The sequence below is a fragment of the Diabrotica undecimpunctata genome, chromosome 9, assembly GCF_040954645.1.
Source record: "Diabrotica undecimpunctata isolate CICGRU chromosome 9, icDiaUnde3, whole genome shotgun sequence".
NCBI classification, from domain to species: domain Eukaryota; kingdom Metazoa; phylum Arthropoda; class Insecta; order Coleoptera; family Chrysomelidae; genus Diabrotica; species Diabrotica undecimpunctata.
In genome coordinates, this window is record NC_092811.1 from 98,354,660 (window position 1) to 98,643,017 (window position 288,358).

Consider the following 288,358-nt stretch of genomic DNA (forward strand, 5'->3'; position numbering starts at 1 on the left):
AATAACCAATTAGTAGGTCCTCACTTTTTTGATGGTCCTTTAACAGGGCAGGTCTATTTGAACTTTCTACAAAATATTTTGCCGAATTTGCTAGCCAACGCGAACGTTGCTATCCGAGTGATGTATTTTCAGCATGATGGGGCACTTTTTACTGGCAGTGAGACAACATCTCAATAATGTTTATGGCAACAGGTGGATAGGACGTGCAGGTCCTATTTCGTGGCCTTCAAGATCCCCTGATTTCAATCCCGTTGATTACCATATTTGGGGATGATTGAAGCAACTAGTTTACGCAGTGAATATTAAGAACCGACAACAATTAATTGATAGAATTATACATTGTTGTAATACTATTAGAAACGATCCCCAGAGTATCCTTAATTCAATACGTCAATTAACAATTCGGCAACAAAAATGTGTACAGGCTGCAGGGTTTCATTTCGAAAATCTGTTTTGAATTACTTTTATTTTGTTACCATTATTGTATCTTTTCCAGTTCTAATTTATGGGTTTATCATAACTATGTACATATTTTTAGTTTTTTTTTTTAAATTGTTCTTCGTTATTGTTAGTAGTTACTGTTTTTTGTTGTGCAGTGACTCAGTTTATCATTTCAATTAAAATGTTTGAAATTTATAACATTTGTTTAAATTAATTACCTTATAATTTGATACTTCATTATGGTTGTTCTATTTTTGGTAAGATTTGATCGTTCACTAAAAATTTAATAAAAGTGCGACAACATTGTCGCATATGTCGTTTTCATTGGCTATTTATGTAGTTTGAAAATCACTTATTGCATTTTAAAAAAAATATATACAGGGTGTAATATTTAATACGAATCCCTAAATTAATTTTTCCAAAGCCAGTCCTGGAATTTTTTAGTTTAGCTAATACCAGTCGAATGCTTGATAGTAGTGTACTGTATCATGCAAAAATTAAAAAAATCAAATGAGCCGTATAAACACTACAGTAAAATGAAATAAATGGTCAATTACACAAATCACCCTGTTAATTAATAAAGAAGAGGAGTAGACATTTTTTAGTGGCCACATGATATGCTCCCTGAGGGACTCTACATATGGTAGAAGTATGTAAAGTTCCTCATGACTCACCCTATTATTGATGCTTGTCATAGTATTGCCCAAAGAAGCCTTAATCTCACGGTATGTCACATGACGATCTTGCTCTATCAGTTCAAGTACAGCATCGATGGTTTCTGATAGAACAGCATATTTTGGGCGACTTTCAGGGAATTCGAAAATTATAGTTTCAAAATTAAAATAAATAAAAATCAAATCAAATCCTTACTCATTATATCTATACAATGTATCTGATACTTATTTCAACTTAACACCAACTGAATCAGGTGTAAACAACTATGTTGCTTGGCGAGATTTTAAAAGTTGATATTTTGGTCTCGTTTAGCGAAATTAAACCCAACAATTATTTACCCCAATTATTTAAAAATTTTCTTTTTTCGTTAAATTTGGCATCGAAATCTAGCATTGCATTTAAATGGTCCGGAGCGAAAAGGTTAAACCCGTTTTGAGTCCATTTCAGAATTACCCCCTTAGCAATCAAATTGCCCCCTATAGGGTGTGGGCACCATGTTGGGAAACGCTGCTTTACACGAAAAAAGAAGCCAAAGTAAAATGACTAATGGAAAACTGTCAATAAATAGGAACAAACTACATAAAAACACTGCTGCATATGTAAATGTAAATACCAAATAAACTCTTCTTCTTTTTATCGTCTTCGTATTGGGGAACCGTCTCTTGTCGTCTTAACTACTCTATTATATGATCGTTCGATTCTACTCTTCTATTTCTTACCCAGTTCTTGATGTTCCTCACCTTGCATCTACGTCGTATATCTATACTTCTAGCTCTGTCCCATAGTGTCTTACCATCAATTTTTCATCAAGTATTCAAGTGTTTTCATCTCTGCTGTTTCTAACATCTTTTTCGTCCTCTGTGTCAGGTCTTGTTTCTGCCGCGTATGTCATTATTGGTCTGATGACTGTTTTGTAAATTCTATCTTTCGTTTCTTTCTTGATATTATTTCTCCATATTGTCTCATTCAGGCAGCCTGCTGCTTTATTTGCTCTATTCACTTGATCTTCCACTTCAGTTTCGAGCTTTCCGTAGCTAGATAACGTGATGCCTAGATATTTAAACTCCATCACTTGTTCTATTATCTGACCTTCCAGTTCCAATTTACATCTTAGTAAATTTGCTGTTGTAACCATGCATTTTGTCTTTTTGGGGAAATTAAGATATTAAATTTTCTGGCGGTTATATTAAATTGGTGCAGCATACGTTGTAAATCATCTTCAGTTTGAAAGAGTAGTATTGCGTCTGCATAGTAGATTATTTTAAGTTGTTTTTCTCCCATTTGGTATCCTTTTTTATTTCATCCATAATCACGTTGAACAATAGAGGACTCAGGGAATCTCCCTGTCTTACCCCATTGCCAGCTTCAATAGGGTCGGTTAGTTCTTCTTGTACTTTTACTTTAATTGTGTTGTTTTGGTAGATATTTACAGTAAGTGGATAACGTCGTTTAATTTGACCCGATCAAATGCCTTCTTAAGCACCACGAAACATAGACATGCAGGTTTATTGTATTCTAATGATTTCTCTTGCACTTGCCTCATTATAAATACAACGTCTGTGCATGATCTTCCCGACCTAAAACCTTGTTGTTCTTCTGCTAGTGTTATACTTTCATTTAGTTTATTTGTTATCACTTTGGTTGTTAATTTTAGTGTTGTGTTTAATAAATTAATTCCTGTGCAATTCTTCGGGTCCGATTTGTCTCCCTTTTTGAAGAGAGGTATTAGGATGCTTGATCTTCATTCTTCAAGAATTCTGTTTTGTTCTATTATTTTTTGGATTAGTTTTAATAGTTGTTTGGTCAGATCTGGTCCTCCGTACTCTAGGAGTTCGTTCGGTATTCTGTCCTGACGATTTTCTATTTTTTAATTTCCTTAATGCTTCCTTTACCTCTTCCTCTTCAATATTTATTTCTTCGTTTGTCGTCACCTCTGATGTTGGTGGTTCATTATCGTCACCTTTACCAAATAGGGATCGAAAGTAGTCTACCCATGTTTCCTTCTGAATGTGTTTTGATTTTATTAGTTCGAACAGAACAACATGAGTTCAAATAAACTCATGTTATTAATATAAAACAACGAATAGTTTTATTTATGAAGGATTCAAAGACTCTTTCAGACACCACGTTTCTGTATAATTTAGTGTAGAGTCTGACTCGAGGCAGGTAGCAGTAAATTTTGTTTATTTTTCATTTTTAAAGTTAGTAATTATCGTTAAGTCCATGCCTTATTATTCATCTGTCTTACGGTAATGCCTTAATCTTGGATAAAGGTGTATGATATTTAACTGGTATTTGTGAAAAAAAAAATTTTTTAATGAAACAATTGAATATTGAAATATTTTTTTTATTTTTTTCTCTATACATTCATATACAATTGTTAAATACAATTTCAAAAACAATTTCTGATCATCTACAGTAAATGTTTGTCAAAACAGCGATATGCCATCATCAGACTATAACAGTTTATTTTCTAAAATACCAAATGGACCTATCTAAGATTGTTCTATCAACAATTACAGCAAATTGTTCGTGAAATTGTACTTTGGTACAGTAAGCAACAATTTTTAATAGATATTTACTTAGAGGTGTTTTTAGTATATTAACAATTTGATTGATCTACATTTGTCTTCAATATTTAGAAAAACAGTATATTTATTAATGCGTTAAAAAACAAAATGTCGTTATAATTATTACACCATTGTAGCATAATATTGGAATGTGATTTAATGGATACAATTTGAATTTCCAAGACCAACAAAATATTCTTTTAAATGCCAATGAACAAGAATAACAAGGAACATTACAAATAATCAGCGATTTGCCAATGTATTTCAACCAATTTATAGTTCAAAACAGGATTCAGCAATTTTTTAAAAGTTTTCCTAAATTTTGAGGACAAAAATAATTCCACTAGAAAAACAGCTGTCTTAAAAAAAGTTGGTTTTACACACTCTTTACAGAACCATTCTCAAAAAAGAATCTGCATGGCACAATGAATATTTAAACTAGATAAAAAACTAATCCATGCAAATGTTTAATTAAAAAAGTTATGATTGATACTTTTTCCAATAGCACCACAGTCTCATAGTCTTCAGTCAGCACCATATCGTCATTTACATTCAAAAATCCCAGTTTCAAAATTCTAAGACGCTATAAAACCAACATTTTGATAGACGCTGTGTTATCGTCCTAAACATTCGAGTGTAAGGCATTTGAACAGTTCCCCAGGTCAGTTCAACACTAAGTACCTATTCAGAAAAGCATATGCCAGTAATCTTTCGATAAAGTATAATTTATATATTTTTTCCAATATTATTTAATATAGTTTATAAAATTTCATAGTAAGACAAGATAAGGGAATCAAAGTCAATACCAACAATTTGTTTCAACACTTCATTGAGAACGGTGTTATGGGATTTCGAAAGCGGCGTACAACAAAATACAGTAATAACCTTGATAGTTTATTCCAGTTAATAAAATCGAAGTTCTAACAGCGAATAGTATTATTAGTTTTATAAATTGTATGTTTTTCAATTACAGATTTATAATACTATGAAATATTCACCTAATTCCAGAGATTTCGTACCTTAAAAACAAAAGCTTTGGTATGTATGGTGCACGTGCCTAAATGATCTATTCGCAGATTAGTTGTGACAGAATACTAGCAAATCCGAGCCCGTGAATCAGCAGAAAGAACTTATTTGAGATAAAGAGAAAGAGATAGAGGGAGATATGTCCAAAAATGTATATAATCACGTGTATTTTTTTTTTAATAAGAATTGAAATAATAAAATTTACATTATTTTTCTGTCACTCATTATTTTCCTGTCGTATCTAGTAAAAATGCTCCTTGTTAATCTTGCAATAACCCAATATAAAACTTTATATCAGCCGCCTTATAGCCACCATTTGACTGGTCTGTTAGGCTCCACGTTTGGTGAACGGTAATTATCTTTGGTTTATTGGTGTAAACCTTAAATTATATACGAAACTTTCTGAAGTGCGCTTTATTTGTACCGGTTCAATGCAAAGGATATTGCTATCAGCAGTAAGCCGCTGCATCAACAGATTATGTAAAGTATTAATATTGGTGTTCCGGTGTCTTTGTTTATAGTTCTTAATGTTACCTGATCAAGTTAAAAAAATTCTTATCTTATTAGTAGTACGTGAAGATCCAACCCCTGAATGTCAGTTTTGTAAAACAGCGTTCAATTCAGAATGCTCTAAGTATTTAAGGAAACACCCGCATGAAGAAATAAGCCCTTTTGAAGTTGCAGAACTTTTTAATAACGCGTTTATTAGGATAGCTACTCCAAACAAAGCCTATGAAAAAGACTATGAGCCAGCTTGTCTTCAAAGCGCCAATGACAACAATGCTCTTATTAATGACGTCTCTATAATCCATGAACGTCAGGGAACACCAACAAAATATTTAACTTCAGCTTCTCAAGCCCCGGCGTGCCAGAAACGTTTAGAAATAGTAGAGCCATTGGAAGCCAATCAAAATTCAGACATTCAAAAGTCATTCCACGAAATATTACCTCTGCCAGGACCATCAACATTCAAAGCTGGTGGGAGCAAGAAGACAACCACAAAACAGAATTTGCAAATAATTACCTCCAACCCATTCAAAAATGTCCTTCAAGAATAGGCTGATATAAAATGATTAGCCCAACAAGGCTATAAATAGGAAGCAATGAAGTTGTTGATAGCGGGAAAATAAATGTGAAAACTTTTAGGGAAATAACTTCAGAAGATGAAGACAATGATGAATATAATGACAGAGATGCAAATGGGACTGACATATGTTTAATGTGCGGGGAGTTTGAGAAAAATAAAGAAATATGGTTAAGGTGTAATTCGTGAGCCAATTGGGCTCATAAGAAGTGAACAGACAGCGAAAGGAAAATATATATGCTATTTTTGCATCTAGGGCACTTTCATGTATTTATTGGGGTAATAGTGGTCGTCTGCTACAATTATAGTCTAACAATATATTTAAGAGATGTATATTCAGCCCAGCGGGGTGCTATTGTTCCTAGGTACGAAAATCCATAAACAAGGGATCTACCTCTTTTATGAAGCGGTTCCTTGTCAATAGCACAACACTGAGCTGAATATGAATGAGTCTCGTAGATAGCTTGTTAGACTATACCCCAACCTGTTGAGGTAATAATAGACACGTAGAGTATTTTCTTTTTTGTTGTAAAAATTGTTTTGTTGTTCTTATCTTCGAATAAAGATGGAAGTACAAAAATACTGTTGATAAAGCTTAGGGGGTCACCATTCACCCTGTCTCCCCTACATTAGTTTATACTTTTAGGTTAGTTGCCCAAGTAGTTTTTTTGATTATTTCAGACACTTCTCACTTTCACGATTGGAAGATATGCCTAGATGTACCTACTACTTGAGAATACTCATACTAAGGATATTATCTCTTAATTATTGTAACAATTAGTGAACTGGAGCGTGTTTATCAAAAGATTACTGTAAGATGTTTCAGGGAAATGGTACGTTACCACTTCGTCTTTTAATTTAACCTAATAGAAAGATGATAGGGAACTTGGTTAGGCATTCTGGTAGTACAATATATTATAATATAAAATATAAATACGTCACATCACACGCAACTAAGATCTAAAATAATATGTACAATTAAACCTAAAATTAAAAAATTGGAAATTTAGAAATATAGTCCAAAATTTTTGATTCTAAAGACATGCCATACGGATTATATTTCTAAATTTCGTTTAAAAAATGTAGAAAATTATGTAATTTATTTATAGAACTACGTGGACAAATATATTCCCATGTTAATAACCCAGACTAGACGGAAACTACAAAATTTTTCAAAGAACAAAGATCGAATCAATTTAAAATACTGACCGGACCTAACAATAAGAATTTATAAAATATTAACAGGTAACTTATTCTTATATGTATTAAGTTCTCGTGCCAATTCTTTGATCCCCTATTTAAAAAATAATTTATTATATTATGGCAACACTGCAGATTGTCCCTTCTGTATAAAGAATCAAAAAATCAGCGATTAATATACAACATATTTTAATTATACCCAAGTCAATATAACCACTTAAAATATTAACAAAAAAACGGTAAATAAATGCATACGATAACTCTACAAGGATATTGGCATAACGACTTGATGTTTCCGTTGAGAAACTGGCTCTGAGTTTAGTTTTTATTATAATAAATTTCTGTTTTTTACTCAAAAATTCATCCTTCCTATGACGCTAACGTTAAGCGAAACATGTGACACATAAAACACCAAATGTTTTATATTTGCTTAATTAGTTAGGAAATTTCTACTAAGTATCTGCCAATATTACCTACAGATAATAGATTATCTTATACTGCCCACACTGAAATGCTTTAATAAAAGCAAAGATTTCCAAAACAGTTGTCGACGGAAGGTTTAACATTGTATACTAAAACAAAAGGGTGTTAATTAGGGATTAATTATTGGATAATTGGTTGTAATTAAAATCACATTTTGACTTACTAAAATTTGACGTTTCGATTTCCACCCCGGAAATCGTTTTCAAAAAGGGTATTTAAGAATTTTGTTGAAAGGAGTGTTTGTTAACTGTTAAAGTTGAGGTAAAATTCTTTAAGAATCATTTTGAAAACGATTTCCGGAGTGGAAATTGAAACCTTAAGGCTTAATCCCACATAAACACAATATTTAACTTACTACAAGAAAACAATTTGAGAATCTTATTAAAAGGAGTTTTATGCGAAAGGACCTTCAAATAGAGGCTGTTTAACATAACCTAGCCAAAATGTGCTAGCAAACACAAAAAACGTACTGTACAGCGCGTGCGTGTCCAGGTTATTGAATACTCCAGTACCAAAGGTACAAGCCAAAGACAAAGTCATTAAATATGAGAAGTGATAGTTTAACAGAATGTTGTACAGGTATGTAACGGACAAACAAGTACATAAAATAAGATATGCTCTGCATAATAATAATTATAAATGAGACAGCTCAAAGACTCACACATATGCTATTTCTGGGTTCAGAACGATCCTGAGCCTGACAAAACTTGTCTAGATGTATAGTATAACGGGCTTTCATAAGAAATCAACTGTTTGAAACAGTAAGAGTCGCTGATTACCGCGTTCCTAGAAGTACTACACAAGAAAACGCAAAAAAATGAGCTAGATGAATAACGATTGACGACCGAAGATTTACTACCTTTTAGTACCTAACTCTTGTCCCCATCTGTTCGGAGTATTAAGCCTCTCGTTACTTTCAACTTCCCCATCATTATCACTTTATGGTTTAACAAATTATTCTTTGCAAGTTGGAAGTGCGTGAAGGTTACATATCAAATATATAGTTATAAATGGAGTGTTACATATTAAGTGGTTATATTACATCTCAAAATGTTTAGTTTCCGCAATTTGCTCTAGAGATAGTCTACATTTAAATGTTGAAGATATATTCTATATTTATTAAAGAATCACAGCAGTTAGGTACATTTTTGCTTTCTTTGAGATAGCAACTCTGTGCAATAACAGTTCAAATATGGGAAGTGTTCATATATCTGAAAATTTCTAAACATTTTTCATAAACATGGGTATTTTTATAACAGCTAAATCACAGAAGAAAAGCGTACTAAAAACTGGAGCAATTTTAAGACAGTGCTACCAGTTTTCAGCATAGCGTATTTCCATGATAAACAAAACATAATTGTTAAAAATGAACACAAAATAAAGGAATTATATACAGGGGTGTAGTTTAGAAATAAAAAATGAAGCTAAAGATATATAGCTCGAATTTAAGATGTAACTAAGAGGCCAGCAGGAGCGTACATTAAACCAAAAATTTTCAAAAATAAATTTTATACAAAAAATTGTGAAAATTACAGCATTAAAAATTTAAAACCCGTATGCATTTTAATAATATAGTTTTGGTTCTAATGTAAGTACTAAAAAGTTTTGGCCTATCAACAAAAGGTCATAATTTACTTATTCTAGAAATAGTCAAATACTTTGGTTTTTCTCTTGTATTTAAGCTACCAGTGCATGGAAGATATTCAGTTGTACATTGTTTTAGATAGCCTCTTCAGTGCCTAATGTAGAAGGTGAAAATCAGCGCTATACTTAAGATGACTGTCGAAGCCTTTATCGAAGAACCAGCTTGGTGTGTTGATTCTAAAAAATAGTAATACAGTTTAATAAAAATATAGAATTTCAGTAAAAAAATCTAATAAAACAAATACTTTCTCAAGTTTCAATATAAATCAGTACAGTACGCCATATTAGTGTGACAGCACGATGCTATTTTCGATTTAATTTCACTGGATTTTATTTTTTATTAATTTATCCGTATTGATATTTTCTTGTTGCTGTTGTTTAATTAAGACTTGTTCTATTGGTGTCCTGATTGTATATATTATGTATTGGATGTAATATTATAATTCTCCGATGTTTGGGAAAAAGGGCTAAAGCCAGAATTTCACAAAAATAATGTTTTGATGCCTTCTGGACAAAAAAAATCAGCAGTTTTTATTGGAACAACCGGTTTAAGTCTACAACATTATAATTCAAAGTTATTCACAGTGATATGAAGGTCCCAAACATGATTGTTCAATATGGTATATTACATAAGACTTAAGTATTTTTACCTGAAAATCACTTGGAAACAAAAAAACAGAACATATGAGAGAGTTAATTAGAAACCATAATACCTCATTTCGGCAATATGAAAGTCATTATATTCGCAGAGACAAATAACAAGTATCTTTCCAAGTCATCTCAGTTTGAAAAAAATGTATGAACTTTATAGCGAGGCAGTAACTGAGCCAGTTTCTAGAACAGTATCATCATCATAAGTGGCTCGACAATCCGTTGTGGATCTTGGCCTGCTCACAAAGAAGTCGTCACTCCTGTCGATTCCTGGCAACTTCCCTCCATCTTCCAACCCTTAGGTTAGAATCTGTAGGTCTTCTTCCACATCATCAATCCATCTCATTCGTGGTCGTCCTCTGCTTCTTGTGCCCTCTGGTTTTGAAAATGTTAATCTCTTCGTGTATTCGTGATCTGACATTTCTAGGACAGTATACGAGGACAGTATACGAGGAATAATTTCACAAAATGAAACTGAAATTTAAAAAAAAACCGATACGTGTCACAAATGTGATTTGTATAAGATGAAATTGCAAGTTTTTGATACTGAGGAACAAAAACAGATGATTATGGAAGAGACTAATTCACACCATGAGGCAACAGACAGCATATAAGACAAAGCAAGAGTCCAGATGGATCCATCGATTAAATGACACCTTTGATTTACAGCAGTGTCTTCCAACACCAGATATAGAAACGTCTGTGGCGTTTTACAAAAGGACATATAACTTGACCATTCACGATTGCTCTACAGTCAAGACATCTTGTAATTTATGGCACGAAACTTTATCCAAGCGTGGTGCAAACGAAATTGCATCGTGTCTCTATAAAGAAATAATGGATTTACCAGATTTAGTCAAAAAAATTATTCTATAATCTGACACATATGAAGGACAGAACAAAAACTCGCACGTATCTGCTATGTTCACCTATCTACTACAAGAGAAAAATACAATCGAAAAAATTCACCACAAATTTCTAATACCCGGCCTCACCCGAATAGAATGTGATGCAGATCATTCTTTAATAGAAAAAAGAATAAAGAGTGCTACTCTAATAGCTCATCCTCATGACTGGGCTACATTAATTCGATGTACCAGTAACAAATTTAAAATAGTCGAAATGAAACAAAACGAATTTCTGAACTTAGTCCGGCCATAAATCAATGGTTGATTTATGCCGGATATTATGTCAATTCGATTACGATACATCTCTAAAATGCAATACACCTTTTAAGCGTATGTCATTAAGAAGGAGAGGTCGCGGTCACACCATTGATGTCACTTCTGCGTACACGGGTCCTCTTCCTGTGACAAAAGAAAAAAAAAAGATATACTAAATCTTATTGATTTGATACCTCCAATATTTCATGAATTTTACAAAGATCTTCCTACTACCCTAAATGTACCGGAAATTAATTCAGATCTCGAAGAAATCGATGCAGAGATTTAAAAGTCTCTTCCTATAATAATCATTTTTATTTTCTAGATCTGGTTTACTTTTATACTACTTTTTTATTTTTATTAATAATTATTTGTTAAGAACACTATATTCATTTGTCAATATTTTGTCAATAAAATATTTAATGCTATTTACGCTTTGGTTTAGAGTCATCCACAACCGAATCTATCAAAAGTTAGATATCGATATTAACGATACACAGATGGGATTCAGAAAAGGGTTAGGTACAAGAGAAGCTACCTTTACCTTAAACGTCCTAACACAGCGATGTCTAGATGTTAACCAAGAGGTACACGCCTGCTTTATAGACTTTGAAAAGGCCTTTGACAAATTTAGGCCACAATAAACTCAAAGAAATCCTGGAGGGTAAGAACATCGACATCGACCAGAGACATACAAATAATATTAAATCTGTACTGGAATCAGCCAGCTAATATAAAAATAGAAGACCACACATCGGACGAAATAGAAATACGTAGAGGAGTACGACAGGGTTGTATATTGTCACCGCTCTTGTTTAATATCTACAGCGAACAAATATGCCAAGAAGCTCTCTCACATGCAAACGAAGGGATAATAGTCAATGGAGAAGTTATCAATAACATTCGATATGCTGACGATACTGTGATAATGGCAAGAACAGCGGAAGATCTACAACATCTAGTTGAAAGTATGAATAAGATATGTAATAACTACGGCATAAGGATGAACGTCAAAAAAACCAAATATATGACTTTCAGTAAGAATCCAATACATGACACTAGTATCGCAATAAACGGTACCCAACTCGAAAAAGTAAGCGAATACAAATACTTGGGAACCCTCATCAATGAAACAGGTGACCAAAATCACGAGATAAAAAGACGTATTGAAATTGCCAGGTCTACCTTTAAAAAATGAAAGAATTATTTTGTAATCGTGATATTAGTATTGAGCTACGAACTAGAACTACGGTAAAATGCTATGTATTCAGTACTTTGCTTTACGGTGTTGAGGCATGGAATCTTAAAAAGAGGAATGTTAAAAATCTTGACAGCTTCGAGATGTGGTGCTACCGCCTTATACTAAAAATAAGTTGGGTGGATAAAATTACAAACGAAGAGGTAATACGCAGAATAAATAACGATCCAGAAGTTATACTGAATATAAAAAAGAGAAAACTTGAATACTTAGGTAACCTGATGAGAGGACAAAAGTACACATTCCTACAAAATATAATGCAAGGAAAAATCCAAGGACGCAGAAATCCAGGCCGTAGAAGAATGTCCTGGATGAGAAATTTAAGAGAGTGGTTTGGCTGTACCATTAACGAATTATTCAAAACAGCAGTAAATAAAATTAGAATCGCCCTAATGATATCCAATCTTCGATAGGAGAGACACTCAAAGAAGAAGAAGACGTTTTGGTTTTAAATCCTAATTCATTATAATCACTTTCAATTGAATATACACAAAATTATAGAACAAAAGTCGCGGTCAGTAGGACTTACATCAGACAAATAGTAAGATCTATATGTCTTAGGTGCATTTAAAATATTAAAAATCTACGAAAATTGTCTAGTGAGTATTTTGTAATTGTCTGTAATTAATTTTTTATGGTACATTGAATGGTACTATTGTACTTAATTGGTTAAAGGTGACTTGTGCGATTTGTAACAATTTCTGGAACAGCCCAGTATTCCCCTGTAAACTTGTGATATTACGACTTAAGCCCTTTTTCCCAAACATCAGGTATTATTATATTGGATTATAACTGCGTAAATATATTATAATTACACATAATAATTTTATCCTCTAAAAGTTTAGACCCCTATTCAACTAATGAAAAATAACAAAATTCTTGATATTGGCTATCTGCGTACAGAGCAAATCAAGAAGTTTCAACCGAAACAGTGGTTATACTGAAAGCATGGAGATACGCCAATGTTGTTTTGCTTAAACCTGGTAACGATCCCAAAACCTGTCGGCCGAAATTTCTTATTGGTCATCAGTTGACTGTCAAAGACTACTTGAACGCATGCCCTACTTTTAAAGGTGCTTATCTTCTAGTGATGTTGGCCACTTATTGGCCCATCTTATTCTATTCACTGCAACTCGAGATAGATTAGTAAAGAACTGGATATTTTTTTGTGAGCCAAACTGGTTTCACTTTTTCTAATATCATCTTGACAATCAGGTCTCTTCAATATAACTATATATTGAATTTTTCTGTAAAGATCACCGTGTTATATCTTTGTAATGTTTTTTAGAGCCAAATCATCTTTATTTTCTTCTGTTCTTACTGCATTGTTTGTGTATAATATCTCAAACCATTGTGACATAGTCACTGTAACAAAGACTATGATTCACGTTATATGCTAGTACTGAAGAAAAAAAGCTGAAAAAAAAATCTTACACATATATATGAAGGGTCTATAAGGTATATGAGGGGTAGCTGATATTTTAAACGTCTGGATAGAACTCTGTCTTATCGATATCACTGTCAAGATATCAAGAAAAAAGTAAGCGCCAGAAATAATATCATCCGCTAACTAACACAAAATGGGGAGCACAACCACACACTCTCCGTACTTCTGTCTTCTATCTATCTATCTATGCAGCCCTTGCTGTCATGCCAATTTTGGACATAGGCCTCCTCTTCCTTCTTCCACGTCTCTCTATTGTAGGCAGTTTGTATCCAATTCGGGCCTGCGTATTTCTTCAAGTCATCTGACCATCTCATTTGTGGACTTCCTCTTGTGGACTTCCTCTTTTTCGTTTGTAACTATATGGTCTCCAGTGTATAATCATCTTATTCCATCTGTCGTCTTTCTGTCTTATGGTATGTCCAGCGAACTTCCACTTAAGCTTTGCTATCTGCGTTAATACATCGGTCAATTTTGTTTTGTTGCGGATCCAAGTATTTCTTTTCTTGTCTAATAACCTGATGTTCAGCATTTGCCTTTCCATGGCTCTTTGGGTCTTTGCTATTTTTCCATGTTTTCCTTTGTAAACGTCCAAGTTTGAGAACCGTAGGTGAGAACAGGAAGTATACATTAGTTGAAGACTCTTGTTTTTAAATATTGGAGATATTTTCTATTTTTTGAGTATATAGGAAAGTTTTCCGAAGGATACCCAAGCCAACCGTATCCTTCTCTTAATTTCTCCGGTCTGATTTTCTTTATTTAATTTAACTAGTTGTCCCAAACATACATATTCTTTTACTTGTTCTATAGTTGTTTGTGCAATTGTAATTATTAATTCTTCTGGTTGGTTGGTCATATTTTGATGGATGTTGTTGCTTGATCATGTATATTGGAAATTAAGTCCGTATATCTATAGTCTATTCTCCCATTTTATAAAGACTTCTTTACTGACCAATGTTCCACCTTATCGAATGCTTTTTCAAAGTCGGCAAATGCCATATACACTGGGATTTGATATTCGTTGGCCTTTTCAATTAATATTTTTATCCTAAGCAGATGGTCGCTTGTACTAATCGTTTTCTAAAACCGGCTTGCTCTCTTGACTGGTAATTATCTAACTTAGTTGTTAATCTCTTTATTAGTAGTTTAGTTAACAGTTTGTACATTACATTCAGTGGCGTTATGGGCCTATAGTTTTTCAGATCTTTTCTATCGCCTTTCTTAAATAATAATAGTGTTATTACCTCGTTCCATGTGGTGGGTATTTGTTTTCTGTTCAATATTTTATTCATTAATACATAAAGGACTTCCACTGTAGCTTTCCTCCCATTTTTTAGCATTTCCACAGTTATTCCATCTTTCCCAGGAGATTTGTTACTCTTCATTTCTTTGAGTGAATTTTTTATTTCATTTTTACTGATTTCTGGTTATAGGTCAGAGTTAACGTTCTTTATTTTCAGTTGTAACTGATTACTGATTACTTGGGTTGGTTTTTGTTCTGTTTTATAGAGATTTGTATAATATTCGTGCGTTATCTGTAAAATTTCTTTTATATTGTTGGTCTCCACTCCTTATTTGTTCTTTATTATTCTATTTTTTTTTCAATTGTTTTCTCTATCTTTTCTTCCTGTACTCTCCGTTTACACTCCTTGATCTTGTTTCTTAGTTTTATTGATTTCTCTGTATTCCATTTTATTTCTGTCCCCTTGTTCTAGTAACGTTCTTCTTGTGTTCATAAGAATCTTTGTTTCCTGGGATATGAAACTTTCTTTTTTTGATGTTGTCTGTGCTATTTATTTACCCAATTTCATTAGAGTTTCAGTAAATATCATGTTTATTTCATCGATATGTTTGTGTTCTATATCTTCCTTGGTCGGCAATATTTCCTTTATTGTCTCTTCTTGCGTCTGTTTTTCTTGTTTTAGTTTTTCCATGTCTAATTTCTGATTATTTTCCATTTTCTTTCTTGTTTCAAATCTACTATCAATGATCAGCTTGGCTCGGACTAGTCTACGATCGCTACCAGTTGAGAAGCGATTTAAGGCTGATACGTCTTTAAGCATGGATTTTTGCGTTGAAAGAATATAATCGATTTCGTTTTTAGTTTCACCATTTGTTTAAATTATCGCTGTCCGGGATAAACAAATTGAATATCTTATAAATTATTCGGGCGATCTATTTGAAATTTAACATAATTGAATAACACATTAACTGCCACAATTTTAAGTAGTTATATTACATGTCATTATGCAAAAAACAAAGTGATTAACATTTATAAATTACTGCAAAATTAAGGGTTTTTCTTGGTAAATTCTTGGCGAACTAAAAAACTATCTTGGTGAATTATTAGTTGTGTATTTTAATTATAAACTCGCAAATTGAAGAACTCTTAAGAGCTACAATTTTTCTTTAAACTGCATAAAACACGTTTTATAGGCAAAAAATAACTTTTTCACTTTTTAAGATTGTTTAAAACAAAAACAAAGCAAAATCAGCTGTACATCTTCACGGATTTTTCATCAGCTACCACTCATATACCTTTTAAAACCTTCCAAATATCTGTATAAGAATTTTGCGTGAAATCAATGATTTTTTCCCAGATAGGCAGGTGTATTACCATCCTAGCGTATTACGGATCATATATTTACTTCTTTTGTGTTAGTCTCGGGTTGATTTTATTTTGATTTTTTCCTGTTTTAGATTTTAATAATGTAAAAATGTTATTATATCTAGAATTATACCTATATTTATAGACATTAGTACATTATTAATAACAATGCTTCTAAAATAGACCCATATGATTTTTGTGCAACTATACACTAATTTTGTGCTGTAACGTGCAAAAGATGATCTGAGATCGAAATGAACATGAGCTCTGATATGTGTGTACATGTAACTTACCAGTTTCTCTGTCAACAACAGCAATAAAATATATAAACCTATCTAAATATGTATACTATTGTACAGTGTCCAAAGAAGAGATTACAATAAATCATTTAAAGCAAGGTGGTTTAAAATTATACAGTGCAATAATTTTCAAACAATCTTCCATATAGTTAATCGTGAGTTGTCGACTTCTTGACCATTGAGGATCTTTGCCTCTTTTGGTGATTTGTGTGAAAATGGACCTCTTTAAAGATCGGTCATAAAAGACAACGCCCCAATCCGGAAGACGACTAATTAAGACTTCCTTTCTTCAAAATGGATCATTATGACATTCTGCAAATCTATTAGCTTGATCTAGAAGCTACACGATTTCACCGTTTATCTTCATTTCTTTGTAAAAAAGTTCGTTCGTTATCCTTTTATAGACTGAATCTATCAAAACAAGTATAATCTTTAAAAGCCTCTCTTTGAAATAATACTATCTGTTATTATCTAAAACTACTGTACAAAATTGACCAATGAACTTATCATTCCCCACAAATTACATGTAACCTCTTGATTGGACTAATTAAATAAATAAATAAACAAATAAAGACTTTTACATTACAAAAAAAAAACTAAAATTTTTTTCGAAAATAAATAAAAATAAAATTAAAAATACCTCCTACTGGTGCTTCTTTCTGACTAATTTCTTGTTGTTGGGGTGCAGATGTATCTTCTTGTGCGGAAATGTGTTTTTCTGTACAAAAAATGTAAAAAAATGAAACAAAATGAAAAGTTAGTCACCAATTATAAACAAAATGAATCGAAGTGAACAAAGAATTAAATCGATATTAATGAAAACCCAAACCCAAACCAATCAGTGTTAAATTATAGTAAACGTTAAACGAAAAAGTACTAAATTAAACGATGAAGAAAAATGAGTGGTAAGTTTTGTAAAAGGTATTCTTTAATCATAAAATAACTAGGGTATATCTAGTTTTATATTAAGTATGTAAAATTATTCAAATGCTTATTAACTGTACTGATGCACATAGTCGTCAAATCAATACCAGAATCATTCTGTATAAAACATATTAAAACGTTTTGAGTGAGAACACATGCAACACATTTGGTTAATTCATTATAAAGTATACATAATCATTTGGAAAAATTAGCAGTCATAGAGAGATGGTGAACAGATAGTACAATAAAGAATGCAGAAGATATTTAAGTGTTTATGAAAGAGAATATAAAACCAATCATATCAATATCTCTCTCTTTCTCTTCAGCCTTAAGTAATCCAACTTTGGGCATAGGCCTCCCCCTAATCAATCCAGTGTTTTCTATTTTGCGCCACTTTCTTCCAGTTGTGTCCTCCGATCTTCTTAATGTCATCAGCCCATCTCATTTGTGGTCTTCCTCTGCATCTCTTTCCTAACCATGGTCTCCCTTGTTGTACTTCGTGGTTCAATCTTTTATGGTTCAGTAGGGCATTGTGTCCTGCGAAGCTCCATTGTAATTTGGCAGCATGTGTCTTCTTTGCTCCTGCGTCTTTTACTTTGGTTTTGCTTCTAATCCATTTGTTTGTTTTTTTTTGTCTATAAGTTTCACCCCGAGCATTGATCTTTCCATCGCTGTTTGTGCCTTTACTATTTTATCCATATTAGACTTGGTTAGTCTAATATGGATAATAGGATGGAGTTTCCACGTCTGTGAACCATACGTGAGTATAGGGAGGATACACTAATAGTAAATTCTGGTTTTCAAATATTGTTCTATTTTAGTACTTTTCAAGATCCAACTCAGTTTTCCAAATCCTGTCCACGCTAATCTTATTCTTCTGGTAATTTCGGCAGTTTGATTTTCTTTGTTAACTTTCATTATCTGTCCCAGATAGATGTATTCGCTTACTGTTTCTAAATTTATGTCTTTCAACGTTATTTCTCTAATGTTCGGTATATTTGTCATTATTTTTGTTTTTTCCATTGTCTTAAGTTCATCTTAAGACCTACTTTTTCCGAAGCTTGAAATAATTGCGTCATCATGGTCTGTAGTTCTTCGATACTTGTAGGGAATATTACAATCTCATCAGCATATCTCAAATGACTCAGTTTTCGTCCATTAACATGTATTCCTTTATCTGCCCAGTTAATGTATTTGATCACGTCTTCCAGTCTAAGTGTGAATAGCTTTGGTGAGATAACATCTCCCTGGCGATCTGCTCTGTTGATTGGTATAGCTTTGGTTTTCACATCTATTTGTATTTTCATTGTAGCTTTCTTGTAAATATTATGTATGAGCATTCTGTATCGGGAGTCTATCCTGCAGTTGTTCATAGCTCTCTCTATTGCCCAAAGTTCTATGGAATTGAATGCCTTTTCATAATCAACGAAGTAAATGTATATTTTCGGAATCCTGCCTGCTCTACCGGTTGATAGCTATTGAGCTTCGACGTTAACCTGTTAGTTATTACTCTCATAAACAGTTTGTACATTTGGGGCAACAGGGAGATTGGCCATAGTTCTTCAGATTTCCCCTGTCTCCTTTTTTGAAGAGAAGTATTGTCAAACTTTCATTTCAATCATCTGGAACTTCTCCTCTGTGGAGACATTCGTTGAAAAAATTTTCAACGAGTTCTTCGAGAATAATTTCACTCCCCTCCTTCAACATTTCTACAAGAAAAAGGAAAGACAGTTAAGATTTGATTTCACGTACAGTGCGTTTGTGTATCCGCTTATACGTATTTCATCCCAAAAGGAATCTGCGGAGCGGCTATTCATAAACGCTCTGAACGTGAAAACAATCTTTCCTGTCGTAATAGAAGCAACACTAAAATGGCTTCGATATGGACGCAATAGCGACATCTCATGATAAATCACGAAACGAAATCCGAAGATTTCTAATTATCCAAATCAAATTCAGGTTTCTACTTTAATCTGTGCCTTCTAATAATTGCAAGGCAAAACAGACGTTAATAAAGATGTAATTAGAGACATGGGGAATCTAAAATTGCATTCCACAACATATCTGAGTTGAGGAGATATGTTTAAATTTTGATAGCCTCTCCAAACTATGTTTCTTTCTTCTCTGTCTCTTTGAATAAAACTGGCTGGTTGTCTAATGTAACTGTATTTTCTACAGTAGCTGATTTTTCGCAGTAATTCGGACAAGTCATCTTGTTTTCAGTTAAACGAGTATTTACACTACATTTTGTTGTTCTAATGTACACTCAATCACAACTTCCGAGAACATGGTAAATTCCTAGTATGGAAAAAGGTCTTCTTGAATTTTTGGACAGATCTGATACTTTCTAGTATCATCTTCGTTAAAAGATCGAGTTTGCCTTTTGGTTGTTCTAAGGAGGCTTTATCTTTTGATTCTCGTTGTAGGTCGATATTGCAATGAGTCTTTTTGCGGATTTTACTGACAAAACAAAAATGTTTTCAAAAGCAGAATATAAGAAAAATAGTAAAATCTTTAAAAAATTGAAATATTACGCAATATTTAACAAAGAAAAATAAACTTATAGCCCTCTTAGATACTCAGTTACACTGTAGTATAGGGTAGAAGCAATGATTTAGGTGAATAAGAAATTCTTTAACACTACCTAAAAACGGTTAAGGGCAAATCGTTGTAATTAATTGCTTATACTATGAACCTACGCGCTTCGAGAACCTTTGAAAACATAGTTCAGTAAAAAAAAATGATATAAATGCAGGGAAGTGAAGGCACACAGTTTAGTTATTATGTAAGGAGGAATAATTGTTGTATCTTAGCTATAAGGAGGCTCAAAGAATGTAAATATCTATGCAGAATAATTGTATAATTGTGAATTGAAAGAAACAAACCCAACACCATAATACTCACTAGATTTCTTTACTTTTCTTTTTTTCTATTTCGGAAAAAAACTGATATTAACGATGCTCGAATATTACATTAATTTTATGATGAAAAATACCTTCTATTATAGGAAAAACATAATTAACTTTCACCACTAAAATAAATTAAAAAATTTATTTTGCTCCAAAGAAACCGGTAAATAATTTCAACTCCAATTCATTTTTAAAAAAATAATATAAATAATATGTTTAAAGCTGAGAAATATATTTTTAGCGCACTATGATGGTACAGGGCAGCAATTTGTTTTTGTACTAAGCCAATTTTTTTGCTAATAAATAGTTCTTGAAAAGCTATATGTACAACGAATACTCAGTATATACAGTATCGAGTATGATGCAATTAATAAATTTGGTAAAATTTTAAGCTGCTGCCTCACTTTTCTAGATGGTTCTTCGATAATATGATGGTAATGTTCAAAATATGTATATTAAATAAAAATGGACTAAAACAAAACAAATTCAAACGGTCACATCTCCAGTACGATACATAAGGAAATATAAAATAAAAGACAAGGAAATACAAGACAACTAAAACTGAATACCCTCATAATGTTCCAAAATGATGTAGAACTTAAAACATACAAAAAAACGAAAGTTAATAAAGGTAATAAAGTTTGGATTTTCAAATCTGACAACATCGCATTTAGGCACGAACGCGTTTGCTTAAAATGCGAAAGGGATATTCTTATTTGTAGCAAATGTTTGGTTTATAAGTAAATTTTCCAGTATATTTAATGTACATTTTTTGTAATCCGGCTTCTAGATACCGAGATACTCACAAAATTTCGCCATCGTGATCACGTGACCTGTCACATTCTACAGTATAAACCTTGTCGTCGAATAGTCTTTCAGGTAATTGTCATTGTAGTAATCAAACTTAAAAATTAATGATAAAAAAATAATAACAATAAGACATTGTAGGAGCAAAAAAAGTTGTCTATTCCTACAAACAACTCAACAAACAACAAAAAAAAGTCCATCAAGACTGGAAAATTTTTGTTTGATCAGATTAGTAATATTTGTTCAGTTATGAAGTGCTTCGACTCAAACTATATTAAAATTCAAAACAAAAATTATTACCGATTGGAATAATTTACTGAGTGAGTTTTTCGTATTTGATCAAAACAAAAAATAAGAAAATTATACATTGAAGTTTTTCATCAATTTTATCAAGTTTATCGTTTTTGGGTCTTTTGCAGTGCCCCTGGGAAAGTAGTTGAGTTAATGAAAGTAAAATAGACAAACTAAAACATCAAAGTGGTCACCAAGTAGATGGTCAGTGTGTGTTTGGCGACATCGAGCGTGAATCGAATGATTTTTTTCATAGTTTCGGTGAGATATGCTTAAAAATTTGACAAGCTCTTATTAAAAAATGTATTTTACGTAGAAAAATCATTATCTCGGATCACTGGAAATCCTGTTAAGGTCTGAGTTTGACTGAATAAGGGAATTTGAATGTGAATCAGTCACAATGTATAACAGTCGCAATTTTGTAGATTCAATTACTAGTGCTAATACCAACGTAACAGAAATAGTGTGGATGCATACTAGACCATCAATTCCAAAAAATCATCGAGATAATCCATTTTTCGTCGGTTACCGGCCCATTTGACTATCTATTATTTTACGAGTGGTATGACGAACGAATACTGCATTTACATAATATTTTTGATGGGTCAATTACAAAAAGAAGATGAGGTTCGAGGTGTAGCTGCTCGTGCTTTAGGTTTGGTAGCTCTGCTGCTATTCAATGTCAGAAATCTACTCAATACTCAGCAGTGGAAAGACATGATGCAGGCATTGGAGGAGAGGGAGTGTCCCGGTTATCTGATGAATGTGATGGCGAAATATCTGTTCGAGAGAAGGATCATGGTTGAGAAGGGTATGTTCGTTGACGTAACGCTTGGGGTCACACAGGGATCGACGCTATGGAACCTGGCATATGACGGGGTCATTAATTGCGAATATGGAGAGGGTATAACTCCCTTCGCCTTTGCGGATCATCTCGCTGTGCTGGTGGCGCGGGACGCACCGGATATCCGATTTCGAGTAAGGCATTAGGACAACGTCTGAAGGACTGGATGAAAGATCATGAACTGAAACTCGCGGCAGAGAAGATTGAAGCCATTATTCTGAAGGGTAAAAGACAAGGGATGGAACTCTAATACATCAAATAAATGCTTCAAATACCTGGGAGGGTATTATAGGACCCCTCTTCATGGATTCGAAAAGGCAGATACAGACAAATGCCTATACTGCGAATACCCTGACACTGTTACTCTGTAATGAGACTAGGTATAAACTCTGTAACTGTGTGAGAGATGATCGCGAAGATGGCGGAAATTAAAGAGAGATGGAGTAGGGTGCACAATTACATCCATTGAAGAAAAAAGAAGATGAGAAACAGTAGCCGGAAAAACGATAGAGATAAGATCTAGATAAGAGAAGGGAGTTCTCCGAAAATGTCAGCCTTACAGCGGCCATCCCACTAGGTACTAGTAGGTACTTTGGAGTACGGTACGTGCGACAGTCGACTGCGCACAAGTAGGAGAGGATGGTTTTAGTTGGTTGGCAGCATAACAGGAAGGCATCCGTTTGCAGGACGTCCTTCTACGGGAAAACGGGCTTGGATGTACTCCTCTACTCTGAATCCGCCAGTCATCCCTAGGGATAGGTCAACCTAAAAAATCCGTACGATCCCGTTTATTTTTAAGCCAGATTGACCTCAATTTTTATAATGATGTGAAAGAGGGCAAACATGCGATGAAGGCATACAGTTATTTAAAAATATATTGGATCGGTTGGGTTAAATTGAGTTAGGGTAAGTTTAGTTAGGTCCATTTACTCCGTTCCTTTTAAACCCAGTTTGACCTTGACTTTTATGTTTTTCTCGACTCCGAAATTCATGTTGATTGCTGATATTCGCAATTATTCTCATAGCATTCTCATTCATTTTTAAAAATTAGTCATTTTTACTATTTTTTCAAATTGAAGCATCAATATATCCGGACCTAAACATTTGCGGCCAAAAGAAATGCTACATTTGGAATAAGAAAAGATACTTATAAACAATATATCAAGAAAATCCACGACTACATGCCAATCTGCACTTTTTCAAAAAGTATTTCAAGATCTAAGTTTGAACCGCATACTTGCTCAGAATAATCCATGAAAGTCAGCCTGATAGACATATTAGAAGATCTACTTCTTTGACAATAATTCTTGATACACTTCTACAGACAACCATATTGTGCAAACACTCAAATGAACACCATAGGCAACAACAAAATATCTTTTAAGATAGATCAAATACATATAGTGGTTACGGTGATTTAAATTTTTTGTTATATTCGTAAGCGAATTTTGTTATATTCAGCAGGAGATCAATATTTGGACAGAAGAAACCTACTTTACTTGCTCTAAAGAACACAAATCTCTCAAAGTTTTTGTTGCTTTGAAACAGCCATAATATTAAGTAAGTATAGTGAAGATTTATGAAAATCAGAACTATCTTTGCTTTATAAGAAATAAATGCTATTATAAGAAATAAATATTAATCTTGTCCCAATAATATGCAAAACTTGATCCGAAAAACCATCTATGTCAACCATTTATAGCGCATAAATCAGAGAAAAAATAAAAATGAAAATAAAAGAAATACGAATAATATATTTGAAATAAAAATGTATAGCAGTTCATAGTATTGGTTTACTTTTGAAAATACAGTTTATATTTAGTATTAAAACAAAAATTTAAAACAACTAAAAGTATATAGCTGTACCTACTTATTGCTAATAAAATTCTATATCGCATATTACATTGACAATTCGTGTTTCTATATTTATTATCAAAATTTGACTTAAGACGCTTGTAATGGAGGAAATATATAAAAAATTGCTCATATACAAAATATATAATATTTATATATCGTCCATAAAGTAACGCATAACTTCATTATTAGTATGATGACGTCATCGTTATTTGTTTTTAAATGGAATCCCCATTTTTATTCTCAATTTATAGATTTCCCAATAAAAAGAAATCTAATGGGTTCAAATCAGGTGATCTAGGGGGCCATTCCACTGGTCCTTTTCTTCCTATCTACCGTTGTGGAAAAGTTCTGTTTAAAAATTCGCGAACAGTTTCTGCGAAATGTGACGATGCACCATCTTGTTAAAACCAGATTCTGCGGTCTAAATTAGTGGGTATTTGAATATCAGGAAAAAGCTGGATCAGATCCGGAATTAATGTATTTTGTAGGAAATCCCGATATAATGCTCCCGTTAAATTTTCATCAAAAAAATATGGACCACTCACAATACCAGCCCATACGTTCTCAGCCAATTCATGGATACGACGTACTTTATAAGGATGATATTTTACCTTTTTAAAAACATTAGATACTGAAGACTTTCCAACACCATAATCCCTAGATAATTCTCGCACTTTATAGTGTGGAATTGATGACCTAATGACAATTGATGACACATGACCTAATTTTTTGTATTCTCGCTCTATTCTGCTTACCGTAGATTGTGAAATAGGTTCACGATCTGGGTGCATCGTGTGAAAAAATCTGCATACTTCTTGTTGAGTCCGCATCTTATCGCCAATACCAATCATTATTAATATTTCAATCATAACACTTTCGGTTCAATGAATTTTGTAAAGTTGCATATGATAAATCTCTTTCCTCGAATTTTGCCTTGCATAATAAGTTGTAATAATGAGTATCTTTGCCCTCTCATCACATCGCCTAAGTACTGAAGTGTTCTTCTTTTGTTCAATCGTTTCCTAATAATCTTTTTTGAGGATTGGAATAGAAATCAAAACATTAAACTTTTTAGGTAAAATGCAATTGTCATTACAATCAATTGTGGCTTATTCCCATACATAGTATTTAATCTCTCAAATCTGTTGGCATCAGAGAGTTTTAATTGCTCCAAAAGAAACTTTCCCGAACATGATTTTTAACTATTAGCATTCAGTGTTATGTTTTTGACACAGGAAAACGGGATCGAATAAAATATTTTATACAAATGAGACAATATGGGTCCATGAAGAGCAATTTGCTAATTTTTTAAAGGCCAAACAGTGATTATGATAAGATCATAATCATTTTTGTTAGTGCCACGGATAGGCGAGTCGATTTTATCTATAGATAATGATAAGATTACGTTTCATATTTAACTTATTCTTTACTACTTTTGCACACCGTTTGTCAGGTCACTGCCGTGCTCATCTAAGTAAAACACCAACGAGCCGCTACTGTATTTGACCTTCGCGGCTCTTCTCAGATTTGTTGCACAGTACATACATGCAGAATATATTTATGAATGTAGATAAGTGGAATAATTTGGAATTTTTACTATATCGAAGCAACGATCTGTATCGTCAAAATCACTAATATTTTAACCTAAAGTATTGCATGTAGCTGTATACATTTTTTTAACTGAAAAAAATCATTTGCACTGAATTATTTAAAGTATAATTAAAAAGTGTGCATAAATATTATTGTAAAATAAATAAAATTGTCAACGGTGCAGTGGTTAAGTTCGAAATAATTCCTATAACATGGGTGCTTTCGCTATTCGAATTGTTCAATGTTTAAATATGCTATTGACTATATACTTTTTATTGTTAATTTGTTTTATTAGATTTTAGAAGTATTCTCTGAAGATCTATTCAATTGATTTAAAAATTTCACATATTTTCTATTATTGTTCATTTTTATAGAACATCGAATACTAAAGTATCAAACGCCGAGGAAACTTTTAATTCGTATTTCTTATAAATAAAATAAATAATAATAGTGTAAACTCAGAATATACCTTTTAATTCTTTTTCTTTGTGGTGTTTTTTGTGGTGATTTTTGTGAGTTGTAGAGCCATGTTTAGCTAAAACTGTTCAAAAAGCAAAAAATAAAACATTAGAGCGCCATTTCATTCAAAAGCCAAAAGCATTAAAACTGCCAACGAAAATAAATCGGTACTTACCACCTTCGAAAGGCATTATGTCCGAATACTCTGACCAACCGTGCTCGTTCTGTGAGCGCGCCCTCGTTTCGTATGCACCCGCTTCAAGGTCTCGTAATGTGTACTTGATGACGTACATGTCGTTTTGGCCATTGGTTACTTCAGGAACGGCAATTTTCCAGTCGCTGTCCTAGAAATGGTTACTATTTTAGTAATTTATTACAGGGGTACAAATTATTTAGTTTGTAAACGATTGTAGTGCGTTTGAGGAAATAACGGAGAGAAAGAGATAATTGATAGGGTAAAGCAGGGTAAGAGTCCGCTGTGACGTTGTGTAGTTTTAGTGTGTATTCAATTAACGAAGAAGACACCACACTGTGGTTGGTCTACTGCTAGTTTTCCGATTATTATCAGTTAAGACTTGAAATATTTTCGTATGTAAAAAAAATGATACTTTAACGTAAGGGTTTAAGAGTAGGTAACTTTAGATGAAGTATTTTTCCTTTGTGTACTCATAAATTACAGTTTATTAGTTAACAGATAAAGTAAGCCAGAAGGTTATATTGTACATGGTGCTGAGATCTATTGGTCATTAAAACACAAGTGCTGTGGGGGCAAGACAACCACGCAGCTTTGTATTCCTTATCCCCCACTGCGTATTCTTAGCTCCAAGGAATTTACTTATCTTTTTTGTTGTTGTTTAAGTGTAACTGTGAATAATATAGGGGGCGTAAAATGATGCGTGTGTCAGAAACATTTTTTTTATCTTGCTGTGATTGATTTTATTTTCCAGAATTGCTGTTTATTAGCACCACACAAATGGAAGGGCGCTGGTAGTATAATATTTTATTATAAATACACATTCATGGACAAAAATATGAAATATTTAACATTTAATTTATAACAAAATGTATGATGATTTTTAAAAAGGAATAGCAAATTGAAAGAATCAGTGTAAATGGTCAACCAATCGAAAGAGTAAAAACATACACGTTCCTTGGTACGAACGTCAATGAAAATTGTAACAATTACCTAGAAAATAAATGTAGGATAGAGAAAGCCAGATCTGCATTTCAAAAAATGGCTAAGCTATTCAAATGCCATGATTTATTAGTACCCATAAAAATCAGGTTACTACGATGTCATATCTTTCCTATACTTTTGTACGGAGTTGAGTCGTGGACTCTCACAGACGCTACCTGCAAGAAAATTGAGGCTTTTGAAATGTGGCTTTATCGTCAAATCCTGAAGATATCCTATACCAACCACGTTACTAACCAGGGCGTTTTATTAAGAATGCAAAAAGAAAAAAAGGTGTTAACGACAATAAAAACGGCCAAAATCAAACACCTCGGTCACATCACGAGGAACGGCGAAAGATATGGGTTGCTGCAATTAATTCTACAAGGAAAAATGTACGCGGTTCAACACAACAACCACAAATTTTTTCAGAGCAACAGTTTGCTAGATACAGATTGAAATGATGGTGATAGGCACTACAAGAAGAATATTGTTCTGAAGCTATTTTCTTGTGGCATCTTAAAGTAACTACTATTTTAATGGGAATACGCGACAACTGAAGTTTAAAATAAGTTTATTGACGTTTCAATTTCCATTACGGAAACGTTCTTAAAATACAAACGTTTTGTAAGAATTTATTCGTGGCAAGCCCAGAAGATTTGGTTATAAAAGTTGGACTTTGAATACCAAACCAAGGTATCTAGTAAACTGCGACATATACCAAGGAAAAAATTCTTTAATGTCATAAAATTACGAACATTTTGGAAAAGCTTCTGCGCCGTTCTTAGTAATGTATGACCTAGTAAGTGCTAAAAATGATTATCAATATGACCTTCAGTTTGAAAATCTTTTTACGGGACTTGATTTGCTAGAAAATCTAAGAAATCTAAGAAAAATGAATACTACGCAACGGGTAAAATTCGCGAGAATCGTGTTTTAAAAAAGCCTAGGAAAGGTGCCAAGAGAACATTATGAAAGCATCATTGAAAAAAATTACGGTGTTGATTTAGTTCGCTGGGTAGATAACAATGTTATAACTGTAGCTTCAACTGTCTATGGAACTATGCCAATGTTCAGTGTAAAACGCTACAGCTAAACTTATCTTAAACAAGTCAAACGCTACAGTAGCGTAAAATTATCTTGGTTCCACTTCCGAATATTATTAGCCTGTATAATAATGAAAGCAATTAGCATCAGAAGTACGAAGTGGTGGTAGCCAATTTTTATTTGATATGTTGATGTAGCTGTCAACAATACATGGAACTTACACAAAAAAAAGCCGGTGGCAAGCAACATCAAATCATGGTTTTTTTTAAGCAATGGGACTTCAGCTAAATCTGGTGTAAGACCTTCAAAGTATGAGAGAACAAATAATCTCGTTGTCGAAATAAATCGACGGAAGCTAAGATGTGCTGGAGAAGGCTGTTGTTCCAGCATTCGCACAATGTGCAAGAAGTGTGACCTCGTACTATGCGTTCCGTGTTTTTCTATTTTCCATATAAAATGAACTAATAGTACCAATATAGTTATTTTACTGCTTTTTGATGTTGAGATGAAAATATAATTATACTTTACTTTTGAATACTAGTCCTTGCATTACCATACGGTAAAGGCATTTTTTGAAAAAAATGCATAAAATATCCAACATAACAGTTTTTATTTGTTTAAATTAAACTTGAAAAAAAGGGAAAAAAATGGAAAATAAAAAAAAATTCTGCTTTTAAGCGTTAATAAAATTTGTGCTTGTTCAAATCAAAATCCAAATACTTACTCCCTTTTTCCTGTACTGAATTTCGTGTGCTGATATAGGTGACTTTGATTCAACTTTCCACGTCAAAAGTACGTCCTTGTTTCCCTTTTCAGGTTTGATGAAATCCCGAACAGCAGGAGTTTTTACTAAGCTTACTTTCTCTTCCTTCTTACCATTTCTATTCTTGCCTACACAAGTATAAGTACCGAAGTCCTGGTCAGTCAGATTGGAAATGACAAAAATGCTTTCAACAGTGTGTTGTCTTCTCTTAGTGATAATTTTCCTAGTTGCGTCATTTTTCATGATTTCTTCACCCTTTTTCCACAAAACGTTTGCCTCTGGGTAGGCATCTACAGTGCACACTAATTCGGCATCTCTTTCTTTGTTAGACGTTACTAGGTACTTGGAAATTGAGATCTTTGGTGCATCTATAAGTTAAAAACAGTTGACATAAAATTCTCATAGGTATGCGTATAAATAAAATGTAAAGAACAGAAGAAAGCCTTTTTACAATATAGAACACAACAATCACAACAGGCATACAATCACTATAAATGAATCAGACACGAAACGAATACTGTAGTTAGACAAATAAAAAGAGAACACTGGCATACCTTCTCAAAACAGATGGAACACAACTGCTGCGGAAAACAAAAAGAAATATGAAGACTGATCAGAGAACAAGGAAAAGAGATGAACGAACTAATAAAAACGAAACACATTCAGAGGGAAACATGGGCAGACTACTTTCGATCCCTATTTGCTAATGGTGACAATAGTGAACCACCAACACAGAAGTGACAACAAACAAAGAAATGAATATTGAGTAGGAAGAGGTAAAGAAAGCACTAAGGAAATTAAAAAATAGAAAATCACCAGGAGAGAACAGAATACCGAATGAACTACTAAAGTACTAACGACCAGATCTGAACAAAAAACTATTAACTAATCCAAAAAATAATAGAACAAAATTATACAGGAATTAATTTATTAAACACAACACTAAAATTAACAACCAAACCGGTTTGGTTGCCAAAGCAACCAAATACTAGCAGAAGAACAACAAGGTTTTAGGTGGGGAAGATCATGCACCGACACTATATTTATAATGAGGCAAGTGCAAGAGAACTGATTAGAATACAACAAAATGCCAAGTTTCGTGGACCTTCAGAAGGCATTTGGCAGGCTCAAATTAAAGGATGTTATCCATTTATTGTACGTAAGAGAGATACCTCTAGGAATAACCAAAACAATTGAAAATATCTACCAAAACAACACAATAAAAGTAGAAAAAGAGCTAATCGACCCTATTGAAACTGACAATGGGATAAAAAAGGGAAATTCCCTGAGTCCTCTATTCTTCAACCGGATTATGGATGAAATAATAAAAAAAGTAAGAACTAAAAAAGGATACCAAATGGGAGAAAACAACTTAAAATAATCTGCTACGCAGACGACGCAATAGGACCCTCTCAAAGTGAAGATGATTTACAGCGTATGCTGCACCAATTTAATATAACCTCCAGAAAATTTAATACGTTAATTTCCCCAAAAAAGACAACATGCATGGTTATAACAGCAAATTTACTAAGATGTAAATTGGAGCTGGAAGGTCATATAATAGAACAAGTGGTGGAGTTCTAGTAGAAACTAGACATCTGTGTATTAACTGAAGTAAAGAAAAAAGGAAGAGGAAATGAAACGATAAACGAATACCTGCATTTCTATAGTGGCGTAGAAAAGGCTAAAAGGGGAGTGTCTATAGCAATACATCAGAAACTGAAAAAATGTATTAAATCATGGCAAGAAATAGATGAAAGAATTATCCTGATGGAAATTAAGAAAAATGGCCATGAAATAGTGGTAATTGGAACATATGCAACGACGGATGACTCAAGGGTTGACAGCAAGGAAGAGTACTTTAACAAGTTAACAACTGTTCTAGCCACAATTAATAAGAAGAAAGAAATTTGGATCTTAGGTGATCTTAATGCAAGAACTGGAAAGAGCTCCAACAGTGAAATAATAGGGAGATATGGAGAAGACATTCTGAACGACAATGGTCAAAGATTAATAGATTTTTGCGAGGCACATTCTTTGAAAATATTAAATGGATTCTTCCCCCATAAGAATATACACAAATTTACATGGACGCAGCCTACCAGGAATTTAAAATCAATAATTGACTATTTCATTCAGCGTAAAGATTCTAAACTAAAAACGAAGGACGTGAAGGTGTTTAGAGGGCCAGAATGTGGAAGTGACCACCATATGATTATTGCAAAAGTAATGGTGACATTTAAGAGAGAACAATCAAGTCACAAAAATGATGAAGTAACAGGCATAGGAACAACCATAGAAAACAAAATATAACCTGGAAAGCTTTAAACAAGATTCGACAAAGTTCTTATATAAAATTAGAATAGCTCAGAAAATAAAAAATATAGAAACAAAGGACTTAGACCCTGAAAGTCTGTATGAGGTAATTAAAAAATATATTCATGAAGCACTGGGAAAAGCTGAAAATCGGAAAAAAGGAAAACCTGAATGGTTGTCAACGGAACTAGAAGAGAAAGTTCTCAAGAAAAAACAAGCATATCACATATGGCTTCAATCCAAAGATCCTCAAGACAGAGAAATATACGCTAAATGGAATAGAGAAGTTAAAAAAGACGTGGATAAGGCGAAAAATATAAACTGGGAGGCTAAGTGTGATGAACTGGACAGATTTATGGGTGGAACAAAAGTGGCACAAGCTTGGAAAACATTAAAGCAGTTTAGGAAAAATGAGAAAAATGAAGACAACATTTCTCTCATAAAGTTAAATGAATGGGAAGAATATTATACGAAACTGCTGAAAGAGGATAGAGTAGAGTACAGATGGGAAAAGATAAGGGAATTAATAGACAACAGAGACGAAAGACAGGAAATCCCTATAATAACATTATCTGAATTGACGGAAACCTTAAAAGAGGTTAAAAACGGAAAAGCCGCAGGGCCTGGAGACATTCCCATAGAGCTGGTTAAATATGGGCCGACTGCACTTTTAGAATTAATAGTAGACCTTTTCAATAAATGTATGTGTGGACACCAGGAAATTCTTAAAGATTGGAATAAATCTTATATAAGCTCCATATATAAGAGAGGGAATAAAAGAGACTGTTCCAATTATAGAGGTATTAGTGTGACGAGCTCTGTGGGCCGGTTGTACGGCAGAATATTAAAGAAGAGGGTTGAAAGACAGATACAAGATATTGAAGAACAAAGCGGCTTTCGTACCGGGAGATCCTGCCTTGATAATATATTTATCCTACGACAAATAATTGAAAAGCGTGTCGAAAGAAGTAGAGAGACCCATTTGGTATTTATAGACCTTAAGAAAGCATATGATAGTGTCCCGTTAAAGAAAATGTTTGAGGTCCTCGAAAGGTCCGGATTGGATTCGACGTATATCCGAGCGATATATAAATTGTACGAAAATGCAGTTAGTTGTGTAAAAATTGGAACCAGAACCTCAAATGAATTTAAAGTCACTAAAGGAAAGGAAAGGTATGGTCACGTGATGAGAATGGAGGAGGAGCGGTGGAAAAAGAAAGCCTTAATGTATGTTCCGCCAGAAAGAAGGAAAAGGGGAAGACCACCAAATTTCTGGAGAAGAGAAATTACAAAAACAATGCAATCTAGAGGCTTAGAAGAGGGAGATTGGAGAGATAGGAAAAGATGGAGGTTGAAATGCGGGAAGCGGTAATCGCCGTAGGACCCCCGTTATATGATGATGATGGTGGAGTTGTTGAAAGTGGAAGATCAAGTGAATAGAGCGAAGATACCCGCAGGTTGTCTGAATGAAACAATATGGAGAAATAAAAATATCGGGAAAGAAATGAACGGCAGAATTTACAAAACAGTCATCAGACCAATAATGACGTATGCGACAGAAACACGATCTGACACAGAGAGGAACCTGGCACATTGAAAAACAAAGACAGTCATGCCTACATAAAAAGAAGAAGCGAGGAAGATATGAGTGTTAAAATATCTACTTACGTTCAATGTTTATGGCGACATGTTTGTGACTGGGTTCCTTTAAACCATTGTCGGCCAAACACCTGTATATGCCTCCATTTTCGGGAGTTACGTTTGGAATTTCAATAGTTTCTCCATGAAGTTCCAGTCTTTCATTTCCTTTGTGCCATGATATGACGGGTTTGGGATATCCTATAGCTTTACATGTCAGCTTGAGTGTTTCTCCGATCTTGTACTAAAAAAGGTCAAAAATATTTCAATAAATAAGTTAAAAATATAGAAGATAATGTTTTATATTTAAAAGAATGGCCCGTGAATGTTCTGAATATATACAAACTAACTTTTAACGGTAACGGCAATGAATACAACTAACTAAAATGGTGATAGTCATAATAGTAGCAAAGAGAAGAGTTGAACGGTTCAATTTACTGGTCATTTCAATGAAGTGGCAGATGACCGATATATTTTTCTTATTAAAGAAAATATTTGATTTCTAAGGGTGACAAACAATGAATATATAATAATACACTGTTTCTGATAGAAGATGAAGTGTCAATAGGTAGGCATATTTCATTTAACCTGTATAATGTTTTCATACACACTATATTCGACTGTGACTTTTTCAGAAACATTCGAATACCATCCCAAAATCTTCGAAGAAAAACACTTTAGTGCCTCTTGAAATAGAATACACATACAATTGTGTATTTACACAACCAATTTGCCTTGTGTAGACTTGGCTCGTGTAAACCGCGTCCGTTTTCTCTGTAAATCTCATAAGTTGCTATATGCACTTAGTGATTTGCGTTGTTTTAGAATTTCGAACGAGAATAATCATAGTAACTATTGTTTAAATTGCCAAATGCCTATGCCCGATGCCCCTATCTAAGTGGAAACCAATCGCCTACTAGGTAGAAATAGGCGGTACCGGTTTGTCCATCCCGGTACGGGCAGTAATGTTTGGGTGTTTGAAAGCAGCTTTGGAGATCAAGAGTATCTTTGGCATTAGTATTAGTGCTAGTGTACAGTCTATGAAATAGTACAAGGTGAATCAAAATTACGATCCAGGACGAAAAAACGAAACAAGAAGTAAATTTATGTGTTCCCGTAATTTTTCGCATATTTAGATAACCATTGTTTTTTATAAACAACACTAAATTTGTAGGTAAATAGTAATAAGGGAAAAATTCTCCTACCTACATATTATTTTGGTCCTGTATCACTGTTTGCGTACTCTTTATCTACATTGTCGCGTTGATGGTTAAATAGTTCTATGTAGTCTCTCCAAACTCTTAATTCTTCTTTTGTGTCAATAATATTGTTTCCAGCTTAGTCCTTTAGTGTGTTGTGTCTGTTACTTTGTCTCTTCGTCAATTCTTTAATTTTTCCAAGTTCATTAAAGCTATCATGGTTATTCTGTAGGTGTTCTATTTCTTCGCATTTTTCCCCATAGCAGTTTTCCTTAGATATACTTGTTTTTGAGCGGATATCTTTCTGTATATATCTGTACTTTTGTTTGCCCTTTTTTTATATTTTCTTCTTTCGTCCATTACATTCAATATATCATTTGTCATACATTCTTTTTTATATTCTTTACTTTTAAGGACATGGATATTATACGGTTCCATTAACGCTGTTTTAAAATCTGTCCAATTTTCATTTATGGTATCTGTTGTGTAGTCTTTTACAGGTTTTATTTTTTTCAGTTTTTCATTGATTGCAATAATCATATATGTTTTTATACTTTTGCGATTCGTAGTTAAATAAGATCGACTCCTTTTTTGGGGGTTGTGTTGTTAATTCTCTTTAGTTTTATTCTCATTTTTGAAATACCATTTGCACTAACCTTTTCAAAACAAAGCAATAATTTAACGATATTAAAAAATGAAACATTGTATGGAACAATTCCGCAAGGTAGACCAAAGAAAATGTGAAGTAAAGGGACTTTGGAAAAAATTGATAAAAAGAAGTTTAGTAGATGACAGGCGGTCCAACAGAAAGGATTGGCGATTGAAATGCGGGAAATGGACTCGTTTTTAATAAAGCAATATTAATAAAGCATTCTATCCGGTCACGTGGAGGGACACGAGAATTATTACGGAATGGAAGTTTTGTGAATCATAAAACAAACTTAAATATCTAAAAATATTATAAGTATTTAACAAAACTGATATGTGGGTTCTTAGAATATTCCGAACACGATAACAAAAATTTTAAAAACTACATTTATATGGACTAATTTTATAATAATTTATACAACTACATATATTTTATGTTTATGATACTGTAGGTAAACTGGTAGGTACATATTTTGTATGCCATAAACATGGAGCAAATAACAATATGCGTCATACCGAATTGTATCTAAAGAAGGAAAAACCCATTTGTTTAAAAAATATGTATATTTATATGGATTGTATAATATATTTATATTGGTTATAAGTTATAATAGCATAATCAATGATAATAGATAGAATATTATATTCTTTCCTTGGAGGTTTTTAAATGCACATACAGTTTTCTTTGATGCACTGCACCGCCATGTTATTAGTTAAACTATTAACGAACAGATGGAGCTTTAAGTCAGTCTTAGTATTTTTGAATAGAACTTGATAAATTAGAACAACCTCAAAATTATTTGAAGTTTCGAAGTCGATATCAAATAGTTGAAAAACAGTTAGTGTCGTTCTGATTGGAAGAAAAACAAGACTTTCTTTTTTAGTCTCGCCGTGTCTAGAAATATAGCGTAGATTTTTGAAATATGAACTGGTAATATTAAGGGCTGGTGTATAAAATAAGTTACATAATATTATATAATGGATAAAAAAGTGGTTAAACATATGTACCGGGTGGTCCAATAAGCCGATCTCTCGGCTAAATATCAGAAACTATTCATGTTATAACTTTAGGAGAAAAAATCCTTAGTAAAAGAGAAATCGCTGGAAATAACTTTCAAGTTTCTGAGTTAACCGCTAGGGGGCGTAATATGTGAAGAAAACTTTGAAACCCAGTTTTTGGGAAATATGCCCACAATTATACAGAGTGACCTGCATTGTTCATAATTTGATCTATTTCAAAGTTTTATTTCTGGGTTTGTAAATTTTTATTAGATTATATATAATTCTGCTTTTATCATTTCGTCTGAAAAGAAAATGTTCTTTTGTCTTACCATTCCTTCATTTCGTCTTTTCTACACCCCATAGTGGGACATTTTTGCACTTGGACATTGTGGTATGATGCATTGTCTATAACCAATACACTACGGGCTGGTATATTAGGAATAAGTTTTTCATGAATCCATTTTTTATAATTATTGTAGTTCATTTCGCTATGATAATCTCCAGACTTCGTACCAGATTTACCTAAATGTCAAACATGCGTTTTTTATGAACCCTATTTGGCCGCCGGCGTGAACAATAATCAGCCTTTGCCCTTTGGACAGTAGCTTGTGCAAACCTTCGGTGCTATTGTCTCCCCAGTATCTGCCATCTGTCATGGGTATGAGAGGAATGAATATAAGTTTCATCCATGTAAATTATGGGCCGATTTTCTTCCCTATATTGTTTAATATTTCTGAGAAACTTCCTCCGGAGCACTTGTATATCGGGTTTTTCCATTAGGATTTTCCTGTTATTCTTCGCTTTCTTCCATCGAAATCCCATATCTCTCATCACTTTTCTCAAAGTTTCATGCGACCCTGCATAAATATTGTCTTCATTAATTTTTTTTTTTATATGTCGCAATGTAGGAACTCGTTTTTCCGTGACATAATAATTTATTATTATACGCCGAAGTAAACCTTTGTCAAAATCGCCTAAGTTGGATTTTGGGGCAGATCTCATTCTTTTGTTAAGCGTAGAAAATGATGTAGAAGCACCTTCTTCTATATTTTTCATTTCACGAGAGATCCGTTTTATAGTGGCTATACTTACTTCCGTTGCTAAGGAAGCACGCTCTTGAACTTTTTTAAAATCTTTAACATGCGGATTTTGCATCGCTTCTCTCTGCATAAAAATAATTACATTTTCTATTACCTCCCTCGTTTGTCCAGACAAGACTTTGCCTTCTAATTTTGAATGAAAATCCATGTTTATAATTTAAAATACTTAACAATAATTATTTAAAAAGTCAAATCTATTGTAATACGATATTTCTTCAACACACAGTAAATTTAAACATAAGTAAAATAAAAAAAACTTTGTCGCAGACTATACAAGTACCTTGCACTTCCAAGGGCCAAGAAATAATAAGGACGAATTGTGTTGTGGTCGAATGCGCATCGTGGGTGGAGCTTAATTTCAAATCGGCCAAGTATCACGTTAAATTTTATATTATATATTTTATTTTATATTATATATTTTATTTTATATTATAAATTTTATATTACCGGCAAAATTTTCTTCTGGTTTTATTCAAGTTTGTTGCCTTTTGGCAATTTTCGCTTACGAAATTTTGACAAAATCACTCGACTGACGCGACGTCTTAACTTTTAGCTTTTTAACTGTCAAAATTTAATTCACGAAAATTGCCCGGCAACAAAATTTCATACCAATCGAAAATATTGCCAACAAAATTTTCTCTCTTATGATATTAAGTATATACGACACTATTTTCTGGTGACTTGTGACATTTCTATATTATCTACTATATTCAATGGAGATAAACCACCAAGTTTAATTGGAAATACGTTATGTTTAAAGTGTCGATTTCCACCTCGGAAATCGTTCTTGTTTTTATGCACCTAGTTTATAACGCACAATTAGTATTTCGTCCAAAATCTTCCGTAATATCGGCTCATAAAACTATCTTCGTCTTGTCTATTTTGAAGTTAATGATTACTCCACGGCGATATTTTATTTTAGAAATACGTGCTCATCGTAATATTTTCTGAATAATATTTTCGAAATCTTTCAACGCTAAAATCTATTTCGGCTTCAACAAATAAAACAAACCTTAGGTATTTGTTTTTCGCTTAACACAAACATTACATACATACTTCTAACTATGTAGACCTTGACACATAACAATTATTTATGTATGCTTTATCCAACACAAATATCTTTCACTTAATTATCATGTTACGAAATTTCACTACCTCTCAGTCAATGTACAAGAACCAGCTGGCTAGCTAATACTCTGATTTTTAGAACGGAACAGCCTGCTCTGGTTTTTTGCATAATCATTTTCTTATAATAACGATACAGACCGAGAATATTGTTTATTATTTTATATATAAACTATATGGTCTTTTGTCGATTATGAGATTATTGTACAAATTATTGCTCTTTTAATTAGTTGTATTCTATTGGGAACTTGTTGCGAGGTTCTTGTTCTTGTGTGCTCATTTCTCAAAATATATTGTGTTTAATCCCAATTATTATTGGTTGACTTTTTGAAAAGTGATCATGCATAACTTTCCCAATAAAAGAATAGCAGATAAAAGGTAAGTCAAAGTAATAAACACAGGGCAAAGCATTTTCGTGGAAAATTTTAAAAGGCATTATGTAGATGGAAATATCTGTTAACAAATTAATATACTGGCAAGTATTAAGATAAAATATGAATTAAATGGATTTTATCGAACAAAATCAGATATTAAACTAGATGACAAAGTCCGCGGTGGACCTTTAATGGTCGAGGGGTGCTAAGAATCCCCGCGAGGAGGAGCCACCTGAATGTGATGTATACAAACTTACATGTGGCGACTGGCCAAAAACTTACATCGGTCAAACCGTTATAACCTTTAACAAACGTAGAACACAAAAGGGCTTTCAATAATAAAAAACGGATTTTATGTACGCACTTCACATTCTAAATCATTATCATTCCTTTAATAACCAATGTCTAATTATTTACATTAAAAATAAAGGCTTTAAGCTATCTTTATTAGCATGTATGCTCTCAAATGCATGCCTCAAAAATAGTCACTTTCCTACTCCTTGGAAAGTGGCTAATACAATCATATTACCCAAACTGGGTAAACCGTGTACCGATGTGGAATCCTACAGACCAATATCATTAATAAATACGTTAGGGAAAGTCCTCGAGTTCATCCTCACAGAGAGACTCAACAACTTTCTCGAAGCCCATAATATCATCCCAAAATTCAATATGGATTCCAATCTGGTAAATCAACTCAAAATGCTTTAATATACTTCACATCTAAAGTCACCCAAGTCATCAATGATAATACTATCGCCATTGGCACATTTCTAGCTAGAAGCGAAAGAGAGATGATAGAAGAATTTAATGCGATAGAAAGAGCGGCACAAAACAGTGGCCTAAACATTAATGAAATAAAAACCAAATACATGAAGGACAGTAAATCGACAGGCCAAAGAAACCTACAGAATCTGACAATAGGAGACTATAACATGGAAAGCGTGAAAAATTTTACATACCTAGGTTCACTAGTTACCGCAGATAACAATGTCAGTGAAGAAGTTAAGAGAAGAATACATATCGCTAATAAAACATATAATGGACTAATTAAACATCTAAGATCTAACAACATCACAAGAAAAACCAAATGCAAAATATACAAGACCCTGATAAAACCGGTCCTTGTATATGGATCAGAGACATGGACACTGTCGAAAAGCGATGAAAACTTATTAGGCACATTTGAAAAAAAAAATCAATAGACACATATATAAGGGGGTAAAGGAAAATGACATATGGAGCAGAAGATATAACTTTGAACTATACACAGCATACAATGAACCCGAGATCATAACATCCATAAAGATCGGACGTCTGCGCTGGATGGGCCATGTTGAACGAATGTTGGAGATTGAAACACCAAAACATATTATGAGGCAAACACCAGTAGGAAGAAGGTCAAAGGGAAGATCCTAGATACATGGAACAAGTGGAACAAGATCTGAAAACAATTAAGATTACCAACTGGAAAAACAAAGCAAGGAACAGAACAGAATGGCGGAAAATCTTAGAGCAAGCCAGGACCCAGAAAGGGTTGTCGAGCTACTGATGATGATGATGATTGGCACATTTTTATATGTACAAAAGGCCTGCAAACAAGTCTGGCATGACGGGCTTGTTCGGAGGCTGATTGACATCATGCTACCACTCCAATTCATTAAAATCACACACTCTTACTTAACGAATCGAACTGTTAGGGTGAGAATAAGTGAACAACTATCAACCCCATTTACTCCACGTGCTGAAGTTCCTCAAGGCTCAGTACTAGCGCCGCTATTGTATATAATATACAACAGCAACATTTCTAATATAAATATCTTAGGTACTCAACTGTTTCTCTACGCAGATGATACTGCTCTTCTCACAACAGTGGAGGGATATTTTCCTGAGAGAACTTTCAGAAGGGCACAAATTTTTTTAAAGAATGGTGCAATAAGTGGAGAGTTACACTTAATGCTTTCTCTTTGGGTGTTCTTATTTCTAAGACACTCAACTGGAAACCTGATTTAAAGGCAACTTTAGATAGGGTCAGAAATCGAGCCCGCTTCCTCATACCACTTACAGGGAAAATTGGACGAGCACACACAAAAACTCTCGTCCACACTTATAAAACCTTCATTCGGTCCGTTATGAGTATAAGTCTAACTTATATTCCCTTCTAAAACACTAGATATCAGAAGACTAAACTACTTGCTGTTGAACGCAGGATTCTGGAGGCTAGGAAACCCTGGCGATTATATACCCGTGAAATCCATAACACCTCAAATATTGTCACAATTATCGAGAGAATTAAAACTCTCAACAGCAACTTTACACGCAGAACCATCAACGGCCCCCCAGTCTAACACCCAAGAAACCCTTTAGGTTTAAGTTTCTGCTCTTATCTAGGTCACGTATGAACCCGGGGGCCAATATACAAAAAACTTCCGTCCATTCTAATGCAGGCTTGCATTGACGAGATTTCCGGGCAAATACGCTGACATCCTCGAAGCTACTCCGCTAGCTTACCGACTCTTTCTATAATCTAATCCTTTTCCCTTGCCCTGAAATTGAGATTGTCTATCGAACTAGTTCTGAAGTTGATCGTAGACGTATAAACGGGTTGCAGCAACAATGGTGACTGAGAACATAGTTTTCGTCTCTGCCAGTTCAGCTCGCACACACTTACACTCAAAGAACACTCCCACACACAACTCTCACACTTGCATGATGGTGAAAGGGGTCCTCTTTCTGCTACCGAAGTAACCTCGCCGTTAACGTAACCAGCCGATAATTGAATCTTGTGCACAAATTCTAGGGTCGGCTGAGAGATGTGTAAACGACTGACGGTACTAAAGTAACATCGAAATGATAGCGTTAATTACTGTCATGCCTTCACACACATTCACACTGGGCCACCTGTGGCAAAACCGCCTCTCGAAAGCTGACGAGGCCTGGCCGTTAACGCAAACATTCAATAACAGAATTTTAGTGTTATACACTAGTTCTGAAGTTAAATGTAGACGTAAAAACGGCTTGCAGAAACAATAGTAACTAGTGACTCGGTCTTTGTCACATTTAGCTCAAAAACACAAACACTACACTCTGGAAAGAACATCACATCCAGAAAAACCTTCCATCTTTGATTCAACTGGCGACTCCATCTCAACAGCCTTCTAGATGCTCCACAACACACGCCACAACAACTACCACAGTGCCTTTTCTGGTGCTGTCCTGCCTTATACTGTGCTAAACCAACAACATTCAAAGCAAACTTGAAGAGGATCACAAGATCATAAACGGGGACTTCATGTTCAATCCTATTCGAAATCAGAATCCTTATCCAAATCCTCAAATGAACATTGCAGTAGTATAAATAGCTCACTTGAGAAAAGCACTCTGCCGAAACAGCTGTAGTGACAATAAATTATAATAAATTTTGTGGAAGTGTTGAAAAAAAGGCTTTCAGTGTTTTATTGTTAGATACAATGAATTACCGCTTCATACTGCTTATTATTTTGTTTTTTAATTTAGAAATGTATGTATGTACATATTACATTACTAAATGTAATGAAATTTAGTATGTACATATTAATTAAATCGCACTTCTGGGAATAAGTGTTACCTTTTAAATTATATATACTATGTATGTACCGGTCGTAACAAAAAGTTTAAATCAAGCGCATGACAACCTATGATGAATATTTTATTTAATAGCCAGCATGCATACACTTGCTCTGCGAGAAATTTTTAAATGGTTGCATTATCGATGCAGTTTCAGCAAGCGATTACCATACTAATTATAAAATTATTTAAATCGCCGTTCTTTATCATTTACCCATGAAACCAATGCACACGTTTTACCAATTTTAAGGAGTTGCATACCTGTTCTAAAAATACCAGAAGCAAATTGAAAACGACTACAGAATTGAGAATTTGTGTCAGACGCTTATGGGAAAAGATTAAAAATATTTTTAGGAGGGAAATGACCCAAGAAAACGATTCGATTAGATTGCTAATAGAAAATAAACATACAGAAAACTGATTGGAAAGAATGTCATTTGGTAATTGAAATTTTCATGGTAAATAAATTGAAATAAAGTAAAATATAATAACAAAAAAAACTTCATAACGAAATTATATTTAAAATTTACTTCAAACTTATTCACAGTTTCTAAGTTTTACTATGTATTTCCTTTGAATTGAATATATTGCTTTCTGAGAAGTTTGAAAAATTTTATACAATTCAGTTTCAATTTCTAGGGTAATTTACCATTCTGAAACTGTTCTTTCATTAAAATATCATTATGTGGAAATGATTTAGTGCCAATAAATTTGTCTCATTTGCTTTATATTACTGAGTAGGTACGATAACTTTATGGTATTATGACAAAGAAGGACTACTGTAAAATAACCGAATTATAGATAAAACAAGTAGCTTTTTATGTCTAACATCGGCTGCGTTGTAATGAAAATTACATCTGTTGTCGATCTGCCTTGCATAAATCCAAATTAGTTTCCGGATAACTCACGGATAACTCTGTTGTGTGCGTCTATCAGTTACTATTATTTGTGGTAATAACTCTTTAAATTAATATTCCTGTTAAGAATTATTGATAGCACGGTTTTTATGACATAGCTGATAATATCCAAAGTAATATCATAACCCAATGAAGAAGAATTTCAAAATTATTTTAAACTTTTTTGTCTCAAAAGTTCTGTTGCTCTTTCTAGCGTCTCTTTTTTATATATTGTCGTTATAAGGTCTACGACAAAATCAAAATTCTCTTAGTTTTCCATGGCGCCGTCATAATGTAGTTGGTCGTTACATCTCCTAGGCATGTAGTAATTTTATGTATTTATGACGAGAAAACCCTGCACCGGAAGACATAAGTCATTTCATCTTCATTTAACTTTTTAGTTCTGTACATGTAGGACCTAATCGAACCATGTCCAGGAAGAAACTATGTAAAAAAGTAATTTGTTCTTTTAAACCCACATCTGCGATGCTTTCACATCAGGAATCAGCGCCTTAGTCTATTGTACCTTATCTATATGTGCCTCCCATTCCTGTTATTAGTTTAGTGTTTCGTTTTTTATTTCGGCTCTCATCTACCTTCTTTCTTTCGGATCTCTTCTACTATTAGTTTAGCGTTTCGTTTTTGATTTGTTTTTGTTTCGGGTGGTCATTCTCGCTGTTAAGCCGGGATGTCACGGAGCGTGGAGAGGCGCTCTCGCCGGTTCACGTCGGCAAAGAGAAATAGAGAATAGATAATAGTGAAAAGAACACGGTTGGCACCCCACATTACTGTGAAATTAACAAATATTTACTTTTTTTAGTTTGGTTTAGTCTGTTTACGAAAAATTTTAGCAAGTTGAATAATTTATACAACGATAAAAATTCCAACACAACTTTTTTAGACCATTCCATAGTAAAATTACTACGACAGTGACCGTACTAGGCCCTCGGCGCGTCGGAAGGGTTGGAGTGGTAAGTACCTGCTCTGCGTCAGCTTCTGACCTTCCTTTGAACCCTGGTAATTTACCGACAAACAACGAGACTGCCTGCGCCGGCCATAAATCGGCAATTCTGCCCTATCCCACGGATCGTAAACCACAAATATTGACGGAAGAACGGTATTCTACGTTGCGATGGTTTCCATCTTTAGATTTTGTCTTTTTCTATTATGTATTTTCTTTTTCACTTCGCCACCGATGAAGAACGCCGCTCCACTTTCTGTGAGATCCCGGCTTTATGGAGCATATCTCGTTTCTTGGCTAGGAGCTGGATGAGGAGAGTTCTTGCATTCACTTGAAGAACATTTTTAGATATAGTGCGGTACGCACTTATTACCTTAATGGGAGGTTTCCGCTGTGCTCTTGTTAGCGTATTATTCTATATATGTGCCCCGTAAAGATGGTTTGAATACACCATCTGACGGTACATTCTTCTCTTTTAATTAGTAGAGCCACTTACGTTTGGCATAATTTTTATAAGATTCCGATTCCGCTTTGTGGACCACATTGACTATCTGCTTCGTAAATCGTAAGCCTGAATCTAAACGTATGCCCAGATATTTAACACAGTTTTTGGCTCAATGATATTACTCCCACATCGAAAAGTCCGATGTGGTCTATTTCGGGGACCTTTAACTAAATTCTAAATCATTTTCATTCATCCATCTGTTGACTTTCCTACAGCATTCATTTAATATTTTTTTCTTTTTTATTCTTTTTCTTCTACTTATACTTCCATTGAACTAATCTGGACTTAGCTAAAGGTATATGTCGCCAGAAATAATACATTTTTTAAACTTAAAATGTGGTAGGTATTCATGGCAACGTAGGACTTTAACACGGGGATAGCTGATCCTTACACAAAGTGTCTATATTTATCAACAAGTCCTCAAAGACACTTTGTCTAAGGGCCAGCAAACCCAGTATTGGAGGTTGCAACGTTACCATAAAGTAAATTTCGTCTATAACTTAAACATCCTAGAATATTATCAGCAACAATGAAACTTAAAATTTATTTAACTACATTTCAAGGGTTTTTACCTACATTTAGTGGTTTCAAACGTGTAAACCTAGATAAGCACTGATGATGGAATAGTGATTCTGAAAACGTTCTGTGATGTAGCTCGAAAGGATTCGTTTATATTATTATTCCTTTTATAAAGGATTTTTTAAATAAAATATCTAAACTTTAAGCTATTTGTCAACTACTAAATTACTCAATAGATATTAAAAATTTTATCTGAGAATTGGCAAATAGCTACAAGACATGGCATAACAGAGAAACAGGAACAAACCTTGTGTAAACATATGATAATAGAGGAAACTATACAGCCGATTATAATTTTTTTGGGAAACGACGAATTTAGTGGTGATGATGATGCTATTTGGACATATCCGTTATATAGACAGATACAATGTTTTATTTAATTTTTCTTACCTCATTTTTGTCTGTTCGGATGTCAGTGATTTTTGGAGGAGTTGGGCCGACCACTCTGTGGATTAGTCTGGGTCTGTTCTTAATGACGTTCGTAGTTATTAAGATGCACGAGTAATTGCCATAATCTTTCTCATTGTTAATCCTGACTTCTAGTGCGTTATCTGGAAATTCGCGTATGTTTGAATACTTCTCTGTATCGACAGCCACATGGCCTTGGTAGAGCAAAACGTCATCCCTCTGCCAAATGTTGATAACATCTGAAAAAATAAGAAAGTTTTAAATAATTCTATATTCAAACTTGACAGTTTAATTATATCATTATAAATAATAATCAAAACGAATAATAAAAAGAATAAAAATAAGCAAATAGGATAATACAAAATCATTGCAAAGAATAAAAGAATTAATCATCTGAAGATCAAAGACATTTAAAAGAAGATATACATTTAGAGATTACTTCAGGAGATGCAGAGCAAAAAGCAAGATCTTTTTTTTCATGCGCCATCTCCTATTGGAAAAACCCGCTTCTTTTAGTTCGGCTTCAGATAAATAAGCGAATTTTTCTCATAAATACTTAAATTAAATTCACCATGTTTCCCCTCAGGTCTTTTACAAGCTGCTTTATTAAACCTTAAACAAGGCTTTATAAATTGATTCATTGAACCTAACTTGATATGAAGGAAACGTAAAACAATGGTTTTTGGTTCTTATAAAGCCTTAGCAAAATGTTATTTTTTTTTCTTGGTCTTAGCAAAAAATTCTTTTGTCAGAATTTTTCTTGGTGGACAATATTTTGTAGACCATTCACATTCACAAACTTTTAGCAAACAAAACAGCTTTTATACTTGTTGGTGACGAGTATATGAAAATTAGAAATCCTCACAAAGTGGAAGAGTATAGATAAAAACTTAAAATAATGTAGACCCAAAGAATGACATGCAGCAGCACTGGCTTAAAGTCATAAAAAGAACAGTTAGTGAGGTATTTGGGACAAACAATGGTTTGTCGAAGAATGGAATAACAAAAAGGAAAAACCAAGCATGGGAAAACTCTATCAAAAACTAAACAAAATACAAAAAGAGTTTATACTGGAATATGCTATCAAAATATCCAAAAACACAGCTCCAGGTCCAGATCAGATTTCTTACATTATGTTACAAAAAATGGGTGTACTGGCTAAAAGACTACTACTACATATTTATAACTGTATTTTGCAAACTGGAATATCCCCTTACAAATTTAATGATTGCTTTGTTATATTAATTCTAAAACCGGGAAAAGACAAAGATAATCTGTAATCATATAGACCAATAACATTATTGTCATGCAGTTTTAAAACATTCGAAAGAATTCTAAAATTACGAATGGAAATTTGGTTAAGGCGGCATAATATTCTACCAGCAACACAATATGGATATAAACAAGGCTATGGAACTACAGATGCAGTAGTTCGTCTGACTACAGATGTACAAATTGGTTTTTCTAATTCCATGACAATAGGTGCATTGTTTATTGACATAAAAAGTGCATAATATGACAATATTGATTTAAATATACTGTGTGATAAACTTGTGTGTCTTGGCATTCCAAAATCGATAGCACATTTACTATCAAATCTATACAAAGACAGAAGTGTATCGATAAGAGTAGGTCACAATATTATTGGACCCAAGATCACATCAAAAGGTATTCCACAGGGAGCTGTTTTAAGTCCACTTCTTTTTAATTTGTACACATACGATTTGCACAACTTATGGTCTCCCAATATTGTTTGCTTACAATATGCTGATGATATTGTCATCTACTCACATAAGAAAACGTACAGTGAAAGCACTACTGAACTCAAACATATTATGTACAACTTGGATAATTGGACTTGGTTAAATGGATTCAATATTTCGTACCAAAAATGTGCCGTAGTATTTTTTTCAAGAAAACACCCTATTAAACATCACGCTGTAACCTTACATGGCAATGATATTCCAATTGTTTCGGAATTTAGATATCTTGGTGTCGTACTTGACAGAAAATTGCTTTGGACTCAACATATTAATTATACAATTGGTCGCTGCGAAAAAGGTATTAATTTTCTTAAAATGGTGTGTAAGAGATCGTGGGGTGCAGATCAAAACATTGCATTGAATTTTTATCGAGCCTATATAAGATCTATAATAGATTACTGTTGTGTGGTATATGCGTCAGCTAGCATAACCAATTTACGTAAACTTGATAGAATCCAATTTAAAGCTCTAAGGATTGTGTTAGAATTGATGAAAAGCACTCCAAATGAAGCCACCGTAGCTCTAGCATCTGAAAACCCACTCTCATTGCGCAGAGAATATCTGGCAAGCAAATATTTCCTAAACCAACATTATCGTGGCACTTATAATGCAAAAATAATTAATGAATTAAATAAAGCTGATTTAACATCTACATACTTCATTAAAAAAAACTCTCCACCACTTGCAAGAGCAATTATAACATGCAACGAACTGAAGTTAATAAATTCCCCTTGTAATCTTATCTGGTTCATGGTTGTCAGCCGTACAAATTTAAATCCCGGGGCACTAATGGCAGGTAGCAAAGAGATCCAGAGAGTCGACAGATTCACTTACCTCGGAACTACCCTCAACGTACAATGGGACTACGCTCAAGAGATTAGATCCAGAATTGAAATGGCACGGTCTACATTTATTAAGTTGAGATCCTTGCTGTGCTGCAGTGATCTCAGTTTGGGAACCAAGATGCGGATAGTGAGGTGCTACGTTCTTCCAGTGTTACTATATGGAGTTGAAGCCTGGACACTGACGCAAGCCACTGAAAAACGAATCGAAGCCTTCGAGATGTGGATATACAGAAGGATACTAAAAATATCTTATGTGGACCATGTCACCAACGTTGAGGTCCTACAGCGCATAACAAAAGAAAAAGGAAGTGCTTAATTTAATTAAACAACGTAAGCTTGAGTACCTCGGCCACGTGATGCGGAACGAAGAAAAATATTGAATTCTTCAACTTGTTATGCAGGGTAAAGTATTTGGCAGAAGAGGACCGGGACGCCGGTAACATCCGGACCGGATAAGGCACTGAAGAAGAATCTTATCTGGGAATCGTTGGATATACCACATCTAACAAGTGTTCTAGCTACAAATATTATTATCCCTAAATACCAAAACGAATTTTGCTACACTACTCTTAAAGAAATCTTAAGTGGCTATTCAGATCATATTGTGATCTATACAGACGGGTCAAAATCACCAACATGTACAACCAGTGCTTACTTTGTACCAAAAATGAAGATTAAAAAATCATTTATTTTAAATAATCAATCCAGCATTTTTTCTGCTGAAGCATGTGCTATATACAAAGCCCTTGAATTGTGCTGTGAAAACCAGTGGAACAAAATTGTCATATGCAGTGATTCACTGTCAGTATTACACTCCTTGCAAAACTTTAAAATCACAATAAATAGCAATAAGTATATTCATATTAGAAGTTTTTCAACAGTTACTAAAACTATCAGATCCATATGGATTTCTAATTTTCCAATTTCTATGGGTTAAGGGACACTCAGATATTCTTGGCAATACTATTGCTGATTCTATAGCTAAAAATCCATTACAGCACCCACATATGGTGATAGAAGAATTTAACACATGTGACCTACTTGCCTATATCAAACATATTAAATTTAAATGGGACAGACAATGGATTCAGTTTGGTGAAAGCAGGGGCACTAAGTTATACAAATTACAACCAACAGTAGATTTAGAACAATTTTACAAAGATGTCACACTAAGCAGAAACACAGTGTCAACTGTCTTAAGATTAAAAGTAGATCATGGATCATAATACAAGCACGTGGCTGCTAAAAGAATCGATAAAAGAGGGTTTAAGCACGCCATTAAACGTAAATCTTCTATTAAGTGAAGACAATATAAAAATCTTTAAAATAATTATGATATTTCTTGTAAAAATTAAATTAAAGATGAGTGTAAAATTGATCGAATGCGTGAACATTTCCTTTGTATGTTTACCATATATGTTGCCCACCTACCTAACCGTGGTTTATGTCTTGTTTGTTAGAATAAAGCCGCTCTGATGAATCCCTGAGCGTGAAAAGTGTCCTCCTTGTACAATCCTGTATGAATGAATACTAATATTTATATGTAATTACGTGGCTAAAGGTTTCAAGCCAAAGCCAATTAAAAAAAAACTATGTGTAGAAATAAAGACGGAAAAATAACAAACGATCATAATACTCTGATTATGAAAAGCAATGCTCACCTATGAATCAGAAACCTGGTTATTGATAAAATCGAACGAATCGCAACTATTTAAAAATAACAATAATATTATTAAAAAAAAATGTGGTGGTAAAGCTGATAAAGCTTGGCAGACTGAGATAAGTAAGTCATGTAGAGCACATGGAACCTTTTGAACCAGCAAGAATGATAACTCAACAACAAATGGTGGGAAATCGATACAAGGTGCAGCCAAAAATACGATTTGTACTTGATCTCTCACTTCTTTGTCCATTCCCCATAGCTGGACAGTGCAATTCCAAGGTATTTTATTTCCATTACTTGTTCAATACTGATACCATCAATTTTTATTTTACATCTGGTTGGTTCTTTGCCGATTGCTATTGTTTTAGTTTTCTGAGATGAGATTGTGATATTAAATTCTTTTGCTCCTATGTTAAATTTTCCCTGTCCTGTAATGTTTTTCTTTTAATCTAGAACCACATAGTTTCCTTAGTGAAACTCAGATACCTTACTAAACCATCTAGTTAACTGTGGTTCTACATTTTATAGGAACTTCTAAGACTTACGCTGTATACTAGGTACAGAACATAAATAACTACTAAAATTAAACTTTACACCACTGCTAAATCATAGGCGGCATGTACTTTCGAGGGCTGACTACCAAGTCAAGACTCAGATATGGTACCCACTCACTAGACGTGTAAAACCTGGTACAGGGTTTTAGACCTCTGCACTGGTTTTCAGGAATAAATGAAAGATACAAAACAAGCCGATTGGCTGTTCAACGATGACCACGTATGATATTACAGTGTGTAACACGCGAACAGGAAACAAAATTTTAATAATACCAAAATTGAGAGATTTTCGTAAAAATTTTATGAAAACTAAAGTTGAATAAACATCACGAATTCAATATCGGAACTTAAAACAAGAAATAGCAATCTACATACAAACTTCCACCATGTTAAATTTTTCCCTCTTTCCTAATTTACTCCAGAGTTACGTACACGATCCTAACCCTCTTTGATTTAGCGTTCGCTCTCTTAATATTCGGCTCCTATCTCCGGCTATAGCTCTGCCCTAAGCCTTATTGGGGAATTTCGCGTATTTTTGCCGTACAGCTACTCTTAGATTTAATTATCTAGTCTGTCAACGTAAATCATTATTTTAAGAGGCCACGTGTGCAGGGTAAACGGTATTTTCGGTAGACACAAGCCCTTTTAATTGTATCGATTGTAAGGGTAAACTTTAATATCTGGTTTGTAAATAAAGGGATGGTGAACGCTGCTGTAGGTTCATTAGGAATTGCGGAACGTTTGCCGCTGGTCTTTACTCGATGTTGTTGAAAAGTTCAGCTTGATTTTTTAAATGACAAAAAAATCGATATTGCTGGCCGAAAAAAATACTCTAAAAGAAAAGAACTTTAGTTTATTTATCTGGAGTACAATATTGGACTGGAAATAGTTAAAGAAAGTGAAATATGATGTATAAATTAACCGGTAATATAATTTATTAATCTGTAATTCAATGTTGGACTTGAAATATAAAAGTTAAGATATTGTTCCCAAGCTATTTTCTTGTGGCATTTTAAAGTAATTACTATTTTAATGGGAATAAGCCACAATTGAAGTTTAAAATACGTTTATTGACGTTTCAATTTCCACTTCGGAAATCGTTCTCAAAATACAAACATTAATAAATTAAACAAATTTTGTTTTTTGTTCACTTGGTGAAAAATTCTTCTAATAATTTAATTTTATCTGACTCATTTATATTGACAATTCAGACAGATATTATACATTTTAAAGGAAAAAGACTTTAAAATGATATTACCAATATTGCTGAGTTGCGTTCCTGGGACGACTTTATTGTAGTTCATTCGATTACATGAAATCAGAAAAAATCGTAACATGTGATTCGTCTTTAAAAAGACAACGACATGCCATGATGAAGTAAAGTTCTCCTGTTAATGATTCCATAGTAAATCATGAGGAAAAAACCAGGAAAAAAACCTCATAATACTATCCCGACATGATAAGTATTTGGTCTTACATTTAGTTTACTCTCAATAACCATCAAATTCTGATTTTATATGTATATTATTTAAAAAACATAAATGATGTATCCTCGTTATGGATGTTACTGACTTATATATTGACATATAAGTCAGTAACTTGAATAGTGATATTTTCCTTTTATTAACCTCTTTATATATATATATATATATATATATATATATATATATATATATATATATATATTTATATATATTTATATATATTTATATATATATATATATATATATATATATATATATATATATTTACTTACTCTAACAGTTAATGGCCTTAATGTTTCACCTAAATAAAACTGATCGCATTCACAAGGTATTTTATAAATACAATTCTTTGTTATTAAATTTCAATTGTGGCTTATTCCCATTAAAACAGTAATTACAAATAAAGATGACTTATGATCTATAATGTGATTAGTAGTATAAAAATAGGGATGTATGTCATTAGAAACCTAGAATACTTAATTAAAACGTGAATTATTAATATAAAGTTACTATCAGTAACCTCGCCATCCACAAAGATCTTTTTGCAATGCATTTTAATTTTCACTGCCCAGAGCTTACTGTATTTAGTTTCTGTACTCCTGTTGCTTTTTCCACATATCTATCATGGTCTTTTTCGGTATCTTAACTATTCCCTGTCATTACTTGATTATTTTGCAGGCATACTCATCATTCATCATAAATATATCCTATTGTTGTTATATATATTTGAAGTTGTCAAAATTACAATAGAAGATTTTAACAGAATCAACAGAATCAACAGAATCAACAGAATCAACAGAATCGACAGAATCAACAGAATCAACAGAATCAACAGAATCAACAGAATTAACAGAATTAACAGAATTAACATAATTAACAAAATTAACAGAATTAACAGAATTAACAGAATTAACAGAATTAACAGAATTAACAGAATTAACAGAATTAACAGAATTAACAGAATTAACAAAATTAACAAAATTAGCAAAATTACCAGAATTACCACATTGAACAGAATTAACCGAATTACTCTGCATACCAGCGAGGTCTATTTGACCGAGAATTTTAATGTAATTGTAGTGCCGTCTCGGTGGCACTGGCGTTAACTAAAAGTAATACAAATTCTTCTATAACAATCAATATGTTAACAGAATTAACACAATTACTAGAATTACAGACTTAAAATAACAGAATTATCAGAATTAACAGAATTAAAAGAATTAACAAAATTGACATAATTAACAGAATACAACAAAACACGTTAAAATTGAGAGAAAATATTGAAAGAATCCAATATAGATGGTTAAGACATGTAGAAGAGACTCGGGACAGCACCGAAGGAGATGGCAATATTGAGGACGAAATAGGCTTGAAACCTAATTCTTAAAGTGAAAACCAAGAAGTTATTTATTGAGAGTATGCTGTTTCTTAAGAAATTTTTATTGTATTGGATATATTAGGTTAAAATCATTCTTACCGTGGTTTGACACCTGGCACGGTAGCCTGACAATCTCTCCAACTTTTGCCACAAACACCTGAGGTTGCGTCCTAAACTCGGCATGTTCTTCCTCACTTACAGGTTCGCTAATGTCATCTGGACCGTCGTCTGGGCCATCTACGCCATATTCGTCGTCATCGCCGTCATTCTGCAGATCTTCGTCTAAAAGAGCTCCATAAGTGTCTTCGTCATTTTCAGGTTTTGGTTTGCCTGCAACAAAGAAGAATAAAGTGGTGAGAGTAGTACATAGAATAATTTTATTCAGAAAGAATTCGATCAATTTCAAATTTATATTTGTGCGATTTCAGATTTATATTTATATTTTTGCGATAGTTCGTTTTAGTTTCTTTATTTTCAGTAACTTATTAGTCACCACCGGCTTATTAAAAAAAAAAGAAATTGGTAGGATCATCTAGGGGACCAAAAAAATCCTGTAGGTATAGTTATACTAATACTATAGTATACATAATTATACTAATTTATAAAGTCATGTATCAAATCTACAATAGTACACAGAAATAAACTAAAAAACTAACTTTTTGGGGACACTGACCTCGCCAGATATTTGAAATTTTTTTGAGTTTTATAGACCTCGATAACCAAAACCTCTGTTTCCTGCAGTGAGTTCGGTGGACTTTTTAAATTTTAACCAATTTTAGGCCAAAATGCACAATTTTAAGAACTTTCGTTAACCAGTAAAAAGTAAAGCATTTTGAACGAATTTAAAGGTAATTATATGATAATACACGTTTAATTAAAAGCTTTAAAATGGCGATTTACAAATGTCGATTTTACTAATTTGTTGCTTAGAAAACTGTAATAAACATAAGAATTTTTAAATTTCAATAAATGTTGTGAAAAGTTGGTTCCTAGTGTTAAAAATGCGGTTAAAATTTCAGATTTATTCATCAATTAGTTTAAAAAGTATTTAATTTGTTAATCCCATACAACTTCTTTTTGCAATAACATAAGTCAGAAGAAATAAACTTTTGCAAAATTCATGATCACTCCACACCTCGAGATATAGATATTGGTTAACTTTAACGAAAGTACAAGCTGAATATAGCCGCAAATGTCAACCATGGAACAAAATATTTCGTTCTGGCAGTGTTGGCAGGTATATATTATAATGTATATGTTGTATTCTTCAAAATATAAAAAGAGAACGCTTTAGAAAAGTACATTTAGATTACAATTATGTTATGAATTCTGCAATTATGAATAAATATAAAACACGAACGAGTAAATATTTGCTGCTTTGTAGATTAATTGCAGTTAATTACTAGAAATTATTTGGCAATTATCCTTTGATAGATTAGCTGATATATTTGGCAATCTTCAAACCACGTTGCCAGATTGCAACAGATGTTTGCAATTAATCTCGAAAGAAACAAATATTTATTCGTTATTGTTTTATATAAATTCAAAACATTCGTAAAATAATATAATCACAATGTACTTACTTTTTAAAAGCTTTCTCTCTTTATATTTGAAGCATACAACATATGCATTATAAAAACATCCCAACACTGCCAAACCGAAATATTTTGTCTCATGGTTGACATTTGCGGCTATATTCAGCTTGTGCTTTCGTTAAATTAAATTAAATTATAACAGCTATAATTTGGCATCGTAGATTTTGCTTTATTTAGAACAATAAAAAATTGCAAACAATTTTAAAAAGGGATAGATTCTACATCGTTACAGTCCATAGTGCGAAAAGCGCTAGAAAATTGGTTGGAGCAAGTTCAAAAGGGTATTTATTGTTGATAATAAATTAGATATTTGTTGAAACCACAACTATCTACTATTTTAGAGCATTTTATTTTAGTTGACAGGAACAATCCAAGAAAAAAATATTCGAATAAACGAAAACTGTTTTGTTAAAACTATTATGTATCTTCAAATTAAACCCCCATTGTCGTTTCCTCTGTCGTTTAATTTTTACGATGATGATGCAATAAAAACGGTTTTGTAAAACTATTAATCAAACCGAAATATAAAAATAACATTACCGTACTAATGTGCTAACCATGTGCGTCCCAGATTCAACCCATTTTGTGACTCCATCGTTAACCCACATAAAAAACTGACACATCACGTTTTAAAATTCAACCACGAACTAAAAAAGGACCCCCATAGACAATAAATATTTTTTTAAGCACTGCTTAAGCTTTCAACTCATCCTCGACAAAGAACCTATTAGTATTTAAAAGAAATCCCCTGCCAACCCCCTAGTGTTACCTCAACAAGATTCCGCGTAACCCTATATTGGATTAAGGATCAAGCGCCATATCTCATGCTTAAAATGACGCCGCGCTATTTGTTTGCCCTTTTCGCATGATATTTCGAATTTTGAAGGCAGGTAGTATAAATTTTTTTTCCGATCCTGACCTTACTCTTCAATATTGCCGTTAGACGAACCACAACACGGGCGTATCATTGTTTTACAATATAAATCTATTCTGAATTAATGCTAAAAAATATTTGATATAAACTTTGATTAAAAATTGATGTTTTTATTTCTGAATTATTTCGGAATGGACAGAGGCATATATGACTCTATATTTAAGATATCTATATTTCTCTTCTCTATATTTAAGATAATAGAAAGATTATATGGGAATTTACTGAGAAATTAGATTGCGATTGCGATAGAGCAAGCGATAAAAGGTAAAATCGTGGAGGATCAGGCAGGCTTCAAGCCAGGAAGATCATGCGTAGACCACATATACACACTGGAACACCTGTTGAAAAAAAAAAGCAAAAAGTAGATATACATTTGACACTTGTGGATCTGAGAAAGGCGTATGACTCTGTACCAAGGTTAGAACTATGGGAAATCATCTACAAATTAGAAATACAGACGGAACTCATAGAAGCTACAAAAGCTCTGTATAAAAAAAATAAAGTATCCATTAAAATGGAAACAAGAATCATAGCAGACTTCACCACAACAAAAGGGCTCCTGCAGGGCTGTTCCACATCTCCAACCCTATTCAAAATATACTTAGAGAAAGTCTTGACTACATGGAAAAGAAAATGCGAAGGCATGGGAGTGCCGCTACGAAACGAATACCTATATACGTTAAGCTTTGCAGACGATCAAGTAGTGATTGTACAAGATCAAGAAGACCTCAGTTACATGATGAAGAAACTACAAGAAGAATATACCAAGGCTGGCGCAGATATTAACCTCGTGAAAACAGAGTACCTATCTACAAGTGAAGAAGATAGAAGATCTACAGACGACAATGTAACAATCAAAGGGAAGAATAAATTCAAATATTTGGGGTTTATAATCACCAAAAAGGCAAGAGTGGAAGAAATTAAGCAAAGATTAGGACAAACAAGAACAGCAATCCGACAACTTAACTTAGTATAGTGGGATAGACACCTAAATATGAAGACAAAAACACAAATTTATAAAACATTAGTGCGAAGTATTATGACATATGGTGCTGAAAATTGGATTATCATCAAGAAAAACAGCAGTAAGATAGTAGCAATAGAGATGGAATGCCTGCGAAGATGCTGCAGAGTAACAAGAATGGATAGGAGAAGTAATGACGAAATAAAGCAAATAACATCAATAGAAACACACATACTAACATACATAGCACAAAAAAGACTAAAGGTATGGACATGTGATAAGAACCAGCGACTGCAGATGGATAAAGGGAATAACCGAATGAAGCCCCATAGGAAGGAGGAAAAGAGGACGATCCCGAAGATCCTGTAGGAACAGAGTAGACGACGCCATGAGCAAGAGAGGTTTAAACGATAGAGAATGGGACAGCAGAGAGAGATGGAAACGGTTGAGCGAAAGGCAATGAATACTGTAGAATCCATGTTAGAAAAACTTTTTTGACAATTCGTATTCCAAACTGTAAATTGCTATCGGAAGGTTCTGGAAAGAAAATGAACCGTGGAGATTCTGTTGAATATTAATTTGACTTTGAAGAAGTAGAAATATCATCAATTTTAACATACCAATAATTTTTTATTCTTTCTGTTAAAATTAATAACTTAAAATACGAAAAGGTATCATTTTTGCGTCCTATATCTCATCTCAAATTAAAACCAGTCGCAAAATTCCGTTTTTGCAAGCTTCTCCTGGTCATAAAGTGTTATTTCTAGTGACCCACTTTTGTTTCACTAGAAAAACAGGTATTAATGTTTACTCCGAAGTGGGTCAGTAAGTTTTATTGTTTTTGGAATTATTTAAAAGGTAGTAAATCTTTCAGTTTTATTTATGAATTTTCTTCATAAATATATGACAAAAATGTTTTATTGCTGAAATTATGTTAAGAAATAACTCTTTGAAAGTTCGTTACAAGCCGTTTAAGCTGGCGGTTTACTTTTTTTCTATAAATTGTTGGATTGGAGCGGCAATAAAGGCATAATGTTCGCGTCTCAAATCAGGCACTACGCTTCGCCAACACAACAGTGTAATCTCGGCCACTTTAGTGACATTAAAAATCACTGTTATTTTAGAATGGAAAGATTTTATTATCTAAAAAGTATCACGGCATGCGAAAGATGTTATAAATTAAATTCAAAAGTAGCTGCAAAAAAAATCATCATTAGCAACATTGACTTCTTGGTTCTTGGTGGAGTTTAACGAAAGGGGAGTTTATAACTTAATTACAAATGTCTCACGACCACGTGTCAAAGACAGATGTGCCTCCTCTGATAAAAGAGGAGAAGAAAAGGTATATTTTAATTGTTATCTGCATTTGTTATTGTTTTTTTTTTCGATTTGTTTTCATTTTTAGACCTATTCTTTTTTCTAAAGTGAGAGAATTCCCGGGAGTTGGTTGTATACCATAATAGTTAAAAAACTTTTACATTGAAGTGAGAGCTTCTGTTGTAATAGCTATAATATATACATAAAAGTTTTAAAATAAACGAAATAATGATGTTTCACTCTTCGTATATAGCAGAAAAATAACGAATAAAAAAGTTTGTTTGTAATTGGGTTACATAAAATAATGTGCTTTAAAATCTTAAATATTATTTACTACCAATTTGAAATTAATTCGACGAAGGATTCTTAAATTCAAGACTTTATATTCAGCCAGTTCCAACATCTGGCTCACTACTTATGTTGTAGAAAAAAAAACAGTTCACATTACATCTAAAGACAACAAAACAGTGTGTGTTAACATATTCTAGCCGAGTTACCTAAAGAAAAAATTGAGAAGTATGACAAAAAAACAAAGCAAACAGTAAACATCGATTGCCCCAATTAAAGATTACAACAAGCATATGTACGTTCCAATGTAACAAAAAAAACTGAAGTAAAATAATATACAGAAAGGACAGAACCGATGTTCTGTTTCTCTTTGCCGACGTAAACCAGCGAAGAGCGCCATTCCACGAGCTGTCTGATTGCGGCTTAACAATCCTCTATATAACTTTAACAACTTATCCCTCTGAAGTTACGCTTATGAACATACCGAAAAGAGCAGCTGAAAAACCAAAATGCCACCCCTATATGTTTTATTTATAGTTTGTCTGCATTCGAAATTCAAAAGGGCCCTACTAATTGCTTATTCAGAGGTTTTATGAAAAGGAAGTGTTAGAAAAATAGTCATTGCTGGAAATTGAAATGAAAATAGTCGTATATTAACCCAATGACAAGTGGATGGGATAGATGTGTGGATGACGAGTCAATATGTTGACATAGGGGGAGATGAGAATTGCACTAGGATGATATTGAATGACAATAATACATTTTAAATTGAATACATCAGTAAATATTTTTTTAAGTATAAATTTTACTTTTCCATTGAAAAATTTTAAAACAAATAAACTAAGGTATATAAATTTAAGCCTTTCGCTGCATAAGTTTGATATATTCGCAAATTTTTTTAGTGCCCTCAGTGCTGCAGTCGTGTATAAAAGCTAATAAGTTGTTTAATGCTCAAGTCAACTTTTTTGAGCTATAGAGTGATGCTCCAAACAAATGTCGGGAAGATAATTTGACCAATAGGAATAAACTCACGTGCTTACAATTTACACGTCGTGAGTACTGGTGGCGGGCCAAATTATATTGCACATGCTTTTATAGTCGAGTGGTTGTTTCTTGTTTTGTAAAGGGGTGTAACGTGCATTTACAAAATTACCAGAGGCAGAGTTAGAAATACTTCTGTTAAAGAGTTTGATGTAGTTAAGTGCTCTGTTAGCGGACGAGGACTACACCGGAACTGAAACGAAGACGATCTATATAAGCCATCCACATCAAATCCGAGCCTACTTATACAAAAACAGCCTGTCGTGGGATCAACAACTGCCTCAAAATTCATGAAAAAAGTGAGAAGCGACAATGATGATTTTGAGACATATAAAAATGCCTGAAAGTGTTTTCGGTGGCACAATAATATAAAACTTTGAACCAACAAGACATTATAAGTTCTTTTCGCCACAGGGTGGACATAGTTTAGAAGCACTTAATAATACACCTTGAATATTAGAATGTTTCCAAAAATTTTTATGTACAGAATTGGTTGCTAACACCATTACGGAAACCAACAAATCTTATAAATAAATTACTTTAAATGTAAAGCCACATTCTAAGCTAAAGCGATGGCCTCGTTTTAGCAAAAAATTACATTTTTTGCTTTATAGCTGTAAGTTGCCTTGTGACTAGAAATAAGAAGTTGACATATTCGAAATTTTGGTCTAAAGAACCCTTACACACACCAATATTCCTACAAATTATGTCACGTGATAAATTTTTAGCCAATCTACATGTGCTGCATTTCTCATACAATGAGACATTTGACAGCAATAAATTCTATAAAATTCTACCGGTCCTAGACTTTTTATGAAAAACTTTTTAATTAAATTTTGTGCCTTATTGTTCAACGGTAGGGTGCGATTAAGACAGTATATTCCAAATAAAAGAAGCCTGCTTGAAATACAATTGCTTAGATTACAAAAGAGGTATAAACATACTAGGGCGGTCTGATAAGTACTTAGCTTACAAAAGAAAAACAAAAATTTTGGAAAATTGAAACTTTAACCCATCTGAAAATTACGTTTTCTCGAGGTCTGCAAAGTAGGTTTCCGTGGAAGCGATGACCTCCTCATTGGACTTAAATTCCTGCCCGGCGACTGCCTTTTTCAAGTTTGGAAACAAAAAGAAGTCGCACGGGGCCAAATCTGGAAAATACGGTGGATGGTGCAACAGTTCGTAGGCCAATTCAAACAATTCAAACAATTTCGCTATGGCGTTGGAATGAGCGGGGTAGTAGTGATGGTGGAAGAGCACTTTTTCTTTGCCCCATATATGAATCGGCCCAATAAATCGGCATAGTAAAGTCCTGTGACCGTTTTGTCCTTCCCTAGGTAGTGAACACCAGAAAATTGTGGCCTTCACCTTTTCTGCCGATAGGACAGTCTTCGCCTTCTTCGGATCACGTTCGCCTGGTGCCGTCCACTGATTCGACTATTCTTTGGTCTCTGGTGTAAATCACTGGATCCACGTTTCGTCGACGGTTACGAAATGACGTAGAAACTCCTTCGGATTACGATTAAATAGCGTCAAACATAGCTCTGAATTGGTATCATGGTTGCGCTTGTTGTCTGCAGTGAGCAAACGCGGCACTTATTGCGCTGACAACTTTCTCAATAAAACAGAATCCAAAATCACAAGCATGGAAGAGATATGCGGCAAAAAATGTATTGAACAAAAAACTGTTAAAAAGTAAAATGGAAAAAGTTATAAAAACAGTAGGCGTGAATAGGGCATAGTGTAAGATGAGACTTAAGAAAAGACATGAAATCAAAGTGATTATACTATTCAAAAACAGATTTTTTTACAAACCAGATTTTATTATTGTATATGTTATACTTACTCATCCAGTCGTTTTTCTTATTATCTATGAACGGCAGTTACAAGAAACCTATTGTTACAGATTGTCAAAGATATGAAACTATCTGTAAACGTGTCTATTATGCGTAGTAGACCCAAATGGCCAGTAGTACCGAGCTTTTTATCAACCAAATAAACCTTTAAAAACCTGACGGTTGGAGACTTGACAAGCTGTATAATATATAGTGTAACAAACCAACCCCTGACGCTGCGCCTCTGGAGGGCGAGCCGTAATATTATGATTTTCAAACCCTAACAACTGACCGTTTTGTATATATTTTAGTTTTACAGATGTGAATAGAACACAAAAAGACAGTATTCGCATTGCATTTAGTCAGTTAACGTTTAGCTTTCTATAAAAGAAACACAATTATACAGCTGTATTAAATCATCAAAATTTTTATTATAAAATACACCCTAAAAACCCTGAGATTAATTATTATTATAACATCGTATTATATATTCGGCTAGTCCACGTATTAATATGTTATAATATGTATTACTAATATCATCCATTATTTTATTATTCTGCGACATGTGACAAAACATTCTTATAGACATGTATCATATTGATTTTATTGAGTTATATTTTCTATAATTCGATTTTTGCATCTATCTATTTATTAGAGTCCATAATAATATTAACATCACACAAAATTAGGCGCATCCTCATTCCTCAATTATCTTGCTGCTTTTTAAATCACATATTTTTTACACGTACTAGTTTTCTGTCTCAAGGTCTAAACGAAAAAAATGCAAATGGTCTATTCATTAGAGCGCCATCAGCGCCTTTGAAAAACACGATTAAGCAAATCTGCAATTCAGATTGGAATCAGCATATTTCCAGACTGTTAATTTGAATCTACACACAATTACTATACAAACAAAAAGTACAAGACCATATCGTTCTTTTTCATTTCCTTCGCTTCGGTGTCGTCTTTCGACAAAATCCTGTAATTGTCGGCCTTTGAAAGACATTCATTTGCATAAGTAATTATTTATTGGTATGTTTTTAATTAGTATATAGAAGAAGGCTTGAAATTATATTTTTCGCATATTATGCATTAATCAAAAACATATTGGCGAGAGTTAGACTTACTATTGAAGCTTTGAACTTTTTATTTTGAGTGAAAATTCATTTGAACATCGTTTTGTGGTTGTGTTTATGTAAAAATCGAACCAAATTTAGTCGTGTGAGTGTGTTAGTCAACTAATAATACAACTTAAAGAACTTTGTTGTGGGAATCTTTAGTCTATATCTTGCTTAAGTAATAGGCATGCAAGATCTATAATTGCGGAACGTTTACACCAGGATATTGCGATTTTTACCTGGATTCCAACCAATAAACCGTGTTTCAGAAGACGAAAAGCGAAAATTACTTTAAGAGGGGCTGGAAATGTGTTAAAATAACATTGTTATTGACCTGATCACCTCCACCGTACTAAGGATAACCTACCAAGAGACCAAAAACTAAGTCTTATGTTGTAAAGAGTTGAAATGATCTAAACGGAATGCCAAACTTTTCTTAAAACTCTCTTTGTATTTAATATATTAATTTAGAGATTCTTGGATGTTAACCAAAATATGGTCGTCTGCTTCATAGATTACAACAAAAAGTCCACATTCATAGAGCACCGTCTGTTGCAGTTTCGCAACGATATATAAACATTTGTAATAAATTAACAGACTTTTTAATAGTTTCGATTCTCCCCGTATATTTAAACGAGATTTGCGTGTACAAGGGCACAGCAGTATTAAGGGCTAAACATTCCAAGACGAGCCATCTGCGAGATAAGAAGGGCAAGTTCCATATGCCAGATAAGGATATGTGTTTTTGAAGTTAAGATCAGCGCGTCGAGACACTTCATTGCGGTCAAAATCAGAGTCGAGTTTTATCTCTCAAACCACACACATGTGTGTGCGTTTGGGTTAAGAGTACCTTTGACACTTTGCATCGGTCCTTTTACCGAGGAAGTCGTTTTGTGTAGAAAAGTTACATTATTATGAATTTGGTGGTTCCTGTTATTCGTCGGTGAAGACATATTTTTTGCGGTGGCCGGAGTGCCATCTTCTCATTGGGTAAGGAACAATACCATAATTTTGTTGCTGCATATATCAAGTACGTTTACTTGGTATATAGATGTCATATTTGCTTCGAACTTTTTATCAGTTGTGCCGCGATCGCGATTGAACTTGATTGAGAACATTTCATTACCTTTATGTAGATTTGTATATTTTTCATATTATAATAATTTCACTATTCTTTTTGTATATATATCACAGTGTTGTGTATTTTATTACCTAATATTAACTCATAATGTGTATTATGAGTATACTTTTGCATTGAGTTTAATAATTTGTTGTTATATGACATATATATATTCATATTTTTTATTTTTTGTATATTATTTCTATCTATAACGTGGTATATATACAATCGACAGTTTTGTTTTGTTTATGGTTCTCTTTTTGTGTGTAAGTTTGTACTACATATATTCTTCTTCTTTTAAGTTTATATTCTTCTTTATTTATAATTGTAGGTATATTGGGTTATGTATATTTATGATTGCTTTTACTTCGTGTTAAAATAGAGTTTTATACAGTCCACTTGTTTTCATTTCTTTTATTTTAATATACATACCCCAATCCAAAAGGGGGCAACCAGCGTGTTCTAGATTGAACAAAATATCTTCTCTCCCCCTTCAGGATGACCCCAATTGTTATATTGAGGTCATCGTATGTGCAGAACGCAACATAATGGTCCTTCGAGCCGGATTTTCTTCTTCTTTTTCTGTTTTTTTGTTTGTTTAGGGTTCTCTGATAGTAGATACCCTTTTTCCATGTTCTTTTCCATGTGTAGTTGCGGTTTCCTTATGGTAGGAGCCTTGTCGGTTATGACAACTAGTTAATATGTCGTTGTTTACGGTTTCCTTATGGTAGGGACCTTATCAATTATGATAACCATTTTATTTGTCTTGCTCACGGGTTCCTTATGGTAGGAGCCTAGTTGGTTGTGATAACTATTTGTTGGGGTATTTCTTTTATACTGAAAAGATACCCAGTCGTCTGCCGAAAGACGATACCTAGTCTGCTGAAAGACTATTTCTTTGTCGAGGTTCTCTTATGCTAGAGACCTTATTGCGGTTATCACAACCATAGTATAGTTGGGGTATTTCTTTTATCTGAAAAGATACCCAGTCGTCTGCCGAAAGACGATACCTAGTCTGCCGAAAGACTATTTCTTTATCGAGGTTCTCTTATGGTAGAGACCTTATTGCGGTTATCACAACCATATTATAGTCGGGTATTTCTTTTAGCTGGAAAAGATACCCAGTCGTCTGCCGAAAGACGATACCTAGTCTGCCGAAAGACTATTTCGTTGTCGAGGTTCTCTTATGCTAGAGACCTTATTGCGATTATCACAACCATAGTATAGTCGGGTTTTCTTTTATCTGAAAAGTTGCCCAGTCTGCCGAAAGACATGTTACTTTTTACGTTGTACAAGGTTTATTTACTGTATACCTTTTTGCGGTTATCATAACTATATAGTCAGGTATTTGTTTTATGTAAAAAGATACCTACTCGTCTGCCGAAAGACGATACCTAGTCTGCCGAAAGACTATTTCTTCTTTACATTCTTTGTTCCAGGTGCTCTTCTGACAGAGACCTTCTTTTCGTGGTTGTTATAACCATTTATTGTATATATAATTCTTTTCTACTAAAAGATACCTAGTCTGCCGAAAGACTATTTCTTTTTTTTACATTGCTTTTTCGAGGTTCTCTTCTGACAGAGGCCTTTTTTTGCGGTTGTTATACCCATTTTACATTACGGTATATCTTTTATACTAAAAGATATCCAGTTGTCTGCAAAAAGACGATTTTGTACTTTACATTAATTAATTTTCAAGGTGCTCTTTTTACAGAGACCTTTTTAAGGTTTTTATAACCATCTTACATTGAGACTTCTTTTATACTGAAAGATAACTAGTCTGTCGAAAGACTATTTCTTTTTTATATACTTTATTTAAAGGTGCTCTTATGACAGAGACCTTTTTCGGGTTTGTATACCCATTTCTTGCCGATTTTTTCATAGTGCTTTTAGTGGAGTATTTCTTTTGTCTAAGCATATACTCAGTCTGCCGAAAGACATTCTTACTTTTACTTGTTTAGGGTTTTCTTATGCTAGAGACCTTATTACGGTTAGTATAACCATTTACATCGGGGTATTTATTTTATGAAAAAAGATACCCAGTCTGTAGAGACATTTCTTCTTTTGTATTCGTTAGTGTTTGTGAGGGTGGAAAAAGTATTTTCGGTTATTACAACCATTTTTTTTGTTTAATTTTTCCTGATTGTAGGGACATTAGTAACAGATTGTAATCATTTTATGTTGGGATATATCTTTTCCTTGATAAGATACCTGGTCTGTGGAGACTGTTCTTTTTTTTATTTTGTTTGTGGTTGTCTTATTGTAGAAACCTGTTTCGACTAATACAAGTATCTCTTTGGTTTGTTTCTGTAAAAAATCCAGGGATTTACAATTACTCTTACTCATTCACAATCTTTTTCTTTTTTGTCTTGTGAGTTTTAAATATAAGCTGCTCCATTTTTGTCTAAACAATGGACACCCTCAAATTCAAGAGACGGTCTGCAAAGAATGCAATTATTCGTCACTGTAATTGGATTGCAGAAAATGTTTCATTGGTCGATATTGATTATCTTTTGAAAGTTCGTCGTGAGTATTTACAGGTTGAGTATGATAAATATGAATGCGCACAGGATGCAATCGAGAACTTATTGGTAGATTCCGCTGAAGATAGCGAGGATCGAAACATTGTAGACGATTTGTTTTGTAAGGCAATGGGACTTATAATATGGGAGCCCGTCCTCTCATCCTTTACGTATTATAAAGTAGGTAGTGCATCCCATTGTTCTTCTAGGTTACATGTGGGGGAAAGACCTCCCACACTTATTTCAGATTTATGCCATCTACTCAATGTAGTTAAATCTTCTGAAAATCATATGTCAAAAGACTCATCTTTTTCAAAACTTCAACCTGCTTTCGAGACATCCACGTCTCAAATACCTCGTGTGATGGCGCCTAGTTCGTCAGGTCAGCTATCCTCGACTTTAGCTCATGTAGATACTGTCCCTAAGGCGTTACCTACGGGCCTTAACAGTATTGCATATTCCCTTCCACCTGTTGCAGTGGTAAATGATAGTGAGTCCTATAAGACTCGTGACGCTCATACAAACGCGAGTTCTTCTACGGGGCTATCCTTTAATGATGTACATCTCTCTGGACCTCAGGTCCATTCTAATATTCAATCCTTGCCCAAGGATTTTTCTTTGCATGATTTCCATGATGGGGTGTCTGACGATGACGCTGCCGATACAGCTTCGCGGGGAGCTAACCCCGATACATTTGCTCGATCAAAATCTTGGCATTGTGAGCCAAAATTCTTATCGTCTCGTGACAGAGACAATTTTAAAGAATCTAATAACTTAGATATTGCGACCCTAATTGGGTCAAAAGTTCCTAGAGTGGCATTACACCCATCTCTAGATTTAGCATTCGGGGTACATATGTTTAAAATGTACTCCTGTCTTTCTCGTTTACGCCGAGTAAAGGCATTTGTGTTTTGTTATATTAGAAACGTTCGTAAAAAGCAAGCCGAATTGCTTATTGTTCAAGACTTAAAAAGTCTCTCGTTTCCTCTTATATTGGAATCGTTGCCATCCGGTATTGCCAATCCGGATAATCAGTTGGATATTTCGAATTTATTTTCAGAGGAAATTATTCACCGTGCGAAAGTTAGCGGTATGTTGAGGAATGCTACCATTCCTTATGCTCAAAAGCATCATTTTCTTCTTTCTTCGAACAATCTAGTGGTTTTAAAGATGTTCAAAACACACGTACAGTTGGGCCATGTAGGGCCCCAAGGTACGTCCAATTGTAGAGATCATTTCGGACTTAGTTGTTGCACATTTTATAATGTTGAGAGTCCCATCCATCATTGTGTTACCTGTTCGAGATTTCTTTTTATTGCCATAGATTATGGGATATATTTTTGCTTAAAGCTTGCGTAGCTTTATTTGTTCATGTGTTTGCGCCACGTTATACTAAACTAATGGTTTTAACGTTTCGATAATTAAGACATTTTTTGTAACATTCTACGAATTCTTTAAGGTACAAAGAATTCTTAGGAGCCGCACCATTTTTGTTTTTGTTCATTTCAAAATTGCATTACTATGTATAAAAGCCTTGTTTATTGAATAGCATAAATGTTCGTATTTTATCTATTCTCTTTATTTCTTATTTATCGTAATTTTGATTTATTCTAATTGACTAAGTCTACTCCTAGCTTAGAATTAGTCGCCGCTTTTTTATCGAGAGGGAGCTAAGTCTCAACCTGAGATATAATTTGCTTATTGCTTTTAAATTATCATAATTATCTTTTATGGATAAAGCTTATGGAAGAATAGAGTTTCTTCATTTTACATTTTCGTCATGATTATGTCTGTCCAGGTAGATTGCTAATATCTAGGGATAGTGTTATAATTCATACGATATTTCTTTTGCCTTTGCTGCTTATTCGTTTCGAATATTTTAGTGGCCATTCGGGCTATAAATATTCTGTTTGTTTGTCCTTAACTTAGTTGTTGTTGCGGAGAACCATTTCCTTAGGTTTGTTAACCAGGATATTTATCTTCTCCCATTTCCTTGCTTTTCGAGAACTATTAGAAGGTTATTTGTAGTATTTATATTGAGTGCCGTCTCTCATAGGTGTCCGAGACATTCTGATTGTTGCCTTCTAATCATATACATCACTTTTCTTTCTTTCCTCGTTCTTTTTCATACGGTCCCGTTGGTTAACTGGTCCGTTCATGATATCCTGAGGATTTGCTTCTAAAGCCACATCTTGATGGCGTCAGGTTCGTGTATTGTATCCCAGGATAATAGAGGAATGCACTTCCTATAAGAGAGGAAATCTGTTTTATGTATAGTACTGAGAATTGTATAATTGTAGTGATGTATATTTAGTATGTAGTTATGTATTTGTAACCTATTATCGTATGTATAAGTTATTGTTCTTTGTGCTCTTTTGTTAATGTAAAGCTTTGTAGTATTTTAAGTGTGGCGTTCGTTTCGTAACCGAAGAAGTGTTTACGGTTTCGGAATTTGTACAGTGCGTCGGGAGTGCAAAGTACAGTTGTGTTTTATTGGCACGTATGCCAACGCGGGGAGAATGTTGCAGTTTCGCAACGATATATAAACATTTGTAATAAATTAACAGACTTTTTAATAGTTTCGATTCTCCCCGTATATTTAAACGAGATTTGCGTGTACAAGGGCACAGCAGTATTAAGGGCTAAACATTCCAAGACGAGCCATCTGCGAGATAAGAAGGGCAAGTTCCATATGCCAGATAAGGATATGTGTTTTTGAAGTTAAGATCAGCGCGTCGAGACACTTCATTGCGGTCAAAATCAGAGTCGAGTTTTATCTCTCAAACCACACACATGTGTGTGCGTTTGGGTTAAGAGTACCTTTGACACTTTGCATCGGTCCTTTTACCGAGGAAGTCGTTTTGTGTAGAAAAGTTACATTATTATGAATTTGGTGGTTCCTGTTATTCGTCGGTGAAGACATATTTTTTGCGGTGGCCGGAGTGCCATCTTCTCATTGGGTAAGGAACAATACCATAATTTTGTTGCTGCATATATCAAGTACGTTTACTTGGTATATAGATGTCATATTTGCTTCGAACTTTTTATCAGTTGTGCCGCGATCGCGATTGAACTTGATTGAGAACATTTCATTACCTTTATGTAGATTTGTATATTTTTCATATTATAATAATTTCACTATTCTTTTTGTATATATATCACAGTGTTGTGTATTTTATTACCTAATATTAACTCATAATGTGTATTATGAGTATACTTTTGCATTGAGTTTAATAATTTGTTGTTATATGACATATATATATTCATATTTTTTATTTTTTGTATATTATTTCTATCTATAACGTGGTATATATACAATCGACAGTTTTGTTTTGTTTATGGTTCTCTTTTTGTGTGTAAGTTTGTACTACATATATTCTTCTTCTTTTAAGTTTATATTCTTCTTTATTTATAATTGTAGGTATATTGGGTTATGTATATTTATGATTGCTTTTACTTCGTGTTAAAATAGAGTTTTATACAGTCCACTTGTTTTCATTTCTTTTATTTTAATATACATACCCCAATCCAAAAGGGGGCAACCAGCGTGTTCTAGATTGAACAAAATATCTTCTCTCCCCCTTCAGGATGCCCCAATTGTTATATTGAGGTCATCGTATGTGCAGAACGCAACACCGTCTCCCTATAAAGGTTGACAATCATAATGGCTATTTTTGTTTTGAACTTGTTGCTCTAAACAAATCAATTGATATGCTTTGATACCAATCACGTAAATTATTCAACCAAGAATTCTGCTTTCTGCCAACAGATCTTCTTCCTTGAATCTTTCCCTGTAATATGAGTCTCGAAATTTCATATTTTGGTTCCCTCATCAAGTGGCCTAGGTATTCCAGTTTTCTTGTTTGTATAGTGGTGATTAGTTCTGTTTCTTTACCAACCCTCTTTCTTGATCTCATCATCCAAACCTTAAAGATCAGAACTTCTTTCAAAGCTTTTCCCTAACCCTATTGTAAATTTTGTCCCTAACATAATCACATTAAGCGGTTTGAATACTTCCTTATACGTATGTCCTGATTCGGCCGGAATTTCGGTCCAGTTCATTAACATTATCACTCTGGCTTTATAACCCTGCATAGGTCCTAGCCTCCTCAAGAATTTCTCAGCTCTCTGAGAATTCTCACGTATTCCCATGTTTCTCATGTCTTCATCGATGTCAAGGAACCTTGTTCTGGGCCTTCCTCTTCTTCTTTGACCAATTGGTCCATCAAGGAGCGTTTTTCTAGCTGGGCCATTTTGTTTCATCCGCATTACATGCCCTATTCACCTCAGATGTCCTATCTTAATATGTTTTAAGATATCTGGTTTCTGGTATATTCTATAAAGTTCGAAGTTGTATCGTCTTCTCCACAATCCATTGTCATTCATTGCTCCATAGATTCGTTTTAGTACTTTTCTTTCGAAACATTCTAATATGCTTTTATTACTTTTTGTAAGACTTCAGGTCTCTGAACCATAATATGTATGTTAGGACTGGGCGTATTATTGTTTTGCAGAGTTTTATTTTTGTATTTCTCGATGTAATTGCTACTAATAATCTTTTAATGCTACATACGCCTCTCGTACAGCGTCTTACGTTCTCCCAACAATATTGATATCATCAGCATAGGCAAGGCTTTGCACTGATTTATTATATATTGAACCAATGGTTGTGACATACATATTACTTTTTCAGAGCCAGATTGAACAGTATACAGGAGAGAGGGTCTCCCCGACGCAGTTCGTTTTTGTTTTAAAACGTTGAGACAGTTCCCCCTGAATTCGTACTCTACATTCATCTTTTCCAAGAGTTAGTTTTGTCAAATTTACCATCTGATTTGGTATTCCTAGCTTTGAACATTTCTCTTCTATTCACAGATTCGTAGGCTGCTTTGTAGTCTATAAATATGTAATGAAGATAATCATTACACCATCATCACCAGATCATCACCATCTTGGTGCTACAGCCCTTAGAGGGCCTTGACCTTCTCAAGTTTTCTACGCCATTCTATTCTGTCCCTTACTTCCATTTTCCAGTTGCCGACTCCGATCTTCTCGGCATCTTGTGTTACACCGTCCATCCACCTCAGCTTTGGTCTACTCCGTCTTCTCATTCCCACGGGTTGCGCTGTTAGAATCTTTTCTATCATGCTCGATTCAGGGGCCCGGGCTACATGTCCTGCCCACTGTAGGCGGTTTCGCTTAATTATAGTAATACTATAATAATATATATATAAATTATCTTTACCACCAAACGTATGCTTGTAGATATTCTGCAGTTCAAAGTTATATCTATGCCTCCATATTCCGTTCTCACAGACCGCTCCGAATATCTTGCGTAGCACCTTTCTTTCAAAAATCGATAGAGCGGATTCATCTGTCTTAGTTAGCGTCCATGCCTCTGATCCATATGTGAGAACGGGACTATCAGTGTTCTATACAGCCTTATACCAATTTTTGTGAGATAGACTAGTTTGTTAGCTAAGTACTTTGATAGACCATGATAACACCTGTTTGCAATTATTATTCGCCTTTTTATTTTCTCAGATGTGTTATTATTGGGGTTAACTGATGTCCCTAGTATACTAAGTACTGGCTGCTACAGTTAATAGTAAAAGGAAAAATCGACAGAGGGAGGGGACCGGGAAGAAGACGACACTCATGGATGCATAACCTGCGACAATGGTTCGAAGTAACATCGACCGAACTGTTCAGAGGTGCCGTAAACAAAGTCAAAATAGCCTTGTTAAGAACCAACGTCCGAAACGGATAGGATAAGGAAGAAGAAGAAGGAAGAAGATGTCCCTAGAATTGTCGATTTACCACCTGTGAAACCAGCCTGGTATTTTTCTACTATCCGTTCTGCATACGTAGTACATAGTACTGTGTACTGTGTAGTACATATAGAGCATTCAAAGATTTTATATAGTTCAGCTGGGAGATTATCTATTCCGGATGATTTGATTCTGGCTAGTTTTTAACTGCATCTTTAACTTCAAGAATCGTTGGCGGTTCCTCTTCCCTCTCGTGTGTTTCCCTTCAATACATATTTGCTTGTTGTTAATAGGTGGCCATTCTGACTTCTGCATTGACTGTGGTTACCTTGAATTCTTTTCTGTTGATGTTAACATTCTTATAGAATGTGCTAAATTCTTTCTCTCTGTTGAGCTTTTCTATATATTTAAGTTCCTTATTTAAGTGGTTTCGTTTTCTTCTTTTGTGTATCCTCTTTTCTGTCTTCTCTTTGTCTGGTAATTCTCTACAGTTGTTATAGTTCGTCCGGTAAGCATCTTTCTGTAAGCTTAATTTTTTCTTGTGTACAACTGACGGGTACAATTTTCTGTTTCTATTTCATCTTTCGTTGCTGCTTCAATGTCTTCCTTTAATCTGGTTCAGTAGTTTAAATCTGTCTGGCCTTCTTCATTTTTATTTTGATTCATTAGCCTGTTGGTGATGATTTCCTGGTGCTGTTCTGCAATTGTCACTTAGCTTCTTCCGGTCTAGTTAGCAGTAGGAATTCCGGTTCCGGCCGGATTGGCCAGGTACCCGATCCGGTACATCCCTTTAACTAATGATAATTAAATAATTTCACTGTTATTGTACTGTTAAGATTATTTGTTAAGGTATTTTTCTCCGCAGATTTTGTTGTATTTTACTATTTCATCTAAAGAATTCTATTTATTTGTGTTTACCAACTACTTTCCTTACTATCAAATTTCACTTTCCCGGTACATTAATGAACCATATCGTGTTTGTAGTTCAATAAATTAGAACTAATTGAACCTTATCAAAAATGTTCTAAATGTTCCCTTGTCGATCACACGAAAACGCCATTTTCTCTATCTTTCACCCCGAATCGCCCTGATGGCGTATAATTATATCAATAAAAAAAGCCATAAACACCACATCTGGATGAGGAAGTGAATAATCCACGTAATGGAAGCAAATCATGTTTATTAATTTGATTCAGAATCGGAATTGACTGAAACAATTTTGTCGAAATGGTCTATTTTTACGGAATTAATGACACTAAATTGAAAATTTAGTTCCGGTAGTCGCCGGAAATTGATGTGTCATTTATGAGTCCAGAAGGGTGTTAAAATATAATCTAATTATAAACGTCCCGGCGGCTGTTCGAAACTGAAATTACATTTTCATCTAGAATAATGGAGACAAAACTTTCAACATGTCTTTATTTCTGTTGGTTGTATTGTTACACGTATAATGAGCATACATTAATTATACTAACCTGCGTTAAAACATATGAAGTCCTGATGCAGATTTAAACAATGTAACATTATTATTTTTTTAACTTTCTGTTCCTCTGTTTTTCGGTTTCCATAGATAAAGGGCTTATCAGAAAAATTGAAAAGGATATTGAAAATATTATTGAACTGCACCTATAAAATACCCTGCAACAATTTCTGTGTGGGACAAACCGCAAGATCACTAAGTGTCAGGATAAATGAGCACAAACGACATCAAAAAAGAGACTTCGACAAATCACGAATACGTAAACATGCCTGGGACAATCAGCACAAAGTAAAATGTAAAGATGCTTTATTCATCATGAAAGAAACAGACGTAAAAAAGAGAAAAATCAAAGAAGCAGCTCTTATCCTACTTAATGAAGAAACTTATGTAGCAAACCCATCAGCAGAATATAGCAAACTCTGGTTGCTAATACTAAAAGAAGAAGTCAAGAAGAATATATTAATTATATTAATAAAAAGTCAGAGACATATCATCTACAATTATACACATACATATGCAATACACAATACACATTCATAAAATACACATTACACAAACAGATAATACGCAAAAAAATAATACAAAAACACACACAAAACAGAAGAATTGAAATTCTATACTTCAAAAAGATTAAGGTTATGCACAAAAGCTTGTGGTTAAAACCTATACGACCTTTCTGCAATCTACACAAAGAAAACGTAAAGGCGGGTACACATGCGAGCAGAACTGTTCGCGAACCGTTTGTGAACGCTATATTCGTTAATTTGTACGACGGGACGAACCGCTTGCGAGCTGTTCGTTGGTTGCTTGTCAGGAACCGCGGCCTGTCGGTTTTTGGGGACGAACACAAAGAATGTTCGCAGTTAAATTTGGACGGTGTTCGAGACTATAAATTGTTTCTGCCAAGTGTGCGATGAGATCATTCGGTTAAACAAAATTGCTGAACGAGCGCGGCTTATTCAAAAGTAACGAGAGAAATGAATAACAGATAATGTAAACAAAATACCGAAATGTTTAGAATAACGAAGTAAATTAATTCTCGGTTTGTTATTAGATACTTAGGGTATTGGATAGGATAGTCTGAACATAAACATATTTTCAACGAACTCTTCGCGAACAGCTCACGAGCAGTTCGCAAACAGTTCAGCTCGCATATGTGTACCCACCTTAAGGTGGGTACACATATGCGAGCCGAACGGTATACGTACAGTACGCGTACAGATCCTTGAAAAATATTCTACATCGTACTAATCGCATACTTATCTCGATCCATGGAAAGCGACAAACCAACAACGAACACACATGTGCGAAATGATTCATTTTATTTATAATTTGGGTACTGATTTATGTTCCTGTTTTTGCTTGTTTAACAAAAATAAAATTATGTACAGTAATCATCGACGTATAAATAAAGATTTTATCTTTATTTATACGTCCATGACAATAATCAGTTTACTGTTTTCTCACGTCTCTCTAGGAAGGAACACGTCATTCACACAATGTCGATTTGATGACACAATAAAAATGTTCGCTGCGTCTAGTAAGCGCCGTCCAAACTGAAAGCCGAGCTTCCTTTGAAGTCGTGAAATAAACCGCAACAATTTGGTTCGCGACGAGTCACGATGAAATAGTACGCAAGCGGTTTTTTCTGCCGTACACATTAACGAATATAGCCTTCACAAACGGTTCGCGAACAGTTCTGCTCGCAAATGTGTACCCGCCTTTAACGTACGAATTTAAATTTCTTACAATTTACTTTTGCTAAACCTGTCCAAGATACGTTGGAATAAAACATTTCTTATTGTAAATAGTTCTAAAGAATAAAAGTTTTATTTTTATTACATTTTAACACGAAATTCTTCGACGATACTATTTACTTAATAGTTTGATAATTGATATCAGTCTCAGATAAGTGCAGCCCTTATCAAAACACGGTGTGAATAACCGATAAACTGACACTTCAATGAAAACTATCTAATAGAAATTGGTTATTTTGTAATATTATAATGTATATTGAATATTTATTCCTTTATTTTGGTTATAATAAAAGAAGCTTTACTGAATCAACTGTTTCAACTTGAATCAGACCGATAAGTTTTTAGAAGAATCTTTTTTACCGATTATGGAACATTATCATTAACATTAGGATGGCGCAGGTTGCCATACTTCAAAATAGAGTTTAAAATGGATTGAAGACCATGATATACTACTACTGAAATGGGTTTCTAACAGTCTGGACTTGTCCACGATAGAAACATTGTGGCGCGAAATAAAAAACACATTGAGGAAACATCCTGCAAGCAAGCTCCGTCAGAATTGAAGCTAAAAATTCAGCTACTTATAGAAAACTTTTTTGGTAGGTTCTTTGTCGGTATCTGCATTTTTATTTGAAGATACTTGCACATGTTTGATGTCTGATGTCAATTCCTATTCTAATAACAAAAGTACCTAAATCTGATCTGAAAATATTATCCTAATTATTTATTTATTCCTGATCATTTTCATAACATAATTAGCTCTACCAATTAAAATAGTGATACATTTTAATTACGATTTTAGCTTTCAAATTAAGTTTTGATTAATTATTTGCCGATAAAATTCTCACAAACGTGATTGCGATGATGATTGATGACCATGAGAACCGGATTCGTACATATAAACAAGGAAAGAACGGCTTAGTAGTTAATGCTTGATGCACTTATCAACTTTCCGAGTTTTTACTCTACTGTAAATTGTTAAGATGAATTCTTTTTAAATTAATAAGCTGTTTTACGTATTTGGTTCGTTTAGAAACGGTTCAATATTTATTTTTCCGAATAAGTAGTTATATTTTAGTATAACTTAGACAACGACATAACAAGATTGGTAAACTTAGACTAAGAAAACTAATATGGCTTCTAATATGAGTATTTATTTGTGAATATAAAGTTTATGTCGTTTAACTGTAGTACTAGTGTTTGTTCAAATGGAAATGCTCGTTATATACATGTATGATAACTATATTCCGATATAAAAATTAATAGTAACATTAGTGCCTTATAGTAATCATTTGACTGGTTTTTGAATATACCGTTTCACGTCACTGTCGGAAATTATCTTTCATTTATGCTACTCCGAGTGTAAATTATACGGCATACGACATGTAAAATCTTATCGAACATCCTATGAAGTAGGCTAACACAGTTTGTAGCACATTTCATGGGGGAATACCAAGCCGGCTTCAGAAAACATAGATCGACCATGGATCAGATCTTTACTCTAAGACAGCTGCTTGAAAAAGGAAAAAACTCTCAAAATCTTTCGAAATAAGCAGTGGCCTGAAACAAGGAGATGCGCTGTCACCTCTCCTCTTTAATATCATCCTAGAGAAAGTAGTAAGAGCAGCACAACTTAAAACAGAATTACTGACAATAAATGGACCAAAATTACTACTAGCATACGCAGATGACATTGACATTGTGGGAAACACAGTCACCAATGTGAAGGAGACTTTTAATAAATTGGAGGTAAAGGCAAAGAAAACTAGTTTAAGGGTAAACGAAGAGAAAACCAAATACATGTGCATCAACAGACAAAAGGGACGAGATAAAATAGGGCAAAATGTTACAATAGACCCATATAACTTTGAAAGAGTGGAGAGTTTTAAATATCTCGGAGCAACAATCACTGCAGATAACGATATCGCGGAAGAGATTAAATGAAGAATTCAGGCAGCAAACAGATGTATGTACAACCTCCACAATACTATTAAATCAAAAAGCCTAACACGAACATCAAAGATTAGAATATATAAAACGATGATTAGACGTGGACCCTGACCAAAGAAACTGAAAGAAAACTTAGATGTTTTGAGAGGAAAATCCTCAGAAGAATCTGTGGGCTTTATCACGACATTAATAGAAACCAATACCGAATGAGAACAAATGCTGAGGTCAAGCAGATGTATAGAGCGAGCCATATAGTCCAAGAGATTAAATCCCAACGTCTAAGATGGGCTGGCCATGTCCATAGACTCCCTAATAACCGCCTTGCCAAGTTAATATGGTAGGAAGCCCCCACAGGAAGAAGGCCCTTAGGACGTCCACGAATGCGATGGAGAGACAATATATGGTCAGATCTAAGAACAATGGGGCTACCCTCTGACCCAACTATTATGGACGACCGTTCAAGTTGTTGGAAGCAAGTTGTGCAGTCAGCCAAAACCCACCCCGGCTTGTAGTGCTACGAGAAGAAGAAGAAAAGTGTAAAATATTTGAATTTTATATGAAACTTAAATATTTTTGAAATGCGACGTTTATGCCGTTTAATTATAAACGATTCTTTAATTATTATCGAATGTAACTAAGTCTTTGAGTTATAATAATATAAATATATATTAAGTCTTTGAGTCAATTTAAAATAGAAATCTTCATTTTACAAAACCACTATTTAATAGAAATAAAAAATCTCATCGGTTACGAACAAGATTTAAGAAGACTACATTTGTATCAATAGATCAGCTCTGCGAGTTAAAAGGCCCATGGCTTTGTCAAATAGTCTATTCGGTGAACTTACATGGGTTTCGGATTAACTAAATAAACAACGATTCAATCAGTGCTTGGTATCCCACAACAGCGCTTGTATCACGAACTCTTGTACAGGTAGGGCGGTTAAGGTGAAGGCATTTTAGCAAGAATAAAGATGTTTGTATATATTCAGTTAATAGTGCGCACCCTGTCAGTTCTTTATTTAGCGTTAGATATTCCAATAGACCAATTCCAAATCATTCAATAATTCAAAGGATTTTAAAAAAGTTTGAAAATACTAGGACCGCGATTTCTAATTGTACCTGTATAAACAATACTGTTAAGGTACCAAGATGTATTAACAGCAGTAGTTGAAAATCCTACATTATATTCTCGAATCATTGTAGACCAGTTTCGACATTCATAATTCTACAGCCTTAAAAATTTTAAAAGAAATAAATTCCGTTCGTATAAATTTCAATGCCATCAGACCTAAGAATTTTAGACAGGGCTAACGCAGACAGACAATTTAAAAACATTTTGTTTAGCGGCGAATGTACATTTACATTCAATAATTAACCAAATGTTTAAAATTATAGGATTTTACCGAGACTTGCAGAAGCAACTCCAGATAAAGAAGAAAGTTTCGAATGGATGGGGCCATGCGCACAATAGCCAGGGGCACAAGGAATTCCTTAAAAACCGCTTTAGTAATTGTTTGAATGGAGCTAACTGTAACATTAAGTTGCCTCCGAAATCGGGAGATCTAGCCCCAAACGATTATTTTATCAGGGGGCATCTAAAATCCAAAATTTACAGATATTGAAGCATTAAAAATGAGAATTAATGAAGATTGTGCAAAAATAACGCTACGCTTTGTGGCTAATGTTAGACCAGAATTTTACAGTCGATTGTGATATTGCTTAGTACCAAATGACGGATTGTTTGGACATTGTTATAGTTCTATGTTTAGAAATTATCATAAATTATTTTTTACTCATTCTTTAAATAATAAAAATGTACAATTATTACAAAATTAGGAATCACGGTCAAAGTATTTTCAAACCTCTTTAAAATCCTTTGAATTGTTTTATATAACCTAGAATTGGTCTATTAGAATATTTTAAGCCAATTAAAGATCTGGCAGTGCCCCACTATTGCCTGCATAAAACAGTATTGCTGATTTTTAATCAACTGAGTATATGTCATAAACTTGATTGCTTTTTAAATAATAAATCATGAAATAAAAATAGTGACAATTCAAATATTGTTAAGATCTACCTTTATTGTAACCGAACGCAACCCATTATACACATTCTGCATTAAGTGTGGCCTAACTTTCAGAACAATACTCTCGTATTATATTTTTGCAAATTGTTGCAAAAAATAATGTGTTTAATTCGTAGAACAATTTTAACATTTGTTCTCAATACATATTTCAGTCACCTACAAAAAGTATCTCATGACTTACGATGTAAAATAATTAGGAAAGCATGAATTCAGCAGTTTAGAATTTCCCATCGAGTTTCGTCTGTCTCATATATATATATATATATATATATATATATATATATATATATATATATATATATATATATATATATATATATATATATATATATATATATATATATATAAGGTTATTACTACAGATACCATTAATGAAGGTAGTAAAGCTATTTTTAAATTTGTTTACTTGAGTTGAAACATGTAATCGTGATATTAGTTGCAATATTGTAGTTTTCCTGTACATTTTATTTTATTTCCAAGGTTTTGTATATACTTATGCTCGTAATAATACTTTATAAATAAATTTATGTGAATGAGATTTATAAATATTTTTCAAGGCAGCGTGAAGTTATGAAAATTCATAGTTCCTTGATATAAACTGCTAAATTTGCTGTTAAATTTGTTTGGATAAGTATTTAGGGCTTACTTAAATAGTTTATTTTTATTATTAATATTTTGAACATATGAATTTATTTAGTTACTTATTTAATTAGTTATTTCGTTGTTTACTTTCTTTAAATTTTCTACGTTAAAATTAGCGCTATATTTATATCAAAGCTCAAACCACTTATGCATACGATATTATATCTACTTATTATAATAAATGTGTGAGAAAATCATTAATTTGCCCCAAAACGTACGAGTTAATAGCATTTTTAAAAATTACAATTTAGTACGTGTCTTAAACGGTGTGCGATCCTACTTTCGTAATGTTCACACAGGCTCTTTTCACGCCGATCTATGTAAATAGGGTTGTCGCTTCTGTCAAGGGGTAGAGTCAATAAGAGGATTAGCAGGAAGAAAAAGCAAACTGCGGATGAAAACAAAAATAAGATTAATTAATAGTATAATTCTTCCTATACTAACATACGCATCTCTCGCATGGGGGCACATATGCAATACTACAAAAAAGAAAATACAAGTGGCACACAACAGCAGCCTAAGAGAAACAGCCAACGTACCATCCAAGTCACATAATGAGAGATATCATGAGATACGACTTTGCGCTTTCCACCGATGAAAGCACAAAAGACCCAAACAACAAATAGTATATTAAAAATAAAATAAAAACAGAGAGACAACAAACAAAAATAGCCAGAAATCAAAAATTCCCGGACAGAAAATAAAACAAAAGGAAATAAATTAAATATTAGAAAATACACATCCTTGATTTTGTCAAATACCATATTCAAGGGTATATGGTATTTACTTGCGTTTTTGATAAATATTTCAATTTATGGTTAGTAAATGTACTAAATCACTTTTGTTCTCGGGGAATAACTTTTTTACGTCGAACTTCGTTTCATTATAAACTTCCTAAATTAAAAATGAATAAAACATGTGATCTCATCAATTTATTTTATCTGGGATATTTGATATAATCAATAATTAATAAATTACAAAGGCTAATTTTATAAAATATAGGGTGCCAAGTACGTGAACAACGCTGCTACGTACCGTAAATTATGGCGCCCCAATATTTCTCGGTTCACCGAGTTATTTTTATCGATGCCGGCTGGAGCATACGTATTGGCCCCCTTTGTAATGGAAACGTTCATACATCGTGTAAAAACAACACAAACAAAGACATTAACAAGGAAAAAATAAACAGAAACAGCTAAAAGTCTTGCTTATCCACACAAACCGAATTCCTTTCTGGAAGAAAACATCGTTTAATTTTAGACAAACATGTACAATAGACGAACTTGACGTTTCATTGAAAACTAAGGTCAATAAATCATCACCTAAGAAGAATTTCCGTTAGGTGATGTTCCATTATACTTATATCAATACTATACTTGCTATATCATGACATGTAATAATTTACCATAATACTGTTACGATAAATATACTGGCCTAACTTTTATGACTAATTATTCTGTTTTATTGTAGAAATTTCGGTGGAAGTCTAGATTCAAATTATGGTGAATTCTCCAACTTGATGTTCTCGACTATTCCAGTATATCAGGATTTCGTATATAAATACAACATTTTTATATGGAGAGTTAGTTCATTCTCAAGACCCGCGCTCGCGAATTTGTTACGTACGAATATAATAAATTATTGTCAGATAAGTTAATATAAATAAAGAAATAAATTAAATCCGTAAGTGTTATAAATATTGAACCTTTTAATAAATTCACAACAAATGGTGTCAGAACAGTGGAATACTTAAGATAAATTGCGAAAATAAATTACAAGTGAATATAAAATAAATTGTGAAAATGGCTACGATTTATGAGCTGACAGTGACTAATTTAAGAAGACATCTCGAAGACAGAGAATTAGCTTCTACCGGAAAAAAGGCCGAGTTAGTCCAACGACTAAAGAACGCTTTGCTAGAAGAAGGACTAGATCCAGAGACTTATATATTTGAAGATGCTGTCCTCTCGTCGATTTCGAAAGTTTCTTCTGATGTAGCCAAAGTTTCTGGTGACATCGCATCATTAGAGAACAAAGTTTCTGACGATATTTCGAAAGTTTCTTCTGATGTAGCCAAGGTTTCTGGTGATGTAGCCAAAGTTTCCGGCGACATCGCTTCGTTGGAAGACAAAGTTTCTAACGAGATTTCTTCGCTGGAAAGCAAAGTCTCTGCTAACATCTCTTCGGAAATCTCTAAAGTCACTTCTGAGATGTCTGCCCTGGACGATAGAATATCTTCATTAAAAAACCAAGTTGCTGCCGATATGTTAGCCTTCGAAGAAAAGATATGGAAAGAGATGGAAAGGAAGATGGAGGAAACAGGGACAGCAGAGAGAGGTAACAATCCGATTACAGTGGAGATAAAAGAAGACGAGACGAAATTTAAGTTGGAGACACGGCCGAAATTTGAAGGAAGTGGAGGTTCTATTCATGTTAAAGTCCCAACTTTCGACGGAAAATCATCATGGAACAACTACATGAAACAGTTCGAATCAGCCGCAAGAGCAAATGGATGGTCTGAAAAAGAAAAGGCTGTAAACCTGACTATCGCCCTTCGAGGAGATGCCTTAGATGTGCTTCAGACCATAGCCGTAGAGGAGAACGATGATTTCGAACAACTGAAGAAGAGGTTAAATATGCGATATGGCCACGAACATTTGGAGCATGTATATCAGTCACAGCTTAAAAATCGTAGACAGAAGAAAGATGAGGCTCTTCAAGAATATGAGGTAGATATTGCCAGATTAGTACGATATGCTTATCCAACAGCTCCCGAAGACATGATGGAAAAATTGGCCGTTCAAACGTTTATTGATGGTCTTCGTGATCATGAAATGCAGAGAACACTGCGATTAGCTCGTCACAAGACGCTGGTTGATGTCCTATCCGCCGCCCTCGAATACGAGTCAGCTACGCAGGCCTCTGGCGGGTACAGTAAAGTTAGGACTGTAAAAGAGGAAGGAGATGAAGATAAACTTGACCAGCTCGTTAATATGATGAAAAGCATGACATACAAGAAAACGAAGACCATCAGATGCTGGAATTGTGGCGAAATAGGACACGTACGAAGCTCCTGTAAGCACCCTAGGTACGACGCAAATCAAGAAACTCACCATCAGGAAAACTAGAACGGGTCAGCCTTAGGGGGGCAGCTTCGACCCAGAACTTTTCCAAAGACCCTCTTATACTAATAGCTTCTTTGAAATGTCGTGAAGATAGTGTATATGTAGATGGAGACATAAATGGTAAAAAGCATACGTTGTTGGTGGATACCGGAGCGACCAGAACCATTATACGCCCGACAGTTCTAAACAGCCGAAAGAAACTGTTACCAACGAGGTTGCGACTTCGGACCGCTACAGGTGAAAATGCCAACATTCATGGAGAAATCCAGGTACAATTGGGAATTGGAGCAGAAAAGTTCGTCCATACTGTTATAGTTGCTGACATCGAAGAGGATGTTATATTAGGAATGGACGTAATGAATATGCATGGATTCCAATTGGATTTTAAGAATAAGGTAATCAAAGTTGGCAACGAGGAGGTATTTCTCCATCCACATAATGACAACACTGTGCAAGCAGCCATTACAGAAGATACAGTCGTGCCTGCGAGAAGCGAAACGATCATAGTAGCGCGGCTACAGGGACTTGTGGACGAAGGGAGACCTGTTATGATGGAGCCTTGGAACCACGACGATGAGGTTGGCCGTGGAATCATAATTGGAAAGGAATTGGTGACTTCGGCTAAGGAAATTCCTGTGAGACTTATCAATGTCAACGACTACCCAGTGACCATAAAGAAAGAGACAAAAGTAGGAACTTGTGTACCTGTGACATCCATAATCCGTCAGGCGACAACATCTGATAATTCCAACGACAAATTCGACCAAATGGTTGCAGTTGCAGGACAGTCTCTAAATCAGATGGAGAAAAGGAAATTAAGGGAATTTCTTCGGCAGTATCGTGATATTTTCGTACCGAAAGGAGGAAAGACGGGAAGAACTACCGTTGTTAAGCACAAAATTGATACTGGTAATGCTAAGCCAATTCGTCAAACAGCTCGACGATTACCACAGGCGAAGAGAGAGGAAGCTGAAACGATTGTTCAGGAAATGAAGAAAGACGGGGTGATAGAACCTTCTACGAGTCCATGGGTCTCTCCGGTGGTCCTGGTTAAGAAGAAAGACGGAACGACGAGGTTCTGTGTGGATTACCGTTTGCTGAACAACGTTACCAAGAAAGATAGTTATCCTCTGCCTCGGATCGATGACACATTGGACACATTGGCTGGAAGTAAATTGTTTTCTACTTTAGATTTGAAGTCTGGATACTGGCAGGTAGAAATGGACCCAGTCGATAAAGAAAAGACAGCCTTCACCACAGGATCTGGATTGTGGCAATTCAACGTTATGCCATTTGGACTTTGTAATGCTCCTGCGACATTTGAGAGGCTTATGGAAAATGTGTTGAGAGGGTTATCTTGGAAAACATGCCTGGTTTATTTAGATGACATAATCGTCTTGGGGGAGACATTCGAAGATCATTTGAGGAATTTAGAAAACGTTTTTAATCGACTTAAAGCTGCCCAATTGATGCTAAACCCCAAAAAGTGCCAGCTATTTCAAGGTAAAGTCAATTATCTGGGTCATATAGTCAGTAAAGAAGGAGTGGCCGTGGATAAGGGAAAAATCGATTCCATTAAGGAATGGCCAAAACCAACTGACAAACATCAAGTGAGAAGTTTTCTTGGACTATGTACTTACTACCGGAGGTTTATTAAGAAGTTTGCAGATATCGCTAAGCCATTAACGCGACTTACAGAGGAAGCAAGAGAATACCGCTGGGATATAGACTGCCAAAATGCCTTTGAAACCTTGAAAAAGCATTTAATAACAGCACCAATTTTGGGGTATCCACTGCCAGAAGGAGAGTTCATCTTAGATACGGATGCAAGTAACGTGGGAATTGGAGGAGTGCTGTCTCAGATTCAAGGAGGACAGGAACGAGTCCTCGGATATTTTAGTAAAGTCCTTTCAAAACCTGAGCGGAATTATTGCGTCACGAGAAGAGAACTTCTGGCAGTAGTGAAATCAGTAGAGCACTTCTATCAATACCTCTATGGAAGGAAGTTTTTAATCCGAACCGACCATGCCGCCCTTAAGTGGTTGATGCAGTTTAAGAATCCAGAGGGTCAGATAGCCAGGTGGATCGAACGACTCCAAGAATACGATTTTAAGATTGAGCACCGAGCCGGAGTTAGCCACAGAAACGCTGATTCTCTTTCCAGAAGGCCATGCCCAGCAGAGTGTCCTCACTGCAACAAAACGGAATCCAAGGAAGCAGCAGTGCTAAGAACGACGATTGTCAACGACGACTGGACGCCTACTAAGATAAGGGAAGAACAAGAGAGAGATCCAGTTATAGAGAAAATCCGAAAATGGAAAGAGGAAAACCGTCGACCACCTTGGCAGGAAATATCAAACCTATGCTCAGTAGTTAAGACGTATTGGGCCCAGTGGGACTCATTTATCATCGAAGATGGCTTGCTCAAACGAGTCCTGGAAAATGATGACGGTTCAGAGAAAAGAAGACAGTTGGTGATTCCAAAGAGCAGAATAGCCGAAGTACTTCGTCAGTTACACGACAGTCCATCGGGAGGGCATTTTGGTGTAAGGAAAACCCTTCAGCGAATTCGGGAACGGTTTTATTGGATGAACAGTTCCGACGACGTAAAAGACTGGTGTAAGAAATGTACTATTTGTGCTACGAGTAACGGGCCTCACCGGAAAAGGAGAGCTCCTATGAGACAATATAATGTTGGAAGCCCGTTTGAAAGAATAGCTTTGGACATTGCAGGGCCATTTCCAGAAAGTGAAAATGGGGGCAAGTACATGTTGGTAGTAATGGATTACTTCACTAAGTGGGTCGAGATTTACGCACTTCCAGACCAGAAGGCCGCCACCGTCGCAGATAAGTTGATCCAAGAATATATCAGCCGATTTGGAGTGCCTTTGGAGATCCATAGTGACCAAGGCAGGAACTTCGAAAGTGATCTATTCCAAGGAATATGTGATAGACTAGGCATGAAGAAAACAAGAACTACCGCGTATCATCCGCAATCGGATGGTATGGTAGAACGAATGAATAGGACAGTTGGCAAGTATTTGACAAAGATGGTGTCCGATCATCAGCGAGACTGGGACCAATACCTTCCGTTCTTCACAATGGCCTACAGATCTGCTGTTAACGAATCAACGGGCCAGACACCAGCCAGAGTCCTATTCGGACGCGAGATGCGACTACCTTGTGATCTAGAATTTGGGTGTCGACCTGGAGAAGATGTAGCAGGTGAAGATTATGTGATCGAATTACGAAGAAGAATGGACGATGTACATGAGTTGGTCCGTTCCCACCTTCAGATCGCTAGCGACCGAATGAAGAAACGGTACGATACACAAGCCGAAAAGGGTTGCTTTAAGAAGAACGACAAAGTATGGCTGTATAATCCCAAGAAGCGAAAAGGTTGTTCTCCCAAATTGCAGCAGTTTTGGGAAGGTCCATACCTCATCATGGAGAAGATCAACGATGTCATCTACCGAATAAGCAAGATTCCGAGGGGAAAGCCGATGATAGTACACCATAACCGGTTGGCATCTTTCGAAGGTAACCACGACGTAGATGAAGAAGTGGAAGTAAACCAAGTCCAAGATGTGTCTGACCTCACGTTTGATAAATTCATGGGTGCCTATGGAGGTACCGGTAAAGCGAGACATGGTGTTACCACTGAAGAAAAGCAAGATCTACTCGCGCTCCCCGATGACTACTCGCTGGCCCTTACCATCCCGGCCAGTATCAAAGACGCACCAGGGTTGGCATCCGTCTTTCGAAGGAAGTTTGGTCGAGTTGCAGAACTTCAATGCCAAGTGCCAGCTCCCGGTAAAACCTTGAAACTCCAAGATGCATCACGTTACCTTTTCTACCTGGTAACAAAAGACACTGCCCGTGACCAACCTACCTACCGAGATGTATGGGAAGCCTTACTTCAATTGAGAGGGCACGTACTAGAGTCCGACGTGCAAAAGTTAGCCATGCCAAAGTTGGAGTGCCGCCAATTAGATTGGAGGGTTATCCGAAATATGGTGGAGGAGATCTTTAAAGACACCGAAGTCCAGGTGTTAGTCTGTTGCAATCCGCATAGTTACTGGTGCGGAGAGAAAACCGTCCCTTGTCATTTTTATACAACTGGAAGTTGTAAAAGAGGGTCCAGTTGCCGATACCAGCATACAGTTCCGGTTCCAGTCCCGACAAGGTTCCAGGAGGAACCATCTTTTAAGAGGGGGGCAATGTTACGATAAATATACTGGCCTAACTTTTATGACTAATTATTCTGTTTTATTGTAGAAATTTCGGTGGAAGTCTAGATTCAAATTATGGTGAATTCTCCAACTTGATGTTCTCGACTATTCCAGTATATCAGGATTTCGTATATAAATACAACATTTTTATATGGAGAGTTAGTTCATTCTCAAGACCCGCGCTCGCGAATTTGTTACGTACGAATATAATAAATTATTGTCAGATAAGTTAATATAAATAAAGAAATAAATTAAATCCGTAAGTGTTATAAATATTGAACCTTTTAATAAATTCACAACAATACGTATTATAATACATCTATAGAGGTAAACTATAAATACAGCAACACTAAATGTCTGCTAAAATATTTGAAAGGACTACATATTTGTAACCAAAATATGACCAATTTTCATATAAAACAAGTTATTAGTTTTCGGACGGGACATTCTTTTCAGACTGCAACTGTAAAATTTGTATAATTTATCCAAAGAAAAAAACTCTCTATACCTACCATTTTAGATTTTTGAACTATTCCTTTTCTATACACCGAAGACATTCAATTGTTTAAAACCCGAATTTCTTTATGAAAATCTGAAGGCAATTGGTATCAAAAATCCATTGAAGTTGTGAATACTTTTATAAGATTATAACCGCCCTTTTCATATTCTCAAAAAAAACATTAGTAGCGGAGATGTGGGGATGGGTATAAAAATAAATATATAAAATCTCAAAGTACATTATTTGCGTCTTTAACTTTAATTTCAAGAAATATACAGATCACATATGAAAAGAGTTAAATAAACCTCACCCAAAAATAAATCGCTTTATTACAATAGAAGCCTATTACGTCTTATTACGCATTAAGGTCCACGCACACCCGTAACCGTACCGTGAACGTAAACGGGACGTGATTCCACCGGGTACACGTAGACTCATCACCAATTAGCATAAATACCCTCGTATATAGTACAAACTTTCACCGCCATTAAACTAGGCATTTTTAAATTGACCCAGAGAGATTGGTAAACTCATCACTGGCCTACCTGCACCCCGTGGCAGGTATTGACCATAAACCCCTTGCAAACCGCTCAGATTTGGTAATTTGACAGAATAAATATAAAATAGATGTATTAAATGCAAATGCAATTCTATAGTTTTTATTTGGGAATTCGACAAAATTCTAGTCATAGCTACCTAAAACTATGCGAAAAGAAACATTTCTCTTTATTTGCCCTTGTTCCTTTAACGTGGATAGTGAACTGCTCATTGCTTACGTTTTGAGCCAATGCGGACGAAAAATAATAGTTATCAATAATTTCAAATTTCAATTGCGAAAGACTCTAAAATGGAATTGGCTTTTGTGGACTTGTGCGATGAAAGGATGTAAGGCTAAATATCACACAACTGGTGAGATTTTATACAGTTTCTTTTTAGTTATTTCGCACTGATGAAGGGTCATTCTGATCAAACAGAAAAAAATCAGCTTAATTAAGTTCTTTAAGTCAACTGTATAAGATACAAGAATAAAGTCCAGTGGTCTGAAAATCTGACTGAACGTCTGGTCGACTCTTCTATATGCAGTTGAAACGTGGACCCTTAAAATATCAACCGTAAATAAATTGGAGGCCTTTGAAATGTGGATCGACCGGAGAATACTCAAAATTTCATGGACATCGCATACCTCAAACGAAGAAGTGCTGCATAGAATAGGCAAGGAAAGAGAACTTTTTAATAGTAAAAGTTAGAAAAACATCATACCTAGGCCACATACTGAGAAATAATAAGTACCAATATGCCCAACTTATAGTGAAAGGAAAAATCGAGGGAAAGAGAGGCCTAGGAAGGAAAAGACTATCGTGGCTCAGAAACATCCGACAATGGACAGGGCTAAATTTTGAACAGCTAATAAGAACAGCTGAAGATAGAGAAGAGTTTAAAATTGTAGTAGCCAACCTCCATTGAGGAGAGGGCACTTTAAGAAGAAGAAGAAGGTCTGAAAATAACCAGTATGTTTTTATATTTCTATAATTATTTTAGTTGCGGAACATAATCTGCACTGCGACTTGGAACACAATCACGTAAGCGTCCTTCAAAAACGAAGCTGTCAAGTCATCAGCAACTCCTGCAAGATAAAAAGCTCAAGAGGACTTATCGGAGAGTCCATCAAAAATCATTCACCAAAATATTGCAACTTCTTCTTTCAAAGAACACCTTACAATAACGGACATCTCTTGTATTCAATGTAGTTGAATACTACATCAGAGCATCAAGCAATCCAACAGATGAATCTAAAGATGGACCACGATAAATGTTTGGTGTTGCATAACGATTCGTAACAAAATATGATTATTTTTGACATTCTTGAGAATTTACGTTATTTGGCGAAAACAGAGGCATATTACATGGATGGTACATTTCAATATGCTCCAAAATATAAGTGGAGGACGATTTCTGATATAAACGGAGACAGCAAATGCTCATAAATATTTTTAATATAAAGTTCACTATCGAAAACCTATGCAACTGAATTTGCAGATTTCAAAACTGCTTAGATTGGCAGATATGTCTAATGGGCCACACCGTAAGAAACCCGATAATAATATCTATTTTAAAGCAATTTGCTTAAAATAATTGCCGAATTTAATAAATCACCGCATAAACGAGAAGTGCGACAGGAAACAGGCAATCTACCGCATTAGCAACCAGCGCCTTAAGACAAAAATGCTGGTGATGAGTTTATATATCTGCGGTGATGAGTTTATCTATATCCAAAGGATGCTGATCAGTTTACTATATCTCGGAGGGTCTAATAATTCAAGGGGGGTCTATAAAGCGATGAGTTTGTACACATCCATTCCACCGGCGGCGTAAAAATATTCTTCTGTGAAAATGAATGGCGCACATCGTACACGCCCGACACCTGCCAACGACAGTAACGACAGAATTGCCGACGTGACTATACCGTATAGACAAAAATTCTGTTCTTTTTGATTTGTTAAATCCGAAATATGATATGTTATATATGTGTATTTTTTAGTTTCTAGTTTATTCAGCAACAATATGAACGAATTCAGAGACATTCTGAAATATTTAAAAAAGTTGTCCCCGTCGTCCATTAACTCTTTATAAAAAAGTAAAAAATTCTCCTAACGTTGCTCTCTTCTTTCAAGCTCGATGTACCCACACGCCTTTAATTGTAATATATGTTGCCTGTTCCTGATTTTCTTCTTCATTTAAGATCACAGCAATCATCAACAGTTCGCTGTCGGAAAATACCACCATTCAGGTAACATTTCATTACACGGCACTGTGATGACGAAGTGAAACAGTCGAAATTACAGGACGGCGTAACACTTATACGACACTGTTTCGTTACGGTCACGTCACGGGTGTGTGTGAGTCGACCTTTAATTGAATGGAAAGAAAAGGCAAACAAACTCTGTTAGATGAAAATCAAGAAATATGACGAAACTAACACTCCATCTAACGACAGAATGATGTAGCATCGGTTCTTGTCACAAGTCAGTTGGTATAGCTCTGTTGGCGATATAAAATATAATTTTTGTCTATACGTTTTCAAAGATAGCCTTTCAATCCCATGTCCAAGCTATCAAATAGCACTTGTTCAATATGTTGCCTTCCGCTGGTGTATATAACACAATTCTCATTAGTTCTTTTAGCCTTATTTTTGAAGCTTTTATACTGGCGTTGTATTACCTTTTTCTTTATTGTAAAATGCAGAGGCGCTCGTCAAGAAATAGTTGGAAGAGTCCATTAAGGCGACGAGGAGCGTCCGTTATACAACATTTAAACTTTTTCAATTTTATTAAAATCTGTAACAAGGATATATTAACTAACACCGGTTTTAGGTACTTTCGAATGTACAAAAAATTGTTAAAATGATAAAATAAAATAACTTTATTCAATTTTAAAAAATTTAAAATTAAAAAATACAAAAATCATAGTATGAAGCTTCGTGCTAGTCTACAGTACCGCCCACTGTACCACTTTTTTAAATTTATTTATGAATACTTTCTGATAGGTACTTGCTATCATATTTTATTGTTTTAACAATAAAAGAATAAGGTATAAATAATATGTGGCTAGTATCTACGAAAAATCGAATATTCCGACAATCACAGTTTAGTTTAGGTAAAAAATGTCATTTTTGTGCTTAATATATTATAAAAGAATAAGGTATAAATAATATGTGGCTAGTATCTACGAAAAATCGAATAATCCGACAATCATAGTTTAGTTTAGGTAAAAAAATGTCATTTTTGTGCTTAATTTATTTAGTAATTAAACATCACGTTAATTGTGAAGTTTTTAGTTTAATTTAGCATGGATTTTGTAGAAGAGTTATTTAAAAATAAGTATCACGTAGGTACATATAAAATAATAAATAAACTGAACCACTAATTATAACCCAACTTATCGCTGCTGAATGAAAAGTTTTTGGCACTTTATCTACAGAAGCCGAATACTCATTACAAGATACGTCATACGTCAAAAATAAACATGAGTGGATATATTTTTAAAAATATTGGAACTAGAAAACTATTAATGTAGTAGTTACAAAAATACAAAAATGTTACTGCAAATTATAAAATACAAAGCGGATTTTTATTTCCACCCAAGATGGTCAAGACAGTTAACATGTTTGTACGGACTACGGAATATCAATAAATTGTTCAGTTTGTACGAACAAACTGAATTTTGCCAAGAATATTAATTGTGGGAACCCAAAAAAGATGCAAAAAAGTTTATCACTTTTACCCCCGGGCTAAAACTCACCTCGTAGGGAGGTAAAAACGCAAAAAAATCGATTTACCAAGAAATCTGCATGCCGTAGAAAAAAATGTTTTGAGTAAAAAATGTAGCTGAGATAATTTTAAACAAAAAGAACCAAAAATCTGCTATAAGCTACACCCAAAAACCGTCTTATTGGAGGTATTTCTTATGACGTGCGATCGTGTGTAATGTAAAACATTAAATTTTGCGGTTTTTATTCAAATTTGAAATGCCTCCTATTTGTTGTCACAACTCAAAATTTAAATTTAACGTCACAGTTTTTAAACATTAATCTCTAAAAATGGGAGTTTTACTAGTACTGGTCAATGAAAGTAATCAATTTTATTGATCTCATGAAAATCGTAAAAAATGGCAAAAATCGCGCAACGTTTATTTATTTAACACCTTTATAAAAACTGAGTTTATTCGAGGCAAAATACAAAAGCTGCATACGAAGCTACAGTGTTTACCATTAAAAGGCATCTTGATTTTTGTCGATAGGATACTTGGATCAAAAGATATCGAATTTTTACCGTCGAGCTGATACAAATTTTATTGAACATTGATTTCGCGGGCGTAACTGACATTCAAAATTGACGGTCGCTTTAAGCGTTGTTTCTGAGAGAACGCTTCATTCTACACAACAAGTTCTAATAACTATTTTTGTTTAAAATTATCTCAGCTAAAAATTACTCTTTTATTAAACATATGCGACCTACTAATAACTGTAGAGAATATCTGTGCGAATTATGTTATTGTTGAATTTAGGATTTTCGGTAATTAAATGAAGTTCTGAACATATTTAAGTTAAATATTTTTTTATATGGGATTAAAACACAATTGATTGTTTTTTCGTTTGGACTTCCAATCCGGAAATCGTCTTGAAAAATGTTTATAAATTAAAAAATTATTAGTGTTAACCTGAATAAAACACGAACCTAAATCTATTAAATATTACCTAAGATTGAGTCCAGTCTCGTAGTCGGAAATTTGATTTTATTTAAGCTCAAATATTAAAGGTGGAAAATACCTGTTTACAGAATAAATAGTACCCAGTTTTAAATTGAACAAAGTTCACAACTGATTTATCAGTGTTATTCGGATTAAAATTGACAAAATTCTTTCTACATTGTGCAAATTTTAATACGGACTGTAGTTGAGCCAAAAAATGTGGGCGGCGAAAATTTGCACAATATCTGTCGTAATTAAGACCCTGTAATTAGGAACAATTAAAATACCTGACAAGCGAAGAAACGATACATACAAAAATAAAAAAGAGATATTTAAGCTAATTATAAATTATAACATATCTCACACAATTAATATAGGAGTCATTCGACGAACAGAGCAGCAATAGATCTTCTCCAGCGATAGACAGAAAAATTAGTGGATTCGAAAAATTTATTATTATTTGTGAAAAGTTTATTATATTCAACAAATGATGAATTTAGACCGGGTGATCTAAATAGCAGTGCTCTTTGTGGGTAATAAGTGAGACCTTAAAAGGGATTATTATTTAGAATATTTCAAAGGAAATATCTATGACTAACGAAATTTTTTATTAGTATTAAAATTTGTGAAGTGGTCATAAAAATCTTGTGAGAATGGAAGGCAGAGAAATGATCGAATATACAGGATGTACGAAATTAGAAAAATAAAGGATAATTAAAAAGTCTGGAACGTGGAAGAGGATATGTGTTCCTCAATAGCGTAAAATGTTTGATATAGAAATAAGCAAGCAAGCAAGCAAAAAAAAATTATATTAAAACGCAGTAAGCGTCCTGAAATACCTTATGAAGTTTTAGAATAGAATTCTTGGATCGATTTGTTTCTCCTACTTATACCAAAAAATCTCAAAATATTAAACGGCATAAAAATTGGAAACTTAGCATTTTCACCCTGTTACGAGAAAAGAAAAGACAACCTTCTTCATCAAAGAACAACTGGGGAAAAAGAAATCCGGGTAGAAAAGAAAACCCATGGTTTAAAAATCTTCGGTAATGGACCGGAATAACATCTAAATCCTGTTCAAATCAGCAGTCAGTACGATCTTTTATACAGTGATAGCCATAAAGGATCGGCACTAAAGTACCACAATTGTAGTGAGTGACTCATGTTTTAATGGTTTTTTATAGATCAATAAAATTGGACGTTTATACTTTAGAAAAAAATATTTTTGTTCTTGGAATACCGACACAAAGAGAACATTGATTTATTATTTAATAAAAAAATTAGTGGATTATTTCAGAATCTGTTTAATCCCTTCAAAATTGACAAAACCTTTCTTCTTCTGACTGTTCAAAGAATATACGTTCAGATAGAAGAGTTCTCATTGTATATGAAATATATTTCAGTAATTTGACGTGTCTACTTTTAAACTTCAAATGTTTTGGAAAAGATTTGCGTTCTAGAGACAATGTAACGTCGTCAGCGTGTATGATTCAACTTGAAGTTATCTGCAATGTTGTACTTTATATCTTTCTTTAACGGTAGATAATGTACGAGATCAACAATGTCGTCGCATATTAAGACGATGTTACTAGCAACAACGCCATTTTTCGGCTAGTTATTTTATTGTATGTTATCTGTAAGTCAGTTTCATAATCGCACTGACAGGGATTTCATTGTCAAATTTAAAATAATATCACATATTTTAAAAATTAAAACAATGTCATATTTCCATATCTTAATGAATGGGTTCCTTAAGGGTGTTACTGAGTTCCAATAATACACATAATTGAAGTGCCTTCTAATATCTGATATCTTTTAGTTTTTTTTAAACAAAGACCTATGTACTGTGGACTGATAATGAGGCACATATTGTAAACCTCGAAACCGGTAGCTTAGAAATTCTACTTCAACAAAAACTTAACTAAGATTGTGAGGATTGACTTCTGTCCTATACACTAATAGGAAGTAAATTTAATCCTTGAATCAGTCATAAGTTTGTTAATGTAAACTAATAAACGGTTTTCCCAAAAAAAATATATTTAACAAGGAATAGATATATTGATACAAGGCATCTATAAAATAAGAAAATTTGAATGACAATCAATTAGTTCTAAAATCCTGATTATTTTTTAATAATAACCGCACGCCTATGACTCGTCGATTTCCTTTTCCCTCAGACCCGCAAAGGTCGATATTGAAAATATCAATCACACGCTACAATTGTGGTACCTTCTATATTAAAAAGAAGATAACTTACATATACTTTCTTACAAATTAAAAATTTAATACCATTTAGCAAAGGATTAATAAAAAAACTCCTAAATTAAACAGTAATATAGGTTGATCTAGTACCTTCTTTTCATTATTCTAGATTCCCGGAAATATTCCACAGTAAAAAAATTATTGTCGATAACATCCGCTATAAAATATATTACATAATCATAAAAATTGTTTTACGATTTAAATATTTAAAACAAAAACTAATAAAAATTACAATTAATGACTTACTTACATTCATCTAACAGTAAATATTATGGAAATTTATAGTCATAATTTGTTTATAATAATTGGGACTTTGATAACGGGTTCAGAACAGAGTCAAATAAAAGTTTTAGTGTTAAAGGACAAGCTATTTCAAATATCTGTTTACGAATCGAATTTTTAGAGACAGATGAACTCATCACCAGGTTTTTTTATCATCACAAGTGATCTTTGATCGCAGCAATTTGTTAATGGATGTTTACTTATGGCAGTGGGATGAATTGCTTTATTATTGATGCAAATTTTGACAATACTACGAAGCAAATAGTGGCAAAATGAGAATTTGTGAATGATATCTTATATAGATCAGGATTCTGAATATAACTAATATAATGCTTGCTAATAACTGGTCTAATACGGAGATTGCACGAATTCGCAAGATCTTTGTTTCCTTTGTAATAAAAGCTAGTCCGAATTCAGCTAAACATCACGACGCGGAATAATTGTTGTATTGAAATATTTACATAAACTAATTTCCCAAAAGAGTTTTTTGTTTCTGGAAATATTAATAAATTATATAATATAACATAAAAATCTTTTTTTTAATGCTAAATATATGGTTAGGCAACCACATACACACAGACACCTAAAATATTCGTTGAATGAATTTTAAACATTTTTCTTAGTTCTCAGTTTTCTACATTTATTAATGTGTAAAATCTTACACGTTACTATTAATATATTACCGTTGATTCCGGTTTGATTGCTCAATAAGATTGTTTGTATTTACCATTAGCAAACGAAAAACTTAATAAATGATGTACGAAAAAGAAGGCCAAGGTTGGCGCCTTGAGGTACAGAAAAATACTTTCAATTCTCACGTCACATCCCACGAAAAATTCCATAAAACTACATCTTAACGTTTTTACAAAAGTGTGTTGCCGAAAAGTATGTCAAAATCTTAAAATTTTATGTCACTATAATCAATTTTTTATGAAATAATCGTGATAAAGCATAGGCGTATTTTACAGAGTGAAAGAAAAAAACGAAACAGAGGCATTATCATGAACTCCGACATTTTTGAAAAGCCCATCGACACAAAAAAAACATTTTTTAATGGCGATATGAGTCAAATAAGATTTCGTTTTCGTTTGGTAGAGTTAACGTGCGGACTATGAGTCCGCTTGTCGAATTATTTGTCAATTTCTGACGATTAATTATAATTTCGGTCGTGGCGTGCTCGCTAACTTTAAGAGAGGAGATACTATATTCAGTACAGTTGTTGAATATGAGTTCTGAAAAGCAACAAGCATATCTTGAGAAGCTTCATGCGGAATTTCTCTCTGATTATGAGACAGAAGTTGAACCTGACGATGACGATACTAGTTTGGAAGATTTCGAAGAGATACAGAACTACGACACCGACATGGAAGAAGAAATTGGGGAGCCAATCTCAGAAGTCTTGAATGTTCCACAAAAAGTGCAGCATTTCATTGGGAAGGATGCAACAACTAAATGGAAGAAACATGTAGGAAACCGCGGAATATTAACTCGAACTCGAAATGACAATTTAATGAAGGTAAAAATTTCTAGAGTAACTAGGGATGTATGACATATAAAAAGCGCATCATAGATTTGGAGTTGTTTTTTTACCGAAGAGATTTTGCAAACTAATGTAGACAACACTAATATCCTTACTGAACTGTGTTCTTTCAATCTCAGTAAGAAATCTGCAAAAAAGACAGATATTTTAGAACTTGGGGCACTATTGGTTCTTTTATATATAGCTGGGGTAACTAAAAATAACCACAGAAATGCAGAAGATCTCTTTAGAACAAACGGCTCATCGCCAGAGATTTTTAGATTGACAATGTCCCTTGCACCGTTCAAGTTTTTGCTCAGACACATCAGTTTTGATGATAAACAAACACGATTAGAGAGGCAAAAATATGCCAAATTGGCAGCTGTGAGAGAATTCTTCGATTCGTTTAATTCGTTTAATTCGTAGATGAAAAACTGGAAGTTTTCGTGGCAAGTGTGGCCTTAGGGTATATATGCCCTAATATATACGGCATAAAAATCTACGTATAAGCAGACGCTAAGTTTCCTTATACCACAAATCTAGAGGTGTACGTTAGACAACAACCGCCTGCCCTTTATAAAGTTGATACGAGCAATATTTCCTCTGGTTCTTGGCCTATGCAGTCCTATATGTGGTTCTCACAGAAATGTAACAATGGACAATTTTTTTACGAACCTCAGCTTGGCCGATCTTCTTTTGAACGAACATCATCTGACTATGATAGGCACTATGAGAAAAAACAAAAGAGAGCTTCCGCTTCAATTTACTGATCCTAAGAGACCAGAAAAAATAGTATGTTTGCTTTTAGAGAAAAATGTATGATTGTCTCGCACATACCCAGAAAAAAAATAAAAACGTTATTTTACTCTCAACGATGCACCACTACGATTTGCTAGATGAATTAACGGGCAAGCCAGAAATCATCATTGACTATAATAAATCCAAAGCAGGAGTAGATCTAGTTGATAAAATGTGTACCGCCTACAATTGCGCTCGAGCTACTCGCCGATGGCCTATGGTCATTTTTTATTCTGCAATGAATGTAGCCGGTATCAATTCATTTGTAATAAACAAATGTACATCTATTGAGATAGATAAAATGACTAGAAGACATTTTATAGAAGCTCTTGGTATGGAACTAGTAAACGATCATCTGCAACGTCGATTTTTGAATAAACGTATTGCTAGATCAATTAGGTCAAGAATAAAAGAAATTTACCGCATTGAAAAGAAATTGTTCCAACACCAAATCCACAATATAATAAGGCTAACCAGATATACCTGTCAAAAATGCCAAAAATTTGTATGCTTAGAACACGCAAAATGTATTTACTCCGACTGGCTACTGGATGGTATCTCCGAAAACAGCAGCGAAGATTGACTTATTTCCGATCATTCATGTATCTACTTTACGCATTTCAAACATTTGTTTTTTATTTAGTCTGTTTAATTCCTTAGAAATAGTTGTTTTGTATTTGTTTAATTTGGATTTTGTGTTTTATAGTAATCAAAATGTGAAAAAGATATGTCTGTTAACTTTTATTTTCAATGCACGAGTTTAAATTACAGGTTATAATAAATTTTTGTCTATTTTAATTATATATCTAAAGAATCGATAAGTTCTCAGACCGATTTTCCGAAAATATTTGTTTTTGGACCTTTTTTAGATTTGCGGACTGATAGTCCGGCGGTACATTTTGTGTACCATTATGTCACGTTATCCCTGAAAGGTTAAAAAAGATCATTTTTTTTTATCATTAAGTAATATATAAATATGCCAATATGGCAGCTCAGCAATTTAATGAACGACATTAAGTTAAACATCAGTAAAAAATATATCTTCGAGTTCATGGAGAAAAATTTCAGAAAACGATTAACTAGGAGGCCATTTGGTTACTTTTACTAAAAGAAGGTGCTAAAAAGATGTAGTGATACTATTCAAAAAGGGGGACGAGGGTCCTTCTCCCCAAAAAGGAAAGGCGGACGTGGTCGAATCATTCAAGGCGTTTAAAGAAGCAACAAAAAAAATGGGACTAGAGGTTAACACTAGTAAGACGAAGTATATGAAAGTATCAAATTATATACAAGCAGCACAACCCGAAGATCTAACGATCGGAACATATACTTTCGAAGGAGGAAGAGAGTTTATATACCTAGGCTCACAAATTAATCAGAATAATGCAGTAAGTGCAGAAATTAACAGACAGATATATCTGGCAAATAGAGCCTATTATGGATTAAAAAAATTTTTAACAACAAGCCTAGTTAGAAAAAGAACGAAATTAGCGATATAAAGAACTCTTATCAAGCCCATCCTCATCTACGCATCGAAAACATGGACGATGACAAAGAGCGATGAAGAACGTTTAAGATGCTTTGAACTTAAAATCCTCTGGCATATCTATGGAGGAGTACAGGAGGATTATGACGTAGACGCTATAATTTCGAACTTTATCGCTGTATGACAAACCTGATAGGTATTATTAGGTCTATCAAAATAAACCGGTTGAGGTGGTTAGGTAACATAGAGAGAATGAATGAGATGGAGCCGCCAAAACATATTTATAACCAAAGAATAGATGAAGTGAGAAGGAGAGGCAGACCCAGAGCACGATTTAAGGATCGGGTGGAGGAAGACTTGAGCATGTTGGGAGTACGAAACTGGAAAGCCAAGGCGAAGAATAGGAGAGAATGGAGACATCCTTGAGCAGGCCAAGACCCACCATGGGTTGTAGAGCCAATGATGATGATGATGATACCATTCAAAGTTTTATACGTTAAAAAGTGTAGTTAAGTTCAAGTAATCAAATTGCTGGAGCTATAAAGTTAGAATTAGTTTCCAAGCAACAATATAGGATTTTTTGTTTATTTAAACACTAAATTTTAACAACTGCTAATGATTTAAAAATTTAATGTTTCTAATAAAGAACTTATTTTTAAATTTGTGAATTATTCCCAAAAGTATTCCCACACGCGTTTATTACACAATGGCATATTCATAAATTTTATTGAAATATTAACGAAAATATCACAAATATGGCAACCTTTGTACTAACTGTGTTTTAGACCCAACTATATTTTAGTGATAAGGTAATCGAATAAAGAATTACGGGTTGACTACCGCCATCGTAAATCAGACTCGAGGTCTGGATATTGGACACTAAAACAACCAAATAATTATAGTTATCTGTTCTAGACTTGTTGTGAGGTCTGAATAAATTTGTTCAGCCTACTAATAAAGCCATTTCCGACGATCTTTTTTTGTCTCGATGGCCGGTTATAAATTAAAATAGAAAGGGTACATAAAGATAACGGCCCTGAAAGGCCATCATAGCAACGATTAAAAAAATGGAAGTGTCTAGAGAGATTTTTATTGTTCAGAAAAAAGCAGGAACATAAAACAAAAGTTAAAAATAAACAAAATTTATATGTATGAATATAATAATAAAAAAACATTTATATATTTATTATTGTGATAACTAAAATTTACTTGACTGAAAAACCTTTTTTTTTAATCTATTAAATTAACTTTAGTAGAAATTCACTGCTTCTCAATTTTGCCAACCGAGTTCTTCAAAAATTTATTTTAAGATGATCTTTCCTGGGTCCCTTGTTTTATCTTTTCGCTTCTCACCTCCCAAAATAAATGTTTGAGTAAGTATTTAGTCTTTATTTTCATATGGTCTTATTTAATGGTCTATTCTAACTAGTTATTTACTTTAAAAGATATTATTTTCTGCTATTCAGTAAAATCTCATTGTCAAACCTCTGTACTTGTACGTGTTACATTTCTAGTGTTATTTTCACACAAGACCATCTGTCGTAAGATCGGAGCTCTTGGCAGCTATACTGCTGACTGATCTAGTCACTTTTGTCAACGAGTCTTGTCCAATTTTCATGCTCGCTCTGATTCGACAAGATTAGAGCTCTTGGAAGCCATATTGCTGGATGATCTAGTCGCATCTGTCAAAGGGTTCTTCTTCCAATCTTCCGATGTTTGGTCTGATTCGGCGATTGCGCTCTCTTGAGCTAATTTTTCTACCCATAAATTGCCAATCGTATTAAACACATGCAAGAACCGATACCACGCTCTACTTGGCACTATAAGCCTTCTAATTAAAACCTCTCTGATTGTGTTAGTTGTGTTTTACCACCGACACAAATGTTTATTATTTTCACCAAACTGGCATTTTCCTACCGTGGAGCTCGTCCAAATATCATTAATCCCCGGATGTCTTCAAAGAGTCTCTGCTGAAATGCGACACCACGCCGAGATTCGACGCTGCTCTTCTTCTTGTTTTTTCGCACCCCACGGAATTCTTATAGGAAAAAAGGCCAACGGTATTCTGTTTGACACAGTCTTCCTAGTTTAGTAGGTCTAAAAATTCTACTGATTCGACGCCATTCTTTTTTTATGATGGCATTGTACGCACTGTTAATCTGAGCAAAGCTTCAGATGGCATCCAACAATGTCTGGTGGTCAAAATATGACCGCCGCTTATTTGTCAATCCATATTTTATTTATTCTTACTTAATTCTTTATTAGTATATCCCTCTTTCATGTCTATTATTTACACTTATACTTTCAGCTGTTTTTAAAAACATTTGTTTTTGGAGCGAGATGTTTGGGAAGGTATTTAGTCTTTATTTTTATATTTTACATTTAATACTATTCTTTTACTGTACTATATTACTATACTGTGCTAGCTAGTACTGTACTGTGGCTAGCACATGTGTCTGTTTTTAAGTTCAAAGAATTTGTTTTTTTTTTTGTTATATTTGGAAATTATATCGCCAGCACACACAAACCGGTGTAAAGTATCATATTTCAGTGACCATTACGTTAGATTATAGCCATTAAAAAGCGCCATACAATATCGCTCTTTTATGGGGGAGCACTTGTCCCATAGACCACCTAAGAAAGGCCAGAGGGTTTTCTGACCATTTCAAGAAACACTTCCTATTGAGACAGCGAACGAAACGCATCCAGTTGATCGGGTTCGTCCTTTTTTGAGCCTCGGCCAAGCGCCGCGACGTGGTACAACTCTACTCCACTGGCTACAACGATTAACTTCAAAGGTAACTCCTATTCTTTGTACAGATAACAGCAATGAGTAGAAGCCAGCTAATTTTCGTAAATTATTCACAATTAATATTTACTATTTTCGCTAATTTATTTACAGGCAAAATATTGCATTTTTTCTTCGATTATTGTTCTAATTTCAGCAACCTCCAACTTTTACACAAAACACCTAGCCAATCCGCTTCTTCAGGTTTCTCCGTGCCAGACTTTTTCTATCCTATAACTTGAAAACAGAACTATCTCTTTGTAATCATACCTTCCCCTGTCATTTACAAAGTTTCCGTGTAAATTAGAAACTTATAGACACTCAACAAATATACCTTCTAAGAAAAAAATATGTATAGCTAATTTAAATTCGTATGAACTAGACAAGATTAATTGTGTTTCTTATCGATGTGAACTTTATATACTGTATCTTGTAATTCTATTCTCCTGATAGGTATCAGTATAGCAAGGATTAAATGGTACTTCAGAATTAAACAGAACCCATAAAAATGACTAAAGGTATGCGCACACTTGACCAAACCGACCAGTAACAGAACGTATCACGACGATAGGCAATTTAATGTCTATCTATTTTAAATGAATCAGGCCACACTTTGCGAAAACTACCACATCAACTCACACCTAACCACACTGAAAACTTGGAATGGAATATTTTCGCGGTTAGTGTGTAGCTGTGTATGGTGTATGGCCTGGCTAGGGAAAATAAAATGGACGAAGAAAAATTAATGGAACTATTCCAATCAAGAAAGGAAAAATATTACAAGGAAATATCAACGCACAAAGGACAACCATGAACATACAGGTACATAGTAATTAGATATATTAGTAATATTAAGTTATTTGTTTTTGTATTGAACTCATATTCAAAAAAGGAAATCAGGAAATAAAGTTGCAAACTCACTTCGTGTTTCGTTTTTCACCAAATTCCATGCTCATCACACAAGAAACTAATACATAATAATAATCTTCGATCCCTTTTCCATGAAACATGTAAATCCACTGACTGAGCTGCCGTGATTTTGCCGGTAAATGCGTTCCGTTGTGATCCTTGTGTTTTGCGACATAAAGGCTGTCGACTCATGAACGTGTACTTTGGGTTAATGACATATTGCCATTAGCTTCTTAAGATTCACCATTTAACTGAACTCTTGGGCGTCATTATTTCTTATAGATAATTATCAGTAAATTATGTGTAAATTTTTCGAATTTATAGGAAACTATATAAGGCTTTTTGAAATGCGCTTATATGTCTGTTGGTTATAACAATTAAACTTTATATATTAGGAAGTACATACATCTTTGATTTTAATTTAAAATAAAAATAAGATACCATCAGTTCATTTATTAGTGAGTCACAATTATTAACTATTTTTATCGCAATGATAAAATTAAAAAATGCAAAGCAGCTGCCTAGACCAGGCAAGATCATAAATCACACCGATAAATCTCACCGGATGAATGTATTGTTTATTAATTAATACCCAGTCAAGAAGATTACCGACATCCGGCAACCGAAGGCACTTACAGAAGAATAAACCAGCCAGTCTCTATGAACAACAATTATCTTCGAATAAAACGTAATCAACGATATTACATCGAGAGGCAGAAAACATGGCCCAACCTCACGACCAAAATTATAATTCGTGGGCAGGCACGACGAAAAGCTGCATTTTGATTCCGACTCAGCATGTTATGCGTTCACGTGTTGAAAAAAACGAGCTATTTTTTAATTATCATTTTTAAGATTAATATCTTCGTACAACTAAGCTGAAAGTCTAGTTAGACAAATTATAGTGTTTGATAAGATTGATGACTAAAACTAATAGAGTTATTAATATTTACATGAGTCTTGTGAAGGAAGAAAGTAACGACGTACTGTTTTAAATGATGTATAAATTTACACATTTGAAAAATATCGCAAGCTCATGTTTTTATGGAAACGATAACTTGCAATTATTTGTTATTTGTTGACAATATTTGCATTAATTTGTTGACAAAAAAACCTAAAAATAAAATACAATAAACAATCGATAATAAGGGGAACTAAGTTAGTTGTCACTAGCATTATCATTCACTTTATGAATATACGGGCTTCTACCTTGAGGTCCAATTATTAGATCCTAATATTTTCAGGGCTTGTAGAGATATTAACTCATTGTTCGTTTACGAGGTTCCATTCGTAAAATAAGTTTCCCCTGAATTTTAAAAATAGACAGCCTTATTTTTGTTTTCATACATCATTTTAAATCTTAAAGGCGCGTACTGACTTGAGTAAATTAACTCGCACGTACGTTGTGCGCGCACACACGTTCGTGCGAGTGATTTTGATTTATCGCAATTATTCTACACGTAGGGGTGCTCCGTTTGTGCGTCGGTTTATTTTAATAAACGATGTCAATAAGAAAGGAAGTCATAAAAGCAAGTGCACAATACGTAGTAATTCTTAGTATACTTAAACAGAAAAAAGCGATATAAAACAATTTTTAACTAAAATCAATCTGTAAGACGCGTAAATATTATTTGATGTCCAGAAACTGACTAGCATTCGAGATTCGAGCGGGTAACTTTATGCGAGCACACGTACAGACCTGAGCATTTTTGCGCGCACAGCGTTCGTGCGAATAAATTTGCTTAAGTGAGTACGCGCCTTAAAACTTTTACACGCTATTTTTATACATAATCGACGTTTCTGTCCAAACACTTTTGCTGATGATGCTCCAGCTTTTCTATCCCCGTGTTATAAAATTTCACTGCCAATACTTTGAGGAATCGAGTAACATCTTCTTTGACTTCATCATTGGTACTGAAGCGTAAACTGCGTAAACCACAAAAGTGTTCCTTTAATTTTGGGAATAAGTGATAATCACTTGGTGCTAGGTCCGGACTGTAGAAGGGGTGAAGATCGCTTCGAAACGTATCACAGCACGAATTTCGCATCTGGTGGTAACAGCGATCGGGAGCTCCATCTTCCAAGGCTGCTAGACCGGCACTCGACAGTGCCGACACTGTGACACTGAGCAATGGTGTGAGGCGAAAGTGTTAGGCAAGAGAGAGAGGGAGTTGGTAGGTAAGACACTATTGTCAGATTAGAAGAATAGATCTCAATAGTCCGGGGCTTATTTTTTATGACATATACTAATAACCTATGGAAAGAAAGGTTTAAAAAAATTACATTTATGTACACAAAATGATTTAATAATACATAGTATTTAATAAAAATTTTTGGCAAACGAAATTATTGAAAATTGTTTAAACTGTGTTGCAAACAAAGAGCACTTTGGGTTTCGACTAGATAGTAGGAATGGGAGTAGCCGACTGAAGAGCCAGCCTCGCTCTTCAAGAAATCCAACACAGTTTCAAAATATAGCACTCGGTAAAAAATGACATCTTGGGTTCTACTGGACCAAATTTGCTCTTTCTTTTTTTAAACTGGCATACTACTTACTCACTGGAAACTCCTTTCTTATTGAGCGCCCACCGCAGAATCTCTCGAGGGACTCTATCATAAGAGCGTTTGTTTCTGTATTCTTGCCACTCGTTCTATAGTTGTCTCTTCTCCTTTATTTTTTTAACTTCGTTTGACCACCACAGGTGTCTTTATTCTCAAATTTCTTTCCGGAGGTTTTTCCAAAACGTGTTTCATTAAATATGAGAAATTGATATTACACTCTATTATTGTTCACATTTTGGATCTTTAAGACATTAATTAAACATGGTGTAGAAATACTTTCCAGAAAACATAAGGCTAATTCAATAATAAACCCTTATATACTTGTTGACAACCACATATATCCCATAGAAACCTAATATCACAATTCGATATAGTTTAGAAACATTTTCAGTGTATATTTCATGTGGTCGTATAATATTTTCAAGACGTGTCACTCCACATTTTACGATTAAGCAACAGTAATAAAGATAGGCGTACAGTTCAAGACATTCTTACGATAATAACATTGCCTGAAAAGGCATAGAGAAAGAATGAAAGATCCTATCTCAACGTACATCTCGAGAATTTACTGTTTTGCCCATAAAGAAATAACGATTATTAAGGAGTGGTAACCGAGGCGCATCCACCAAAAATTTCTAATTGCGAAAACTAGAAATATTTGAAAAGTTTTTTAAGCATATTTAATTTATTGCAACATTGAAATAGTAATCAATTTATTCCTAATTCTGTTGTTACAATGATTTAGATTATTACTGATACATTTATACAGTATGGCTATGTATATACGTAAGTAGGTACAGAAAATTTCAAATTGTTTTCACTGAACATAATAATGTAATACCTAATAAACTCACACATTTCACAAAAAAAATGTTCTTGCATATTTGTTGCCATATTTGTTGTCATATCGCGTCTGTAATTGTTTCTAAGTTAAGAGAACCATACTTTAAGGAACAGTTATATTTCTGTTTTAACTATACCATTATCTGATTTATTTTAACACTTGAAAGAAAGAACTAATGCAGCGCTTCTAAATTTAAATATCGAGTTTAATATCAATGTGCTTTAACCAAACCGTAAAGTTTGCGGAAAATTTTATTTATAGATGAGTAATTTCAATACTAAAAGTAGAATCATATTTGTAATGTCTACCGTAACTTAAAGTAGGTGTTACGACAAACTGGAGACCTATGATTTTGAAATTTGCCACCAAACGGAAAGAAGTCATGGAAATGCCGCCGGTATCTCGAGCAAACGATCCAAAGAAAGAAACGGTCGATTCTGCGAGCGCTAAGAAGAACGAGAGTGCCAGATTCTACAGTTGAAAACCATAGAGGGCGGAAGTGACGAAGTAGCTATAACAAAAGAAACCTCCAGGCAGGAGAGTGTCAAATATGTGGAAGCAATGAAGGGCTATTGGTTTTAGTGGTAATTCTTGTGCCTCTGAGATGCCGTCATCACTCGTAAATGGGAGAGTCCAGATGGAATAAGAGCAGTGCCCCAAGTTGTTCTTCCAAGCGTCTATGTAAGGGAAGTCCTAGGAGAACTCCATGATAGATCAATAGGACTCTGACCACAGTCGGTAACTGTAATTACTCTCTGTAATTACTGTGCACAAGATGTGGAAGACTGGTACAAACGATTCATGTAACCTGTGTGCATCCAAGAACGCATCCAAAATTAGAGTTAGGGGAAAAGTCAAATAATACATCACCCATCATCCAAGTGAACAAGTTTCTGCCGACCTTCTGGGACCATTTCTAGTAAAAACTTCAGGAAGTAAGTATTTGATGGTCGCTCTGGACTATTTTTCCTGGTAGAAAGAATTGGTTACACTACCCAACCAAGAAGCAATCATAGTTGGTAAGGCACTGCTTGAGAATGTCGTTTCTCAACATGTGGTTACACTTCTTTATCTTAAAGGACCATGATGGTTTTCCTGGGAATTAAGAAGACCAGGACTACACCGCTTCATGCTCAGTTCGACGGCATGGTAGAAAGACATAACTGGATCATCAACAGCTACGTGTCCATGTTTGTATATGAAAACCAAAGACACTGGGACAAACTGGTGCCTGTATTTCTGTAGTCGAAAGATGAAGCCCCATCGACCTCTCACATGGCAATATGTCCAGATCAGAGAGACAGACCACGAGACCCGAGTATCTCAGCGGTCATGCGGTCTGGCTCTTCGAACCAACGAGAAAGAAAGGTCTGAGTACCAAGTTGCAGCGGCCCGAGGAGAGACCGTATCTGGTCACTATGAAGATAAAGGACGCCACGGACTAGGCCAAAGGTAGTTGACCTGGAGAGACTGTGTCCTTATGAAGGACAGAATCCAGCTACCTGGTCCATTTAGGTGCTTTTCAGGGCGAACAGCCTGAAAGAAGTGGGCGATGTTGTGTCATCCCTGATAGCGTTCTGTGCTTTAGCACAGGATTGCGACTTAAATATGCTTTTTGCACCTCGGGCGTCCTTATAAACATTCCTTTGAGAACGAAGGAGGTACGAAACCACGGATAAATTCGCGAAGTTCCTTTTCGTTCAAGCAATTTCGTTTCGTTCGATCTGCGATAGTATGGATTTATTTATTATGTGCTTAAAGATTTTGGTTATCTTCCGTTTCATTGCGACACTTAAAGTTTTGGCTGCTTTATAGCAGTAATCTTTCATTCCAGTTTCCATTATACGACTAACGTCTTACACTCGTATTATGTTACGTATCTAAAAATTGTTAGTGTAATTTTATGATTAGTAGTACTCGTGCAAAACGAAGTACTAAGATAATTATTAAATATTAAACCAACAGGTTTTAGACGATGTTTATTTTATATCACTTATCCTTAAGAAACCAGAAACTGTATTTAGATGGAGACTATTCAGCGTTCTTTTGCATTAGCGAAATATTTTGATTTGCATAGTACTAATCAGGAATTAGCAGCCACTTAGAGACGTCGATCAATGAACTTTTCTCGCAACAATCCCCAACTGGCCATTTTCTAACTCACCAAGTATTAGTTAAGGGAATTAATTGACGTGTCTGAAGGAATAATCTCAGAGGAATTTCAATATCAGGTACTGCTTGTCAGTGTCCGGACTTGTTATTTTTAATTGAACATGTGCGCGGTTTTTGTATAGGAATTAAATATTTTCACGCGACAGGACCGGTTTGGTGTAATTTAAATCGGGTTTAAACTTTTTCTGTTTAGACATGGATGACTGGAAAATAATAGAAATATTTAATTCTAAGTATTTCTTCTTTTGGCCGTTGATCAGAAAAAGCGACATCACGTCTCGATCGCTCGGATCATGGATATCCATCCTTTTCTATACGGAGTTGCTACAGAAGCTTCATGTAGACAATGACCAATAATTCCTACCTGGTTTGATCTATCTATCGTGTGGGAAACCTTCCTCACGATCGTTGCCATTGAGTTTACGATCGATGATCAATTTTTCTAGGCCTTTTGTTTTTTGCGCTTTGTGTCCAAAGTATCTGAGGTAGTTATTTTTGTTGACCTTTAGTTGCTTTTTTATTGAAACGTTGGGTTGGCGGGATGTTTTATGTATGATATTCGCAAAAAACCAAAAGAAGAGAGGATGAACAGAAGATGTGAGGAACTTGTGATTTTACTAAGAAAACATGATTACTGTAACACATACGAAAAGCTAAATTAAGTCACAAATATAAAGAAAAAATTCACTACAATAATAATTATAGTAGATAATAATAATCAAGCAGTGATGTAACGCTACAAAATCCTTTAGTTTTTTAAATTTGATTTGATTCACAAACCAGTAACTTTTATTCGACCCTGTATAAAGTTTGGATTTACTTGTTGCCATTATGTATTCGAAGGAATGTTGACTTTAATGCTTTCTCTTAAAAATCGTTGCTAAAAAAACTGCGTGTTATGGAATTTATCTTATTGGTTAAAAAGAGATTAGACGATATTAATTTCGCATCATTTCGACCACGTTTCACGTGGTCATTTCATACCAGACTGCGGTACAAAGAGCTACATACAGCGTTGTGTTTCTGGTGGATTTATGGATTAATGAATGCAGTGATTTATGGATGTACGTATTTATGTAATACTTCACGTCCCCTTATGTCACGTAGAATGTAGGATAGAGATACATTTTAAGGCATTTCTGTTATTTTCCGGCCGATGTACCAATGAACCATCGAAATAAGTAAATTTGTTTCCTATTTAATTTGTTCATAACCCCAGCATCAATGAGAGAAGGTTTACATTTTCACCTTACATACAAGGTCGAATGATATTTTTTGAATTTTAACCTTTAAGAAGCCTATGAAATCTGGGCTTTAATCATGTTAAGTTTATCGTAAGTATCCCCCATTTCTTCCGACTCTGAGCAACATGCACTCGTTTATTTTGTGTGCCTCAACGTTTATTTTGTACAGTAATTAGTCCAAAAGGTGTAGGAGCTGTATGGGAAAATACATTTAGTGTCTTTTTAATGAGAGATTGACAGTCTCAGATGATTACACGCCCAACGCAGGCGATAGCCATTATTGCCGAGGGTTTGCAAAGCCATGGAAACGTGGACTCTTGATGTTAATAGAAAGAAGCCTATGAAATATGGGATTTCTAATGCATGCTGAAAATTTGGGAAGCAGCACCAGACCTATAAAGTGCTAAGAATAATGGAAACTGACAGGGAACTAGTGAACATTGTAAAATACTGGAAAATAAGACATCTTAGATATACTTATAAAGGAGAAAACTTTCTACGATTTATAATGGAAGGAAAGGTTGAAGAAAAAGGGGGGTCCAGGGAGAAGAAAATGCTAGTGCTCGAAAAATTTTGGCATTTGTCACAGGCAGGCCGTGCCTCGCCTGTGATAAGAAAAAGAGTACCTATTGCGTAATATATGTCAAGAATACACTCTGCTAATCCAACATAAGAAAGGTAATTGTATTAAAAGTAATTAAAAAAAAGTATTCACAGTGTTTTGAGAGTCAAAAGACCGAAGAGATACCCATAGCCTTGATCCCTCTATCCTCCTTTAGATTCTTGGAAATTATATAGTAAAGAGCAGAAAACAAATATTTTCACTGCATTTTAATGATTAAACAATGCAAGTTTGCTCCTTCACTGCGATGTTTGAACAACTATCGCTACTGATTAAATAAATAGAACAAATAAAAATATACAAATAAATAGTGTTGCTCTAGATTCTAGCGTTGTACAATAACAACTAATTGTCAATAACTAGAAGAATATGCAGCAGTAATAAATTGTTGTTATGCAATACTTTGATCTAAGTATTTCATAAAACGGATCTAATAGCCATTAAAATGTTAATGCATGTTAATTTTTGTTAAATATTTTATTAGTGTGACTGTTGACCCATACCTAATAGCAAAGTTCACAGCGTTTTCGACGATACAATAACCTGGTTATTTATTTATATACACTTGAATTAATTATAGGTTGTTGGCTCGTTGAAAAAATTCTCACACATATGCAAAGAATGAGTGTCACTTAAAACATATTAATGATGTGGGATACTGAATCAACGCGTAAATTTCGTGGATAAAAAAACGTACTTGGAAATGTATAATATATCATTGGTTGTATGAGTATAAAAGTGTAATAATCAAGTATAAAAGAGAAGAAATCGCTTGATAAATGGAACTTTATAATTCATCTATGCCAAGGCACCATCATCATTTAATTTTCTTTTCCTCTTCTAGATCTTCCCATCAAATCGGAACGTGAAATGCGTGAATGCTTTAAACGACTCAGAGAATGAGTAACAAAGAGAAGTGGGGCTATGCTGAGGTTAACCGATGTGATTGTGCGTGATTGTACAGACTCGGATCATCTATTACTCTGTACAGATATGAACTGTGGGTGTACCTAGGACTGGTCAAGCAAGTTGCACAGTTCTAGTGTGTTGCAAGTGTAATAAAATATACAGATAATACACAGTTGTATCGATTTTCATCATTGATTTTGTTTTTTGGTTAATGAAATGGGCATTTCGGATATGTAAATGAATAAATGAACGAATCGCTAATGTTTTAAATTTAGTAAAAAGAACTGCACACGGATCTCTAGCAAAATCAAGAAAGTGTTTTTTTAAAACAAGAAAGGAAGTTCTAATCTCCTGTTCATTTTGAGAGACCATTATTGATGGTCCATTACTGAGGCTCAATGATTAAAAACTGAAAAAGAAATAAAAAGTTAAGGACAAATCGCCAGTAAACATGGCATAACCATGAAGATGTTAAAGAATGGGAGAAAAACAATAACCATTGTAAACGAGTACTACAAAGAAAAGGAAACAATGGAAAACAAGAATATTTAGGTTACATTATGAGAAATAAAACCAAATAAAAATTATTGAAATGCATTCTGTAAGGAAAAGTTTAGGGTAAAAGAGATGCAGTCAGAAGAAGATCATGGATAAAGAACTTCAGAATTTGGTTTGCAACGTCCACCACAGGAATATTCAGAGCAGCAACAAATAAAATTATGTTAACCAGAATAATTTATGTTTGGTAAAAGATAACAACTGGAATATTAAGAACTTCTGGAACTACTCAGATATATTAAATCATGGACCACTTCATACCTTATCTAGCATATTCATATAGCAATATTTGGATGTCTCATCCTGTTGTTGTTGGTTCTGTTGATATTTATTACTTTTCTCTTGAGCATATTTATCATTCTGGACGATAAACACTGCATTGTCAGTAAAATTTCGGTTAGACGTCTTAACTACTATACTTATTGAGATGATTCCTTCCAATATATATATATATATATATATATATATATATATATATATATATATATATATATATATATATATATATATATATATATATATATATATATATATATATATGTTTATATATATTTGAAGCGAAGGTATACTGGCGCTGTATTAATTTTTCGTCACTAAATTAGCGAAATAGTTGGAGGAGTCCATTTATTCATCGAGGAGATTCCGTTACCTGTAAATGTTTTATCTAACAGCAGTTTTATGTACTTTGGACTGTACAAAAATTGTTAAAATAAATAAACGTTGTAATCATAAAATTACTTTATTCAACTTTAAAACATAGTACAAACTTCGCGCTAGTCTACAATACCGACTACTGTACAACTTTTTTCCTTAAGATTGTAATTTTTTTATTGAATCATGACCATTTTGCATAAATGTAGCTAAATTTCGTTGATGCAGTGTTGAATTTTCAGCACCCTGCAATACACGGGTGGTTGTAGGCTTATTGGCATCGACTGTTGATCCATAAAAATAAATCCAATAGTGTTAAATCACACGATCTAGGGGGCCAATTTTGATCACGAGAGGGAGTGCACGACCAGGGAATGTCATGTATGACATGTGGCACCATCTTGTTGAAACCACATGTCATTCACATCAATATTATCAAATTTAGGCAGAACTAACTCTGTTATCATGTTGCGATATCAAGTATCAGTAACAGTCACTGCTTGACAAGCTTCATTTTCAAAGAAGTATTGTCCAATGATGCCTCCTGTCCAAAATACACAGTAAACAGTAACACGTTATGGATGCATTTTTTTTTTTCGACATTCCCATGTGGGTTCTCAGAACCCCAAATGCGGCAATTTTGACATTTAACAAGGCTATCAAGGTGAAAATGTATTTCATAGCTTAGGATGATTTGCTCGAAAAATCAACATTTACTTGTTGATATTGAATAATCAATTAAAATAACTCTCGTTGCTACGCATGGTCATTTGGCCTCAGTTCTTGTGTCGATTGAACTTTGTAAGTACAGAGACATAGATCTTCAGTGAGTATACGCTAAAGAGAGCTTTGATTTTCCTTAACTTTCGCCAACATTCTCACGCAATGCTTCGATATTGACATTTGGACCACTTTTTTTGGACGAACGCTGTGTTTATCACCACCAACTGATCTAGTTTCTGAATTTTTCAATTACTCTCTTCACAGTTTACGAATGCACTAAATTTGCGAATTATGACCGCCCAACTTTCATTATTTTTAAAACATTGTTTAATGAAATACATGTTAAATGAAAACGCGTTGGTCTCTCGTGTAACGCTCCAACCTACTAACACTAAACTATCAGCTGTCACATTGTTTTTCTTGCCAATACTATACTACACAAATGGCGGAAATTTCAAATCTTATGTGAGTTTTGGGCACTCGTTATATTCGCTATATTGGTTGCATAACTTTGGGGATATTGCGCAAGCCTTTCTTACAATTTTTCTGTATTTCAACCGCGAGAAATTAATGAACACTTTGTATTAGTTTCGACAGGTATTTCTACGTTAACCATAATTGCTTTGAACAAAAGTCACCGACTTCTTTTTCATAATTAATAAAAGAAGATACTTCAGTGATATACGCAATTCTTTTAACTTTCCGATTAGTTGAATATTTTCAATTTGTTTTCATGTTTCTCTTACAGAAAAGTCTGGGAAGAACATGCAAAGGAATACCAAAGAGGATATGGTGAAATCATTCTGAATAGACAGAAAATGGAAAAAAAAGTATGGATATCGCGACTCTAAACAGCAGAAATGACCGACTGAGAAGAAAAAAGATATACAAAATGGATTTTATACACATTGTGCATAAACACATAATTCAAGATTCTATACCGACAAGATATATTAATTGATTTTAAGCAACTGTAGACACATTATATTCACCATGGGTTGTATCGCCTTAACATGTTTTACCATCGTGTTTTCCATGTAATATAATTTTGAATTACAGCATATTAATATGTATTTGACAATGAAAAATGATGTTACTAAATTTTATCTCCAAGGACGTTATTTATATAATCTACTATGTATATCTATATATTTAAATTTATAAACAGTTTTTTAAATATTCAAATCTGTAATTAGACTCGACAATTTTTAGTTTTGTTACGTAATAATTGTCGCATTTTATAAACTCGATATCCAAAAACCGCTTAAGAAATATTTTTCTGAAAAAGGAACTATAAAATACTTAAAAGTATAATGCATCCTTTATTTTTACTCAGCTTAGAATCAGAGCTTATATTAGAGCTTACACCAAGAACAGCTTGAACTTTTCTTATAACATTTTTAATTAGCGATACAGAAATGCAAATAGGTTTAACTATATTTATAACAAGAACAAGCCCTTGCTCGGTTAGGTTAGGTTGAAGTATGACCCAAAATTATGATCAATATATGTATATAACGCTTCGTTTTTTTTTCATTTATTTACAGTTTTAATACAATATTTTATGACGTAGTTGAAAATTAACTTTTGTATCTGTTGAGTTAAGATTAGATCATCGACGCAGGCCATAATTTGCGAAGATTTATTGAAAATGGTTCCCTTGTCATCTACATCTAATTTGGCGTCTTTTACCGCTTTCTCCAGGAATATCTTAAGACCGGAAGACGCTCGAATGCATTTCCATGTCGTAGTCTGACATTCGCTCGGTATTTGTACTTTGTAGATAATTTTATATATTGTAGACACAATGTATTATTATTGTTGTACAGCATGACGATTGTTACATATTGTCTAATATTTGGTTTGGTTTTGTTTCGAAAAATTAGTTTATGGATTTATTGTCAGATGTCGCTATTTGCGTCCATATGAAGGCATGTTAGAGTTGCTTCTACCAAGACAGGAAAGATTTATTTTCACGTTCAGGTTCAGAGCGTCTGTGAATAGCTGTTCTAAAGATCCCTTTTAGGGTGAAATACGCATAAGTGGATATACAGACGCACTATACGTGAAATTAAATCTTAACTGTCTTTTTCCTTATTTTTAAAAATAAACAAATAAATATTTGTTTATTTTAATAAACTTAACTAAACACCCATATGATTTTAATTTTTTCTCACGAAAGCATCTTTATTGACCGTGCCAATAAAATCTCCGTTATAGTGAAATCTAAATATTCGGTGTTAATGATTGTATTGTGGATCCTCTGTATAAAACAACCGATAGATACGATGAACTTTTTTACAAAAATCACGGCTCGGGTGCTATAATACGATCCTCGTTAGAAGTACTACCTCGTTGCTTTGACTAAAGTTGGTTGTGGTTTTTGCCTGCAAATATAGAATATAACCTCTCAAAGAAAGCACCGAAAGATGTTCCGTTATATGAAGTTCATTTTAGACCACACACCAACTCAATGGTATTTTTCTAATTGAATATTTTCCTACGCTTATAAGATGCCCTACACTTGCCGTTTTATTCACTTTCCGTTAGAAATTGAGTTGTGTCAATCGCGTTTTCACCCGCTGCGGAAAAAGAAGCAATATTTGTAGCACCGCCTCTGTTAATTAAATTACCTAATCTTAATTTGGGTTAGATTTGACTGGCATAACAAGCAAATTTCTTCTAAAATAAAGACTCGTACTGCTCGCTACCGCAGCAAATTCCTTGGACTCCAGCCTTCATTACAAGGAAGTCCACTACATAGAAGGTCATCGTCCAGTCGATTTGTTTTACTTCTCAATTTGAGGTAATGTGAGTACATTCCTACAAAATATAATGCAAGGAAAAATGAAAGGAGGCAGAAATCCAGGCCGTAGAAGAATGTCCAGGATGAGAAATTTACGAGAGTGGTTTGGCTGTACCACTAACGATTTATTTAAAACAGCAGTAAATAAAATTAGAATCGCCCTAATGATATCCAATCTCCGATAGGAGGGGTACTCGATAGAAGAACATGTCCCTTCGTTTGTTAGCCGATTTAACTGAAGTTCTTTCGAGTTAAGAAAGTTACAAAGTTACAATAGTTATTTCATAAAAATCAATACTTAAAACCTCTTGTCAAAACAGTGCATATTTCACTTTTTTTTTTATTAAATATTTAATGTTACTTTTAATTTAAAGGGCCTGCGTAGCGCAAGCGGTAGGATGCTTGCCTCGCAAGCCGGTGGTTCGGAGTTCGAATCCTACCACCGGCAAGAACATCTAGACATTTTTAAAAATGTCTATAGGCCCCAGGTCGACTCAGCCTGAATAAAAATGAGTACCTTGGGTAAAACCAGGGGTAATAATAGACGGTTGAAGCGTAGCACTGGCCATGTTACCTTCCTTGTATACCGTAGGCCCTAGATATAGCAGACTACCCTGCTATACTCCCAAAGCCGCGACAGCGGTATAAAACGGGAGACTATTATTATAATATTTAATGTTACTTATTATTTTTGTGAAGTCTGCAGCTTTAGCATGTTTAACCACAAGTGCATTAACTTAGCACTATTTTTTTTTGTTCCTTTTGCACATTAAGTATAGACTTAATAACATATTTTTTATTTTCCAACACAATTAATCCATTAAAGAGAAGACTTAGTAGGTAGTTGGTGAAAGAGTTCAATAAGACAGTTCTGATGTTATGATGACAACTTCATCAATATTTGATATGAATCTGAATATCCCATTTCTGTTTTTTGTAATTAAAACATTTAAAAAGAGTGGCGTCCTTTCTTTGTTGAAGAGTTACTCACTGTTGTTGTTTAGTATCTTTTTTATGTTTCTCACCTCTAAGAACTAGCTAAGGCTAAGAGCAATGGTGTCTTCCAGCCTATTGTGTATCGGTGTTGAATTAATTTTTCGTAATCTAGATCACTTATTGCGAGGAATATTAAATTGGTAAGTACATGGCTTACTAGTACATTAGGCTGATTTTGATGTAAATATAAGAGGTGCCAACAATAAATACATTGATTGTTTCTATTATTTATTTTATTCCAACACAAAAATTTGGTATATTGTTGTACGCCAAGATCTGTAGCCATTTTGATATTTGTCACGAAGCTTCGTCAAATATGAATTTAAACTAATATTTTATATTTATATAATGTAGAAAATATTTTATATATTGAATTTAGGATTAATCTCCTACAGTTTCTGCGTACTAAACAGTCATCCTTTTTGTACAGCGAACAACTAATTCCACTAGGCAAGTCTTCCGGGATTTGTTTTCCATTTCCACATTCCCGGTTATGACTATTATTTAATATATTTCTAAAGGAAATCTCGAAGAAACCTTTGCGCAACAAAAAGTTGTTTTCAAAGTTAAATTCCATTCCATATATTCACAGATATATTGCCTTTTATTAAAAGATATAAAAAATATGGTACACTAGGCAGTACAGTAGACAGTACAGTAGACTAGCATTACGCTTGATACTATGTTTTCTGTATTTTAAAAATTTAAATAAGATTTTTAAAATTAAATAAAGAAATTTTATTATTTATTAACTCTTTATATTTTAAACAAATTATATTATATTCAAATAATTCAATGTTTGCTCCAAACGCCATCTGTTCACATATTAAAAAAACATACGTTGTTTAATTCTGACAGACGCAAACGTGTCAAATTAAAACCAGTATTAAATTAATAATAAAATATAAATACCATTTGATATATATATATATATATATATATATATATATATATATATATATATATATATATATATATATATATATATATATATATATATATATATCATCATGTGCAGCTTTATCAACCGTTTCAAATTACGGTGCAGCCTCCCTTATTTCAATGTTATTCTATGTTATTATTATTCGACGATGTCTTAGTTCTTATAATTTGCGCTCATTTGCGCCCATATTTTTCTATCTTGTGCTATTCCAGACCACGTTGTTCCTGTTAATTTTCTTATATCATAATCCCATCTGAGATTCGGGCGCCTCTTTGGTCTCTTAGCGTTCCTGGGGTACCACATAGTTGTTCTAGTGGTCCATCTGTTGTCTGTTCTTCTTGCTATACATCCTGCCCATTTCCATTTCAGGGATTTTATTCTTTGGATTACATCAGTCACCTGGGTTTGCCTCCGTATCCATTTAATTCTTTTACGATCCCTCTTTGTTATCCCTAGCATACATCTTTCCATTGCTCTTTGAGTTACTTGGAGTTTCGACGTTATTTCTCTCTTTAATATCCAAGTTTCACATCCATACGTCAAGACGGGTAATATGCATTGATCAAATACTCTCTTCTTGAGGTATAGGGGCATTTTGGACTTGAAGACTATGGAGTTTCGTCCGAAGGCTGACCACGCTTGTTTTATTCGTTTGTTGATTTCCGGAAGTAGTGATCCCGATTTATGTATGAGCTGTCCCAGGTATATGTATTCGTCTACTTTTTCTAGCGAGGTTTCATTAATTTTTATTTCCACGTTGGCGATCAGATCATTGCACTTGCACATTATTTTAGTCTTTGCTAGGTTCATTTTTAGGCCTACTTCATTGCTGGCTGTATTAAGGTCATTAATTTGTAGTTGTAATTCTTCAGGACTTCTAGCAATTAGAATGATGTCATCAGCGAATCTATATATATATATATATATATATATATATATATATATATATATATATATATATATATGTTCGGAAAGATTTCCGCGGTTGGCAGTAGTGAACTAGTGAGAGTGAGTGAACTAGAAGTGACTAGTGAGTGTAGTAGTGTCTGGGGGCTCGGGAGACTGAGACCTCGGAAGCCCTGAAGAAGACATCAGAGAGGATGTCGAAAGCTCGGCAAAATGGATATCGACGTGGTTCAACCCGGAAGACTGGTGAGTTTAATATTAATTTTTATAATAATATTAATCTTAGCTCTAAGTTTAATATATATATATATATATATATATATATATATATATATATATATATATATATATATATATATATATATATATATATATATATATATATATATAATCAATAAGCCTTCTACCCTAAGGTGTTGGGTGTAAATTCTCTTTTTAGGTTTCGTATACAAACTTCCTCCAATTCTTCTTGTTGGTTACCAATTTCTTCACTTGCTTCTTGGTGACTCTTCTCTTGTCTAAGATGGCGGCAATTTCATCGTCCCAGTACTTCATGGGTCTGTCCCTCGGTCTTTTCAAGATTCTTCTCGCTTCCCACACTTGTTTCACTGGTCTTTCTTTATCCATCCTTACCATGTGGCCGTACCATCTCAGTTGGGCTTCTTCGATTTTCTTCTCTATTGATTGGACTTTAAGGCGTTCTCTTATTTTCTCGTTCCGTATCCTGTCCATTCTGGTCACCCCTAGTACTCTTCTTAGATACTTCATTGCAATACTTTGCAGTTTATTTTTTAGTCTGGTGGTGAGCGTCCAGCTTTCACATCCAAATGTTTGTTAAGATAAGTACAAAAACTGTGTTGTAGATAGCTATATTGGCTTTTCGGGATACTTCTTTTTTCGATAGGAATGTGCTCTTAATTGCGTGGTATATCCGGGAAGCGTTGGCTATTCGATTGTTTATCTCTGATTCTTGTGTACCCCTACTCTATAGTTGCACTCCCAGGTATTTGATGGTTTCGACTTGTTTTAAAGTATCGTTATTGATCCCACAAACCGTGACCTTGGTTTTACTTTCATTGATTCTCAGATTACGTTTTTCGAGTTTATCTCTCCATATTTGGAGGTTTCTCTTAAGTGCGTCCTCGTTTCTTCCAAATACGACGGGGTCATCTGCAAATGCGCACTCCGCTATCTGTATCATTTCCAGGTTTCTATGTCCAACAAATATTCTCGATGTTTCTTCTCTAGTTTCCTTCATTACATCATCTAGTACAATATTGAACAGGATGGGACCTATTAAGCCATCATTGACTCTAAACTGGTCTGATTCCATATTATCTGCTCTTACTCTGTTTCTTGTGTTCTTGTATAGGCTCATAATAGCTTTTCTGAGTTTGCTGTCTACTTATCTGTTCCTTAGGCTTTTGTCTATTTCGGTTCGCTGGGTTCTATCAAATGCTTTTGATAGTAAATTTAATTATTATATAAACTAAATAATATATTTAAAAATTATAATTGTATTTATATGAAATTGTTTTAAAACAAGAAGTGTCATAAAACATACGATTCAATATTGTGGTTTTATGCAATCCTTAACCTGCATACATGCCGGCAAGCTATATGCCATCTACCAAGCTCTCACTCATATTAACTCCGATAATATATCCAAAGCTCTTATAATTACCGATTACCTCAGTTCCATCAATGCCATTAACCAGCTTTATACAACACATCCAATTGCTCCTCTAATTAAAAAAGAACTAGCTGCCATACAAAACAGCAACCATTCTGTACAATTTCTATGGGTTCCTTCACATATTGGACTTCAAGGGAACGAAAAAGCGGAACGCATTGTCCAATAAGCGAGAAACAGTGAAACCGCGAGTGAAGTGAGAAATGTAGTGCTAAATGACTTCAAAATCATTTGTTAAAGTGAAGATTGAAAATGTGTGGCAAAACCAGTGAGACAGTTCAGTTTCAAAACTTCGCGAAGTGAAAACATATGTAAAACCATTAAAATATCAAATTTCCAACAGAGCCCATCAAGTCGTTATTATTCGACTTCGTCTAGGACATCCCCGACTTACCCATGAGCATATAATCGGCCACAATAATCCTACTTTATGTGGCAATTATAATATTTCACTCAGTGTTAAGCATATCCTTATAGAGTGTCCAAGATACCAGTTGCAGATACAGACCAACCACATCATCGGATCAACAGGAGAAAAATGTAAAATTGAACAATTCACACTACTTTTCGATTAGTTGTTTACTTTTATATCTGTATAGAATAGAAGTAATATTGGATTGAATACCATTTTTACTTAATTTTCCCAAAAACATTTGTTAAAATATACGCTTAACCAAACTCTATATCGACAATGTCAAACCCTAATTCAGCATACTTAGTGATTAGGTTCCTACCCACTCGTATATTTATTTAACTCCAATTACGATTTTTTATGGCTGTATAACAACTATTAGATATGAGTCATAGTACCTACCTACTTTTATTTAAAAAAACGACAGGAATAGCAACGTTCGGAAGTCGAAACGTCAAAGAGTATTTAGTTAAAAGTAGCGTGATTTTCATTACAACCAATATTGGTTGCTTAATCTCATATAAACATAACATTTAAGCCCCATGGAATGCATTTATATTGTGTAAAACAGCATTAAAGAATAATACGTAGGTTTCATTAATGGTTGCTACAAGAAAATGTAATCAAATATTCAATTCAATGTAGTAAAAGTGTAAAACAATTTAATATTGTTTTTAACCTATCAAAAAATTATACTACGCGCTTATGGTTGGTATACCACCATAAAGGCACTAACAGCGCAGACGCTGCTTTTTTGGTTTTGACAAATCGGTCGGTAATAATTATTACTGTTTGAAGTGCATCTTTAATATCCGGATAATTTGTTAAAAATGATAAACAAAGTAACTATGTTTGGTTTGTTATAATATCGAGAGTGAAAATACAGTAAATATATTTCGTGAGTGAAGAAGGTGTAGTTGTTAAACCGGTTACATAAACTGATTTTGTTCCGAATTATATAAACTTGTAGCAAAAACGCCGAATGTTACATAACATCTGTGAACTTGTAAGTAGTTGTTAATATACATAATACTCTGAATAAATATCACATAAATATATATTTCTTGAATTTATGTTGTTATTTGTGATGTTCTGAAATATTGTTATGAAAGTAATAATACATATTTATATTTTATTTGCAGCAGGCATACTACTGTCTATTTAGAATTTTGGTATTTAATTTTTCAGTTTTTTACATTAGTTCATGTCAAAAAACTGGCAACATAATTATTGATGTTGATGATAAGTTATATCCCTGTCATTGACAAGTTTGCAAATAATTTTCTGCCCAAGTCTGATTACTGTAATTATTGTATCAAGGTTTACAGAGTTTAAATAATATTCATGAATCGTTGTAGATTTACAGATAATGGTTTTTCGATATCACTAAATAAAAGCATGTAAAAGGTTAAAAATTTAGTACAAAATTTGTAAACAAACAAGTAACAAAATTCTCTTGTGTCTACTGTTTGGCTAAGATTCTAACTCCATGTAATTTCAAGTGAGTTCAGTCGCAATAACACCATTCCTCTTGTACTAGAACGTCGAGTAGGGGTATTTAATAAACGTAAAGTCAATTTGTATTTTTATAGCAGCGAATATATTGTCGTCTAAATGTGCCATTTTATTTATTTTTTTGACATTGGCTACCGCCACTCAGCCAGTCACAACAATAATTCTATTATAGTTTCAAATATCAATCATATAATATCAGAGTTTAGAAGTTGATTTGATTTTTCCAAATAAAATCCATTAAGCAGTCATTTACCTTTTTCATATTTAGTGAAAGAAGGTAATACAAATTGTAGGGTAGAAATATATTACATTTCAATAAATTTTCTACAGTTTATTTGTTTGAAGAGTGTGCTTTGAACACTCAAAAAAGATATGATTTATATCTCTATATTTTTGAAAATCTGGATATAAGTTAGATTTTAAAACATTAATTTTAGCTAAATGTAAAGGAAAACAGGCATGTCCAAATTTTATTCTAATTATAGATGTTATATATTTATGAGGAACCGAATAATTTTTAAACCAATATTCAATAGGCACTTTAGGTTGAATCTCATATTGGAAGGAAATGTATTTGCTGGATTTATTCCATGCTCGTTTCCATTGTTCTTTAACATTATTTTTAATGATTGTAAATATATTTGGATTATAAAATTAAAGGGTTCTAGCGGAAAATAATTTTGATCACTTTGTAACACCGCTGTAAACCTTTAGGTAGTTGGACTGATGGAGGAGCAATTTGATCAAAAATTTCATCGAGTAATGTATCGTTAAGACATGTTGTATTAGAGATAGGTTTTCTATTATCTTTCTGACTTGATTCCATAATGCTAAAATTTTTTCAACTTTCTTTAGCTATTACTTTAATTTTTTACTTTTTGCCATGATATCTTGACATTTCAAGTAAGTTTCAAAGTTAGGGTTTTGTTTATAATTTGAAAGTGTTTCTTTTCTCTCTTTGATAATATCACAATTTGTATTCCATAAGGCGGAGAATTTCGAATTTTGCATTTAAAAGCTTTATATTGTGGAATCGACAGTTGGGCTGCATAATTTATACATATTTCCCTTGCGTCTCTTCTATTTGGAGATAGTTATTGAAAAATTGCTCCGCTGAGATTTCGTACACTGACCAATGAGCCTTCCTTACATTCCACTTACTTTTCCGGAAAATTTTCTTCAGGTTAATTACTGTTTTTAATCTTTATATAGATCATAAAATGATTTGATCCCAGAGTATCTGAATATACTCGTATAGACCAATTAATTTTATTGACTAGATCTGCCGTAACAAATGTAACATCGACAGCTAACTTATTTTGATCTTCTTATTCAGCCTTAAGTAATCCAACTTTGGACATAGGCTTCCCCCAAATCAATCCAGTGTTTTCTATTTTGTGCCACTCGCTTCCAGTTGTGTTCTCCAATATTCTTAATGTCATAAGCCCATCTCATTTGTGGTCTTCCTTTGCTCCTCTTTCCTAACGATGGTCTCCATTGTTGTATCTCGTGGTTCCATCTTTTATGCTTCAGTTTAATTTGGAAGCATGTTCTCCTGCGTCTTTTACTTTGGTTTTGCTTCTAATCCATTTGTTTGTTTTTTTTTCTAAAAGTCTCACCCCCAGCACTGATCTTTCCATCGCACTTCGTGCCTTTACTATTTTATCCATATTAGACGGTGAGTGTCCACGTCTATGAGCCATACGTGAGTATAGGGAGGATACACTGATCGTAAATTCTTGTTTTCAAATATTGTTCTATTTTAGTGCTTTTTAAGATCCAACTCAGTTTTCCCAATCCTGTCCACGCTAACCTTATTCTTCTGGTAATTTCGGCAGTTTGATTTTCTTTGTTAACTTTCATTATCTGTCTCAGGTAGATGTATTTGTTTACTGTTTCCAGGATTTTCGGGGTCGTCCTCTTTTCCTCCTTCCTATTGGGCTCCATTCGGTTATTCTTTTTATCCATCTGCTGTCACTAGTTCTTCTTACATGTCCATACCACTTGAGTCTTTTTTGTTCTATGTATGTTAGTATGTCTGTTTCTATTGATGTTCTTTGCTTTATTTCGTCATTACTTCTCCTATTCATTCTTGTTACTCTGCAGCATCTTCGCAGGCATTCCATCTCTATTGCTACTATCTTACTGCTGTTTTTCTTGTTTATGATACAATTTTCAAGTATTTGAATTTATCCTTTCCTTTGATTGTTACGTTGTCATCAATCTGCAGATCTTCTATGTCTTCTTCACTTGTAGATAGGTACTCTGTTTTCGCGAGGTTAATATGTAGGCCAGCCTTGGTATATTCTTCTTGTAGTTTCTTCATCATGTAGCTGAGGTCGCCTTGATCTTGTGCAAAGCTTAACGTATATAGGTATTCGTTCCATACCGGTACTCCCATGCCTTCGCATTTTCTTTTCCATGTAGAGAATTATATTAATATTTTTATATCTATTACAAAGTCTGTATTGTTCGTTTGTTTTTTTAACGTTAGGATATATCTGCATTTTACATTCTGAACTAAACGATACTGTGTAACAGTTTCATTAATTGCCTGCATACTAATAAATTGCTGCAGTGCTCGTCCGATAGAGCTGTTAGTATTTTACTTTCATTAGTTTTCGATTTATCAAAAAAATATAAATTTACTGACAACGCTCTGGCAATCAATCCTATTGATTTAAACAATGACTATTAGTTATTGTTAGCTAATTGTTTTGTCCTAATTTAAGTATTTACATTTACACTAGATGAAGTATTTAAATTTTTATTTTTTTATTACGTATTTTATATAAAAAAATATTTTATATTCGTTGCCTATGAGGATCAAATTGTTTTGTATTAATTAGTAAACTATAAATTGTATCAATTATTTACTGAAAACTACATTGCTAAAATATATTGTAAATTATGAAATTTGTTACTGTTGTTCATCACAATGCTCTTTTTTCGTGATACTGCTCTAATATCTACTATATCCAATCTGCCAACATTCAAATGGACGACTGGTTGACAGAGGCTTCCTCTTCTATCTCGATAGAGAGAGGAGTGAGACAATGGTGTCTACTGCCCCCGTTTTTATGTATCATATATATACTCACAGTACAGTCTTCTGGTATAGTCTCAGAAGAATTCAAAGTGAAAAAAGGTGTTCGCCAAGGAGACCCTTTGTCTACCTTGCTACTCAATATTGTTCTAGAAAAAATTGTAAGGGCTAGTGGGATAAATAGGTCCTGTACTTTTTTCTGCAAAGAGCACCAATGCTTAGCGTAGGCTGATAATGTGGTTCTCATTGCAAGAAATGAAAAATAACTGGCAACTAGGTATAGCAAAAAGACTAATTCGAGAAAGCTCTAAAATGGGACTGAAAGTTAATATTAATAAATCCAAGTACATGGAGAATTCGAGCAAAAAAGGAATAGACGCCAAAGGCTTCTCAAGATTAGAGATGGATGATGGATCAGTTGTAGAATTTGAGAAAGTGGATGAATATATCTAGGCTGCTCGGTTAAAAGAGTAAAAAAAGTCAAAAATGGTCAAAATATTATTTTTGCCGAATAAGACTATAAAGGACTTGGTATCATTAGGACAAATCAATATGCTAATATAAATTAAATAAAATTATTTGGCCTTTCTAGTACAACTAGTTAAATGAACTTTTAATTTGGCAAAAGCAGCAAACTGAAAGACCCATGATTCTCCCTGGGGAGGGGTCACCTATATGTGAGCTCCATGTACCGCGAATGGCCGAAAATAAGAACAACTTTTGACTGCATAAACGACGAACAGACCCCCGATAATATATACTTTCTTCCTTTCTTAATTTTTCTAGACTAATGAATGTCAGCATCACATACTGTTTATTTTCTTTATTGCTGTTGCAGCGATAATATATTTCTCGGCACCCTGCCCAGGGATGGTCTCGTCACCTAGAGTTTTGCATACATTCTATACAAAATCAGTGCAAACTAATTACCCGGTGGTTTTTGGGATGCTGAACACTAATATCATGTCGCCGATAGTGTGCAAGGCATCTGGATCCTAAGACGGCCTCGGCTCCTGGAGTTTTGTGTGAAATCGATACAAAATCAGGATTAACTCGTTATTTGGGTGTTTTGAGGTCGCTGAATAGTAATATCACGTCGGCGGCGGTCTCCAAAATAACTGGTGTCCAGGATGGATGTCATCTCCTGGAGTTTGTGCATCAGAGACTAATTGTGTATGGAATGTCCACAAAAGTCTAGGAGGAAGGTGCCTCGTACACCACCACTGACATAATATAGTGATCAACTATCCCAAAAAGCTCTGAGTAACGAGTTTCACTGACTTTGTATCAAATTTTCACAAAACTCCATGAGAATAGGCCCAGGTGTACCAGGAGCCTCTGAGACTATTACCGTCATGATATTCGTGTTCAGAGACCCCAAAAAGTCCTCAGTAGTAATATTGATGTCAATTCCGTCAATTATTTCCGAATTACAAATTTATCATTTTTTATCACTACGAAATGCACTTTGAAAAATGCATTTTCCTTCATCAATAATTCAATTTTCAATTCCTCATAATCATTTGCTTTCATCACAAAATTTTCTGGCACTCTACAAATCAAACGCAACAAGTCACTTACATTAAGATTCATCCAACTGCAAAAATTTAGTAGATTTTGGGCTGCTTTATTGCCTCAATGAATTACCCTTTCGTTTTCTTGCTTGTATGATTCAGAAAGTTGTTTAAATTGAAAATCCAATGCATCAATTATAGAATGAAAAGTTTCAATACAAAATTATGTGAATTATTAAGGTTCTGTCTGCGCTCTAAATTTTATAACCACTATTTTTTTTGGTACGCATTTCCTATTAATTCAAGCTACTATGTAAATTTTCACCAAATCACATAATCACATATGCTCATAGAGAACTGAACAGTAATCTTTTAATATATGCAATATACATATTCCAAATTTTACTATCTTATATTTCAAAATAAAAAGTTGACCTGCTTGAAAAATTATGTAATAAAAACACCGACAGACCTTCGCCAATAATAATATTGACTTTTAATCGACTCTGCAACGCTTTATTTACAGTTATTCTTTAACTTATGTAACATTGACCTTTATATTATCTATCATGATGCACACTGTTGGTTATCGTTTTTTTATTTATATTTGCCAACAAAAACAATTTTCGGAAAGTTTATTTAAAAACGTCAGAACATATACATTTTAACTAAGAAATTTTATGTAAAAATTATTATTTTTTGATACATGTCTTGGGAAAAAACAGTAACAATACCAAAAAATCGTAGAAAAAATACTGGAATATCGTCGAGTGACTGAAAGAGATTTAGTAGAAGTCCTAGGCATCTCATCGGGCAGTCTAAGCAATATTTTGACTAAAGTATTGGGTTTCAGAAAGCTATGTTCACAATAGGTACCTCAATCGCTAATAATTCAATAAAAACACATTCAAATGCGACTTTCTCAGCAATATTTAGAGCGTTTTCGAAAGGATAAAGTGAATTTTGGGCGTTGATTCATCACTGTGGATGAGACCTGAGTCTATTACGATGATCCTTAATTAAAACAAGAGGCTAAAGAGTGGTGTGAACCTGGTTCTTCGGCTCCGAAATGAGTTCGTGTATAGAAATCGACAAAGGTGTTTCATTTTTGGATTACTTGCAAACTGGGAAAACAATATATTCTGAATATTATTATTATGAAATAAATTTCATTTTGATGCCATGAAAATTAAAGTTCAAATTGTTGGAGCATCTACCACGTTCACCAGATTTGGTCCCTAGCGACTTCCAGCTCTTTCATTATCTAAAAAAATTTATGCGTGGAAAGCGTTTTTCATCAAATGATGAGGTCATTCATAACAGCTGTAGGAGCGTATTTTGCAGCCCTTCTAGATGAAATTCATAAATTTGAATCTTGTTGGAACGAATGTATTGATCTTCAGGGAGACTATACTGAATAATAAAATGTATTCCAGATCATAAAATTGTGCTGTTCTTATCTAACCGCAAAAAATATTGAACAGCTTATTATAAGGGTGCTTAATTGTGATGAGAAGGTCACGAAAGATCCGTTCACAAAGATCTGATCTTTTCGAAGACCCGTTATTGATACAATCACATTCTGTGACCCTATCGTTCGAATGACCCTATGAATGACACTGTTTTAGTGTTTACGAAACGAACTGTGGGATCGCGACACGTTGCTCGGTCAAATTAATGCATGAACCGCGAACCGCAAAGGATCGTTCAAACGCTGATTTCAGTTTCTCAGAACGGCGAAACCCTACGCTGCAAACCTGTAACATTATATACATTCGAATTGTCGAGTCAATAGTCCCGTAGTCTGCTCTATTTATAAATTTATAGGAAATAAAATCCATTTTAAATGTTGCATTATGATTAATTAATAAGCATAACAATATGGAATTTGTAATTTTACTTAACTTTTTCAAGTATTTTTTTTATATTTTAATGATTTCTGAAGATGATTTGAGAAATACAAATCTTAATGTCAGCCTTAAACTATATTTCAACTATATTCTTAACACGTTCGCGGACAAAGCGGCATATGCCGCTCTACTTTCTGGGACAAAGCGCGATATTCCGTCTAACGTTGAGAACAGCCAAAACGCAAAGCGGCTTACCACGCACATTTTTGTACATGAAATACTATTCAAGCACCTTAGGTGTCCCAGCAAATAACATAAAATATTGTGAACTGTCCGTGTCGGTCAGTTTAGCTTTGAAATATTAGACGTGTGTTAGGCGGCGAGTACGTGGTACTATATCACTTAATTTTTGTTGTTTTTTGTTGGTGTTTTGTTTATTTTGACTAGATTTTTTGGAGAATAATAAAAGTAAGTAATTGTTTTATTACGATTGTGTTATTTAGTAATTTGTATGCTGCTTATCAGTAGTAGAGACAGTAATAAAATGTTGAGGTTATATTTTCGGTAAATATACTATTTTTTGTTTTTACAGAAAATGGATTCTAGAGAAGAAGCCATGCTTCTTGGACTTACGGATGAAGTGAGCATAGATGAATTTGAAAGTTCTGAATCAGAACCTTATAGCTATGATGATGATTTACAAGATTCATCATATCAACCCAGTAGTGGTGAAGATTCGTTGGCAAACGAGAATCTGTTTTCAAAGGAAAATCACGAAGACAGAGTTGAGCCATAAAATGACGAAACAGGCCATTTACTATGGAGGAACTTCAATCATTTTTAGCTATATACATATTACAGGGTCAAATAAAATACCCCTCTGTAAGGAAGTTGTTTTCAATGAATCCACTTTATTATGCACCAGTTTTTCATTACACCCTATTTGGTAGAAGATTTGAAGAAATGCTGCGGTGTTTTAGCTGTGCTTGTAAAGAGGAAACAACAGGAACTGATCCACTGAAAAAAGTCAACCTACTGCTCGATAAACTATTACTCAATTTTCAAAAAGCTTATTACCCTGCAGAAGAAATGTCACTAGATGAATCATTGCTTCTCTTTCGTCGTCGTCTTAGTTTTCGGGTGTATATCGAAGGAAAAAAAGCGAAATATGGCATTAAGTTCTACGAGCTATGTACAGCAGACGGATACGTATTGAATATAAAAATTTATAAAGGAAAATCCGAAGATGTAGAAGGATTATCTAAAATTGAGTCGTTAGTACTGCAACTTATGGAACCTTATTTGGATAAAGACCGTCATTTATTCCTTGATAACTTCTACAACAGCATTTTGCTGTCAAAATCCCTTTTGGAAAGAAAAACTCATTCTACAGGAACTCTTAGACGAAACAGAAAAAGAAATCCAAAAGCTCTTGTAAACACCAATCTAAAGAAAGGAGAACACAAATGGCGAAGAGACGGTAGCAACTATATTTCAAAGTGGAAGGATAAAAGGGAAGTACTCTGCATAACAACCAAATATCACCCAAAACTTATAAATGTACAGAACAGGTTTGGAAAAACAGTAATGAAACCTGAAGAAAGTTGCCAGGTACAATGAGTACATGTCAGGAATAGATAGGAGCGATCAAATGGTGAGTTATTATTCTTCTCCACGGAAAACCATCAGGTGGTACAAAAAGTGATGTTTCACTTACTGGATGTAGCTATATGAAATTCCTACTATGCAATGAAGAAGCACAAAAATGTAAAACTGACCCTTTTGGAATACAGAGAAAATTTGGTAAGAGCATTATTGAACATTCCAGAAGATATGAATGATGGGAGAAAACTGATGCATAAGGGAGCTTTGCACGGTGGAAAACGACCTCAAATGGAAGCGAATATAGTTGTCAACCCTAACAATGAACAACACTTTCCAGATATAATTCCACACCCTACAGACCCCCGCAAAACTCACCATGTGAGGCGCAAGTGGTGTTTACGAAACAAAAAACGCAAGGAAACCAGATACTTGTGTAAAACGTGTGCCGATAAACCAGCACTTTGCATTGTACCGTGTTTTGAACTGTACCACAAAAATTAAATTTTTTAATATAAGCGTATCTCTGTATTATATTTTCGTTATAAGGATATTTCTTTATTATTTGTGACATATATGGACATAGCGGCATTTACCGCACCTTGTTTTTTTTTTTTATAAAAAACAACCTAAACATTCTAAAATATTATGAAACTACTTTTTTATGACAGAAACATAACAAATTTTAAGATTTTTACAAGTGTGTTTTTTGCGACTCCCTATAAAAACTATGTGTCCGCGAACGTGTTAAATTTATAGTAACAATATCGAATTCTACACGTAAACAACAATATAAATAAAGTCGTTCTAATGAACGAATCTATATGAACGGGTCATGCATTATCATTAATTCATAATAATCTCAGAAAGATTCGTAAACATATCAATATTAAACTCTACACACTCGACCTTTACGCAATAAATTTAATTAGTCGTTCATATGAACGGATCTTTATGAACGGATCATTTTAATGAATGACCTGGTAGACCCGGGTCACCGAAACGAACCAGGTCTTCCCATCACTAGTGCCTAATATTTGTGATTTCTAATAAAATCATATTTTCGTTCATAAAATGAACAAGCCAACTGTTGATCAAAAACACGGACAATATTATTAACTAAGAGTAGTATTCGGTAGAATTTGCTAATTTCGTAATAAAAACCATTAATAGCTTTGGCAACATTCCTTATTATATTGTAAGGATTGCATTATAAAAGCTTCAAGATTAGAATCACCAACCGCGAGAGCGATTACATCAAGCGAACAAAAACCTCGTTATTTTCCTGAAGGGTCTAACTCTAACGTAACGAGCAAAACAATAATTGAATTGCACATTTCAGCGCCTGCACTTTATTTTAATAACACAAAAAACTAGCAAAGCAATTGACTTGACATTGCTACTTGTAGAATTTAATTGGACAGACGTCAGAAAAATTATGACATAATTAGCGCTTTATGGAATTTATGAACATCCTTTATCCTTCAAATTGTTGGCATTTTTTACTCATTTGTAACTGGGTCAAGTTTTGAGAAGAGAAACCGTTTTGTTGAACGCCGACCAAAAAAGCAAATGAGTGTAACAACCTTTCAGCTGTCTCGAATTATAAAATTATAAAATTAAACACCTGGCCAATTATTGTTATTCGTAGGAATTCTTACAGATCTTAGATTCAAAAGCAACTTAAAAAAGTTTTCTTATAGCATGTTCAAAATTAAATTGGGAGAAGTTGAGTTAAGACTGGTTTTTTACGGTATTTATTCAGGACTACCAAAAATTCACAATGTTTAAGTTTATCTCAATATAGGCTAGCGTAATATAGCGTATACAGGGTGTTTCAAAAAAGGTAACCCCGTCTCTAGGGTAGGTAAAAAACTGAAAAATAATTGGGGTTTGTTTAGTAAAAATTTTTTGTAACGCCATCCGTTTTCAAGATACAGGGCGTTGAAGAAAAAAAATTACGCATTTTTTACGATTTTGCCAAAACTACTGGCAACATTGTAATGAAATTTTATACGAATATGTTTTGGAAGCAGATACATCACATGAATTTGTTTTTATATCTGATTCTCATAGAGGGCGCTAGTTACACGGATCGTACTAAGTATTAGTCAATATAACTTTTTTAAGAGTATAATTATTAATCAAAATTTCAAGTAAACTTAAACATCATTCAATTTTACACGAAAAAGGTACTCTTGGTAAAACTCGATACTGTGTACCGTTTTCGGAATATTTTGATTTGAAAATTATGAAGTAATAATTGATGCTGGTATAAAATAGTTAGTAATTAAACAAAACTCACAAGAAGAAAATTAAATTAATGACAAAGAACATAAAATAAAATTCAATTACAATAAGTGTTCAAAATGCCCTCCGTTTTCGCGAATACACAAGTCTATTCTTTTTTCTAAAGATTCCATTAACCTTCTAAACGGTAGGGGATCAGCTATGATGTCATTAAATTGACGTTGAATTCTTTCTTCCAATTCTTGGCGTGAATTTACCTCTGTAGCATAGACTTTTTCCTTAATATACGACCAAACTGCGTAGTCCAAAGGGTCAAAATCGCATGACCGAGGAGGCCAATCAATCGGAGCTTCTGCACCTCTACCAATCCATCGATTCGGAAAATGATTACTCAACCAATTACGACACCTTCTATCAAAGTGTGGTGGAGCTCCATCGTGCATACAAAATAAAGATCTTCGCTCGTTTAGCGTTAAATCTTCTAATATCTTGAATAAGGAATTGTTTAAAAAATCAAGATACATATCACCGTTTAAATTTCCAGGTAGAATATGATAACCTATTAATTTGTTACCTAAAGTTGCTGCCCAAACATTAACTTTAAATGAGTGTTGGTAATGTGATACCCTTTTAACTCGTAGATTCTCATCACACCAGTAGTGTGCATTATGGGAGTTAAACATACCTTGTCGCGTAAAAGTGGCCTCGTCCGTAAAAAGAATGCATTTTAAAAAATTTGGATTGTGGGCTGTCCTTTGTTGCAACGTTTCACAAAAATCCACTTTAACCGGTAGATCATTTGCCAAGAGCTCTTGGACTTGTCTGTAATGATAAGGATGTAATTGCTGTTCTTTCAGTATCCGCCAAGTACTTGAAGAAGAAGTATTTGTTTGTGTTGCTATATTCTTTACGCTAACTATTGGATCTTGATCAAGTAAATTTAAAATATTATTTTCTTTATTAATTGTTCTTGTTGTTCTTGGTCTACCAGAATTTATTTTATTTGGTCTTACATTCCCAGTTTCTCGACAACGTCGTTCAACGGCTCTAAATGTTTTTTTACTTGGTAAGTTTCTTCTAGGAAACTTTTCTGCATAACGTGTCACAGCTGTACTAGAACATCCTAAACATTCGCCTAAGGTTAATAACATGTCAGTGTATTCAACATTTGAGTATATTTTGATTTGATTGTACAAATAACAAGGTTTCAAAACTCTAATTATTGTTGATTTATCGTAATAACAACAATAAATGTCAGATTTCCATGGCACACTTAGAGAAAATAGAGGTATACCTATTAGAACTTTATCATTTTTACCAGCATCAATTATTACTTCATAAATTTCAAATCAAAATATTGCGAAAACGGTACACAGTATCGAGTTTTACCAAGAGTACCTTTTTCATGTAAAATTGAATAATGTGTAAGTTTACTTGAAATTTTGATTAATAATTATACTCTTAAAAAGTTATATTGACTAATACTTAGTACAATCCGTGTAACTAGCGCCCTCTATGAGAATCAGGTATAAAAACAAATTCATGGGATGTATCAGCTTCCAAAACATATTCGTATAAAATTTCATTACAATGTTGCCAGTAGTTTCGGCAAAATCGTAAAAAATGCGTAACATTTTTTTTTCTTCAACGCCCTGTATCTTGAAAACGGATGGCGTTACAAAAATTTTTTACTAAGCAAACCCCAATTATTTTTCAGTTTTTTACCTACCCTAGAGACGGGGTTACCTTTTTTTGAAACACCCTGTATACAGACCACTGGAAATTTAATTTTTTTTTCAACCCTTAAAATTTGTTACAATTTAAAGAAAAATTTTTTTTGGGTATTTTAGACTGTATTAAACTGAATTATAATCTTTGTTGTATAGTCCAGTAGTCAGAGGGTTGACCCCTAAAAATCATACGAACAAGTTGAATTTTACCCAAAATATTATTTTGGGACCCCAAAAAAGATGCAAAAAAGTTTTAGAGAAAAATGTTTCAAATAAAAAAAGTAGCTGAGATAATTTTAAACAAAAATGGTTATTAGCACTTTTTGTGTAGAATACACCGTTCTCTCAGAAACAGCGCTTGAAGCGACCGTCGATTTTGAATGTCAGTCAAAATCACGAAATCAATGTTTAATAAAATTTGTATCAGCTTGACGGTGAAAATTCGATATCGTTTGATCCAAGTGTCCTATCGACAAAAATCAAAATGCGTTTTAACACGTTCAGCCCCGGTGGTATAATTTTTTTTCTTGTCCATTGGTCAGCATTTTATTTTTTGTAAATAAGACGGGAGTCGTGGATGCCTTTCCGCATTTCTGATTCATTTTCAAAAAAAATATTTGACAATCGAGTTACACAACATTTTTGAGGCATCACATTGATGCCTCGCTGTCCGGGAACTATAAATTTGTTTGTCTGGGCTGCGTGGCATTTACGTGATGCCTCAAACTTGTTCATTCTTGTATGAAGCGACGAAAGTATTTGACGTTATATTCTGAGTCATTCTTTGTTCGGTGCTCTTTGCGTACGGTTATTGTATGAGTGTACTATAAAATATTAGATTACACGAATTTTTTCGATGGATTCCTACGAAAAAGAACAGAAAAGACTTGTAAGTTTATACGAAAAGCTTATGTCAGATGAAGACGTAAGAGTGGACGACCCTTATGTAAATTCTGGATCATCAGATGATTATATACCCAGTGACACAGAAACCTCGAATTCTTCCGAAGAAATTGGAAACTGAGAAAATGACATGGCATCAGTGAAGTACCGGACGAACGCAATCTTGCAGTGCCAGGGCCTAGCCGTATACCAAAAATAGCGTTACGGGCCGTTAAAAATGAGGTAAGTTTTAGTAAACTTTTATGTTCATTCTGGAAAGTCATACCTAATTTCTGTTTAGGATGACCTGATACAACAGACAATAGAAACTGTAATTTCTGCATTTGCTGTTGTCGCAGAAGAAGATGAAAGGGAGAGTTCAGATTTATTATTGAGCGAAGTTGACACTTCCAAGTTAAAAAAATTTCCGCAGACTATTCAGAATGCTGGGGTAAGACTGGAATATTACAACAATTTTACAGAAACTCCTTATTTATTTTACAAACTATTTGTGATGACTTGATCGATTATATAGTTGATCAAACGAATTTATACGCAGATCAACAGATAAATGGCCGACCTGTTGTAGCCAAATCTAAATGCATACGTTGGATACCAACTACAAGAAAAGAAATGGAAATATTCTTTGGGGTAACTATATGGATGGGATTGCTAAACTCACCACGATTACGCGACTATTGGAGCAGAAATTACTTATTTGTTACCAATATAAAACACAAAATGTCTAGAAATCGTTTTGAGCAATTACTTTCAAATATTCACTTCAACAATAATGAAACAGCGCCCCAACCAAACTCACCGGATTTTGATCGGCTTCAGCACAAAATATCTCCGTTGGTTCAAAAACTTATTTCTAGATTTCAGCAAATTGTTACTCCAGGAGAAAATGTCTGTATTGACGAGGCGATGGTACCTTATCGTGGTCGCTTGAAATTCAAAAGATAGTCAGGGTGGTCAAAATGCCTCTTTATCTGTTGTTCTATCACTTATGGAAGGGTTGTTAGATAGTGGTCGTACTCTCTTCACAGATAATTCTTATACGAGCGTCACCCTTGCTCATACACTGCTCAGCCGTACAACTCACCTTGTAGGCACTGTTCGGTAAAACAGAAAAATGAATTGTCCAGAGGTTGCCAAGAAAAAACTAAAAAAAAAAATGAAAAAATTGCCCTACAAAGTAATTCCGGAGTTGTAATGTTAAAATGGTGTGACAAAAGGGATGTCTTGATGATTAGTAGAAAGCATGGGGATGAAATGTTAAAACGTCTACACAAAGGCAAATACATTGAAAAGCAAAAAATGATTATTGATTACAAAGGTTCAAAATCCTTTATTGATCTCTCAGATCAGAAAAAAGCGTATTCACATTGCTTGAGACAAGGGAATAAATGGTACAGGAAATTAGCCACAGAAATATTGTTTGGTAGTGCCTTGGTGAATGCTCATATTGTATATACACAGGTTACACAAACTAAATTGACTATAACAGAGTTCAAAACAGAAGTCGCTATAGAACTACTGGGTGAAATGTCCACTATTGAAACTAATATCAACGATAACACCGATGTCAGTCATGAGCTTGTAGAAGAAAGAAAAAACAGATGTGTGGTTTGCTACGTCAGAATGAAGAATGAATTGGGGCGGAAGGAAGCTCAAAACAAGTGTTCTCGTTCTAAATTTTTGTACAACCAGTGCAAAAAACATTATTTTATTTCTTGTTTTTTCTCAACACATTTTAATTATTTTTGCACATTCTGAATAAAATCTTTTATTTTTTTTCATAAAGTTTTATAATTTCCATATCTTTCGTAAAAACCGTCTCACATCCGATCAGGAAATATTATTTTGCTCCTTGGACCACCCTGTCCAACTTACAATGTAATTTATATAGCTGTGGGGGCACAGTTGATGCCACGGTGTCCCGAATATAAAACTGTAGTGTGGCACTAGAGAGATGTCTCACTGTCCCAAGAGTACTATTTAGTCAGGCATCATATTGATGCCACCCGGGGCTGAACGTGTTAAAGATGAGTGCAGCTTTCGTATGCTTTTTTTTGTATTTTGCCGCAAAGTAACTCAGTTTTTATAAAAATGTTAAATAAATAAACGTGGAGCTATTTTTGCCAATTTTTACGAATCTCGTGAGATCAATAAAATTCATCACTTTCATTGACCAGTCATGGCAAAATTTCCATTTTTAGAGATTAATCTTTAAAACTGATGACATGAAATTTCAATCTTGAGTTTGACGCAGAATTTAATGTATTACATTACAAACGATTGTACGTCAGGAGAAATGCCTCAAAGAAGACGGTTTTTGGGGGTTCCTTTTGAAAAATGTACTGGTGTAATCGTTGGTTATGTGAAAGTTTAAATCCAGCGTTTTTTAAGCATATTTCAATTGCCTCACATTTGTTTGCAAAACTCAAAACTAAAATTCCATGCTATAAGTTTTGAAGGTTAGGCTCAAGTAATCGAAACTTCATAGTGGCCAGTCAATGAAAGGTATAAATCGTATTGATCTCATGAGAATCATAAAAAATGGCAAAAATCGCGCCACGTTTATTTATTCAAGTAACACCTTTATAAAATCTGAGTTTATATGCGACAATACACAAATTGCATACGAAAGCTTCACTCTTTACCTTTAAAACGCATCTTGATTTTTGTCGCTAGGACACTTGGATCAAAAGGTATCGAATTTTTTATTTTATTTTAATATCTCAGCTACATTTTTTATTTGAAACATTTTAAACTATTAAGTATACTATACAAAATTATAAACATCGGATAAATTTGTTGACTTACATTGCTTACATTGGTTTACATTTACACTTCTAATAATAAAAGTTTCATATTTCGTCCCTTTTTTCTCGTGTACTGGTTACTCTAGCTGATTAATGTTTATTATAAACTATTAACGAGCAAATCTCGGAAATACAAATTATTGAATCGCCATTACAAGTTTTATTTTACTGATACATAAATAGGATACTGGTACTTAGGCTTATCAAAATGTGCAGCATTCCAGTATTCAGTTGAATGTGAATCTGTGTACAAGTCGTATTTTTTTTTTAATTTTACATTTGTTGTTGAGATTTGCATATATTTTTTTATACTTTATCATAAGAGAAATTATTCCGCAACAACTAATATTTTAACTAATATTATTTTGAATAATAAATATAAAAATAAAATAAATGAAACGGTTGTGAAATAATAAGGACATAACCCATTGAAGCCATTTATACGTGGAAAGCTTATTCGATTCGGGTACAAATTTTGGGGCTTTTGTCTTTTGTGGAGGTAGTGGATACTGTTATAATTTTGACTTTTTACTGGCACAACAATCGCTAAAATTTGACCTTAGGATCAAAATAAGAATAGTTTCATTTACAAAAATGTGAATATGGAGCAACAGTAACCTTAGTGGAAAAATATATTAGCGAAGTGTCCTACACAAGATAGGTACAAAAACTTTTGGTAAAGAAGCTCGTGGATCATATGATTTTCGATTTGGTGTAAATAGAGAAATACTTTTTGTAAAATGGAACGATAATCAGTGTGTTACTATAGCATCTACAGTAAAAAAACGTTTATTTCTTAATCGCAGGTATTTAATACATTCATAGGAGGCATGGATCAATAATACTGGTTTGTTGAAAAATACGCCACTAAAAATCAGAGCTAAGAAGCGATATTGGCCAATATTCACACGACTAATTGATATGGCATTAGTAAATTCATAGCTTTGTAGATTTGTAGCAGTTCCCTACCTAAACTTCTTTTAGTACAAGAAGTATAGTAGGAAGATCGAGAAACATACGACTAACATATTGTGGAAAATGTACTGTAACATTGTGTAAAAATGTAAATGGAAAATAAACTTATTTTTATTAGACGCAAATAAAAATGTTAATTCCCATAACTGATCCAGTGATCTAGTTATAGGACAGGTCAAAATTTAAAAATGCAAAGATATAAAACAATTTTATGAATATTTCCATATTAAGAATAATATTACCGAAAATTATGTAAAAGCATAATTTTGAATTTTGAAAAAAAAAATAATTTGTCATTACTGGGTTAACATTAACATAACATAACAATAGGTTTACAGCATTGCTCAATATATTCCATCGAACTGTTTACAATATACTAATAAGCTCCAGCAAAATTGATATAGTTTCGTAAATACATATCTCAGAAATTCATCCAAAGTTGCTAGAAAAATTCTCGTCAATTATTTGTTTAAATAATCTCTTTGGTATTCATAGTAACATTAAGAGCATTTTTTGAACAAGAAAACGATTGCAAAAGAGTAAAAAATTAGTCAATTAGATATAATTATATAAATGAGACAACAAAGAAACTTGTACCTTCTAAAACAGTTATCTCAATAGAAAAATATATTCCATGTTTGTTAAATCTATTTTTTTTTAATTGTGACACTTTCAAATTGTACCTTTATAGATTGAAATGAATCAGCAGTTTGTGATTGCAATGGTAACGTCTATTAGAAATCATTGTATGTTTCTACTTCTGTGCAATTAAATTTTGGATGCGAACTTTGGTGAAAGAATGTATACAGCTTCCTCAAAATCACCCTTCACTCTGATAGCTTTACCGAGTGAAAGCAAAATCTAATCCGATTTATATTCTTAAAATCTAATCAATTCAGAAATTTAAAAAAATTCCTTACCCAGATCTCATTAATGGCGACTGGTCGTGTGCCACAATATTATTACACAAAGAGATGCAAAAAAAATTTAGTACTTACTGAATATATACTTTAAAAAACAGCAAAACAATTGGAATTGATAAGTCCTAAATATTAAAGTAATTAAAATGAAAAAATGATGCTTTGTAGAGAAATTACAACAAAATTAATTCATGTCTTGAAGGTCGCAGGAGTACAGAAAGCTGGATACTGATTAAAAAAAAAAAGGTAATACCACCAATAACAGCACAATAAGTGTGATGAGTATTTCAAGGAATTCTTAACCTATTTTAACATAGTCGAAGGCAGCAATGTGATAACGGCCGGATCGCCTCTGAGAATTACGGTTATTGAAGACTGTTAAGGCTATGAAAAACAAGAAGCTTCTGGACCGGGAAACGTCCCTAGCAGAACTCATCAAATGCTGACCGGAATTTTTATACTTCCAATTAAGTATTTCAGATCTGGATTAACAGAACCCATGTACCTGAAGAGTGGAAAATTATGTAAAATGTTGACAATCTGTAAAAAAAAGGCGTCAGAAGTAACTGCGATAACTACCTCGGTATCGCGGTTACCAGTGCAATTATTGGGTTATTCTTCTAAGGCCAAACAGATATTGTATTGCTCTTTTTTGTAATTTAAAAATAACATTAGATTGGGCAGCTGTACTAGAACCCCAAAAAGGAAGATCATATCGAAGATTAGACTCGAAAAAAGAAAAATGTGTTATTTTGGAAGATGCTAAATTGATTTTCTTTGAAACAGATCTTTTAGCAGGCTGAGGGCTAGTTTCTTACTTAACAAATCGATATAAAGGGACTATTTAAGGTTGATGTATAAAAATACCAAGAAATTTTACAGAATCAACGATACTGATCTGACTGTAATTAAAAAGCAAGATTTGAAGAGCTTCTATATAGGATAATGCTACTGTCTTATCCACGTTAAATGAGAGTAAATTAGAATCGCACCAGGTTTTTATTTAAATAGATCAGAAATTATAGTTGTATAAATAGTTGCAATATTAGAGTTTCTCCAGGTGATATTGGTCTCATCAGAAAAAAGAAAAATTGTTCCGTCAATGTTTAAATTAGTCATGTCATTATAAAGATAAGGAAACGGAGTAGACCCAATACTGAACTTGTAGTACTCTACGTACATATAATGCTTTTGTGTCTAGAGTCAGTACCATTTGCTCTAATCAGTTGTTTCCTATTCCCCAAGTAAGATTGGAAACAATTCAAAGAAATACCTGGAATTCCGCAGAAATTTAGTTTTTTTACCAAACTTTGATTTACACAATTAAAAGCTTTGGTAGTCACAAAAAACAGTGGCAGTGTTAAGATTATTGTTTAGTGCTGCTTGGTAAACCTTATGTAGTACAGGAAACATCAACATTTATTAAATAAAAAGCTGAACTGATTTCAGTGAGAAGTTGTTTTCAACGAGAAAGGACATAAGTCGGTCTTTTATAAGTCTCTCGATAATTTTGGATAGTACCGGTAATAAGTAATAGATAAGGTCTATAGTTGTAGGCATTCGATTTTTCACCACCCTTATGAAGAGGAATAATAATGGCTGCCTTAGGCACACTGGAAATATACCTTTTTCAAAGGAATCATTAATTAGTGAAACCAGGACTTCCAACACATTTTTTGGAAGATTTGAGACAATTTTTATGGATAGTCCATCAGTACTATACTGTACTTGGTGATATATTCCGTTACAGAGACGTTGATAGTAAATTTCCTGATGTACAGTAGTGAACGCATATTCTTGGCTGCTAAGCCAGGACTGGACTACCTTTGATAGTCCGGGGTTTCTCATGTCTTAGCTTAATTGTAAGTAATAAAATACAGACAAACCTATCTAAAAAATCGCTGAAATTATAGTCCACGTTCACAGAAGAAAAGTCTTACCCAGAAGTCAAGCGTAAATTTTGGAATTTACGAAAGTTCTGAGCGGAAAAAATCCTACCTAAACGTCGAGGTTTCGAGGAGGGTTTGCTGAGAGTGTTAAACTTGGTATATACTGCTTCATGATCAGATAATTCTGGATAAGTAATTGTAGAGCTTACATCAATGGGTGAGAAATCTGAGACAATTTAATCAATTATGGTAGATGTTAGTAATTAATATTAAAGTCATCGCATAGAATTTTTCTGCTTTTATTGTGCAGGTCATCTAACAAATTTAGCAGGTTCTGAAAAAATAGTTCCGTGGAAGAGTCGGGTGATCTATAAATGCTAAGAATGTATAGTGGAGTATAATGAAGTTAAAAGGCCACCAGTTAAAAAGTATCACAGAGATCATCTTGATTGAGATCTAGAAACGCGACGCAAAACTTCAATGACCAAAAGCGTATTTATTTCTTTGTTTTTAAATTGATTACATTTTTGTGTAAATACTACAAGTTAAAACTAAGGTACACCAAGTATTATCTAGGCCTGTACCCTTGTATAAGGAGTAGAAGCCTGGGCGCTCAACGTATCAACAAAAAACGAATGAAAGCATTAACTGAACGTAGGAAAATATCTTATACATTTATTTATTCTCAAGAGAGAACTAGAAAGAGGGTGTAAGAAGAAAACAAGCATCTTAGCTGTAAAACATTTAAGATTAGATCCAAAAAGTAGAACAAATTTTCCATATGGCACAAAAAGAAGACGATCCAATACAATATAATTTTACTGTACTTAGTTATCATTGATAATATTAAGTTGAAAAATATGATATCCTTTAGAAGAACATTTCTTCGTTTGGATGATATTAATTGGAGTATCATAAAAAATAAAACAAAAAAAAAACATATTTTTATCAAATTACAAAGTTTAAAAAAATTATTAAGGGAATTAGCTGCAAAGGCATATATAAAGAACAACACGAATAAACAATGAACGGACAGAAAAAACTAAAAGAAAAAATCAATTAATCAAAAATATTGTATCGTATAATTTATTTCGTATTGGTTTAAAAATCGTATAAGTTAACGTGTTATAAATAAAATTTTCGCGTATAAAATTTGAAGAAAATGCATTAAGCACATATAAGACAAATATAATTGTATATAATACTGGATACAGTGTCATCAAATTTTCATTTTATATAAAGAATATGACCACCCATATGGAAAGAAAAACTGACCAGAGCAAAAAAAAGATTTGATTATTAATGTTCTGTGCAATTTAGTTGCATGAAAATCCAAAATTGGTTGTATAAAAATCAAATCATCAAATATATAGGAAGAAAACTTAATGATTGAAAAATGTTTATGTAAATAATTTTATGAAAATTTTGAGAAAAAAAATTAAAAAAAAATCTTGATTAATGTGATTAGTAACTTTTTATTGGTTTATAGTAGTTTTCAAAAGAATGCGATACTTATAATGTCTTAAAATAAAACTTTGCTAAATTTTAAAATCAATTTTAAAATAATTTCCCAAAAACTATAAAATTAAAATTTTTAATTTTAAAAGCGATTTGTATTTTTTACAATATTTTTTGTACTTTTCGACTTCAAAAATACAAAATCTTGTATATGTAATAATAAAAATAGTTTTTCTCAATTTATATAAATTGCGCTTAACAGTTTAATAATTTTTATAAAATATAAATAATTACCTTTCTTGCTAAGCGTACTGGTAAAAACCACGCACAGGCACAAAACAAGCAAAATCCTTTTCACTTCCATTTTCACAAAATTCACCCACTAAATAAAAAATCCACCTAACACTGTAAATCCAGAAAAATCTTTTTTATTGCGGCCGAAAAACTTTTTCCAAAAGTTTCCGTGCAAAAGTTGCGTGTTATGGCCCGCGAGCTTTGTGACAGGATCTTGAGATACACTAAAGTCGGTTCGTGACTGAGAAACCGGAGGGAGTCCAAACCTGACGGAGTTTAGGTCCCCACTATGGCACTGTAGAGGTGGAAGGAACTTTTATGTGGGAACCGAGGAAGGTGAGGCATAACATTTGCGGTTTTTGGTGAACACTTCGAAGATTCGGTGGTTTTACCCACCGAAGGTTTATGTGGAATATATTATGAGTTATTGAAATTAGTATGATGAGATGAAATTTGCCAAAATTTAGAATTTACTCTATTTTTAAGAGATTTGCGGGAAGCTGTGGTTGCGAAGGATGTTGAGTCAAAGAGGAAATGAGGATTTTCTAATAAAACTATTGTTTTTTTATAATTACCTGACGTGCACAATTTTATACATAATTGTTTATTTATATATTTAAGGAAATAATGACTAATCATTGTACTATTGTTTTGCAACACGTGACCTATAATTATGTAGCATATTATACCGTAATAGACATTATTGTTTGTTTTTTATTTACAATTTTAAAATACTCTCAGTCGAAGGCAAAAATTAATTTTGAAAACAAGTGGATGGAAAATAACTAGCAAAAATAAATAATATTCATTATAAATCTATAAGATTTTCTGGTCAGAAAGAATCAATATCAATATTGTAAATGAGTGTTTTAACACCGCAAAATAGAAGAACAAATAATTATCAAAACCGAATGGAAGTGATTAGGCCACATGATTAAAAAAGTAAACAATAATATTATTAGAAATCGTTTTAATCAAAAACAGCCAGAGAACTACAGAAGTATAAACTTGTTACTCTACTAACTACTCTACTTATAACTAAAATTTTACACGAACCAATGAATTAGAGGGTAAGTTTTAGCAGATAAACAACAGTATTTTCGTTCTAGAGGATCTTGTTCAGATGCAATATTTGTCATAAAGCAAAATACTGATAAACCACTACAGTACACTCGACCAGCAACAACAAAATGGAAGTCAGAATAGATGGACAACTTACAGAACCTATAGACATAGGCAGTGGAATGAGACAGGGGTACTCACTCTGCTCTTTAATAATCATGGATGAAATCATCAAAAGCGTTACCAAAGAAGAGGTTACATAATGGGAAACAAAGAAGGAAAAATACTTTGTTAAGCAGATGACACAATATTGACAGCCCAAGATGAAGATAGTCTGCAAAGACTATTCCACATATTTAATCTCAGAAAACTAAAACAATAGTAATCAGCAAAGATCAAATCAGATGTAAAAACGAAATTGATGTTGTCAGTGTTGAACAAGTAATGGAGACTGGACAAAGAAGTTAGGAATCAACTATAAAAAGCAAATAGACTGGCAGGATGCCTTAATAACACAATATGGCGAAATCAACACGTTATCTCACTGAGATAAGAATTTATAAAACCAATGTAAGACCAATAATGAGATATGCATCAGAAACAAGCATAAGCAGAATGGAGGAGATCTGTGTCTAAAGGATCTAAATCACCAAAAGGCAGAATAAGTATCGGACGACCGCAGAAAAGATGGAGTGACAACTTTCCACAGAAGTCTCAATCCGGCAATGAACAAGCAGAATTGCTTATAAAGAGAAAGAAAAAGGCGAAAAAACAATAATATTAGACACCAAATGCCAACATATCAAGAAAAAAATCAATGATTTGTAAAAATGAGAAAACATGAAGAAATATTCAAAAAAACACGAGAGAGCATACAAATCAAAGCATAGGAAATGAAATATTTGGTAACACTATTAGTACAAATTACTCCCGTATTTTATAGAAGTGTTAGATCTTCTAGTACTAAATGAATTGTTGTTATTATTAATCATAACATAGAAAGTTACCCTATTTGCGAATTTAGTATTTCATAATGTGCATTAATATGTTAGAAGAGGAGTATTTTAGGATGTACAAAACAGATATATCAGCGATCATATTGTGTTGCCCAAAAACCAACTTCACTTCTGCTCTGGTGTGCGGTGGAAAGAGGATAGGTCATTTGGTTGGTGATCCACGTTTCTAAACATCTCACTTTGAAGCTTAAAAAACAAAACTCTGGCGTATAATAATACACAGCGTTGATTTTAAGTAGACTACCATTCAGAGTTACTGTAGGAATCAAGAAACAATACTTGCACTTCGAAACCGGCCCGATATATACCGTATCGGTAAATCGGTGTCTGAAAAGGATATGGGACTTTCCTTAATCGGGCGCGAAGTTGGTAGCAACCATAGGAAAATGCTCCTTAAGTCAGTGGTAGAATAATGTGGGCTGAAGACTTGGCGTAACACAGAACCTAATGTTCCAAGACGTTAGGTCGACGTCCCTAATTCGATCCCGCATACACACCAAAAAAATTTTAAGTTCTAATTTAACTGATCCGCCACCGCGTTCCAGAGGACACCGAAAGCATCGATTTCGGCTACGTAAAGGTTGTCGCTCACTTAAGCGACAGTAGTAGTAGAAAAACTTAAGTATTTCGCTTATATACGAGGAGTATGTACACGTATTGTACGATATTTTTTAAGTAATGACATCGAGTAGCAGTTCAGAAGTGGACCCCAAATAAGTGTTTATCCTACGTAATAGTTGCAGATGAAGCTTTTCCTCTAATGCGAACCGAATTTTAGTTATGAAATTCTGCATATATCAAAAGAAACTACAAATTTCCTCTGAACATTTGGATAAAGTAGTTCTAGCTACATGTTGCCTACATAATTTACAACATTGGTTATCAATCGAAGTTGTTTAAGTAATTAATGAAGGTCTTGTAGATTTTCCGGATATTGTGGAAATTCATCTCGTTCCTGTATAGATTATTCGCGAAAAGTTTAAAAATGATTTTACATCTGTCGCTGGTTCTGCGTCGTAGCAAGCTGAGATGATTAAAGATAACATTTATCATTTATCAAAAGGCTGTATTTAATGCGTCAACCAAAATTAATGCAATATTAGTGAAGCTGGTTACGTGTTTTTAGTATGAATCACGTCTAAAGTAGTCGATGACGAAGGAAATTCAGAAATGTTTCCGCGTGACTTCCATAGACCTCCGCTCACTAGTGCAATGCGAAGCACGCAGAACAAAATTTCGCCTAGGATTCTACGGTTGCGATTCGTGTCCCTTCTCTTCCCTGTGCCGTGCCTTATATCGCACAAATATGCACGGGTATATTTAACTACATGAAGAAAATTTATAACAACCTTTTTCTCTGTGTTTCGCTTCGCAGTGCATAGAAACTACGTTGTGGGACTAAGAAGGTGCTTAGTTGCTACTATGTTAAACGGGTTGCCAATTCTTTCTTTTTCTTTCAACAGCTCTTGACTATCTACTCCTAAAAGCAAGACCATCCTCGACGTTTCTATTTTAATTTGTCTCTTACTACCTGGCGCCATTGTCCTCCCACCTTTTCTTGCATCATTTCAGCCATATTTTTGGTCATACACACCTCCTCTTATGTAACCTAGATCTCCACTGTACAATACATTTAGTCCACCTTTTTTTTTTCGTCTTTATAGAGGGGGGGTCTGGAATCTTCAAAAGACATCTCAGTCCAGGACGCCGCCTGACTAACTTTAGTGCAGGATTCGTTCTTCGTACTCCCGGCGATAGTTCCCGAGGTACTTTAAAATGCCCTCTCGTCGCCGAGTCTACGCCGAATGCCTACCTGGTAAACCAGACCCTCATCTGTCATCCAGCGATCCGGAAGCGGAATGGCCGCTGTAAGGCCGGCATCACTTCCGAATCACTACCTTTATTCATTTATTCTCCATTCATACACATCCACACTCTATTCATCAGCAAGGAGGTTCCCTGTCTCATTACAGGTAGCGCGTAGAAGACACTCATCGCTCCTAGTTCGGCATTATTTCCAGATGGGCATTTGCTCATTCCCCACGGTCTGACTCACGCATTCCAACTCATACAGTGTGACCCACTTTTCTAGCTTCACCTTTCAGCATCATTCACTCTTACCTTTAGCGTTGGTTTAGCAGTCTTTCTTCCTCTTCCTTTTTCTTGATCACTGCACGGATATAGCTGTGTATGTTAGTCCAAACTAATTTATTTTCAATCATTCTCTCAATCATTTCTCTCACTGTAACAAAATTCACACCTGTCTCTCTCTCCATTCTGTTCCTTTCCACTATCCATCTGCTGCAATCTAACATCGTATGTGTCACAGTGTCCGAGTATCCACAGTATAGGCATTCATCTGTATCGGCCTTTCCGATCCTATAGAGGTAGGCCCTAAAACACCCGTGTCCTGTGAGCACCTGCGTCAGGAAATAATCCAGTCGCCTGTGGCCACAGTCCACCCAATCTCTTATGTTCGGGATCAGCATTTTCGTCCATTGTGCCACATCTTCCGTGTTGTTCCATTCTTCTTGCCATCTTTCAACTAACCTTTCCCTTTCCTGTCTTTTCTCGGCCACAGTAAGGTTTGGACCTCTTCTCTCATAAAGCTCTTTTCTTTCCACCGCCAAAACATGTAACGGAACACATCCAGTGATGGTCCATAAGGCAGCCGCAGACACAGTCCTGTAGGCACATGCCACTCGCAACAGACTTGTTCTGTCTACTCGTGTCATGAGACTCCTATAGGCAGTTATCTCTACCGCCTCGCTCCAGACTGGTGCCGCGTAGAGGACGATCGACTGTACAACACCGTGTAAGACCCTCTTCCTTTCTGATTTGGGTCCTCCATTGTTCGGCATCACCCTCCCCAACGCAGCCGTACTATTCGCAGCCTTCCGGACCACCTTCCTATTATTGAAAGCCCTTTTATGTTCCGTTATACGTTTGTTAAAGGTTCTACCAGTCTGACCGATGTAAGTTTTTGGGCAGTCGTCACATTTAGGTTTATTTACACCACTGAATCCATCACTTATTTAATTGTTTCTAATATGTATTGATTTTCTTCTGTAGGTATTTATAGACCTGTCATTTTGACAACAGCATTAAGTTCCCAGTATAGGATCTTATAGTTAGTTTTCGTCAAGAAACAGCCCTTAGTCTTAGTTTTAAGTTTAGAACATTTATATTTATGTATTTCCATCTACACATTGGTTTTTTTTCTAGTTCTTGTATTCTTTGATTTCCAGCTCATTATTTTATTTATTAGTTCATCTAGTTTTTCTGTTTGAAAGAATTGGATCACTTTACACCGTGAGCTTCTTCTGTTTATTTGAGTTCTTATCTCCTAAATAGTCTTCCACGTTAAACGATTTCTAGATATAGAAGATTTGCAGATGGTTCTGTTTTAAATATTCTATTCTAATATAATTAATTTATGTTCGTCAATTACTGGGCTCGATTATTTATTGACAATAAATATCTTCTTCTTCTTCATGTACCATATCCTTTCAGAACGTTGGTTACCATCATAGCTATCTTAATTTTATTCACTGCCGCCCTAAATAGCATGCTTGTATCAACACCATACCAATCTCACAAGTTTTTCAACCATGAGGTCCTTGACTGCTTTTTACTTGCAATAAATATCGGCCAGAGGGTGTTAAGACATAAGTTCAAAGTACAAGAAAGGGGAAGCTATTCAAACAAAATAAATCTTTTATTTTGTGGTTACGATACTTACGAGAAAAGGATAATTTTATAAAAAATATTATCTTGTTAAAAATTTGTTAAGAATAATGAGATAAATGTATATAAGGTAAATAAATTTATTGTAATTTACGTATTCTACTAACTATCCCCAATAACAGCTTTCGATATCCGTCATTGTCTGATTTTCGTTACACGATTTTAGTTCGCTGAATAACAGCGAAGGCTCTATTAGTGTGCAAGCATTTTACCGGTATCGAAATACATCAGACTCGACTAGAAATGCATGCTTTGCTGGGTTGTTGGCAAAAGCACGGGACAACTACTACAAGTAACTTTTTTATGAAACTCTGCAATACCATGTCTCATGCTTGCTCGAGAAAATATCTTCTGTTGTAGTTTTTCTCTTGAATAGTTTTGAGACAAAACATGTTTGCGACGACAAAATGTAGCGCGAGAATGAATGAATAGATTTCTTCACAATTCTCTTTAAATTACATCTTGAGTACAAGGCTGAACTGAAAATTCGTAGCTTTTTTACGTTTTTCAAACGAGATTAGGAAATCAATCAGTCAGACATAATAATATTACAAATAAACCAATACTTTACGTTTAACAAGGTGGTGATCATTTTGAGTAATTACGTTCGTTTCACTCACAATAACGGCATGCATTGACTCAGATTGCGAGTGTAATATTAAATATATATTTGAAATATTCGATTTCAATTTTGTCCTCCACAACAATATGAATAAAATCTAAACTCTAATGGTTCACTATTAGCAACTTTTCTCTTAATAAAATCAAATAGTGCACTACTTATTTCATTAGGCCCTTTTTTATCTGTGGTTTCATTCCATGCATAACAATAACCTTGCGCCGATCCAATATTAAGTAAAATTATACACTTTAAACTTTCTTTTACAATAAAACAATGATACCTCTGATCGGGGTGTAGTTAATATTTTTTGCAAATCAAAGCAGACAGTTTCTGTTTCCTTAGAAACCTCTTTATCACGATTTTTGGTGTCACGTGCAACACATTTTGCAATATCTATTCAATATATATCAATTATATATATTCAATATATATCAATTGCTTTCTCTGCTTTAGTGTTACGTAGATTACAAGTAAGACACTGAGCTTTTTTCGGTGCAAAAAACCGATATTTAACTCAATAATGAATAGGTGTCTGTACTGACTTTTGGTGGCTGGCTGGGCGATTCTCTAACATCCATTCATTATATGGTAAATACAATTTAAGAAACGTTAAAGACTCATCAAAATACATCTTAGTTGTTCTTTTTCTTACGTAGTGGGATTATAGTGCTGGAATATAGTTTATATACACACGAACGGAATTTTTAATGTTTTTATCCACAGCATTTGCTCTGTTCTTATGGCGACCACGCATATCTCCAGGTATACAACTTCCACCTTCCTGACTATCAATTTTTTTGAATAGCGTAGTTAACCACACATCTTGTAGCATTCTCATTTCATCCCGTATATAATAAAACATCGAAAAAGATTTTTAATCTTTTTGCGCTCTGATATTGATAATATAAGCATTTTCTGTTTATAATAATTTTAATTGCTATTTTGTTTGATGTTGACTTCGCCTAGATATTTGCGCGTCAAATAAACAGGAATCTTTCCGTTTGTGTTTATACCGATTTGGAAGGATGAAGCCACTCTTCGATGGACTAGCGGCGTTAACAGTCGGTTTCATTGTTTGAGTTCGGATTTTTTTATAACTCGTTATTGTTATTCGTTATTCATTTTTGTCATCGGTAATTCAGTAGTGTAAAGTGTAGTAGTCGGAGAACAGATTGGGTTCTGAAAGGAAAAACATGGTTAGAAAAAGGTGATTAAGTTCAATTGCTATGTGGCAGTCTTTGTGAAGCGAGACAATCACCGGTTTGTTGCTGTATTCCGTTTCACGGGATTTAATAAAAAGCGTGTCTGAGTGCTAAGTGAGGCCAACATGGTTTTAAGTGAAAATTAGGCAGACGAGTTTTAAAGAATACATATTGTTATCATCGGGATAACCTGAAATCCAATTCGATATTTGACCTCCCCACAGATTTGCCAGTTTCCATTTTGTCTCATATGGGTCGAATCTAGTTTGTTTGAATGTTGTGTGGGACAGTGTTTTTTTGTATCCAACTCCAAGGTAACACACTTTCTTAATAACTAAAAAAAATAATCAGCCAGTGAAGCAAAGTACATTTGTTAAATTTTTCTAAATAAAATAAACATTATTCGTTAATATACTAAGATTTTCTTTCATAAAAAATTTAAAAGTTATAAATAAATATAAGTTTTATGGGTCAGCTAATTGTCATATTTTAGTTTTTTTTTTAAATAAAGTTAACCCTGATAATTAATTAATAATTCAGAAAAGTTTGATATTTCATTTCGACATATATAACAGTCAATATTATCCTTTTCTGTTATTTGGTATACAACCAAAATTTTAAAGTCTGTTAAAAGGTTAAACTCAATATAAATTTTGTTGATAAATTTGGATAATTTTATTTGTAATAACTATTTATGTGAAATAAAAATAAATATGTAATGCTTCTCTTTAAACCAGGAGTTTAAAATTATTTCTTTTAAAAACCCTTAAACCCTTATAACCCTATAAGATATTAACCCTTCAAATTTTTTGGGAGAGAAAAACTTTTCTTTCTAACCAACAAGAGGATTTTTTAAACGGCGTCGATTTTAAATAGTTAAGAAATCTTCTTGTGTATTGTTGTCCAGGACATCTCTGTAAGTATTTTTTTGATTTCTTTTTTCATAGTTAGTTTCTGACAGTTCCACAAATAAAGCAATCCTTATTCACGACCTAGCTCTCCAACCAAAACACGAGTAGCCGTTCGCAAACGTTTCATTTTATTTGCTCACCCTATCTCCAGCCCAGTAATTGTTCAGTCCCCCCTTTCAACCCCCTATAAGCAAATTATAACTGTTACAATCTGTTATGTTAAAAGTGTCCAAAAATGTTTTTTTACAAACTTGGAGCCCGTGTTCTGCTAACTGTAAATTATCTTCATATGTCCAGTTTCTTCTGGACTCTTTTAACTTTGCAAAATTTCTCTCTTGTCTGAGAATATACTACATAAATAATCGCTCTGTTTGTCACGATCAGCCATTTCTCAAAAATTATTAAATAAATTAAGTCAATCATTTTAAGATAATTTCGATTTACATTTTCTGTTACTTTTATCGTCACAACCAGGTACTAATTCTCTCATTTTCGTTCATTTTACAGTTTTTCTAGTTTTCAGAGTTTCTCAGTTTCTTCAAGACATTCATTTTCCAAACACTTGGATCCCTTTGTCCCTTCCTTCCAAGATTTTTCTTCTTTGGGTATTGTTTTTTCTTAACAGACGTATCTTATAATGAACTTGTACCTTTGGTTCATGTAGAAGTTTCCGCTATCGATGTATCTTTAGTATGTCATCCACTGTGAACATTTGGTACCTTATTTTTATCAGTAGAAGTTAGTTCGGTCGTAAATGATAAGTGTTATTATTTTTGTATGAAATTCTAAACTAGTATTTTTACGTGAGTTTTTAAGATTTAATACATCCTCACTATGCTTAGCAGTTAATAATAAAGAATTAACTTCTTGTCTGTCATCTTCTTGATTAGAAGAGCCTGACGCAGCATATGTAATAATATTTAAAAAAAGGCTGTAATATTGTTTAATTATTGCAAATGCGGTGTAATCTCCTTAAATTAAAAATACCTTTATCACTAAATCCAAAAGCACTCATTTCGTCGTTTTTCACGAATCATTTTTCTTATTTTTGAAAAATCGTAGCTCGATTGTATCAGTTATTATTCAAAAAGTTTAAAACAGCACAAATTAGTTTTTAGATAGGTACTAATACACGAACCAGTAGCTAGAACTGTCAGCTAAACAGTAATTACCCAATAATTTCGACAAATTTGCTAGTTTTGCAATCTTGCATTTTGCAAGTCTGTTCCTGTCGACATTATCAATACTGCGAAATCAATCGAGTCATAATAACATTGTAAGAACACGATCAGTACTATTTTGTTCAATGATCATCTTTCCTGCAAAATGTTAAGTATTGGATGTAAATTCATTGTAATTTGACTTACAATGTTATTTATAGTAATATTCCACTATATTGCTTTATTGTTTCACAATTGACAATGAAGTTGTAAAAACGTACTCAATACATTTTTCGAGAAAAACATTGTATACAATGTTACAATGTTACAATGTTATAAAAAATATTCGTCAATAATACAATTTTTAAATACAGTAATACCCCGACTTACGCTACCTCGACGTACGCGAATTCGGAGTTTAATTCGCGATTTAATTTTCTCGTCTATTCGTTTTTTGTTTGAACGCCGCGCAGTCAAGGTCAAGCGCCGGCGTTTGTTTCTGACTCCCTCCTCCCGCATTATTATTCGTTGAGTTTACAACAGGCACAGACGTGTAGTGCGGAATCGGCGCGTAGGTACATACGTTACGATTTAGTGTTTTTTTGTGCGTTGTGCGACGACCTGAGATATTTACTATAAGTAACTATGGCATCCAAACGAAGTAGAACCGACTCTTTTGCTTTAAACAAGAAAAGAAAAACGTTATCTTTGGAGTCTAAACTTAACATTATTAAAGACTACGACGCAAAACTAAAAATTTGTGATTTAGCGAAGAAGTATGATCTACCGGAATCGACAGTCAGATCAATTACGAAAAGTAAAGAAAAAATTCTCGAAGCTCTGAAAAACGCTCAGTCTTTGAATTCAAGCATCATTCGTAAACGGCATGGTATTATCGCTGATATGGAAACATTGTTAAAATTATGGTGTGATAATAAATTAAGTGTGAAAAATTGTCCTGTTGATCAGAACACGGTGTGCTTTCAAGCTAAACAAATTTTTGAGAAATTAAAAGAAGGAGCTGAGGAGATGGCTAAAGATGAAACGTTTAAAGCTAGTAAAGCTAGTAAGTGGAGAGGCGGCAAGTGCAGATAAAGAGGCTGCATCTCTCTATCCAGAGAAACTCAAAGCTTGATAGATGAAGGTGGCTATACCAGCCAAACCATATTCAACGTAGATGAAACTGGCCTGTTTTGGAAGAAGATGCCTAAAAGAACTTTTATTGCGCGTGAAGAGAAAACTTTTCCAGGTTTTAAGGCCGCCAAAGATCGATTGACAGTGATGCTTGGTGCGAATGCAGCAGGTGACATTAAATTAAAACCTCTCTTAGTTTATCGCTCAGAAAATCCAAGAGCATTGAAAACCAAATCTAAAGCTGGTTTACCCGTGATTTGGAAGTCGAATCGTAAAGCTTGGGTGACGGCCTCCCTTTTTGAAGACTGGTTTGGTCATCACTTCATACCTGAAGTCGAATGTTATTGCCAGTCTAAACAAATCCCGTTTAAAGTGATGCTATTTACTAAAAAACTTTAACTGGTGTCTGAAAAAAACTCTGTCCATTTTTTTTCTCCACTGAGACTCAGGCAGAATCAGTGCCAAGGCCTGATGAAATTTGCAATGTGATCAAAGACGTTGTCGAACTTGGTAGACAAATAAATTTAGAAGTGGATAGTGATGATGTTCGAGAGCTGTTGGATTCACACAATGAGGAGCTTACAATTGATGAGCTCATAACAATGCGTGTACAAGAGGAAGAAATTAATAATCATGATTCTTTGGACCTAGTTCAATTAGAAGATCAAATTACAGTTGGAAACTTGACAGAAGCCCTCAGTTCGATTGAAAAAGGGTTAACAATTTTGGAAAGCATAGACTCCAATGAAGAGCGCATTTTTGTTACAAAACATGGAATAAAAAAATTACTAGGATGCTACAAGGAGATATTACGGGAGAAGAAAAATCATTGACTCGTCAGACGACTTTGTTACAATTTATAAAACCTTCTACATCAAAATAACTTCGGATTGTGTTTATACACTTTATTAATTTAGTTTGTTATATTATCTAGAATTAGATTGTACTAATTATTTCTTAAATTATTGTTTTATTTAGTCTCCAGTCCCACTTAAACATACTTTGTCTTTGTATGTCTTTATATGCAAAATTGTACCCCGACTTACGCGAATTCGACTTACGCGGATAGCGCTCAGTCCCACCTATCGCGTAAGTCCGGGGTATTACTGTATATAAATGAATGGACACAAAATAGAAAAAAGGAATGGAATAACCACATAAGCAGAATGGAGGAGACCCTTATCGTCAAAATAGCAAGAGATAAGTCACCAATCAGCAGAATAAAATTTTTCAATATTGTAATATTGCTTATAACGTTTTTACCACTAAGTGATTGACAATTTGCACTTACAATAAGGTTATTTTGTTAAATAACTTTTTATTTACATAGGATAGGATGAAGGTTGTTAGACCACAATAAAAGTTATCCTTTATAGATGTCATTTAATCCATAGTTGAAAAACATTGTAAGTAGAGTTACAATGTTATTCATATCAGGTGTCGATGTGGCTTCCAAAAAAGTGTTATAGAAGAAATTTCTGTTTGAAAGTTTTCTGTTACCGGTTTATTATACATCTTTAATATTCTATAATTTTGTATACTATAAATCGTTAGGAATTCCACTAAAATCAATCACTTTAGTATTTAAAATCTCCTCATAACTTTCAAATTCTCAATTTTATTACCTATACATTAATAACCTTTTTGTTTTAAAGTATTAACAGATAAAGTGAAAAGCTCTCATTAACTCAAGAACTATTATTATGGTTTATAAATTGTGATGATGGCTTCAGGTCACACCGCAGCGTTCTTCTTTATAGATAAACAGAAATATTTTAACTTAATCTCTCCCTTATTATACTCTTAAGCTTGTAGTTATCGTATTGTTTACTGTTGCTTTTTAAACAATTACGAAACGGTTTTCAATTTTAGAAAGATAGCTTAAACTTGATTACATACTTAAATAATATTAAAAAAATTCTTTTGGTCAAATAAAAATCGAATGATAAAAAATGGAATTTTCGTAAAATTGTTTTAACAAACACTAGATGCTAGTTTGCGGATGTGATTCTCCTATATCCCAAGTCAATCAATTGTCGACTTTAGCGGGGTAATAGAAGAATGCAGGATACGTTGCGAGAGCGCACAACCGAGAATTTATCCCCAGAGAAAAAAATACGTTAGATAGCTTATTTAGTGTTTTATTCAATTGTAGCATACACTGCAAAAAAACTGGCTCTGTGGTGTTTTTTATTTTTATCATATTGGCATGCCAATTGTCTTTATCTTTTCTTGTTCTTGTTCATTGCTAGCCTTCTACAGTGACTATAGTCAGGGTCAGGCAAATATTAAATGAAACTATGAATCAGTAATTGGTCAAAAGTACCCGAAATCACGTGTCTATCATGCATTCTCCGAAATTTTGAATTCGATCATTGGCACCTTGCTGGTCACTTTACATTATATCAATAGAATATTAAATTTCTGCTTGTAATAATAAAAATAATATAAATAATATATAAATAATAAATAATATAAAAATAGTTTATAAAATAAGTTTTCATTCACATTAATAATGTGTAGACTGGGCGGATGTACGGAAGTCGACTATATACCTAAAGATGTAAAACACTCAAATTATCCTATTCTTTTTATTTCAGAACGATATTCAGTTATTTAGTCTGTCAAGTATATATATATATATATATATATATATATATATATATATATATGTATATATATATATATATATATATATATATATATATATATATATATATATATATATATAGGTTCTTGAACTCCTAAGTGGAGCATAGCGCTTCAGTGAAAACGCGCCATCGGGTTCTATTTTGCGCTAAGGCCTTCACCTCATTCCAAGACTTTCCTTGGCCTCTTATCTCGTCAATGATGGATCTTCTCCAAGTTTGTATTGGGCGATCTCTTTTTCTTTTCCCTTGGGGATTCCACTCTAGGGCAGTCTTTGCGATACTGGAACTATTTTTTCGGAGTGTGTGACCGATCCAACCCCACTTTCTGGACTTAATTTCATTTTGTACCCTCTTTTGTTCGGTCAGGTGTAGCAGATCTTCGTTTCTGATGGTGTTAGGCCAGAATATGCGAACAATTATTCGTAGACATTTGTTAACAAAGACCTGCAGTTTGTCTGTGAGGGTGTTTGTCACTTTCCAGGTTTCACATCCGTAGAGTAGAACAGACATGACATTTGATCGAAATATTCGGATTTTTGTCCTTGTAGTATACTCGCCAGATCTCCAAACAGGGTTAAGCGTGCTGAAAGCTTGTTGGGCTTTTCATATCCTCATACGAATATCGTCTTCTGTACCTCCGTTTTCTGTTATGACACTTCCAAGATACGTAAAGTTTTCCACATTTTCAATCTGCATATTGTCGATAGTAAATAGCGTGTTGTTCCTTGCATTTATTCTCATGGACTTGGTTTTACTAATATTGATTTTCAAACCTATTTTATTGGCTTCAGTGGAAAATGTTTCCAATTGTTAAGCCAGATCTTGGAACCTTTGACCTAATAGGCAGATATCGCCCGCGTATTCTAGATCGCTTAGGCAAGTGGTTAACGTCCATTGTATCCCTCTTGTGTCGGAGTCTAGTTTGGAGAGAACATAGTCTATAGCTATGTTAAAAAGAAACGGAGAAAGTACGCATCCCTGTCTAACTCCAGTAAGTACGTCGAATTCATCACTGTTGATCCCATTGTGTGTCACGCTGCATTTCGCATCAGTATATAGTGACTTTATAATAGAAATTATTTTTTGCGGGATGTTTCTTTGCTCTAAAATTTTCCATACAGCAGCGTGAGACAAGCTATCAAAGGCACGTTCAAAATCAACAAAAACCATGTATAGGGGTGTGTTCCATTCAACCGACTGTTCCATTATTACCCTCACAGTATTAATGTGGTCTATGCAGGAGGATTCTGGTCTAAAGCCTGCTTAATTAGCTCGAAACTCAACCTTGTTTGATATTCTTTTCAGTATGATGATCGTGAAAATTTTATTTATGACAGTAAGCAAGGTTATTCCTCTCCAATTTTTGCACAGTGTGAGGTTGCCTTTTTTTGGAAGCTTGATAATGTTACCTTTTTTCCAGCCCGCTGGAATGTGGTTTGTTTCCCACACCTCTCGGATTATGGGGAGCAAAAGTTCAGCAGTTAGATGCGGATCAGCTTTAAGTATTTCAGCAGCAATGTTATCGATTCCCGGTGACTTGTTGTTTCTCAGAGATTTGATAGCTGCTATTATCTCCGTTTTGGAAGGGGCCTCGCAAGAAATATGCAAGTCTATATTCTGCGGGTTTTCGACAATTTCATCTGCGTTATCTCTGGGAAAACCTAGCATCTCCTGAAAATGCTCTTTCCATCTCTCTACTTGGTCATCTGTTGTAGTAAGTAATTCGCCTGTCTTGGATCTTACAATGTTCGAACAGTTGGACCCTTTTTGTGTTAGTCGTCAAGTAATTTGGTAAAGTTCCCTAGTTCTGTTGTGTTGTGCAGCTGTTTCTGCTTGTTTTGCCAGTTCTTCTGCCTACCTTCTTTTGTCTCTTCTTGCTTTTATTTTAACTGATTTATTTATTGTATGTACATAATGTCTTTTAAAAACAAGCCAAAATATGTTTATTTGGAAGAAGTTATACATCGAGTCATGCATGAGATGAATCATATTGTTGGGTGTGTCAAATACAATATTCCCCACAATTAATTCTGCGTATTGCATTTACGGCAGTAAACATTCGAAGATTCGAAGAGATTCGAAGTTTATGTCTGAGAAAAATTTAATTCTCTTGAGTGTCAAATAACCGAGAAGTTTATTTAATAACGGAATTAATCAGTGTTCTGACATTATGTCAAAATAAGTTTATATAGCAAAATAAAGACACAACAGATAAATCAACAGCTGAATCAGCAGATTATTGCAGCTACACAACAAAGCAAATACTTGCATTTTACAAGCGTCAATAAAAAACTAAAAATTTCGTCAAAGGAAGAACTGGAATACAAAGTAAACGTTTAACTTGCATGATATGGAACATGAATGATAACACAGCTCAACAAAATGAAAAAAAAAATGGTGCTTGAGAAATAACGAATTTTAAATATTTTTAATGCTGTGATTTCAAACATGACTAATAAACGTTCGCACCAGAAGAGGAACAAATGCGGGTTCTGATTACTACTGGAACGAAAGTAGGGTAAGTGCCAGAATTTTAAACGTTTAAAAAAGGAAATAGGTTTTAAACATGAAGGATACAATGTAGAAGGACTTGAAAATACAAACAAAAATAGAGAGCATAACCAAATATAAACATCAAACTAGAAAACAAATTAAAACATGAAAACATAAATGGTAGGTAAACAAAGAAGAACAAGAACGAATGACTGTTTTGTCGAAGAATATCAGATTATAATAGAGCGATTTTTCTGACTTATATTTTAGGAAAGATTTCTTTTTTTGGTGAAATTTTTGTTTAACCTCTAGTGTAAACGATGGTGTTTTCGTTGGCCACTTTTTGTTTATTATTTTCGTTCCAAGGGCTTCTCGGGCAGCATCCAGAATATTTTTCTTAAGTTTTCTCCAGCTAGTCTCTACATTGCTTTCATTTTCGATATTCTCCACTTGGACTTTCTGTTCTAGCCTTTTTGATATAATGATTTTATGGAGTCATCTCTTAAATTTTCTATTTTTATTATTTTCTCTGCATTGGTTTGTTTAAGCTTCTCTTTCCATCTTTCATTGGATCTAATTTTACCAAGTAGCAAATAGTGATCGCTTCCCACATTGGGTGACGTCAAACTTCTCATCCACTATCTGCTTATGGCGAATATTTCTGTTTGTGACCATAATCTATCATTGATCTATGTCCTCTTGTATTTTCAAACGTGTATTTGTGTTGAATTTTATGATAAAAAAATGTGTTGGTTATCCTTAGTTCGTTTGATGTGCAGAATTCCACCATTCTTTTTCCGTTTTCATTGATAACTCTTTCATTAAACCTTTGTTTTATTCCTGGTATTACTTCGTCTCCTATTCTGGCATTGAAATCTCCCAATAATATAAGTAATTCATTTTGCTTCACTTCTCTTTCCACTAATGTTTGTAGCTCATCATAGAATTCTTCTTTATCGCTGTCAGGTTTGCAGTCTTCTGGTGCATATATCCATATTATGTTAATAATTTTGCTGTTCGCCCTAATTTTTACTAAAAGTATTCTCTGAGATATGTACAATACTGGCACTCTTTGATTTGATCTTTATATTTTGTTTTGATCATTATTGCTACACCTTCCTTTGCTCTTTCTTGTTTCGGAACCCCACTGTATATTAGTAAATATTCTCCAAGCCGCGTCTGTCGGCTTTTCTGATCTCGGTTATTTAGGCTTTTTATGTTCCACGTCGCCACTCTCATTATATTTTTCGTTTTCCAGTTCGTCGTCCTTTTTCTAGCCTTTGTCGTTACCATATTTTCTGTCCTAGTCCGAGGCTCGTCACCGGTTCTTTGAGCTATTTTTTTATTTTTATACATGGCAGGCTGCTAACCTAACCCTGCAACCCTCCTTCTTTATCCGGGATTTGGGACCGGCAACATCACCCACCAAGCTACTCGATTTGGAAATTACTAATTTTTTTATTGTTATGATTCTTTGACGATTTTAGAAGCTTATGTCTAGAAAGTTATTTGAATGCAAGCTATCGGAACCGTACAGATTATTAGATGGTACAAAAGAATTTTATAAATCTAAAATTAATATACAGTGTGATATGATGATATGATTATTGACAAAATTAAATAAAAATATTAAATATTGTTGTTGCGCAACATAGTCCCCCCGTTGATGTGACCTACATCTAAATGAGCATGAGATAAAGGACACACTTTAACAGTAGATCTTATAAATGTTCTGTCTTTAGTTCTTAGTTTTACAGTTCGAACCCTGCCGTCTTTACCTGTCGGAGCGTTGTCATCGATTAGGAGTAAAAGATCATTGATTTTAATGTTTTCTTGGGGCAGAAACATTAAAAAGAAAATAGAAAATAGAAAATAGTGGTGAATTCGAGACAGAATATCTGCTGGGTTATATTTAGACCCTACGTGATTCCATAAATAAGTTCGCGTTAACTCCTGTATTTGAGTTATACGGTTTGCTACGAAGATTGACCAACGAGGAGGGTGAGAATTTATCCACGCGAGTAAAATTTGGAGTCCGTCCACAGCCTAACCGAAGCTATGGAAGAAACCTTTGGTGAAATAATAAGAACGATATTTGAAATCAGGGTAGAAAGACCCTAATAATTCCCCTATTGCCCCTAATAATTCAAGCCTGGGTAGGGAAATGGTTTTTAGCGGAGCTACACGGCTTTTTGAATTGATTAAGTTGCACGAAACGGTTCCATTTTCATGTAAAACCCGTAAATAAATACAAGCACCATTCGAGAAATATTGACATACTGAGCAGAGGTCTAGAGATTGTCAGTTTTGCGAGATCAGGAGTGTGAGCTAGAAAATTCAACCATTCTGATAAAATTTCTTCTGTGAGTTTGTATTGAGTTTGCATTAACAACTTTGCAGATACAGTAATCGGATTTATTAGACCAAGAGGATCAAAATAGAGGCGATAGAACTGATAGAACTTCTCTTTTTGTGTATTTTGGTTCACTAGAAATGTCAGGAAGAGAGATAGAGAACATGTCAAACTGAGAATTTCAACATATTCCAAGAACTTTATTTGACGAATTACCGGGTTTTACTACATAATTAGATTTTTGGGATTCAGAGGAAATAGAGTCGAGAAACTCGGGAGAATTGGAACTCCATTTATGGAGTGGTATTCCAGCGGAATTTAGACTCGTAGATAGTTGCTTATAAGGCTTGTACAAAGTGTCGATATCATTTGCACCATGTAAAATATCATCTACATAACAAGAATTTTCTAGAGCATCAGCAGCTAATGGGTATTTTTCTTGATTGCGAACTGCCAACTCTCTAAGGCACCTAGTACTTAAAAAACTAGCAGCATTTGTGCCGTAAGTCACGGTCTGAAATTCTAGACATTTTAATTCTTCTTGCTGGGAATTGCGCCACAGAATGTTTAATAGAAATGTTTGTTCCGGGTTAATTCTTATTTGCCTAAACATCTTTTCGATGTCTGCGATGAGAGTATATTTGTAGAGTCTAAAGCGAATTAGAATTTCGAACAAATCAGGTTGTACAAGATAGACACATTTGAGGTTGATTTCATTGATCCATCAAATACAACTCTGAGTCGGGTATTTAAGCTATTAGGGTTAAGACCAGGAGCCATTCTCTCTCCTGATGCCACCAAATATGTAGCTTCGCCGTTTTCAATAATTTTAAAATGTTTTTTTCTTGTGTCGTGTTGTGTCAATGTATCTTTTAATGTTTATGACATTCTATATATACTGTTGGATAGCCTAATTTGACGAAATGTCCCTGAAGATGTTCTAGGAACGAAAGTACTTGGGCAATATTTAATAATAAAAACTGTGCTCGATATCTGCCTTTTATTTGATTAAAATTCATTTATTCGAGCATTCAGCCTTATATCACTTCAACCATTTTGCCCAAGCTGTCAAACACCACCGTCACTGCAACATATTATATAATGGCTAAATCCATAGCTAAGACATAACACAATCTTTAAGCTGCCCTGGTAACCGAATCTAGTGAAGCATTAAAACTTTTAGAAATTATCAAGATTTATAATAAATTGTAATATTTCATCCCGTGTTACCAAACACTAATTATTCTGTAATTTGTAAATGTATTTTATTTCTTAATAAATCGCAGCACACCGTTAACAACGCTCAGATATTGATGCTGCAAAATATGTAAAATAAAAAAAAATCCGAAAAAAAAGTTTCTTCCACTTTCTCTATTAACGTCCTTAAATCCTATATAAGTCAAATCTTTAACAATTAGTAATTCCAGTTTGGGAATATTTCAAGTCGTAGATATTTTAATATTCTTTGGAAATATATTTCTATTGTGAAAATAAAATTTTATGGGAGTTTACGGTTGCTCGAAATTTATTTCATTCCTAATTAATTTTTTAGAAAGAAATAAAAGCAACATGAAAGGAAACGCTTTTTTATAGTCGTTTTTATTTCTTTTAGTTCAATTAGTTTCTTATCTGAACAATTCAAAATTCTAGTACGCTTACGTAATAGATATATTAAAAATTAAAAACCAAGCCATAATAACTATTATTATACATTTATTAGAATAAAATCTCTTGGCAGTGCTGATCTATGAGGTCACCCACTACCACATCAAATTATGTGCAGAGCAGAAGATTTTATTTTTACGATTTGAAGGTTAAGAAAATACTAATGTTGTGGTTTTAATTCTTACTTACATTTCAATTTTAGATTTAGATATGACAGTGTGACTTCCTTGGAATTATGTTTAATTTGTAGAAATAAAAAATATCAATGAATACAACTTCGGCAAAACACGGGTTATTTTTGTCGGTTTTTATTGAAATTTTACGATAATATACTTCAGATATTCACATTTTGCACGCATCAGTAGCATTTCTGAAAAACATTGGAGATAATAATAACTTTTTTATTATACATGCATCATAATCTTGATGATGATGATGATGATAGTGTGTTTGGCATGGAAACTAGTCCATTTACTACAGAGTTTTTAATGATTTATGTTATTTAAGATTTTTTTTTTTTCAAAATGTAACGTCGGACTAGCATTCCTCAAATCTAGAAAAGGTCCAAAAAACAAATATTTGTGGGTCTGAGAACTTGTCGATTCTTTAAATATATAATTAAAATAGACAAAAAAAACATTTGCACACAAATTAATTATAACTTGTATTTAAACTCATTAGAAGAATATAACGACTGGGGAATGAATGTCAATACAACAAAAACCAAATATCTTTGTATTGGAAACGAGTCAGATAACATAGACCTCGAAAACGGACAACATATTTCCTGCTGTCAGAGCTATGACTACTTGGGTGTTGCCTTTGACAATACAGGAACTGATACACGGGAAATAGAAAAACGAATCACTCAAGCAAAGAAAGTCTTAGGATGTCTCAATAGTATACTGTGGAGTAAAGAGATAACGAAAGGAAGGAAATTTAATATATATGAGACCATGATTAAAACTACTCTTCTTTATGGCGCTGAAACATGGAGAATTAGTGAAAAGAACAAAAAGCGAATAGAAGCAGTAGAGATGGATGCAATGAGAAGATCTTTAGGTATTTCCAGACGAGACCGCATCAGAAATGATGTAATAAAACAACGTATGGGAATAGAAGGAAATATAACTCAAGATATAGAGAAGAAACAATTAAGGTGGTATGGGCATGTTCAACGGATGCCAGCATCAAGACTCCCCAAAAAAGTAATAGAATGGCAACCGATAGGTCGACGGAAAAGAGGAAGACCCAGATTAGAATGGCAACACGGCGTAAACAAGTCCATGAGCGAAATAAATTTAACAACAAACGACTGCGAAGATAGGAAGAGATGGTGTTTAGGTATCGGACAACGTCGAAAGACGTTCTAAACCGATGTATATATATATTTAAACTCATGCTTTGAAAATAAAAGTTAACAGATATATCTTTTTCACATTTTGAGTACTATCAAACACAAAAACCCTAATTAAACAAATACAAAACAACTATTTCTGAGAAATTAAACAAATAAAAATATAATAAGACTAAATAAAGTAAAAAAAAAATTCTTTATAAAATTATACTATTAAAAATCCTTTATAAAAGGTATATAATTTAAAAAAAAACCCAATCGGGCTATATCACAAAACGTTTTCGGAATCCATATTCCATCATCAGTGCACTAGGTGGGTATACATGTATTGAGGCACTAAATATGTGGGTAAAAACCCGTTAAAAATTGTTTTTTGAATTTGGTTTACATTATATGGTGATACATTCTATGATGTTAAAGTTACCAGTGGATTTGGCAACACAGCGACGTATGACTCCACGTGAAGTTGCTGGTCCTGAGACGATGTGTCTACGAGGACCTGATGAAACAACTCTCTAAATAAAGTAGATACATAAATGATCGGAAATAAGTCAATATTTTTTTGTCTACTACAGTAAAAACAACGACCTCGACGAATAGGTTGTGGGTTTGAGGCTGGAACAATTTCTGCTTCAATACGGCAAATTTCTTTTATTCTTGACCTAATTGATCTAGGAATATGTTGGTGAGTGGTTCGAGGTTCGAGCGTAATTGTAGGAGGCACATATTTTATCAACTAGATCTACTCCACCTTTGGATTTATTATAGTCAAGGATGATTTCTGGCTTACCCCCCCTTAATTCTTATAGTAAATCGTCGTGGTGCATCGTTGAACGTAAAATAACGTTTTTATTTTTTCTGGATATATAAGACACAATCGACCATTTTTCTCTAAAAGAAAACATACTTGTTTTTCTGGTCTCTTAGGATCAGTAAATTGAAGTGGAAGCTCTCTTTTGTTTTTTCTCATAGTGTCTATCATAGTCAGATGATGTTAGTTCAAAAGAAGATCGCCAAGCTGAGGCTTGTGAAAAAATTGTCCATTATTACGTTTCTGTGAGAACCAGATATAGGACTGCAGAGGCGACGAACGAGGGAAATATTGCTCGTATCAAATTTATATGAGCCAGGTGGCTGTTGTCCAACGTACACCTCTAGATTTGTGGTATAAGGAAACTAACCGTTTTTAGGAATTCCAGAATAATGGAAAATTGGTTGAAATCTGGGTCTTTGAAAAGGAAGTGTAGTGAAGTCACTGAATCATCTGAATCAACTGATTTAGTGACAACAAGCAGAGATGGAGAAGATATAAATGCCCACGAGATCCATTCAAGTCCAGCTCATCCAAGTTGTTCTCCCCCAATTCGTGAAAAGGAGGTTCTTTACCAAAAAGAAATTCGGGGAAAAATAAGAAGGCATGATCCTAGCTATCTCATGTCATATGGCTTTATCAAGTGGGCAGCGAACAGGCACCAGAAGGCCAGTGCGATAATTGTCACAAAATTGTTGCTAATGGGTGCTTGATTCCATCTAAATAAAAAAAAACATTTGGAAAGTAATCATCCTGGTTTAGCCGATAAGACCGAAGAAACCTTCAAACGTCGTGCTTCATCTCTTCAGGCAGAACGAAAAGACAACCTAGACAACCTACAAATAATTGCATACGCTGATGATATCGTCATAATTGGAAGAACCCAAAATGAAGCAGTGGAGGCTTTCACACGTATCAAAAATGCCGCAGAAAACATCGGACTTCTGATTAACATCAAGAAAACTAAATATATGCCGGCCATATCAAGAATTCAACAAAATAACTTAGAGGTGCAACACGAAACGATAGAAATGGTAGAAGAATTCTGCTACTTAGGATCACTGGTAGACTACAAAAATAACACATCCAACGAGATAAAAAAAAGAATATGCGTGGCTAACCGCTGTTATTTTGGCCTGGGCCCTCAACTAAGAGTGAGAAGTATGTCAATAGCAACAAAGTGCAAACTTTATAAAACAATAATACGCCCAGTGCTCACATACGGATCGGAAATATGGGCAATGACGACCCGAGATGAAGAGTTACTGCGAGTCTTTGAAAGAAAAGTATTGAGGACCATATATGGCGGAGTAAACGAACAGGGTCTGTGGAGAAGGCGATATAACTTTGAACTCTATAGACTTTTTGGTGATGCAGATATTGTGAAGACCATCAAAATAAACCGCCTAAGGTGGGTGGGCCACGTTACGCGGATGGATGAGAGTGATCCCACTAAAATAACTATGCTAAACAGGCCGGTCGAAAGAAGAAGAAGGGGGCGACCTAAACTCAGATATCTGGACGATGTACAGGAAGATCTGAGGGAAATTGGAGTGAAGGGCTGGAGAAGACAGACACTCGATAGGGAAGGATGGAAGAATGTTTTGAAGCAGGCCAAGGCTCACGAAGGGCTGTAGCGCCAACTGATGATGATGATGGGCCCGTTTTCCTGCGACCCAAAAAATAAACCTGTCGGAATGACAAATGAAGTTTTTCAAAATCTACTTGAGATCAGCGAAGATAGCAGTTTAAAACTAAAATACTGTGAAGGAACCCAGAAGAGTTCTGGATGCTGGTATATTCAGAAAATAATGTTGTTGGTAAGGTTGCAGTGAAAAAACTTGTGTGTTTCACATCGACTTATGCGCATATGCTTACATTAAAAAGAAATACAGAAGCAAACGTCAAGCATCAAGAGATTTAAGGGCCGAACTTACAAAGATTCCCATAATTATAAAGGATATAACGAAAACATCATCCAAACAGTTTCATTCATCACATTAAGTAAGGATAATTGAATATCAAATGTACTGTATTTTGAATGAGCGCCTCAGAATTTTATTTTTTTTTATTTTTTGTCTTTTCCCAAATCGCTTCAAGGGTTGGTGTGCCTTGAAATATTCTTAGCCCTACAAGGGTGCCGCGACTAAAATAGCTTGAGAACCACTGCTCTAGATATTTAATTAAATATAGGTACTCTAGATAGATATTGGACAAATGCTATTGTAATTATAATTTAGAATTGTTTCTAATTCTCTGTGTCCGTTTCTTCTCGATAGACGATGGTAAAATAAAATGTTGAAGTCGTGAAGTAAAATATAGTTTTATTGACACCTACTGAATTATTACACTATAGTTGTTGTTATGGTAACAATTTATAATAGACTGCGTCTCAAACTAGTTCCGAAGCTATATTTATAATCTCACTAAAATGCTACTATTCATCAAATAAGTGTATTGTCCTTTGCATAGAACAAAAACCATTTTTAAAACAAGACTTTTAAAAGCTGGCAAATATAATTTAAAGCGAGGATATGATTGCAAGTCTTTCCTCAATACATATTAGGCAATCTATAGTTTGCAGGAAATTAAACAAATGTAATAAAGCTACTAATCGATATGTTTCACAATTATACACGGTGAAACTATATAAATTCAGGAAATTAAGATTGATCTGAGATTACAAATTAACGAACTAATTTTTAATTGAACAGTTGTACTCTAGAACTCTAGATTTATATTAATAGTCCAAGATCCCAGAGCGATCAGACATAACTTATTTTCACACAGATGAAACCTTAGAGTCTGAGTACCGTCTTGTGTGCTTTGGATACCTGCGTATTTATGAAACTTGCTGAGTGACACCTGGGCAGGTACCAGGTGAGAAGGGTAACTAAAAATAAGAGCTATTTAACTTAAATTTACATAACTGATTTTTATACATATTTTGTAGAATATTATTTTGAAAATACTGTAATAATTGTCAGACACTTGTCATGGACCAGAACTTTTGTCAGACGCTTTAAAGCTCCACTAAAATTAAATGAACTTTACTTACTTTTACATGTCTGATTTTTAAATATGTTATTAATGGAACTATAATAAAGTTATATTTAATCAGTCAGACAAATTAAAATGACCAAACATCCCTCAAACACAAAAATTAGTTAACCAGAAGTATGAGCGCGAGAGTGCTGTGCGCATGAGCCTCAGAGTAAAAAATTCAAATACATTAGGAATACTTACTGTTTTCGATCCGATTAAATATTTTTGCATCTCTATTTAAAAATCAGACATGTAAAAGTAAGTAAAGTTCATTTAATTTTAGTGGAGCTTTAAAGCGTCTGACAAATGTTCTGGTCCATGACAAGTGTCTGACACTTATTACAGTATTTTCAAAATAATATTCTACAAAATATGTATAAAAATCAGTTATGTAAATTTAAGTTAAATAGCTCTTATTTTTAGTTACCTTTCTCACCTGGTACCTGCCCAGGTGTCACTCAGCAAGTTTCATAAATACGCAGGTATTCAAAGCACACGAGACGCTACTCAGACTCTAAGGTTTCATCTGTGTGAAAATAAGTTATGTCTGATCGCTCTGGGATCTTACTCTATAAAGTTTATCTAATACGGTACTTCCTGATTTATAGTTTTGGTTATTATGTATTATTTTTTATCTGTAGTAGATAACACTAAATAAAACATAGATGTATTTTTTGTTTATTATTTATTTTTATATGTACTTCTTTCTACATACTAATTTGAAAAATGACGAACAGTTCAAAATTCAATAAGAATGAGATAATTTAGTTTTAGAATGAACGATACATAATATTATGTAGACTTTGCACCTCTGTTGAGATTTCAAGGCCATGCTGTTTTATTTTCAATTTGCAAACCTCAATTAGTCACGTTTGGCAACAAGTGATTTAAAATGATTCTAGCAGATGCTGATTAAGACAAGTTATTAAGATAATTTTTGTTACTGGCTTCTTAGTAGAAGCCAGAAGTATAAACTCTCCATAGGTATGTATGTAGTTTGAATGTTATCTACGAGTTTGAGTATTTCTTAGAAGAGAAAAATTTATTAATCCTCAGTAAGGTAGTGGAGAATGACAATAATGGTATTTCTGTTAATAGTATTAAAATAATGAAGTTGAGATACGCCTTTAACCACTGTAGTGGTCAGGTTAGAATGTAAAATAGATGTATGTTGCAGAAATTAAAATACCTACATTCATTATTTAGAAAATATATATGTAGGTACACTGCGCGGCATAAGTTAGGGATATTGTACATAAACTATAAACAACTTACAAGTTTAATTATTATTATTTTTAAATTATTAAAGGTATTTTATAGTTATTTACAAAAAATTTATTCCCTCCAACAAAAATATTTAAAAAGAATAATTATGCATAAAAAAATTAAACTTTGCCTTAATAGGCATTGCGCCCCAATAAGTCTTATATCCCCCATTGGCATCAATTATTGTTTGACTTCTACGTGGCATACTATCTACTAAATTATCAAGAGATTCTTGAGCCATTTCTTCCTATCACCGGGGTAACAATTTTCGAAATTGCTGAAGGGTCTGCGGAGGGGTACGTGATCTCTAACCCTTCTTTGTCCCATGTCCCAAGCACATTTATTAGAATTGAGGTATGAAGTGTGCGGGGGTGATGCCAAATAAGAAGTTCAATGCAAATCTCTACTTTCTTCGATAAATTCAGATCTAAAGTACATTCGTTTACCAAATTCTCATCAGTAAACATGAGCACGTGTTGATATTTTCGTCGTCTCATTCGTCAAGAGGCTATTAAATATAATTTATTACCTTAAGTCAGACAGATTCTCATGTTACAGATCCAAACTTGCCAACTTGCCTTTATTTATTATAAAAATGTTCTAACACTAGTCTTTATTTATACAATATTCTACAGAAGTAGAATTTTGAGCAATTATTAACTGTAACATTTAATACATACTAAATAAATTAATAATAAATTCTACTATAGAATAGACTTGAATATGAGCTTATGTAAAAGGTTCTATGGAGGAGTCGCTATTGAGCTAAGGTCTTAGTTGTCTAGTAATTGAATCAATTATTTTAGTACATCGCGATTTCATTTTTTTTATAATATGGGGATAGATTTCTTTTAACAAATTAAGTAATCCTAATGTGTCTTCTGTATAAGTTTTAGATAGACTCTACTTATTTGGAGATCCTAAAGCATTTTCAAAAAAATCAGTTAGTTGTTCAAAATTTAATATCGGTGTTATAAGTTTATTAGTAATAAAATCTTTTACGGGTTTCATACTCTCAGCAATAGTCTCAGAATTGTCAATAGTTTTGGATTTTTTAAGTTTTAGTATTGGTTGTGGAAAATTTTCTTTAAGTCCTTGTAAAGATGGGGTTAGAATTTCATCAAGGCTGCGCTTAGAAGTGTTTGCTTCTTTACTAGGTGTATTACATTTCAAGTGTATAATATTATCCATTGATATGCTGTTGATAGGGCATGCAAGTGTTGAGGAAAAGTTTGGGATTGATGTATGAGACATTATTGGTATTTTTGATAACTGTGTAGTTGTTATGGCTGTGTCTGTGCATGTATTTTAAAAACTTGGGAATGATGTTAAGAGTGATATTTAAGATGCAGTTAATAATGGTATGGTTAAGGGAGAAGGTATAGATATATTGTAATGAAGAAAATTCGCTGAAGATGGCGATGTGACCAGGACGTCATGTGGAAGAGTATTACCTGCTGTATTTCTAGTAGTAGCTAGTTGGCACTGTTGTTGTTAAATTTTGATTTAGATCTGTTTAGGATGGAAAATCTGCTCAAAATGGTCCGATTGTTTATAAAGATAACACATCTGTTCTTCTAAAGATAAGAAAATACGATAAGATGTTTGTTCGTAGTTTATGACAATCGGGGGAAGAATTAGTGTAGTTTCCAAAGGAGAAATATATATATATATATATATATATATATATCTTCGAAAGCTCAGTATATGTCTATATTCTGGGTTTGTTGTACCTATTCGTAAAAAATTAATTGGAGTTATTAAATTGAGGTCTAATTGTTTAAGTTTAGATTTTATAAAAGTGTGAGTGTCTAGGAGTACTAAGGTAGACAATAGAGATCAGCAATCTTTCATTTGGTGTAATTAACCGTCGAGCATGTATTATTTGTTGAGTGATAGTTATTATTCCGCATATCAATGTAAATAAATACCTATTACATTAAATTATGAATAGCAGGGATAATCAGACCCATGAACTGAAGAGAAGAATTGGTCTTGGGTGTGCAGCATATGGAAAACTAAGAGAAACTTTTAAAAGTGAGTTGAATGAAGAGATAAGTATTTGATCAATGCGTCCTCCCAGTGTTGACATACGGAGCAGAAACAATTACTTTAACAAAAGCCTTGGCTACCAACTTAAGAGTCCCACAGAGAAGAATGGGGCGATCCATGTTAAAAATAACTCTGCAAGACAAAATAAAAAACGAAGAGGTTAGGAATAAAACCAAGGTTACTGACGTCATCTAAAGGATAGCCAGCTTAAAATTGAGATGGGCAGGACACAGATATAGTGTAATGCCCATGGCGGATGGGCGACGGACAAAGGGGTTGTTGGAATGGACACCAAGGGAAGACAAGAAAAGCATCAGTCGACTACCTACACGATAGACTGACGATTTAAGAAGACAAAATAAAAACTGGATGAGAGTGGCACAAGAGAGACAAAGTTGGAAACACGAGGAAAAGGCCTGTATTTAGCAGTATACTGTTAAGGCTGGATGAAGATGATTTCTCCGTTGTCAGTATTCATGACAGTTTTTATTAATTCTTCGCTAGCTAGGTAAATACATATACAGTGATTTGAAATTCGCGATGAAAAAATATATTATTTTCCCTTCCAAGAAACAAGCTATTTTATATAATGCTCTGGAAAACGCCAAACTTAATGAATATCTATTTGCACTGGAAAAAATTATAGAACCAATATATGTTCTATAATTACAGATTCAGAAATATAGTTTCTTATTGTCGTAAAGGGGTAAACATTTTGTAAATGTTTACCCGAATAATTACGACAAGACTAGAGAAAAAGTTAGATTTCTACCAGCCCCGAGAACAAGCTGGCTTCCACTTGGAATTCGGAACAAACGATCACCTACAAACAGTAAAAACCTTAATAGAAAAGTTGCTAGAATATAACAGACCACTGGTACTTATCTTCGTAGACTTTCACAAAGCCTTGACACTGTGGAATTAGACAGCATTATAACTGCTCTGAACAATAGTAGAATAGATTACCGGCTCACAAAGCTAGTACAAACATGATACCAAAACGCCACAATGCGTGTAAAACTACATGATACCACCAGAGAAATTCATATCAAGCGAGGTGTGAGACAGGGCGACACTCTCTCACCTAAATTATTTATAACGGTCCTCGAATACGCCTTTAAAATGCTAAAGTGGGAAAATAGAGGAATAAAAATAGATGGAGAAATGCTCAATCATCTGCGTTTTGCCGACGACATACCGAAAATCTAGGTGAAGCACAACAAATGGTACAAGAATTAGAAAACGTATCTTCAACAATAGGTCTAAAAATGAACATCAGTAAGACCAAATTTATGACCAATTGAATTCCCAGCGAACACCTAATCATCCAAAATCAAGTGTTAGAATTGACAGAAAAGTACATATACTCGTATCTTGGTCATGAAATTAGAATAGGCAAGGACAACCAAACCTGCGAATTTCAACGACGAATAACACTTGCTTGGGCGGCGTATGGTTCACTAAGAGACATCTTTAAGAGCAACATCCCGATAGCTATGAAACGGAAGACATTTGACCAATGCGTTCTTCCTATTATGACATACGGAGCAGAAACTCTCAAACTCACAAAAACAACAGCACTAAAAATGCGAGTGGCAGAAAGGCGCATGGAAAGATCAATTCTCGGCGTGACAAAAAAAGACAACATAAGGAATCAAGACTTAAGGAAAAGAACAGGTATCAGTGATGTCGTCGAACGTATAGCCAAGCTGAAATGGAATTGGGCAGGTCACATAGCGAGACTGAAAGACACAAGATGGACCATAAAACTAATTGACTGGCGCCCACGAGAAAACAAACGCAGCAGAGGACGACCACCAACACGCTGGATATATCCAAGAAATGGCAACAAGAAGCACAGAACCGTAAAGAGTGGCGAAAAATGGGAGGGACCTATGTCCAGCAGTGGACAGAAGAGGTTGCATGATGATGATTGTCATAAAGTAATTTATTCGAGACTGATTTTGAATCTGTTGAAAGTGAATGGGTCTCTATTAGAAACCTAATTCTTAAATCTTAATAACGGATTAATCATTTCACACCGTAATATCATTTCTATTTTTACCCTGAAACTTTGCCTGAAATCAACAATTAAATTCAGATTTAACATGTTCATTGTTTAAAAAACATTGACTCGTTAACAATGACATATGAGATCATTCGGTAACAAAATGTTAATTTAAAATTTCTATGAATCGCTGCAGGTTGTTGCAAAAAACCGTTTTTATTACAAACATGTGGGTGGTGAGTCAGCTAAAGTCCGTTATTCTAGACTTTCTAAGTTTGCAGAAAAAAAGAGTAATTTTAGATGGTGAATAAACCACCGGCTTTGGAAGACGGTGTGACTCTATTTTGATCCTGTGCGTGCGGTTGGGTGACAAATACATGCTGAGTCAGAGTGTTTAATCAACGAAAGAATGTTAGTTGGAGAGCTCACACTAAAATTGTACAAATGGTAAGGAATATAGAGAAATATAATGGGCCAAGACTTTTGAATCTTAACCCTCCGTTAGTCGCTAGGAGAAACTGAGCATCAAGAGTCGCTACGGTGTCTGAGACCGACAATTAAAAAAAATAGTTATTGCTATAAAATTCATACAAATATTTTATATTGTGTATAGGAATGACTGAAAAACATTTTTGAAAATATTTTATTGAAAAACAGATACAAAATGAAAAACACTAGTATAACAATATGTAATATAAAATTAAATTTAAAAAAAAGTTCTTCAAATGTTTAAAATGGAAAAACAGTTCGTAATTTTTAGTTAAGAGGAATATAGATTATCTAAAAAAAATAACTGAGGATTTTAACAAAAATATAAAGTAAGTATTTCACTTGATTTAGTAATTGAGACATTTTATGTTGTAGCGTCATTTAGGCAAAGCTGACATATTCCATGAATATGTTCAAGGCACATGAATTTTTTGCATTTAATGCATGAAAAGCGAGTACACCTGTTCTTTTTGGTAGTACAAAATGCACAACGACCCTTTGATTTCTATCTGGAATTGCAGAAGCTACATCTGTGATGCCGCAAATTTCGCGAATTTGGCATTTGAGGCTAACTGGTAGATTTGTAGTAGTAACTCGACTTTTTAAATAGGGATGTATAAGCTCATTTGCAAGGTTTCTTAGAAAATCACGTCGTTTCACGTTTTTCTCATTCTTACCGTTTGCATTGAAGATAACCATTGAATTAATGCCAGATATATTCAATATGGTATAGAATATAACCATTGGCCAACGCTTTGTGCTTCTTGAACAGTTTGTTGTAGTTAGCACTGAGCTGGTTTACCATGTCGACTCCTATTTTTGTTGAATTGTATAGGGCGATAATTTCTGGTTTATTTTGATTACCGCTACTATAATCAATTGCATCATCATGATGTAGTGAGGATACAAGCGATACATTTTTATTTTTTTTAGGAATATAAGAAACTAGTGTAATATGTTGATTAAAACCAAACATACTTGAATTTATAGGATGCTTTGGTTTTGTGAATTCAAACGGCAATTCTCTTTTATTCTTCCTAATGGTTCTCACTACTGTAATTTTCTTCTCGTATAACTTGTTCACCAACTCGATACTTGTAAACCAATTATCAATTGTTAGATTTCGGCCTGAATCATAAATAGGTTCACATAGCCGTTGAACAACATCACTAGGTCTGTTACTAACTTGAAAACGTTCTTCAGGTTGTTGGCCAAAATATACTTCTAAATTAGCCGTATAAAACATTTTAGCATCGGAGAGTGCAAAAATTTTTATGCCGTACTTGTTCGGTTTTGATGGGATATACTGACGAAATCGACATTTACCCCTAAATCATGGTAACATCTCATCGATGGTGACATATTCGGAAAGACTGTATCCACTTCTACAATGAGTTACAAAAGTGTCGAAAAAACTTCGTATAGGAGCCAACTTGTCTTCCTTTAGTCAATTTTCACGAGTTGCTTTGTCATCGAATCGCATACACCGAAGGAGGAATTTAAATCGTGGGAGCGACATAGTCAGGCGGAACATTTCTATATTTGATCCATCAGTGTTCCAAAACTCATCTGGATTCACACGATTACCTTTCAGACGTGCTGCGTAATAAATTAGTCCTATTAGTGCCTGCACTTCTAATATATCAGTGTGTCTAGCATCCCGATCACGAACAAAGTTATTTCTTATTGAGTCTATATATTTGTTCGTATTTTCCAAAATCATTTCTAACATAGCGTCATTCACAAAATATTTTCAAATATCACTGGGAGTCTTCAAGTCACGTGTAGGTAATCTTGACATCGGCAAACGTACTACGTAATTTTCTTGTCTTGTTCTAACATTTTTCGGTGGAACAGCCTTTTTCCATCTGGTAACTCCATCTTTTCCAATAAACGCTAAGGTATTACTTCCACTTTCTTCTTCCTCGTCTGTCACACCTCGGCCATCACGTTCCTCAATTTGATCGATTTCGTTTTCACTTCCCTCATCGTCAAAATAATTTTCATCGTCGGTAGGAACCATTTCCCATAATTCCAACAAACGTTTTTGTTCGGCTTCAAAGGACATCTACAAATAAAAATTGGCAAAAAATTACCGAAAAAATGCAATAATAAGATGCTAAATATTTACCTGATCTGCAAGTTATTCCAACAAATAATAGTTACACTGTTAGTCGCTATGGACTCTCGCACCGAAAATACAATAACTATAAAACTCGCACAACTGTACGAAGGTAGGTAAGAATGTACACTAATACGAGTTTGGTTGATAGGGAGAGGTACAGAAAGTGGCGATAGAAATATAACAGTTATTTGTAAATCCCGAATGAATAATTCTGTCGTCGGTGTGTGACACCGATAGCGACTAACGGAGGGTTAATGAAAAAATGAGATTTAATTTAATAGAAAAAAACTTTATTATTTGTCATTATCTCACTCTAATTCAATAAAAGGCTATACTTTGATTTTGTCGCTAAAGTGGATTATAAAACATGCTCAAAATTTCCGACTACTGTTTTTACCATCTCTTCATTGGAGACCAAATATTTGACTTTTTTTTATCATGTTTTGACATGCACACCTGTCTTAATAATTTGGTAGTAATGAAAAGTAAACCAACTGGTGAATATATAAACAGTTTTAACAATTCTTAATGTTGCAAAAGATGTCTATCTTTTGTACACCCTTATAACCAATTCACAGGCCTACATTTTTATTTTCATGAAAAAGTGTTTTAAGTTGAATAGGTGTCCTATAGTAAATGGGATATGCTGATCACGAATCTGTACTTAGTTTTTTTCCACCACGTCAGGTTTTCAAGAAAAGTGTGTTTGAAATTTTTCATAGAAACTGCCAAAAATAATGAGAAAATATTTATTGAAACCTTATTTTTAATATAAAATTACACTGCAAAATTGAGTTGTCCTTAAAAAAAAAAGAATTCAGTATAACCTACAATAACCTACCTACAATATTTGGGTTTTTTTAATAAAACCGTTCTCGTTTTTCATGAAAACTGCATTTTGTGGTCTTCTTTTTATGGATTTTTGTGATCGAGTCCCTCTTCAATGTCCAGCAGTAATCAGCCATCATACTTATATCCCATCTTCCTTGATATCGTCTCTCCATCTCCTTTATATTTTGATGGAACCTGTCTTCCAGCTCCTCGCTGATAGCTCCAAGATTTTCGGAAAATAGTCAACGTGGGAATCCAAAAAATGATGTTTGACGCTCATATTGCATCCCAGGTTTTTATAATTTTCAACCATGTTAGCTACAATTTCTTTATAGTTTGGAGACTTGTTGTTTCCAAGGAAACCGTCTATCAGATTCATCCTGGGCCATTGTATTCTGGAACAATCTGTCCGATTGTAAGATTCGAATTTGAGGGTCTACAAAAATTCCTTCTTTAAGTTTAGCTTGAGAAAGTGCAGGAAATTTGTCGCACAGATATTTAAAGGATTCACATTGTTTATCTAAAGCTTTGACAAACTGCTTCATCAATCCTTACTTTATGTGAAGAGGGGGCAAAAGAACTAATTTTGGGTCAACTAGTGTATCACGTTGCACATTTTTTTGTTCCGGTACTAGTCTTTCTCTGAGTGGCCACTCTTTCTTAAAGTAATGTACATTTCGTGCTCGAGTGTCCCACTTGCATAAAAAAACATGGATACTTTGTGAATCCAGACTGCTGACCCAAAAGCATGGATATTATTTTGAGACCTCCGCAGAGTTGCCAATAATATTCGCTATACTTTATTTTATTTAGCAACAGCTAAATATCAAGATTCTCATATGTTTCTTTCAGATGCACGGAGTTAGCAACAGGCACTGAGCCACAAGTATTACCATTGTTCAACAAGACACTCTTCAGAGTTCTCTTAGAAGAATCATTAAATAACCACCATGATGTGGAATCGTAATTGTCAGTTCCGAGTTTCATGCCTACTTTAGAAATATTATAATACACCCGTGAGCCCTCTTGAGAAAAATATTCCGCGAACTCTTTTTCACGATGCCTATACCACAAAAATGTGGTACCTGGAACCAATAGATTTTTATTTTTCAGTCGTGATCCTAAGATTTGTACAGCATTCTTCGATAGGCCCAAGTCTCTCACTCCCAAGTTGTTTAGTTCAGCTTGGATAAACTTTTGAGGTTGGTCTATCTCAGGATTGAATCCATCTTCATCGGTTTTTTCGTCTGAACTTTCATCTGATGATTGCTGTTGAATGGTGTAAAGAAAAGTTGGAGGAATAGGGATTCCTGGTTCATGAGATACAGATCGTTTAGCAGAAGGTAAATCAGGATATTGAATTTTCTGTATTGCTGTAATTTTCTCCATACCATAGGAATGCCGAAGGGTAAAGAGTTACGTGTACCTTTTGTCTATTTTCTCAGTAGTTCGACACATTGAAACCACACTTTGTGTGGAGCCCAAGGTTTGTCCTGATCACCAACCTTTACAAGTACCAATAAGGTACTTGTTTGCACTAGTACATAATATCTCACAAGGTTTTTTTTAATTTTGTGAAAAATTTTGACGTGATGGGCTTAAACCGAATTTATATTCAGAATCAGCGTACCCGTATTAGCTAAGGACACATGTCAAACTCAAAACACCAAAAATCATGTCGGCCTGTGATAGAATGGAAAACAAAAGTATTTTTAAAGGTGTAAAAGATTTGAATTCGGCTTAAAAAGCTATCATTAGAGTTATGGTCAAATTTTAAAAACTACCACTACTAAAGAGGGATCCCACTGTTAAAAAAGAGTAATAAATTTTTTCATCAAAATTTAAAAACTTTAAGTTTCTAAAAAGTCATTAAAGAGTGCTATATTTTAAATTTTGACTTACTAATAGTGGTATTTTCTTTTTATTGATTTCCTCTTCTAATATGAGCAAACAGATCCTGCTGCAATCTGCCGAGAAATTCATAATTAGAGCCACTTCTTTGATTTTTCTCTTTTTACCATCCGTTTCTTTTGAGACTATACTTGAATATTTTCACTGAACCCTATTTTCCCATGCGTGTTTACATATTTGAGATCTATCAAATTCTATATTTTTAATTCAAAAAACAGTAACATTTACCATGGAAAAGAAATACAATAACACACTACCATTCCTAGATGTTTTAATCTCAAAGAAAGATACTGGATATGAGACTCAGGTGTATAGAAAACCAACACACACCGACAGATATAAATTACAAATCAAATCACAACATTAATATTAAACGGGAAATCCTTATATAAATAAGGAATATTCACGAAGGGAACAGAACAACTTAGAACGGGTTCCTATAGCATTCTTAAGGATTAATACGAGGAAAGTAAAACAATACCATAAATAAAAGGATTATTGGAAAAATTAAAAACTATAGAAAATAAATTTAACATTTTAACAACATTCAAAACAACAAGTACATTAAGATCTATTTATCTAAAACTTAATCTAAGAATGAACAAGAAAGAACAGCGAATTATATTTATAAACCTTGTGAATGCTTGAATGAACCATTTATGTTTTTTAAATAACATACATATAAAATCAGAGTTTGGTGTTTATTGAGAGTAAACTAAATGTAAAACCAAATTCTTCATATCGGTATACTTCTTCTTCTTATAGTGCCGTGCACCTATAGCGCATTGGCGAATTATCTTAAGGCCAGACGTCTGTCTTTTGCGGCATGCAAAAGATCGCCAGTGTTATTTATGCCTGCCCATTTCTTTATGTTCCGTAGCCACGACATTTGTTTGCGTCCTACTCTCTTGCCTTCAATCTTTCCCTGGATGATTAGTTGAGGGATTGCGTATTTTTTTCCTCTCAGAATATGGCCGAAGTATCCAATTTTTCATACCTTGATCAAATTGAGTAGTTCTCTCTCAGTATTTGCATTTCTTAAGACTTCCTCGTTTCTCACCCTATCTGTCCATGGTGTGCGAAACATTCTTCGCAACGTCCACATTTCGAAGGCCTCCAACTTAACGGAAGGTACTCTTAACGTGCACGTTTCCATGCCGTATAACAATATGGACCATGCATAGCATTTAACCATCCTGTAGCGGAGATTGAAGGAAAGATTGCGGTTACATAGTAGCGGTTTAAATTTGATAAAAGCTTGTCTTGATTGTTCGGTACGGCATTTTATTTCTTGTTGAGGATCCCATTGGTCATTCATCATCATTCCCAAGTATTTAAATGTTTTCACTTGATCGATTGGAGCATTATCTACTTGCAGTTGTATTCTTAAAAGTGCATTTTTCTTATTGCCATGAATTTAGTTTTTCCAGCATTTATCTTCAAGCCATATATTTTTCCTACGGTGTTTATTTTGTTTAACATCAACTGCATATCATGTTCGTTGTCTGTTATTATCGCGGTGTCGTCGGCGTAACGAATGTTATTTATCGGGAACCCATTTACCTTTATTCCACACTAAGAGCCTTCCAGTGCCTCTGCAAAAATGTTTTCTACATAGAGATTGAAGAGCATAGGAGACAAAATACACCCCTGTCGCAAATTCTTTTGTGTTAGTTGATTTGTTCAGTCTCACTTGTGCTTTTTGATTCCAATAGAGATTCTGGATAACTCTTATATCTTTCTCGTCAATGTTAGCGTTGTGTAGCATTTTTATCATTGCGTCATGTTTTACGGTGTCAAACGCTTTTTCATAATCGAGGAATGTTATAACTATATCCTTTCGTTGATCCATGCAGTTTTGTACAATCGTATTCAAGCAGAAAGCTGCTTCACGTGTACAGTCCGCTCTTAAAACCAAATTGTGTCTCACCGCTTAGATCTTTCAGCTTTCTGAACATTCTCGTGTGAAGGATGCGAATGGCTCATTAAACTTATCAGTCTGTGGTCTTTGCGTTTTGTCGCTCTTTATGATTTAGGGATCATTATAAAGGTTGAATATAGCCAATCCGTTGGAATGTGGCCAGTGTTATATATGGCATTGAAAATTGTTACCAGCATGTCGATGTTATCATCTTCCAACAGTTTTATGGCTTCCGTAGTAATTTCATCCGGTCCAGGGGCCTTGCCTAGTTTTGCTACTTTTATAGCGTACTCCACCTCGGCATTATTAATGGGAGGGCCGGATAAATTTTCCGTGGGTAAGTTAGTAGTTGGCAGATTCGGTCTATTATCCTCAAAGAGGGACGAAGCATAGTTTGCTCAGATATTAGCTAGTTCTTCCTGGGTATGAACGTAGTTTTCTTAATCATTCTTCAGGCGAGTCTCATGGTGTTTCTTGTATATACTCGAAAAATTTCTTTGACTTTTTTATGTAGTCCAAAGCTGTCTCCCTTTTCTTGTAGTGATTCCAATTCTTCACAACGTTCTTTCATCCAGCTTTCCTGCGTTTTTAATTCTTGTGCTTATCGTATGTTGGATTCATTTGTATTCCTGTTGATTCTGATGTATTTTGTAATGTCTGCGTTACTTAATTAGATCAAGTATCTCTTCTCTATCAAATCTCTTGATTTACTATGGAATCACTAACAGGCAAATGTTACTGCCATCGTTGCATGTGGTTGTATTTTTAAAGATGAATCACATGCTAGGATTTTTCTGATAGGTATTCTTAAGTTAAAGTTGATTGCTTGTAAAAGAATGAACTATCTTACAATAAAGGCGCCCCAGGAACGCAACTCAACAAAATTGACCACATCATTTTAAAGTCTTCTACTTTAAAATTTATAATATATGTCCGAATTGTCAATATGAATGAGTCAGATAAAATTGAATTTGATAGCAAATGTTTGCTAATGTTTGTGTGTAAATGTTTGCAAATGTTGTTTGTCGAAAACGCACCTTAAATGGTCTTACGGCTTTTTTCCCATATAGAAATTGCATTCACATAACTGCATTGTAGATGTTGTTCTTTGATATCTATTATGTGTTGTTAGGTTTATTTTGGACAGAATAGATCTCAGTGTATTAAATGTTATTGTGGTATTGTACTTATTTCCTTGTTAAAAACTAAACTTCCTTGTTAGAAAAAGTGGAAGTGGTGGTTATAGTATACAACGTTGCAAAATATGTATCGTTTTTGTTAATTTCCTGGACATTTAAGGACAACTTACTGCAAACTAAGTAGTTTTTATTTAAGGAAAACAAAAGATACATTTACACTCATGGACAAAAATATCGAATATTTTGGAATTTTCCAATTTTTTTTTGTAGTCACTATTATTTCAAAATAATTTTAGATTACTGATAATACTCATATAGTAGGCTGATGTACTCAACTGGTTTGAAATATTTTGATGTTTATTTTGACGTCTATTCAGTGGTTAGTGTCATTCGTACATTTTATCATAAAAATCCTTCTTCACGTAAAGGAAAAATCATATCAATTCCGTTATTTTTAGTTTAATTTATTAAGTTTAATTAAATATTGTTTTGATTTAATTAAGTTTAAAACAAGTATCCTACCAATTCGGCACTGCGATGAAGTCCAAGTAGCACATATTGTAATTTTGTACAAAAGTGTAAGGATATGCACAAAAAGGTATCGCACGACGTCTCAGCAGAACTGAATCTATAGTTTCAAATACTCTAAAAAGGTACCGCGAAACAGGAAATTTTGTACGAAGGCCTGGTCAAGGACGCCCAAGGTGCACAACCGCAATTAATGACCGTTTTTTGGTTCTTAATTCTACACGAAATCGTTCATTGACATCGATGCACCTCAGAAATGAGCTATTAAATGTTAAACAAGTTAATGTGAGTTCACAAATAGTTAAACGAAGATTAAAAGAAGCAAACTTAAAGCCCAGACGCCTTGCCAAAGTTTTACGTCTTCTCCAAAATCATAAAGCTCGTCGTTTGGAATTTGCAAGAACACATATTTAGTGGAATATCGACAACTGGAAAAACGTTCTTTTCACTGATGAGACCAGAATCCTATTATGGAAGCCAAATAGTCAAAACTACGTCTACAAAAGAGTTGGAGAACGATTCGCCAGCTGCAGTCTCGCCCAGACGGTTAGTTTTGGAGTTGATGTCATAATTCTTTGGGAAGGTATTAGTTAGGAGGTACGTACAGTACTTGTAGAAGTGATTGGAGGGATAACTGGTGATTCTTACGTTTAAAACATCCTGCAAGATCATATTTTGTTATATGTTGGTTACATTGGATATGAAAGATTCACGTTATTACACGATAATGCTCGACCACATGCCGCTGCCATAGTGAGTAACTATCTTGATGAGGTCCAAATTCGAAGATTGGATTGGCCACCGTCTAGCCCGGATTTAAATCCAATAGAGCACATGTGGGATCTTCTAAAACGCAGCATTACTTTACTTTACTTAATCAGTAGACCCATTTGTACCTTTCGGTGTTGGGCCGTTTAAAATACAATTCATTACATTTCAATATTTGACAGTCTTCTGAGGTGTCCTAGCTCTTAACGAACTTTCTCCATTCCTTCCTATTGGATGCCATCTGTGTTGCTTCCTGCCAAGTCTTACCCTTACTCTGCAGTATCTGCGAGATGTCACTGTTCCATTCTTTAATGGGTCTTCCTCTTCTGGTCTTCCCTATTGGTTTGGCGTCCCACACTTTTTTAACTTGTCTATTATTGTCCATCCGGATTAGATGTCCAAACCATGCCAATTTTTTCTCTTTGATTGACTCGAGTATCGGTTTGATTTTGAGTCTTTCTCTTATTTCTTCATTTCTGATTCTATCAGTTTTTTTTACTCCTATCGTTCTTCTGAGGTATTTTATCTCTGCTGCCTGAATTCTGCTCTGATGTCTTTTATTTAATATCCAATTTTCTGCTCCATATGTCACTGTAGGTCTATATATTGTTTTGTATATTGTCATCTTGGTCTTTGTTGATATTTCTTTGTTATTAAGGAATCCTCTATTTAGTGCTTGGAATAGTTTTCCTGTGTTTTCCATTCTGTTGTTAAGATCATCCTCGATGTCTCCTTTGTTGTTGATTACTGTTCCTAAGTATTTGTATGAATTTGTCTGTATTATTTTTTGTTGGTCTATCATTACTTCTATTTGATCTTCCGTCCCTTGTTTCCTTGATATTTTCATTATTTGAGTCTTCTCTTTGTTTACGTTTAAGTTGTATTTGCTTGCTTCTAGGTTCCATTTCTCTAAGTTGTATTTCAGTTTTTCTGCAGTTTCCGGAATTAATACTATGTCGTCTGCAAATATACACATCTCAGCATTTATCATTTGCATTCTGTTCCAACCGATGCAGTATTTCTTGAATGTTTTCTTACATTCTTTCACTATCTCATCTATTACATTTATGAATAGTACTGGGCTGAGGCTTCCCCCTTGTCTAACTCCTTGGGTTGTTTCGAATGGTTGTGACTGTATATTTAACATTCTTACTGTATTTGTTGTTTTCATGTATATACTCTTTGTTGCTTCTATCAGTTCTTCACTTACTTGTTTCTTCTTTAGGCTTTCCCATATATCTTTTCTTTTGACTGAGTCGAATGCTTTTTCCATGTCTATAAAGCTTAGATGTATTTCTTTATTTTTCTTTAAGGCTTTTTCTATTACTTGGTGCATGGTGAATATATGGTCTTGTGTGTTGTGTCCTTTCCTGAATCCACTTTGTACATCCTCTAATTTATGTTCTATTTCTTTTCTAATTTTCCTTTCTATTATGGTTTCGTATACTTTTGCTGCTAAACATAGTAGTGATATACCTCTATAGTTCCCACAGCCTCTTGTGTTTCCTTTCTTGTATATAGGTATAATTACTGCATTTGTCCATTCTCTGGGTATTACTTTTCTCTTCCATATTAGGTTATATATGTATAACAATTTTTCTTTTGCTTTTACTCCTATATATTTCATCATTTCTGGTGCTACTTCATCGCTTCCTGCTGCTTTTCCAATCTTTATCTTTCTTATTGCTGCTTCCAGTTCTTCTTTTTCTATAGTTTCTGGATTTTCCGTGATTCTCATGGATACTCTCCTGTTGTGGCTTTCCTTCTCCATTGTATTCGCTTGATTTCCATTCAGTATCAGCTGAAAATGTTCCCTCCATCTTTCCATTATTGTCTTATCGTCGTTTATTAACGTTTATTAACGTCGTTTATTAAAACGCAGCATACGACAAAGAAATCCCGTTCCAAATACAATAGAGCAGCTTCGGCTTGCTGCACAGGATGAATGAAATGCAATTTCCCAAGTATATATCCAAAATTTACTTGCAAGCATGCCGAGAAAGATGCAAGCAGTAATAAGAGCTAGAGGGGAGAATACTCGTTACTGATCATGCACTTCTTTCAGTTTAAACCAGTTGTTATTTGCATGCACTCTAATTAGTATTTAAGTTTAGAGTAAAATAACCTTATTTAGCTAATATTAAACATTTATTTTCCTCTACAGACCAACAGTTATGCTCTCACTGCAACGATATTCCTATCACCGTCAAACACATCCTCATAGAATGTCAGCACTACCAGGCCACCCGCATTGCCACCAATATAACCCATAGTCTAGAAGAACTTCTGAACTGTTCAAGCCGACTCAAGAGCATAATAGACTTTTTAAAGACTTCTCAATTGTTTAACAAATTATAATTTACATAATATTTTTATTCTTCAAAATTGTAAACTTTGTAAGTACTATTGTAAACCTTTGCTCCCGTGTCAATGACCTAAGATGTTGAGACACGTTAATTCTAAATAAAAAAAAAAAAAAAAAAAAAAAAACATTTATTTTTTTCACAATTTTCTCCGCATAAAAACTTAAAATTGTTCATTTAACATTGTTAAAATAAACTCTATTTTACAATAAACGATTTGCTTGACCAGAATTTATTTTGAAAAAACAAAAATTTGAAAATTCTAAAATATTCGATATTTTTGTCCATGAGTGTATTTTAAATATATTATCTAACTGCGCCTTTTAAAAAAGGACTTCATAACAAATCTAAAATAGTTCAAATATTCGGAATTCGTTTTCAAAAGTTTAATTTCTTCTTTCCACTCTAGTTGTTTAAATATACCAACAATAAAATATATTATGTAATTTCGCTTTTGGGAGTCGTTCATCGAAACTTAATAAACCGACCACATTATAGCCAATAATTTTACAAGAGTAACTAGGCGTTTACATACGACACAGCAACCTGGATAATTTGATTATTTTCAGATGTTTTTGGGTCAGCTTTTGGCCTATATATCATAGTTTTAAACCAATCCTCGTGTACCGTTTCATTTCATCACAATTATTTTTAGATGTATTGTTTACTTACGATGAATGAAAATCTTTCAAGAACTAATTAATTGTTCATGGAAGAACAGTTAGACAAGCAGGAAATACATGAGTAATAATACGGATATTTACACTTTGGAATTTGGTATGAGCTCCTTTTAGAGATAAAATTGCGAGGAAAACAAAAAAATACTAAATTTGTTATTGCGGTAACTGATAACTAAAAATAAAATACTAGATCTTTTACTACGAAATCATGATTGCCGCTAAAACCAAATAAATTTCACAGACTTCACAGATTTCTTTTACTACACTATATCTTCCTATGATTTTAATCCTTTCGATGGATTATATCGCAAAAAAACACATTTAACAACCGTATAATATTTCAGATACACTGAAATTCTCCGTTTTCATTGTTATCAATCTCCTTTTCATGCTCTTGATATTCCTACGGTATTAATATTTTTTTATAAATTCATCACGATCATGATCATGATTTTTGCAGCGAAGCTTCTATATTGGCGTTGTATTACTTTTTTCTCTACAGTAAAATGCCGAGACGAGCGTCACGGAACTACCGACACAAGATGGCGTCGTCACGGGTAGTATCAGAAATACAGACATTAAATGAGAAGTCAAAAATTGAAAGAATATCTGTCACTAAAATATTCGATTTGATCAACAAGATTTGAATAACAAGATTTAATCATCTGTTTAAATTTTCATTATAATTCTCGTGTTAAAATAAATTCATACAAATACAATTATTGTTTTTAAACATATTATTTACTTTATATAGTAATTAAAATTATTCTCGACTTAAACGAAAAAAAGAAAGAATGGACCAACTACATAAAAGAGCTCTTCCTGGATACGAGGCCACCACTTAACACCACAAAGTATACGAATACTGGTCCTAGTATTTTAAAAGCAGAAGTAGAGAAAGCCATCAAACAAAGCAAAAAATGGGAAATCTGCAGACCCTGACCCAATACCATCAGACTGGCTCAAACTTCTAGACGACGACAATGTCTCAGAACTAGCAAACATTTATAACCACATATAGGAAACTGGAACACTGCCACGAATATGGTTGGAGTCTACATTTATCCCACTTAAAAAAAACCTGATACATCATCATGTAAAGACTTTAGACTAATTAGTCTCATGAGCCACTCTCTCAAGCTACTTCTTAGTATAATTCTTAATAGAATCAAGCAGAAATGTGAAGACACAATGGGAAATAAACAATTCGGTTTCAGAGAAGGATTTGGAACAAGGTAAGCTTTGTTCTCAATGCTAACACTACTTCAATGATCATGGGAGGTACAGAAACCAATTTACGTCTGTGTTATAAATTTTGAGAAGGCGTTTGATAGGGTTCAACATGGTAGGCTGTTCGAATATCTAGAAATGATTAGAATAGATGATAAAGATCTGAGACTTTTACAACGTCTATAGTGGAATCAAGAAGCTTCTATTCTGCTACACGGCAAAGAAACAGACAAAATTTGTATTCAACGAGGTGTTAGACAGGGTTGTGTGTTGTCCCCAACTTTGTTTATCATTTACTCAGAAATAATTTTTAACGAAGCCTTGGAAGGGCAATGTGGAGTTCGAATCGGGGGAGAAACTATTAACAACATCAGATATGCAGGTGACACCGCGATCATGGTTTAAGTATTGAAGATCTTCAATTCCTTATAGATCGAGTCACTAGAGAATGCTCTAATAATGGACTAAGCATAAATACAACAAAGATAAAGTTACTTGTGGTTAGTAGACAATACCTCGGCGCTATACAACTAATTGCCAATAATGAACCGATAACAAAAGTTAACCATTTTAAATACCTAGGATGTTGGATAAACGAGACACTAAATCCAGATGAAGAAATTAAAACTCGTATAGAAATTGCAAGAGGAGCATTTATAAAACTTAGATCTATTCTGAGCAATCCTCAGCTGAACTTACAGCTGAGAATTAAGTTCCTAAAATGTTATGTGTATCCTGTATTACTGTATGGATGTGAAACCTGGATTATGAAGGTTAACATGCTGAACAAATGAGAAGCCTTCGAGATGTGGTTATATCTTAGAATGCTCAGAATATCATGGGTTCAACACATTTTAAACAGAGAAGTCTTGAACAGAGTAGGTAAAGGTGAAGGCGACCTAATAAAGATGATAAAAAAGAGAAAACTCGAATATCTGGTGCATATAATGAGTGGAAGCAGATACAGGATAATGCAGTTGATACTCAACGGAAAGATCGACGGAAAAAGTCGAAACCTCCGTCAATAGACTGGCTTATTAGCAGATGGATTATTACATGCCGCGCAAGATCGAGAACGATATCGGCAAATCGTCATGGAAGCTACCCATGCCTAAAACTTGGGCACGGTACTCAAAGAAGAAGATAGTAATTAAATTTACTATGAGATGATATTACATGATCGTTCCATTCTACTCTTCTATTTTTTACCCAGTTCTTGATGTTCCCCACCTTGCATCTACGTCGTATATCTGTACTTCTAGCTCGGCCCCATAGAAACTTGCTATCAATTTTTTTAAGTGTTTTCATCTCTTCTGTTTCTAACATCCTTTTTGTCCTCTGTGTTAGGTCGTGTTTCTGCCGCGTATGTCATTATTGGTCTGGTGACTGTTTTGTAAATTCTGGCTTTTGTTTCTTTCCCGATATTTTTATTCCTCCATATTGTTTCATTCAGTGAGTCTGCGGCTCTGTTTGCTCTATTCACTTGATCTTCCACTTTAGTTTTGAGCTTTTCGTAGCTAGATAATGTGATGCCTAGATATTTAATCTCCATCACTTGTTCTATTATCTGACCTTCCAACTCCAATTTACATCTTAGTAAATTTGCTGTTGTAACCATGCATTTACGTACCTTTCGCTCGTGCTCGTTTTGTTGGATTGTTTGTGATGGCTTCATCATCAACATCATCAAGTTTTACACCGGTACAGTCAGTAAGTCTGTCTATTCACCAAGAGAGAAGACTATTGTCCTGAATGTTCACGATGCTCTGGTTTCTCAGAATCCCACAAACACTGTTCGCAACATAGTCGAAAGTCGTAGGGGAGTCAAAATATAGGTTCCTATCAGAAAGAAAAAAACACGTTATAGCTAACCCAAACACAAACGAACACTTAAAGAGAGAGAAAAAGCTTATTGAAATTGATGAATTTGCCAAAAATGGTATTCGAAGGAAAATTCATGGATTTTTTTTCAAAAAAGAAATACCAAACCTAAACAAAATTTTACAAGAAGTTAGAGACTACCCGGATTTGCCTCATATCGGACGAACTAAATTGTGGCAAGTTTTAAAAGAATTAAATTTCCAGTGGGAGAAATCAGACCGAAAATCACTTTTGATTGACCGGGAGGAGATAATATGTTGGAGAAGAAATTATCTAAGATCCCTACGAAAATTCCCCGCTGAAGGAAGGCCAATCTTCTACCAGGATGAAACGTGGGTAAATTCAGGTCATACTCTAAAAAAAATTTGGTCAGATAAAAATATATTAAGCTCCAGGCACGCCTTTATGGAAGGTTGGTCTACTGGTATCTCCCCACCTTTTGGTAAAGGCAGTAGAATAATAATTTCTCACATTGGCAGTGAAAAAGGATTTGTTAAGCATGGTTTGTTGGAATTTCAGTCCAAAAGCACAAAAGACTATCACGAGGAGATAACAGCTGATGTTTTCGAAGAGTATTTTGAGCAGATGATTGAACACATACCACCAAATTCAATTATAGTATTAGATAATGCACCTTATCATTCACGACTAGTAGAAAGACTTCCAACCACTGCGTGGAAGAAACAGGATATTCTTGACTGGCTGCGGAATAAGTTTCTGCCTTACGAAGATGGAATGGTAAAAGCAGAACTTTTAAAAATTGCCCGGCAACACAAATCTAAGTTCAAGAAATACGTAGTTGACAAAATGGCGAAAAGGCGAAACATCACAGTTCTTAGACTTCCACCCTACCACTGCGAAATAAATTCAATTGAACTCATTTGGGCACAAATGAAAAGTTATGTGGCTAGAAAAAATACTTCATATAAAATACAAGCTGTACGTGAATTGTTATACGAGTCTTTACAACATATTACAGAACAAAACTGGAAAGATGCAGTAAGACATGTAATAGAAGAAGAACAAAAAATGTGGGATCTTGATAACATAATTTATAATATTTATAAATACTTTAATTACTTGAATAAGAAGAAAAATGGCGGATGGTAAGGTTGATGAAGATGGTAAAAGAAAAAGCAAAGAGGAGATAGATATATTTAGCAGGAGCAGAAAAGTAAGCCGAACGCCAGACAGGTCGAAACCAACAACGAATGAAACCAGCAGCCAGAACGAAATGATGGAACTAATGAGACAAATAGCAAACGATAATAAAAAGAAAAACAACGACCTGGAAGAGATAAAAAATACAATGGGTAATATGATTGAGGAACTAAAAGAAATTAGGAAGGAAAATAGTGAATACAAATTGCAAATAAAAGAAATAATAAGAGAAAATGAAAATCTAAAAAAAGAAATGACAGCGATGAAACAAAAAATAGATAAAATAGAAATAGCATTGGAAGCATGCCAGAAAGAAAAGAAGAAAAATAACCTAATTATGAGAGGCTTACCAATAGACACAATAGAAGCAGAGCAACTGGAGAACTTCATAGAAACAAAAATGGGAGTAAAATCAGAAATAAATAGGGTACAAAAGATAAATGAAACAATGTGTGTTATCGAATGTAAAAAATTCGAAGATAAAATGAAAATACTGAAAGCCAAGGGTAAACTAATAAACTATACGCAACATAGAGTATATATAGAATGTGACCTAACATTAAAAGAGATAGAGATACAAAGAAATCTTAGGAAGATAGCAGCAGATGAAAAGACTAATGGAAAAAGGACAAAAATTGGATATGGTTTCATAATTATTGAAGGCATTAAGTGGAAATGGAATCAAAAAACAAGCCAGATAGAAAAAATAACATACAATACAGAACCAACTAGTTCAAAAAACTAGCTGAAGAAAACACAATAACGGACCGAGAAACAAAACAGGCACAGAACAGGGACATGAGCAGATCTAAAGATAATAACACAAACGGGAGTAAAAACAAATTGAAGTACAACTTAAACACAGAAAAGAACAAAACAATTTGGAAAATGGCATCATGGAATGTGAGAGGTATAAATGGGAAGGAAATAGAACTGGGGGAAGAAATTAGAGATAAGAACATTGAAATAGTAGCTATAACAGAGACAAAGAAAAAAGGAAAAGGATCAATAATATTAGAAAACGGAATGTTACTAATATACAGTGGAGTGGAAGAAACGAAGAGAGCTCAGGCAGGAGTAGCGTGCATGATAAAGAAGGAGAGTATCAATAAAATAAAAAATTGGATATATTACAACGAACGTATACTAAGAGTAGACATAGATATGGATACAGAGGAAACCAATACAAACCTAATCATATGTTATGGACCAGATGAAGACGCAACAAAAAACGAAAAGAATGAATTCTGGGACAAATTACAAGAAGTGATAAATGATTGTACAGAGAAAATTGTGATCACAGGAGACATGAACAGTAGAGTGGGGAAAGAAACAGAAAAATGGAACAATGTCATCGGACCTTATGGGGAGGACCAACTAAACAAAAATGGAAAATTACTACTCGAATTCTGTCTAGACAATAACCTGGTGATTATCAACACACACTTCCAACATAAAAGGGTACACAAGATCACAAGAGAAGTCAAATCAAGAGACGAACAATCAATTATAGACTATACTATAGTGCAAAAAACAGAGAAGAACTGGATAAGAGACGTAAGGGTAAAAAGAAGTTATGAAATTGGTAGTGACCACTATCTACTAGAAACCACATTCAAAAGCAAAAGAAAAGAAATAAAAAGAAATGAGAACATAAACAGAAAACACAAAGAAATAATAAAAATTTATAAACTAAGGGAAGAAACAACGAGAATAAGATACTCAGAAGGACTAGAGAAAGAGATGGATAATGAACATGAAATAACAGAAACAATAGAAGAAGAATGGGGAAAATTTAAAAATGCGATGATAAAAACAGCTAAATCAATATGTGGAACCACAAGAAATAACAACAGAGGAAAACGAACATCTTGGTGGAACGATGAAGTGAAAAGAGAAATAAAAGAAAAGAAGAAATTATGGAAAGAATACATCCAAGACAAAACACAACAAAAATATGAAAATTATAAGAGACAAAGAACAAAAGTTAAAGAGATAGTTAAGAAAGAGAAAAAGAAAAGTTGGAAAAAATTCGAGGAAAAAATGGAAGAAAACAGCACAGAAAACGTAAAATTATTTTACAGAACACTGAAAAACCTAAGAAGCAACAAAGAAACGAAACTGAAACAAATAATGAACAAGGAAGGAACAATAATAAACGACGATAAGACAATAATGGAAAGATGGAGGGAACATTTTCAGCTGATACTGAATGGAAATCAAGCGAATACAATGGAGAAGGAAAGCCACAAAAGCCACAACAGGAGAGTATCCATGAGAAACACGGAAAATACAGAAACTATAGAAAAAGAAGAACTGCAAGAAGCAATAAGAAAGATAAAGATTGGAAAAGCACCAGGAAGCGATGAAGTAGCACCAGAAATGATGAAATATATAGGAGTAAAAGCAAAAGAAAAATTGTTATACATATATAACCTAATATGGAAGAGAAAAGTAATACCCAGAGAATGGACAAATGCAGTAATTATACCTATATACAAGAAAGGAAACACAAGAGACTGTAGGAACTATAGAGGTATATCACTACTATGTGTAGCAGCAAAAGTATACGAAACCATAATAGAAAGGAAAATTAGAAAAGAAATAGAACATAAATTAGAGGATGTACAAAGTGGATTCAGGAAAGGACACAACACACAAGACCATATATTCACCATGCAACAAGTAATAGAAAAAGCCTTAAAGACAAATAAAGAAATACATCTGAGCTTTATAGACATGGAAAAAGCATCGACTCAGTCAAAAGAAAAGATATATGGGAAAGCCTAAAGAAGAAACAAGTAAGTGAAGACCTGATAGAAGCAACAAAGAGTATATACATGAAAACAACAAATACAGTAAGAATGTTAAATATACAGTCAGAACCATTTGAAACAACCCAAGAAGTTAGACAAGGGGGAAGTCTCAGCCCAGTACTATTCATAAATGTAATAGATGAGATAGTGAAAGAATGTAAGAAAACATTCAAGAAATACTGCATCGGTTGGAACAGAATGCAAATGATAAATGCTGAGATGTGTATATTTGCAGACGACATAGTATTAATTGCGGAAACTGCAGAAAAACTGAAATACAACTTAGAGAAATGGAACCTAGAAGCAAGCAAATACAACTTAAACGTAAACAAAGAGAAGACTCAAATAATGAAAATATCAAGGAAACAAGGGACGGAAGATCAAATAGAAGTAATTATAGACCAACAAAAAATAATACAGACAAATTCATACAAATACTTAGGAACAGTAATCAACAACAAAGGAGACATCGAGGATGATCTTAACAACAGAATGGAAAACACAGGAAAACTATTCCAAGCACTAAATAGAGGATTCCTTAATAACAAAGAAATATCAACAAAGACCAAGATGACAATATACAAAACAATATATAGACCTACAGTGACATATGGAGCAGAAAATTGGATATTAAACAAAAGACATCAGAGCAGAATTCAGGCAGCAGAGATGAAATACCTCAGAAGAACGATAGGAGTAAAAAGAACTGATAGAATCAGAAATGAAGAAATAAGAGAAATACTCAAAATCAAACCGATACTCGAGTCAATCAAAGAGAAAAAATTGGCATGGTTCGGACATCTAACCCGGATGGACAATAATAGACAAGTTAAAAGAGTGTGGGATGCCAAACCAATAGGGAAGAACAGAAGAGGAAGACCCATTAAAGAATGGAACAGTGACATCTCGCAGGTACTACAGAGTAAGGGTAAGACTTGGCAGGAAGCAACACAGATGGCATCCAATAGGAAGGAATGGAGAAAGTTCGTTAAGAGCTAGGACACCTCAGAAGACTGTCAAATAGTGTAATGTAATGAATTGTATTTTAAACGGCCCAACACCGAAAGGTACAAATGGGTCTACTGATTAAGTAAAGTAAAAAAGAAACCCTTCCTTCGTGGTTATGTTAATAAATTGTAAGTATTGAGGAATTTTGTTATTTACTGAAGTACATTTTACTCATTATTTTTCGAGTGCAACTGACTATAAACTTCATGATGATTAAAAACTATGAAAGTAAAAATTAACAAATTCATTATTAACTTAATTGAATATACTTATGAAAAATTATTTTAAATATACCCGTTTCCGCCCGCCAGTAGTAGAAACAGTCAGCCCACCTGCGCTAAACACTACGTCACATTCTCAAACTTAAATTTGTTGCATTCTATCTTATACCAACCACGTTACTCATGAACTTGTCTACTGGAAACCTGTAAAAAAATACTAAAGACTTCCTCAAGGAGAAAAGAGGAATGGATGAATGACGAGATACTCAATATGATGGAACAACGGAGACAATTTAAAAACAAGGATAACAATAAATACAGAGAGATAGCACGAGATCAGGAAGACGATAAAGCAGGCAAAAGAAAAATACTTTGAAGAGCAATGCAAAGAGATCGAATACCTTCAAAATAAATATGATCTGTTTAACCTACACAAGAAAGTCAAAGAACTGGCAGGACTAAGAAAACAAAATCCCACTTGTGCAATTCTGGATATTACATTAATATATTACAAAAGAAGAAATATTACACGCATTAAAAACAATGAAGAGTGGGAAAAGCCCTGGACCTGATATGCTTCCTATAGAAATCCTAAAAATTCTAGATAAGAAGCACATTGATGTTTTAGTGACACTCTTGAACGAAATTTATAGTTGAGGCGTATTACCCAAAGAGTGGTTAACATATATTTTTATTTGTCTCCCTAAAAAGAAAAACGCAAGAGAATGCAGCGATTACCGCACCATTAGCTTAATGTCTCATACGCTAAAGTTACTACTTAAAGTCATCCATAACCGAATATATCACAAACTTGACATAGACGTTAATGATGCACAATTTGGATTTCGTAAAGGCCTAGGAACACGTGAAGCTCTTTTTTCACTTAATATACTAATACAAAGATGCCTGGACGTCAATCAAGATATATACGCATGTTTTATTGACTATAATAAAGCATTCGATAAAGTACGACATAAACAATTAATGAATGTCCTGAAATCAACGAAGATTGACTACAACGACCTCAGGGTCATATCAAATTTATACTATAAACAGCGAGCAAAAGTACGTGTTAACGAACAGCTGTCAGAAGAAATCGAAATTAGATGTGGAGTGAGACAGGGATGCGTATTGTCGCCAATTCTTTTTAATGCCTACTCCGAAGAGGTCCTAAAAAAAGCTCTTGAGGGTGAAACAGCTGGAATAAAGGTAAATGGAGTTCGCATTAACAACATTAGATATGCGGACGACACTGTGATCTTAGCCGAAAACATTGAAGATCTTCAGAGACTCGTGACTAGAAAGAAGGAAAAGAGTATGGTCTAACAATGAATGTCAAGAAGACGAAATTTATGAGAAGATCGAAAACTTAAAGAAATAACGAGAATCTTCTAATAAACGGAACCAACGTCGAACAAGTGGACAAATATGCATACCTGGGAACAATGATTACCTCCACAAATGATTACAATAAGGAGATCAAAATAAGAATAGAAAAGGCTAGAGCAAATTTCAACAAAATGAGAAGAGTTCTATGTACCAGGGATTTAAAACTGGAACTAAGAGTTAGGTTGGCGAGGTGCTATGTTTTTTCGACTTTATTTTATGGAATGGAATCTTGGACCTTGAATGCGACATCAATAAAAAAACTGGAATCATTCGAGCTGTGGGTGTACAGAAGAATTCTGAAAATATCATGGACAGAACACGTCACAAACAAAGAGGTTCTGGGAAGGATGAACAAAGAAATGGAAATTTTAAATACAATAAAAACAAGAAAATTAGAATATCTCAGACATATTACACGTGGAGAGAAATCCATCTTGCTCCAACTGATTATGCAGGGAAAGATCCAAGGAAAGAGAAGCATAGGGAGGCGTAGAATGTCATGGCTGCGCAACTTGAGAGAGTGGTACGGATGTACATCAAATGAACTTTTCAGAGCAGCCGTCTCAAAAGTCCGAATAACTATGATGATTGCCGACCTCCGCCGCGGAGATGGCACTTGAAGAAGAAGAAGACTCATGAGGACGTTTTATTAAGAATACAAAAATAAAAAGAACTGTTAACCACAATAAAAAGAGCCAAAATCGAATACATTGGTAACATCATGAGGAACAGCGAAAGATATGGATTGCTGCAACTAATTTTGCAGGGAAATGTAGAAGGAAAACGAAGACCATAAAAGAGAAGGATTTCCTGTTTGCAAAATCTACTTACGTGTTTCAACACAACAACCTCAAATCTTTTCAGGGTAGCAATGTGCAAAGTAAGGTTTACACATTTCTACGTTTGACTATAAGCAAAACAGTTTTCAGATTTGTTTTCAAATATTTGTGTAAAAGTAAAAGTAAATGTCAGTACATTAGTTTCTTTTTAGATCTCTTTCCAAATACATTAGTTACTACTTTTTACGACTTTTAAACAATTAAAAACAATTTTATTACTTAGACGTAATTAGTAACATAATACTCAATGATTATCTTGTATAAAAAATTTTATGTAAAGATATATCTTAAATTTAAGTATATTTGTAATCCCAAGATATTATGCACACATTCCATTACTAGAAATTTTATGGTTTTTCGTTCATTCACTTTCAGTTCTGCTGATATATTACATAACTGTCGTATAACTGAAGTAGGTTAATGGGCAAAAGCTAATAAGAGAAACTGATAAACTTGGTTTCCACTAGATAAAAAGAACCATTCATAATTATGACTATGTTTAATGACAATAATTTTATCATTACAATTTTTATTAAATAGTTCTTAAATCGAATAATAGCAGTAGGGAAGGAATGTGGGTACGAGTATTGTTTTATATTTATAGATCTAAACCGTTGTTAACTAGGCTGTTCTTCAAAAGTTAGGGTTATAGCTAGTATTAAAATAAAACATTTGATATAAAAAATTTATTATTTTCTGGATGTAGTTCTCTCAGAGCATTCTTACAGTCAAGAATTATTGCGTACAATTTAATATATATATATATATATATATATATATATATATATATATATATATATATATATATATATATATATATATATATAACTGTTTTGGATGGGTTGGAGTCAATAATAGGGCTATTGGTTAACTATTTTTTTAATCTCGAGCTTTCAATTGTGTTTACAATTATTATCAAGAGCTAAAAAAGACAAAATACATACAAGGTTGAACTAAAAAGAAAAAACAATTTTTGTTAACTTACCAAATAAAAATTAGTTTGGTAAGTAAAAAATCACTGCTTACATGTTCAAAATATTTTATACAAAAATGTTTTAATCTAACAAATGTTTCTCCGAAAATTTCTATAATTTTGAAAACATTTTTTTAATATAAAAATAATTGAATTTATAAATAAGTTCAAATAGCAATTTATAAATTATTTTTAAATTCAATTATTTTTATATTAAAAAAAAAAAAATAAAAAAAAAATAAAAAAAAAAAAAAAAAAAAAAAAAAAAAAAAAATGTTTTCAAAATTATAGAAATTTTCGGAGAAACATTTGTTAGATTAAAACATTTTTGTATAAAATATTTTGAACATGTAAGCAGTGATTTTTTACTTACCAAACTAATTTTTATTTGGTAAGTTAACAAAAATTGTTTTTTCTTTTTAGTTCAACCTTGTATGTATTTTGTCTTTTTTAGCTCTTGATAATAATTGTAAACACAATTGAAAGCTCGAGATTAAAAAAATAGTTAACCAATAGCCCTATTATTGACTCCAACCCATCCAAAACAGTTATATATTTGTTCCAAACGAGTCACAAGTACTTCTTTTTTCTTATTCTTATATATATATATATATATATATATATATATATATATATATATATATATATATATATATATATATATATAACGAGTTTATTACAGCTGCCGCCGTTTCTCGCAACCTAGCTTCCAACGCTTGCGATCGTTCCAGTCATCTACTTGTAGACCCCTATCTTCCATTGCACCTTTTACTTCTTGTCTCCACGATATTCTTGGTCTTCCCTTTTTCCTGCGGTTGGTGGGGATCCACTGTAACGTTCTCTTTGGCCATCGTTGATTATTCATCCTTTCTACATGGCCATACCATTTCAGCCTTTTGCATTCTATAGTTTCCAGGATGTCAATGTCTATGCCCATACGCTCTCTGATTTCAGTATTCCTTACTCTATCTCTTTTAGTGAGTTGGCAACATCTTCTCCAATAATTCGTTTCCATTGCTTTTATTTTGGATGTGTCATTTTTATTTATTACCCAAAACTCTGAACCATATGTAGCAATGCTTTCTATGATACTTTTGTATATCCTAATTTTTGTGTTTTTAATGTGGTGATGTGGTTATTCCAAAGTATACTATTCAGTTGACGTATTGATGAATTTCCTTGACCAATTCTAGTAGCTATTTCTTTTGTATTCCGACCATTGTTTGTAATGTTTACACCGAGATATTTATAGCTATCAGTATTTTGAATTTGTTTGCTTCCTAGTTCTAAGTGCTTTCCTTCACCTCCCACTACTACGTACTCTGTTTTTGATGGATTAATTGATAAGCCCCACTTAGTATATTCTTCATCTATTTTTCGTAACATGTAGTGGATATCATCTTGATCTTCTGCAAGTATTACTTGGTCATCAGCAAAATGCAAGCTGTACAGTGTATGGTCTCCAATTTTAACACCCATAGGTTCACATTTTCTTTTCCAAATATCCAAAACCCCCTCCAAATAAATCTTAAAGAGTGTAGGTGCAATGCAGCAGCCTTGGCGAAGTCCTTTGGTCACTTTTATCTTTTTTGTCACTTTTTGTCCAATCTTTATTACACTCGTCATATCATCGTACAAATCCCTTACAGCATTAATGTAAATCGGTGGAATATTCTTGTCTTCTAGCACCTGCCATAGCTTGGCTAATGGGACACTGTCATACGCTTTTTGAAGATCAATAAATACCATGTGTGTCACCATATTATGTTCCAAACGCTTTTCTATTGTTTGTTTAGGCAGAACACATTGTCTATACAAGAACGACCAGTACTATAAAGTCGAATTTTATTGCAAATTTAAATTAAAAAATGAAACTTGTGTATGTATTTACTTTTACATAAACTATATAAAATTGGTTCTTAAATCTTTATTTTTTTAAATTTTAAATAGAAAGTTCATCTAACATTACTCAAGATCTAAGACGTGACTGATATAATCGCAAGCGTAATTCGTCTAGCTGGTCAGCTAAGTCGAGGAGTTTAGTTTTGTATACAATATTTTTGATACATTCCCATAAGAAGAAGTCTAATAGCGTTAGATCAGAAGATTGTGCTGGTGTGGTGCATCGATTTAAAAATATTTGGTTGAGAACTGCTGAACATTGATTTGGTAATAGGGTGGTGCTCTATATTGCTGAACATATATATCATATTCCCTCGAACGTGTGGGTTTGCTAGATCAGGATATAATCTTGTCAAAGTTCTTCTTCTTCTACGGCACTACGGCCCAAATTGAGCCTTGGCCTCCTTTATTTTTTGCCTCCACCCTTGCTTGTCTGTGGCTGATCTACTCCATACATGGACTTCTAAAATGGCTTGTGCGTCGTTGTTTACTGTGTCTTCCCAGCGCTGTCTTGGCTTTCCAACCGGTTTATTTCACTGCATTCTTTCATTACCCATGCTTCACTGCTATAGCATGCTATTGGTCGAATTAAGATTTTATAGATTCTCATTTCTGTATTTCAGTATTTTTAGACCGAAATATATGGGAGAGGGCAAAATAAGCTTTTTTTGCCTGCATTATTTTCTTCCGTATTTCTCAATCTTCTGATCCGTCGGCATATATTTTTACTCCCAGGTATGTAAACCTTGCAACCGTTTCAATGTCATCTTTATGTATAATGTTTTTTATACATAATGACTATATTTCTTCTCGTCTATATCATTATTTTTGTTTTTTCTGTTTTAGTTTCCAGACCTAGCATTTTTGTTTGCGTTTTTAACTCGTAATTCGTTTTAATATTTGCGTTTGCGTATGTTTCCTGTGCTCCTGTTGATGTTCTACTCATAATATTAATATCATCGACATAAGCGGCCAGTTGAATCGTTCGGTTGGTCAGTATGTTTCCTCGTCCAGTTTGCATTTGGCTAAGCGCATACTCCAGTGCCAGGTTAAACAAAGTTGGGGCCAAGATATCTTCCTGCTTTAATCCCTGCGAAATTTCGAAAAAGTCTGTTCGGTGGTTTTGTATTCGTACACATGCCTGAGTTTCATCCATTGTGGCTTTAATGATTCTAATTAGCTTGTGTGGTATTACCAATTCAGCCAATATATTGTAGAGTTTGTTCCTTTTGACTGAGTCGTATGCCTGTTTGAAATCTACAAACACGTTGTGAACATCAATGTCATGTTCCCATGATTTACTCAAGATCTGTTTGACTGTAAATATTTGATGCAGTGTCGATCTTCTCCGTCAGAAGCCCATCTGATACTCTCCAATAATATTTTCTGTTAGTGGTTGGAGCCGCTGGTTTATAATATACGTGAGGACTTTATTTGCTGTACATACTAGAGAAATTCCACGGTAGTTTTTGCACTGGAGTTTGTCTCCTTTTTTATAGATCGGGCATACTATACTTTTCTTCCAGTCGTCGGGCATTTTCTCTTCTTGCCATATGTCTTTGATGAGCGCATGGATGTGACTTGCTAGGTGGTCGCCACCTACCTTATACAATTCTGCTGGTATTTCGTCAACTCCCGGGGATTTATTGTTTTTCTGGGCCTTAATAGCTTCGAGAACTTCCTCTATGGTTGGAACTTCTACTCCATTCTCTACTTCATTCCCTTCTACGACATTCTACGTAGTTTGTACCTATTTTATCTTCCATGTCTACTTGTGTACCAAGTAGGGTCTGAAAATAATGCTTCCAGGTTTCTGTGACTTTCTGCTGGTCACTGATTTTTTGCTCAATTTCATCTTTACATGGACTTGTTTGAGGTTTATACCCACTTTTTATCTTTTTTACATAGGCTCTTTTTTATTTCTACACACCTTCTCTGATTTCCGTCTTGCGACTTCAAATGATGTTCGTCTTTCCCGTGTTCTTCTTGTTATATAAATTTTGTGTGCTTCATTTCTTTTCTCTATTGCTTGTCTGCACTCGTCATCGAACCATGCTCCTCTTCTCGCCTTTTCCTTGTTTCCCAGGGTGGACGCTGCCGCTTTCAGTACTACAGTTTTTATATTATTCCATTTGCCCTCTATGGAGTGCAGTTCTATCGTTCTTAACTTATTTGCGACTTCTTCTTCGAACTTCTCTTTACATTCTCGAATCTTCAGTTTTTTCAGGTCCAGTTTGTTTGTTCTTTGTTGTCTTTCGTTTCTTTCTTTGTTAACTCTGCATCTAAATTTGGTTTGGAGTAAAAGATGGTCTAATCCACAGCATGCTCCTCGTCGTGTTCTCACATCTGAGATACGACTGGATGCCCTTTTGTCTATCAGCACATGGTTGATTTGATGGGTTGTGGTTCCATCTGGTGACATCCATGTCATTTTGTTTATGTCCTTATGTGAGAAGCATGTGGAACTTATAACCATGTTTTTACTGGTGGCAAAATTTATCAAAAACTCCCATTCTCGCTTGTTTCATTGTGCAGTGGGTGTTTCCCTGTTGTGCTATAGAACTACTGCTCCTTGCTTATTTTAGCATTCATATCATCCATTATATTCTTGATGTCATTTTTGGGCGCATTGTCATATACTATCTCCAGCTGTTGGTAGAAGCTTTCTTTTGCATGTTGTTCTTGTTCTTCTGTTGGGCAGTAAATTTTTATCATTGTTAGGTTAAAGAAGTGGGTGCAAATTCTTAACTTGCATATCTTTTCACTGACTGCCTGGAAGTCTATGATTTTTGACTTAAAATCATTATCCACCACAAATGAAACTTCACATTCTTTGCTGTCTTTTTCCTTCCCACTATATAGAATTGTGTGGGTTTTAGTGTCCCTGACACCTTTCTCCAGCCATCTTGTTTCCTGAAGAGCAGTAATCATGAGCTCAAAGTTGGTATGACATTATTTTGGAGAAGTACTAACGAATTACTTGCTTTCAATGAAAAAAGTCCCTATGATATCTCCACAACTCCTGCCCATACATTAACCTTTTTAGGGTACTGTGTATGTTCTTGTCTCATCCAGTGATGATTTTCTCTAGACCAATAGCGGAAATTCTGACGATTATCATTCCGGTGAAGTGTAAAGGTACACTCATCAAAAAACAACACGTATTCTAATTCGATCAAATTTGTACCAATGTGCAACCCTTTTTGGATGTTGCTAGAAAGGCCACCACTGGGTATACTGCGAACGGCAGCTGATGGTTGGTGCGTTGTTGTAGAGCGAGTCGTGGGTTCGAAACTAGCTTTTGAAATTGGTACTTGGTTCAACAGCACAAATTACCAGAGATAAAGTATTCTTCTTTGATTACTCTGGTACTTAATATTATCTCAACAGATGGACAAAGATATGATCTTAAATTGTAAAAGATTGCAGCAACTCTCAGAGTTTTTCAAAAATAAAATAAAAAACTTACAATGGTTATCGTCTGTCTGCTCGTTGAAAACTCACTGACTCTTTAATAACAAATCAAAAGAAAGAATCAAAAAAATGTTACAAATTGTTATAAAACATTGCCATCAAGTGTTCACAAAAATACCTTTTCCTTAATTACTATTTAAATGGGAATAAGCCACAATTAAAGGTTAAAATACGTTTATTGAGTTTCAATTTCCACTTCGGAAATCCATTGTATTTTGAGAATACATCACACAATACATTGTATTTTGAGAACGATTTTCATGAGTTCTTGAGTTAACAACATTTTATGGGGATGCATTTTTTATTTTATTTTAATGTTAGAATAATCGATGGAATCAGCATGTGAACATTTTTTACATTTTTTTTTTTAATATTTTTTTCTACCACTCACAGATTCTTGGTAAATCGATTTTTTCCGTTTTTTCCCTAAGAGGCGGAAGTGGTTTAGGGAGAAGCCGGAGGTGGGAATAGTTAACGTTTTTACATATTTTTTGGGGTCCCAAAATTAAAATTTTCAAATTGGGTCTCCAATTTGGGGTCCCAAAATTTACTTGTTGTATACGTCGGCCTTAAAATGAATATGACAAAAACAAAAATAATGACCAACACAGACGATCCCAGACGTATAAGTTTGAAAACGTTCATGCTGAAATCAACTATTGTAATCCATTTGGATTTTTGATTTAGTTTCCTAATTAAATATATATGTTATTCGTCAACGCTAAAAACGACATTGAAATTTTTGCCCATGTGCGCAGAGAGCAGGCAGAGAAAGTATTCGGGGAGAAAGAAATGGACGATCGCAGGGACTCGTAATTTACTTCTCTTACAAAGATAATTTTCGGTAATTTTACTGTGCACGAAGTGGGCGTGCGGATTGTAAGATTCTCTAGGATTCTGCGGATTTTACCTACCAATTTATTACAACAGAAGTTTTCACTTTGATGTAAACGTCTTTTAACTACTATGGTATACAGACAACTCCCGGGAACTATCCCACTTTAAGATATAAAAAGTTATTTTTATCTCGAAAGGCACTTACAAGGCATTAGTAGTGTGATTATTTTCTGTAATAGTTTAGTAGTAACTTTGTTTCCCTTATGTTTTTTTCCGTCTAATGCGTGGGTTTGGCTAATATTCGAGCCAACTTTTCCTTTTAAAACACATCCGTTCTCTCTTAATGGTTTGTGAGAAAAACGCTTTCTCGAATAATAGTGATTGATTTGTAAACAATATTAAAGTTAAAAATGGCCGGTTACGTCAAATGAAACGGCCTCGTACCACTAATACAACAGCTGAAACTTTTCACTCGATTTTGTTCAGATTTTATGACTCTACAGTGTCTTTGTTAGCACGGTTTATTTGCTTTTTCACACTTACTGACCATGTCAATAAGAACACTGTTATTATCATCTGCAAACAGTGTCGAAGATTGTGTTAGAAAACCATAGTTAAACAAAACGGCGATAACTTATGGAAGCACACGACTATTATCAGTAGGTCAGAATTTTTTTCATTTACATTTAAAGAAATGAATCATTCAACGAAAATATATAACACAAATATAAATAAACAGTACGCAACAAAAGACGCTTTGTTTTGGTTATGGAAGATGTATTATTTGTTAATTATATTAAGTGACATAAATCCGAACACCTATATTATAAATTATTTTATTTTAATAAAATTTAGTGTACAGGCAAAATTATAAACGATAAGAATTTAGCCACCTAAATTTTTTAATCAAGTTTTTTTTATAATTAAATTTATTTTCAATCTACATCATTACAGCGTATTAAGTAAATGTGTTACAGGTATTGGGCGTGAAGAAGAGACATCCATTTATGTCTCACCTTATTTTATTTTGGTTTAGTTTTGAAGTAGATCTTGGGACCAGGTTCTATCTAGTTGTGGCTGGACCATTGCTGAATAATTTTCTTACTAGCTCATTCATTTCGTGACTACGTGGCTCGATGGATTTCTTCTCTGATGAAATGAATCTTTAAGTCGTAGTGAAGTGTTTGATTAGTTACTTACCATGGTGCATCCACTCTCGATTGTAGCACTTTAGACTGGAATCTTTGGATAATATTCAACGACGTTGGCGTTGCCCAGCCCAATAGGTGTAGTCAGTAGAACCAGATAGGTTTGAGTATGGCTTTGTATAGAAGAATTTTGTTTTCGATGTTAAGTTTTGATTTATGTCCAGGGAACCAATACATTTGCCCGAATTTTTAGTCGAGATGTCTTCTACTGTTGGTGTTCTATATGTTGTGACGGTTGGTAGATGTTATTTGAGTTGATTTTGTTTTATTTACTTTTGTTCTCCATTTCGTACACCAATCACTGAGTAGGTTCAAATGAGGTTGCAGGTTTTGTGAAGCTTATATGGGATCTTCATTTACAGCTAGTATTGCTACGTCATCAGGAAAGGAACGATTGTAGTATTATTAGTCTCTAGTATATCGGCTGTGTAGAGTGAGAAAAGCAGCGGCCCGCGGCCCTAGAACACTACCCTGCGGGACTCCGGAGTTGATAGGACAGAGGTTAGATTCTTGGTCTTTGAATTTTACAGAGAAATATCTATTTAATAAGTAGAATTTAAGTAGGAGGAATCAGTTACTGGATAGTGCTATTTTTACTTTGTAAAGCAGACTTTTGTGCCAGACTTTGTCAAACGCTTGTGAGATGTCTAGAAATATAGCGTTGCAGTATTTCTTTTCTTCAAGACTTTTTGATATTTCATTTATCATTCGATAGACTTGTTGGTTAGTGGAGTGATTTTCCCGAAATCATACTGACGTTTTGGTAATAATGTTAGGTATTCAGGATCTGCGTATATCCTTTGTAGCAGCAATTTTTCAAAAACTTTGCTTACAGTTGGGAGTAGGCTGATGGGTCGATAAGATGTTACTTCATTGAGCTCTTTTCCTGGCTTGAGAATCATAAAGATTTCATCAAATTTCCATATTTTTGGAAAGTATGATAAGCTTAGCATGCTGTAAATATATTTGTTAGCAAAGTAGTGATGTTGCAAGGAAGTTGTTTTAGTAATTGTGCCGAGATTAAATCATAACCTGGGGCCTTTTGTGAGTTAAGGTTTATTTCTTTCTTGAATTCTATACGAGTAAAACTTTTAATTGGGAGGGACATTTGACATGCTGTCGTAATAAGTTCTTCCACTTTTTCATCAGGGTTTGCAGGCTATGTTTGTAAGATGTTCAGCAAAGACGTCCGCTTTTTCTTTGTTGGAACAGGCCCATTCGCCATTTGGTTTACGGATGGGAGGAATAGTTGTGCATGGTTTCTTAAGCTTCTTAGTAAGGTTTGTAATATAATGTTCGAAGGTTTCGTTGTTTGCGGCGTTTATGGCTACTCCAAGTTTTCTACGTATTCTATTGAATATATGTAGATTTATATTATTTCTAGATCTTTGCCAGGTTCTCCTCGCACGAAGTTTTTCAGCAATAAGTTGGCGAATGTGCAGAAGAACATTTGTGGTATGTATTGGTTTGCGTTCAGTTCGTGGTGTAGATTACTATGACGCTTTTTGTACAAGTGTGGTGAAGTATTGCGCTGCTGTATCTATGGCATGTGTAGATTTGATACGCAGATTAAGATTGGTGTTTTCTTCTTCTTAGTAGGATTGAAAATCTGCCCAATTGGTGTTTTTTGACGTGAGTCGAGGAGGTGATTGGTTGTTTATAACTAAGCTTCCAATGGTTGGCTTGACAAGTTTACGACAAAACTGTGACTATTTACCTAAAGATATTTATAACGCTGACGAGACTGGTCTGTATTAGGAGCCTTAACAAGTAAAACTTTTACGTTTTTTAATGAAAAGTGCACTGGGCGTAAATTTGCAAAGGAAAAACTGGCGGTATTATTGTGTGCAAATTTAAATGGGGAAAAAGAAAAACCTTTGGTAATTAGCAAAAGTAAAAATTCACGATGTTTTAAAAATTTTCATGTTGATAAACCCTAAGTCGACTGGTACTCCAACAAGAAGACCTGGATGACTAGAGATATCATGAGAGATTGGCTCCACAAATTTGACAGAAAAATGCAACGTCAAAAAAGAAACAGTCTCTTAATCCTAGACAACGAAACATCCCATTCGGATATTCAGTTATCTAACATATCGATAATATTTTTGACACCTAATACTACAGCAAATTGTCAACCGTTAGACCAAGGAATAATTAAAAACTTTGAATCTCTATATGGAAAGTTTTTGATAAGAAGAATGTTATCATCTATATAATGTTCTTTATCAACGGCTAAACTGGAGAAGTCCATAACGATTGCTAACGACTTAATTCGGATTATGGCAGCATATAGAGACGTTTCAACCAAAACAATTGAAAATAATGGAGAAGAAATTGTGAAAAATCTGGAGCTGGAAGATGATTTGCCATTGTCAACCTTTTGCGAAAATCATGGAGTTGGAAATTTTTTGAACTACCTAGAGATTGATACAGCTCTATTGACTGACAATCCTGAAGAAAATTTAACTATAAGTTAGCTTATACTTGTCTTAGGTGGTAACAGGTGTCCAATGTTTCCGACAATGAGAGTGACGATAAACTAGAACTTACTATAAGTAATTTAAATGATGCTTACCTAAAATTAAGAGACTTAGAATTATTTTTATATATAAAGGTGATGCAAGAGTAAGTCAAAAAATATCTTGTAATTGTATATGTTATTCAAAATGTCGAGTCAGAAATTATGAAAAATAATGTTCAAAACAAAAAACAAATCAAAATTGATGATTTTTTTTTTAAAGTAATACCTATCTTTTTTGCATTAGTATTTTATTTGTGTATATGCTTATGCAAATATATACGAAAATGTATAATTAAAGATCAAGCAAATCGAAACCTCTTTTTTTATTTCATTTTATATTTTTAATTGATTACGAGAGAGGGGAACGTCTCATACGCTTCTGTCAGGAACAAAAACTATTGATAACTAATACTTTTTTTAAACTGCCCCCTCGCAGACTTTACACCTGAAAGTCGCCAGCAGACTCGAAAGAAACAAATGTAAGAAACCAGATCGACTTCATTGCCATACCAGAAAGATTCAGAAACTCAATCACATCAGTGAAAACCTATCCCGGGGCTGACGCTCAATCGGATCACAACCCAGTGGTGGGTAAACTGAGAATCAAACTAAAACGTATAGAAGGGAAGCCTAACGAAACCAAGATAAACATTAGGAAATTAAAGGATCCCAACATTAAACAACAAGTACAGGAATCCTTAAGAAGAAACATTGGAAACTTGAGTGAACCCGCACAAGACGCAGTTGCTAAATGGAAAGAAATAAAAAGAGCTGTTGAAATGACAAACAAGACACTTCTGTTACAGGAGTGCGTAAAGAAGAAAGAATGGATGACGGATGAAATCCTTGATATGATGGAAGAAAGAAGACAACACAAAGGCAAAAATCAAGTGAAGTATCAAGAAACAAGTCACAATATAAAAACAAAGATAAAGAAAGCGAAGGAACGCTGGCTGAAGGAGAAATGCGATGAAATCGAAGAGTGCGACAGAAGATATGACTACCACAACATGCACAAAAAGATCAAAGAATTAACAACTAAAAAGAAAACCAATAATCCCCACCCGACACTAATAGACACAGACGGTAACCTTATATCAGACGACTTGAAGCTCATTGACACATGGAAAGATTACGTAGAACGACTTTTTAACGATAAACGCAGAGCGACAGTGGACCAAGATGACGACATGACTGGACCCGAAATACTAAGGTCTGAAGTGGAAAAAGCCATTTCATCGCTAAAAAACGACAAAACACCAGGTCCCGACAACGTACAGGGCGAGATCATAAAACTCCTATGCGAAACGGATGACCACTTCCTCGATTTTCTGACAGGCCTTTTTAACACCTTTTACGACAAAGGGGAGATTCCGGAGGAATGGCTTCGATCGACCTTTGTAGCCATACCTAAAACACCAAGTGCAAAACACTGTGATCAACACCGCTTAATAAGCTTGATAAATCACATTACCAAAGTTTTCACCAAAATCATACACAATAGAATATATAACAAATGCGAAGCAAATATATCGGAGTCACAGTTCGGGTTCCGAAGTGCATTGGGCACAAGAGAGGCGATCTTCAGTCTGCAAATTTTAATTCAAAGATGCAGAGACATGCACAAGGACGTCCACTTGTGCTTCATCGACTTCTCCAAGGCGTTTGACAAGGTCAAACATGATAAACTTATGGAAATGCTCAGGAAGATGCATATTGATGGCAAGGATCTGCGCATAATAACCAGTCTCTATTGGAACCAAAATGCTGAGATAAAGATGGGCAACTTACACAGTGGGAAGATAGATATTAAAAAGGGTGTACGACAGGGATGCGTCCTCTCGCCGCTCCTGTTCAATATATACTCTGAACAAATCTTCAGAGAAGCACTGGTAGAAGTTTCGGAGGGTATCAAAGTAAACGGAGAGGTAATCAATAATATTAGATATGCTGACAACACAGTTATTATCGCAAATGACTGCAACGAGCTTTAAAGACTCATGCAAAGCATACACACAGCAAGTCAAGAATATGGTTTAGAACTCAATACAACCAAAACTAAACGAAACGCGTTCAACAATATGAAAAAGTGGTTCACAAGCAAAATCTCAATGGAACTAAAATTAAGACTGGTCAAGTGTTATGTCTTCCCGGTCTTGTTCTATGGAGCAGAGGCATGGACCACAACGGAAGCCACCCTGAAGAAACTAGAATCCTTTGAGCTGTGGATGTATCGCCTTATTCTTCGGATATCCTGGACAGACCACATCACTAACGTGGAAGTAATGCAGAGAATAGGCAAAAGCAAAGAAATAATCTTCACCATAAAGAAACGGAAGCTTGAGTACTTCGGACATGTCATGAGGCATACTAAGTACCGGCTGCTACAGTTAATAGTCCAAGGAAGAATCGACAGTAGGAGGGGACCGGGAAGAAGACGACACTCATGGATGCATAACCTGCGACAATGGTTCGGACTAACATCGACCGAACTGTTAAGAGGTGCCGTAAACAAAGTCAAAATAGCCTTGTTAATAACCAACGTCCGAAACGGATAGGGCAAAGGAAGAAGAAGAAGAAGAATTGATTAAGAAATAACTCTACAAAACGGGCAACTCTACACAACGGACAATTGTTTTTCACCGATGATGTCCGTTATAGAGAAGTTTCACTGTACCTGAAATTGTGATTCTGAAAAGAGGTTCTCCTGTTTAATAAATAAATAACACAATATTTGAACGTGTTCTAAATAACCTTTTATATGTTTCCTTGCGACCTCTTATATCACAACAAAATACTCGCCCCATATAAAAGCCAGACAATCCTTTTTTATGTCTACACCTTGGTCGCCACTCCCCGGGGATTAATATTAACATCGACCTTCCAAACTGACCTAGATAACGAATAAACAGGATCACGATGTCTCTTCGTCATGTTAACAATATTGAATTCCGCGAAAAGTAAGCCACGTGCCTGTCCATAATAAAAATTCTAATGAAATCGCCGACTTTATTATTTACGAAGAAGACGTGCTTTCTTGATAGGACGTTTTATTAAAACCGAGCAAGCGAAAGGCTGCAGCATCTCAGCAACAGCATCCAATTTCTTCCAGAAAACTAAACAAGCTTGTTTACTACATTGCCGTACACCGAATTTTCCGGAGAATAGATAAACTTCAGTTGTTGAACTTTAACTTAACATTTCATATTCATTGGAGGATCCGTTTATTTTCTTTACAACTGGAGCAAAACAAAGTGGATTAAGCCAATTCAATGATAAGTAATATTGATACAAAAGTACGAATAAATATTTTATGAGCAATAGATTGAAAAAAAAAAATGTAGGTAGCAATATATACGATAATTTTTAAAGAGTATATTTATATGTATTTCATTAAATAAAAATTAACCCACGGTTAGTTTACCGTGAGATATACAAATAATATTACTTTATTATGCACAAGGAAACTAAATTCCTGTAGTTGGTTGTACACCATGTATCACAAACGTTTTTATTTAATATAAAAACTTTTATATTAAATCATATTTAAATATTATATAAAAAACTAGGTAAAAAGAAATAAGAATAGGACTTACTCACAATGCTGAAAATATAATAAACCGTATTAGGGTGCTGTCCGTAATAAATATTACTTACATGCCGATACTAGGATTATTATTAAATGTTTGAGAAAACATAGTTAAAAAACTGTTATGATAAACTGGTGACAGGTGATCATCGGTTTCACTGCAACTATTCAACTAATACAGAGAAAGTTCTTGAGGGGAAAAGATATTAACAACTAGACTAGACATGTAGGTATTGTGTAATTTCTTTGTTAAAAATTGAATGCGATGTGTTATATTATTTAAAAATTATTAATTATTAACCTACAACTACTTTGACTATGTCAATTTGACCTCTCAAAATTTATTAGACAATAAAAAACTGTTCCTGTTTGCCAGTTCCTCCTGCATACCAGTGATGTTGTAGCGGTTATATTTGCCCACCAAATTGGGTATCACTTATAGGGGGTTGAAACTGGGGACAAAAATTACTGGGCTGGAGATAGTGTAAGCAAACAAACCGAAAGGTCTGCGAATGGCTACTCTTGGTTTGGTTGGAGAGCTGGGTCGTAAGTAAGTGAATAAAAGAGGGACTGGAAAGGGGTAACTACAAAAAATGAATAAAAAAAATACTTACATAGATTTCCTGGGTAACATAACACAACAAGGTTCCTAAACTATTTGAAAAGGACGCCGTTTACAAGAATCTTCCTGCTGAATTGAAGGAAAGGCTTTTCTTTCCTAAAAATTATTAAAAAGGTGAAAATCTTTTGAGCTATTTCATTTTCTGCATATTGAAGTCTTGTCTTAGTACGAATCTATGTTTTGTTTCGCTGTCTCTCAGATTTATGCCGAGCACATTATATCTTTCCATTTTACCTTAAGGTTAACTTCAATTTTTATATCTTGTGAAGGCTCTAAAGATTTTAATTTGATAAGTGCTGTCTAAGGCTATAGCTCCACGAGCGACAGATTGTCGCTAGCAGTAGCAGTAAAATTACGGCGGCAGTAAAGCAGTAAAATAATGGCTCTACGAGCGACAGTTTACAGTGCGCATATCGCCGCGTTTTGGTCTTGTTGTGGCTCCATGAGCGTTAATATGACGCAGCTACAATCAGTGGTATCTTGTCCGTTTATATAATGTCCGTGTATATAGCAGATAAAATAAATAAATAAATAAGTAAAATAAATTCACACCGATAATACAATAATATAGTATGGATAATCTATCATTTCAACAAAAGGTTGTTTTAATATTGGCATTGTGCCGTCGACGTAGGGTTAAAAAACAACGGAAATGGTGGATTCACCCTGTTCTAGTGCCTAGACAGACAAAGGGAAATTTTTTTTTACACAACAAATCAAAAGAATATCCTGACAAGTTTTTTTTGAATGTTACAGGATGTCAGTGTCTTCTTTTAATTTTTTATTATGTGAAATAGAAGATGTCATACGAAAACAGGATACATCAATGATGCCTGCGTGATAGCCTAAGCTCAGAAGAAAAATTAGCAATTACCTACCTTAAAGTAAGATTTCAAATTACATATTTTATAATCCTATACATGTATCTACCTAAAAATAAAAAAAAACAAAATATTTAACTATTTAACTTTCATTAGAATAAAAAGGGGCCGCCACCACTTCTTACATCTGCTTATTCTGTAATTAGCTACTAAATATTAGCTACTAAATATCTAACTTGCTTTTTTATGTTACAATAATTTAAAAAATTCTGATGCGACATAAAATCTGCTTTGATGCATTCTTTTATTTATGAATCACGCCAAGCTATCGAAAACGAAACATTAGTACTGAAGGATAATAAAATTTTACTATAAACAATAATTATTAAAATTTTATTTAAATGACATGATTAGACAACTACTTATATAGAAATGAATCACCAGTTCGAAGAAGGAAATCCAAAAAATAGATTTTCGGGAAATCAATACAAACTGTTTATTCTCTCTATTCAACTTTTTCTTGTTTAATAATGGCATCTATTATAAAGTACAGTTTGATACGGATAATTAGTATTGAAAAAAAATCCATTCATTGATTTTTGTTAAAAAACATATTGGATTTATTTCTTTCTTAGAACTTATAATTTTTTGTTATGATTTTAGACACAAAATTGTATGAAAAAACTTTAAAGTAATTTATAAAAACAAAGAAACAACTTAACAAACACAGAGAAATAAACAAACAAGAACAAAAATATCCGATTAAATGGCAATTACCGCTACAAGCGACAAATTACTGCTAGTGGAGCCATAAACGCGCTGCAAATTACTGCTAAAAAATAGGTCCGGATCTATTCGAATGCGACACGACCTTGACGGCGCGTCTCGGTCTCGAAACGAAGCGACAATCTACAGTGCGTGGAGCCACTCAGTATCACTGCTGTTGTTTTCATTTATCAAGCTACATTTTACTGCTACTGCTAGCGACAATCTGTCGCTCGTGGAGCCATAGCCTAAGCAAGTTTTTTTATGACTTTGCATAACTTGATCCATTCAGCCACGATAATGTATTGGCTCATGCGCTGGTTATTAATATAATACTTAGCATAGGTATAAATTAAAAATATTTTATAAATACTAGATTGGCAAAAAATAGATTGAAAAGAAACAACTCTTTCACTTGTTACATTTAGGGTCCTAACCAGCTTAAAGTGAATATTTAATACAAACAAGGGATTATACAAGGATACTTTTCATGTTAATGTAGTTTTTGTAGAGAGTTTATTACAACACAAGACAGGCAACGGATAGGAGGTAAATATATAACATATGGGTAGACAGGGGGAAAAAGCTACCTAGATTCATTCAACATTAAACAGTCCATCCTAAATTTTTCTTTCAGTCCTTTTTAAAAATATTCCCAATAAATTTGATTAAGCTTTTAAGAATTTGCTGGAAAAAATATAAAATAGAAGATTGAGTCTGAAGAAGCGGTATTTGTTCATTTATTAGATTTTCCAATAGGTAGTCAATTACTAAGATATGCAGATGACATCATATACTTAGCTGCATCTTAGAAAGAATTAGAACAGATACTGCAGAAACTAAACAACCTAAGTCAACGACACGGACTAACTTCTTTTTTCTCTTCTTCCTCAGATGTTTACTCCACAAAGTAAACAGTCTCGTTTTCAAATCTAAAGAAGTCCCGTTTTCGAACTGCTAACCTTAAGTCTTCCCACTTCAATAGCCCTTTTCCAACACTCCAACTTCTCCTCCAACATTTCTTTGCTCTCCTCTACTAACACTATATCATCAGCAAAGAGCATTGACCAAGGAACACCCTGCCTTATTTTCTCTATCAGTACATCCATAACAAGATTAAACAGGTAAGGACTCCTTACCTTGATGCAAACCAAACAAAGTTTTCACTAGAAAACTTTAGGTCAATCCGACAGCAGTTCTTACTTTGTTGTACGCTCCCTTATACGTATCCTTCCCGAGCCTTAAGTACTTATCTCATACATCTTCATAACATTTGTCTAGGAACTGTGTCGTATGCCTTCTCAAGATCTATCAATATCAAAGTACCTCTCTTTACTTCTCGCTATATTTATCTATCAACTGCCTCAAAACAAACAATCCGTTGTCTTCCTTCCTGGCATAAACCTAAACTGTTCAGTTCCCTCCCAAATTTTTACTTTGTGCGACATTAATTATATCCCTCTATAGTTCTTACAGTTCTGAATGTCCCCTTTATATTTATACAATGATACCATCGCACTCTCTCTCCATGCCTTGGGCATCTTTTCTTCCTCATATATCCTACTCATCATTTGCCACAAAAATATCAATCCCTTTTTTGATCCCGCATCCTTTGTCTCCCATTTGTTGTTCCTTATTTAGCAACTTTCTAAAGTACTCATACCATCTTTGCTTTATTTTATAATCGGTTCGTAACGCCTTTCCATCCGCACTCTTAATCTGCCGCACGTGGGTTAAGTCTTTTGATGACTTGTCACTTGCTTTAGCAATGCTGTATAACCTTTTTATCCCCTCGGGTATTTCTAACTCTCTATACAGCTGTGCAGACGATCTTTCCTTAGCGGTAGCTACGGCACGCTTTGCTTTTCTCTTTGCTACCTTGTATATATCCTTATCTTCGTCTACTTTAGACCTATCATACCTATTTCTAGCCTCTGTATTCTCTCTAACCTTCTATTGCACTTCATGGTTCCACCGAAAAGTTTCTTTGTCTCTAGAATCTAGGAGGCCCTTTACCAGATGTTTTTCCTAGGATTTCCTCCTCTACTTGTACCACAACTTCACTGTTGGCTTCCCATCAGTTATTTACTGTATCTTTTTTCTCAAGTTCTTCCAGCGCTCTACCCTTAAAGACTATTGCCAAATCCTTATCCTTTCACTTCCACCTGTTAGTTTTCTGGTGCCCTACTTGCTATCCTTTCCGCCTTTATATATGTATTTATTATCACAGATCGGTGCTGACAAACTACACACTCATCCTCACTTCTTAATCGATAACCTCTTTCAGCTGACTTCTTTTACATAGCACAAAATCTATCTGACTTTCCTTTCTCCCGCTACTATAGGTAAGATACTGGTCTTCAGTCTTCATAAAGAGTGTATTAATGGCAACCAAATCCCATGCCTCTGCAAAGTCAATCACACTTCATCATTTCGTATTTCCATCCCCAAACCTCCATGAACTTTTTCTATTCCCGCTCTCCCTCTACCAATGTGTCCATTCAAATCACATCCAATAAAACACTTTTCGTTTACAGGAATCTCGAGCATCTAGCAATCAATGGCCCTCAAATATTCTTCTTTTTCTTGCTCACATTAAAACAACTTAAAATAATCTGCTATGCAGACGACGCAATACTGCTAATATCTCAAAGTGAAGATGATTTACAACGTATATTGCACCAATTTAATATAACTGCCAGAAAATTTAACATATTAATTTCTCAAAAAAAAAGACAAGATGCATGGTTATAACAGCAAATTTAGTAAGATGTAAATTGGAGCTGGAAGGTCAGATAATGGAACAAGTGATGGAGTTTAAATACCTAGGCATCACATTATCTAGCTACGGAAAGTTCGAAACAGAAAAGGAAGATCAAGTGAATAGAGCAAACAGAGCCGCAGATTGACTGAATGAAACAATATGGAGAAGTAAAACTATCGGGAAAGAAAAGAAAGGCAGAATTAACAAAACAGTCATCAGACCAATAATGACATACGCGATAAAAACACTACCTGACACAGGGAGGACAAAAAAGAAACAGCAGAGATGAAAACACTTGACGAAAAATTGATGGTAAAACACTATGGGATAGAACTAGAAGTACAAATGACGGAGATGCAAGATAGAGAACATGCAGGTATGGGTATAAAATAGAAGATTAGAATGAAATGATAATATAAGCCAAATAACAACAAATAGAGTAGTAAAGGCGGTAAGAGAAGTTCCTCTGTAGGAAAACGATCAGAAAGAAGAAATCAACGTATCTATTTTCATTCTAAGGACATATGGGGCTAACTCTTTTGTCTACACGTTTGTATTAAAGGTGTAATAAATTAGTTTCAATCAAGATATTTTTGACCTCAGATTATGTTGTTTAATTTATGACCTTCTTTTTGTATACACTGTATACATATTACTTATATTCTATTCTCTATTCCATAACAATAACGTTCTATACATTTACCTTTATTTTCATTTTAATCCTACAGTTTAGGATTTAATTTAATCCTACATTGCAAAGGATATTGTTTCATTAACAAAAGCCAAGTCAAACTATTAACTAAGTACTAAGGAAGTATATGTAAGTTCTTGTAAATACTCGTAACTGGATATATCAGATCTCAATAATTACCTTTGTAATACGATATTTTAATACAAAATCTTCGTGGGAGTTCCTGAATATTTGATACTTTTCGAACAATATTAAATTGTTAGAACTTTGAAACACTAAATTGTGTATTTAAAATATTTTAGCATTAAATGGTTTCAAATTTATGATCCTACTAAAATAATTTAAAAATTTGTTATAAAATTGAGATGACATTATACCATATAGAAATATCCGTATACAGAGCTAAACTTGAAGGAGCAACAAGGTTTTAAAATCATGAGATATATTTGAGGAGGTAACATCCAAACAGCCTTAAGTCACAAAAAAATCAAAGTTGAGTTAGATGTGCCTATGCATTGTTCTGCTTTAGCTAAAGTGGTTTATTTTATCGGATTCAGGCAAAAAAAATATATAATGATAAAAGCATGTTAAAAACCACCTTTACATGCAAAACAACTTATTTCCACTATACTGGTTCATGCTAACCAGCTTATTTCCAACCAATCAACAGGAGATCTGCAACTGCCACTCAGCTGTCCCAGTGAGTCTTACAAACTTGAGGATATGTGAGGATTTATTGTCAAAGTATTTAAAAAATAATAATAATTACTTTATAATTTAAAGAATAATGGATGGTGAAGATGCAAGTGTAAGTATTGACTAGAAAGAAAAAAAATGTAAACAAATAACCAGTTATGTAGCTCCTAAAAGATCCCTGGTTTTTGTACCTTTCAAAGGAGAGTTTTATAATATTCCATAGACAAAAAGACAAGACAATATAATTGCCAGTCTGATTTATACAACACAAATCAAAAGACGTAGGCGTGGGTTGGTAAACAAAAACAAAAAGAAAAAACTTTTGACCTGAAATTACTCAATACATTACTTTTTCCAACTATCTCTGGTGTCTCTGTCTCAACTTCTGTATATATAAATCTTTTTCGCACTTTTTTTGGGATTGTAACAACTACACTGACTCTGATACTTACAGTACGTGCTGCCTTCTCAAAGAACAATTAAAAGTGCACTAGCAGAGTCTGCTGAAAAGGTGCAGCTATTGGTTGAAAAGTGGATTCTTTCAAGAAGAGCAAAAGTGTTTTATGAGTACATGAAAATGGATGTTTCTCATTCTGTTAGCCTTTGCTTTGATCTTCAACCAATTCAGCCACAACCGAAAAGCCCAATTATTTTAATAACAATTATAACAAATTTGCTTTTATAACTTTTGTATTACTGATCTAAAAACTTAAAACCACATGTGCTACACTTGTATTGAGAAGTTGGCAGGAAAAAGCAGTGTGGAAATATCATACGCTCTCTTTAACTATTTGAAACAAGCTGATTTTTAGGGTGTTTTGTACTAAGGTTGTTTAACGATGGTTGTGTTCCTTAAAATAAAAATAATATTGTCCTGAGAACACTGATTCATTTTTTGGATTATACAAAACATCACTGCAAAAGATTTTATTGTATTTCGCTGTACGCGGACCTAGTCTTTTACCAACCGAGCGGGTTTTTGGAATGACAAAAAAGCAGTTGCGAAAAAAACTCATAATTTTATTGTAGCAGGAATATCATGACATCTACAGTGGTATACACAAGGTAAGAGATCAGGGAGAATATTGGCAACTTCTTGATGTTAAGAGGCTAAGTGAATACTATAAGGACATCCAATCAATTAGTGAACTGAAGAGAATTGAAATATGCTACCAGACACAAAAAGAAACTGAACACCTCCGAAGATTTGAAAAACTACAACTATGAAGGACAAGAGTCTTTTATATCTTTGAGAAAGAAAAGAAAAAACAATCTTAGACAAGTAAGACTGGAAGAACTCCAAATTCTTTATATGTTAACCACACAATAGACAAAGATATTCACAAACTTTTGAAAAAAATGTTTTTCTGACTCACGCCTTGGTTGGTACAAGAGTTTGATTTTTGATAAACCGACTACAGCAGCTGCTGGTGAAGACTAGGAAGTAATGAGTGACTGTCTCGATGATGAGATACACTACGCTTCACTACACTACTATAAAAAAGGTACTTATATACAACTACTACACCCTAAAAAGGACGAGGGTTGTACAAAAGACGAAACATTCAAACACAAATTATTTAACAGCCAATGCTAAACTAGCATAAACACTGCATTGATTGTAATTGCAAAAACCTATCGCATGTTTTAAATAAGATTTTTGCTGAATATGTATTTTGCTAAATTATTAAATAACACCAATACAACCCACGACCATCAAAATTAATTTTTAACGATAAACAGAAGTGTAATATGATGACAAGTTTGAATTTAATCTACTTTGTCGATAACAGTGTCGTTAACAGAAAGATATTTTTAAATAGCATGAATCATTTTTCAATGATTGTGTGGATTTAAGAAATACATTACTAAACAAAGTTTTAAAGTGTGTATAAAGGAGATTACAATTATTATGATACATGGTATTTACTCCTTATTTTTCAAATAATATGTTCTTGTAAAGGCATTACTTTGATTATTGGGTAAACCTACATTAAACGATACGTCAGAAGAAATTAAAACAAAAATAACATGTAATAGATTCACGGTTTAAATAAATATTCCGTACTCGTACTATTGCAATAAAATATTAAAACCAATAAACGATAACTTGTTGAGCAGTGCTGATTGAAAAAACAGAGGAGTAAAATGTTATTCATAAAGGTAGTGTAAAATATATCGCCGCTTATCTGTTCTTCTTAGGCGGTCTTCTTAGGTGGAAAATACTTTAGCACCACTGGTCTTATGATGGTGTTTATACTAATATATTTATGTCGTCAGCATAGTGCAAAACAGTGTGTTGTCTTTCACCTGGTACTTGTTGTACTTATAGCTCTAAATGTGCACACAGCGTTCGTGCGAATAAATTTGCTCAAGTCAGTACGCGCCTTTATATGTATATTTAGATAACAGGACTTCACAACAATTAAACCTATTAGGTAAGTTTTAGCACAAAAATATTGACTGAATAGTACTCGGAATATATACTACATAAAAATATGCTAATATTCTACTACTTGATTGGCATTGAAAACATATTCTGGCTTTAATATATAAACAATCTACATTGTCTTAACATACTCTAGTGGATCATAAATAACATGACATTTTAATAACACGACAACTATCACTTTACAGAAGAAACTGATAAGTAATTAAAGTAATTAGTGTCATAAATAAAAACTATTAACTGTAACGTTGAATTTTTTTATTCATAAATCTTCGTCCATTCATGTTTGAACATTATACATGAGTTCTTGGTACGAGCGCGTTGATAAGACAACTCGAATTTTGTTTGTTCTTGACTTGATATGGTTCCTTTGAACTCTTCTTGATTAACATAAAGCTGTGTACTTAACTTTAAGATAAGAGACGGATCTCTTATCGTCCTAAATTTAACGTAGCTTGCATCACACTGCTCCAAAGTCATTTTTATAGCATTTTACAGTTATTCACAACCGAAAATAAAAAAATATATGCTTATGTAATATATATATACTTTTCGGTGCAATCATGCTTGATAAAATTTCATAAAAAGACCTTAGGTATTGTCTTGAAATAAGTATATATTTTAAAAACCAAAATAACTCTAATAGAATCTAATCTGGAAAGCATTTTTTATAAATTTGTAACTAATATTTTTATAAATAAACAAGAAATGAAAAAGTGGTCAGAACAACGTTGTATGTAACAAAAAAAGGTTAGTGGCGAATAATAAAAAAACTTGTATAATCATTTTTCATGACTCATCTTTAAATGATTCAAAGCCAATCTTATATTTTCAACAATTTTAATTTATTGATACACGTCAAATATACAAATTCATAACAAAATTGTTAAGAAAACTTTGGTTTATACAGTATGTAACCTCGGAAACCTTTTTTGGATGGTGCTAGAAAGGTCACCAATGGAGACACTGCGGACGGCAGCCAGATGGTTGGTGGAGAGCAAGTCGGGGGTTCGAAACTAGCTTTTGAAACCAGGAATGGGTCCAACGGACGAAATAAGTAAATATACGATAAGAGCTATTGGAAAAGACACAGAAATGAACAAAAAGATAGATGGGTAAAATTACCAAAGCTAAGATAAGATAGGGAACAGGGCGCCACTTAATTTTTTGGGGTTTAAGGAGAAAATTAAGAAACCTTAGAAAAGAAAAGAGATAAGGAAAGATATTTAGGTTCAGAGATCAAACCCAAGAAAAGATATCAACTGGTAATTATTAAATAAATTTGGTTAACACTCTACATAAACAAAAAATAAATATATAAGGTATTACACTTACTCACCTACGAAACTTGAATCAGTATGATCTTTCTACTGGTCAAAGGTATAGTTATATTTAAAGGTAAAAAGCAAATATATCAGGGAACTTTGTTAGGAGTCGACAAATAAAATACATACATAAAACAATAACAATATATTAAACAACAACAAAATTATGACGCTGCTGAATGCAACACAAGTAATAAAAATACACCAACAACTATAAAATGGTGGTATACATATAAAAATAAGGATAAATACAATTAGAAAATACCTTTACAAAGATATAAGTATAACACAATCATGCACAAATAAAGTTTTGGCGTATCTCGAGATATTACAGCAAAAAATTGAATAAAAAATTATAACAAACACCAAAGATAACAAAAATTAATAAAATTTAAATTTACAAAAATACAAAAAGGTTACTGAAATGAAAACATAAAAATTTAACCAAACCGCACTTGGTTAAGTCGATTATTTGATTCGTAACAAAAAAAAATTTATAGAATGTTCTTTAATTGACTGCAAAATTCAGTAGCTACTCTCAACTACATTTTAAGACATGTATGAATTTGAGATACGTCCAGATAATGGAAGATGATATGATGCCATACCATGTTACTTGCCCAGATAGGTGGAGATATTAAGATTATGTCAACTTACAGTAATTATTCCTGAAGACTGCTGCTTTAAGTCACTGAAGTTAATACTGTACTGGTATTAAACACTGAATTTAATTACCCTTAAAGGTGCTTTACAACTATACTTAAACTAATATAGTATAAGATAAAAAAACTCTAATAAGCAAGTGTATACACACTTATAAAGAAAATGCACAGATACGGTAAGGTAGCAGATACGATAATGTGAACTAAGCGTCTTAACTCGACGAATGCCCACCGATAAGTAACTTGGTTCCTCTAAAATTTTACCAAGCTACCCAAGAAAAGGTGAGATTATCTTCCCCCCAAACATGATAGGCCAGCCTGTATCTATTTCTAAGAAGGCAAAAAGTTCTAATTAACATTGAACATAACGGTATACTTCTACCTACAAACGTGATGAAACATCAAATCTAGATTAGGTTTTTCCCGAAAAACATTATAACGGGCGTTCGACGAAAATTACCGCTTTTATGAAAAAGAGGATTAGCTAAGGATTCGTCAGACCGGCGTCTTTAAACAAATACTTAGGTAGATTCTTCAGTCATATTCCGGTAGTTTTCCAATAAAAATTTCTGATCGCAAACACGACCATCAGCGTATCATCCACATGGGTAAAAGGAATTAAAATTAATTTAATATATTAATTAAAAAAATGTTACAAGTACATACATAACTTTGCAGTTTATGCATAAAATTGTATAAATTTAAGTGGAATATAGAGTAGATTGGTAAAAAATGATCCTTCACATTATCTTTAGGACAAGCAAGCAAGCACTTTAATTAAACCCAGCCTGTGAGACATGTTCACCCCTTAGAATTACTTTCGGGTGTAACAATTCATTTGAGCGAGGTGTATTCGAGTGTAACTCGAGTAAAACAGGAGTCACTCCATCCCGCTTTAATGCTCCAGACCATCCCTTTCCCCCCTATAGCACTCTGATGCGCGATAGGGGCACAACTATCAGCCAAATGCTATTCTTGTGGGAGTTCAACATGGTTCCCTAACCGATTCAAATTCAGGAGAGTGTGACGCGTTTTATTCCTGTACTCCTCTAGTGACTTGTCCGCGAATCTAAAATTGCTTGCTTGGGCTTCAACTGTTTGGACCCTACGTGCCTGGATTTTTTGTTTATTTTTTTTTTGTTAGCTTTCGCCGGTTTTATGTTTTTTTATTAGTTTTGTTTTGTAGGATGTTTATAGAAAAGGTTCTGTTGTGGTTTCGTTGGTCCTTACCCCTTTGGGCCCACAGAGTGTGGCGATTTGCAGTGTTTTTCGACTATTTAGAGCTACGAACTTTCCTCTGTTGGTTTGTTTATTTTTCTCTCTAGGGTTTTTGTTCTTTCTGGTGATTTTATCTTTAGGACTGGTAATGTTATCTGTATTTATAGTAGTGATTTTATATAAGTTTGATATAATAGTTTGAGTCCCTTGGAACTATTGTAATGTTACTTTTAAACAAGTAGAAATATTCAAGTGATATAGTTTCTGCAAGTCCAATATTTTGAGATGTTTACGAAATACCAAACCTTGGCCGCTACATAATTAACAAAGCTGCCAGAAAAGTATGCTCGTTCGGGCAAAAAGGTTTTCCATGCTTTAAATGATCCTAAAATCATTTTGCCCCCCTAGCAAAAAATTTATGATAAAAATATAGGTCACTTGATTTTTTTCTTCAGGATGACAAAATGGTTCAAAAATATAAACGGAAGACCTCAACCAAAAATGGAACGAGATAAAATGCGGCAAGCTATAGAAAGTATGCGTTGTATAGTAATGTGTGTAACGTCCTTGTATACAAAATAGCATCAAGAAATTTTGACGTTGTCAGGGGAAAAAAGCTAGCTACGGACCATTTGAAGGGACTTAGAAGCAAAATTAGCTTATTCACCGAGGAACAGAAACAACAGCTTGTAACCTATATTCTCGGTATAGAAAGCCGAATGTATAGTCTTACCACCAAAAACGTAAGGTCTATGGCGTACCAACTCGTAGTTTGGAATGCCATTGTGCATAGATTTTCGGACCAAACAAAACTTGCTGGTAAAGACTGGTTAAAAAGTTTTCGCATGAGACACCCTCTACTTTCACTAAGATCTCCTAAATCAACATCAATCGCCTTGCGGTCATTCTTTTAATAGAACAGTTAGAACAAGATTTTTTACTTTGCTTAAAACGCCATTTCTCGCACGCAGGATATATAATGTAGATTAGACGTCTGTCAGGACATTACCAGGAAAACACTGTACGATTCTTGCCAAGAGAGGTCGGGAACAAGTTGGTAGAGTACTCTCTGCCGAACGAGGTGTATCTACTACCGCAGTCATTTGTATGTTTGCGAGAGGAATATGAAGGAGGAGTTAAAAGATGGGGCACTACCAGGAGCAGCATTCAAATGCAATGATTCTGGGTAGATAAATCTTAATATGCTTGCAGATTGGTTGGATCATTTTATATCTTGATATAAAATGATCAAATCAATCAAATGATTTGGTTAAACGATCAGCAGAAGACCCAGCGCTCCTAATTCTTAACGGTTACTTTTCTCACACTAAGAACGTAGATGTCATCGAAAAAGTCAGGAGTAATTTTGTTACCATATTATGCTTGCCTCCGCATACTACACACAGGCTACAGCCATTAGACCTTACCTTTGTGTATCTCTTTAATCACTACCATGATCAATCACTAGAAAAGTGGCTGACTAATCACCCAGGAAGAGCTGTTACAATATTTCAAATTACAAGAATTTTTAATGAATCCTGCACAAAATCCTGCAACCCATGAATGCTACTAATGGTTTCAAGAAAGCAGGAATCATACCTTATAATCCAAATGTTTTCTCAGAAGTCGATTTCGCAGCTTCTGAAGTTAAACAGCAAGTCGAACTGTAAAATATGCAACAAATTGTAAGTGTCATCATAACAGCTCCTTCAACTCCAGTTCAGTAATTCCTTATAAGAAAAATTGTGGTTAGTGCTCCAGTTCATATTGACACTGGCTCCGCATCTGTACCTCTTTTACAATTTTCGTTGTAAGGAGAACCACTCCTTAGAAAGACCAGCTTTTAGGTGAGCGACAAAAAAAAACAGCGAGCTCTTAAATTAAAAAATAAAGCTGTAGTCAATGAAAAGCAAAAATGAAAAAACAAGAAACCACGTTCAATCAAAGTTATAAAAAACAAAAAGGAGAACCTAGATGATGAAGAGTCGCATACTGAAGATTTTGCTTTATTTGTTCTGATACTTTTCTAAGATCTCGCACAAAAGAGGGCTAAATTCAGTGGAATATTTGCAAACGTTGGGCCCATGGTGAATGTGCTAAAATAGAAGACAATGGCTGCGACCTTTACATCTGCGATTATTGTAATGAAAATACCAAGATGGATAGAGTTCGTAGAAAGTTAGGCTCATTGTACTATAATCAAATCCATGTTAAGTTACGCACTATATTATAGTTTACTTTTTTTGTATTAGAGTTTAAATAGTTTTATTTACTAAATATATATAATATTTTTTCCTGAAATGATGTTTACTAATTTATTTCACTTTATTTCCAATAACAAATACCTATTAAAAAAAAGGTAGGGATCATTTTATCCCACCCTAAGGGATCATTTTGCCCCACCTGTTTGGGTAATATGATCCCTGTGCATACATTTGAAACATTTATCATACATTTTTAAATATTTATTGAATATTCCATAATGGGAGTAGAATAGTTGATGAGTCTAAAAATAATTTTCCGAATTTTTTGGCCTGTAATGGAAAGCATTATTTAGATTTTTTTATCTTACGGGGATCATTTGGGACCACTTCCTCCTAATCGTCCCACGTCATGAAAATTTTTAAATTTTCAGCTTTGATTGGCAGAAGCTTGTTATACATTACGGGAACATTTTCGTACAACATTTTTCTTATTTTTAAAGTGGGTGGAAAATCAGCGGTAACTTGGAGCAATAAACCTTCTATAATCCTGTATTTAGTATCTTTTCACGTTTCTTTTTCCAAAGCTGTTAAATCCTGAAAGAAGGCGACTTAATGCATCCATTTGTGTGATTTAGTGAACAATTTCCTTTACGGTTCTCGAAGATCACTTTAACGAACTTTTTTGTGTTGAAGCATGTTTAAAATTTCCTCAATTATTCCTCCCAGAAAATTACTTTCACGCCATTTATGTCCATAGACTTTACTAGATCCATTAGAAATAACCCTTAAGCAACGAGCGATTTGTCATGCCTGCTCGCAACAACGAAACGTATCACAGTATGTGTTCCTTTCTATTATTATCTTTCGTTAGCTAAATAGAAACTCTTTCTCTTAACAAAGAAGTTCGTTCCTATTTTCGAACAACCCAGCTTATTTTCTAAGAAAAGCTGAGATGTGGCTCTTCTATGAAATAATCTTTTCAGTCAGGAGAAAGTAGAAAAGTATAGAAAATAAGACCACACCGGACTTATCAATTAAGTACCATTTTCGCTTGGCACTCATCGGCAAATACTCCCACTCTTTTTTATCCCTAGCTGGTCTAAATATCGAAAATCGAATTCGTTTTCGTTGCGGTTCCTGTTGAATTCGGTTGTGTTCCTCAAACGGCGGTAAGTGTAATTTCAATTCACCATTATCCATCTATCTTCATACAGTCCTTGCTACAGTAAATTTTCTCTCTTGTCGTGCAGACGTCCTCCAATTCGATGAGCAACGTGTTGCTATCAACTTAGATATCAAGTCCTAGTAGACACTCTGTCTCAGGACCAGCAACTTCCTGTAGAGTCTTGCGTTGCCATGTTATTAATTCTAATTGTAACTTTAACTTCATAACATATAAGATGTTTTAATTATGTACCTTTTATAAAGGATTTTTAAATAAATTTTTTGTGATACATGGTATACAGCCAGCTACAGGAACTTAGTTTCCTTGTGGATTTTAGTATTAGCTCATTTTCTTATTGCCTTATTGCCTTATTGCCTTATTGTCTTATTGTCTTATTGCCTTATTGTCTTATTGCCTTATTGCCTTATTGCTTTATTGCCCTATTCCTCATTGCCTTATTGCCTTATTGCCATATTGCCTTATTTACACGTCATAAGAGAACGTACATAATAGTGGATGCCTTTGTTTTTAATCTAATTTAATCTAATCTCGATTTAATATTAACTTACAACTGGACTAACTTTTTAACAGTGCTAAAATAAGTTTTTATTCTCTTTCTCGTTTGCTTTTTTTCGATTGAGAAAAATCGGATCATTTAAAGTAAGCTTAAAAGCTTTTCTTCATTTTGAAACTTTACAAACGAGTTTTATGCAGATTTCGCACAAACCTGATCGGCCACTCCGTCTCAGTTAAAGAACTGGTTATTAATCCTCGATTTTAATATCAAGGGTCTCTTAATGAACGAATAAAAATTTTAAGTGAAACAGAGAGGACCGTATTTATCATTCGTGCAGTATCTGCGATGTTGATGAAATAAAACGTTAAGTTTACTTTTTATGTACATATGTAAGATATTTATATAATTGGGTCAAATATTACATGATACTTGCCAGTTGACATGTCTGATATTCTCAAAACACAGTTTCATTCGTTCTTATTAGGCAGATATTAGTTCTTTGTCCCTGTGTTATGTTTTCTAATGATAATTTGTGCAATTATGTGTTCACTAATTATAAAAGTAATCGCTCACTGTCTTATTTTAGGTCCATTTTTTAGTTTTACTGTATGGTTATGGTTACCAGAAGATAAAAAAGGTAAAAAGATTTTTATAAAAAAAAAGAAATAAATCTCCTTTACAAGAAAAAGTATAAATACGCGAGTAAAGGAACAACAAATGAAGATATTGAAGATATCGAATCAGTAAGGGCAAGTCATATAAATTTAGGCGAGTTTTGGCAGCAAATAAAATAAAATACAGTTAAAATAGAATAAGAGATATGTGGATGCTGGAAATATGGATAAAAAGCAATGTAATACTCAAAAACTATTTACAATGATAAACTCTCTTACGTATACGTATATCACAAATCACAACCATTGGTTCAATATATAATAAATCGGTGCAAATCCTTGCCTCTGCTGATAATATCAATATTGTTGGGTGAAGGAAAACACTGTACGAGAGGCTTATGTAGCATTAAAGGAATCAGTAACAAAAATGGGTTTAATAATAAACCCCAACAAAACGAAGTATATGAAAATAAGTACGCAACCACAAATCCTACGACCACTTGTTATAAAGAACGACGTCATCGAAGCAGTGAACGAATTTTTATACCTGGGAGCGCTCCTTAACACTAAAAATACTACTACCACAGTGATAAACCGCAGAATTTGCACGGCCAAAAGATGCCATTTTGGGTTCAATTTCCTCTTTAAATCCACAACTATATCGAGAAAAACAAAAATAAAACTGTACAAAACACTAATACGCCCAGTCCTAACATATGGGTCAAAGACCTGGACTCTAACAAAAAGTAATAAAAACATGTTAGGATAATTCGAAAGAAAAGTACTAATGAGAATCTATGGAGCAGTTAATGACACCGGGGTGTGGAGAAGACGAACATCGAACTCTATAGAATATACCAGGAACCAGATATCGTAAAATATATTAAGATAGTACCTCTGGGGTGGATAGGGTACATAATGCAGATGGAAAAAAATGACCCAGCTAGAAAAGAGGTTATCAAGACCCTTGATAACCTCTTTATTGGTCAGAGAAGAAGAAGAAGACCCAGAACAAGGTTCCTTGATAATATTGATGAAGTCATGAGAAATATGGGAATACGTGCTTGGCGGGATATTACACTCTAGAATGTACAAGATACTAGAAGAACTTAGCGGGTCAACACAATTCGGTTTTAAGGGAGGACTAGGAACAAGAGAGGCAATTTTATGTTTGAACACTTTAATACAAAACTGTTTAGATCAACGAAAAGATGTCTACCTCATCGACTACGAGAAGGCATTTGACAATGTTAAACATGATATCATGATGGAACTACTACATAGGGCCAACATTGACCAGAAGGAGATCAGAATTATTCAGAATCTATACTGGAACCAAATGGCAAAGGTGAGGATTGATCAAGACCAATATACGGATGAATTTGAAATCCGGAAAGGTGTCCACCAAGGCTGCATACTCTCTGCGATGCTTTTTAATTTATATGTTGAAAATATATTTGCGGAAGCATTAGAAGACACGGAATTAGGTATTAAGGTGAACGGCATACCAATTAGCAACCTACGCTATGCGGACGACACAGTGATTATAACTGATAAATTGGAAGATCAGCAGTTATTACTTGCTAGGGTGAACAGCATAGGTAAAAAATATGGCCTCAAAATCAACATTTTGAAAACGAAATATATGGTCATTAGCAGAAACCCTCCAGAAAACCCGATAATATGCATAGGTGACGATCGCATAAAACGCGTGAAAACTTTTAAATACCTTGGCACCACAATCAATGACCAATCGGATCCACAACAAGAGATAAAAACCCGAATACAAATGGCAAGACAAGCTTTTGTGAAACTCAGACCGCTCCTATGTAATCAAAACCTACATTTCGAAATACGCTACAGAATGGTCAAGTGCTACATATGGTCCATCTTGCTTTATGGCATGGAAACGTGGACTTTGAAAAAAACATCTATCAACAAACTTGAAGCATTTGAAATGTGGTCATTAAGAAGAATGATGCGCATACCTTGGGTGGATAGAGTTCGAAACGATGACGTCCTTAAGAGAGCCGGCGTGGAAAGAGAACTCTTTAAATTAATTAAAAAACGCAAGATTGGTTACCTTGGGCACATATTGAGAGGAGCAAAATATGAAATACCACAGTTAATCCTACAAGGGAAGATCGAAGGTAGGAGAGGAGCCGGCCGCAAACAATTATCCTGGTTAAGAAATATTAAAGAATGGACAGGAATACACAATACAGGCGAGCTGTGTCATGCCGCCAAGAACAGAATTCTAATAATGAGATAGTCGCCTACGCACTTTGGTGTATGGCATGTTAAGAAGAAGAAGTGCTTGGCGGAGGAAGGCGATGGATAGGGACGACTGGAGAGAAATTCATAAGGAGGCTAGGATACACGCTGGGTTGTAAAGCCAGAATCATGATGATGAACTCTCATAAATCATGTAAGCATAAGAACAATAAAAAAATACAAGCAAATTAAAAAAAAAAATTAAATTATGGTCGACAGTGAAGAATGGTTAAAATAATATTTGAAGAAATAGAAAGTACTTTAGAGAAAATAGAATAATCATAACGTCTATACGAAAATATAGGCAGTAACCTGAGAAACCTATAGCCAGTATTGAGAAAGTATAAAGGAGACATTTCTCGGATCAGCATACCTCTCATATAATGATATCGAGTAACCATTATTAAGAGAGTTGGAATAACTAGAGAGAGATTGCAGGAAAATGGACAGCAATTAATAATTGGCTGTTATGCGAATGCGCACCATCTCACCTGGGGCAGTACAAACACCCAATGAAAAAGGTGAGTCATTATTACAGCAGTGAAGGGGCTGATTAATTTGCCCGAAGAGCACCAGCTTAAAAATATTTTGGTCCAGGGCCGGCCGTTGAAATGCCAAAAAGCATCGTCCATGACTGGAATAAAGTCTGGATCCGAAAGCAACATAACTCGTATTGGGAAAATATACCCGGTCAAACACTTGACGGGACAAATGGAAAAATGTATATTGGCAGGATATGGGCTAATAGGGCAGAAGTATATGCATATAACGGTACTATTTCGTAAAGACTTAATCTGCAGAGACCTGTGTACAAGAGGACCTAAACCAATTAAACATATCCTGCACGATTTCGAGAAATTAGATCGCAGGAGGCAAACACTTTGCAGATACTACGAAGCACCTGCAAAAACATATGGTACCCATCTTCTAGAGCTGTATAAGCTGGTACAGGGTTCCATAACCCTGTATGGATGATATGTATGGGGATGAAAAATATTCCAGACGGATAAAAAATGTTACAATTTTATTAGATATTGTGAGAAATGTAATTGATTTCAATCAGTTTTCCCAAGCGTAAAGTTTCCCTTGTTTGACGTCAATTCTTTGTCTCAATATTTCTTCAGACTGAGAAATGTAATGAGAAATTCAAATGTAATTTTATTATTGCTGTAGGAGTTTTATCTATATCAGCTGTTTTGCCGTTGTTTAGATAGTTTATATCATATTTAAATTCATCTCCTTCGGCGATATTCATTGATACATCAACCTTTGTTGCCTCTATAAAAAGCTCTATTTCAGTACCTTCTTCAGAAAATTCTGTCAATTTATGTACAAGCTTTCTTTCAATTGTAAATGTTTTTTTTCCCTTTTGACGTTATTTTCAACCAGTGTTTAGGTTCAGGCTTCCTTAAAATTTTCGTTATTGCGTTCAAAGTCATTGTGTACTGTGCTCTAGCAGCATCTTCTATTTTCTGGTACTTGTTTCATATAAACTTCCATATATGGAATGTAAAATTTAAGTTGCCTACAATTTTTGTAAATAATTTTATTTTCTTCGTATTTGTATGATGTGTATCTTGTTTTTTAATCTGCATATTTTTTAATCCCAATAAATTTACAAATCTGTACCATATTTGACAACTCACTAACAAACAATTAAGGAACAATCCAGTGATATATTTCTTTTTATTCTAAACAATCTTATTGAACTAAAACTGTTATTTTAACTAGGGGATTGGTATTCACTACACTTCACTTCACTCTAGTATCTGTTAGCTAGGTCATTGGGAACGAAGCGTTTCAGCCTGCGGCTGGTAATTGGATCGGTCTTTAATTCTGCTGCTAAGATATTTGTGTGTCTGCGTAAGCGTAAGGCATAGTTTTTGGAATAATTTCAGCTTTAACCGTCATCATTTTGAGATCTTTTGTAATATTGCAATTTGGGTTGTACCATGGAACGATGGTTAACACTTTGGACTGGAATCATTCTAATATTTTGATGTTGTATTCCATAGCTCCAGACATATTTTATGATTATCTTGTATATTAGGAGCTTATTTTCGAGTGACAACGTTGATTTACGGTCATGAACCAGTACATTCTACTGAGTGTGAGTCCCAGTTGCTTCCTTTTTGTGAAAGTATGTTTTTTCCAAAAATCGAAACAGAAGAAAAGATAGAACATTCATATGTGCAACATGGAATATACAAGGATAGAACAAAAAGGCGACGAAAGTGATCGAGGAGTTTAGAGAAAGAAACATCGACATACTAGTAACAACAGAAACCAAAAAGAAAGGAAATGGAACGGAAACAATAGAACATCATATCCACTGCTGGATCGGAGTTAATACAGAATGTAGAGCAAATGCAGGAGTGGGAATACTAATCAAAAATAAATGGAAGAACAGGGTTAGAACATGGGAACCAATCAACGAGAGAATAATTAAAATGCATATAGACATATACGGTAAAGAGACAGTGATACTCGGAGTATATGTACCAACAGACGATTCCCCGAGAGTAGAAAAAGAACATTTCACGGAACAACTTCAACATCAAATAAAGCTTATTAAAGAGAACGTGGTGATAATTATAACAGGAGACCTTAACGGCAGAACCGGAAGGAAAGAAAACGATAAAGTAGTAGGGAGATAAGAACATCAGAATAAAAAAAACTAAAAACAAAAAAAAACGAGAAGAACATAGTAAGTGTTTGTGTTTAAATAGAATAGTACAATGTTTTGTTACATCAAACATTATTTTTATTTTGTTTTAATAGAATTTTATTTTGCTTTATTTGATTTTATTTTGTTTTGTTTTATACTTTTTAAGTGTTTTGTTCATTTTATTTAATAAGACAATATGGCTCTTGGCGAACACCCACTTAAAAAAAGTAACGCGCCACAAGATATACCTCTGGGGTGGTGTGGAAACTGTCATAAAAATTGGTTTTAAAAAAATTTCATTGTGTAACTCTTTAAGGACGGGTCACGTCAAAAGACGTTTTAGCGTAACTTCCGCGACAGCCGGGTGGTATCAGTAAGCTTTCTGCAAAATTACTTGTTTTTTATAGATTTTTGTTTGTGGCATTCTGTATTTTTAGGGGAATGTAGGGAATAAGCCACAAAATATTTATTCATATGTTTATTTACTGACGTTTCGATCTCTATATCCAGAGACCGTTTTCAATTATACAAATGATAGTAATATTTATTTTCTATGGCTTTTTGCCTGTCGTTCTGTATTTTTAGAAATAATGTTGGAAATAAGCCACAATATATTTATTAAAATGTTTAATTTACGGACGTTTCGATCTCTATAAAGAGACCGTTTTCAAATATACAAATGACAGATATATTTATTTTTCTATAGCTTTTTATTTGTGGCATTCTTTTTTTAGGGAGAAGGTTGGAAATAAGCCACAATGTATCTATTTACATGTTTAATACACTGACGTTTCGATCTCTATTCCGTTTTGAAGATAGAAAAAAAAAAGAAAATAAATAATATAAGATTATAAAAATATATAATGATGAACAAATAAAATAAATATAAGTATCATTTATATCTTTGAAAGCGGTCTTTGGATATAGAGATCGAAACGTCAGTAAAAACTTGTAAAGAAATATATTGTGGCCTATTTCGAACATTAATATTTGAAAAATAAAATATAATTAACGTTAAAATAAAAGTGAGTGTACGTCACTGGATTTTCATACGTCTTTCCGCATTTCTGCACCTTTAAAGGATAAATCACTCTCCCAAATAATGAAATTATAGCATAATAAATATTAAAGGACTTTTTTATACTGAAAAAAATAGACTGAAATAGATAAAAATTCACTACGGTTTAGTTTACGTTGAATCTGAAACCTTACGATGTTTCTCGAATGCGTTTACAGACGTTTGTTGCATGCATGTTAATATCCATATTAAATGACGGGATTTAATCTGAAACATGATGAATACTAATCGCAAAGAAACCTATCCAAACACTTCTGGCTGGATGAATACTTACGTATCATTGTGTAAACTGTAAACCAATAATAATCTAGGTCGTCAGACAGTGACACTCTTTACGAGACTATTTACAAACCGATAAACAACTGCAGTCACAAATGTCATATTATTCGAAATTGTCTTCTGAAAAGGACAAAAAATTACACGCACGTGTTTAATTTTAAGATGTGAATGGAAATCAGTTCAGGCAAATACGAAGTAGGGAAGTGAATGATGTAAATTAATATAGACATGATTACAACAAATTTTTAATATTCTAGTCATGGTACTCAAAGACATAACTATTTATACATAATTGTTTCATTATTTTTTTGGACAGCAAAAGCGCCCTTAAAAAATTCAAAGAACTGCATAATAAAATTAAAATCAAATTCCACTGAAATAAATATTGCAACGGAAATTATTATGGAATTAAAGAACAGTGGTAAACTTATAAAAAGAGAATGGGTTAATGCGCACTGTGGCTTAAAACAGAATGAAGTAGTCGAAAATTTAGCAAAATAGGGCCTAAATGTAAATTACACTAGTAATGATAAATGTATACCTTCAAATGTAAACATATTTTCAAAAAACCAAATGAAGGAGGAACGGAAAATTTGGTATCCTGAAAGTCAAAAGGTAGTATTTTATTAAAACAGATATAATGTTGAATTACACTTTGGTTCAATCACATATTTTCAAAAAAAAGGCAAGATATATGCGATTGCGGAGAAATAGGAACAACGGAACATATGACGTTAAATTGGAAAAACATTCAGAATGAACTAAAAAATTTAAATTCTGAATTAAAGAGGGGGGGTTTATTGTCAATATTTTAAACATATTTTTAAAATCCACAAGGAAACTAAGTTCCTGTAGCTGGCTGTATACCATGTATCACAAAAAATTTTAAGTAAAAATCCTTTATAAAAGGTATATAATTTAAAAACCCAAACGGGCTATGTCATGAAGACAAAACGTTTTCGGAAACCATGTTCCATCATCAGTGTCCTAAAAAGTATATAACCACTTAAATTAAAAAGAACATGAAATTAAAATTTTGACCAAGGTTAATACAAAATGTGGTTAATACTTTATAGGTGTACATGTTTTGAGCCACTAAATATCAGGGTAAAAACCCGTTCAAAGTTATATTTTACAATTTAGATTACATTATTTGGTATTATATTTTAAGATGTTAAAGTTATCAGTGGATCTGATAACATGGCGACGTATGACTCCACATGAAGTTGCTGGTCCTGAGACGAAGTGTCTACGAGGACTTGATGATAGCAACTGATTTGAATGATAAAATTCACATGTTAAGCCGGAAGTCCGAACAAAGCAGTCATTGTAACTTAATGTCTGTGTCTAAGAATCATTAATATTTAAAAAGCCATCAATATTTAAAAATTGAATAAGTTAAAGTTACAATAATGTAACAGTAGCAACCATCAATGTTGTAGTATTAAATTGTGAATTTGTCCTGAGTTTATGTTAAGAACCTGGAGAAAAGTGTTTTATTGATTGATGTATGTGGAATGAATTGTGGTGAAAAATTGTTATAGGCAACCAACTATACATAGGTCTAACGAATTGGTGTAAAATCAGGATTCTAATAAAGGCCCTTTATGTTTTGCAACATTTGTACCTGGGACATGCATAATAGACATATGTGGGAAGTTGGATGCTTGAGACTTTATTGTTGATGGGTGAAATAGGAAAATATTGTTTGAAGATGATATTAAGTGCATACAATAATATACTTTTGTAATGTGGTATTCATGAGGTATTTAACTTATAACTTGAGCATAGAAAGCCCTATATGTTAAAAAAACAACATTTGGTACCTGGTAAATATAAAAGAATTTTCAAGTTACAAGTTCATGAACATAAATAACTGATTATGTGTTATCAAATAAAGGTGGTTAGTTGTTTTATGTTAACAACTATATGAGACGATTAGAAATTGATGGTTGAAACGTGGTTTTGTAATAAGTTGATCATACGTTACTCAGCTTATAACTTAAGAAGAAGAGGCCTTATCTGTTATAAAGCAACACTAGGTACATGAGAAATATAAAAGGATAAGTTATAAGTTCATGAGCTTAAAATAGGTAGACAGAGTTAATAAACTGTTGTATATTGACAAGATATGTAAGAACTGCAAAAGTAGAATGTTTGTAGGTGGTTCTGTTAAATTTAAGTAAAAAAAGAGAGAATGAGTAATTTTAAAAAGTTGTGAGAAGAGGGGAGACACTATTCTATATATATATATATATATATATATATATATATATATATATATATATATATATTCTCTATATTTTTAAGTTTTTTTTTGAAAAATTATTACAGTATGATACAATATTTCAAGAGAAATTCAGCTACAAAAATATGCACAATTCAGAAAATGACAGCTAATTTTCCAAGATGAAAAAAAAGTTACTTTGCGGTGTTCATAGTAACTTTTAACTGACAAAAAACGAAAAATATTTCGTTAGTTTATGAGTTTCCGTAGGTCGCGACGTCGAAATATTGTTTTTACTATTTTAATGGGAATAAGCTACAATTAAAGTTTAAAATAAGTTTATTGACGTTTCAATTTCCACTTCGGAAATCGTTTTCCTCTCTAAATCTTCGTAAAAATTTCCTTGAATATTTTGGCAATGTGCCAGTGTTTCGTAAAGAATTTCCAATCTCCGAAAATTTTAAATAACGTTGGGCCAATAATAATGGCCCAACAATAATTGGGTAAATAATGGTTTTCTAATATTGTTCTTAAGCTCTCCGATTTCGAGAACAACATCCGAAGTGGAAATTGAAACGTTAATAAACTTATTTTAAAGTTTAATTGTGGCGTATTCCCGTTAAAATAGTAATTACTTTAAGATGCCACAAGAAAATAGCTTCAGAACCAAGTCGAGATATTGTAAATTTTATACTTTTTTCAAATTTTAGAAATAAAAAACGATGAATTTTTGAATTTTCGAAAATATGACTAATATGATATTTTTAAATACTGTTAGATATTGTAAAATCGAAACTCAGCAAGGTGCAAAGACTTACGTGTATGGGGATAACTGTTACCATGCGTACTACTCCATCAGCAGCTATGGAGGCTCTACTAGGCTTGCTTTTCTTGCATTTGATAATACAAGGAGAAACAATATTGGGAGCCTATAGCATAAAACAATCACTAAAACTTTGCAATGAAGGTATATAAGTATGACGAAGGACATTTTTAACGAGAAACCAGATCACATGACAAATTATTACAATTTTATAAATTCATATAGGGTGTCTATTCCATACAGGAATGTCTATGTATATATAGGAATAGTATTAGTTCATTTGCATTATTAAATTTAGAGTTTTCTTTGTCTCGAGATAAGCCCAGACAGTAAAGAGTTTATTTTTTCTCTCCTTTATTGAATTTTTAATTAATAGCATCTCTCTTTACTGATCAGTTTACGTTTACATGTATTTTCTATATAGTGTGTCCGTAAAGTATGGAATAAATTCGATATTTCCTAAATGAAAAGTCTTTTTAAAAAAATCTAAAACACGTCGATTTTTAAGTTTAATGTTCTACATTTTACAATAAAATTTCATTATACAAGGTGATACACATTACAGTGATGACGTCATCGGCTCTTTTTTTGAATGTAACACCCTGTATTTTCGGACATTTTTAGATCGCAAAAAAGTAGCATACTTCTAGTTTTTGGTAAATTGTAATTATTTTTATTAACGTTCAATAACAATTAAGTAGTACAATAATTGTATTAATTCGTGAATGTTCTGTATTATTGCTTAGGATTAATTTTAAGTAGAAATGAATTTGAGTGTAAAGCAAAGAATTGAAATACTCATGATAATTGGGTATGGAGACAAATCGCGAACTGAGATGGAAGTGTGTAATTTATTTAATGATAAATATCCAGAAATACTTATCACGCAGTCAACAGTAAGTAAGATTGAAAAGAAATTTCGAGAAACTGGTATGGTTAAAAATGCACGCAAATCAGGTCGTCCCTCTGAAAATTATGTTACAACATTAGATGTTCTACTTGCTTTTGAAGAAGATGCGTACACTTCTGTTCGTAAGGTTAGTAGTGATCTCGATGTTTGCAAAACAACGGTACACAAAGTACGTAAAAGTAGGTAAATTAATTACTATTTAAATGGGAATAAGCCACAATTAAAGGTTAAAATACGTTTATCGACGTTTCAATTTCCACTTCGGAAAACGATTTCCGAAGTGGAAATGGAAACGTCAATAAACGTATTTTAACCTTTAATTGTGGCTTATTCCCATTTAAATAGTAATTAATTTAAAATGCCACAAGAAAATAGCTTCAGAACAATATTAAAGTAGGTAAAGTAAGTAAAATGCACAGTTGTACAGGAATTAAACTCTCTCTCTTGGTTCAAAATATTATTTTTTCTGATAAGGCTACATTCAAATTAAATGGCGAGGTCAACTGTCAGAATTGTAGATACTGGGCAAAAGAAAACTCCAACTAGATGCGAGAACATCATACACAATACCCGCAAAAGGTAAACGTATGGACTGGCATTGAAATAAAATCATTGGACCCTACTATTTCGAAGGTAATTTAAACGGGCCAGCATACTTTCAGTTTTTAAGTGAGTATCTCGTACCTACTTTAGTTAATTTATTCTCCAGTACAATTAATCTTGGAGGTTTTGATAAAAGTTTGTGGTTTCAACAGGATGGTGCGCCTCCGCATTATACTTTACATGTTTGAAGGTACCTGAACGAAATTTTTCCGAAAATGTGGATTGGAAGACGTTGACATATTGAATGGCCAGCGAGTTCGCCAGACCTCAATCCTTTGGATTATTTTATGTGGGGTCATTTAAAAAATGTTTATAAAACGAAACCTGCAAATATTGGAAACTTAAAAACAAGAATTCGTAAAGAAATAAACAATATTTCTAAAGAAAGCATAAGCAAGGTTCTACAAGAATTTGTACAACGTTTGGGTTACTGTCAAATACAACAAGGGCTACAATTCGAACATTTAAGATAAAGTCATGTATTAATTACTGGATTACTTTCAAGTTATTTATTATAATTTATTTATAATTTATTAATATTATAAATCAATAAAAATTAATTTTCTAAGAGCACATCTTTCAAATTATATGCGTTAGACCCCCAGTATTATACTTTTTTGGAATCAGCTCATTTTTATCGATCTAAAAATGTCCTAAAATAGAGGGTGTTACATTTAAAAAAAGAACCGATGATTTCATCACTGTACTGTGTATCACCTTGTATAATTAAATTTTATTGTAAAATGTAGAACATTAAATTTAAAAATCGACGTGTTTTAGATTTTTTTAAAAAGGCTTTTCATTTAGGAAACATTGAATTTTTCCATACTTTACGGACACACTCTATATTGCGTGTGTTAACGGTATTTTTTTCATCGATTTATTGTTTATTTTTATATGTAGCCAACCAGGTGTTAATTGTTAGTAAATTTTTTGTATTTCTCGATGCATTCAACCCTGTATGTTGAAACTAACAGTTCACCGTTTAATTTTTTTGCTTTAATTCAACCATTTTGTTGAATTGTTAATTAATATTTTGTTTTTGTTTATCTAACGCATTTTATTTTTCTACTACCAACACGTTCCCTAATTACATATTAGATTTAAGCATTTGCTTTGCTATATTTCAACAAGAAGGAAAGATCAGACTATATCAGTCTTATAGGGAAGTGAGTGACTGTTTCCACCGAATATATTTTGCATTTATTTATGGAGTGTGTTAACAATGTTCAACCAATAATTAAACTTCCATATTTTTTATATATTGGGCCTACAGAATATAGGTTCTATCTATTTCTCTATCTATTTCTCTATCGATCTATTTATCTATCTTATCTTATCTTATCTTTGATAATTTCTTCTGTTATACAACATATCGATTGCAAAAGCTAGTTTTGAACCCACGACTCGCTCTCCACCAACCATCTGGCTGCCGTTCGCAGTATATCCTTTATATCCTTTATTGGTGACTTTCTAGCAAGGCTACGCATGATAAGGTCTTAAAAAAGAGCAATCTATATATTTTCTGACAGTCAAGCGCCACTGAAAGCACTGGCGTGTCAGAAAGCGACGTCTAGGCTGGTGTGGGACTGCATCAAAGAACTGAATGAACTGGGAGACCGGAACAAGATTGAGCTTGTCTATGTACCAGTACATCAGGGCATTGAAGGCAACAAAAACGCACATTAACTTGCAAAAAGAGGATCGAACTAATTAAATGAACCGGATGTAACTGTGGGAATATTAAAGACTGAGGAGTCATAAGCGATTTTGGGAGAGAATCCCAAAACAAATACATGGAAAAATCTTCATTGGTGGACCATGTACAGAGGAATTGCTTCACACTGCGGCAGGAACAAACTGAGAACAGTAACAATAATGTTGACCGGGCGTACACCAGTAAGAGAAAGTCAGCCTGAATAAAATAGGCATTTAAAATGGAGACCTTAACTTCAGTCTCTGTGATAAGGAAGTAGAAACTGTAAAACATGTATTAAGCGACTGCTAGGCGCTGGACCGTAAAAGACAAAAACTGTATGGGTAACCAAGGGGAAATCCTGGTTTATTTAGGACACACGAAGCAGAAGACCTGTATAAATTTATACAGGGTACAAAAATTCTAGACTGGGTGTAGGAAACAACAATGAGCAGCAAGCACAAGTGATAATGGAGATCTTTTTGATCAGATGGGCCCAGGGAAAAAAATTGATATTGAAAACTTAATTATAACAACAAAATGGATAATATCTTGAAGTTGCGACTTAGCAATTTATCTATAAAAAAAGTGTGCAAAATTTGAGAAGGATCGATCGAGTAATTATTCCGAGGATCTCGTTTAAAAAAAGATTATTTTTTTAAACTCACTGAGTATCGTCTATGCCAGGCCCATATAGCAACGTTCTTCCTGCTAAAATATCTAGAGCATCTTTTTGCTTCTGCTTTCTCACCTCACTCACTCACTGACCTACCTAACTCACTCACTCACTTCATTTACTCACCTCAATTACTCACCTCGATCACTCATCTCGGTCAGTTACCTCACTCACTTTCTCACTCACCTCAATCACTTAACTCACTCGCTACCTCACTCACGAACCTCATTCACTCATCTAACTCAGTCACCTCACTCACGTCACTCACTCAACTCACGAACTCACTCACCCCTAAATGTCTACAGTCCATCTAATTTACTTACCGTTGCACGGCATTATCATTGACAGAGATCGAAGTTGACATAGTTGCCAAAGTATAAAAAAATCCTGAATCCATTTTAAATCAAATAGGTCACAATTATTGCAAAAGTGGATTATACAACAAAACAAATTAATATTTAATGTAAATAAATAGAAACAAAACCAGAGTTAAAAAATAATCTTGTTAACAACAATTTGAGTCGCTTGTATGCGTCGTATAAAGATGTAAAATGGAATACTTAAACAAAAACAACACTTTTTCATTACTTATTAACATTAGTCAACACCGCAACTGTCAAATAAGTGTTACCAATTTATGCCAAAATATCACCTTCGTTCGATTACAGTTACAGTGTGTTCCGAACAAATGTTCTTCTTAAAAACGCTTTATAATGCATTTATACAAATTAAATGAAACATATTATTGTGTATTTCTTTAAGTTAACATTGGTTAACATAACATGTCTAGTGGTTGTAATGCCAGTGTACTCGGCAAAGTGATTCTAAACAAGAACGCACCTACCGCCTAAATATTTCGTGTTGGTATCATGTGACCTCACGGACTATGATGCGGATGACGTGCAACGGTAAGTAAATTAGATGAAGTATATAATATTATCAATTTTGCTCAGATCACTCTGAAATTTTAACTGGATACTCTTGAAGAGTAATCAATTACTATTTTCTACTTTGTGAGAGACATTTTGCCATGCCACAGAAACTTCCACCTGAGTCCTTACAAGTTTTAAATGGTTTACTTCACAGTGGTAGGAAGTACTAGGAGAACATATTTTTGTTATTTCGTTCATAACGGATTTTTTACACCGTTATATGTATACATTCACAAGTGCCAATAGCTCTTTTTTCACCATTGCCTCTTCAAACAGTCTTTGTCCAGCAAAGGTTAGGTTAGGTTAGGTTAGGGAGGAAAGAAATATTAAAAAGTTTTTGGGTGGTTGAGGAGGAAGAAGGAGTAGAAGAAGATCTTGACTCAGATAGATAAACTGCTTACATTCAATACTGCAACTGCGTAGTGCAACATTCTATAGATGTCATTTTTAGGTGCCCCCACAAAAGTAATTCTAGGGGACACAAATCTGACCAAGGAAACCATTCGATGCTGCCTTTTCTTCCATTCTATCGCCATGGAAAATGTTGGTCTAAATATGAACGAATAAGTAAAGCATAATGCGAAATGATTAATAACGTCTTTTTGTAATTGTAAATTGCTGAGCTGTCATATTGGCACATTGGTTTTTAATAAAATACAACGAAATGATATATACCCTTTCCAAATTTAAATAAGCCATGGTAAGTAATTTTAAAAGACTATAAATTAAAACCTACAACTGATATTCATAAAAGAATCATCTACTTTCAATAATAAAGTCTAGATAATGGTAGTTCTATCAAAATAAGAGAACACGCTTACCTTTGGCATCGCAGTGTATTTACTAATGTTACTAAATTTATGTTTTTGACACCTCCCAAACAATCGACAAAAATACATAAAACGGCTTCGGCCATCAAAAAAATCCTGACCTTAAAAAAAGTAAAGTACGAGTTTTTTTTTAAAATACTACAAAGAGAATTTCGGATATAGACTTGGGAAGCCACAAGTTGACTTATGTCAATTTGCGAAGACCTTCAAACTAAGAAAAAATGCGCTACATTGAATAATAATGCTAAACGTACTGCTGCTGCAGAGTTAATAGTCCATAAAAGACGTGCAAAGAAATTTTAGACTAAGCTCAATGAAGTGAAAGAGTTGAGTAAAACTAGACCTAATGTGATGGGGATAGTTTTTAACTATATACTAAACTTACCGCTACCAAGTTTGCCCGTACAAGAGATGTTTTTTCTGAGAAAGTTATGGTACTATGTATTTAATGTTTATGATTTTAAAAATAACATTTTAGTATTCTACACATACCCCGAAGGTGTTGCAAACAAAGGACTAGATGAGGTCACTTCTTTTGTATTAGATTTTATTCAAAATTAAAAACCTGCAGCGATTACAGCGATTATAAGGAAGGGCAGCTTTGAAGACGTAGTTGGACCCTATGGTCTTGGAACAAGGAACGAAAGGGGCGACCGACTTATACAATTTTGTCAAGAAGAAAACATGAGAGTTACCAACACATGGTTCCAACTCCACCCCCGTCGACTTTATACTTGGAAATCTCCAGCCGATAGAGCTCAGAACATAATAAGAAATCAAATAGACTTCATTCTTATCAACGGTAGTTTCAGCACAACTGTCAAAAGAGCTTGCACATCCCTGGAGCAGATGTCCCTTCTGACCACGTACTATTAGTGGCCGACATAAAGATCGCTCTTTCATGCAAGAACAAGCCTGAAACTCAACAACAGATAGCACTGGACAAACTGAAAGACCCAATGATACAAGCAGAAATAAGCAATGAAATAAACGCACAAATTCAAATATTGACGACAAACATTGCCGAAGATCTAACACCAACATGGAATACGATTACAAGTGCTGTAACAGACATCATGAAAAACAACTTAGGGTACAAATGAAATAACAAGAGGCAAAAATGGATGACAGAAGAAATACTATTACTAATGAAAGAACGACGAAGACACAAGAATAACCAAGATGGCAGCAATATGTATGAAAACATTAACAGGCAAATAAAAGCAAAAATAAGAATAGCAAAAAATGAATGCCTTAAGCAACAATGTATCGATCTAGAACATTTACAACGACAGCACGACGACCGTAATTTACATAAAAAGCTTAAGGAGACTGCTGGAATATACAGAAAACGAAGACCAACTACCATAGTTAATCAGGATAACCAGATAGTGCTGGGTGAAAAGGAGAAAATTGATATATGGGAAAATTATATCCAGTAGCTCTTCCATGACGAAAGACCCATGAGTGAAGTTTATACAGACGACCAGCTGACTGGCTCTTCAATCACCAAAGAGGAGATAGAAAAGGCAATATTAAATTCAAAAAATAATAAGGCACCTGGACCAGATGAAATCCTGTCAGAAATACTCAAATTACTGGATGAAAGGGGAATTTCAGCACTACACAAAATATTTAACTTAATTTATGAAACTGGCTGCTATCCCCAACAGTGGTTACGCTCTACCTTTATTCCCCTGCCCAAGAAAGTCAATGCAAAAAGATGTGAGGATCACAGACTCATTAGCCTGATGAGTCACACTTTAAAGATATTCTTAAAAATACTACATCAAAGATTATACAAAAAATGTGAATGGGACATCAGTGACTCCCAGTTCGGGTTTAGGCAAGGTTTAGGAACACGAGAAGCAATAGTAGCAACACAGGTGTTGGTCCAAAATTGTTACGATAAGAAGAAAAAGTTCCTATGCTTTTTAGATTACCAAAAAGCGTTTGATCGTGTCCAACACCACAAGTTAATGCAGATCCTCAAGAAAGTTGATATAGACCAAAAAGACATAAGATGCATTGAAAACTTGTATGGCATCAAACGGCACAGTTAAAAATAGACAATTCTATATCCAAACCCATACATAAGAAGAGGCGTTCGACAGGGATGTGTGCTTTCCCCTCTTTTATTTAACATTTATTCGGAAGCCATATTTCAAGAGTCTTTGGAGGATGCAAAGATGGGAATCAAAGTGAATGGAGTATTGATCAACAACATACGATATGCTGATGATGGTGTCTTAATTTGTGACAACATAGTCGATCTTCAACAACTTGTCACTATAATCGGAGAATACAGTAAGCGAATGGGATTAGAGATAAATACCAAAAAAACCAAATTTATGATCATCTCCAGAAACTTGGATGCACTTGAAAACTCCACCATAACACTGAATACTAAGTCCATTGAAAGAGTGAGTAAATTTAAATACCTGGGATCGTGGCTTTTTGAAGACTGGGCATCGGACAGGGAAGTAAAATGTCGCATTGAGCAAGCTCGACAAGCTTTCGTAAAATGTAAGAAGGTACTGACTTGTTCAGAGTTCGATCTTCAACTGAGACTAAGGTTTACTAAGTGCTACGTGTGGTCAGTGCTGCTATATGGCGGAGAGGGCTGGACACTCAAAACGAGGGATATAAACAGATTAGAAGCTTTCGAAATGTGGCTCTATCGCCGTATCCTAAAAATACCATGGACAGCGAAAATCACAAATATAGATGTCCTTAAAAGAATAAACCAAGATTGCCAACTTTTCGAAACCATCAAGAAAAGGAAAACGGCGTATCTACGTCACATCATGCGAAATGAAAAATACCAGTTCCTCCAACTTATAATCGAGGGTAAAATTGAAGGCAAGAGAGGAATGGGACGCAAGAAAATGTCCTGGCTCCGAAACATAAGGCAATGGACAGGGATTAACGACATACAATCTCTGATACATATTGCAAGAAATAGAGAATTAATGAAAAATGTGATCGCTAACATCCATTAGTGGATTTGCATCTGAAGAAGAAGAAGCGATTACAGAACTCCACATTTTCAGTGATGCATGTGGTGGCCAAAACCGCAACCACGCTATGGTGAGGGTACTTTCAGCTCTCACTATGAACGGTCGATTTGCTTCAATACATCAATATTACCCGGTACGAGGACATAGCTTTTTACCATGCGTTATAAACTTTGCAGTTATTAAGAAAGCAGTACGAAAATATGATAACATTTATTGTCCAGACCAGTACAAGGCCATCATAGAAAACGCCAAGAAGGTTCAACCGACTTACAAAGTAAAAGAAGTAAATAATGAAGATGTACTAGCCTGTAAGAAGGCCTCTTTACTTACAAGCAAAGCTTACGATGATGGAAAGGTACCTATTAAGGTAAGCAAAATCAATGATGTCATGAAACTCATCAAATACATTCCAGAGGATCACTATTCTGTACTTTTATGAGGAACGTCGCACTTGGTCAACTACAGAAGCTGAAACCCCTGATGAAAACTAAAATTAAATTATTGTGCAGTATACGTTTTTTATGAATCATGTAGCTATTTCCATATTACATTACTATATTTTAAACTATTTTGTTTTATGTTGCCTTAAAATCTCATTTGCAAGTTATTGAGTGTAAATATGGACACATTCCATTATCTAAATGTCTTAATAACTTACACAAAGTATTAAAAAAGCCAAAATAACCATAACAGTTGAATGTCTTCCATTTACTTATGAAAGTTCATAATTGAAACATTTTCTGTAACATATTTAGTTTTTCAGATAAACAGTTTTTTTTGGTTCCTGGAATGTGTACTTTTTTCAACTCACCGATCAATTTAAAGTTTAAAATTTATTTCTTTTTAAATAAATAAAATAGAGTATTAGAGTAACTTAAAAATTTTAAGACTTAGGTGTAGGGAATTGCAAGGGATTTAAAACGTTATCTTGTTTGAACCCCATGGTCATTAAAAAATGTTGGTGTGATTATTACCCAGGTTTAAAAGTAAAACAATCGAAAATATCGCAAAAATGTGTGTCTCTTTAATCAAAAATCAACGTGTCGCTAGGTTTTTTAAAAATGTTGTCGCAGTTCCTGATAATGCCTCTGTTTCGTTTCATCCGACCACCCTGTATATTAGATTTGGATGTCTCAGTCAGATATTTAGCAAACTTTGAGAAACAAGAAAAGTTAACTAATTTATTACTCGTCAGCCGCAATGCTGTAATGCAGAATTTATAGGTCAAGATGAATATACTGTACCAGTAGATATAAATTTGCAGTAATATTCAGAATGACATAGTTTGGTCGACATACAGACCAAGTTTTCTAACGTATTTTCCATATTATTAAAAAATTCCCAAGAGTTTTAATCACCTATCCGTTGGGATTTATATTGAGATACTTTTTCTTACAATAGATGAATAGGACATTAAAAGTCATGTCAAGAGCTGTATTACACATTTTTTTCAATAAATATTAAATTTTATGACTGCCTTTTTTGAAATATTTTCTCTAGATGGATTTTCATATATTACCCCAATTTCCAACAAAAATTTCTCTCTCAATTATCGCTACCATATACGAAATTCATTGACTTTCAATTACGTACCACTTATTGACTCTTTGAAAACATGAACACATTGGCGTTACAGAAGGGCTACACAAGGCAACTAAACTGAAGCAAGATCAATATCTCAAAAGTGTAATGGGACAGCATTAGAATATATTAGAGAGGTAATAAGCGCCATTTACTCCAATTTAGAAGAAAGGTGTAACTACAAAATGTAGTAACTATCGAACCATCTCACTAATTTTACACATAAGAAAAATTCTATTATGAATCATCAAATGTCGCACGCAGACAGATTTTGATAGATATATAACGCAAAAACAAACGGGTTTCGTTAAGGGTAAGGGCACTTCTTCTTACGGTGCCTATCCATTCCGGATGTTGGCAATTAGCATGGCTATCCTAACTTTATATTAATAAGATATTCTTCTTTTTCCTGGTCCTCTCTTTCCAAATACCTTGCCCTAAAGAATGAGTTTGAGCAAGCCATATCTCTATTGATTTCTCATAATATTGCCAATATATTTGGCAATATGGCCTGGTGCTTTCTTCAGAAAGTGTCCAGGCCTCTACTCCACATAATATCGTAAAAGCACATAGCATCTAATGATAAAGATTTTGGTACTAAGTGGTAAATAGTGACTTCTAAAAAGAGAACTCATCCTTACGAATGCTGATCTTGCTTTTTCTATGTGTTGTTTTATTTTAGTAGAGTCATCCCAATGGCTGCTGTTGGTACCAAGGTATATGTAGCTGTTTATATTTCCCGCTAACTGACTACCATGTATTTTGTTTTTTTATATTGAGATAAGTGAGTGTTCTTTACTTATATCTGATATTCGCGACATTATTCTTTGTAAACTATCTAAGATATCTGCAAAAACTACTGCGTCGCTGGGCGTATCTAATGTTGTTTGAATTCACTCTATTGATGAGAACGACTTCCTGTAGTTCTCCCAGTGTCTGCTCGAAGATACGTTTACAGTACATGTTAAATAACACCGGTGACAGAATGCACCCTTGTCTCACTCCTCTATCTATGGCGATTGCTTCTGTTAACTGATCATCCACTTTAATGTAGACAGTTTGGTTGTAATATAAATATATTATACAGTGTGTAAAAGCCAAATGGAATAAATTCATTATTTAGGTTACTGTACATATTTATAAAAAATCCCGAAACACGTCAAATTTAAATTATAACTTGACATTCTTTAACGTGAAAATGCAACCCCTACCTTCAACCTCCTTAGAATGACAGGTACAACCCCCAATTTTTAAAATAGGAAGTATAGGCTGGTGATATATCGTTTGAAAGGTCTTTTCATTCTCCATTCAAAAATGTTGTCGCTTTCAAGTTTATTAAGATTAATTAAGATAAAATAAATTAAAATCATGTGGTTACCGAAATTCGCTAAAATATACTCAAAACTTATTTCCCGTTTAGGTCTTGATAATGAGAAAGTGAACAAAAACCATAGCAATGTGGCTTTTAGAAAGAGAACTTTTTTTTGTGAGCGAATGATGGACATGTTGGATAACAATATTATCCAATTAGAAGACGTTATGTTTTCTGATGAGTGTACTTTTTCACTTAACGGTCATGCTAATCGGCAAAATTGCCGCTACTGGGCCACGGAAAATCCTCACTGGATGAGAGAAGAACACACTACCCTCAAAAGGTTAATGTTTGGGCAGGGATTGTAGGAAACAATATCATTGGTCCCTTTTTCATTAAAGGCAACTTGAATGGCAACAATTATTTGGCACTACTTCAAAATGATGTCATTCCAACGTTGGCAAATTTATATCCTGATCCAGGAAACCCTCAAGTTCCAGCGAATACGATATAGTTTTAGCAGGATGGAGTACCACCACATTACCAACTTAATGTCCGGCAGTACCTCGATACAATATTTCCCAATCGGTGGATAGGGAGGCGAGGATCGATTGAATGGCCAGCGCGATCAACTGATCTTACATTATTAGATTTCTTTTTATGGGGATATGTGAAGAGCCATGTGTAAAAAACTAAACCCTCTGATTTAAATGACTTAAAAGAACGAATAACGCTTGCGATTAGGTCTATCACGCCTGTTATGTTAAATAATGTTAGAAGACAGTTTTATTTAAGATTAGGATGTTGCCAAGACGTTCGCGGTGAACATTTTGAACATCTACTTCATTAACATTCATAGTTCTTTTTCGTGTTCTACATTTTATTACGTTTTGCATTACATTTTAGTTTTTGATTGTATTGTAGCGAATTTCGGTAACCACATGATTTTAATTTATTTTATCTTAATTAATCTTAATAAACTTGAAAGCGACAACATTTTTGAATGGAGAATGAAAAGACCTTTTAAACGATATATCACAAGCCTATACTACCTATTTTAAAAATTGGGGATTGTACCTGTCATTCTAAGGGGGGTTGAAGGTAGGGCTTGCATTTTCACGTTAAAGAATGTCGAGTTATAATTTAAATTTTACGTGTTTCGGGATTTTTTATAAATATGTACAGTAACCTAAATAATGAATTTATTCCATTTGGCTTTTACACACTGTATATGATCCTTAAGTGTCTATCATCTAAGCCCGCTTCTTTCAAGATGGTTATGAGCTTATTATGTTTTCATCTATCAAATGCCTTTGTGTAGTCAATAAAACAAATAAATATGCCACAGTTTATATATCTGACTCTGCACCTCTGCATAAGCACTTGTACAGTGAATAAAGCATCTCGGGTGCCTAAGGCATCGCGAAACCCAAATTGTGTCCATGACACTTGTTCTTCGCATTTTCATATATTCTGCTGTGTATCACTTTTAAAAACGTTTGAGGTAAGAGGCTCCGAGGCTTATTGTTCTGTGTACGTTTTTGCGTTTACTTTTTTTATACTTACAAAGGTCTACTTTAACCAGTTTTGGGGGCTTTTTCCAGTTACATATATACTCAGTGGCATTAGAAGTGTTATACTCAGAACGAATAATTTCTTAACTTAATTTTTTAGCAACATGGTAGATTTACATCAAGAATGAAACGATAACGTTGCCAAGAAGTTTTATTAAAAAGTAATCAAAAAAATTAATAATGTGTTTGGCGACCCCCTTGCTGAACACACTCCTGTATACGTCTGGGCATTGACAAAATGAGTGTCACCTCTTTCAAGCAACTTGAACTGTCAAGCAACTTGAACTTCATGTATTTACTGTGCCAGACTCTGTGGAGGATGGTGCAAAGTGGACAGTCTCCTTCCCATCATATCCCATACATGTTCGATAGGATTTAAATCTGGAGCACAGGGCGGTCACGGCAAAACATTAACGCCAGCTTCTTTGAGAAAGTCCATAGTTTGACGAGTAATATGGGGACGCGCGTTGTATTGCTGAAAAAGGACGTCTCGACGGCCGTCGAGATAAGGAAGTAAAGTGGTAAGATGTCATCAACATAACGCGCAGCTGTAATATTGCCCGAATAAACACAAGTGGTGATCGGCTACCATAGGCAATAGCCCAACAAACCATTACTCCAACTGCCCTGTGTACATGCTCAACTGCAAACCCTATATCTCGTCGCTCTCCACGGCGGCTTGTTATCATCCTACGACCATCATGCATTCTTAAACAGAATCGTGATTCATCGCCGAACGCTACATTACGCCATTCTGCCACCTCATGCTGCCATTCTCTGCCCCAATTCAAACATCGATGAAAGTGGTCCGAAGTAAAAGAAAGCACTATATAATGTACGCATACTAACAGGTCTACCTACTACTCCAAACTATTGGTCAGCAATTTGACGCGTAGTAGAAAAACGGTCTCGCAGAGCTAGTAATCTAAAGCGCCTATCTTGACACTCTTTGGTGCGTCTTGGTTAACCAGTTGGTCTTCTTCGTGTTCTTCTACCATCGTTTGCCGTACAATTAACACGACGACCAATTTCGCGATACGACAAACCCATATCTCTATACGCAATAATTCTACCCCTGTCAAAATCGCTAGCATGGTGGTAATTTTGGTGTCTTCGAACTCGAGGCATTTTCTTAAACTGAATACAATTAGACTGAGTAATAATAACTAAAAATTTCTATACGAACCGGTTTTCACAAATCGGTCTCTTCACAAAAAAATTTAAAGATAAAACTTTATTTCTACAAAAAGTAGAAAAGATAAAACGTTGTTATTGTTATCATACAATGTTTTAAATATAGTCATTCTGTTGCCAAAAAATAAAGTTCAAGAAATTATTCCTTCATGGTGTAACATTTCTAATGAGTCTATTTTGTTAAATATAGTTGTTATCCATTTTATTCTCTGCTGTTTATAAGTTTTAGGAATTCTGCACAAAACTCGTCCGACTCTACAGCTTTAGTATCTTAGCTTTTTAATAACTGACGTGATTTTTTCGATGGTAATCGGGGGTCCTGTTTAGCATTATGCGCCATCAATGGTATTCTGTCTTTCATCTACAAAAGTTACTTCTACATATTTCTTCCAAGTAATTAGTTTCTCTTCTTCGTCTAATAGTAGTTTGCCTTGGTTATCTGCCAAACACCCAACTTTTCTTTGATTGTATAAGCATGCAACTTCTTTAACTTTTTGCTGTATTTGTTGTTGCTGTAATGTTGCAATAGCTGTATTTTCGCACATTGTTCTCTTAGCTCTGTATACTTAGCTATTCTGATTGCTTTTTTCATCTTTTTATCTATCCTTTTGTACAATGTCGTGTCCTGATCTTTAAATTTTGCCTCTTCTCCATTATAAATATCTAAAATATAGTTTGTCATCCATGATTTTTTCTTTATTTTTGGTGGTTTAAGAAATTTTTCTTGTATGTTCTGTGAGACTATGCAACTTTTTCTAGCTTCTGGTCCATTACATCCGTTTGAATAACGTTATTTAAGTTGTCCTGTATATACTGTTTTACACTCTATTCTGTGTATTGTTTCCTATCAGCCTGATGTTGCATTTTGCGTTGACACTACGCCGAATCTTGTTTAGTCTAAGCTTAATTTTGCTAATCAGTGAGTTAGGGTCTGACTTAATGTCGGTTCCTGTGCATGTCTTGATTGAGGTTATGCTATAACGGAATATTTTATTAATCATAATGTAATCTATTTGATTATTGACTATGCTTTGTAGAGTATCTTGAGGTGATTTCCACGTGTATAATTTTCTCTATGGGAATTTGAAGTAAGTATTAATAATCACGAATCCGTCTTATGCTACAAATTTACCCAATCCGTCTCCTCGCTTATTTCTTTCTCCAAGTCCAAATTGTTCTATGAATTCTTCCGATTGTCCCCTACCAATCTTGGTATTTAGACTACCAATCACCCATAACCAAAGTTAAGCCTTTTTGGGAAGGCATTTTAAGGTGTTGGAAAATATTTTCCAGAATGTTTCACTTATGTCGTCTGGGTAGGTAGAATTGGGTAGGCGTTAAGTTAAAGAGGAGCATTATTTTCGATATGGGTACAAAGTTTTTAACATGCCTGGCACTTTTTTGATTTAAGATTATACCTACTCCATTTTTATATCTTCCGTTGGGGTTACCTGAATAATATATGTGATGATCAATAATTTCACATTACCCAGGGTTCGTGCATCTCATGTCGCTTATTCCCATTATGTCTATTAATAGTCTGTCCATCTCTTTGATTACACTATGAGTCTTACCTGCCTCGTATAATGTTTTACATGCCATGTGCAGATCGTGAGGTTTATTTTTACACTATATTGGCTAGGATTTCATCTGTTGGCGACCGTCTTGTGATTGTCCTCTGCTGGATCTTGGTATCCGAATCCCATGATCAGTAATATCCTATCTATGATTTGTCGTAGCCATGCTAATTAGCAAAGAGAGTGAAGCGATATGATCCTTTAGACCTACCAAACCGATCCTGACAGTGTCTACAGTAGTGAAAGCTACGCCTTTAACAGATGTTAAAAAAAAAAACAAAAAATGCTAGTTGTAATAGGGATACTCTCCGAGTCTTTAATGCAGTGGTTCCTCGTTGCCTTCTGCATCTTTATGCTGTTACCAAACCGATCCTGACAGTGTCTACAGTAGTGAAAGCTACGCCTTTAACAGATGTTAAAAAAAAAACCAAAAATGCTAGTTGTAATAGGGATACTCTCCGAGTCTTTAATGCAGTGGTTCCTCGTTGCCTTCTGCATCTTTATGCTGTTGACAGTTGCGTTGTTAATAGGTTAATTCGCGTTCGAGACCAAATAAGGCGCAAAGCGGAAGTGACTTTAACAAAGAATGAAGGGTATAATGTTTTAAAAATAGTCAAAAATATCTACGAAAATAAGTCTTCTGACGAACATGTACCATGGCTTTATAGTATACTGCCAAAACTTCAATATTGTCCACTTTCGTCAGTAGACGTTGAAAGAACCTTTTCTATGTATGTCTAAATACATTTTTACTGATAGAACACAATCATTCTTACTGGAAAACTTCGAAAAGTATCTTGTTGTAAATGCCTTTTATAGTATTTCCAAACATAGTTTGTCTGAATATGTTTTCTTACTTACTATGTGTATTTTTCGAAATAAAAACCAATTTTTGAAATATTTACTTAGTACTTTTTGCACCCTATTTTGTTCTTTTACATCATTAAATTTAATTACATATTGGATTGAAAATTTTGTAATAAAAGTCAATATTTGTGCATAAAGATGCATACATATGCGCATATTTTTTCAAAAAAATGTTGCATATATTTCGCGCTCTAGTGATAAATTTATGTGTACTCGAATAAATTAAAGATGTATAATAAGCCATTTGCAATACAGCCGAGTGGCCGACTGATAACAGACGGTTCCCAAAAAAGCACAAAGTTTACAGTCTTTCCTGTACCTATTATAACATTAATTATTAGACTATTTGACTTAGCAGGTATCACTAATTAGTTTTGAATTCAAATAATAAGTATACTTCTAAAGATCGCCGTTGGTTTTATAGAGTTTTTCTGTATTTACTTCTACTGATATTTGACTTAGATTATAATAATAAAATTGTTACATATCAGACATATATTTTAAAGTTGATATTACTACACCACTGAAAAGAGCATCGCTGTGTTCTAGGGTCCTTCTGTTAAACAATCTTCTTCTGATCATTACTCATTATTGATCTAATCTGTGTACCAGCATGGCTTAACAACACTAAATGGATTACAAGTGTGCATAGCACTCACACCCAACTTTCAAAAATAAAACCGAACTTTAATAATCAATATTGTGTGTGGATGTTCTCGGCCGATTATTACCCATCAGACATTGGCACTCCTTCTCTTTATAGGCCGGTCGTGTTACAGACACCTTGAACAAAATAGAGAATCATTTGTCTGGTGATAAACGTAATCCATATTTATGAGGCAGTTTCAGTTAATTATGAATATTATACATATTTTTAATTCGTTCTAAGTAAAACAAAATACCACACCTACAATAAATCAACCTGGACAATATATTGTTATAAAACTATTTTTGGCTTTTAGTACTTGACCCATTTGCTAATTCACGTTAACAACAAAAAAATTGCAAAGACTATAAAAGTAAGCGGAACTATTACGTTTTGTATTTACTATTTTTATTATAGTTAATGAAGTATTGTCACAATTCATTTTAATCCATTTATACATGGCCACGTCTAGATATATAATATGATATCTACTATATTTGATGGAAATAAATGACAATTTTAATTCAAAATGTTTATTTTGACGTTTTGAAGTGGAAAAGAAACACAACAACCCATTAAATTTTCCTATGTAGATGTTTTATTCTTAAAAGAGGATCTAGACATGAGACTCAAATATACAGTGTGTCGCCGAAAATAGCACGTTCTTTATTACATTACATTACATGTATAGGTAGAATGCACCATTTAGAGCAAAAAAATCTTATAATATTTTTTTCTAAATTCAACCGCTTGACCAAAAGGCGAAAATACATTTTGGTATGCAAATAGATACGGATCATAGTCTATTACTAGCAAACGTCAACATTAAACTCAGGAAACCGGAGAAAAAAGTTAAAACTACCAAAATTAACATCAAAAACCTAAAAGACGACAACTGCCAACAGCAACTAAACGCAGAGATAAATAAATTAACTGAAGGAAGCGTTGAATGGGCAGATATGAAAAAAGCCATACTAAAAGCGGGAAAGGAGGTCCTAGGCGAAGAAGAGAAAACCACTAAAAAAGACTGGATGACACCGGAAATAGTTGAGCTAATAACTGAAAAAAGAAAATACAAAAATAAAGATGAAAATAAATATAAAACCATCAAGAATAAAATCAAATATGAAATCAGAAAGGCTAAGGAGGAATGGATGAACAAAGAATGCCAGGAATTGGAAGAACTCAGCAACAAACATGACACCTCAAACTTACATAAAAAAATGAAAGAACTTACAGGCAACACCAGACAAAGAAGAACACTCATAACAAGAGATAATAATGGAGAAATACTTACTGAAGAGAGCAAAATAAAGGAAGTATGGGAACAATATATAATCCATCTGTTCCATGACGAGAGAGAAAATGAACAAGATATAGGTGAAGAAAAACAATACGTACAAATTTTACCCTCAGAAGTAAAGAATGCCCTACAGAATGCAAAACAAGAAAAAGCACCGGGTCCTGATCAAATTCCAGTTGAACTGTTAAAAGCCTTAGATTACGGTAATATAAAGAGACTCACCCGAATTCTCAACCACATATATGTAGAGGGCAACATCCCGGAAGAATGGCTTAAATCGATATTTTTACCTCTACCAAAAAACAACAATCCCAAATCATGTAATGACTATAGATTGATAAGCCTAATGTGCCACCCTCCCTTTAAAGATTCTCTTGAAAATTGTTCAAAACCGAATTTATAAGAAATGTGAGGAGCAGATAGATGAAACTCAGTTTGGCTTCAGAGGAGGCATGGGTACAAGAGAGGCATAATTTGCGTTGACGGTACTCTTGCAGAAATGTCGGGAATATAACAAGAGTGCATATGTATGCTTCATAGACTTTAGGAAGGCCTTTGACCGAGTGCAGCATATGAAGTTAATAGATGAATTAAAAAACATCAATTTAGACAAAAAAGACATTGAGTTTATTAAGGCTATATACTGGAACCAAAAAGCAGTAGTAAAGGTGAACGATATAGAAACAAATAATATACCGATTGCAAGAGGGGTTAGGCAAGGATGCGTCTTGTCTCCGACGCTTTTCAACGTGTACTCACAGGTCATATTCAGAAAAGCCTTATGGGAAAGAAAAGAGGGAATAAGAATTGCTGGAGAAATCATAAACACCATGAGATTTGCAGATGACACGGTAATTATGGCTGAGAGTATAGAAGAACTACAAACTTTACTAGATGCAATAAATAGTGAATGCATTCAAATGGGACTTGACATCAACACAGATAAGACCAAATTTATGATAGTATCAAGGAGTCCAATAAATAATGAACAACTAACTCTTGGTGGACAGCAAATAGAGAGAGTGACAAAATATAAATATCTGGGAGCTTACATCAACACAGAATTAGATCACGAATAGAAATGGCAAGGGCAGCGTTCTTGAAATTCAAACAATTGTTCTGTGACAAAAATCTGAATACTGCGCTGAGACTGAGGTTTGTTGAATGTTACGTCTGGTCGCAACTATTGTACGGGGTAGAAACATGGACACTAAAAGCGCAAATAGTTAAAAAGATTGAAGCCTTTGAACTTTGGATATACCGGAGAATGTTGAGAATCCCATGGACTGCCAGGGTCACCAATGAGGAAGTGCTGAGAAGGATGGGTCGAGACAAAAAATTGTTGAGAACGATAAAAGTACGCAAGACTGCATACCTTGGACACATACTAAGAAATAATAAATATAGTCTTCTGCAGGTCATCATGCAGGGTAGAGTCGATGGCAAAAAGGGAATAGGTAGAAAGAGGAAGTCATGGCTGCGAAATATTCGAGACTGGACAAACATGAGTGTAGACGAATTATTCCACGTTGCAAAAGACAGAGAAGCTTTTAAAAATGTGGTCGCCAACCTCCGTTAATGGGGACGGCATAGGAAGAAGAAGATGCAAATAGAAATCTGTCAACTGCAGTCACAACTTTAGTAAACAGATATTTTGGAACAACACCGCGAAAATCTTTTCGATTCGTGACTACCATGATATGTGATTATTTATTTAGAAGCGCAGAGTAACAGTAATTTTGCTGTTCAAATTAATGTAGGGAATTTATGTATAATGGAATGTCAAAAAACGTTGTTCACAGAACATTTAGGGAACAGCTTTTACATCCAAACCACTATCAAAGAGTACAAGATTTACAGCAAGGTGATCTTCCTCTAAAATTAACATTTTGTATGTGTGCGGATAAAGATTGTTTCTCGAGAAACGACATTCACATGAAGTACCTGCTCTTGACTTGTTGCTATCTTCTTGAATATTTTATTTACAGTTTACATTCCCAGGGTCTGATGAAGATAACTGTTAGGTATATACAAAGAAGTATCTATAAATAATACGTCTGAGCATTTTATTCTGAAACCTCTGGATGACATAAACATGGCTAGCTTTGGCCCAACCTCAATGTAGGTAACCTAATATATACTGGTCTCAGTATTTCGTACTAGAGTAAGAGTTTATTATGAACACACAAATTAAAATTTCTTTCAATAATTAAATTTATTGTTTTTTCAATCAAATATGTAATAGGTCTCTACAGAGTGGACCAAAAGTTTGGAAACGCCTAATTATCTCTTAAATAAATAGTCCGAATGATACAAAAACAGGTATACAACTATTTTTTAATATGATGATTTGAAATTTCATGTTTGTAACATTGCTAGATTTACCATTTTTCTGATATCATTAGTTCCTTTGGTTTTTTAAATACAACATCCTATATATTGCACCTTGATTGAAATCTTCATTCCAGTATATGGATAGTCTCCACATAGTGTGTGATTTCGCGATTCGCATTTCTTTTGTTTTTATTTTTTCTCTCAAATAAATATTTTCAGATACATTTTTAAACTGCGCCATTTGGAACGTACTTCTCCATAGTAGAATTCATATATGATTTTACGTTGTTTTTTACTTTGTTTTGTTTTTCCACCTTGTACCTGTTGTTCCACATGATCTCGCTTTTACTTCACGTTATATGACACGTTAATGCCATCACAAGCAGGCACTCCTTAAACTTGAACGAAAAAACTAGAAGTACACGTGGAAAAACATGGAGGGTTCAATTCGGTTCACTAGAAAAGGGTCGAAAACGAAAATTGAGGGCGAGGTAGAGCTATAAATAAAATGCATTCCTTCCCATTCGCATCGTCGCTTGGTGTGAAGGCTCAGGGTGTGGAAATAACAAAAATTAATTATTCGCTTGTCTCGCGAGCCCTTTTAAAAGATGTTACCTTAAAATGATGTTACTTTGGATACATTTTTGGTGTGATATACTAATTAGGATCATTTCTCATAAATAAATACAAGCTTCGTTGCATCAGTAGCGTGTGGAGAGATGAATGGCATTGGGCAAAAAACTTTTTGTCACACAACCTTATTAATAAAAATGTTTACGTTTAAATTTGGATTAGTTTATAAATATAATCGTAACATTAAGTTTGGTTGATCAGAATAATATAAAATCTTAGTATTAATGGGTAGAGTAATTTGAGATCAATTTAGTTTTATATAGATGCCGAATCTGGTCAATAATAATGTGACATTAAATATAAATATGGTTTACTCCTCGAATACTAACCCTACTTATCATCCGTCAGAATCACAGGTGATGCAGCAACTGGCTCAGCTTTCTTTACAACATGGATGAGAATACATTATACCATGCTGAGTTCTTTAAACAATCGACTTGGCAGGTAGTGTTTTTGTAGGGTAAGCTTTGGTTGTTGATGAGGTAGATCTATTTTTTAACAAAACATTTAAGATCAGGCCAACCTTTTTTTAAAATTGGACACTTTAGATGCTGCTTAATACAAGTCGTCGTAAGTGGACTGGTAATTTTGTTTGTTCAATTTTATTGATACTCAGAATCATCATTAAAGTTACTTGTATTTGGTCAAATCCACATTTATTTTTAACTTTATAGACGCTTAGACCTATTATCCGTCAGGCGACTTCTAAATAATTTTTCGAAGCTGTTTTCAATAAATATACTATTTTATAGTATATTAGAATGTCCTCAGGCTATTTTTTTTTAAATTAGTTAATAGTTTGTAAGACGAAGAACTGTTCATTTCATTAAAAAAAAAACGCTGAATTTACTACGTGTATTTTTACATTTCTCTACATTCCCCACAAATGTTTCATCATTGAAATGATCGTTCTGAAATGTTTACTGAAGTTGGTTTTTATATAGATGAGTGTAACCTATTAGTATAGAAGATATATCCACAAAGGATAACAGACCAATAAAAATGCGTTGTAATAAAACTAATAAGCATTTATCATAATAATAACAATAAACATTTTATCAATTTCAAAATTTTTAAGTTTTGCTCTATAACTGTAAAAATTTTCGTGAGGCCTGGTCTGCCTCAAAATAAACTTCCATCCCCTTACTACAATCTCTTGTGAATCGTTCTGCACATAATCAGATTACAAAAATCAAAAATGACGGTTTCAAATCACCACTCGGCGCTATAGTAAAACGTGGTACTAATTGTGGATTTGATCACAACTTAATTGAATTCAATGCATGAATAGGTACTGCTTATATAGATACTTTGAGAGGTTCTGTAACTGTTTTGTTGTGGATCCATGTTCATTAATGCATTTTACTGTAAACGTTTTATAATTCTTAATTTTAATTCTCCCTTTCTAGAAATTTATAATTTCTCATCGGTTTTGCTAGAAGTTTCATCGATTTTACGAGACATTACTCTGATTATTTTCATGAGTTCTCCATTCTCAATTAGATCGTTCTTGATCTTTTTAAAACCACTAGAAACTTCATCACAGTCATCAATCTGTCTGTGCAACTGCTTCACGATAAAATATTTTAGCAGCATTGTTGATCGGACAGTGTCAAATTTTAAAAATGTAATAAATAGTCTGTACCGAAAACCTGATATATTTTTTGAAAAAAGACAAGGTTTTTGTAACTTGGCTAAAGTGCTAATCTCGCCCAAGAACCTTCCTCCGTTATCTGGGCTTAGGACCGGCAACAAGGGCAATGAGGTAGTAAATCTACTAAATGATCTGGTAGGCGGACTTAAAAAACCTTAACTTATCGAGATATCTTCTTCTTCTTCTTCAGATGCAAATCCACTAATGGATGTTAGCGATCACATTTTCCATTAATTCTCTATTTCTTGCAATATGTATCAGATATTGTATGTCGTTAATCCCTGTCCATTGCCTTATGTTTCGGAGCCAGGACATTTTCTTGCGTCCCATTCCTCTCTTGCTTTCAATTTTACCCTCGATTATAAGTTGGAGGAACTGGTATTTTTCATTTCGCATGATATGACCTAGATACGCCGTTTTCCTTTTCTTGATGGTTTCGAAAAGTTGGCGTTCTTGGTTTTTTCTTTTAATGACATCTATATTTGGGATTTTTGCTGTCCATGGTATTTTTAGGATATGGCGATAGAGCTACATTTCGAATGCTTCTAATCTGTTTATATCCCTCGTTTGGAGTGTCCAGCCCTCTACGCCATATAGCAGCACTGACCACACGTAGCACTTAGTAAACCTTAGTCTCAGTTGAAGATCGAACTCTGAACAAATCAGTACCTTCTTGAATTTTACGAAAGCTTGTCGACCTTGCTCAATGCGACATTTTACTTCCCTGTCCGATGCCCAGTCTTCAAAAAGCCACGATCCCAGGTATTTAAATTTACTCACTCTTTCAATGGACTTAGTATTCAGTGTTATGGTGGAGTTTTCAAGTGCATCCAAGTTTCTTGAGATGATCATAAATTTGGTTTTTTTGGTATTAATCTCTAATCCCATTCGCTTACTGTATTCTCCGATTATAGTGACAAGTTGTTGAAGATCGACTATGTTGTCACAAATTAAGACACCATCATTAGCATATCGTATGTGCTGATATAATCTTCATCGATTTATATCGAGATATAAAACTACTAAACTAAAATTAATATTTTCAACAAAAAATAAACTCTGAAGATTAACTGAAAAGTCAACTAAGTCTTTATCAACTAAAAAAAGACAAATATTACACGTCTTTACCAACACGCAACTTTATTAACATTATAAAGAATGTTCTACGACATAACACTAAATGAAATTAAAGGCCTCTATAAAAAACGATGGACAAAAGTTTTGAAATTGCTATCTCCTTCATAAATTAACTTCCATATATTAGATCCAACTTAACTAGGCGTTTAAAACACAACGAATGACACCACAAAAGATATATCAAAGAGATCAGATAAAAGTAAAACTAAGAAATTACAAAAAAAAAAAAGAAATTCACGTACTTAGAAGATTCCATAACTTTGCTAAATTGCTAAAATTTTTGGAAGATTTTATTTTTCTCGAGAAAGACCCTAGACAAGATTCAGTGTCATCTGCAATAGTCTTAGGTTTCCACCGAAACATTTAGGCGTCGAAGATCACTGTGTAACGAGCGCCAGCGACTGGGTTATCACTGAAGTTTTTTTCTAGAATACCATTTACTAGTCTTCTAAGTATGTGAATTTCTTTTTTTTTTTGTAATTTCTTAGTTTTCTTCTTAATAAGAGTGGTATAGATAACATTGAATGCTTAGAGTGGTATAGATACCACTGACTCTTTCTTCTGCGATATCAGTTATCTCGGCTCTTTGTGTAGCATCTTTCTCGAGAAAAATAAAATATTTTAAACATTTTAGCAATTTCAGAAAGTTATGAAGTCTTCAAAGTACATGAATTTCTTTTCTTTTGTAATTCCATAGTTTTCTTCTTAGTAAGTGTGGTATAGATAATACTGAATCATCCTTCTGGAATATCAATTATCTCGACTTTTGTAATTCCTTATCTTAGACGCCATTTTCTTATTATTTCGTCATCAATCATATAAAATAAAACAAGGTTCAATTTGTCTTCCTTACCAAATTCAAAATTTGCCCCATAGATACTCACACACAGCTGGTAAATGGTATTCTAGAAAACACCTTCAGTGATAACCCAGTCGCTGGCGCTCGTTCCACAGTGATATTTGACGCCTAAATATTTCGGTAGAAACCTAAGACTATTGTAGATGACACTGAATCTTTCTTCTGGAATATCAGTTATCTCGGCTCTTTGTGTAGGGTCTTTCTCGAGAAAAATAAAATCTTCTAAACATTTTAGCAATTTTAGAAAGTTATGGAGTCTTCTAAGTACATGAATTTCTTACGTACGTGAATATCAGTTATCTCGACTTGTGTAGTTCCTTATCTTAGACGCCATTTTCCTATTATTTTGTCATCAATAATATTAAATAAAACAAGGTTGTCATTTTGTCTTCCTTACCTTAATATTATAGGTGCTCCTTGGTATATTCGAAATATACCTTCGACTTGGTGGCTCCGCAACCCTAGATGCGAAGGTTCAAGAGGACTAAACCGTTCGAGCTTGTGTAATGTGTGAAGTTGTGCAAGGCTTAGTTAGTGTTGTGCATATTAGCCGCAACAAGGACGTGAGCAGTTAGTGAAAAGCAGAGTCAGTGCTGTGCTCAAAGAAGTGGGCATTTCATGTCAAAAAAAGCTAGGATGGGCCAGGTGACATCTAGCTTACAATCAATCTTAGGAAAATCAGGTTACAGAAAAATGCGGATTAATCTTGTAGATTAGGTGTATTCTTATTGTTGAAAATAAAATCTTATGTTTTCTGCGAAACCTATCAAGTTATTCAAGAATGTTTCTATGCTTCCCCATTTGCTAGTATAACAATTATGCTATTATTTCGTTATGTCATCAAAGTAAATATCTTTTTCTTGTGTAACCTTGTTCTTTCTCGATTTAGTGCTTTAGAAAATGGAAACTCATAAATAACGTACTAAATTTACAATTCATGAATCATTAAAGAGAATAAGAGAATTCCAACAACATGAAATAATCTCAGAATTTTCAAAAAGATTTCAGTGTCACATAACGCTCCGTCGGATATTCTGAGCATTAATTCTTGGACTCCGGAGGCCCCAAAACAATTCTGTTTTTATAATTCAGTATATTAGCTATGTAAAGTGGGGTCTCTGTAGGCTAAATCCATTATTTATGGGAAAATAGCTTCCTAAAGCATTAAAGAGCAATTACGAAAAGCTTCTGGAAGTAGGTGCCAAGGGACACGAGCTTTTCTCAACTTTACTCTCTTCTTCATCCCAGTGGCGCAGCTGGGTAGTGGAAAATGTCGTTTAAAGTAGTTTCTCCTGAATTATTTCTTTTTGAACTGGGAGGCATTTGTTACAAAATTTTTCGGATGAATTGACAGTCACGTGTAGCAGTAGATAATTTTTAAAATAAACGAGTGGGCAAAAAAACTCACTAATTCTTTCTCATAATCTGGAATTAAATATTTACAATAGAACCATTTACAATAAAAATAGTAAAACGTAAATATCCTGTATAATAAACATCAAAATAACAACAAATAAACAATACAAATTGTTTAATTGTATATCAAATCACAAAAGGTAAAAAAATATTACATATTAAGATTAATTTGACTTTTTAAGTTTTAGTCCAGTCTTCAGATATTTGACCTCTAAAAATCATATGAGCAAGCTAAATTTTGCCTAGAATAATAATTTTGGGACCCCAAAAAACATGCAAAAAAGTTTACCCTTAGACCATTAAAGCTTATAGACACGCCGTAGGCTATAACCCCCCGTTTCGAAGAGTGAAGCAAACATAAATTGCTTTGCGCAGCTATGCGTGACGTCAGTTTATGGCAGAGAACGATAGAAACTAGAAGTGCTTATATTTATTTGCAAACTTTTATAAGTGTTAAGTTCCAATTTAAAACTTTTTCAATTCATTATTTTTTTTTAATTATCATATTATCTTTCAGTGCATTTAATTGTACGCAGCGACACAAAAAAAAGTACAGATATACCATTTATTGGGTAAAAAAATTCCTAAATTAAACTTGGAAAACCTACCAGAAATTTAGCACCCATTTAGCATCCAAGGTATTTAAAAAGACACATATGAGAGCCTTATATAATTTTTATTTTATAATTACTTTGAAAACTGAAGGATAAAGTTAATAAATTGTTTTAGATTTCCTAAAGATTCATATTGCAAAAAAAATGGATTATAGCGATGCACCGTGAAAATTTTAAACCATCAAATAGTTCTAAAAGTTGCTTCAAGCATTTCACGGCGGATTCGTTTATTACCAGCAGATGGAGTTAAAAAAAAACAACTCAAAAAATATGCTGTAGCCAGCATTTTTGATTTTCCAAACCGTTTAATTAAGCAAGTTAAAACTAGAAAATTTTCAGTAAAAAAAGAAACTGTCTCAGACAAAACAGCAAGCTCGAAAAGTGAAAATATAAATATAACAACGAGTGAATCTACTACCATCAAGACTTCAGTAGAAATTCTAGAGGAAACTACCTTAGAACGATTTTTCATTGAAAAAGCGAAGACATTATCTTGGTGACTTTGTTGAACAAGAATCATCTAACAGAGATCAGGAATATAAAGTGGTAACAAATTATTTCAAAAGAAAAACAAACAAATCAAAATGTTGCAACAACAACATACAAGGCGTGTTAAAAAAGTTAATACCTCAAAATCTTTACTAGAACATCTTAAGGAAATAATATAAAAATCTAATAAAGATAATTTATTTTCATTATTGCAATAAAGGTAGGAACTTCAATAATAATGTCAATAGACTTAGAAGTAAGTTAATCTATTTTATTTTGTGGTCAATAAATAGATTTATATACATAATTTTTTCCCCTAAAATGAAACTTCAATCCACAAGTAAAATTTCTATCCTTTAAATTTATTTTTCATTATCAAACAAGGAGAGGTAGGTACACTTTCAAATTAAATATTTATTTTTACAAAATTACTTTAATTCAAAAATATTCATTCATTCCTTTGCTAAATAATTTATCTTCCACATCTTTTACAAAATATTGCAGTTTTATTAAAATTCATCTAAAATTAGGTAATTTTATTAGGGCTTTTCGAAAAATCCAATCTAACGTTAGAGTTCTTGCCATATTGTGACGTCACTTGCGCAGAAGGTGTTTGCTTCAACGTTTCGGTATAAGGCGTGTCTATAAGTTTTCATGGTCTAAGAGTTTACCACTAGGACTTCCTCCTAAAACCCCCTCGTAGGGGGGGGGGAGGAATGCAAAGATTTACCAAGAATCTGTACGCTGTAGAATAAAATGTTTCAAATAAAAAATGTAGAATTAACTGTTCTCTCATAAACAACGCATGAAGCAACCAGCCATTTTGAATGTCAGAAATCAATGTTAAATAAAATTTGTATTAACTCGACGGTAAAAATCGATATCTTTTGATAAGAGTGTCTTATCGACAAAAATCAAAATGCGTTTTAAAGGTGAAGAGTGCAGCTTTCGTATGCAATTTTTGTGTTTTGCCTCAAATAAAATCAGTTTCTATAAAGCTATGCGATTTTTGCCCTTTGTTACGATTCTCGTGAGATCAATAAAATTGATTACTTTCATTGATTTATTTTTTCTTCTTTTATGAGGAAGGGGGGTCTAAATGTTAAACTAAAACGAAACATACCTCGGTCCTAGAACGGACCGAGGTATGTTTCGAACTCCTCCAGCTGGAGGAGTCCTGCATGGGCCAAGTGGCCAAGGGTTGTTCGGACACCATCGCCGTCAATGCCAGAGACCTACCTGCTAAAAAAAACACCCTCCTCATCAGTAACCCTCCTCATTACAGGCCGGATCGTCCTGGTTGGGACGCGAGATCGGCACGGCATTCACCCGATTTCCCATTCACGCACAATTCTCACGCATTCTAGCACTTTTTCGCTAAGACTGAATTCTTCTCTCCCTTTATTCCTTCATGTTCATGTTCAATCTCACCCCTTCTCAGTCTGCTTTACCTTCTTGCTTGCTCCTGGGCACCCTGCCTCTCTTCGGGTCGCGTGTCTTCTTGTTCCTTTCTCTCCAATATTCTCCTCACATATCTCTGAACTACTCTCTAACAATCTGACGACCTAAGCATCTCCTCCACCAGTTCCGTGACTGATTGCACCCTACTTCCTAGCTCTCTCTCAAGTAAGCTCCTCTCACCTATTCATCTATCGCATACCAATAGAGTGTGTGAGACAGTATCCGATATTTCACAATACAGGCATTTGTCATTTTCTGCCTTTCCAAATCTGTAAAAGTATGCCCTTAAACAACCATGTCTTGTGAGCATCTGCGTTACGAAGTAATCCAAACGTTGGTACCCGCAATCCATCCATCTTCTCAGATTAGGAATCAACGACTTCGTCCACTGCGCCACCCTCCTCATCTCGTCCCATTTCTCTTGCTACATACCATTGCATGGACCTTTCCCTTTCTTCTTTTTTTAAACGTTCTGTTGCTATGTCTTCCTTTCTTCTCTCGTATATTCTTCATCTTTTCTTCACTAGCCCGTGCATCGGAATATACCCGGTGATAAGTCCCAACGCCTCGGCAGAGACTGTTTTGTATGCCCACGTCACCCTCAATAGACTTTTCCTATCTGCTCAGGTGAGCTGCTTTCTGTACGCCTTTATTAAAACTGCAGTACTCCTGAGAGGCGTAGCGTAGAGGACGATCGATTGCACAACAGATTGAAGGGCCCTCCTCCTCTCAGTTTTGGGCCTTTCGATGTTGGGCATGATCGCACCGTTGGTCGCACCTATCGCGTTGGTCACCGCTTTTACGTGCTCCCACCATTTTCGGTTTTGACTCAGAGTCACCCCTAAATACCCTACGCATTTCTTTGGAACCACTGTCTTTCCTGCACATTCGAATGATATCCCGTTTGTTTTCCTTGGTGCCTTCAGAATTATAGCCTCGGTCTTAACCGCAGCTAGTTCTAGCTCATGCATTTTCATCCATTCCTCGACTTGGTTGCATGTACGCTGTGCACCAAAGATAAGGTCCTCCCTGTCCCGCACCACTATCAGCATAGCGAGGTCGTCCGCAAATGCTAAAGGGGTTACACCCTCTCCGTATTGTTGGCTCACAATGCCTGTCATATGCCAAGTTCCACAGCGTGGGTCCTAGGACCGACCCCTACGGCACTCCAGCCGTCACGTCAACCACTACTTCTTTTTCTACCACAATTTTCCTCTCTGACTCTGACAAATAGTCGGAGACCAAAGTACCTCGGACACCTTCTCACTCGTAGAGCCTTCATTACCTCTTTCCATTTTAATATGTTGAAAGCATTCCGGACGTCAAACAACAGTAGGATTGCCCACATCTGGTTACTTTCATTGATTGGTCGTAGTGAAATTTAATATGAAAATTCGATTTTGATTTTTGGCAACAAATATTTATGAAATATGACTAAATATACAGAATTTAAACTTTTACATTACAAATGATCGCACTTCACGAAAAATGCCTCCAAGAAGACGGTTTTGAGTGTAATTTATAGCAGAAGCTAAGAACTTTTGAAAAACGTACTAGTGTTATTAAAAAAGAGCAGTTTTAAACGTTTAAGTTCGTTTGTAAAGTAAGTTTAGTGTAGTGTGAGTTCAGCCGTTTTTAAGCATATTTCAAATGCCTCACATTTGTTGCCAAAATTCAAAACTAAAATTTTATGCTATATGTTTTGGAAGATTAGGTTCTAGTTATGGAACCTTCATAGTGACCGGTCAATAAAAGGAATACATTGTATTAATCTCATGAGAATCATAAAAAATGGCAAAAATCGCGCCACGTTTATTTATTTACCATCTTTATGAAAACTGGGTCCATTTGCGGTAAAATACAAAAATTGCATACCAAAGCTACGCTCTTAACCTTTAAAACGCATTTTCATTTTTTTCGATTGGACACTCGGATCAAAAGATATTGAATTTTTACCGTCGAGCTGATACAAATTTTATTGAGCATTGATTTCGTGCGCGTAACCAACATTCAAAATCGCCGATCGCTTCAATGGTAGTTTCTCAGAGTACAGTTCATTATACACAAAAAATGTTAATAAAGGTTTTTGTTAAAAAATTTCTTAGCTACATTTTTTATTTAAAACATTTTTTTCCATGGTGTACAGAATCTTGGTAAATCGATTTTTTTTCGTTTTCCCCCTCTACGGGGAGGGGGTTTTAGGAGAAAGCCCGGGGGTAACAGTAGTAAACCTTTTTGCATCTTTTTAGGGTCCTAAAAGTGACATTTTTGGCAAAATTCAGCTTGTTCGGTTGATTTTTAGAGATTCAGTGGCATTTTCGTCTCTGGTAACTGGAGTATTTGAAAACATTAATGTTTTGTGGACACAATGGATCCAGTAGCAGGTCATTGCAAGAGCTGAACATTCTCGACAAGGGAAAAAAAGTAAAAGAGTGCAGTGAATCGAGTTCAATGTATTGTGTTTAAATACACATTGGCTAATAACAGAGGACGATTAATAACGTTGTTTAGAATTTTAAACAAAAATAACAAATCAGCTCTCAATCTGCGGTTCTTCAGTGTAACAATGTTAAATTGAGACATTATTACAGAACAATCTATGAAGTAATTTTGAGTATTTCTTATATAAATATGTGCTTTAAAAGCTAAAGATCTTAGAAACTTCCGCTGAACGCTCTCCAATCCATTGATGTAGACCTGATGAAATGGGGATCGAACAACAGAGCAGTATTAAAGACATTATCGTACCAGAGAGCAGTACAATAATTTGAATACAATAGGTGAGAGATCATGACTGTTACGATAAATAAAACCAAGGTTACAAAATCCTGTTTCCTTAATTTTAAGAAGATGGCTTCTAAATGTCAATGCACAATCCAATAATACACCCAAATCTCTAATCTAAGTAACTGAATCCAAGAGTACATCATTAAGAATATATTTATTAGGTATTAGAATATTTATACGACCAAATGAAATACGAGAACACTTAGTAGGATTTAAGCTTAAACCATTTTGTTTCGACCATAAACATACATGTATTATTTACAACATCTTGCAACTTGAACTCTTGATTTATCAAGTATACAACGAAATAACTTAAGATCATCACCAAATAGCAGAAAGTGCGAGTTTGATAGCCTTACTAATATCGTTAATGAACAAGTTAAAAAACAAGGGACCACAATAAGACCCTTGTGGGACATCAGAACATCAATGGAATTAAAATCCACAAGGAAAATAATTCCTGTAGCTGGCTGTATACCATGTTGCCCTTTTAAGGGTTTTTATAAAATAAAATATACCCACATACAAAGACTAACCTCTTTTATCAATGGAATTCTTTTGAAATATAGTTCTTAATATGCACTTGCTGTGTACGTCCTATCAGAAAACTTTTAATCCAATTAACAATGGGGCCACCAAAGCCAGATTCATGAAATTTGTGAATGAAAAGCGGTCAAAGGTCTTTGAGAAATCAGTGTAAATGCTGTCGATCTAAATTTTATTCTCAAACCCAACTGCACCCAACAAGTATTGTTTGTAATTGACAAGATTTATTACTGTTGACTTCCCGTCAGAAAATCCATGTTGTTCATCAATAATTATGTTTCTGCAAGCCCAGGTGAGATTCATCGATACCAATTTATCAAGAAGTTTCGGGATTCCTGATTGAATAATTATACCTCTATAATTATTGATGCACTCACGGTTGCCAGATTTATAGATATGTGTAAGAAAACTATTTTTCTAATATTGCAGAAAAACAGATGATGACAATAATACATTGAAAATTTGTCGTAAAGGTTTCCAAAAAAATGCAGTTCTTAATAAGTACTGCATGTATACCATCAGGTCCTAAAGAATATGTAGTTTTTAAACTTATAATCCCCTCAAAGACATCAGTCAGACTAAATTGCAGAATCTGAAAATCCCCACTATGGTCCAATTCAAAATTGGGTAAATTATACTCACTATCATTATATGTACTTGAAAAATAAGTGGCAAATAGATTGACTATTTGCTTAACACTCTAAAGCTATTACATCCCTATCTTTATTAGACATTACATTAGGATAAGCAGTAGACCTATGTGTAGTACTAACCACGTGTACCTTCTATCATTGTCTATCAAACAAGGAAATGGAGGTTACAGACGATCAACTGGGAATTATTTCAGAGCATTCTTGAAATGGAACTAAAAAATGTTGTATACTCTGATAACTGTCATGAAATGACACTTACTGTGCATAGAGCAATCAATACAAGTGCCGAAGCTTCTATTCCTGAAAACGTACTCTTCATTTATAAATATAGAAAAAAATCGATTTGGTGGGATGAGGAATGTGTCACACAGTTACAGCTTAAGAAGAATGCGCTTAATCTGTACAAAACCTCATCCACTCGGAATAATTTTCTCGAATATAAAAAGATAGAAGCTACAACTAAAAAAATATTTAAACAGAAGGCCAGAAGCACATGGATTTAATGTTGTTTCAGTCTTAACTCCAGATGCCCATCAACTCAAATACGGAAGATGGTGAATAAATTGAACAACAAAAACACAAACATTAAACATGCTCCCCCTTCAGTTGTAGAAGATATTCTACAGAAGCCTTGTCCACCTTTGGTTGACAAATATATACCTCACCCAGGTACACCAGGTACACTTATAGTAGAACATTATTTACTAAAATAAATATCATCATACGAACTGGAATATGCTATTAAGATATCCAAAATCACAGCCCCAGGTCCAGATCCAGAGGGTATGCTGGCCAAAAGATTACTACTGCATATTTATAACTGTATCTTGCAAACTTTATTACTTCCTTACAAATTTATTGATTCCTTTGTTATATTAATTCTAAAACCGGAAAAAAATAAAGATCATCCGGATTCATATCGACCAATTACATTGTTGTCATACATTTTTAAAACATTCGAAAGAATTCTAAAATTGAGAATGGAAAAGGCGGCAAAGTATATTACCAGCAACACATTTGGCTACAAACAATAGTAGTTCGTCTGACTACAAATTTTCAAATTGGCTTTTCCAATTCCATGACAAGAAGCGCATTGTTCATCGACATAAAAAGTGCTTATGGCAATATTGATTTAAATATACTGTGTTATAAACTTGTATTTCTTGGTGTTTCAAAATCCATGGCATATTTACGAGTACTATTAAATTTATATTAAGACAGAAACGTAATGATGTGAGTAGGTCATAATATCATAGGGTCAATGATTATATCAAAAAGTATTCCACAGGGAGCTGTTTTAAGTCCACTACTTTTTAATCTTTACACATATGATTTGCACAATTTATGGTCTCTCAACATTGTTTGTTTACAATATGCTGATGATATGGTCATCTATTGACAGAAGGTAACGTACATCGAATGTATAACTGAACTAAAACATATAATGTACAACTTTGATAGCTGGACTTTGTTAATTGTCACTATTTCATACCAAAAGTGTGCTGTAGTATTTTTTTCTAGAAAACAACCTATTCAAGATGACACTGTATCCTTATTGGGTAATGCCATACCCCTTTGTTTCGGAATTCAAATACCTTTTTGGAATACTTGACAGAAACTGCTTTGGACTCAACATATTAACTACACAAGTAGTCGCTGCGAAAAAGGTATTCATTTATTTAAATTGCTCTGTAAGAGATAGTGAGGAGCAGATTAAGCCTAAGGAGCATATATAAGATCTATTGTAGATTATGGTTGTTTGGTATATGGGTCAGGTAGTATAATTAATTTACGTGAACTTGATAGAATAAAATTTAAAGCTTTGAAAATTGTGTTAAGATTAATGAAAAACACTCCAAATGAAGCTACACTGGTTCTAGCCTCTGAAAACTTACTCTCATTACGCAGAGAATATCTGGCAAGCAGATATTTTCTAATTACACATTATCAGTGCACCTATAATGCTAAAATAATTAATCAATTAAATAGGTACAGCTGATTTAACAACTACTTCTTAAAAAAGAATTCCCCACCACTTGCAAAAGCATTTGTAACTTGCAATGAACTTAAGTTAATAAATTCTCCTTATAATCCTATTTGGGAATCATTGGACATGCCACACCTGACAAGTATTCTATCAACAAACATTATTATTCCTAAATATCAAACTGAATTTTGTCATAATATTCTCAAGGAGATCTTAAGGAACTATTCAGATTACATTGCAATATATACAGATGGGTAAAAATTAATATCATTTAAAACCAGTGCTTACTTTGTACTAAAAATGAAGACTAAAAAAGCATTTACCTTAAATAATCAATCCAGCATCTTTTCCGCTAAATCATGTGCTATATATAAAGCCTTTGAATGGTGTTGGGAAAACCAGTAGAACAAAATTGTCATGTGGACTAATTCATTGTCAGTATTAAATGCATTACAAAACTTTAAAGTGACAATTAACAGTAATATATATATATATATATATATATATATATATATATATATACATATATATATATATATATATATATATATATACATATATATATATATATATATATATATATATATATATATATATATATATATATATATATATATATATATATATATATACCCGGTATTTAGGCGGCACACGCCCTTCCGGTAGGGATCTATGGAGGAGTATCACCAAGCCGCAAGCCCTTATCTCTTGCCGTACTGCTCCACCATAGGCCGATCAGATACCAGCATATTCTAGACTAAGCCGCAGATTCATTTAGAATTTTAAACTGCTGCGTTAGCCTTTTTGTTTTCTCTACACCGAGCTGGGGATTTGAACTGACATCTCTCGCAGTGAAGCGAAGGAGAAGCCAGCCGCCCAACCCGCTTGGCTATCCGATCAACAGTAATATATTCATATTAAAAAATTTTCAATAGTTAGCAAAATTATAAGCTTTATCATATGATGTTAAATTCGTATAGTTTAAGAGACATTAAGATATATTGGGTAATAGTATAACAAATTCATTAGCTAAAAATCCACTAAAGCACCCACATAAATTGATAGAAGAATTAAACACATGCGATCTCCTTACATATGTAAAACAGCATAAAAAAATTTAAATGGGATAGACGTAAAATAGAGGGCCGTAGAGGTATAGGAAGAAAACAAGTTTCTTGGTTAAAAAACATTCCTGAATGGACACAGATAACAAATGCAGGACAATTATTCCATATTGCATAAGATCGAGAAGCCTTCGCAATGGTTATCGCCAACGTCGGCTAATTCTGATATGGCACGCGAAGAAGAAGAAGTCGGATTCAGTTCGGTGAAACTATAGGCCCTAATTTGTTTAAATTACAACCAACAGTGGCTGAGAACCAATTTTACAAAGTTGTTGGACTAAGTAGAAATACAGCGTTCACCATGCTAGATCATGGATGTTTTCCGAAGCATCTATATAAAATCGGAGTTCTCCCAACAGGCAGATGTGAGTGTGGAACTAGTATAGCTGATCTAAATCACATATTTTTTAACTGTCCCTTTCATGTCAATACAACTACGTGGCTGCATCAAGAATTGCCGAAAGCAAGTTTAAAGACGTCATTAAACTTAAATGTACTATTAAGTGAATGAAATTGATTACAGTGTTTCTACAAAAAATTAAATAAAATGTGTAAATGAAAAATTTGAAGTCTTGTGTGCTATAATGAAGTCGCTCTGATGAACCCCTGAGCGTGAAAAGTGTCCTCCCTGTATAATCCTGAATAAATAAATACTAATATTTGTATGTAATTACGTGGCTAAAGGTTCTAAATCAAGGCTAATATAGACAAATAAACTTTCAACGTTTAAATGTCATTTTTAAATTGTTTTCTTACCATTAACCTGTCATTATGTGGAAGTGGATAAGGTTCCAACCCAATATATTTAATTTTCAAAGTCGAGTCCAAATAGGATTTTTCTTTATGGTTCTATATTTTAATTATAGAGTTCATACTTAAATCAAATTAATTGAAAATCGAAAAATCAAAAAATCATCTAAAAATGAACTTTATTTTGTACTGACACAAATAAAAGAAATGTATAGTAAATATTAAAATACAAGGAAAGAAAATTAATTGGACTTGGGATATATACAGAAATTAAAACTTGGAAAAAATAAAAATCAATAATATTAATAGAGTAATATATTAAAATATTAACGTAACATATTAAATGCCCGATAAAAGTCCCGATGGTGAAATTTTTATAGCTACACTTTCCTGGGATCCGAGGGCGCCTCTGAACAGCTTCTCTTGTCTCATTTTCGTCGTCGCTATGGAAACTACATTTTTATACGATTCCATGTAAATTGTAACGCGAATTGATGATGCTGCAGTCTTTTGTAACGGTTTAAGTAACCAATAAAGAAAACGGCGAAAGAAACTTTTTGTCAATTGGTATTGAAAATACAGATTTGGGAAAGCGAATGCCAACTAAACGGATTTTAACCCAAATAAAATGGAAGCAGTTGAATATGTGGTATAGAATTATTTTTGATAAAATTGTATTTTTGTATAACTCTTATTTTACTGTAACCTGTTTCATTATTGCTACTATAATTGTTCATTAGAAAAAGGTTTTTGATGATTCTAAGTGACCTAGAAAACACTTAGCAATGCTATCATGATTCGTTATATCAATATTTCATTATTGTCTCTTCTCATATGGTATTATTACGAAATTAAGCTCTAGAAACGCTTAGATGCATTTCAATGCTCCTGATTCTTCTTATTGTGCTACCTATTCATTTAAGATGTTGGCGATCATTATGGCAATATTAACTGTGCTTGCAGCTGCTTTAAACAGACCTGTGGTTGTCATATACTTCGTCCTGCATTATTTAAATTATCCGACCATTTTTTCCTTGGTCTTTTCAACAGTTCTTCGTCCACTTAGTGATTTATGTTATGCTATTCTTACTATGGTACTCAGTCACAGATGAATTGTCTGATGAGTGGTGCGAATGAACCTTTATCGCTATCCATAAAAAAAGGATTACTAACCGTATGCAGCAATTACATAACTATTATCCTTATTTCTCATGCAAGGAAAGACCTGCTACATAATAATCAATGAAAGGCTAAAGAACTTTCTACCCCCAGAGATAGTCGAAGAAAGATGGGGATTCGTACTAGGAAAAGTAACGCGGAAGCACATACTGAACATAGGACAGATAATAGAAAAAGCGAGAGAACACAAGGCAGGGCTGTATACTATCACCATTATTAAACAACATATATTCTGAGTATATAATGAGAAAAGTAATAGACGAATGCGACGGAGGAATCACTATAGGAGGCAGAAAAATCAGCAACCTGCGATACGCAGATGACCCACTTATACTAGCAGCGAAAAAATTCAAAATTATTACCATCACTGAACGGCTAAGCCGGATAAGCGAAGAATTCGGACTGCATATCAATACCGGAAAAATAAAAATAATGATCGTAGACAGAGCAAATAATAATCTACCGCCCATTCACCAAGTGGCTGGCGAATTTCGAAGCAGGTAGACAGATTTATATACTTGGATTTCTTCAAAACCAACAATGGCAATTGCTCCTCAGAAATCAAGCGTAGACTAGCAACGGTCCGAACCGCAACAGCTAAACTGATTAAAATATGGTAAGACCGAACAATAACAAGGAATACTTAGCTCAGGTTGGTCATTGCCCTTATTTTCCCATTGCTACATACGTAACTGAAACATGGACTCTCAAAAAAATTAATAGGAATACGATCATAGCCTTCGAAATGTGAGTCTATAGAAAAATTCTACGCGTATCCTGGACAGAACATAGAACCAACCTGTCAATTCTGGAAGAGCTTTATATAAAAGACAAGCTATTAAAAAAAGTAAACCGGGCATATATAATTTACTTCGGCCACATAGCTAGAAGAACGGGGACTATGGAACTATGTCACTATGGGACTATTCTATTGGTAGCAGAAGGAAAGGTAGAAGGTCGAAGACAAAGAGAAAGATCTCCAATACGATGGGCAGACCAAATGAAGACTGTGGTGGAAAAATCCCTAGATAAAGCCGTGCACAGGATCGCAGCCAATGAAGGCAGCAAACTAATAATATTTATAGTAGCACCTCGCCCTGAGAAGGGCTCAAAGAATGAGGAGGAGGATTCTCACTATCCTATCTTCTGCCATTCTAACAAGGCGTTGGTTCCATTCCTGTTTTTGTTTTGTTATCCATGTATTTCTCTCTTCTACATTACCTACTCGTTGTATGTTCTTGCTTCTTTCTGTCAGCAGACTTTTCTCTGATATTCTTCGGAGTATTCTCATCGCTATCGTTTCAATCAATCGTTTCGTTTTGGATTTGTTGGGTCTCGTCTGCGCCGTGTATATCATTATAGGTCCAATTATTGTTTTAGAGATCCTTGTTTTTGTGTATTGTCTTAGGTAATTGTTCTTTCAGACCGATCATTAAGAGACCCAGCCACTTTATTTGCTCTGAAGACTTGTTGTCGAATTTCTTCAATATCTCGATCATAATTAATATCTATTCCCAGATATTTAAACTATTATAGACGTTTTACTGAAAATACAAGTACACTTCTCAAACCACTGAATAAATAATGTTCAATTCATATATGGTCTAAGTATGTAATGTCAAAATGCATTTAATACAGCTAAAAGATTAAACTTTCAGATAAAGATTTGTGTCATTATGATCCAAATTTAAATTTAATGTTGGTTACTGATGCTTCACCTTATGGAGTAAGAGCAGTACTTTGTCTTGTTTTCCCAGATGAAACAGAGAGATCTATACAGTTTGCCTCAAAAACTTTAAGTCCTACACAACAAAAATACTCACAAATTGATAAAGAAGCATACAGTATTATTTTTGGTGTAAAATTTTTTTTTAGTTACTTGTGTAATAGAAAATTTACATTACTTACTGACCATAAACTACAAATTTTCGCACCAAATAAAAGTTTACCAATTGTTAGTGCTACTAGAGTGCAAAATTATGCTATTTATTTACAGGGATTTAACTATGATATTGTTTAGAAAAATAGACTATCTCATTGCAATACAGATGCACTTTCACAGTTACCTATTATAACAGACAAATATTTTTTACCCATGATGAACCAAATAATCTAGAGTTAAATATAATAGAAACTTTGACTATTGATGTAAACGATTTAGCATTTCACACATTGCAAGATAAAACTTTACTACAACCCTTACTTGCAGGTTTACAAACTGAAAGTGTTGTTAAAAATAATTTTAGATTTAACATTGATCAGGATGAGTTTACCTTAGAGTAAGGTATCATGGTCTACCATTACACTTAGAGGTAAAATATTAAATTAAGGTAAAAGAAATAATTATTTCTTTTACCTTTTGAAATGGACTCACACAAGCAACACATTCATGATTTATTAAATTAAGCTTTATTTTTTGATTGCCAAGCACACGTTGGCATTGTTAAGATGAAAGGCTTAGCTCGCAGTTACTGTTGGTGGCCTAATATAAAGACATAAGTAGAGTCACTTTGTAAGAACTGTTATAAAATTGTAATACATTTAAAAATAATCCAACTCCTGAAGATACTTATGAATGGGAAAAACCAAAGTATTATTTTTTTTTCTTTTATTGAAAAAGTTTACCGCATCCACCATAAGGTGATTAGCGGGAATACAGTGTAGGTGTACAATTCTAATAGTTTAAATTTTATAATATACCTAATCGTATTCGCTCCGTGCGTGACTGACGCGACACCTACCGCCTTCATCTGACAATTTTGGACCTACCAATTTTTAGGTTAAACATATGACATATGTTTGACATTGTTAAATACATGTGAAATTGACAATTATTAATAATTAACTTTTTAATTATATTATTTTAGTTTATGTACAAAATAAATGTAGTATTAAAAACTGGGTTTCTCAAAATTCATCATAGTATATCTTTTCAACCACAAACGGAAAAGAAAGGGAAAAATCTAGTACTGGCAAATCAAGTTTTTCACGTGAAAGAGCATATATTTAAAAACAGTAATAGTAAAAGTTATAATATAAAAGCTAAAGTCATCAGGCACTCTGCAGTTAGCTTGAAGCCTTCTTATAAACTATCCTTTAAGGTAAATTATTTACATTTTTCCTATTTCAATTGCATAAAAATGAAGTTATGTGATATTTACTTTTTCATATTAATAGTACGGATCCATCTTTTTCTTTTCTCTAATTTATATGTATTGTTTGGGAACCTATAAAAACTACACTTACTATTTTTGCTATTATTAGCACAATTAAATACGCAATATGTATTTGCACACATTTTTGATAAAATTTATGCGTAAAAAGGTATTTCCAATTTTGTCATATTTCGCCGCTACGCACGCTGGCATCGTTTCAAAGTACCCCTACCATGGTCACGCACGGAGCGAATGCATTTTAAATATTTTCCCAAATCAGCATAATTTAAGTCTGTACCTAAGAGTCTATTGATATTGTTTGGAATATTGAACCTGTTGTGTTCATTTAGAAAAAGTGGACAGTCAATTAAAAAATGTTTAACACTGTTTGTTTCGTCACAAATGTCACATTTAGGGGGATTATCTCTGGTAAAAAGGTACGAATGCATATCTTGCATCAAGAGTTCAAGATAGCCATGGATAAACATTGTCTTTAATTTTCCGTTGTGTTGTCTGTGAATAATTCCATTCTTGATTCCACTTACACGTAATTAAATTTTTTATAGACGTTTTTATATCACCCGTGGGATTTCGACACTCCGTTACATCTGTTTCGACACTTTCTGACACTTTACTCGCGCACTGGTCTACAGCTTCATTTTTATCAATACCAATATGAGATGGGATCCATATGAAGGTAATGCGTCTGGAATTTTTTCAGCTTGCTTTAGTTTAGATTTTACCATTTTTTCTAGGGGACTTTTAGGATACATATGATTTAAGGTTGGTAAAACACCAAAGGAGTCACTTAGAATCAAGCATTTTGGTATTTAATTATTGTTGATATGTTCAAGAGCTTTGCGTATTGCATAAAGTTCAGCAGAGAAGATGCTGAAATATTGGGGCAGTCTTGCAGTTTGCATTTAGATGCATCTGTAAATATCCTGCAGCAATTTTCTCCATGTTTATTTATGATTGAATTGAGGTTATTTTTAATAACAGCCGGATTTGTAGAATGCTTATTAAATACAGTAAGATTATAATTTATTTCGGGGATATTGGTACACCAAGGTGGAGGATGGCGCAAATTTATTTGAAATATATCTGGAAAATCTAGGTTTAAATATCTTAGATAGAATCGAATTCTCTCATAGAAAGGTTGTGTGAATTAAATCTATTTTGAAGTGTATGTTTGTTATTGAATGTATTATTAAAATAGGTCTATTTCGATTGGATGCTATGGAAGTTGCATGTGTTAATGTTAAATAAATGCGACGGTGTAGTAAAGAGTTCTCCAGTTTCACTATATAAACTTTCTACCGGTGTTGTTCTAAATGCTCCCAGAGCAATTCTTAATGCGGTGTTGTGTATACTATCTAATGGTTTTAGTGTTGTGTCGGATGCAGAAATATACGCAATGGAGCCAAAATCTATTTTAGATCTAATTAATGCTTTATATAGACTAATTAGTGTATCGTAATCAGAGCCCCAATCCCTGTTAGATTAAGTTCTTAATATATTTAATCTTTTATTGCACGATGCGACAAGTTGATCTATGTGTTTTTCCCAGGATAGTTTTTTGTCCAACCACATTCCCATGAATTTTATGTCTGTTTTAAACATGAGCTCTGAATTAAAAAACTTTAATATTGGTTTACTGAAAGCGTGTTTATTAGTGAATACCATTCCCACTGTTTTAGATCTGGAAAATTTAAATCCTGTGTCGCAGGACCATTCTTCCAGTTGTTTTACAAAATTTTGTAAGTATTTCGACATAAGTGAAGAATCTTTGCCCTTGATATAAACCACCAAATCGTCTGCGTAAAGACGAGCTTTAAAGGTTTTTGTAAATTTTTAATTATATCATTTATGGCGATTAGGATTAATGTCGGGCTAATTATAGAACCTTGAGGGGTTCCGTTTTCCTCAATATGTTGTTCGGAAAGTGAACTTTGAACTCTGACTTGAAATGCTCTTTGTCGTAAAAAGTTTTTAATAAATTCTAGAGAGTTTCCCTGGATATTCCATGAGTTCAGCTTTTTTAAAATATTATATCTCCAGCATGTGTTGAATGCTTTCTTTATATCGAAAAATATTGCTATACAGTGTTGTCGCATCGCTAGTGCTTCCTGGATATCGCTTTCTAAATCTAGTATATTATCTATGCTTGATCGATTTTATCTAAAACCATTTTGCTCATTCGTTAGTAGATTTGCACTTTCAAGTATCCAGGTGAGCTTTGTATTGATAATTTTCCCATGGAGCACGTCAAACTTATGGGTCTGTAAGATTCAGGGTCTAGACGGGGACATTGAGATTTAATAAATGGGAGAACAATAGCCTTAGTAAAATTGTGGGGTACTGGTGTTGCTGCCATATTAAATTAAATATCTGTAGCATAACTTTTATGGCTGACTTAGGTTAAAGTTGTTTTAAAAAAATAGATGGTATATCATCTGGTCCAGGACTAGTATCCTTCAAATCTCTAAGTGAGTCATTCAATTCATGAAGCGGTAGAGGAAGATTTAGAGGATTATTGTTAATTTCATATGAAAATGTGCTATAATTTTCGGATTGTATTTTGTTTTCAAGAAAAGCAGGGTCATAGTTTTCATTGGAAGATATTTTTGTATAATTTTGTGCCAATATCTTGGCAATTTCTTTTGGTGATGTAACTATTTGGTTATTTACTTTTAGGCTCATACTGTGGGTGGCTGTTGAAAACCGGAAATTTTGCGAATTTTTTTCCAAACTTCACTTATTGACGTGGAGCTGTTTATATTAGAAACATATTTCATCCAACTGGATTTTTTTGCTTGTTTAATTAATAGTTGAGTTTTAGACTTTTATATGCAATCTTATTCTTTAGATTTTTATGTTTTTATACCTATTAAAAGCTTTTTTACTTGCCCTAATCGCTTCACTGCAGTCAGGCTAGGGCGAAATATTTTATACGAAACAATAAAAAGAAAAATGTCCCAGTTTGCTATACTACATTTTTGGAAACCTTAAATGTATCCAGGTTTAGGGTGAATCGCTTAGCTCCAAGGTACTTTATACTACTGGTGAAATGCCAAAAGAGAGAAGAGGATGAAAGAACTTCTCACTTCTTATTAGTGATGGGTGTGGGGGTCAAAATAAATACAAAATTTTACTTCGCATGCTGGCCAAATAATTGCTAAATGCGACAAATCATATATTGGAGCTCCAGCTCGTTTTTCCAATATCAGGTCACAGCTTTCTCCCTCCTGATCGCGTTTTTAGAAATATTGAGAAGGAAATCAGTAAGCGTGAGATAATCGTTAGTCCTGAGGAATATATTCAAATAATAGACAGGCTTGCTACTGTTAAAAAGCTTGGAGATGATGTAACACTTGCAAATTGGAAATCGGTAACAAAGGAAGTTATAAAAGCTGGTTCTTTGCATACAGTCATATAAGCGACTTTATTTTATCCGAAAGGAGGTACAAAACTGAAGAAGTGAAGTTGCGAACACTGCACGAAGCATCACTAAACGAGGACAAACTTTGCGTAGCTTAAGGCCTTAGACTATTGCTAAAGGTAATTGTATAGCGAAACCCCAAAAGAAAGACGATGTAAATTCTCTTTTAAAGACACATTATTGAGATGACTGGAGACATTTTGAAGTATATTTAACAAGCATGTATTAGACGATCCAGAAGAAATAGTAGCAACTGAAGAAGATGAAGTGTGCCTTGCTGTTAATGAGATACCTCTTTTCCAAATTTAATTTTTTATTGGCAAGTTTTATATTTTAACGTAAAACTTGAGCCAAATAAAACAAGTTTAAAAAAACTGAATTTTTTTATACCTAAATTATATTCACAAAGTAATATGAAACTTTTTTTATCTGAGTTTCAAAACTGACTATTTCCACCTTGTTACAGTGCAGACCTAACATTCTCCAAATTTTAGTACCAAAAGTAACATTATCTAAATTAATAAGTAATGTTTTTGTATTCAGCGGTGTATTCCCTACCATATCTTCATAAAATCCATTATTAGTTACTTTCTAAACTTAAACAAGAAATTCGTAATAGTTGACTTCATAATATTTTAAAAAGTGGAAAATGTGACTTTTGCATTTATACCCTTCATTTGAAATAACGCTGTTGACACAGTATTTTTTTGTTCCTTAAAAAAATGTACAGAAGAGTATAATTTAGAGTATAAATATTTACCTCTGGTATTTTTGTCTCTTATGGAAAGGAATAATTTTCGTGCTAGCATTCTTCTAAAATTAGAAACTTTTTCCAATAGACACATAAAAGTAATTATCAAAAATTACCCATTGTCTGAAAATAACTCGTCACAAAAATACATTGTGCTGGTGAATGAGTTTCAAGAGTTTCACAAAGCATTAAGCATTGCATAAGATTTTTCAATAATCATAGTGGTTTTGTTTTTATATTTAGAATAGTGTGGCCTGGATTCGGGCTATTAAAAATCTCGAAATGTATACTTGAGTTCGATTCGACAGCAGCCTAGATTTATTTTATGTGTGTGTATAATTGTAGGTTACAGTGACTCAGTAATGTTGTAGTGTGAAGTTCTATTGGCAAAACAAATTAGTACGAGGATGTCGGCCGTTGGGGCAAATTTCATTCAAATACAAGTTTAGTTATATGTAGGAAATAATTCCTTTTAGTCGTTTTTAGACTTTATTTCTCCGAAGTGGCGACGTACGATGATATATCATGGTCTTCTGTCATACGAAAAAGTGATCATTCGCTTCGTATTTTGGTCCAATCTTGAGTCTTTCTCAGCCAAGAAATTTGTTTTCCGCTTTTCCGCCTACAACTCCTCAATCTACTATTTTTTCTTTGACGACCAGTTGTAGATTGTAGTATTCGATATTCGTATCCTCTCTATCTGCTCCAAAAACGATTTTTTGCTACATTAAACACTTTCTAATTATCTATACGTTCCTTCTTTTTATTTATATATTTCCACACAAAAGAAGCAACTTGACTACTCTTATTCCTAGATCTAAATGTGAGATATGTGAGATAAAACACATACTTTTTATCTAGCATCATGGACTTCCACGCATGAAACTAAAGACAAACCAGCTACCGCCTGTTATTAAGTAAAGACACATGTTTTTTATGAACGCTCTAGACTCAGTACATCGAAAACAGGTACACAAAAGATGCTTGGGGACGTTTTCAGATTTTAAGCATAATAAGAAATAATAATAATAAGATTATACGACGTATATCTTGGCTGCGCAATTTAAGAGACTGGTTCCAGTGCATATCTAACCAATTATTTAGAGCAACAGCTTCAAAGATACGAATAGCAATGATGATTGCCAAACTCCGTAGCGGAGAGGGCACTTGAAGAAGAAGACATAATTACATTCGAACAGTAATTAAAAAGAAAGACGAAGAAGAGAAACACCAACCGGACCAATGGCAGAGACGAGATCTACAGACTGTTTCAAGTTAAGAATTCACAACTGAACAGATAGGCCAGTGCATTTCTTACGGGCGTATGTTGCCAATAGTTCACGGGACTATGCAGGGCCGGCCGAAATAACCCATTCTTTATTTATATTCAAATTTTTATTTATATTTTCCAATGTTAATCAAATTTATTTTAAAAAGATAGGTACGTATCTATTTAATAAGCTTAACGACTACAATTACTTATAAATATGGTTACATTTTCAGGGAAGTGATTTTAAAGATTATTAGAAAAATGTCTTTATTAGTGGTTAAAATATTAGGTTTTACGCAATTGGTTAATTATTATGGCACAGGTAATTCTGACAGCTTAGGTGTCAACTCTCAAAATTATTTATAAAATATTACTTTCACAATAGTTAATAAATAGAAAGCAATAATAATTAAGATATTGTGCTTAAACTTCCATTATCGGGCAAGCCGGGCTAACAGGCCCTAACAGTAAACAATATTGATTACTTTATAATTGACTATTAATAGTTTTCTAATTCTCTTTATGTACTTAGTCATTCCAAACAATAGTGTCATTTGGAAAGCACATTTGGAAAGCAGACAGATTTATGAGTTATAGATAAATGAGCGGTATGTTTTTCAAAATAGTGTAATTAGGTGAAGTGGAGATTATATGTTTGTCTGTATACATAAGCCCAAACTGCCCGATTACGTTTTTAAATTCTTCTGCCCGGACAAGGGTTAAGGCATAACCATCGCGCACTCAAATCTCAAGTGTAAAAAATTATATTGTTAAAATGGATCCAGTTTTGCCGTTTAAAAGTGGTCAAATTTTACATCTGAGTGCTAAAAAAGTGATCTTAAACGTAGTGAGATACCACATTAATTTGCTTCGAGATGAAAGTCAACGTATTGTATTCGACAAAGTATCCGCGATGACAGGAGTGTCAGTTCGTACGATTCAAAAAATCGTACAGGAAGACAAAGAAGGTGAGCTTTCTGAGGTAAAAACAAACAGAAAAAGAACCCGTTGCCGAAACAACTCCAGAGACTATACTTACGATGAAGGTGTTCGTATCGGCGTTCGTCGAACAGTGCATAGTTTTTTTTTTGAAAACATTCCTCCTACTTTGAATCGTCTTCTGCCAAAAGTGAACCAAGACGAAAACTTGCCAAATTTTACCCGCAGTACAATGTACAGGTTGTTAAAAGACATGAACTTTGTTTATGCAAAACGTGATAAAAGTGCCGTGCTAATAGAACGTCCTGATATAATTGCATGGAGGCATGGATATTTAAGGGCCATTAAACAATATCGGGCTGAGGGCTATGACATTGTGTATTTGGATGAGTCATGGGTCAATGTGGGGCACTCGGTTTCCAGAGAATGGAAAGACAAAACCGTCACCTCGGCAAGAGATGCGTTCATAAAAGGGCTAAGTACTGGACTAAAGCATCCCACTCAGCGTGGACCACGTTTCATCCTTGTCCATGCCGGAAGTGAAAATGGTTTTGTAAACGGTGCTGAAATGTTTTTCCTTGCAAAAAAAAACAGCGCTGATTATCACGACGAAATGGACGGTCCGTGTTTTGAGAACTGGTTTGAAAACAAACTGTTGCCCAACTTAGTTCGAAAAACGGTTATTGTTATGGACAATGCTCCATATCATAGTGTAAAAACCGAGTTGTTGCCTAACCAATCGTGGAATAAGAATAACATTATGGACTGGTTAAGACAAAAAGACATATTTTTTGAAGAAAATTATCTGAAGTGCGAGCTTTTGGAGGTAGTCGCGCAATTTAAACAAAATTTTGATAATTACAAAATTGAAGAACTTTGTAAACAACAAAATAATGTCAAAGTGCTTCGTTTGCCTCCATACCATTGCGAATTAAATCCAATTGAAATGGTATGGAGCCAAGTAAAAAGGCATGTGGCCGTAAATAACAGCACCTTCAAAGCGAAGGATATGGAGGACCTCATAAAAAAAGCGTTTTCAAATGTTACGTCTGATAACTGGAAAAACTATATTCAACATGTAATGACTCTGGAGAAAAAATTTTGGGAAGTGGACGGTCTAATGGAAGACGTAACTCCCATAGTTATAGATTTATATGATAGTAGTGACAATTCCGATTTGGATATGGACGAAGAATGTACATAGTTTTTGATAATTGTAATATTGTAAATATATAAATGTCAAACTAAAAAACCAAATAATTTGTTACATTTCTATGGTTCTGTTGTATTTTTTTTAAAATATACAGAAGTTTTTATTGTTTTTTTATGTTTTTTACTGACACTAATAATATCTACCACAATACTCACTCAATTTGTTCATTAAACAATTAAGAATATTTTTAAGAGTCTGATGATGACCTAAGCCGAAATTTAATAAATAACTGTTGTGAGAAAAAGACATGTCTTTAATTTTTATTTTTCAAAAAAACAAAAAAAATTTAATTTACCTAAGTGAAAAAACGTCTAATGTGCAATATAACATGCAGTTCGGCCCTGCTTTTTCGCTGCAACTCCACTACTCTCGCCTATCTCAGTCTATCGGTAGTTCTGGCATCACCGCTTCCCATAAGGCTCCTTTATGAATTCTTAACTTGACACAGACAGTAGATAAGAGAAGGAAGTGCTCCGAAAATGTCGTCAGCCTTACAGAGGCCATCCCACTTCAGTAGTACGGTAAGTGCGACTTGCGACAGTCAACTGTGCGCTATTAGGAGAGGGTGGCGTAGGGTTCATGTTATAATGAAATTTCGTCGCAGGATTCACTGTGGACACCACAATCTTCGAGAAAATTGTTGTCTAGACAGGTACAAGCAGCCAATTTTTCACGCATATCATATTTTATATACTGACAAACGTAAATATCATCTTTTACACCAATGAAACAGTGCCATCTGTTAGTGATTTTCGGTAAATTGAAGAGGAGTGTGTTTTATGCACGTATTAACCATATATTACACAAAGTAACTAGGTTTTACATCCGAACTCCTCAATTATATTAAGTAATACACCATTTTTTTTTATATCACCAACATACCATTAGAAGAGAGAAATTAGAGAAAGATAATAGAATGAAACAGAATTCCTCAAGAATGGAGATGAAGCATCCTAATATCTCTCTTCAAAAATGGAGACAAATAGGACCCGTAAAATTGCAGAGAAATTAATTTATTAAACACAACACTAAAAGTAACAACCAAAGTGATAACAAATAAACTGAATAAAATTATAACACTAGCAGAAAAACAACAAGGTTTTAGGTCGGGAAGATCCTGCACTGACGCTATATTTATAATGAGACAAGTGCAAGAGAAATCATTAGAATACAACAAACCGGCATATCTATGTTTCGTGGACCTTAAGAAGGCATTTGACTGGGTCAAATTAAAGGACGTTATCCACTTATTGTACGCAAGAGAGATGCCTCTAGGAATAATCAAAACGATCGAAAATATCTACCAAAACAACACAATAAAAGTAAAAGTAGAAGAAGAACTAACTGACCATAGTGAAGCTTGCACTGGGATAAGACAGGGAGATTCCCTGAGTCCTCTATTGTT

The 288,358-nt window shown here is 34.0% G+C and overlaps 2 protein-coding genes across 5 annotated transcripts; both read right to left on the minus strand.

Moving 5' to 3' along the window:
- Positions 1-3,447: 3,447 nt before the first annotated feature.
- Positions 3,448-143,899, minus strand: LOC140450313 (protein amalgam-like). 4 transcript variants are annotated; one of them, XM_072543867.1, is made up of 9 exons: positions 143,616-143,899; positions 53,355-53,585; positions 45,551-45,807; positions 33,196-33,409; positions 29,173-29,579; positions 26,403-26,571; positions 26,238-26,309; positions 17,187-17,264; positions 3,448-9,300 (listed from the first exon to the last, which is right to left on the minus strand). In XM_072543867.1, the coding sequence occupies exons 1-9, from the start codon at positions 143,683-143,685 to the stop codon at positions 9,212-9,214; spliced, it is 1,587 nt and encodes a 528-aa protein (XP_072399968.1). In that variant the 5' UTR covers positions 143,686-143,899; the 3' UTR covers positions 3,448-9,211. The 4 variants fall into 4 exon arrangements, with proteins under 4 accessions (XP_072399968.1, XP_072399971.1, XP_072399970.1 ...); XM_072543870.1 differs by lacking the exon at positions 17,187-17,264; XM_072543869.1 differs by lacking the exon at positions 26,238-26,309 and having other exon boundaries at positions 143,616-143,898.
- Positions 143,900-175,362: 31,463 nt separating this feature from the next.
- Positions 175,363-175,905, minus strand: LOC140451257 (uncharacterized). Its single transcript, XM_072544995.1, has one exon. The coding sequence runs from the start codon at positions 175,903-175,905 to the stop codon at positions 175,363-175,365; it is 543 nt and encodes a 180-aa protein (XP_072401096.1).
- Between the last annotated feature and the right edge of the window lie 112,453 nt (positions 175,906-288,358).

What these genes read in the sequence shown, in the direction of transcription:
- LOC140450313 (XM_072543867.1), bottom strand. Translation starts at nt 143,685, where the DNA reads ATGGAAGTGAAAAGGATTTTGCTTGTTTTGTGCCTGTGCGTGGTTTTT. An exon ending in GTGCCAGGTGTCAAACCACG is followed by an intron (nt 45,808 to 53,354) that starts GTAAGAATGATT and finishes TTATTTTTTCAG; the next exon opens with ATGTTATCAACATTTGGCAG. An exon ending in CATAATGCCTTTCGAAGGTG is followed by an intron (nt 26,310 to 26,402) that starts GTAAGTACCGAT and finishes CTTTTTGAACAG; the next exon opens with TTTTAGCTAAACATGGCTCT.
- LOC140451257 (XM_072544995.1), bottom strand. Translation starts at nt 175,905, where the DNA reads ATGTTTTATACGGCTAATTTAGAAGTATATTTTGGCCAACAACCTGAA.